The sequence below is a fragment of the Hemitrygon akajei genome, chromosome 17 (assembly GCF_048418815.1).
Source record: "Hemitrygon akajei chromosome 17, sHemAka1.3, whole genome shotgun sequence".
NCBI classification, from domain to species: Eukaryota; Metazoa; Chordata; class Chondrichthyes; order Myliobatiformes; family Dasyatidae; genus Hemitrygon; species Hemitrygon akajei.
The window spans coordinates 37627538-37869153 of NC_133140.1; the positions used below are offsets into that span (position 1 = coordinate 37627538).

General features: G+C 40.3%; 2 protein-coding genes and 1 long non-coding RNA gene across 4 annotated transcripts; 1 reads left to right on the forward strand and 2 right to left on the reverse strand.

Annotated features, from left to right (window-relative positions):
* Nucleotides 1-2435: 2435 nt before the first annotated feature.
* tmem170a (transmembrane protein 170A) lies at nt 2436-26520 on the reverse strand. The gene is made up of 3 exons (XM_073069937.1): nt 26280-26520; nt 7268-7435; nt 2436-5654 (listed from the first exon to the last, which is right to left on the reverse strand). The coding sequence occupies exons 1-3, from the start codon at nt 26389-26391 to the stop codon at nt 5524-5526; spliced, it is 411 nt and encodes a 136-aa protein (XP_072926038.1). The 5' UTR covers nt 26392-26520; the 3' UTR covers nt 2436-5523.
* A 242-nt stretch (nt 26521-26762) lies between these two features.
* On the forward strand, nt 26763-238652 carry cfdp1 (craniofacial development protein 1). Of its 2 annotated transcripts, none has more exons than XM_073069946.1 (7): nt 26763-27161; nt 33450-33567; nt 34497-34677; nt 48777-48898; nt 89010-89138; nt 193413-193571; nt 238107-238652. In XM_073069946.1, the coding sequence occupies exons 1-7, from the start codon at nt 27101-27103 to the stop codon at nt 238195-238197; spliced, it is 861 nt and encodes a 286-aa protein (XP_072926047.1). In that variant the 5' UTR covers nt 26763-27100; the 3' UTR covers nt 238198-238652. The 2 variants fall into 2 exon arrangements, with proteins under 2 accessions (XP_072926047.1, XP_072926046.1); XM_073069945.1 differs by having other exon boundaries at nt 26765-27161; nt 34494-34677.
* LOC140740624 (uncharacterized) lies at nt 60727-62783 on the reverse strand. The gene is made up of 2 exons (XR_012101887.1): nt 62164-62783; nt 60727-61787 (listed from the first exon to the last, which is right to left on the reverse strand). It is a non-coding gene; the product is annotated as an uncharacterized lncRNA (long non-coding RNA).
* Nucleotides 238653-241616: the final 2964 nt, after the last annotated feature.

Sequence of the window (241616 nt, forward strand, 5' to 3'; positions counted from 1 at the left end):
TTAACTCATGGAAACAAAGTTCTTTGAGAGTATAACAGAGTGGGTACTGAGAGAATGATTCCTCCAGTTGTAAACTGGGGTCATAGTCTCTCAAAAGCAGTGCTGGAATTTGAGTATGGCGGTTCTTTGGAGTTCTCATAAAGGGCTGTGGAATCATAGGTAATTGCACTAAAAGCAGAAATCAATGGATGCCTGGATTTAGAGAAATCAAGCAGTTCTAGGGATAGAGTAGAAAATTTTGTTATAAAAGATCCACCATAAATTTGTTGGATAACAGACCAGCAAATGAATGACCTGCTAGTGTTTTGTGTTTTCATGCTTTGCTAGTCTGTTAATTAGATAGATAGATAGGTAGATAGATAGATACTTTATTCATCCCCATGGGGAAATTCAACTTTTTTTCCAATGTCCCATACACTTGTTGTAGCAAAACTAATTACATACAATACTTAACTCAGTAAAAAAATATGATATGCATCTAAATCACTATCTCAAAAAGCATTAATAATAGCTTTTAAAAAGTTCTTAAGTCCTGGCGGTAGAATTGTAAAGCCTAATGGCATTGGGGAGTATTGACCTCTTCATCCTGTCTGAGGAGCATTGTATCGATAGTAACCTGTCGCTGAAACTGCTTCTCTGTCTCTGGATGGTGCTATGTAGAGGATGTTCAGAGTTATCCATAATTGACCGTAGCCTACTCAGCGCCCTTCACTCAGCTACCAATGTTAAACTCTCCAGTACTTTGCCCACGACAGAGCCCGCCTTCCTTACCAGCTTATTAAGACGTGAGGCGTCCCTCTTCTTAATGCTTCCTCCCCAACACGCCACCACAAAGAAGAGGGCGCTCTCCACAACTGACCTATAGAACATCTTCAGCATCTCACTACAGACATTGAATATACTGCTAGGAACAAATTAATGCATCTTCCAAGGACTCTATTGATACGTAGAAGCTTGTTGAAAGCCACTATCTTATAAGGAAACAAGAGTCCAGAAAGCACAATTAATTTAAGGGATAACAAGATAATTTTTCATTTAATTATTACTCTACACTGGGTAATACTTTATTTTCCCAGATATTCAAATTGCCTTAACTAGCCTGCATTCCATCTGCTGCTATAACAGAACCATGAAGTATATGTTTAGTGAATCATTTTACAATTTGAATTTCCTTTCAAGTGGTCAGATTATAAAAAGAATCATGCGTAAAGCTCCACTTACCACACAAATTGTTTACAATGTATGCACACAGAAGACCACTAGAATAACACCCAAGCATATTAAACAAGACAAGATCTACTGTCATCACTAATGGAAACAGAGGGGTGTGTACAGGAGTTTAGCAACACACTAACTTAAGAAGTGAATGCTGGCATGACAATCTTGCATATACACCTTCTTGCCTACCATAATAAATGCTGCAATATGTCTAATTCTTCACAAAAGAAACCTGATGAAGGGTTTTGGCCCGAAACGTCGTTATTACCTTCTCCCATAGATGCTGTCTGGCCTGCTGAGTTCTGCCAGCATTTTGTGTTTTTTAATAATTAGACTTATCTTCTCCTTTGTTTCTAGATGCACATCCCCATTGACGACTCAGATAGGTGGTGTGCAAGGATCAGGGAGTATCAGCTCCACCACTGGATGACTTATAATTTAATCACAATGTATTACAGTAGATCTCTTGTTCAGTGTGCTACCCAGTTTAGGAAACTGATGAACATGCAATAAAGTAATATAGTGTATATTAAATTTTTCCAATTCCATATGGAGGTGAACATCAACTTGCTAAAAACAGAAACAATCATCTAGACCTTTTCAGTATAACCTATAGGAAGGCTACTGGAAATAAAAGGCCATTCTAAGTTACACCCAGTGGCCACGTTATTAGGTACACCTGTTCATTAATGTAATTATCTAATCAGCTAATTATATGGCAGCAACTCGATGCATAAAAGCATGCAGACATGGTCAAAAGGTTCAGAAATGTGATCTAGGTGACTTTGTCCACGGAATGACTTGCTGCCAGACAGTGTGGTTTGATTATTTCAGAAACAGCTGATCTCCTGGGATTTTCATGCACAGCAATCTATAGAGTTAAAAAATGGTGCAAAAAAAAAGACATCCAGTGAGTGGCAGTTCTGTGGTGAAACCGCCTTGTTAATGAGAAAGGTCAGTTGAGAAAAGCCATACTGATTCAAGCTGACTGAAAGGCTACAAAACTCAAAGAAGAACGCATTACAACAGTGGTGTGTAGAACAGCATCTCTGAATGTACATGTTGAACCTTGAAGTAGATGGGCTACAGCAGCACAAGACCATGAAGGTATGCTGAGTGTAAAACAAAAAAGGCAAACAAACTCGAGATAAAATATGTATCTTCATTTTAAAGCATTGTACATCTCTCTAAACTTATGCAATAAATAAACCACAAGATAATTTTATAAATTTATTTTGTATAAATATTTTCCAGCAAATATCACCAAAATTAGCAATGTAAGTAGAAAAATAAAAATTCTGATTTCCCCATGTTGACAATATAAATTTCAAAACAAATTTGATCATTACACAGTATTAAAAACCCATAATAAACACTTAAATTCACATTGTTAGACGTTTAAGTAACAATCAAGCAAGTTAACAACCTATTTGACTGTACCATGATGATCCATTTAGAAAGATGTCACAGGTTAGAGGCTTCCACTGCATACATTGAATATTACAAAAACATATAATTTGAACAATAAACTAATTTGTATAATGAATGCAAGTAACAATGATTAGTAAATCTTCACTAATGTGGTTTAAACATAACCAACCTCAAAATAAAAAGTGCAAACATACTTACACTATATTTACGCTCACTAGATACATAACTGCAGGCAAAGCATAGCAGACTTGTATATTGTATCTATGGTATTGACAGTATCACAACCATTGACTTGACATAAGCAAATTTGCAGGGCAGCATGAAATAATTTAGAAGTACTCCTCTGGTTAAAAAGATAGAACAAGGTAAAAACAGACATTGAATAAAACATGAGGAAAATATCAGATTATAAGTGAAAAGACAAGTCTTTTTTATAGGTCAATATTCGTAGTATTTTCCTGTACATTACCCACAAGGCTAATATTTAATGTTGAGAAAAAGGAATCCTATTTTTATCACTTGGAATCTCCCCGGAATTTTGGAGGGTACAGTGTAGCATTCCATTTAATTTTCAATGAAAATTACCAACTCACATCCTTCCTTCATATTTTGTGATGAACAAATGATTTCCTTGATAATTTTATTCAAACCTCCTCCTGTAACCAGTTTACTAACCTCCCTTCACTCCTAAAACACACATAATAATTTCCTTGGTAATCATTTAGCAAATAAGTGTGTCATGAGACACCAAATAAAACAACTTCCCACCATTAGTACGTAGTTGCTATGAACAAGATCAGGGCATAATCATGACGATAGTGGACAAATCATTTCTTTTTAAAAAAGGGAGCATTGGAAGAGCACAAAAATAACTGTACAGAGAACAAAAACAAATAATAGATAACTAAGGGGAAAAAAAAATCAAACTTGTACAAAGTAAACAGCCACAGCAGAAAAAGCACAGACTCTTCCATCCACCCCCAGCACCCACCTCACCAAAAGCCAGACGTTAGCACTGCTCCCCTCTTCCCTCATCTTCTCCAATGTCCTTCTCTTATACAAATCAAGGTTTTGTCTGGGCTTGCCAACTGATAGCTTTCATTGAAAGATGTTTTATCACATAGAATAATTGAAATGGAATCAGGTTTGATGATGATGTTGACATGATTTCTGATTCTCCCATTTATTAGTCCAAAATATTAATGTCTAGCTACTTTGAAAAGAGCAGTCTGTATAAATTAGTGGGATCTATCATTTCTTTTTTATAAGAGCTAAATAAATTATTTTGCAGCAATATATCACTATATGCAAAATTAGAAACTATATTCAAACCTGTTTAAATGGTTGGCAAATCATGGAAATCTGTTCAACTGGAAACTTCGGCATGTAAGACACTCAGCTTTCATAGTTATCCAGTATATTTAGTCAACACAGGTTTGAAGATTGTTTTTCCTCACAGTTAATCTAAAATGGGTTCATTAACAATTGCTCATATACATGACTAAACAAATGTTCTCATGCACAGGCTCAACATGAAAACATGGAGCATTTCAACAATAATGTACAAATATTAAAATGGCTGTTTTAAATACTAGAAAATATTAAAACAGTTGGCACACCTGAATTGTACATACACATGCAGATACTGCTGCAATCAACACAAGTCAATGCCAAAAAAGTTGTCACTGAAAAGAAATTCCATCTTTTCAGCCCGAAATTCAAAATAAGAAACAAACTTAACACACTGTCATAGTTAATATTACAGATCATTTCCAAAGTCATGCTCTACATTTTACATATATAATCAAGAGCCAGTCCCTGTTAATTAGCCTGAAATATGGATGACCTTCTCAGACATTGGCTTAGCAAATTATTTGCAGCACTAAATCTACATTAAGAAAACTAAATTTGCTTATTTATCATGTCTTCAGAAGTAAAGAACATGTCATTGGCATTTAGGGCAGCTCTGAGCCTTAGTTTTGGCTGTTAAGAAAATTGCCACTAAAATTACACACAAACTTGTTTTACAATCAATATGTTCTTAAATGTTAGTTACTTAGTAATATTTACTACTTTTCTGTATAGTGTAAAAAGACAAATAGATTTTTATAATCAATGTTTAACTGAGTTGAGTGCACAATAAAGAATCATTAAGGTCACAATTTCAAACAATGGAATTTCATTTCTATTAAATAACTGTTCAACTTTTATAGTCAAAGCATTCTGAAATTACCCACAAATTATAAAATAGGCAGACTCTAAAAATGAGAGTCCACACATTGTTTGGACTGTTCACTTTGTTTAAACCGTGAAGCAGTCAACATTTCAATTCTTTGAGTATGTTTTCTAATGTGACCTACCCTTTGGTAATCTTCAGTTATGTGTGTTTTGGTTGCCATTTATAATTATTCCTACTGTTGAAATATTGAGATGCAGTGAGCAGAATGAAAATACAATTTCTGTACATCCTACGAAGAACTTGAGATGGTCTGTATTCTAGTCCTACAATAAACATTGTATACCTTATTTTTTTTTTTACAAAATACTTATACAAGTCTTCACCTCATGTTTAAAGTGTGGAAAACAGGAGTCTATCTGTGTGCCTTTTAATGCAAATGACCTCTTTTGGCTTTCTCTTTTGAAAAAGAAACAGATCTCAGTAATTTAAGACAGGTATACACGTTCTTTGTTTGTCAAGCTTGGCCACCCATTGAGATGTACATGTATGATTTTGTCAATTCATTTTTGTTGAGCAGCAATAATTGGCATCGAGCTTAGTTTGGATTCCACTGGTAGAGTGTAGTTCTCACGCAGCCACACATTTGCAGTTGTTGACTGTAACCCTGCTCGCTTAGATGAGCAGATCACCTTCTGCTATAAAGTTGCTAAAATTCGTAGGAAAGCAATTGCCACAATGAAAAATACCTGTCCCACTCCAAGAACCAGAGCTTCATAAGGCACCATTTGCTTTGTTGCAGCTCTGTAGACACCAGCAATAGCTGCACCTGCAAAACAACATTCATTGGCTTGTCATTTGGGCAGGATCCACAAAACATTTGCATACGTACATCGAGCAAGGAACAAAACAATCAAATGGCATTGGTAATGCAACAAAAAACTAATCAACCTTACACTGACAACCAAGTTAAGAAATCAAATACAAGTACAAATGATCATATATGTAAATGTGTATTAATATACAAATACAGGAGGTTATACACAATACTTTTATTGTCTTTATTAATGTCTTAAACAGTGCCAACTGCTTCATGGGAGTGCAAGCAGATAACAATTGTAGCTAAACAATCCAAAGCCACTTTAGTTCTGATTATAATAGAAACATGTCACCAATGGTTCTGGCAGGTCCATCAAATACCTGAAATTAAATCATGGCTGCAAAGCCTGTACATATTGGTGTCTAAAAAGCTGCTATAAGGCCATTCAGGAGCACACAGCCAGCCTCATTAGGAAATCCCTTATATGCATAGCTTCGCCACACAGCTTGGACCTGGCCTCGCCTCAGGTCATTGCATTTGGGATGCCATTGACAGAAATGGTGTTAGGTAGTATTCTGGAATTATGTGAATATAGCAGATACTCATCCATAACAAGAACCAGGCTCCAGTTGTTATGGTAAATGTAAATTTTCAAATTCAGGAAACTTGCAATTAGCCTTAAGTTTTTTTTTGTAAATTGAAGCTAGACTCCACAGTCTAAGGGACTGCATATGCAACAGCCAAATGTTAAGGCATTGGGGTTGTGTTAATTGTTCAGCTGCTGAACAGTTCTCATAATCTATGAATTGATGTAGTGTGGTATTGCAGAAACACTGGTAGTGGGAGCCATCTGTCAACACAAGTGGCAAAAAAATTCAACTACAGCTCCACAACAGAGGGATACTGTAAGAAAGGCAAATAGGTGCCTAACCCAACAAACAAACTGGTGGAAGAATTCAGTGAGTCTGGCAGCATGGAAGGAAATGGACAGTTGACATTTTGGGTTGAGACCCTTCATTTGGACTGCCAGAGAGAGGGGAGAGAGACAGTATAACAAAGTGACGGGAGTGAGTGGAACAAGAGCTGGCAGGCAATAGCTAGATCCAGGTAAGAAGAAATGATAGGCAGTTGGAGGAGAGAGAAATGGAAAGAGCAGCAGAGGCTAGGTGGTGATAGATGCCATCACCCTTCCTCACCTGGACCCACCTATCACTTTGCAGTTGTTGCCCTGCCCCTACCTTTCACCTTTTTATCTGGACTAGATATCTGAATAGAGTCAGTAGAAAGGGTCTTAAATGCTGTCCAAAAATATTGACTGTTCATTTCCCTCTACAAATGTCCTTCAACATTTTGTTTGTTATTCCAAATTCCAGTGTCTACAGTCCCTTTTGTCCCCAGATGTCTAGCTAGTTCACTATCTTCCTATAACAAAAATTCACCCAGAAGATAGATCTCATTATGTCCTGAAATAAATAGTATAAACAATTTGATTTACCATACTAAAAAATTTAAGACATGGAAACATCCTAATACTTGCAATTCAGATACTTTGAGATAAAGGAGAGAAAAACCTCTCAGTAGAAAGTTACTTAACTCTGGAAATAAAAGCTTTAAACACCTACTGGTCAACACTGCTGCAGTGATTGGTCCAAGGATCCCTGCCAGGATGCCCAATGACATGAAACGTCCATATTTGTGGTGTCGTAACATTACAAATGCCAATAATCCGGCAGGAACATAGATAAAAACCGTAGACAGTAAGGCCCAAAGGAACACTGCATACCACATCTCTGTAATGGCAAAAGCAAAGGGTTAAATCAACATCAAAGCATAACAAAGCAGCAGCTAACCTGCTGGTAAACTGGAACTAGAAAAAAGTTTATATATCACACTGCTTTCCCTGGTAAGATAATGCACACAGTAAGACAGAAATCTCACATCCCCAACAAATGATGCTGTTAAACTATGGTCGTAGACTGACTGATCTGAACACAGTGACGTTCTGTCAGGCAAAAGTAAAACCACCTTTACATCCTGCACTAATCCTCAAGACTGATTTTGATAGTGAGCACACATGGAGCATTAAAAACCACCTCCATTTGTCAATTTTACACAGTGCAGCTTCAACTATTGCTTCAAGAATGTATCCTTTTTTTTGAACAAGCTAAACACCATTATGCACTCAAGGATGCAGATGAAGATGCAAATACAAGGAGAATTATCAGTAATTCATACACTTAACATACATTATTCCACAACAATGCCATCATTACTTCACTTGATATCAGAGATTTAGAAATATATTGTACTAGTATGGAAATACTTCCAAATGTATGTCCAAATGTATTTACGAAAACTGACTGGTGTGGCATTGAACTTGCTGGAACAGGACTTTTTACTGTAGGCCTGTATGCTTCAGTATGAAAACAATATCCACAGCAAATTACTAATAATGAAATGCTGCAGTGTCTGGGCATTCAAGAATCAATTCTCAAACCAATGAAATTTTAAGGATAAAAAAGGAAACAATAACTTGCATTTATGTAGCACTTTTAACGTAGTGTAATATTGCACAATTTTTCCTAAAGTTCTAACTGAAAGATATATTAATATCAAAACTGTTACAAAACTGTTTATTTCACCTCTTTTACATCTGTTTTCCATCTTAAATCTGTTTCTGGAGCTGTTAAGAGCCTGTGACTTACAATTTGGAGATCGATTGCATTATCCAGTGCTTTACTGTCTCCAAGACCACTCCGGGAAGCAAGCTCGAACCCTCGAGCCACTGAGGTGAAGAAATTTCAAAATGGGGTGTGAGTTGGTGATTGATTCCATTTTGCCGATTAAAATGTCGAGGAAGATTGAAGCAGAGGAGAATGTGGAAGGTGAGCAAGGGTTAAGTGCCAACTATCTGCCTTTTGATTTCTGTGCCTAGAAGGTAGGCCCTTGCATTCAAGAGGTGTCTCTCTCTTCTGATGACGTTGGAGGACGTCACCAAAGTTTTGCATTTATGGATTTGGACTACGGATGTTTCCGTCTTTTGGTTTTTATATTCTGCATTTTTCGTTGCTTTTTTGTGGGGAGGGGGTTGATGATGGTGTTGCCATTCTTTTTTAGTGCGGGGGGTGGAAGGTTTGTTGTTTCATTTTGAACGGACTTGCATGGTTTTCTTTGTTTTGTGTCTATTGGGAGAAGACAACTTCCAGAGTTGTATACTGCATACATACTTGGATAATAAATCATGGTGGGGGGGTTGGAAGGAGAGATTTAAATATACCTAATGACTTGAGCTCCACAGTCACCTGTGGCAATGAATGCACAGATTCACCACCATCTAGCTAAAAAGATTCTTCTCATCTCTATTCTAAATGGACACCCTTCCTTCCTTCTAGTTCAAGACTCACTCACTTTTGGAAACATCCTCTTCATGTCCACTTTATCTAGGCCTTTCCATATTTGCTAAGTTTCAATGAGATGACCCCTCCATTCTTCTAAACTCCAGCAAGTACAGACCCATTAAGTACTCAGAATGTGGTCTCTCCTGAAGAGGAAAATCAAAATTTACATTTGGTGTCTGCCATGCGGAACATTTTTGTTTCACAGGGAACTGCCCGACTTCCAGGAAGCTGTCACCATAATTCTCCATTCCACTCCCATTTGACTTATCAATTGCCCTCCAGCACTCTCCCAAAAAAATCCAACAATATAGCTCAAGGAACAGCATCTTTCTTAAAATCTAAGCATGTTGCAGCCTTGGAAATTCAATAGTGATTTTTTTTTATAGTTGCGCTTGGTTATCCAACTACAATATTAACTCTCTTATTTCTTCTCTTGCTACAGATACCATCTGATTTGACTGGAATTCCAATACCTCCAGAAAGCTTCAGTTCTCTTCAGCAACTCAGACCTGGATTTCAAATGTTGTTTCACTACTCTAAATGTACTCAAGTTGGCAGCTTTGAAATCTGCATATCATAGCAACCTGACCTCTACTTTTAGAGCCACTTCTTTAATTCATATTCCTGTTTTCTCTAATTTTCATATCCTTGCCCCCCAACTCCCTCTAAGACTGCTTTATTTTCTCATTTTCCCCTTTCTTTGACCTGAGGATTCATATTCTTCTCTCCACAGATGCCATCAAACATTGAGCACTTAAGCATTTTCCGGTATTGTTTCAAAGATCAAGCTTTACCATTTGTTTCAGTTCTGACAAAATATCTTTTCTTTTTAAAATCTTTTTATTAATTTTAAACAAACATAAATGAAACATGAATACAGAGAGTTTGAGAGTACATAATTAATAGGTTAAGGTATAAATACAAATAGATGATAATCCATATATAATAACCTCCCAAACTCATAGTAATTACGAAAAATGGAGTAAATAAGAAACCCCCCCAAAAAAAGAAAAAACCTCGCTAAGATGGGCCATTGCATTATGTCAAATATACACAGTAGCGCCAATAACTCCGCACCTCCATCCAAATAATTAAGGATGATAAGAGTAAGGTTTAGGAAAAGTCAGTTTAGCTCATATGAAAATGTTGAATAAATGGTCTCTAAGTTTCTTCAAATTTAACTGAAGGGTCAAAGACAACACTTCTAATTTTTTTCTAAACTCAAACAAGAAATAGTTTGAGAACACCACTGAAATATAGTTGGAGGATTAATTTCTTTCCTGTTCAATAGGATAGATCTTCTAGCCATTAATGTAACAAATGCAATCATCCGCCGAGCTGAGGGGGATAAACAACTATTATCCACCATTGGTAAACCGAAAATTGCAGTAATAGGATGCGGTTGCAATGTGATATTCAGAACTGTTGAAATAGTACCGAAAATATCTTTCCAATAATTTTGCAAGCAAGGGCAAGACCAAAACACGTGGGTCAATGAAGCAACTTCAGATTTTATTCTTATGTTAATCCAACCTGTGACAGATGTCATTCTGAAGTTCTGACAAAATATCAGCACTCTGCAATCACCCTGCAGAGGGGGATCCTAACCCTCCACAGACTCTGCCTGACCTGCTGAGTACTTCCAACATTTTGAATTTTGTTACAGATTTCCAGCAACTGCAGTGTTTTATTTCTGCAGCATGGATTTTACAGCTCTAGCATTATTTTTTTCCCTTCCACTCTTTTCTTCTCCCTTTTTTCATTTGTCTCCTATTCACATCATCTGTAGGCAGGTCATGTGGGATTAAAAAGCCTTTGGCACGCTCTTTCAGCTATAATCCTTTGCTGTCTTTCTTGTTCTGTACTCTTTGTTCACTTCATCCACCCTTCAAGTGAATTTGATTTCTTAATTCTGATGAAAGGTCCTTGTTCAGCTCTTGTTCTTCCTTTCACAAATACTGCCTCAAATGATGACTACTTCAGGCGTGCCCTGTCATTATTCCAGAAGCCAGAGTAGATCAGCAAACACTAAAGTGGCTAAGAGGGATTTTGGTGCAAATTAACATAGAAACTACAGAATGTTATTTGAGGTGAAAGGTGGAATACTAGGACAGCAATGACAGGAAGCATTGTTGACAGTTTAAAGTTGCACATAGCTGAAACAAGCCTAAGGAAGGCCAATGTCACAAGATTCAAAGCTGCAAGTCTTAGTGATATTTTCTAAGGATCAATGTTGAAATCCAAAGGTAAGATTTCAGATTTGCAGTGTCTGTAAATTCGGAGTTTTAGGTCAATGACCTTTCATCAGAATTAATCCAGCTTATTTTAAAAATTACCAAAGGGATAAAAACAGGTTAGGAAGTTGAATTTGCCACAAGCCCCAAGGACAATGGACCCATTCATTCAATTACATAACTTTTTCTTTCTCAATCTTTTTATTATTGTTAATATCAACAAAATAAAATTAATACATAGATAATGGGATTACAAACATACACATTTCAACTGAACATGAAAGAATACATAAGCAATGATTACAGTATAAATGAGTATTCCCAAATCATGAACGATACAATATACAAATAAACAAGGCAAACCTAGGTATATCATAGTATATATTTAAAAAAACAGAAAAAAGAAAAAGAAAAATTATGCAAAAGAAAACTAATCTAATAATTTAATAACTAATAAAGAAAAAAATAAAAAAATAAAAAAGAGAAAAAGAAAAAATGGAAAAAAAAGGGCTGTTTATAATATCTCACAAAAATACAAAATCATCAGTGTCGTCAACTCCGATCCTCTCAACATATATAAAATCGAAACTGGAAAAACAAATACCGTAGATTCCGGACTACAGAGCGCACCTGATTAAAAGCCGCTGGCTCTAATTTTAGAAATAAAATCAATTTTTTACTTGTAAAGGCCGCACCGGATTTTAGGCCGCAGGTGTCCCACGTTGTAATATGAGATATTTACACAGAAAGATATTACACGTGAGGATTTTTTAACTTTTAATTAAATCCATATGGTAACAAAAACAAATACATATTGCAAATGCTTTTTTTCGAACCGTGCCCGTAACGCGGCTACTTTTAAATATACGTTGCGTATACTTCTTTACTGAACAACATTCCAATATCTCCTAACGACTGGTAAAAAATATATATACTGCAGCCTACCAGGAAAAGTTATTGATCGCCTTTAACTTAAAAGCAGCATTTTCGCTCCGCCGCTCCCCCCCGCCGTCCCGTTTATCGCAAACGGCATTTAAAAGCAGCGTTTCGCTCGGGTCTAATGCCCCCTCCTTCCCGTTTATCGCAAACCGGTATCCCACAAGACGCGGCGAAACCGGGTGTGACGTCATAGCATCCCGCGATGTAGTACAGAAAACAAATATAGTTAAAACTCTTCTAACTTTAACTAGAAAATGAATTACTAAGCGAAAATATTATAAACTAAATAACTGCCATAAAGGCAGCACAATGCTTTTCTTCGAGTGTTTTCCATGTTGATGAGGGTGAGTACAAATGACTGATTTACAATAATTTAATTGTGAAAGTGCGCTTGATTTATCGTACAATTTCATTGGACCTCTGTGAACTACTCATCAATTTTATTGGTCTACTGTTACGAGGCAAAATGTTTTCGGCGGCATGAAAAAAAATAATGCATTAGCCGCTCCGTATTAAAGGCCGCAAAGTTCAAAGCTGTTCAAAATGTGGGAAAAAAGTAGCGGCTTAAAATCCGGAATCTACGGTAGGTTTGGAACAGGGTCATATTACATCATATGAAAATATTGAATAAATGGTCTCCATATCTTTTCAAATTTAATAGAAGCATCAAATACAACACTTCTAATTTTTTCTAAATTTAGACATAACATAGTTTGAGAAAACCAATGAAATACGGTAGGAGGATTAATTTCTTTCCAATTCAACAAAATAGATCTTCTAGCCATTAATGTAAGAAATGCAATCATTCGACAAGCGGAAGAGGATAAATGGAGTGAGTCCATCATTGGTAAACCAAAAATTGCAGTAATAGGATGTAGTTGTAAATCAATGTTCAATACCGCAGAAATAATATCAAAAATATCTTTCCAATATTTTTTCAAAAGCGGACACGACCAGAACATATGAGTTAAAGATGCTATCTCAGAATGACATCTGTCACAAATAGGATTTATATAGGAATAAAAACGAGCCAATTTATCCTTGGACATATGAGCCCTGTGCACAACTTTAAACTGTATTAATGAATGTTTAGCACATATAGATGATGTATTAACTAATTGAAGAATTTTATCCCAATTCTCAATAGGGATAGTAAGGTTAAGTTCTCTTTCCCAATCATTTTTAGTCTTATAAAAGGGCTCTGAACATATCTTCGTAATTATATTGTAAAGTTTTGATATTAGCCCTTTCTGAAAAGGATTTAGTTCAAACAAATTCTCCAAAATACCTGAAGACACAAAATTTGGAAAAGTAGGAAGTACAGTATTTAAGAAATTCCTAATCTGTAAATATCTAAAAAAATGAAATCTAGGCAAATTATATTTATTAGATAATTGCTCAAAAGACATAAAACAATTATCCAAAAATAAATTGGAAAATCGTAGTAATCCTTTAGTCTTCCAAGCTGAACAAGCTTGGTCTATAATAGAAGGATAAAAAAAGCAATTGGATACAATAGGAATATTTAAAACAAACTGAGTCAACCCAAAAAATTTCCGAAATTGAAACCACATACGTAAAGTATGTTTAACTATCGGGTTGTTAATTCGTTTCGGCAATTTAGAAAGAGAAAGGGAAGAGAAGTCCCTAAAATAGAACCCAATGCAAATCCTTGTACAGATTTAATTTCCAGGTTCACCCAATGAGGGCTAAAAGATATATCCCAATCCTTTAACCAACATATCAAATATCAGATATTAACTGCCCAATAATAAAATCTAAAATTAGGCAATGCCAATCCACCTTCCATCCTTGCCTTCTGTAAATAAATTTTACCTAACCTAGGATTTTTATTCTGCCATATATATGAGGAAATTTTTGAATCAACATTAGCAAAGAAAGATTTCGGAATAAAAATAGGTACCGCTTGAACTATATATAAAAACTTGGGTAAAATAACCATCTTAATAGCATTAATCCGACCTATCAGAGATAAAGATAGTGGTGACCACTTAGTAAACAAACATTTAATCTGATCGATTAAGGGTAAAAAATTAACCTTAAATAAATCTTTATAGTTTTTTGTGATTTTAATCCCTAAATAAATAAGAGTCATTAACTAATTTAAAAGGTAAATTTCCATAAATTGGAACCTGTCTATTTAAAGGAAACAATTCACTCTTATTAAGATTTAATTTATACCCGGAAAAATCACTAAATTGAGCCAACAATGATAAAACTGCAGGAATGGAATTCTCAGGATCAGAAATAAATAATAATAAATCATCTGCATATAATGATAACTTATGTATATCTGTCCCACGATTAATGCCAAAAATGTTCTGTGATTCTCTGATAGCAATTGCCAAGGGTTCTAAAGCAATATCAAATAATAATGGACTAAGAGGACAACCTTGTCTAGTACCCCGAAATAAACGAAAAAAGGGAGATCTTTGATTGTTAGTAAGCACCGAGGCGACTGGAGTATGATATATCAGTTTAATCCAAGAAATGAATGTCGGACTAAAATTAAACTTCTCAAGCACATTAAATAAGTATGGCCATTCAACTCTATCAAATGCTTTCTCCGCATCTAATGAAATGACACATTCTGAAGTGCTATGTGAAGGAGTATAAACAATATTCAATAATCTCCTAACATTGAAAAAAGAATAGCGATTTTTAATAAAACCGGTTTGATCTTCCGAAATAATTTGGGGTAATACCTTCTCCAGCCTGGATGCCAGTAACTTGGAAAAGATCTTGGAATCTACATTCAATAAAGATATTGGTCTATAGGATGCACAGTCAGTAGGGTCTTTATCTTTCTTCAATATTAAAGAAATGGAAGCTCTATAAAAAGATTGTGGCAGATTGCCCAATCTAATTGCTTCTTCAAAAACCCTGCATAACCAAGGAGAAAGAGTAGCAGAAAAACATTTTAAAAATTCTACTGTATACCCATCTGGACCTGGTGCTTTCCCAGAATTCATAGAGGAAATAACCCCTTTAATTTCTGCATCCGTAATAGGAGTTTCTAATATTGAAAGATCATCTGATGATAATTTTGGAAAATTCAATTTCCCAAGAAAATCACACATGGTATTACGATCATGAGGGAATTCGGAATGATACAGGGAGGTATAAAAATCTTGAAATGATTTATTTATCTCATCATGGTTAACTGTCAGATCCCCATTCTGCTGACGGATCTTAATAATTTGACGTTTAACCAAAGCATTCTTCAATTGACTAGCTAACAGTTTACCTAATTTATCACTATGTATATAAAAATCAGATCTGGTTTTCATTAATTGATTTTCAATCGAAGATGTAAGTAATAAACTATGTTCCGTTTGAAGTTCAACCCTTTGTTTGTAAAGCTCCTTACTAGGAGTAATTGAATATTTCTTGTCAATCTCTTTAATTTTAGCAACCAATAAAAGAGTTTCCTTCTTGATGCGTTTTCTCAGACCAACAGAGTAGGAGATAATCTGTCCACATGTATATGCTTTAAAAGTGTCCCAAAGTGTTCTGCAAGAAATATCATCCGTGGAATTAGTTGAAAAGAAGAAATCGATCTGTTCCTTCATAAATTTAATAAAATCTGGATCTTGCAGTAAGGTAGAATCAAATCGCCATTGTCTAGCACTAGAAGCTGTATCCGTAAATTTAATAAAAAGTTTTAATGGAGCATGGTCAGAGATGGCTATAATATCATAATTACAACCAATTACCGATGGATAAAACAAGAGTCAATAAAAAAGTAATCAATTCTCGAGTAGGAATGATAAACATGTGAGAGAAATGAAAACTCTTTGTCCTTAGAATGCCGAAATTTCCAAATATCAAAAATTCCATTATCAGTCAAAAAAGAGTTAATACAAGTGGCCAACTTATTAGGTAAAGTCTGAGTAGATATAGATTTGTCCATCAAAGGATTTAAACAACAATTAAAGTCACCACCCATTATTAACTTATATTCATTTAGATTAGGTAGAGAAGTAAATAAGGACTTAAAAAAAATCGGGACAATCCACATTTGGAGCATAAACATTAACCATAGCAACCTTTTTGTTAAAAAGTAAGCCAGTAATTAACAAAAATCTACCATTCGGATCCGAAAAGATATCTTGTTGGACAAATGCAATAGAGGAGTCAATAAAAATTGAAACTCCTTTTACTTTGGCATTTGAATTTGAATGATACTGTTGACCCCCTCCAAAACCTAAAAAAGTGATAATTATCCTCTTTCCTCACATGAGTTTCTAGTACAAAAATAATATGAGCATTAAGTCTTTGGAATACTTTGAAAATCTTTTTCCGTTTAATGGGATGGTTTAAGCCATTAGTATTCCAAGAGACAAAATTAATGGTCTGAGCCATATTTCTGAAATCAACCCTTTGGTATATAAAGGGTTAACCAAATTATGAACTCATGCACCCGGAAGAGGAACAAAAATAAGGGGCGGACCCAGAAGTGACGACATCGCAGACATTTTAGTAGTTCAAAATCAGCCCAAATGAAAAAACTAATGTAAGAAACATAAGATTTTCTCACCCCCCACCCCAGAGGGAAAAAAAAGACCACCCCAGCCAGGGATAGGCTGGGAAAAAGGAAAGATGAAACTAAATCTACCCCCATATCAGCAGAAGACGACTCCGTATATAAAGGATAAAAAAAAAGATCCACCCAAACTCTAAAAAAATAATCACTATACTAAAACCAAACATCTTAATATAATTGGTAGTAAAAAAACCAAAAAGAATATAATCACTAGTAACTTATAAATCGGGTTAAAACCCAAACAAACCAAAAAAAATTTAAACTGTGATAAGAAATGCATTATAGGAAGAAGACGAGAGAAAAAAAATGGCGAAATCAAAAAAAAAGCCAAAAATATTTTAGAGAAGAAACCGCCATCTTAGTAAAAAAAAATTCACCTTCGAAGGATTAATAATAATGACCAAAAATAAAGTACAGTGGTTGAAGTAAGTTGAATAAAAAGATTAGTATGTCAAAAAAAAAACTTTAACTAGAGTATAAAATATAGAGTAAACCTACACCAATAGCCAGAAACAAAATCTGGTTTTGGAAATAAAAACCATCTTGCACGATCAAAATCACTCATTTATTAGAAATGAGAATCCGTAGCAGTAGGGAAGTTCTCCTTCAGAAAGCTTCTCGCTTCAGATGTAGAAAGAAAAACACGCCGTGGTGCATTCGGAGGCGATATTCTGAGCTTCGCAGGGTATAAGAGCGCAGGTTTTAGATTTTTCTCATAACATTCGGACATCAGAGGTTTAAAAAGAAGCCTTGCCTTCATTACTTCTGGACTAAAGTCTTCTACTAATCGAAAATTATGATCTTGAAATTTGACCATCCCTACACGCTGAGCCACATGAATAAGTTGCTCTTTAACATGCACATAGTGAAATCGGACAATTACAACCGGTGGTTTAGCTGAAGCACTTGGTGATCGACACATAAGTCTGTGAGCACAATCGAGTAACGGAGGACTGTCTGGGAATACAGAAGGGAACGCATCCTTTAAAAGTTGAGCAAAGTACTTCGAGGGGTCCCCTTGTTCAATACCTTCCGGGAGACCAAGTATGCATAGGTTCTGTCTTCTGGACCGATTCTCAAAGTCGACACTCTTGGCTTTAAGTGTTTCCACCTGTTTAATCGTCGAAAGTAAGTTCTGCTCCAATTTTTCAATTATCAAATCTCGCTTCCAAGTATCTTCTTGCAGAGTTGTGATTAGAACTTGCTGCTGGTTAACTACTGAATCCGTCTTATCCATATAATCTTGAAAAGCCTTTATATCTTGTTTAAAAATTTGTTGTTGTTCTTCAAATTTTTGATTTAAAACCTCCATTAACATTTCATAAGTCAATTCAGTGCCCTTAGGATCAGTCGTCTTCTTCTTCCCGTTGCCGTTAGGATCCTTCCCGAGTTCTCGCCCTTTAGATCTAAGAGCCATTTCTGTATTCCTTTCTTCAAAAATTCAGAATAAACTCTTAAAGATAAGTCCAAAAAAGTAACAAGAATCTTTTGGTGTAGGTAAAAATAAGTTAAATAAGGGTGATCATAGGTTAAAAAAAGTAAAGGTTATGGAGCGAATCTGAAACAGTGCTCACTCCACGAGCGTCTCCTGCTGACTCCCAATTACATAACTGAATGCCATTTCTGCTCATACAATCCAGGATGTGGCAGAAGCATCCTGACTGATCTGAACACTCAACAGAAAAAAAGGATGCATTAGAATCAAATTCAATACAGCAAGGTACGGTGTGATTGAAAGGCATTATAAGCACAAGATGTAATTAAATGTACCCATGTACTGCGAAAAATAATAGCATTAAATTTAAATCGCTTCAACAGTGCAAATGCAATTGATCACTTGAAACTCAAGTGGAGCTTGAAAGACCACATTTGCAAAACTAATGGCAGAGCAGCTCAAATGATCAGATGATTTTTAACAGGGTGCCTCATGCCCTCTCCTTTGTCACAAGTCACTGGGAAAATGTACCTACAGAAGATTCTGGTTAATCAGCACCAGTACGTTTTGGCCCAATTAAGCAGCTGCTCCAATTATCCAAAGCTACACAGAAATAGTTAAAAAGATATAAAAACAAGACAAACTACCATTTAACTGAGTAGCAAGTTATGTATTTAAATGAAATACAGAACAAATTAGAACACTAACCTCTATTACTACAATACTATAAAACTGTATTAGTTCATATTTACTGACAGAGGAATTCATTAAGTGTCATAGTCATTACTGTCATAGTACTCAACTGGTGAACTATCCATTCTCAGCCTCTTAAAGAATTGAGGTTTAAAGCTTTTCCCAATAATCAACAATTTCTTTTTATCAGTCCCTGACATATTTGAACAATACAACCATTAAGTGATCCATTGCTTCCTTTGTACCTGATAGTGCTGTCTGTAGCAAAGGGAACTGTCAGGCGTGGCGCAATAAAAAAGGCCTGTTTAATTGGCATTGTGGATACCATCCGCACAAGATTTTTGAAGTGAGTCAGGGATTGTTTTGTATATTTCCATGTTTCTGCACTTATAGCATCACCACTACTTTTCTTGCCGTGTGCTTTCTTCAGTTTAATGTGGTGCCTACATTGGCATTGAGACAACTAACCATCTTAGCGAGCTCATCTGACTTGGTTTTTAATATTGGTCCACTGACACACACAGCTCATCCAGTTATAATAGAAAACCATTGATTGAGGGGCCCTTCAACTTCTGGATCTTAACTTCACACTTTCATTTTTGGGATGCACCACTGTCCCTCGTGTAATGCCCATTCTTCTTGCAGTTTATCTTTCTGATGTGTCAAGCATGCAAATGTAGACTTTGTAAATTTCGAGAACTCCAGTTATCTCTGCCAGCTAATGAGGAGTGGCATTAGGTGGAAGACTTAATTTGGTCCAGTAGGGCACATTTTTAGGCTAGTCAAATCTTTTTGTGGCAAAGGTGTCAAGAAAAATATTAGTCAAAAATAAACAAAACAAAATGATCAAAAATCACTGCTTTTTGAATCAGTGTCCATTGGCCCAAATGGATAAGTCAAGTTCATTGTCATTTCAACCATAAACTGCTAGTACAGTACACAGTAAAAACGAAACAACGTTCCTCCAGAACCTGGTGCTACATGAAACAACACAAAACTACACTAGACTATGTGAGACAGCACAAGGCTACACTAGACTACGTAAAACACCATAAAAACTGCACTAGACTACAGACCTGTACAGGACTACATAAAGTGCACAAAATGCTAGATGGCAGGAGGGAGATGAGTTTGTATGAGGGGTGCGTGGGGTCCTTCACAATACTGTTAATTTTGCGGGTGCAGCGTGTGGTGTAAATGTCTGTAATAGCGGGAAGAGAGACCCCAATGATCTTCTCAGCTGACCTCATTAATATATAACAAATTTGTTAACATAACAAATACGTGTAAGTGTCGTAACTGTTTGCTCGAAGCATAGTGTAGTGCCTATAACAGCACACAAGTACACATGACTGATAGTCGCCTGCCCCAAGTAAGTGGCATAGTATCCTAAATACAAGAGGGGAATCCTGGTTATTTTCTCCATTTGCTTTTGTTCTTTAAAAAGAGTTCCTAAATAAGTGGCTGCCCTGATAAACCAGAATCCACTGTATTAATAATGGTGCACGTTAAATGCACCATCTTTTACTCAGTTCTTCAGCACCAACCTTGCTACTACAAACTACTTAACAGAAATTACGTTAAATCAATTATTCCATCCAAGAATACGACAACTCTCACCCCCATTTTGTAGTGTATGGGGATTTTAGTTTAGATTAATGAGCAAAGCACCCTTCCCAGAAATATCCATTACCCAATAACATTTCTACTAAACCAATTCTCCTTGAACTGATCAAACATTTACCTTTTACCCGAGTACCAAAAGGCACTTTCCACAGTAGCACCCATCCTGCCCAGCTTGTGTAAATCATGTCAGTGGCCAATTAGGGAACCTGGCTCATGAATACCTATTCCTGAGCAGCTTTGCACTCCATCAAGTCTTCTATGTGATGTCAATGCATCAACTCTCATTCAGAACCAATCAACATCTCAGTTGTCAAGTAAGGGGATTAGAGCTAGCCAGCCCTTTGCTTGTGAGGGAAACACATGGTGCTATGGATCAGAGGCAGCAGTGAGGATGAACAGGCACCTGCTGACAACAATCATACAATGAACTCACACGCTGCCAGCTTTAAACAATCAAATGTAGATATTGAGGCAAAAGGGACATATTTGCAAAAAGGAGCACTTCCTCGAAATGGAAGTCTGGACCAGAGCTGATTAAAACTCATATGGCATGCCCCAGAATTTTGACATGGCTTCCTATGCTAATAAGAATGTTAAAAATATCAATATTCTGCAATTGTTTACAGTGTGATCAAAACCATGACTACTTTTAATCTCAGCAGGTACAACAGCAACAGTGGAAAAACAAGCAGTTAATATGTCTGGTATTTGTCAGAAATGGGAAAAAGACTAAATTCATTCATTTTTTCTCTCTCGCTCTCCTAATTCTGATGAAGCGTCTTGGACACGATACATTAATTCTACTTCTTTTCCTATGGATCCTGCCTACCATGCTGAATACTTCCAGCATTTTATGTTTTTTTAAAATATCAGATTTCCAGCATTTGAAGGTTTTTTTTAAATAAAGGCAGTCCACAGGTTACGTACGAGTTCCGTTCCTGAGTCTGTCTTTAAGTCGGATTTGTACGCAAGTCGGAACAAGTACATCCGGTATTATTTTGCGCCAGTTAGTCAAACGTTTGTCTTAGTATATGGCATATATTTTACCTTTCTATGCATATAAAACACTTAAGAAACGTATGTATTCCATAATTAAACCACTGCGTTGCTTGGTAATAATTGTAGCTTTCATCGGGGCAGGGCCTTTCACATGCTCCATTATTCTCACCTTATCCTTTAAAATTGTTCCGATCGTTGACCGACTGTAGCCTAACGCTTTTCCAATGACCGATGGCATTTCACCTCTTTCCAAACGCTTTATTATTTCCACTTTATTTTCAATCGCAATTGCTTTCCGTCAATGGAACAGAAACACTGCAGGCGGCGCGGGTCCCGAGCTCTGTCGGCTGCCGAGTTCCGCCAGGTTCCAAGGACCACCGCATTGAGACAGGCTAAATTGGACAAGTGGGGGCTGTGCTGGGTTTGGGTATTTGATCCTCCACAATATTCCACGTGGGAATTTATACTGAAGGTGGCAGTATTTTTTTTAAAAATGAGGTTGAGTTGAGAGCTCGACATCAACCTGGCACGGGAGCCGTCTGGAATCGAACTCGGAAGCCTTTGTTCTATAGCACGGCGCTGATCTCACTGCGCCACCAGCTGACTGGAGCGGGGGCGGGGGGGCAGGGTCAGGGTGAATCTTACTAAGAAAAATTTAAGCCAAATACAAAGTTAAACACTCAACACAGTGTCAATGGCAACGGCTTAAAATGGCAGATGGCGTCGTGATCTGACTTAAAATGGCGGACGGCGTTCTCCTTCCTTGGTTCGTAAGTACGAGTTGTCTGTAAGTTGGACGTTCGTAACTCGGGGACTCCTGTAGTCAAATTTTGAACTTTGCTTCCGATACTAAACTAAGTGGGATTGAGGGGAGAAGGATATAGATACAGCAGGGGAATATATGGACAAATTGAGTAGTGGAGAAAAACATTGCAGAGACAGTACAACTGTTATCCATTTTGTTGCACGTGGCAGGAAATGAAGTAATGTGCAAAATGGTGTTGTGAATTTTCAGAGGGGCTGAGAGATGCCTATACAAGTTACTGAAATCCAACATGCAGGTGCATCCTGTGATTAGAAAGGCATATGGTTGGTCAGACTTTTGTGAACAGTAGATTTGAATAGAGTCAAGAAGTCTTACTGTATTTGTGAGACCACAGCTGCAGTATGTGTACAATTTTGGTCTTAAATAAGAATGGGTGTGCTGGTTTTGGAAATGGCAGGTTTGCCCTATGTGGAGAGATAAAGTAGACTCGCTGCTATTTTCAACAGTTTGGAAGAATGACAGGATCTCATTGAAACTTGCATAATTGCTGTAAGGCTTGATACGCTGAGCACAGGGAGGAGGTTTTCCACAACTTTCCCTTTGGAATCTTCTACTTTGGAGACTCTGTGGTTGAGTTCAATCAAAATATAAATCGAGGAATTTCTGGACATCAAATGAACCAAGGAATATTGGGAGAATTTAGGAAAAGGGCTTTGAAGTAGAACAACCATGATCCTGACACTGAAGTAGAGGATAAGACATGTTAATGAATGGCAAACAAGCTTAATGCCTGAATGTTTTACTCCTGGGCATATTTCTAACAATAAAAAAATGAATTTGGCTTCACCAGTGAAAAAGTGATGCACGTATCCACAAATAATCAAACAAAATTCCTCCAATAAGGATTGGGATTGCTTAATGCACATTTGAGCAAGATATTAAAGAATAACATAATTTTTAAGGATATAAAACTCAAGAGTGTTGTGCTGCTACATTGATTCCACACTAATATATGGAAACAAATGTTAGACAATATCAAAGCAAAATGAGGAATGACTTGAAGCTGCAGAACTGTGGTTTGAGAAGAATGATGAAAATACCATAAAAGAACAGAGTGACAAATGAGGAAGAGCTGCCAAAAAAATGGAATAAGAAGAAAGCTAATATAATCAATCAGGAAATGACAGCTGGAATTTCTGGGACATGTACAAAGGAAAGAGAGGTTTGAACATCTTGCAGTGATGGGAAAAATTGATGGAAGAAAAATTTGCGGTCCAACATTCATTAGTTACATCAAAGGATGGACAGGCAAAAGTTTTGAACAGCTTATTACAACTTCTCAGAATAAAGACAGATGGAAGTCCATGATTGGCCACTTCATACAACATGGCACATGATGATGATGATGAGTCCTCCAATCAATGGCTGCTTCAAACTGTAGTTTGTATGAAGAGACAGATATTTGGATCATTTCTGGAGTCGATAGGTCTTCTGTGGAACATTTCTTTGTCTCAGCACACTTCAATTTTGGAAAATTTGCTTTGAGTGGACTATGCCTGAAGGGAATTTTCCTTTTGAGGCAAAACTTTTGCAAAATGTGATCTATTCTAACAAACACTGCATTGTTCCCCCCCCACCTGAAAAAGTAAAATAAGGAGACGCTTAACTTAGAAATACAAAAATCATACAACTTTACCTCTCCTACTAACCAAATTTTGAAAATCACATAATACAAAAATATCAAAAAACCTGTGAAATGAGAGCACCAGTTAAATAGCAGAGTAGCTATTTAACTAAGAGCAAATGACCCGAATTGAGCAACAAGATCATTCCTTTTGAGTCAAACACGATTCTTAAGGCAATGTTACTGTTAAATATTTTAATAAATAGAACCTTAGTTGGGATGCAAATTACACTAGCCATACCACAGAAAATCAAATTTATATTCCAGTTCAAGATCACACAAGTTATATGTATGACATCAACAGCCATCACAAATGATTTTTCAGTTGTGGATCAAAATCAATGCTTCATTAAAAATGCTCTTCATACAGCATGAATACCCATTACAATGACATGCTAAAGCAATTAAGCATCAATGTATTCCAAACAGTTAACTTTATTCAAGCCTGTTTCTTTGCTTTTGCGTGTTAACTTCAAAACTCAACACGTTCAAAATTTGTCTTTTGTTCAGTAACATTGAAGAACTTGTACTATCTTCTGACTCAAAACAATAATCAACAAGGTCTCAGTTAGCTGCATTTAAGGACTGAGAAGGAGTACATTCAGGCATTTAGATGGTGCAGTTTACTTGAAATAAAACAAAATGCTTGTTATAGTGGACAAACAAGAGATTCTGCAGATGCTGGAAATCTGGAATAACAGGTAAAATGCTGGAGGAACTCAGCAGGTCAGGCAGTATCTTTGGATGTGGTTATAGTATCTCTATAAGATACTATATCTCTATTCTATGGAGAATAAAACCAATTTAACATTTCAAGAAAATGACCTTTCAAACTATTGTGGTATTTGTTTTTATGACACTCCAAGCCAGCACTCCTGGTTAATTGTAAGAAATTACACTAATATGCTTACAGGGCTCATCAAATTCAATCAATTGCAATCAAAATTCAATTATTCTTTGCATGCCAAAAAAGCCTAAGAGGAATGATGTGCAAACAATTGGAAGCAACTAAACTATTATTTACCAAGTGTCAACATGATGGTGAGTAGATTCTCCAATCCATGAAATTCCCAAAAACTCAATATGATTGACAAGTATTAAAATGCCTTGAGCAGAACCAAAGCAAAAAAAAATGCTACTGTGACAGCAAAACGATTGTAATCCTGGGTTGGATTACAATCTAACATGGCTAACATGGCCCAGCTTAGATTTAGTACAGTGGATGAAAATTTTTTTAAATAGCAACTGCTAGAATTCTGAAATGAACAAAGAAAATGTTGAAATCACACATATCAGAAAGCATCTATGGAAGGAAAGGGGCCTCCGACCTGAGATATTATTTCTTTCCTAACAATGCCTGATGGAATGAGTATTTTCATTGTTTTGTTGTAGTACCACGGAGATTGATGGTCGGTCCATAATTCAAGGTTAAGCAGTCACATTCATTACCTATGGAAAATTCAGATTTACCTCTCCAGCATGCCAGCCCATATATGAACACCAGACAGTGGGCTACATTGTAAATTTTTGCTTAAAATACAAATCTGTAAAATCAAACGTTTTGTTATGTAAAAGTTTGGCCAAACCACTTTAAATAAAGTTAAGGGATTGTACAATTACAGTTGACCTGAAATGAGGAAACAAATTAATGAAAGGATAGTCTGAAATTGATAACATTGTATTTATCTAAATCTTTCAAAGTTCAGATAAATCACAAAGTGGCATTTAGACGGTGATTGCGGGATAGACAGAATTCCAAAGCATTAAGAGGGCACTTTCCTTAGTTTTCTCGGGTCCTTTTTCGAATAACCCTACACAAGTATTCAATATGTTTTAGTTTATTGAAACAAGAGCTTATTTGGTAAAGTAACTAAATTGGCCACAGGTATTTTATACTCGAGGCCAGCGAAATACCTAAAAAAATAAACGGAGATGGAGAACAAAGCGCAAAGGACAGAAATAGAAGTATATAAAGTCTGACCTTGATCCAATATTTTTTTCCTTAGACTTTTTAGACAAACAACTACAAGTTTAGCCCTGTCGGGGATAAACTATTTCTGCAACGATGCTACTGTGAAAACAGTGGAAGCATTAAATGCAACAGGCACTCATAACGACTTGGATTCTCGCTGAACTGACATGTCATCGACAAACTCCGGCCTGCGGCCAACAAACTGCCCTGGCACAGGCTGCGCCAGCAACTGGTCCCTTCCATTCAGGCCGTCCGATCTTTCCCATGAAGAAAGCGGCCAGCTGGACATCGGCCCGTCTCCCCACAGCCCCCTTCACTCACCGGAGAACTGGCAAAGAGCTGTGGTGGCATTTCCAGGGCAGGTCGCGTTCCCGACCCGGGGGATCAGGCCCAGGCTCAGGATCTGATGTACCGAGAAGCCAGCTGAGTGCATGGCTCAGCCATCAAACCGACCCATCCTCGAGTTCACAGACACCGAAAACTCCACACGACCGCCATCACCCAACACACGACCACCCTCTCCGGAGCGACGGCCCGTGACGTTGTTGATTGACGGTCCGTTGCACCACTCAGAAACCGCATCACTCTGGTTACCTCCCCGCGGGCTGTCTCTCGGCCAACGGCAGAAAAAAAGCTGATACGATAGGTAATAACCAATAGGAGGGAGGACAACGCGAACGTACTGCAAGAAACAACAAATCAGCGGCGAGTAGAGGTGGGATTAGAAAGTCCTTTATTTTAATTGACGTAGAGTAGGACCTATCAGAGTGTTGAACAATGCGACGTCACAGAAAGGTAGTTCGGCTGACTGTTAGAGCGATGTTTTTGTTTTGAAGTAAACGCGTGTGCTTGAATTCGGAGTCGGCTGATTCGGTGCAAGTTTTGGTTCTGAGCTCGATATCAGACATCTTATTACGTGAGACTGTTGTCTTTGTGAGGCGTTCCGTAAATTGCATCATGCTTTGTAAATTTTGAAGTAGGCTAAAGGTTGTGTTGAATGTGTCTGGAAGAGTGGGGATTGGTGGGCCGATTGTCCGCTGCCGGCCGCCGTACTGGGACCGGGACCGACCTCCTGACTCGGGCTCGGCGTGAAACGGTCGGGATTACCTGGACTCGATTGTAGGTGGGCAGCCCGAACAGAGATGTCGGACTCTGATTCGGAGAATTACTCGTCGGAGGAGGACGTGGACTACGAGCCTTCAGGTAGACTTCACTTTTCGGTCGGGTTGTGGGGGAAGACGCGTGGAGCGAGAGGGTGGGGGGCCCATCACACCCTCCCCCATACCCAACACACCTGTAGCGGTGTCAGACGGGGACAATCATCGGCGGCTTTAATGGAATATACTTTGTTTCCCTCTTGGAAATGTGTTTTTTTTAATAAGGCTTTGAAATCGCCTCTGAAACAAAATAAAATGTTCTTCCTGGACGTCCCCGTACAACTGTTTGCGAAGTTGCACAGGAGTATTGAAGGAGTAGGGATTGTGATTTAAGGCACCTGTTCAGGACTGAGTACCTAGGATAAGTAATATCATGTGGACGTAGTAACATTTAAAGACCGTTCCTGGATACCGATTCTAGCCTGAGGTTTACTCAGCACCAAGGGTGATGGTTGTTCTCAGAAAGAGGGTGTAAAACGTTATTATAAATAATAGTTCGGTGTTGGAAATAAAAAAAGTCATGCATCTGTGATCAGAAGAAAGAGCGTGAAAAAGTCATGGAAACATATAGCTCAGGAACAAGCCGTTGGACTTCCGAGTCCAGACTGAACATCATCCCAACCCCTTTAATCTTTTTGTTTAATTCTCCCTACATTCTTGTCAACACTTTCCAGATTCTATCACTCTGTATGCTGAGTGGGGTTGGGGGGGGGGTGGGGAGGAGTGTGCAATGTACAGTTTCCAATTATCCAATGAGCCAGCAAGACCTGAGGATGTAGGAGACAGTGCTAACTACACACAGACATACCCGAGTTAAGGTTGAACCCGTTCTCAGGTACTGTGAAGATGAGACTCTACTCGCTGTACAGCATTGCATAAATTCAGAGTTTCAGCAACTCTGCTTTTCCCCTTTGATTGTGTAATTTTTCGTTTTGGATCTGTAGTATGATGAAACGCTAAAGGATGAAGTACAATCTTCAAAGTTTTATCCAAAGACCACTTTTAATCCTTGGTGTATATGAAAGAAAAGCTGGACATATGGTAATAACAAAACGGGGAAAAAAGAAGAAACACTTGCAATAACTAATAAATTTGCTCAAATTGTGTTGGGAGGGACGGTGAGCGAAAGGCTTTGAGGTTGGAAGAGAGAAAGAGGTGGAGTACAGGCAGTGGAAAGGAGGGGTCATGTGCATGCATTAGGGAGAAATGTACCCCAGAAGAGACAGAGTCAGAAGGGATAATTGCAAGATGTTATAATAGTTGAGGGGCACAGAACTCAGAGGATGTTACTATAAATGGATTCAATGAAGTACAAGCAGTTGAGATAATGAGGGTCAGGGTTAGTCACTGCTTTGCTCCAGGGGCTAGTGTTGGATTTACATGGCATCCATGTCAGTGATCTTGATGAGAAAATATGAGCAATGGTTAGTAAGTTTGTGGTTGACACTAAAATAGGTGGTGCTGTAGATAGTGAAGAGCAGTATCAAAGATTGCAGTGGAATTTTGATACACTTGTACACCTGCTCATTAGCTCAAGCATCTAATCAGCCAATCATATGGCAGAAAGCTCAGTGCTTAAAAGCATTCAGACATTCATTTGTTCAGACCAAACATCAGAATGGGTAAGAAATGTGATCTGAGTGACTTTAGAACCTAACATAAGAAATAGGAGCAGGAGTAGGCCATCTTGCTCATTGAGCCATTCTGCCATTCAATAAGATCATGACTGATTTGACCATGGACTCATCTCCACCTACCTGACTTTTTCCCATAACCCTATATTCCTCTACTGTGCAAAAATCTATCCAACTTTGTCTTAAAATATATTTATTGAGATAGCCTCCACTGCTTCTTTGGGCAGGGAACTCCATAAGTTCGCACTCTTTGGGAAAAGCAGTTCCTCCTCACATCCATCCTAAATTTAACTCCCCGGAATCTTGAGGCAATGTCCCCTAGTTCTAGTCTCACCTACCAGTGGAAACAACTTTCCTGCCTCTATCTAATCTATCCCTTACATAATTTTATGTTTCTATAAGATCTCCTGTCATCCTTCTGAATTCCAGCGAAAACAAGGCCCAGGCAGCTTGGTCTCTCCTCATAGTCTAATCCCCTTGTTTGTGGAATCAACCTGGTGAACCTCCTCTGCACCACCTCCAAAGTCAGTATATCCTTCTTCAAGTAAGAAGACTGGAAATGCATGCAGTACTTCAGATGCGTCCTGTATGATTGTAGCATAACCTCCATGTTCTTAAATTCAATCCCTTTAGCAATGAAGGCCAACATTCCATTTGCCTTCTTGATAGCCTGTGCACCTGCAAACCAACCTTTTGCAATTTATGCACAAACACTCCCGTCCTTCTGCACAGCAGCATGCTGCAATCTTTTACCATTTAAATAATAATCTGATCTTCCATTTTTCCTTCCAAGATTGATGACCCCACATTTACCAACATTGTACTGTATCTGCCAGACCCTTGACCCTCCTCTTCACTGTCACTTAACCTATGTATATATATCTCTGCAGTCTCTCTGCACTTTGCTTTTCTACTCTATTTAGTGTCATCAGCAAGCTTAGATGCACTGCACTCGGTCCCCTCTTCCAGATCGTTAATGTATATTGTGAACAATTGCAGACCCAGCTCCGACCCCTGCGGCACACCGCCCACCACTGATTGCCAACCAGAGTAACGCCCATGTATCCCAACTGTCTGCATTCTAGTGGTTAACCAATCCTCTATCCATGCTACTACATCACCCCCAACTCTACACATCCTTTTTTCTTCTTTGAGTTTTTACTGCAGTTGGCATCCACACTGTTGCATTACTGCCATCTTCAGGATTTACTGTCCCTCATTGTCCATTCACTTGACTGCCTAAAGTCGTCTTTCCAGTCCCATCGCCCTTAAAAAACTAAACAACCATTTCCTCCCCGATCACTCTGCCTACATTCCAATAAACCTTTAACACTGTTCTCTACCAGTCCTATTTTGCGTTATCGTTGTAGCATTTGTTGTCTTTCCTGTATGAAATAAGGATATGCTCTACCGTTTCAGTCTCCTGACATAGATTGCAAAAACCTGTCAGATGTTTATGATGGCCAGAGTACCATTAAGGTTGCTGTGCCCAATTCTCAGTCTACTTATAATTACTTGCTCCTTCCGCTTTACTCCCCTACTCCTTCCCATATCTACTCTGTTCTGAATTGAATGTAAATGTCTTCCTTTTATTGCTCTATCCCAATGCTGCTGCCACTGTTGATTTATCCTTCTCCACACTATGCTCTTCCCCTCTGATTTTGATAGTTTATTATTGACCTCTACAGATCCTTTTTTGACTGCCAGCTTATCTGCTGTCAACAATTGCAGTTTCTGGATCTTTTGATCCATCTGTAAAAATCTGTACGTCTTTATATTTACATTCCCTATACCTATGATATTCACTCTATACATCCTTATCTTATTGAATGCCTTCTGGAAATCCAAGTAAATAATGTCCATGTGGTCCCCTCTATACACTATACTTGTGATATCCTCAAAGAATTCCAGTAAGTTTGTCAAACAGGACCTGCCTTTGTTGAATCCATGCTGCATCTGCCTGATGGATCCATTTCTTTCCAGATATGTCACTATTTCTTCTTTAATGATAGCTTCAAGCATTTTCCACTACAGATGTTAAACTAACTGGCCTATTGTTACCTGCCTTTTGCCTACATTCTTTTTTGAACAGTGGTGTGATATTCGCCTTCTTCCAATCTGCTGGGACCTGCCCAGAATCCAGAGAATTTTGGTAAATTATCACCAAAGGCTCAACTATAACCTCTGCCATTTCTTTCTGTACCCTGGGATGCATTCATCAGGACCAGGGGACTTGTCTATCTTTAGGCCCACAAGTTTGCTCAGCACTACCTTTTCAGTAATAGCTATTGTATTGAGGTCCTCACCTCCCTTCACATCCATATCTTCATTCTTCAGTATGTTAGATATGTCATCCACTGTGAAGACCGACGCAAAATATTCATTCGGAGCCTTGGCTATTTCCTCATTACCCAATATCAATTATCTCTTCTCATCCTCCATGAGACCTATGCTCACTTTGGCCACTCTTTTCTGCTTTATATAATTATAAAAACCTTTACTATCTGATTTTATATTTTGTACTAGTTTCTGTTCATTTAATGTCCTGGTTCACATCTTTGCTGTTATGCCAAAGGTCTTTCATTTAGCAGCTCTGTAAGACCAGTTTATTCTGCTTTAAGTCTGTTTGGGTTATTGTTGAAGATAAGGGATGATGTAGAATGTGTGCCATCCAAATTAGCGGTAGGTTTTCTTGGTAAGGGGCAACAAGGTTGGTCTTGGGCATGTGTTCGGCGGGAGATGGAGAGGGAAGACGCTGGGGAGAACCGGTCGTAGTATATGATCCAGTAGGAGACCGTTTGTTCTGAAGGATCGTGAGTGACGTTCGGAAGGTGGTGTGTGCTTTCACGATTACTGAGGGCACAGTGCGTGAGTGGCAGAGAAGTTCAAGATGAGTTCCAACTTGTGCACATTTGACTGTTTAATTAGAATGGGCCCTTTTCTTTTTGTTGTTCTTTACTAATCCTTTAGTTAAGTTAAGGTTCATAAATATAATTCCTTTAACCGTGGCACTAATTTGTAACAGGCTAGCAAATTACACAGCATCCACATAAACTGGGGTTTGGGGTGGGACAAGCCGTCTCAATCTCACGAGTTTGGAGGGACTTGAGAGTGTCTTCCCTAGACTTACTCAGCCAAGGAAACCAGGGTGTTTCATTCATAATCTAGCTTCCCTTTCTTTATTGCTCGGTTAGTGGTTCGTTGTTGCTTTTTAAAGTTTTCCCAATTTTCCAGTTTCCCACTACTTGGCGATTTTGTATGCATGAGCTTTTAGTTTAATGCCTTCCTTTATTTCCTTTTTATGATTGTTTCTGCCAGATGGGTAGTTTAAGTATCTCAGAAACTGCTGATCCCCTGGGATTTTCATTCACAGCAGGCTGTAGAGTTTACAGAGTATGATGTGAAAAACAACACAGCAGTTCTGTGGGCGAAAACACCTTGTTAATGAGTGAGGTCAGAGGAGAATGTCTAGACTGGTTTCAAGGTGACAGGAACTCAAATAACCAAGCATTACAACAATGGTGTGCAGAAGAGCATCTCAGAATGTACAGCATGTTGAACTTTGATGTGGATGGGCCACAGCAGAAGGCCAAACCAAGTACCATTTCTGTACCTACTGAAGTGTTTAAACAACCACCTGCCAGAGGAAAAGGTTGAGGCAGGTAATTTAGATACATCTAAGAAGTACAGGGGCTGATATTTTCCAATTTTTCCTACATGTTGTGTAATCTTTTGGGTTGGAGATTTACTAAGAGGATCCACTGTTTAAATAGGGAAGGAATGATGATAAAAGAATCAACCTTGTCAGCAAGGGAATACTTATTATTCAATAGTTTACTGAGAAAAGTGATAGCATATGTCCACAGGTCCCTGAAGATAACCTTTCTTTTCTATGTCTAGTATGTTGTAACATGAATGTCATATTCAGGCTGGTCAGAGCATAGTGAAAAAACTGAGTAAAATTCTGATCATTGCAAGGTGATGAAAATTTGAATCGTGAGGAGAGATTAGTTGGCCTGCTTTTATTGGGACAGAGGGGGTTGATTTAAGAAAGGTGTATTTAAAAAAAAAATATATAGGGACTTGAATATAGGAAGGAAGTACTGAACTGAGAGATCTTTAGTTACAGGGTGTAGGATAATTTGCAGGAGAGTTAGAGGGTACTTGAGAACAAACATCTTCTTTCCAAAAACTGGTGCTCATCTGGAACTCGTGCCTGAAAGGATGATGTAGCAGGTGTCCCTCGCCACATTTCATTTCCCCTTTGGTTTACAGAGCAAGGAATGGAAAGTTAGTCCAGGTGGCTTTATTTTGGCCTGCAAGAACATTTCATGTTGAATGGCCTCCTGCTGTAAACTTCCATAATACCTTTGATTCTTGTGACTAATGAAATTAGAAATGAGGAGCACAGCAGTGATATGCTTCACTATTTTAAAAACTCTTCTCCGAAAAATGTTCCTCCATCACCGACCCCCCCCCCCGCCCCTACTGCCAACCCTGCAGCAATGAAGAAAATTCTTTGCATCACCCAATTTACTTTTTCCCCAATAAGAACTTGTACCAATGGCATAAGAGGTGTATTGACCAATTGACTTCTGACTCATTTTCAATTTTCATTGGTCCAGTTTGCCTTGATTTGGAACTTACTTTGTTTTACTAGTCAAAAGACTCAGAGAGTAACATTGTTCTGACTTTTACAGATGAAGATTACAGTGAAGATGATGTCAGTGAGCTGGTAAAAGAAAATCTCGAGGATGATGATGAACAACCCCAGAAAAAGAAGTCAGCAAAAAAGCCAGGAAAACGAATCTCCACCAGGTGAGTGAATTAAATATTACTGAGATGTGGCTAAGAGGAGCACTTACTGTAGTGGCAACACTGAACTTGCACTGAGTGCTGAACATTGCCCCTTTGTATTCGGGTTCATTGTATACTTCCCTTTATTGTTGATGGAACAATATATTTGCTTTCTCCAAACTCTTTTTTCCCAAAATCTGCCCCTTCAGCTGTGCACATTTTCTTAATTTTTCCCCATTGCTGCAGAGTCTCTCTGCTTCTTTAATCTTTTCTTGTTAGCTTTCTCAAGTTATTTTCTTTCATTAAATGTGCTAATTGATTTCCACCTTTTCTGAGTAATCATGAGCCTGATTACTCAGATGTCAGACTTTCATATATTCTCATCATCTCCTCTCATCAACACTCAACTCTAAACTTGTCCTTGCTAACTTTTAATTCTCTGGAATATGATGAGTCTTGTGTATAGAAATCACTGTGGCTCTTAACCGATGGCTTCTCTACTTTAATCTCAGTGCAATACACTAGCAGCCCTTTGGCAGGTGCTTCTTTTCACTGTTTCTATAACATCCCCCTTCTTCAGTGTATCCTACTAAACGTTACTGGTCAACGCTTGCCATTGTCGTAAAGGTCAATCACGGGAGGAAAGGGGCCTGATTTGTTGTTGTTTCGGTGCAGGTTGTGTTCTGTGTTGATTTCTTGAACATTGTGGGTATGCTGTGTTGGTGCTGCAATGGCTGTGTTGGTTGTTAACGCAATTGATACGTTTCACTGTATGTTTCGACGTACATGTGATAAATCAATCTGAATATGTTAGACAAGGAAATATAATGCAAATGTTTTTTATTTTTTTTTAGATTTAGCCTACTTTCCGCAGCAGTGCCTAAAGCAGATCTGATGTGCTTAGAAGTCACCCTTCCGATCCTTATTTATAAGCTTTTGTTTGACAGAAGCAGAAACACGCGATCTTCAGAATGTGGTAATGAGGGCAAAGGCGAGTGTGACCAGGATGTTGATCCCGAGGAATGTACCAAGATGGAAAAGAAGAAGGCCGATGATCTCTGGGCCAGCTTCCTGAGTGATGTTGGGCAAAAGGCAAAACCAAAGGAAATTATTCCAGCTTCCACCAAAGAGGTAATGACAAAAACTGAGCTGGATCATGAAACTGGCTGAATAGAAACAGAAATAGTAGATGCTACTGTTGATTCAGATACATTGAAAAGCATTGTTTGTGTTAACCAGCACACCTAAGGATGTGATGGGAGCAGCCCAAAATTGTCACCACACGTTCCTGCACAGACATAGCATGCCCATTGTGTTCCAGCAGCAACAATAAAACCAAACAAGACAGCAACAGCAAGACAAGCTGCCTTCCCATCTGAACCACTCTTCTTCCCCCCCACCCATCCCCATTCACACACCCACTCCGGCCTCCATCCCCAGGGTAAGCAGCCTCCTGTCCCAGAATTCTCCAGCTCACAAGCTTAGGGCCTCCAACTTTGGACTTCACCCCTGGGCGCTGATCGTAGCTTTGACCTTCATGCCTTGAAACTGGATTTTGAGCGGACATCTAACTCTGGCGACCCAGACCCTCGTGACTTCTTCAGGCCTCTACTCTCAGGCTTCAAACTTTAGCATTGCCTTCTGAATTTCAGTGGGTTTGATCTTCAGGTCTTCACTTCCAGACTCTCATGAATCTCTCCCTGTGACCTGGAGGGTTGTTGCTGACCCTTGTGACTCCTGCCTATAACCGGAACTCACTATCCATACGGACTTCCAATCTGCCTCTGGTCTTTGACCTGGGAATTGCTGGTCTCCTCAGCACCTGTGATAAAATTTCCGGGTATGCTGGTGTTCGACCGCAGTGTGCTTCAACCTGGACTCAATCTCCTGCCCAGGCTCTTCATTTACTGCCCCCGACCTCTAACTCCCTTTCATTCCTGTACCTAAACACTAACCTGACCCCTAACTCCCTGCGCTGTTCCAAAAACTATCACCACAAACCTTAAAACAATCCTCAGTCTGAGCCACAGTATCATTGGACATCGCAGCTCGACTGGAAGTCAGTTTAACTCTGCAAAGAGAAAATATTGATTGTTTTTATCTTTGGGCAATAGTGATTTTATTGATTTGATCTGATTTATAGTTGGCCATTTTGATCATCCAAGTGAATGTAAATTTGTATGTTGTATGATAAAACAGCATGAAGTGTTTCATGGGAGCACTTATTGTTTCAATTAAATGTTACTAATGAGGTTAAATTTGGACAGGTGAGCAAAAGCTTGGTTTGAGAAACTAGGACTATTAAAGTGAGAGAAGCATTTATATAGCACCATTTATCATTTCCGAGCGCACAAAGTGTCTTTGAATTGTATCCATTGATGCAGTATGGAACATGTGATAACTAATTTGTGTCAGCAAGTTCCCATTCGAGGTGATGTGTTAATAGTCTGATGATTTTGTATTTTGAGGGATGAGGTACATGAGATAACCTGCTTGGTTTACAGTGTTGTGCACAGGATCTTTTGTACCCCCTAAAAATATGGATGAGACCCTCGGGATTAATTTTCATTGATGCATCCTTAGAAGTGTAGTTTGAACTTGGTGCCAGTAATTGAGCACTGACCTATTTTAGAATGAAGAACTTGTACGTAATTGAAGCCAGAAACATCAATGTGGCACAAATGAAATGAGGAAGAAGCTGAGGAGAGAATGGATAAGGTTATGGAGCAATTCAAATATTATTTCAAAATCAGATCCAAGTGTTTAAGTTTCAGCTGCATAGTTAGCCTGCATGGAGCTGAACTGAGGAACAGCAGTTGAGGGGAAATTTGACAGAGGTGATCAAGGTCACGATAGACTTACAGAAGCTAAGTTGCAGGAAGCTGTTCCTCTTCGTGAATGGTTGAAAGACCAGGGATGCAGAATTAAAGTCACGGAAAAAGACGGGAAGAGAAAAGCTTTTTTATGGAGAGAGTAATTTTGATCTGGACTTCACTCCCTGTGAGGTGATGGAGCGGATCAATCAGGACTTTCTAGTTGATGACAAACGATCATTTGTGCGACTGCAGAAGATTGGGTTTACAGTTTGTGGCTTGCTTTGATATGTGTGACAGCTGTGACATCCTGGTCTCTGGTTGATATCGTGGAGCTCTAAAAGGTGGAAGAGTAGGTCAGTGGCCAGATTAAACGGCATCGTGCTTACGGACTCCTTACAGATAGTGTCGGGAATCTTACAACCGGTGCTGTAAAGTGTAGCACCTACTGCTGCGCTGTTGTGCTGCCCCAGTTAGCATGAATGGAAAAGCTTAGAAAAGCCAAGTATCACTTGCCTTTCTTCTCAGTGCTTGGCAATGACTTCACTGAGTCACTGATGAGAAACTGGTTGTGTACTTTTTTTTTTAATTGAATTGACTTTATTACTTACATTCTTCACATCCGTGAGTAAAAATCTTTGCATTATGTCTCTGTCTAAATATGCAATGTGCAATTTATAGTAACTTGTAATAAATAGTATGTACAACAGAACAGCCAGTTGAACATAGAAATACAATTGTATCAGCATGAAGTCATCAGTCTGATGGCCTGGTGGAAGAAGCTGTCCTGAAGCCTGTTGGTCCTGGCTTTTATGCTGCGGTACCGTTTTCTGGATGTTAACAGCTGGAACAGTTTGTGGTTGGGGTGACTTGGGTCTCCAATGATCCTTCGGGCTCTTTTTATACACCTGTCTTTGTAAATGTCCTGAATATTGGGAAGTTCACATCTACAGATGTGCTGGGCTGTCCGCACCACTCTCTGCAGAGTCCTGCGATTGAGGGAAGTACAGTTCCCATACCAGGCAGTGATGCAGCCAGTCAGGATGCTCTCAATTGTGCCCCTATAGAAAGTCCTTAGGATCTGGGGGTCCATACCAAACTTCTTCAACCGTCGAGGTGAAAGAGGCGCTGTTGTGCCTTTTTTATCACACAGCAGGTATGTACAGTCCACGTGAGATCCTCAGTAATGTTTTGCCGAGGAACTTAAAGCTGTTCACCCTCTCAACTCCAGATCCATTGATGCCAATAGGGGTTAGCCTGTCTCCATTTCTCCTGTAGCCAACAACCAGCTCCTTTGTTTTTACGACTTTGAAGGAGAGGTTGTTTTCTTGACACCACTGTGTCAGGGTGATGACTTCTCTGTTGGCTGTGTTACGAAAACCCCGTAACCAGGTAACTTACCAGCAAAGATAGATGGATCAGCTGAGTCGGATGCTACTATTTTCAACCGTTTTATTCAACAAGGGCACAAACGTATGGTTAATACAAAACATTCAGATCATCAAAACTCAATCTAAAACACCGGTGTAATAATAATCATTCAAAACACAAGCTCGATCGTCGTCTAGGGGTAATGTAGATTTTATATCGTTCACTGGATAGCTAAAAGTCTTTTAGATCACGGCAGTTTCACTTAGTTGTCGGCGGAAGTGTCGCGTTGGTGCACTTTTAGTTAGAAAGACAGAGAACATGAAGCATTTACCCGACAGGTTTTCCAACCTGTAGGAGGTAGTCGGAAGTCTTGTTGGGGGAATGGACTCTCATCTGTGGCTTCCCCTGTAGCTAGGCTGTCTTCCGTGGTGAAGTCGCCAATCCCAGGCAAGGGAAGGACGCACACGGACCCCACCACCGGCTGTAGCTATTAAAACGCTGTCGCAGGATTTCTAGCGTTTCTCCTTCGTGTGTTTCCTTGGTGCATCTGAGGGTCCTCCCCTCAGACCCGCTTTTATACTCCTTCACGAGATCGCAGGTGTCAATCAAGTTGCAGGTAATGCGATCTCTCTCTCAACCAGCCCACTTTGCCCGAGGGCTTGTCAGGTGGTCTCCATGAGACAATAGTCAAAGTCACTTTTATTCTGCTTCTTGGAAGAACGTGGTCTTTCGCACGTCTCTCTCTCTTGGGTCAGTTGACCCCCCCTTAACTAGAGTTCTTGTGATTTTCACAAAGGAGGGGGCCAACGGCATAACACCTCCCCCCATAATGGGTTTTTAACCAGCGGTTAAAAACAGGTTGACACAGGAATTTTTTTTTTTTTTTTTTTTTGAATCTACATACTACACAAGCTTTTCTCTTCACAGAGTACTACTGTTATACATTCAAGTCAGTATCTAAACAGGTAACAAGTACAGTGCCCCTTTTCTTTAATACCTTAACCTCATGTGCCCTACTAACGCCTGGTAGCATCAAACTTCAGCTCAATAACCACCTTATTTATTTGCTTTCTTCAGCAACATAACTAAGGAGGTGTGATCTTAGCTTACATACATCTACAAAGGTTCATGCAAAAGACAAATTTTTATGCTACTTTCAAACTTAACAGTCAAGCTTCCATGGGTGTTGTCTTTATTATTCACATACTTTGTCAAAATCCCTTAAAACCGGCTTCTGCTATTTTAAAAATCGCGTCCCCATTAACCCTCGCCTTTTTTCCGGTTAATTCCCTCGTGGCGATCTTGGGCACCCTGGCGAAATAGGCTTTCGCCCGCTCCTTTCATAGGAGTTATTTTATCAGCGTGTTCCAAACTTAGACCACCCAATTCCTTAATTTTAGGCAATTTGTCGTTTTTCTCTTCAGGACCCGTCATGCTATTAGTTTCCAATTTAAGATCTGCAAGCGATCTCGCTTTGTTCAGACAGCATTTCAAATTCTGCCTTTTCACACCACACTCTGGAATAACAATAGCGTGTGGGGCCCCTTTACCTTCCAACTCAACCTGTAATTGATTCACAGGCTTTGTGGTACCAAGCCATTGTCTCTGTAGCCTGGTTGCTGCTTTTGATATCAGTCCAGCCTTTAAATTTTCTTCATTCAATTTGGGAACTACACATCCCCCTTTCCCTTGAGTTCCGTGTCTAGGTTCAGCACCATGGGTATCCCCATCTTGGACACACTCAAACGGGACATTGGCCTCTTCCAGGTTTTCAACACCCGTACTTTTTTCAAATTCTAACGTCCCCCCCTCCTTCCAGTAACTCTCCAGGCAGCCCCCTGTTGGGGAAGGCGCAACCCTGCGAGCTGAAACAACCTCCTCGGCCATGTCAGCTGACTTCTCCACAGCAAGGATACCCTTCTCCTCTAAGACTGCCCTCATCTCACTCTCGGGACCATCGAGAACATCTTTAGAACTCTCAACTTCTCCAAACAATTCTGCCAAACCAGACAGATCAACCACGTCCAACTCTGGACGTTTTAACAGCTTTATCCGTTTCTCATCTTTATTTCCTACCCCTAGGACCTTTCTCTTCACTAAGGGGGGAGCTATCTCCTCGCCCTTACCCCCTTTTACTTTACTACCTTCCATTTTACCACCCTCTGAACCCTCGTGGTGTAGGGTTGGTAAAAACGTCTGGGCCAATTTCAAACTGCGCGCGGTCCCAGTCGCCGCTCTCGACAGGCTGCGAGTGACCGCGCATGCGCGATAGCTCGGGGACTCCATGGGCGGGGCCTCAACTATCAGGGCGGTTCCCATCTTCCCACCCGCGAGGTCATTACCCAACAGGAGGTCCACGCCCTCCCCCGGTAACTCCGGCAGGACTCCTAGCTCCACAGGTCCCGACACCAACTCGCAATCGAGAAAGACCCTATGCAAAGGCACGACCGCGGTCTGGTTCCCGATTCCTCTCAGGGCAACCTCCCCCGTCCGAGGGCCGAAATTTAACACATTACGGCTAATTAACGATAGTTCCGCCCCCGTGTCTCTCCAAATTCGTACGGGGATGGGGGGGTCCCCTTCCCTCAAAGACACGGTTCCTTCGGAACTAAATGTCTCCCGCCCCTCCGGTACTCCATCTACCTGGGGCCCTCTTGTCAACTTCCTGATTACCACTGCACGCCCGATAGGGATCGCTGCTCTCTCCCTCTCTGGCTCCTTTCTCGGAGCAAAGCATTTTGATGCAATATGTCCCACCTTTCCACAATTAAAACAGTTTAAACCAGGAGATCTCCAGGTTTCCTGTCTGTTATCCTCACTTTTTGTGCTAGCTCCCGGCGGAGTTTCTCCCTTAGCCGGCGGACTTTCCCTACCATTCCGACGGTCTCTCGGGTAACTTTTTGGCGAGGAAAACTTTGTCTTGTGGGTTAGGGCATATTCATCTGCGAGCCTAGCCATCTCTGAGATGGACTGATTCGTCCTCTCATTTAAATACATTCGGATCTCTTCCGGAACGCAACCTTTAAATTCCTCAATCAAAACTAACTCCCTGAGACGCCCATAGTTCTCGGCCACCTTTTCAGCTGTGCACCAACGGTCCAAGAGCACACCCTTTTCATGGGCTAGCTCTGTATACGTTTGATTCCACCCTCTTTTTAAATTTCGGAACCTTTGTCTATACGCCTCAGGTACTAACTCGTAACCTCGGAGAATGGCCTCCTTTACTTGATCATAATTCCCGTCCCTTTCTGTGGGCAGCGCGGCATATACCCGCTGTGCTTTTCCTCGTAACACACTTTGTAACAACGCCACCCATTGCTCTCTGGGCCACTGCTGATTCCCTGCCACCTTTTCAAAGAGCAAGAAATAACTATCAACATCCGTCTCCTCGAACGGGGGGACCAACCTCAACGCCCGACTAATATCAAACCCCTCCTCTCTCTCTCCCCCTTGAGTTCTTCGCTCTTGCTTTCGCCTTTCCAGCTCCAATTCATGGTTCCTTTGTTTCTCTTTCTCTTCTGCTTCTAGCTGCTTTAGTTTGAACACCTGCTCTCTTTCCCTCTCAGCTCTCTCGGCTTCTCTCTCAGCTCTCTCGGCTTCTCTCTCGGCTTCTTTTGCCCTCTCTGCTCTCTCGGCTTCTTTTGCCCTCTCTGCTCTCTCGGCTTCTTTTGCCCTCTCTGCTCTCTCGGCTTCTCTCTCTGCAGCCTTCTGAGCTGCTTCTACTTCTAGCTGCTTTATTTTAAACTCATGTTCCAGCCTTGCTTTCTCCAACTCTGCCTGATTTGTCCCACTCACTAATCTCCTTTCGGGAATATTTTCCAAATCCTCAGCGGTAAACACCTTCTTCCCAACGTAATGCTGTTGTATGACCCTTCGCACTTCCTGCTTTTTCATTGCTGGCTTCACCGCTGTGAGGTCTAATGCCTGCGCCAAACTTACTAAGTCTGATTTTGTAGCTTTCCATAGCGCCTCTACCGTCGGGTTTCTCCTAAATTCCTGCACATCCATCTTTGCTGGTTTCTCGTCTGGCTACCTGCGTAACCAGATTTAAGTTTGGACTTACAGCCCGATTCACTGACCCTCCCGTTTGGTTTCAAATCCCGGGACGAGAACCCCACTTGTTACGAAAACCCCGTAACCAGGTAACTTACCAGCAAAGATAGATGGATCAGCTGAGTCGGATGCTACTATTTTCAACCGTTTTATTCAACAAGGGCACAAACGTATGGTTAATACAAAACATTCAGATCATCAAAACTCAATCTAAAACACCGGTGTAATAATAATCATTCAAAACACAAGCTCGATCGTCGTCTAGGGGTAATGTAGATTTTATATCGTTCACTGGATAGCTAAAAGTCTTTTAGATCACGGCAGTTTCACTTAGTTGTCGGCGGAAGTGTCGCGTTGGTGCACTTTTAGTTAGAAAGACAGAGAACATGAAGCATTTACCCGACAGGTTTTCCAACCTGTAGGAGGTAGTCGGAAGTCTCGTTGGGGGAATGGACTCTCATCTGTGGCTTCCCCTGTAGCTAGGCCGTCTTCCGTGGTGAAGTCGCCAATCCCAGGCAAGGGAAGGACGCACACGGACCCCACCACCGGCTGTAGCTATTAAAACGCTGTCGCAGGATTTCTAGCGTTTCTCCTTCGTGTGTTTCCTTGGTGCATCTGAGGGTCCTCCCCTCAGACCCGCTTTTATACTCCTTCACGAGATCGCAGGTGTCAATCAAGTTGCAGGTAATGCGATCTCTCTCTCAACCAGCCCACTTTGCCCGAGGGCTTGTCAGGTGGTCTCCATGAGACAATAGTCAAAGTCACTTTTATTCTGCTTCTTGGAAGAACGTGATCTTTCGCATGTCTCTCTCTCTTGGGTCAGTTGACCCCCCTTAACTAGAGTTCTTGCGATTTTCACAAAGGAGGGGGCCAACGGCATAACAGCTGTCTCATTATTATTTGAGATTAGGTCAATCAGTGTAGTATTATCAGCATGTTTAATTAGATAATGTGGTAAGATTGGAGTTGTTGATAGCGACATAGTCATAGACGGGGCTTAGGCCAGAGCCCTGAGGGGCACCAGTGTTGAGGGTCAGAGGGGCAGAGGTGAGGGAGCCCACTCTTATTCTAATTCAAGATGGCAGCGTGACGCGGTTTGCAGCGGCCTCTCCGGAGTTGATATCTGTTATTTGTCAAGCGGGGTGCCGTGAACAATCCTAATCTGATGAAAAATGGACGTGGGAGCACGGGAAACATCTGGAAATCGCCAGGAAGGCCTTCTTTGTTGCTGCTGCTGTTGTGAGGTCTGGGTCTCTGCTGAGAAGAACAGGCCCCAGTCCTTGAGGTCGCGTGGCCGTTGACGGGGGCGTCGTAGTGCGTTCGGCAGAGGATGGTGCTCAGAGAAGCTGTGCCGGAGGGGATGGTCGGAGGCTCGATGGACTCAGAGTCCGCTGTGGTCGGGGCGCTTTCACTGTGTGCTGCGTCTGTGAGGCTGGGTCTGGCGGCGCTTTCATTGTGGGCTGCGTCTGTGAGGCTGAGTCCGATGGAGCTTTCATTGTGGGCTGTGTCTGTGAGGCTGAGTCCGGCGGTGCCATGGAAGTCGTTAGCGGGGGTATTCCCTTCTGCCGCTTGCGTGGGATGACGAGTCTATTGGGACCCTGAGGACTTGTGGAAACTGTGGTGGTTTCTTTGGAACTTATATTTTAACATCTTTGGACTATTTTTACTGTGCCCATGGTCTGTTTCTTTTTATCAATTATGGAATTGTTTGCGCTGTTGTAACTATATGTTAACTATAACTATATGTAACTGTGGTTTTGTGTAGGTCTTGTAGCTTTAGTTTTTGGTTTGTTGGGTGGTAGAGTTGGTCTCCTGACTTGGTGTGTATGGATAGTCTTGTTTTGTCTGGTGGGTTTGGAGCTCCATTCTGGGGAACGTGCTAAGATAGTGGCACAATATTAATATGCAGCAGCCTCTCCGGACTCTGGATTTGGGGATTGCCAAACGTTAGGTGGATTTTCTGGTGTAGTCTGTTTTGTCGTGTGCTTTTGTGATATCATTCTGGAGGAACATTGTCTCATTTTTTAACTGCATTGCATTTGTGGTTTCTAAATGACAATAAACTGAAATTCAATTCAATTCAGTTCAATTCTTACCAACTGCCAGTGATCTGACAGGAAGGCCAGGATCCAGCTACACAAGGCAGGGTGAAAGCTGAGGTCTCTGAGCTTCTTGTCAAGCCTGGAGGGAATTGTGGTGTTGAATGGGAGATAGAAGATTGAAAGCAGCAAGCTGGCTGCAGGCTGTGTGCCCAGGTACCCGAGTTTCTTGGGCACACAGACTGGAAAAAGTGATGCAACAGACTTTTAACACCATAAATCAGCGAGTTGTTTGTTATGTCTCCCCTCTCACTGTGAAACGGAGACATCTCTTTTTCCTTTATTAGGGAAAGAGAGAGAGCCTGTGGTATGTTGAATTACTGGGTGAATGAGTAGTCTTCTGGGTCTTTATTGATGCTTTGCTGCATGCTTGAGTACTTGGTGGGGGGCACTGATGCTTTTATGCCGGTGAGATCTCTGCTTGCTGCTGTTTACGCGTGGGGGGGGCTGGGATTCTAACATTTAACTGTCGTTCATTCTTTGGGGCATTCCTCTGTTTTCGTGGATGGTTGCGAAGAAAAAGCATTTCAGGATGTATATTGTATACATCTCTCTGACATTAAATGTACCTTTGAAATCTTAGTATGTTCAACTGTAGTCCAAGAATAGCATTCTCGCATAAGCATCCTCCTTCTGCAGATATGTAAGGATGGTGTGTAGAGCCACGGCTATTGCGTCATTTGTTAATTGCTTGTTTCGATAGGTGAATTGTAGGGAGTCCAGTGTGGTTGACAGACGTAATCTTTGACCAGCCTCTCAAAGCATTTGCACATTATGGAGGCGAGTTCGACAGGATGCCAGTTGTTCAGCCACGTTACCTTGTCTTTTTAGGTACAGGGACAATGGTGGATGCTTTGAAGCAGGAGGGTACTCTACAATGGGAGAGGGAGAGATTAAAAATGTCTGTAAACACACCTTCCAGTTGTTCTGCGCACATCCTGAATACCCGCCTTAGAATGCCGTCCGGTCCCGCAGCCTAGCGACTGTCCAGTCGTTGGAAACACCTGCGTACTTCAGCCTCAGAAATGACCAAGGTGCAGGTCACATCGGCGGTTTTCCTCAGGAGCTCAGTGTTGGCAAAATCGAACTGAGCGTTAAAAAGATTTGGCTCATCTGGGAGAGGCAGCAAAGATGACAGCACCATTGAGCTTAGCTTTGAAGTCTGCGATAGCATGCAGACCTTGCCATAAGCTGCGTGTGTTGTTGATGGAGAGTTGTGTCTGGATCTTGTCCCTGTATTATTGTTTTGCTGCCTTGATGACATAGCGTAGATTGTAACTGCAGTTCTTGAGTTCCTGTTGGTTACCGGCAGTGTAAGCACTGTGTCGCACTATAAGTGCTGCTCGCACGGAAATGTTGATCCAGGGTTTCTGCTTTGGGTAGATCCTGACTGATTTTTGGGGGACAACATCCTTGATGCACTTCTGGAAGAAGCTCATGACCCCTTCTGTGAACGTGGAGACATCCTCATTGTGAAAGAGTCATTAAAGCTGTCCTGTGGTATGGAGACCGAATGTCAGACCAACAGTAGATGGTTTTAACTACGGCTGCCTCTTGTTTCAGCTTCTGCCTGTATATCGGCAGAAGCAAGATGGAAGGGTGATCCAATTTTCCAAACAGTGGGCGGAGGAGCATTGTGGACGGGAGAGTAGCAGTGGTTGAGTATCCTATCTCCATATGTGCTCACCTGGATGTGTTGACAAAACTTTGGAGCGACTTTAGACAGTGACGCTCTATTAAAGTCACCAGCGACAATGAAGGCAGCTTCTGGGTGTGCAGTCTCCAGGGTGCTGATGGTCTCGTAAAGTTCTGTGAGAGACAGGTCAGCATCAGCCTGCAGCGGAATATACAGAACTGTGATAATAACAGCCGTGAACTCTCTAGGCAGCCAGAAAGGCCTACACTGCAGCACAAGGTACTCCAGATCTGAGGAACAGAAGGATTTAAGGGCATGCACATTCTGAGGGTCACACAACATTATTGACCATGAAGCTGTTACGTACCCCGTAACTGGGTCACTTACCAGCAAAGATAGAGAGGTCCGTTGAAGTCTGATGGTACTATTTTTAAAAGTATTTATTGATAAAAATACACAAAAATAATATCAATGCAAACATACAGATAATATACGTCGTCAATACTAAATCTAAAAGCGCGGGTATAATAATAATAAGAAATAGCTCTATCGTTGTCTAGGGGATAATGTATTGTCCGATGGAAATATAAAAGTCACTTTAGTTCATTCAGGCTGCAGCCTTTGGTTGGAGAAAGACAGATGTTTAAACTTGCCAGCTTTTCCGTTTTTATGATGTCGATCCTTCGAGAGTTCCGTTTTTTGTAGTCAATCCTTTTAGCTAAACCGTTCCATGGAAAGGCCTCAATCCCGGGCAACGGGAAAGGACACACGTGGGCCTCCCACCGGCTGTCGCTATTAAACGCTGTCACGGGATTTCTAGCGTTTCTCCTGGTGCATCTAAAGGGGCCGTTCCCCAGACCCTCTTTTATCCTTACTCACGGGGGGGTCTCAGATGTCAATCAGGGTGGAATGATGCCATCCCCCAACCAGCCCACGTTGCCTGAGGGCTTCCACGAAGCACAGTACTCAATACACAATTCTGTCTCCAAGAGACAATGGCCGCTTCCCGTGGCTTTGTATCGCTGAGGGGCCAGGACATTCCAAACCCCTTTGTGGATTCTGCATGTCTTTTTCTCATTTCCTGGGTCTCCTGACCCGAATCAATAGTGATCCTGCGATTCTCAAAAAGGAGGGGGCCACTCTGCACCCCTCGGCCCCTCAGAGTTGGGGCACAGGCGTAACAAAGCATACCCCACTTCCTTTACTCTTCCCAGAGATGTTTTAGACCAGTCCGCCCAGAACAGGGAGAAGCCAGCGGATTCGATGGTGTTATCCAGTATCTCCTACATCAGCTAGGTCTCCACGAAATACAAAACGTTACATATCTTTCCAGGAGAGTGCTCGGGAGTGTTGGCGGTTTAGCACGCTGTCTCAACCTCACCAGGACGCCGGCCCTTCTCCCTTGCCTCCAGCGCCACTTACGAGGTAGCAGTGATGTAATAATGAGCCTCCATTGGATTGCATAAGCAGGGTATCTCAGTGTAGAAAAGGCAGCACCCAGTGGGTAAATGCCATTTTCCTGGTGTTCAGAAGAGTCAGTCCATCGTATCTGATGTAACCATACTTGAACAAGCAATGCGAAGGAAATTGCAGAAATTAGCAGTATACTGTAAATTTGGTATGGAGCTCGAAACACGGCCACCGTAAGCGGTGCCATCTTAGATCTTAACGTGCATTGAGAATTAACAAGTACAGCTTTTGTTCATTCTTATTCCTTTGAAGTTTTTTTTTAGTCATATAATTTCTGACCCCTTTCGCATTTTTTTTTCCTTCTGGAATTTGTATTTTGAGAAATTTGACATCCGCTCTATGCTTTGTTTATATACAGTCAGTGAAACTAATTCTGATTTTAATCAGTATCTACATACCTCTTCTAGGGAATTACTGACAACAATCCAAATTAATTTATTTTTCCCTTTCCCAGCCCAATGCAGAATTATTGAAAGCATTTGCAGTGTTTTCTCTTTGACAATTAAAGTGAGTTGCACTATGTGGATTTATGTAGGCTAGGTGAATACTCTGAGCTTTGGGAAAGTTACTTTTGGGTTCCATCTTGTTGATAATATTGTTGTGCAATTGGAGAATTATTGACTGTGGTCAACTATTTCATTTTTCTGAGCTTCAGTTCTTAAACACTCTTTCTTTTGTCTTTATTCTTTGATCACTTCTACATGTAGACGTGATCATTCATCCCTGCTTTACTTTGTAAGAAGTTTAGAATTCCTTCTACAAGATTGAAATATAATTTATATTTCTTATGTTATATATTTTTTTATTTTCAAACACTGGAGTTTGAATTAGTGGATATCTAAAATGGGTTATTTTTGTTTTAATCCATACTGGCTACCGAATAAAGAACCATTTTTCTAATCATTTACCTTGAGGGAGGTTTTATAAATTGGAAAATTCAGTGACAGTCTGGAGGGAAAAAAGTCACCCTTCCACATAACTGGAAAAACCCTCCACAGCACTGAATTAAGTGCTCTGGTTTACTAATGACTGTGGTTCTGTTCTGGGCAATATATTTATTTGGTGGTGTAGGAGTGAGGATTTAAAGAGGAATTTGGAAATAGGATACAGAATGAGGATAAGATGTGGACCCCTTATATTTATGTTATAAATGTACTGCTATTTGAGTGCTAGTCTCTTAAGTATTTTTGGAAAACTAAGTTGTTACTATACTTGAATGCATTCCCAATTTGGTAAGAATTACTTTAACAAGAAGGCAGAAGAATCTGTTCTAAATATTACTTTATAATAATCTAGTCTTTAGGTTTTAGGAAATATGTCTGTATCGAAAATTATAGTTAAGTCTGTGGTAATTTAAACTAATTTCTGTTCTGACTGTAACAACAAGCAACACTAAAGGTGAGTTCCTTTTGTTCATAAATTGAATGACGGCGTAGAAATGGAAAACCTATATGTGGTAATAAACAGGAGTTGAACTAACCCTCCATCGGATGTTCTTTTAGTGGTTAACAAAAGCATATGATTAAATTTAAGCTGTAAAAAGTGATTTCACCAGGTGAAAACAGATTTACGTGTGTTTACTGACCAGTTTAGGTTGTAACTTGTGAAACGAGAAATCATTTTATTGTTATCTGATGGGGGTCTTTCTCGACAGCTATGATTCTCTGTTTAACTACACCGTTGCATGTGATCGGTTGAAGTCATTTTGATGGTTTTGCTATTGATAAACTATACTATTTGGGTATGGATTAATTATGTATAATAGTTATTGTTGTATCTTCACTTTAGGAAACATCAGTTGAAGAGAAGTCAAACAAGCATCAGGATTTAGTGAAAGATCCAGAGAAACAAAAATCACCTGGAAAGGTCACAATCACAAAGGTGTTTGATTTTGCTGGTGAAGAGGTGAAGTAAGTGGTTTTGGTTAAATAAAATAACTTGTGCCTCTGATCTGGCGGGGATTTATATTTGATCAAAAATCCTAAGAAAATGATGTAGATAGGTTGCACTTGTTCAGCATCCATTAGTAGTTGTTATATATACACTATTTTGTTATTATCCATAGTTTTTCATGTGGCTTTGCTATTGGGAAGCATAGGATCTGAAACTGCAACAGTTAATCACTGAGCAATAAATACTATCTTATTTTTTAATATTTCTTGAAATTGATCAATAGTCCAGGCTAATCTTGTGTTAAGGCCATTTGGGCAATAGGAATTCATCCTTAGAGAATTATCAAATCACCATCCAAAAATTTGGGATACTAAATAAAAATAGCTATCATTGAATTTGTGTGGGAGGTGAGGGTGCAGACAATAAACCTTTCAACTCACATTTCTTGACCATGCACAAATAATACAGCTTTGCATTATGGAAAATCATGTTAGGGACCATTTACTGGGAACACACACCCACTGAAAGTGGTGGTCACTTTCTGTTTTGTGAGGGAGGTTTGCAAATTATCAGGTTTGTAAAATATTTTGCCACATTTGAAGAAAAACCTGTTTTTTTTTAAAAAGGCAGTCTTTTAAAAGGAATAAATTTGACAAAATATGTATGCAAATATTTTGAGGCTGAACTTCCAAGTCATTGTTGATTTCACAGACGTGCTCAGGATAATGAGCCTTATCCCCAAAAGCCAAAAAAACACCTTCTGCCCCTCTGGACAACATTGTCCTCAGGCAATGAAAGACCATGAAGAGGCCCTGGGAAATATGAAACATTTACCATATCTTTGGGACTAACTTACAAGAAAAGCCATTGTGTATGAAAACAACCTTTGGCTATTTGAGAAAATGGAAGTTTTAAAATGAACACCTCACTGCAAAGCTCTGGTCTACTGAACAACAGTAATCTTTGTCCTTGGACTCCCCACAATGGACTAATCTTGGAGAGCTACTGTAAAGTCTACCTTCATAGTCTGTCATATCCATTGGCAAGATGACCAAGCCAAAAAGCCAAGGCAAGATGTCCTCACATGGGCCAATAATTACAGTGTTGAGGCCTTAATTATACTAGGTAATCTCCAATGGGCTGGCTATGTTGTTTGCATGTTTGACATCAGACTTAATGTAACAATGTACTCTGAGCTCTGTTGTGGCAAAACAAAAATGCAGATGGATAATTAAATTATTAAAGAGTATTTCCAAGGTCTTAACATAATGTAACATGCTCACTGACTCATGAGGATCCGTGCTGCACAGCCAATCCAAGGTAAGCCAGCTCGAATCTGTGTTGAGAATCTCATTCTCCTTGTCAGAACACCAAGAGACCCAGCGGAAGCAGCGCACTACTTCCCATAATACTAAACTGTCTGCCCCATCAGGCACCAAGTCCCATACTGACCACATTAGGCAACTTTGATCTCACAAAGCCAGAGTGGAAGTAAGTCACCCTTAACCCAAGGGACTATGTCAGTAGGAAAAGAAAATGATAACCTTAAAAAGTTATATTTTTTGTAGAAAAGATAACATTTTATTATCAATAATGCTATTAAATTAGGTTAATGCAGAGCATTTAGCTTTTCCTAAATTATGTCAGAGGTTCATTTGTTATTAAAGTATGCATGCAGTCATTTTGTCTTAAAGTTTATATCTGCTGAATAGGGTTTGAAAGTATTGCTTGCAGACATTGTGTTTGAGGCAAATAAACTTTTCTAACCCATGGCATGATGACTTGCCTGGATAAGCACAGAAACAACATGTATAAATGTTCTGCTAAGCAATGTACTGATGAGGCTTGAAACTAATCTTGGGGAAAAAAAGCGTGACTACAGTACCTCAGCATGATCTGTTTCTTGGATTCTCCCTTTCTTCGTGTATGTTGCTTTCTGATGTCATCTGTAGGGGTTCTTGGACTTCCAGTAATGCTTATAATCAACTTGGCTGAGTAGCCAACCATATTAGAAAATCCTGCCACTCCATAAGTAAGAGGCTTAGGTATTTTATAAATCATTGAGCATTTTTTAAAGAGAAAGAATCAACTGAAATGTAATCATTTAAGTTGCATAAGAGTCCTTTAAAAGTTATAAGATTAAAAGGTGTTTAATCTGCAATCTTTAGTGATAATTATTGAAACTCGAAACAATTGCAAACTTCCAGAGATTAACGTTGACTCTGAAATATCAAAATCAGTCTTTATTTTACAGTACATCGGTTTCCAGTACAGTGGATTCCAGTTAATTCGGACACATTGGGACCAGTATATTTTGGCCTGTTATGCAGCTGTCCCAATTTACTGAAGTTTCATGGAAATAGTTAAAACGGTATTAATCAAGACAGACTACTGTTTAACCAAGTAACAAATTATGTATTTAAACTAAATACAAAATAGACACTACCAAAACTACTACAGTACTATAAAACTGTATTAGTTCCTAATATTTATTGATGGAGGAATTCAGTGTATGCTAATGTGTTCCTTTGACTGACCGTAAATGAATAAAATCAGTGCCAACACCTCGTGCAGCTAGTGGACTGCCTTCAAACAGTGCTTTCGATAATTGCATCTTCCAAATCTATATTTTCATTGTAACATTCAAGATGATTGTTGATATCTTCAAATTCTTCGTAGTTCCTTACTTGCTGAAGTAGTGAAATCATTTCAGTTTCATTTCTGGCATTTCCAAGTCTGAATACTTGAAACCACAGTGAACGTAACCATTCTGAATTGTCTTACTATTTATTACTCACAACTATCAGTGCCAAAAATCACTGCTTTAGAACACAAATACAGAAGTGAGACTATTTAAAAACTGTTCTTTTTAAGCACAGTGTAGTGTTTTACGGTCACACGATGTGTACACAACTGACACTAGACTGTTTGGCAACAGTCTCCTGCCCCAATTCAGCAGCATGGTGTCCCAAATACCGTAGATTCCGGATTTTAAGCCGCTACTTTTTTCCCACATTTTGAACAGCTTTGAACTTTGCGGCCAATAATCCAGAGCGGCTAATGCAAGGTTTTTTTCATGCCGCCTCGTAAACATTTTGCCTCGTAACAGTAGACCAATAAAATTGATGAGTAGTTCACAGAGGTCCAATGAAATTGTACGATAAATCAAGCGCACTTTCACAATTAAATTATTGTAAATCAGTCATTTGTACTCACCCTCATCAACATGGAAAACACTCGAAGCATTGTGCTACCTACCCTACTTAGTTTAAACTATATTTGTTTTCTGTACTACATCGCGGGATGCTATGACGTCACACCCGGTTTCGCGGCGTCTTGTGGGAAAATGCCGTTTGCGATGAAACGGAAAGGAGGGGGGGAGCGGATTACGCGAGCGGCTTTGGATCTGAGCGAAATCTGCTTTTAAATGCCGTTTGCGATGAAACGGAAAGGAGGGGGGGAGCGGATTACGCGAGCGGCTTTGGATCCGAGCGAAATCTGCTTTTAAATGCCGTTTGCGATGAAACGGAAAGGAGGGGGGGAGCGGATTACGCGAGCGGCTTTGGATCCGAGCGAACTCTGCTTTTAAGTTAAAGGTATCAATAACTTTTCCTGGTAGGCTGCAGTATATATATTTTTTACCAGTCGTTAGGAGATATTGGAATGTTGTTCAGTAAAGAAGTATACGCAACGTATATTTAAAAGTAGCCGCGTACGGGCACGGTTCGAAAAAAAGCATTTGCAATATGTATTTGTTTTTGTTACCATATGGATTTAATTAAAAGTTAAAAAAATCCTCACGTGTAATATCTTTCTGTGTAAATATCTCATATTACAACGTGGGACACCTGCGGCCGAAAATCCGGTGCGGCCTAAAATCCGGTGCGGCCTTTACATTTAAAAAAATGATTTTATTTCTAAAATTAGTGCCAGCGGCTTAAAATCAGGTGCGCTCTGTAGTCCGGAATCTACGGTAAATGAAGGGAATTCGGCTGTGTTCCCAATTTGTTTCTGTTCTTTAAGAGTTGCCCAAATAAATCCCAATTAACTGTAATTCACTGTCCATTGAGACTATTAAAGAGTTTGCTGATCTTTATGTACAGCTTAATATTTGTTTTAAAAACAGTTATGCTTGGTTCAGTGTACCTATCAGAGTCGGTGGTTTGAGCAGCAAAAGTTAAAATTCATGTCAAGACATTGTGATACTATGTTGAGCTATTTTTGAATGCATCCTATTGCTTGGGCAAACAGGGTGCATTCTTTTCTGGGGGTGGCTAGGTAAACATATACCGTAGATTCCGGACTACAGAGCGCACCTGATTAAAAGCCGCTGGCTCTAATTTTAGAAATAAAATCAATTTTTTAATTGTAAAGGCCGCATCGGATTTTAGGCCGCACCGGATTTTAGGCCGCACCGGATTTTCGGCCGCAGGTGTCCCACGTTGTAATATGAGATATTTACACAGAAAGATATTACACGTGAGGATTTTTTTAACTTTTAATTAAATCCATATGGTAACAAAAACAAATACATATTGCAAATGCTTTTTTTCGAACCGTGCCCGTACGCGGCTACTTTTAAATATACGTTGCGTATACTTCTTTACTGAACAACATTCCAATATCTCCTAACGACTGGTAAAAAAATATATATATTGCAGCCTACCAGGAAAAGTTATTGATACCTTTAACTTAAAAGCAGAGTTCGCTCAGATCCAAAGCCGCTCGCGTAATGCGCTCCCTCCCTCCGTCCCGTTTCATCGCAAACCGGCATTTTCCCACAAGACACCGCGAAACCGGGTGTGACGTCATAGCATCCCGCGATGTAGTACAGAAAACAAATATAGTTTAAACTAAGTAGGCAGCACAATGCTTCGAGTGTTTTCCATGTTGATGAGGGTGAGTACAAATGACTGATTTACAATAATTTAATTGTGAAAGTGCGCTTGATTTATCGTACAATTTCATTGGACCTCTGTGAACTACTCATCAATTTTATTGGTCTACTGTTATGAGGCAAAATGTTTACGAGGCGGCATGAAAAAAATCATGCATTAGCCGCTTCGGATTATTGGCCGCAAAGTTCAAAGCTGTTCAAAATGTGGGAAAAAAGTAGCGGCTTAAAATCCGGAATCTACGGTAGTCAACTTTGATAAATAGCTGAAATAAGGACTAGTAAGATACTGTCTTTGTTTTTAGAAATCCCAGTGATTGGGTACAGCTTCACTTGATTCTGGTTCTCTAAATTTGATGGTGCCCAGTGTCACGTTCTCTTTAAACTTGTGTGGTTCACTGGGAAACTTGTAAAACTTCTGTGTAATATCTTTAAAAACTAATTGTTCTTAAGTTGTTGTATTACTATTAAAAATATATATAAATTCTGGAAAGATGACAATCAGAATCAGGTTTAATATCACTGGCATAAGTCATGAAATTTGTTTTGCGTCACAGTACATTGCAATTCATAATTTAAAAAAGCTATAAATTACAGTAATTTATATAAAAAATTAAAGAAGTAGTGACAAAGTGAGGTAGTGTTCATGGATTCACTGTCCATTCAGAAATTTTATGGTGGTGGGGGGGGGAAGAAGCTGTTCCTGGAATGTTCAGTGTGTCCTCCAGCTCCTTGACTGTCTTCTTGGAAGTCCGTCAGGAATAGCAATGATGCCAATGACGTCTCTGATGAGAGCAAAACCTGAACTGGGAAGTGCAGTTGAGCCCGCGGGCCAGGCATGCTACAGCCATTGGAGGGTCGGGTCGACTCTCCTTGCGGTCCTGGCACTTTTGATCGAGGTCCTTCAGCTGCTGCTTTTCGAATGTGCTGCTGCCTTTGTAGACTGCCAGGTGTCAGGCATCGTGGTCTTTGGCCAAGGCCTCCAAACCAGTCACAGGGATATTGTCTGCCTTCAAGGATGCTTTATGCCATCTTTATAGTGGATTGTCGGGCCTCCCTGCTTCCTGATGCCATGTGCCATCTTTGAAAAGTGGTTGTCCTCCATCCAGACCATATGTCCAACCCATCAAAGTTGAGCCTTCATGATCAGTATCTTTGTGCCAGAGCTCTCGGCCCTTCGTAACACTTCTGTGGCGGGGGCTCTGTCTTGTGAAGGCATTGCAGGTGGAACTGATAAAGCTTCTTGATGTGGGATGGGGTCCATGTTTCACAGCCGTACAGCAGAGAAGTCAGGATGTCTGCTCTGTAGACTGCCAGTTTGGTCTTCAGTTGGATGCCGCGTTCTCTGCACACACATGTGCATAGCCTGCCAAAGGATGCCTCAGCTTTTGCTTTTGAGCTGCACTGCAGGAGGAGGTGAAGCAGCTTCCCAGGTAGGTGAAGGTGTCAACATTGTTGAGCTGTGTGCTTTCAATCTCAATTCGTGGTTCTGCAGGTATGGGGTGTGGGTTGAAGTAGAACTTCTTTCTAATACAGGCTGATGGTTAAGCCAAATTTTCTTGCTGCCACAGCGAGGCAGCCAGCAAGTTCTTGCAGGTCCTTTTCATGTGTGCTGCAAGTGCGCAGACATCTGCAAAATCTTGTACTGTTGCTTCCAGTGCTTTGGTCTTGGGCTTTGCAGATCAAGGAAGCATCCATCACTCCTGTAGCAAATCATTATTCGGCATCAGTCCGTGAGGGAACAGAGAACAGCATCACATTAAACAGTGGGCTGATTGATTGTAGCAATGGGAAGACAGCATGTCCTGAATGAATGGGGTCCTTAATAATGGATGAATTGCCTTTTGAGGGTGTCCTGGGGAGGTTAGTGCCCATGATGGAACTGGTTGAGCTTACAACTTTCTTAAGCTTCTTCTGATCCTGTCCCGTGTCCCCATCGCCCAATACTAGACGGTGAAGCAACCAGTTAGAATGCTATCTGTAGAAATCTGCGATTGTGTTTAGTGATGCACCAAGTCTCCTCAGACTCCTAATGAAGTATAGCCACTGTCATCCCTTCTTTGTAATTGCATCAGTATGCTGGACCCGGGATAGATCCTCAGAGATTTGACACCTAGGAGCTTGATGCTGCTCATCCTTACCATTCCTGATCCATCAGTGAGGACTGGTGTGTGTTCCCACAGCCTCCCTTTCCTGAGTTCACAATCAATTACTTGATTTTACTGACGTTGAGTGCAAGGTTGTTACTGCAACACCACTCAACTAGTTGATCTATCTCACTCCTCTACACCTCTTCACCATTTGAAATTCTGCCAACGATAGTTGTATCATCAGCAAATTTATAGATGGCGTTTGAGCTGTGCCTAACCACACAGTTGGAGGTATAGAGACAGAGTAGAGGTGTTGGCTGTATACAAATCCTTGAGGTGTGCCAGTGTTGATTGTCAGCCAGGAGGAGATGTTATTTCTGATGCACACAGACTGGTCTCCCGGTAAGGAAGTCAAGGATCCAGTTGCAGAGGAAAGTACAGAGGCAGCCTGTCATAGGGTATTGCTATTGTCCAGTGATCCAAACCTGAATGGAGAGCCAATGAGACTGCATCGGCTGCAGACCTACCTGTTATGGCGATAGGCAAATTGCAGCGTGTCCTAGTCCTTGCTTAGGCAGAGGTTTAATAGCCAAGATCAACCTCTCAAAGCACCTCATCACAGTAGATATGAGTGCCACTGGGCGATGGTGGTTGAGACAGCTTATCATTTCTAGTGTTGGGTATTCATAATAAAATCAGAGAATCTTGAATGCCTTAAATTTGATTTTTAAATTTTCTCTGTGCTTTTACTATTATTTGGCAATATCATTTAATTGCATGTATTGAAAAAATTTCCATCGCTAATAGGCAGTTAAACCAAAGTAACTAAGTAATAAATTAATGTGATGCACCAGTACATTGTTTCTACATGTTGTGCAGTGAATTAACTCAAATCAGGTGAAGTAAATAGACCCAAAATCTATTTACTTGACATGATTTTTGACCAACATGCATGCAGCATCCCTGCTGTCTTGTTAGGAATGGTGATAGAGATTGGACTAATGAGGGATTGGATGCAGTCAGTTGTGCTTTATTCAAACATGTGGGAGTTGAATTGGAGATATGTGACAGTCTGTCAGGAAATGGGTTTAGCACCATAAGTGACCTGATTGGTCATGATGCTTTGTTTTACCAAGTGTAATAGCTGCTTGACTGAATGCATAGCCGCTGGAGAAAAACCCTCCCTGTCTTTTGATTTTTAACAATACTGTATGAAATTAGGCAGTTTTCTTTGTGTTTTTATTGCCATGTTCAGCATTTTGAAAGCTAGACTAGCCATGGTCATCACTTATGGACAGTGCAAAGTTTTAATCGTATTAGAGAAAAATTCATGATGGTTTTTAGGAGTGTTTCTCTATTTGATAGATTTAAAGAAACTATACCCTGGGCCTCTCAAGCCTACCCGAGGGCAGGCTTGGTAACTATGGGGTGGTGCGATAGTGGCATGGTGTGATGCAAACAGATACAGCACAGGAACAGGCCATTCAGCCCACAATGTTGTGCTGAACCAGCTAAAAAGCAAATCACAAACACGAATCTCTCCTACTTGCACCATGCCCATATCCCTCCATCTTCCTTAAATCCATGTGCCTATCCAAACACCTCTTAAAAGCCTCCAATGTATTTGCCTCTACCACTATACAAGGGGTGATTGATAAGTTCGTGGCCTAAGGTAGAAGGAGTCAATTTTAGAAATCCTAGCACATTTATTTTTCAACATAGTCCCCTCCTACATGTACACACTTAGTCCAGCGGTCGTGGAGCATACGGATCCCTTCTTTGTAGAAGTCGGCGTCTTGGAGCTCTAGAAGTGATCCACAGCATGGGATGATTGATAAGTTCGTGGCCTACAGTAGCAGGAGATGAGTTATTAACTTCAAACTTTCTGCATTTTCACTCAGAGTTCAACTGCACGTGCATGTAACAAGAGCTGTATAACTCATCTCCTTCTACCTTAGGTCACAAACTTATCAATCACCCCTGCTGTGGACCACTTCTACAAAGAAGGGATCCGTATGCTCCACGACCGCTGGACTAAGTGTGTACATGTAGGAGGGGACTATGTTGAAAAATAAATGTGCTAGGTTTTCTAAAATTGACTCCTTCTACCTTAGGCCACAAACATCAATCACACCTTGTACTAGGCGGTGCATTCCAGCAACAACAACTCTGAGTAAAATATTTATCCCTCACATCCTCTTTGAACCTACCCCTCTCACCTTCAATGCATTCCCTCTCATATTAGACATTTCAATCCTGGGAAACAGATCATCCCTGTCCACGAAATCTATGCCTCTCATAATCTTGTAAACCTCTATCAGATCTCCCCTCAGCCTTCAGTGCTTCAGAGAAAACAACGCAAGTTTATCTAGCCTCTCTTGATAGCACATGCCCTCTAATCTAGGTGGCATCTGGTAAACCTATTCTACACCTTCTCTAAAGCATCAACATCCTTCCTATAGTGGGGGCAACCAGAACTATATGCAATACTCCAGATTTACTCTACCAGGGTTTTATAAAGTTGCAGCATAACTGTTTGTCTTTTGAACTCAATGCCTCGACTAATAAAAAGAAGCATTCCATAATTCTTCTTAACCACTTTATCAACCTGTGTAGCCATTTTCAAGGAACTATGAACTTGGATCCCAAGGTCTCTCTGCTCAGCAACCCTGTTGAGGATCTTGCTCTTAACAGTGCACTGTCTTCTTGCATTTGCCCTACCAAGATACAACACCTGACATTTATCTGGGTTAAACTCCATCAGCCATTTCTGTAACTGATGTACATCTTGCTGTATTCTTTGCCAGTCTTCTGCAGTATGCAAAACTCCAATCTCGGTATCATCTGCAAACTTACTAACACACCCATCTACATTTTCATCCAAGTCGTTCATATACATCACAAATAGTGAGGTCCCAGCACAGATCGCTACGGAATACCACTAATTACATGAGCTTGAATAAATCCTTTCAGCCGTTACCCTCTGACTTCCATGTGCAAGCCAGTTCTGAATCCAGTCAGCCATTTCGCCATGGATTTGATACATCTTAGTCATCTGGATTAGTCGCCCATTTGTCAAAACGCCTTACCAAAATCCATGTAGACAACATCCACTGCCCTACCCTCATCAATCTCTCTCAACACCTTGTCAAAAAAGCTCAATCGATTTGGTAGCACAAAACCTGCCACACACACAGCTATTCTGGCTCTCCCTAATTAGGCCATGGGTTTCCAAATGCTCATGTCTCCTATCTCTAAGAATTTTCTCCAACAATTTCCCTACAACTGATGTGAGACTCACTGGTCTATGGTTCCCAGGATTTTCCCTTCTTCCCTTCTTAAATAGAGGTACAATATTAGCCACTCGCCAGTCCTCAGGGTCCTTGCCTGTGTCTAGAGAGGACACAAATATGCTGGTCAAGGGCCTAGCAATCTCATCTCCTGCCTCCTTCAGTAACCTGGGGTAAATCCCATGGGGTCCTGAGCACTTATTGACCTTAATACTTATTAGGAGGCCCAACACTTCCTTCTATTCAATCTCTAAACGCCCTAACATACACTCAGCATTGATCTCCTGGTCCTCTGTGACCTTTTGCTTGATAAATACTGCAGCAAAGTACTCATTAAGAACCTCACTCACATACTCTGCATCCAAGCAAATGTTTTCCCCCCTTTATCTTTGAGTGGTCCCACCCTCTCCCTAGGTATCCTCTTGCTCTTGATGGATGTGTAGTATGCCTTGGGATTCACCTTAATCCTACTTGTCGATGACTTTTCAAGGACCCTCCTGGCTTTCTTAATTCCTTTCTTTTAGTTCTTTACTGGTGTGACCCTCTCATCGGGGCTTGTATGCAAACTTGGCTCGTTAGCTAACTCTGCTAACAGCTATGTGACTCAGCAGTGAAAAGGCCACCTTTTACAGACAGTGTACATTTAGGATGGTTTGAGGTTCAGGAACCCCAGTTCAGGAACCAACATTCAGGAACGTTGTGATGTTCTGATTAAAGGAACCTCGATTTGAGCAAATGCTGTGTAATTGCTGCCCATACACAGTTATTGGTAGCCTAGAAATGACAGATCTTACACCCCATTAAATTATAAAGAAAGTATATTTACAAAATATTCAACTTTAACAAACAGTTACAGACAAAAATAAAAGGGCCCATTAGAGTTAAGCAGAACGTTGGAGCTCATACTGGAGTAGTTGGACTGTATCTCCTTACTCGCGTGCTGGACCCACGATCTGCGTGAAATCACCTGCCACGTTCTGAGCTCCCCTCGAAGACCATCTCGAACGAACTTGCTCTCTCAAGAGTGATTAGACCTTCCTCCTAGGAGTCGTCATCTGCACAAAGCACTTTTTGCAATGAGGACCCTCCTTCCAATGGCATTCTGTGGCATCTTCCTTTGTGTCCTGCTCCGCAGGTCCAGCCAGAAAGACCCCAAACCAGACTACTGTCCTTCAGAAACTCTTCCCCACAGCTCTCTGGAACCTTTTCTTATTAGCCCACAATCCTGATTGGCTGACACACATTCCTAACTTAGACAACATGGCTCCTTATCTTTAGCTGAAGCCAAAACACATTCCAGCATGGCACAGTGCTTTTACAGAAAAATGCTAATATAAACTACCTCACAGCATAGCATGGCTTGCTTCTTTATACTCCACATGTGCTTTGTTTGATCTTTCCATTCACGTCCTTGCTTCTAACAGGAACATACCTTTCCTTTACTCTGAGCAGTTGATCTTTAAACACCATCCACATGTCTGATGTGATTTGCCAGAGTAAAGGTGTTCCCAATGTTGGGCTTGAAATTCTGCCCTGTGTTCGTTTAGGAAGAGAGACAACTAACACCGGAATATTACAAAACGTGGCTTTATTGCAGAATTCGTAACTGGCACAGCGAATCCACGGAGTCGCTGGAGAAGGCGTTCTGTTTTCCCCTTACAATCTGCTCTTATTTATACCCCTTTTCCCCCCAGCACAACCCCCGCTACATATTAGGTAATATCGGGCTCTTGTGTCCATCTTATTGGCCCGCAGCCATATGCTCACGAGTTACCTGTTTCTTTTGTTTACTGAATCGCGTGACACTAATAGTATCGGTGTAGCGGGGTCCCCAGTTTCGCTCCCCCCTCCCTCGCATTCCGGCCTCCTAACATTATGTGTGTTACGTGAGCCACTCCTGACCTGTAATGGCAGTCTCCAATTAACCCCAACACTCCCTCCCTTGGCCTCCCAGAGGCCACATCCCCACATCCCTTACAATCTTTTCCGCGGCTGCCGGGATCAGGCAGAGAGGTGAGCGTCCCCCGGCACTCTTTGGCGTGTCCTCCCTATTTGCTTATCCTGATTTGTCCGACCTAGGGTCACAAAATATGGGTAGGGGTTCCCTAAACATCCGCAATTTTTACAAGTAGCATGCAACATTTCAGAAAACTTAATCAATAACAAATTCACAATCCCCCCCTTGCCATGGTCCATTTCAGTCCGTGTCCTCACATAGCGCGTCCGCTTTCCGTGAGGGCCGTGTCCTCCCCTTCCACCGGGAACAAGGGTGCCTGGTACGCCGGTGGAAGTCCATTCTTTCCAGTCAAGGCTCGATCTATAGTCCGGATGACTAGGGTCCTAATACAGGGTATGCAACAACAACCACACGTGATAAAGATAGCAATTTAAATAGACAGTCCTAGAGCCGACTGTCCCAGAAACGCTCCCCACTTGCCAGAGGTCTTATTTAGCCAGTAGAAAATGATGCCAGTTATTGTCCCCCTCCCTTCTTACCTTTAATGCCCTGTTGGAGACCTCGGCGACAGGGTATGGACCATGCCACCGTTTTCCGTTCCAGGTGAGCTTCCCCGGGCCTCGGAGGAACACTTCCACTCCTACCTTGATGGTGTCCGACCCCTGCGGCTGCTCACTGTTAGATTATTGAACTCGCAGTTATCAATTTTACCATATTTCTAAAAACTCTCATATACTCTGTTACTCAACACACAAATGTCTGAGTTTTCGGTAACTCGAAATTGAAGTGCTCCATGGCTCCCTAGTACACAGAGAGGATCAAATGTGGGACGGTCGCCTTTCAAAACCTGACCTTCGCGTGGGAGATTTCTCCTCTTAACAACCAGTCTAAGGTAGGCGCCGTCATTATCCCTGTGTACTACGGTGTCCGCAACACTTTTCTCCTCACTCCTGAGACTTTTATGCCCATCGTGGGCGGCGGGTACCCTCACTCAGAAGACTTTTCCACGGGCGGAGAATTTTCCTTAAAACAGATAAGAGTTAGTACTTACCAGTCACGATTCTGCACCGGGAATGATCTCTCCCAGGGTAATTTGGGGTTGGTGAGGATCCGTCAGCAGACAAGATCTAACTCAGTAATTTTACTATCTAGTGGAAGTCTTAGATATAACAGGCACTTCCTGACCTTAGTCGAGGTTGCGGCCGCAAGTTGTCTGCTGTCGGACCCGCCAGCCTGTGTTGTCTCTCCCTCCCCACGTCGGGGTCACCAAATGTTGGGCTTGAAATTCTGCCCTGTGTTCGTTTAGGAAGAGAGACAACTAACACCGGAATATTACAAAACGTGGCTTTATTGCAGAATTCGTAACTGGCACAGCGAATCCACGGAGTCGCTGGAGAAGGCGTTCTGTTTTCCCCTTACAATCTGCTCTTATTTATACCCCTTTTCCCCCCAGCACAACCCCCGCTACATATTAGGTAATATCGGGCTCTTGTGTCCATCTTATTGGCCCGCAGCCATATGCTCACGAGTTACCTGTTTCTTTTGTTTACTGAATCGCGTGACACTAATAGTATCGGTGTAGCGGGGTCCCCAGTTTCGCTCCCCCCTCCCTCGCATTCCGGCCTCCTAACATTATGTGTGTTACGTGAGCCACTCCTGACCTGTAATGGCAGTCTCCAATTAACCCCAACACCAATGAACATTCACAAAATGCTGGAGGAACTCAGCAGGCCAGGCAGCATCTATGGAAAAAAAGTACAGTCGACGTTTCGGGCCAAAACTCTTCAGCAGGACTGCAGAAAAAATGCTGAGGAGTATATTTGAAAGGTGGGGGGAGAAGAGAAAGAAACGCCAGGCGATAGATGAAACTTGGAGGAGGAAGGATGAAGCAAAGAGTTAGGAAGTTGATTGGTGAAAGAGACAGCAGGCCGTGGAAGAAAGAAGAAGAAGGGAGGAGCACCAAAGGGAGGCAATGGGCAGGCAATGAGATAACATGAGAGAGAGAGACAAAGGGGCTGGGAAATGGTGAAGTGGGGGGTGGTGGGGGGAGGCATTACTGAAAGTTTGAGAAATCGATGTTCATGCCATCAGATCGGAGGCTACCCAAACGGAATATAAGGTGTTGTTCCTCCAACCTAAGTGTGGTCTTATTCCAACAGTGTAGGAGGCCATGGATGGGCATATCGGAATGGGAAGTGGAATTAAAATGGGTGGCTACTGGGAGATCCCGCTTGTTCTGGCGGATGGAGCGTTAATGTTTGGCAAAACGGTCTCCTAATCTACATCGGGTCTCACTGAGATAAGGTGACATTTAGGTTGGAGGAACAATACCTTATATTCCATTTGGGTAGCCTCCAACCTGATGGCATGAACATCGATTTCTCAAACTTCCAGTAATGTCTCCACCCTCCCTCCACCTTTCACCATTTCCCATCCCTTGTGTGTGTGTGTGTGTGTCTCTCTCTCTCTCTCTCTCTCTCTCTCTCTCCCTCTCCCTCTCCCTCTCCCTCTCCCTCTCCCTCTCCCTCTCCCTCTCCCTCTCCCTCTCCCTCTCCCTCTCCCTCTCCCTCTCCCTCTCCCTCTCCCTCTCCCTCTCCCTCTCCCTCTCCCTCTCCCTCTCCCTCTCCCTCTCCCTCTCCCTCTCCCTCTCCCTCTCCCTCTCCCTCTCCCTCTCCCTCTCCCTCTCCCTCTCCCTCTCCCTCTCCCCCACCCATCGACTTCCTCTGGTGCTCTTCCTCACCTCCCCCACATTCTTCTTTCTTCCATGGCCTTCTGTCTTATTCACCAATCAACTTCCTAGCTCTTTGCGTCATCCCTCCCCTTCCAAGTTTCACCTATCGCCTGGTGTTTCTCTCTCCCCTCCCCCACCTTTCAAATCTACTCCTCAGCTTTCTTTCTCCAGTCCTGCCGAAGGCTTTTGGCCCAAAGTGTCAACTGTACCTTTTTCTATTGATGCTGTCTGGCCTGCTGAGTTCCTCCAGCATTTTGTGTGTGTTACTCAGATTTCCAGCATCTGCAGATTTTCTCTTCTTCCCAATGAACATTTCTTAGTTTCTGCCTAATGCCCTCGTGATTTGTCCTACTCCAATTTAAAACTCTCCCACAAGGACCAGAGCTATCCTTATATCTATACCTATCCTGAAAGTTAAGGAGTTGTGGTCACTGTTCACCCACTGAAAGGTCAGTCACCTGGCCAGGCTCATTACCCAACACCAGGTCCAATACAGTCCCGCTTCTCGTTGAATCATCCACGTTGATTTAAGAAACCTTCCTGGATACACTTAACAAATTCTGCCCCATCTAAACCCCTTGCATTCAGAAGGTCCCAGTTTATATTAGGGAAATTGAAATCCCCCATGACAACAACCCTATTGTTTTTATATATTAATCTGATCAGATATCTGTTTCTCAATGTCTCAGTGGCTATTAGAGGGATTATAGTACAATCCCATCAGTGTGATTGCACCCTTCCTATTCCTGAGTTCTACCCAAATGAATTAATTCATATCCACAAGTAAAATGAAAATGGTTTAGACTAGGCTGATTGGCTGTCTGTAAGTGCATTATATATAACTGTTTGGTTGTGTGTTGAGGAGTATGATATACATAAATTACAATGTCCTTTTATTGCATTCTTGTAAAATATATGGAGTCATAAATTATGACTTGCTACCACAAGAGGGTAGCAGCCATCCAGTTTCACAGATACACAAAGTAAGCACTTTTTAAATGAATGTGTATTATAGCAAATGCTTTTTCAACCAGGAATTTATTTAGAAAATTTAGGAGTTTGAATTTTATAGCAGTGCAGGTGTGATGGATTTTTGAAATTGTTTTGAAGCAATTTCTATTGTCTATATAGCATCATTGAAGGATTCCATAAACCCATTTGATTGCATGATGCACCATGTAAGCAGTGCCCCAGCATTATTCATGCTTGGAGTGGTTGGGTTTTGCTTGTATTTGATCTTAGAATTAATTCAGAAAACTCATTTTATATCAGTGCAGATCTTGAGAGTCTGCCTGGGGTCCTCTATGGTGTGCTTCTGGGAAAGCAAAGTCCACCTGCTGGAGAATGGGATTGCAAGGCAGGTCGATGCCTAATTTTAGGTGTTGAAGTTGACTGCGTAGCTTCCTCCTGTTTTAGATGGCACTTTTTTGAATTGCTTAATGTTTGTTCGTGTCTATTTCGGTCTTTTGTTTAAAAAAAACTCGAGCATTGGATTCAAAAATTAAATGCTCTCTAGTGAAAGGTTTATTGAGCTGCTAACCTCAGAGGTTGTAATGAAAACATCCCAAGTTTACTATTCTTCTCCATGGAATCTGATGAAGATGCATGACAAATTGTTCAAACAAATATTAATTTTGTTATACAAGTTCTGTAAATTCGTGTACTACATCGTCTCCTTTTTATTTGATAGGTGATAAATGATTTCATTTTAAGTAGAGTAGTTGGCAACATTCTTCTTAAATCCTGCATCAATCGTCCTGATGAAGGGTCTTGGCCCAAGTTGTTTACTCTTTTGCTTAGGCTACATCCACACTAGACCGGATAATTTTGAAAACGCTGGTTTCGCATAAAAACGATAGGCGTCCATACTATGCGTTTTTGAAAATATCTCTATCCACACTGAAACGGAGATTTCGGCGAATCTCCTCCTATGCGCAGGACACATCTACCGAAAACAAGCGACACGTTTGGTGTTGAATCTCGCCGTAAAAGTGCGCGTTTGTGTAGTTACAGACTAGAAAAACTTAAAACAACAGACAGCTGTTGGCTCTCGCGCAGGAGAACTTAAAACAAAAAAAAACAAATGGAGCGTACGGTGGCAACCGACAGGGAGTTCACGGACAGATTGACCCGGCTGACGACGAACATTGAAAAACTGACTAACTCTGTTGTATTAATAAAGCCCCTTGTTAAATGTATAAAACATGTCTGAATCAGTATTATCTTGTATTTCCATACAATGTTACATTAGACTGTTACACATCTATTGTCAGAGAAGTACTTGCATAAATAGGTAAACCACCTTCATACGAGCAAGGACAGAAAAGAGGGCAAAGTGCGTACAGTATACTTATTTATTCAGTAAGTTATAGGTCAAAGTATTTGGTGAGTACATTTCTAACTCTTCTGGCTTCAGTCTCTTTGCCGTCTGTTCTGAAATTGTTAGGTTGTGTTCAAGAAAACAATGAAATAGCGCGCTGCCGTCTGACAACGTTTTCAGAAGTCTCCGGTTACCCCGTCCACACTGATCTGCCGGAGCAGCGTTTTCAAAAATACCCACTCTGGAAGGCATTTCTGAAAAGCTCCGGTTTTGAGGGGACGAAAACGCCATTTTAGTGTGGACGGAGGGTAAAAACGAAGAGGATAAAAAAGCTTCGGTTACAGATTTATCCAGCGTAGTGTGGATGTAGCCTTAGATGCGGCCTGACCTGCTGAGTTCTCAAGCATTTTGTGTGTGCTGATTTTCTTGTGATTGTGATCAATTGTTTTAAATGATTTACATTTACATTTTCACAAAGTGACTCAAACAGCAGTATAGCAGTATTGGGAGGTGATTATCTACTAATTAAAATGTTATTCCACACCAGCATCAGTGTTTGCTTACAGCGTAAGTTCAGGTAATCTAAGCAACACTCACAAAATGCTGGAGAAATTCAGCAGGTCATGTAGTATCTATGGAAATGAATAAACAGTTGACGGTTGGATGGATTGGAAAGGAAAAGGGAAGACCGGAAATGAAGGGGGAAGATGCTTTCTGGCTTCTTTCCCTTTCCAGTCCTGTTCAGGGGTCTTGACCCAAAATGTTGACTGTTCATTCATTACCATCAGTGCTGCCTGACCTGCTGAGTTCCTTCAACATTTTTGTATGTGTAGCTCTGATTTTGAGCATCTGCAGAATCTGTTGTGTGGCAATCTTAGATAAGAAAAGAAGTTCACACCAGTTCGTCATGCTTCGAGAAAAACTTCACTGCCTGTAATGGTAGAATTTTAAAATCTTTAAGGGAACTTGCCCAATCTAAAGTCTCTTTTGGTACATTTGAAATAGTGTTCTCTAAGTGAATTGGGAAGTGTTCTTTTAAGATATTGAGAAGAGAGTGCCATGAGACAGGGACTTTGAAAAGGAATTCTATTGGGTAAGACCTGAATCATAGAATATAGGAGTGGCAATTGCATAAATCTGTCAAGGTTTAGGTTGGAAGAACAAGTCTTCAACTGGGGTGGAAAGCAAACCAGAAGGGGGAAAAATGGGATTTTAAAACTTGAGGTATTTTGGAACCTGGAGGTGGCAAGATGAGTAAGAACTGTACAGATTTGTGGGGGATTTGGTGTAGAATAAAATGCAGCTAATCAGATTTTGCACAAGCTGAGGTGTATTTAATGTGAGGGATTCATCAGCAGAATTTCAGACTTGTTCTGTTGCAAGTAACTTATTTCAGTTTAAATCAAAGAAATTATTAAGACTTCAAACTAATAATTGATTTGGCATCATTTGCTGTTTGTGGAAATTTGCTGTTAAAATTTTGCTCTGGTTATGGCTTTACCTTTTTAATGTCCAGACTGCTTCACATTTTCCTAGTCTCCATTTACCGATATTATCCTAAATAAAAGTAGAAAATGTTCGAAGTGTCGAAGTGGTGGTATGACGAGGGTTAAAGACAACGTCCAAGCAAGCATAGCCTGGGGCAGTTGTAGCCAAGTGAAATTGCCGGAGGCACCTCTGTTTACTTCAGAGGATTGACTACAGCAGTGTGTACTCAAGCCAGATGAGTGAGGCCTGTGGAGTAAACCTTTTGAGAAAAGTCTTCCAAAACCATGGCACCTCTTTACTTAATAGGGTGTGCCAGAGACAGACAAGATAGAAACAGAAAGATGTGAAGCACTCTCAGACAATTAAGAGAGAATTGCTTTACTAGCCTCCAAATATCATTGATTGTCAGCTTGAAATTTTGATTGACTTTAATTATTCTGAATGGTGAATTCAAACATACAGGTTTCCCCTGCTATCCGAAGGTAGAGCGTTCCTTTGAAACTGTTTGTAAGCCGAAATGTCGTAAAGCGAAGAAGCAATTACCGTTAATTTATATGGGAATTTTTTTTTTAACTTTCCCAGACCCAAAAAATAACCTACCAAATCAAACCAAATAACACATAAAACCTAAAATAACACGAACATATAGTAAAAGCAGGAATGATATGATCATTGTACATCCTATATAAAGTAGAAATGTTGTAGGTACGGTGTAGTTTCACGTATCAAAATCGGGAAGCCAGCAAGCCAAAATCAATTTGGAGAAAAAAAAATTGGCACACATATGCACGTACTTGCATACACACATAACTGCCTGCAGAAGGCTTCACGGTCATTGTAGTCTTTCTCGGGGTAAACACACTTATAAAGTGGGCGTCTTTTTCTTGTAAAAGCGAAAATCCTCTTTGGTTAGCGAAAACAGGTACTAATGTAGGTCTTTCGTAACAGTGAGCTGTCGTAAAGCGAACTTTTGAAAAACGGGGGCTATCTGTATACAATTTACTGAATAGTCAATGTCCATAACTGATAAGCCAATTCTATATAAAAATAGTAGTTTTCTGTCCTGGCTACAGAACATTGTAGGTGACCAGGCCATGCTGTTGTCTTGTGTTAAAAGAGTGTATATGTTCTGGGCCCTGTTATTTTACTTTATTATCAACGATGACAGAACTACATTCTGGAGTTCAAGAAGTATCTGTGGAAGGAGAAGCAGAGTTAACATTTCAGGTGTCTCCTTTTGTCCATTCATTCCATCTGTTATTATCTCCTTTAATATAAGGGATGCAAGAACACAGTGATGTTCTGGCACTCAATGTCAGTAAGTCAAAAGAGCTAATTGTGGACTTCAGGAAGGGTAATACAAAGGAATACATAACAATCTTAGAGGGATCAGAAGTGGAGAGAGTGAGCAGCTTCAAGTTCCTGGGTGTCAAGATCTCTGAGGATCTAACCTGGTCCCAACACATTGATGTAGTTATAAAGAAAGCAAGACAGCGGCCATACTTTATTAGGAGTTTGAAGTGATTTGGCATGTCAACAAATACACTCAAAAACTACCGGTACTATAGTTGTACCGTGGAGAGCATTCTGACAGGCTGCTTCACTGTCTGGTATGGAGGGCTACTGCACAGGACCAAAAGAAGCTCCAGATGGTTGTAAATCTAATCAGCTCCATCTTGGACACTAGCCTACAAAATAACCAGGACATCTTTAGGGAATGGTGTCTCAGAATGGCAGTGTCCATTATTGAAGACCTCCAGCACCCAGGGCATGCCCTTTTCTCACTGTTACCATCAGGTAGGAGATACAGAAGCCTGAAGACACACACTCAGCGATTCAGGAACAGCTTCTTCCCCTCTGCACATTTTTTAATAATCTATTCAATATATGTAATTGATTTACTTGTTTATTATTATGTTTTATTTTATTGTTATTATTTTTTCTCTCTCTGCTAGGTTATGTATTGCATTGAACTGTTGCTGCTAAGTTAACAAATTTCACGTCATATGCCGATGATATAAACCTGATTCGGATTCTGATGTTGGTGTGGTTTTTGATTCGTGTGAAAAAGCTGTCAAGTTCAACAAGAGGATTGGAGTGGGGGGGCAGTGGATTTGTGTGAGAAAATAAGTTTAAGGGACTTAAGTGGAGGGGTGGAACTGATATGCATGCTTTCAGAGCTGGCATAGAATTGGTGGGCTAAAAGGTGCTCTGCTTTTAATGAAATGTGAGAAATAAACTTGTTCATTTTAGCAGAATATGTTGTTAACTTAGTATTGGGCCAGAGATAGTTGGTGAAGAAGAATGTTGTAGTATTATTAAACATGAGATTCTTCAAATGCTGGAAATCTTGAGCAACACACACAAAATGCTAGAGGAACTCACAAGTTAGGCTGCATCTGTGGAGGTGCATAAAATTATAATATAGTGAATTCTGGTTAATTGGGACATATCAGGACTGGTACATTTTAGTCTAATTAAGAGACTGCCCAATTAGCCGAAACATCATGGAAATAGTTAAAAGATATAAAAAATACAAATTACTGTTTAACTGAACAACAATATTTTAGATGAAATACAGAACAATTTAGAAAGTTACCATACCTCAACAGTACTATAAAACTGTCTGTTCATTCTTAATAGTTATCAATGGAGGAATTCATCTGCCATGTTCTTTTGATTGACTGTAAATCAGTGCAGACACCTAGTACAGATAATGGATTGCTTTTATACAGTTCTTTTGATAATTGCATCCTCCAAGTCTTCATTTTCATTGGAACACTCAAGATGATTGTTGATACTTTTAAATTCCTCACAATTCCTAACTTGAAGTAGTGAAATCATTACAGCTTCACTCCCAGTTGGACTGAAAGTTATAAATCTCAAGAACCAAGAACAAGAATCAGACATTTATTTTTCAACATAGTCCCCTCCTACATTTACACACTTAGTCCAGAGGTCATCATCAGTTAATAACTCATCAGGGGTGATTGATGGCTTGTGGCCCAAGGTAGAAGGAAATGAGCTATTAACTTCAAACTTTCTGCATAATCACTCAAAGAGTTGACCTGCATGAATATGTAACAAGAGCTGTATAACTCATCTCTTTCTACCTTTGGCCACAAACTTATCAACCACCCACGCTGTGGACACCACCTGGAGGTCCAAGATCCATATGCTCCATGACCGCTGGACTGAGTGTGCAAATGTAGGAGGGGACTATGTTGAAAAATAAATGTGCTAGGTTTTCTAAAATTGACTCCTTCTACCTTAGGCCACAAACTTATCTATCACCCCTCATAAGACAATAGACAATAGGTGCAGGAGTAGGCTATTCGGCTCTTCGAGCCAGCACCGCCATTCAATGTGATCATGGCTGATCATCCGCAATCAGTACCCCGTACCTGCCTTCTCCCCATATCCTTTGACTCCACTTCTTTAAGAGCTCTAACTCTTTCTTGAATGCATCCAGAGAATTGACCTCCACTGCCTTCTGAAGCAGAGCATTCCATAGATCCACAACTCTCTGGGTGAAAAAGTTTTTCCTCAACTCCATTCTAAATGGCCTACCCCTTATTCTTAAACTGTAGCCTCTGGTTCTGGACTCCCTCAACATCGGGAATATGTTTCCTGCCTCTAGCGCAAGGGTGGGCAAACTTTTTGACTTGTGGGCCACAAAGGGTTCTAAAATTTGACAGGGGGGCCAGACCAGGAGCAGATGGACGGAGTGTTTTGGTAATACACCTCATAAGAGAAAATAAAATCTCATGGGATATGTAGAAAACATGCTTTAATTTCAATTGAAAATGAACAAATGCATTACAACAAAATATCTGTCTTTGAAGTCCCATGGTATTTAGCTATTTATTGAAATGACGTTTAAAACACTGAAAATTAAATGAATAAAATACAGCTTTTTTTAATAGTAACAGTTATTATTTTAAAGCACTGAAAATTCTGTTATCCTTCAAGATATTATCATCATCACTCTCCTCCTGACTGTCTTTATTTCAAAAACGGTAGGAGATGCAGGTCTACTTGTCCTGCTCCTTCTTATTCAATTGTCCCCTGTGCCAAAACTCAACAACGACCAGCACAAGGACAGAACAGTGACAGCGCGCCAGTATGCGGAGCGCGTTATTTGATCTGGAGCGCATTTTTTATTTTGAGAGCGTACGTGCACCTGCGCACTACTCATGTCCATCACTTAACAGAAATGACATGTAACATGTAAGGCTTATTGAAAAAAATATTTTCAAATGCATTTTTTACATAACACAACGAAGAAACTTATTTTTAATTTCAGTGGGAACAGTGTTGTTGGTCTCCCTTTTTAGCCAGCGCATCAAAGTCTGGATTTAGTTTTGTTGTGGCGATTCTCAGGATGGATCTGAGGTGTTGGTCAGTTAACTTGGATCTGTGGCTGGCTTTGTTGATGTTCATGACGCTGAACGCCTGTTCACACAAATAGGTCGAGCCGAACAACGCCAGCATCTTCTGTGCCGTCCTCCGGAGGTTTGGAAACACCTCTTTACCAAGTGAAGCATAAAAGTCATTCAGTTTAAGAGAGTTGAACTTCTCTTTTAAGACAGGGTCAGACTGAAGGTCGATCAGTTCCAGCTGTAGCTCCTCTGGTGCTGTTTCAGGATCTTGTGACAGGGGACAGGCCACCAACTGAAGTGACTTGTCAATTTTTTCAAAATCAGAAAAGCGACGGCAGAATTCTCTGTGCAGCGCATCCAGTGACTCGCTGTATTTTTTCACATTAGCGCCGGCCTCTTCCACCGTGGCTAGTGTGGGAAAATGAGTGAATAACTTATTCAAAATTTGCCTGGAGAAAAAAGCCAGCTTGGATTTAAAGGCTTTCACGTTTGTGTACATGTCATGCACAAACTGATCCTTCCCCTGTAGCTTCACGTTCAGTTCATTCATGTGTGAAAATATATCCACAGCAAACGCAAAGTCACAAAGCCAGCTCTTGTTGCTCAGCTCAGGAAATTCGCCGGCCTTCCTTAGTAACTCCAAAAATGCACCGATCTCCTCTTTGAGCTCCCATACTCGTTGAAACACTTTGCCCAAACTTAACCAGCGGACACGGGAGTGATAAAGTATGTCCTGGTGATCCGCATCAGTTTCCTCCAGGAACGTGATGAACTGACGGTGCTGAAGTCCCCTTGCACGTATAAAGTTGACAAGTTTTACGACAGGATTCACAACATGATTCAGCTGTAATACCGATTTACATAGAGATTCCTGGTGGATGATGCAGTGAAGGAAAATAACATCCTGGTCAGGATTTTCATCTTTCACTTTATTCTGTATTCTCCTCAGCAGGCCGACATTTTTCCCTGTCAAGTTAGGAGATCCATCTGTGGTGACGTTGATAAGTTTACTCCAAGGGAGCTTCATATTTTCGATGACAGCAGACACCCGGTCATACAAGTCCTCTCCCCGTGTTTTTCCTTTCAGAGACTCCATTGTCAAAAACTCCTCCGTTATTTCAAAAGTATTGTTAATGCCTCGGATAAAAATGAGGAGCTGAGCAGTGTCTTTTACATTGTTGCTTTCATCCAGTGCTAATGAATATAACGTGAACGACTCTGCCTTTTTATTTGTCGCTGGTTATATCTTCATCTATCAGTTCCACACGGCGAGTCACAGTCCTGCGTGATAAACTGATTTTTTCAAATTTGTCTTTGCTCTCCGGACACAATACACCTGCTGTCTCCACCATACATTCTTTTAAAAACTCGCCTTCAGACAGAGGCTTGCTGGCCTTTGCTAATTTGAATGACAGCATAAAACTCGCCTTGGTACTTGACTCATGAATGGCAGTTTGACGGTGAAAAAAATTTTGTTGAGCCTGTAAATTAGCTGCCAACCTCTGAGCATTAGCTTCCCGTTCTTTCGTTGACTGGTTGCTAGCATAGTTGGCATGTTTTGTGGCAAAGTGACGGCTGATATTATATTCTTTAAAAACCGCCACAGTCTCTTGGCATATCAGGCATACAGCAGTTGATCGGTGTTCGGTAAAAAGATATTTAGTTGTCCACTCCTTATTAAACACCCGACATTCTCTATCCACTTTTCTTTTCTTAGCTCCACTCATCGTTACAGAAGGGGTGAGAGGTCAAAGAGTAAAGCGCAAATGTGGAATAATACGCTGCACCTCAACAAAGGTCAATGTATATAGAGTGCGTCATCTATTGGGAAAACGCCAGAATTGCGGGGAAAAAACGTTAACAAGGTTTATTAATATAATTTCATCAAGTTCTGCGGGCCGGATTAAAAAGCTTAACGGGCCGCATATGGCCTCCGGGCCGTAGTTTGCCCATGCCTGCTCTAGCGTGTCCAATCAGATATGTTTCAATCAGATCCCCTCTCATCCTTCTAAATTCCAGTGTATACAAGCCCAATCGCTCCAATCTTTCAACATATGACAGTCCCGCCATCCTGGGAATCAACCTCATGAACCTACGCTGCACTCCCTCAATAGCAAGAATGTCCTTCCTCAGATTTGGAAGATTTATATTAAATAGTTAAGAATGTAGTGCAAAAAAATGTAGTGAGGTAGTATTCGTGGATTCATTGTCCATTCAGAAATCTGATCGCAGAGGAGAAGAAGCTGTTCCTGAATCATTAGGTGTGTGCTTCAGGCTCCTGCACCTCCTCCCTGATGTTAGCAATGAGAAGAGGGTATTTCCTCAGTGATGGGAGCCTTAATGATGGATACCACCTTTTTGAGGCATTGCTGCTTGAATGTGTCTTGGTTGTTGCAAAAGTTAGTACCTATGATGGAAGTGATTGAGCTCATAACTTTTTGTAGCTTTTTTCGATCCTTTGCAGTGCCCTCCAGAGGGTGATGTAGCCAATTAGAACGGTACATCTGTAGAAATTTGTGTGTGTCTTTGGTGACATACCAATTTTCCTCAAACTCTTTATGAAACACAGCCACTGTTGTGCCTTCTTTGTAACTGCATCAATATATTGGGCCCAAAGTAGATCCTCGGAGACGTTGACATCCAGGAACTTGAAATTGCTTACTTTTTCCACTTATGATCCCTGTATGAGGACTGGTGTGCGTTCCCTCATCTTACCATTTCTGAAATCCACAATCAATTCTTTGGTCTTACTGACGTTGAGTGCACGGTTGTAGCTGTGACGCTACTCGACTAGCTGATATATCTCACTCCTGTGCACCTTCTTGTCACTATCTGAAGTTCTGCCATCAATAGTTGTGTCATCGGATGGTGTTTTAGCAGTGCCTAGCCATGGGTGTAGAGAGAGTAGAGCGTGGGCTATGCACACATCCCTGAGGTGCACCATTGTTGATTGTCAGCGAGGTGGAGATGTTATTTCTGATCCGCACAGACTGTAGTCTTTCAGTGAAGAAGTTGAGGATCCAGTTGCAGAGGGAGGTACAAAGGCACAGGTTTTGGAGCTTTTTGATCAAACCTGTAGGAATTACTGTGTTATACGCTGAGCCTCACATTAGTTTTGTCCAGGTAATCCAAGGCCGCGTGAAGAGCCAATTATGTTAAAAAATTTTGTAGTATAGTGTAAAGAAGAGTGTAATCCAATAGGTTGGAAATCTTTGATGTGACAAAGGGGCTAAGTATCCTTAAGAAGATGAAGATTAGCAGTCTTGCCAATTTTCTGCTGTGCTTGTGGTAAAAGAACTGTCACAGTGCTGATGGATTGGGAGTTCCATGTTTTGGACTTATTGATTGAAGGACCAGGAATATATTTACAAGACAGGAGAGTCCCCAGCTTGGAGGGAAACCTGGAGGTTGTTATAGATGGATACTTTATTGATCCCAAAGGAAGTTACAGTGTTAGAGTAACATTACAAGTGCATATTAGAAGAGAAGTAGAAAGAATAAAAAATACATTACCACAAGCAGTCCAACAGGAGTGGTCATCACTTCCCCGACTATAGGTTGTCTCATTATAGAGCCTAATGGCGGAGGAAGAGAGTGACCTCGTATAGTGCTCTTTGGCGCAGCGCAGTTGTCTTAGTCTATTACTAAACGTGCTCCTTTGTTCAGCCAAGGTGGCATGCAGAGGGTGAGAAACATTGTCCAGAGTTGTCAGGATTTTCCATAGGGTCCTTTGTTCTACCACAGCCTCTGGTGTGTTCAGATTGACTCCAGAGCCAGTTCATTTCTAATCAGTTCATTGAGCCTGTTGGCATCACCCGTGTTGATGCCATTGCCCCAGCACACCACTGCATAGAAGATTGTGCTGGTGACAACAAACTGGTAGAACATGTGAAGGAGAGTCTCTTCAGGAGGTAGAGGCCACTCTGGCGCTTTAGTTTGATAATAAAGCTGGTGGTGATGCATTGGTCTTGGTGAAGTTGTTCATGTGGGTGAATGTATTTGGTTAACTCCTGACTAATTGTGAGAGCAGGAAATAGACTGTGTAGCCTGTGACTCACACTGAGCAATGTAATGAGAGGGCTGGTCATCATTTCACTTATAAAGTTTCACAAAGCCACAACTATTCACATTGAAAGATTCTTGACATTTTGCAAATTTTAGCCAGACCAGCAAATTTTATAGTAATGCTATTTCTTGTCTCCTGTTCTCAGGAGATTTAAAATGTGCATGTTTTCTGTTCTAGAAATTGTTAGACTTGGAGCTGTCTGGGGCTCAACATTGTCATTCTGAAGCTCACGTCTTTCTCATTTGTCATTGCAGATAGTTGCCTTAGGCTCAATCATGACTAATTGGAATATCCCATGTTTTGTTTAAACTCTGGAAAGTTTGCTTAGCTGTAAGTGGGTCTGTGGGGAGAGGGGAATGATGGAGTAGATGGTGTCTGCCCTTGCAGTTCATTGTTGCTTCGACTTGAAGTCTGGCACAACGTTCTATGGGGAGGACCTCTGGGTATCAGAAGCCAGTCCCAATGCCAGCTATTGAATCCTGCTACCAGTACCTTCCTTGGATCACCCTGCCATGGGTTCAAATTGAATGTTGGTAAATGTCTTTGGTATCCAAAACAACTCAGACATGATAGAAAAAGTATAAAGGAAGTTGTTTTTCAAGGCAACCTTAATGAGTTCTTGCACATAATTAGAAACAACTGAGTATATTTTAATCACATAAAAAGGGAGCTTTACTTGAGTTTACAGATTTCTCCTTAGTTGCTGGGCTGCTGAAGATGCTAGGTTATATTGGTTCAGGCTTAACTGGCTGTTTTTCATTGTGAAAGGTGGAAGTTTGAAGCAATTTGGGTTTCCCATGAGTCCTGAGCTTTCTGCTGGTTAAGCGTAAATACTGCCAGATCAGAGTGAAACTCTGGACGTTTGGAGAAGACTGGAACTGTTACCTTTCACAAGAAATGCTTCCTGACGTATTTAATGATTAAAGATTAGGATTATTTGTCACACGTACATTGAAACATGCAGTGAAATACATCATTTTGTACCAAGTTAAATCAGCGGTGATTGTGCTGAACAAGTGTCACAATGTTTCAGGAACCAACATAGCATGTCTATAACTTACTACTAACTCTAACCAGTACATGTTTGCAATGTGGGAGGAAATCAGAGCAATCGGAGAAAACTCACTTGGTCACGGGGAGAACCTACTCCTTACGGATAGTGGTTGGAGTCGAACCACGACCTTACAGGGGCGCTGTAAAGTGTAGTGCTAATTGCTCTGCTATCCTGCTGCCCCAGTTGGCATTAGTAGAACAATTCAGCAAAACTAAGTATCACTTGCCTTTCTTCTCAGTGCTTGGCAATGACTTTAGTGAGTCACTGATGAGAATCTGGCTGTGTATTCTTTTTCTTGATGTGCCTTGAGAATTAGCCAGTACAATTTTGTGCATTTTATTCCTTTGAAGTTTTTCAGTCTTACTATTTCTGACCCCCTTCGCATTATTTCTTGGGATTTTATGGGTTTTGAAAAATTTGACATGCACTCTGAAGGGTGATTAGCTGATGGTTTAGTTAAAATTGAATGCATGCTAGCTTGTCTGCCCAGATCTTATGCAGCACAAAAGTTTGTTGAGCCTTTGTCAAGAGAAAATATACTTCAGGAAATACTAAACTTTTAGCAATGATCTAAGCTTATATGTCCTAATAATAAATTGTAGCAGGCATTAATGTAGTTTTCATGATGTAAGCCATTTTGAAGCTGCATTTTAAAATGAACATTGCCTGTCTTGGTTAGATCTCAATTGATGTGTAATTCCATGAAGTGGGTGCTACTGGCTGTTTGGGTAATGTACAGAAAGAAATTTCTGATGTAAGAGAAATGTTGTTTTGAGGTTGGGAGAGTATTTGCATCAACTGTATTTTAGTTGAGATTTAGTACTGCTGCTGGATGCTAATTTTTTTATTTTCCCAGTTATCAATTTCCCTAGCTTCGCAAACTCTTTCTTACTGCAATGAGTGAATAGGCAGGAAATATGCAGCAATTCCAATTGGATCTAAAGGAGAAGAGTGAATAAAACATTTTCATTAGCTCTCAATTAAAACATTAAATGTTTTCTCATTCAAATGCTGATTGATCCATAGAGCTTTCTTCTTGTTGCAGCCTTCTGTAATATGTGTTTTTTTTATTGTGAATATCCAGAAGGGGTTGATGTATATTAACCAATACGTGTAAAAGTCTGATTTTATATACACTTAATATTTGGAGTAGGAGGGGATATCCCTGTCTAGTGGAGGGTCATAAGGAACGGTCAATTTTTTCATTTCTCCTTGAAGTCAACATTGTTTTCCTCTACTCCTTTGGGAACAATGTTCTGCTGCTGTCCTTTATTTGGATCAGTTGCATCCTTTTTTTGTGTGGTAAGCATAATTATTATGGGCATGTTATTTCCTCAATGTCCAAGCATCTTGTGATTTTTTGTCTCTGGAAGTTTTCCTCAAGCACTTACGCCTATCGGGAGTTATGAGTCCTGTACATCCTGCTATTTACAGGAACAAGTGGTCATCTCCTTTGTCTGACTTATTTAAACTAAGGCAAACATCATATTTAGTTCCAACAGTGAGGGCTTTTTTTGTCAGAAAAAAAAAAGGAAATTGTTACACATTTTATTTCTGTGATGGAGAAGCAAAACAAAAATTGTGGATAGTGAACTTGTGAAATAAAAGCAGAAAATGCTGGAAATGGGACAGTGGCTCAGCAAGTGGGACGGCATCAAAGGAAATAGAAACCATTAATACTTCTCCACAGATGCTGCTTGATCTGATAAGTATTTCTAGCATTTTGTATTTATATTTTACATCTCAATCTGTTTAATTCAGTCTTTGTGCTTTATTTTTTGCCATCATCTGAGACAATAGTCCAATTATTGGCTAATCATCAGTTTAAAGTAATTAGCTTACACTGATTGGAGAAGGGAAATATAAGTGTTCAGAGCTATCTGTCGTCTTTTTTTCATCCTATTTCCAAATCTGTTGTACTTACCAAATGTTACACATATTGTTTTATAAAATATTTTGAATCAAACTTGTGCTTGAGATAATACCATCTGCTTACATTGAGGGAACTTATTCAATTTTTTTTGAGCATTTGTTCATTAGGCAAACCCACATACACTAAATCCTACTCTGACTCGTTTCATTCTCCCCACATTTCCACGAACTACTCCTATTTCTACCACTCACCTGCATAATTTACAGTGGCAAAATAACTATCAACCTGCCCATTTCTGGGGTGTGGGAGCAAACTCTAGCTTCCAGAAGAAGTCCACGTGGTCTGAGGGAAAGCATATGAACTCCGTACAAAAATAGTGAAGGTCAAGTTGAATCTGAGTTGTGAGGCAGCAGTTCTGCCAACTGCAATACTCTGCCATGCTTGTGGACTTTCTAAACTTATTGTATGTGTGAGATCCAGCTTCTGTTCTCGTGGTCCTGTTCTTACTACATGAATTTCACCTAGGTTACTGTTGTCATTAATGATTCTTTCTCCCTAGATGCTATAATTTTCTCTCCCCTTTACACTCAAACCCTATTTCGAATCTTCCAGCATCTTTGTCAGATTAGTCCGTCCTTGACTGCTGTGCCCTGTCAATCTACCAACCAACATCCAGCCTTCCTTTCTTCCCAACTCCCTCAAAGCATAATCTCCACCTAAATTAAATCTGCTGCTTTTTTCGGACCAGACACTTATATCCAAGCAAAATACTGAAAATGCCATTATGTGACTTTCATTTCAGTCCGTGACCTTGGTAAACTACCTCACTTCAGCTGTCTTGCCCTGTATGCAGGCTTTGATCAAGTTGGCTTTATCAGTTTCCAATACTTTCCGTCTATTGGCTGAAGGTATCGGCTTCACTGATTCTTTGTGCCTCCAACTGATGCTTTGCTGTGGACAGAAAATCCTGCTGCATTATTTACAGAATTGTTTCCAGTTCCTAGGTATTCTATCCACTCGTGTGTGTGTTTCTTTTCCCTGCCTTTATCTATGGTGTTATGTAGATGGCATGTTTAGCTGTAGCAGTATAGTATCCCTAAGTTCTGGACTGAATCATCTTCATAGATGAGACATTGTTTCTAAAGACATTTGTGATATAGTAAGAAGTCGGACTGAGAACATGACAGTGTTCAGAACCTCTGTACACGAGACAAGAAATGCCAGGCTGACAAGTTTTGAAGTGCATTTGTAGTTCCCTTGTGAATATCAAGATTGAAGGAAATCCCCTGGGGACACAGGTGGAGATGTAAGTGAAATCATTGATCAATCCTAAGGTCTCAGAATACTGGGTTAGGTTACATAACTCATAAATAATGTAATAGATTCATATGACTGTGATATTTCTCATGAAATCTATCAGAGCCAGCTGAAGCAATGAGGAAGAGTTATTAAGTTTGAGATGCAATCTTTTAATGGTGAATTCGATATACTTCCTACAGATGCAACCGTCATGTCTATGTTTTTTAGCTTGGCAAGTTAGCTAAAAGAAAATCAGTGGCTAAATGTGGTAACAAAATATATAGGAACTGTGCTAAGAATTTACTCCAGGATGGGTATAGTCCACTTGTTAGACAGCTGGAGTCTTGTTTATGTGACACCTCAGTCTGGTGTGTACGTGGAAAGGATGGATTTAAACAAATCTTCAAGTAAAACATCTGCTTGTTTAAAAGAATGTATTAAAACAGCATTTGAAATTGAAGCTAAAATTCACTGTATCTTTCTTTATAATTGGAATATGTTGCATTTCTCAGAACTCTGCAAGCTCATTAACTGAATTCCTGCACTTTTCTGTTGGAGTTATGCTGGGATCCTGGTAAGACTATGCTTGAGATATTGCCTGCTTTATTTACTGAGTTGTTTTCAGTTTCTAAGTATTGCTGCTATCCTCTGATGTGAACATTTCTGCTATCATTTACTACTTTGTTCAAAAAAGAATGAAGAAAGAAACCAGGGAACTGTGGGTCAGTTCACTGATCATCTGTCATAGGGAAGCTCTTCAGTGCTGTTATTAAAAGATGTTATAGCAAATTGTTGAGAAAATTTCAAGATAATGAGGTAAAGTCTGATTTTGTGAAAGGGAAGTTGGATTTCTCCAATTTCTAGTTCTTTAAATACGGAATGTGCTGTGGATTGTACTGAATTTCCAGAAGTTTTTTGTTAAGTACAGCACCAAAGATTATTGCAGAAAATAAAAAGATTTTTATGTTGGAAGCAACATATTGGCTTGGATAGAATTCGGCTGGCTAACAAGAAATAGAAAGTAGGCAACAATTTTATATTCTGTTTGGCAAGATTTTAACGAATGGTATGTCCGAAGGGTCAGTGTTGAAGCTTCATCTTTTTATAAATTGCATTAGGATTTGGATGAAGGCATGAAGGATATGGTTGTTATATTTGTTGGTGACACAAAGATTACTAGGAGAGTAAGGTGTAAAGAGGATATAAGGGGTTATGATAGGAAAAGCAATATACACAAAGTGCTGGATGAACTCAGCAAGTCGGGCAGCATCAATGGAGAAGAGTACTGTTGATGTTTCGGGCTAAGATCCTTCAGCAGGACTGGAGAAAAAAAGATGAGTAGATTACTGGAGAAACATCAACTGTACTCTTTTCCATAGATGCTGTCTGGCCTGCTGAGTTCTTCCAGGTTTTGTGGGTGTTGCTTGGATTTCCAGCATCCACAGATTTTCTTTTTTTTTGTGATTAGATAGGAAAATGTATGAAATAATGTTTGCAATTGATGAGAAATAACAAAACTCTGAGATGCACATGTCATGGTGCATGATGTATGTGCATAGTAACCTCGTACAATTAAGAAAGACCATTAATAAAGGGGAATTGAATATTAAGAGAGGTTATGCTTCACTTTTACAGGGTGTTGGAAATACTCTATACACTATTGGTCTTACTTCTATGCTGTATAACCATAACTGTAGTTGTCTGTCTTTCCAATTCCACTTCCAGTGCTGCTTGCTAGTGGACGAGAATTATTGAATGTTTTTGAGGCAAAATTAAATTCTTGGTAACCAAAGGAGTGAAAATTACCGTACTGCCGGTTGATGGAAAGAAGAGTTGAGCTATCAGATCAGCCATAATGTTACAAATGGCAGGCAGGCTTGACACAATTTACTATTTTTCTTTGTATGTGCTCTTTATATTTGCAAATTTTTTTTAAAATTGTGAGATGTATGTATATCTTAATTTATTTGTTCTGCTTAAACAGTTTTATTCTGTTGAAAACTTTTGCCAGAGAGCAGTTATATGAAATTATTTCCCTTGAGTGTATTAAGCATGCATGGAAAGCTGTAATGAGGAGAATTAAAAATATTCATACACATGTTCATAAAACACTGCTCTTACTATATTTTTTTTTAAAAAACATGGCACACTGACTACCAAAATTACTAATCTCAGTAATTAACCATTAAGACGAATGGTGTTCGAACTCTTGCCCATTACATCACCGTCTGTAGACTATTGTTTTTAAGTAGCAGGGATTTCTGTTGAGGCCGATGATGCTAATATTGCACTCTGTTGCAGGTATGACCAATGATGTTTTCAGCTTTGCAATCCGATGACCTTATTTATTACGCCCAGGAGGTTATTCTGGTAACATAAGAGCAAATATTGCTTTGTGTCCTTTACCTCCCTTTCAAAAAAAAATTGTGTATTGCTGCAGGCTACATTCAGCTTCCTGGTAATAAGCCAAGTGTAGAGTGGACAGCTGCCAACGTGATGAAAATATAAAAAGAGTTATCAGCAGTCAGCTGTGGGTAAAATTGAAATTTTTTTTACCAGTTTGGTACATTACAGAAGTATGTTGATACCATAGTATGTATCAAAGCCTCCCCAGCCTCTTCTAAGTGAATATATTTATTATAGTCCAGTAAGCTGGAGGCCATGGTCCTGCACAATACTGTAAATTTAGATTTACTACATGGTTATATTTAATACTTTTGAGGGAATTTCAGCTTATAGTTCCTGAGAGTATAAATAGATTCACTAATATGCTTTACTCAAGTGACAACAAACATGGTGCCTTTGGGCGGCATGGTAGTATGCTTTAGCGACATACTGTCTCTTTACATCTGACTTACCAAGATGCAACACTTCACACTTGCCATTTCTCTGCCCATATATGCTGCTGTCTATTTTGCCAGTTTTCTATGCTATCCACAACAGTACCAATCTTCATATCATCTGAAAACTTACTAAGCCATCTATCTACATTCTCATCCAGGTCATTTATATGTATCATGCACAGCAGAGGTCCCAGTGCAGATTTCTGCGAACACCACTTTCACAGACCTCCAGCTAGATTAAGGCCCTTCGACAGTTACTCTCTGTCTTCTATGGGCGAGCCAGTTCGGAATTCAAACAGCCAATTTACTATTGATCCCATGCAACTTGATCTTCTGGATGAGCCTCCCATGAGGGATCTTGTCAAATGCCTTACTAAATCCACATAGACAACATCCATAGCCTAACCTTCATCAGTCACCCTCATCACCACATTTAAGAGAAATTTGGATAGGTACATGGATGGGGAGGGTTATGGAGGGCTATGGAGGGCTATGGTCTGGTGCAGTTCAATGGGCCTAGGAAAATTCATAGTTTGGTATGGACTAAATGGGCCAAAGGGTCTCTTTCTGTGCTGAGATGTTCTATGACTCTATATTTTGTTTTATCTTCAGCAGTTGTAGATACCTTCGTGATATGAAAAACGTTTCCATTTATTCTGCATTAGAAATTGTTGTTTTTATCTGTTGCTTTGTGCTTTAGTTTACAAAGTTTCATCTGGCATTGCGATTTTAAAAATCAATTGCACAGCAGAGGACTGCTGGTCATGGAAGTATCCCAACTGTGATCCTTTCTTCCAGATGAAAACTTTGAGGGTTATCCTTTGACTGTAACTTATGGTTAACATGGTTGTTAGAGGACTGGCTTATCTGATATCAGAATCATGTTTATTATCTCTGATATGTTGTGAAATGTGTTGCTTTGTGGCAGCAGTACATTTCAAGACATAAAAATTACAATAAGCTACAAAGTAAAATAAATAGTGCAAAAGGCAAATAATGAGTTAGTGTTCATGGATTGTTCAGAAATCTGTTGACAGAGGTGAAGAAGCTGTACTTCAAACATTGAATGTGAGTTTTCAAGCTCCTGTACCACCTTTCCAACGGTAATAACATGAAGAGGACATACCCGGATAGAATGGATCTTTAATAATGGAAGCTGCCTTCATGAGGCACCACGACTTGAAGAGGTTCTCGATGGCAAAGAAGTTTGTATCCATGATGGAACTGTCTGAGTCTACAATCAGCAACCTACTGTGATCCTGTGTATTGTAAGCTCCGTACCGAAATGTGATGCAACCAGTCAGAAAGCTGTCCATACATCTGTAGAAATTTACAAGAGTCTTTGATAAACCAAATCTCCTCAAGCTCCTTTTGAAGTTGAGACTCTGGCATGCCTTCTTTGTGATTGCATCAATATGATAGATCCCCAGAGATGCTGACACCAAGGGACTTGAAACTGCTTACCTTTTCCACTGCTGATCCCTCATGTTCACCAAATTTCCCCTTCCTGAAGTCCACAATCAGTTCCTTTAGTGAGTGCAAGCTGTTGTTGTGACACCACTCAATCAGTTGATCTGTCTCATTCCTTTATGCTTCCTCACCCTCATCCCATCTGAGATTCTGCCGACAACAGTGGTATTTTTAGCATATTTATAGATGGCACTTGAGCCGTGCCTAGCCATGCAGTCATTAGTGTAACGATAATAGAACAGTAGGCTAAGCATGCATCCTTGTGATGTGCCTGTGGTGATTATCATCAAAAGGGATGTTATTACCAATCCACACAGACTGTGGTTTCCTGATGAGGAAGTCGAAAGGATCCACATACAGAAGGAGGTACAGAGACCCAGGTTTTGAAGCTAGTTGATTATTAGGGAGTGGATGATGCTGTTGAACATCAAGCTGTAATTGATAAGTAGTAGCCTGACATGTGTCTCACTGTTGTTTAGGTGTTTTAAACCAGTGAGAGTGCATCCAGTGTACACACCTTGTAGCGATAGGCAGATCGCAACAGGTCCAGGTCTTTGCTCAGGCAGGAGTTTATTCTAGCTATGGTCAACCTCTCAAAGCACTTCATTGCAGTAGATGTGAGTGCTACCAAGTGATAGTTGTTGAGCCGCTCTCCCTGCTCTTCTTGGGCAGTGGTATGATTGATGGCCTTTTGAAGCAGGTGGTGACCTCCAACTGCAGCAGTGAGAGTTAGAAGATGTCCTTAAATAACCCCACACAAATTTTCAGTACCCTGCCAGGGCCAACTTTGGGTCTGATGCCTTTCAAGGGTTCACCTTCTTGAAGGATGCTCTGATATCAGCTTCCAAAACAAAGATCACAGTGTTGCTAGATGCTGTGCGGATTCACACAGATGTAATGTTATTCTCCCCTTTGGACTGTGCTTAATAGATACTGAGTTCATTAGGGAGTGAAGCATCATAGCCATTTATGGTGTTAGGTTTAGTCTTTTATGAAGTAATGGCATCCAAATTCTGACACAGCAGTCATGCATCCAGTTGTGTCTCTAACTTCACATGGAATCTTTGGCTTTCATCTCCATTGATATTGCAACCCAGTAGACCAAATCAAGGTGAGGCTTTGTGTATGTAACAGTGTAGACTAGATCCTTTTGTTAGACCGCATATAATGCTGTCCCTCAATTCTGAAATTAGAAACCTTCTAAAGGTACAATCCCTTGAAGTTTTTCCATATGCAGTATAGTTATTCTTTGTCCCATTTCCTCATTACATGTGGTGAATTCACACCTTTGCTTTCTCAAATGCTAACCTCAGAACTACCTCTTCAGAATGGATATCTTTAGCTTACTGTTAATCAAATAATCTACTGGTTAATCTACTGATGTATTTTGGAGCCAATATATATATGAGCACTTCGAGCACTCAACACGTGTCTTCCACCTCGTGCTGCCGTTGACCATGAAAAGCATCTCCATCTCTCCATGTGGGTTGTGAACTATTTGTATAGTTTATACACCCCAGGATGTCTGCAAAGCCAGCTTGTGTTTGAGGCAACTTAGTGACACTTCTGTCTTTTCATAAATTGTGTCCCAATGTATCACAGAACTGCATGGGTCCAGGTACCTTTTGAAATCTTATTCAAGAGGATAATATAAATAAAATTGTGGGGACAAAGGAACCATTTTATGTATTTCCTTGCAACACACACAAAATGCTGGAGGAGCTCAGCAGGGCAGGCAGCATCACTGGAAAAAAGTACAGTTGACATTTCGGGCTGAGACCCTTTGGCAAGGCTGGAGTAAAGAAGCTGAGGAGTAGATTTAAAAGGTGGAGGGAGGGGAGGGAGAACCACAAGATAATAGGTGAAACCTAAAGGGGGAGGGATAAAGTAAAGAGCTAGGAAGTTGATTGGTGAAAGAGATACAGGGCTGGAAAAGGGGGAGTCTGATAGAAGAGTACAAAGTCCATGGAAGAAAGGAGGGGAGGAGCACCAGAGGGAGGCAACAGGCAGGTGAGGAGATAAGGTGAGAGAGGGAGAAGGGGATGGGGAATGGTGAAGGAGGTGGGGTGGGGCATTACTGGAAGTTCAAGAAGTCGATGTTCATGCCATCAGGTTGGAGGCTACCCAGGCAGAATATAAGATGATGTTCCTCCAACCTGAGAGTGGTCTCATCACAACAGTAATTTCCTTCTTCTCCTGCCTTCTCCCTAATTTATCTTTGTTTATAATCACTGCTACTCTGACAGAACTTAGTACATTCAAACTTGAACTCAATAATCGGTTTGGTATTTTCCCTTATTTTTCTTAAAATGCCAATTCAAATACAAAAATGTAATTATACTGCAACAAAAACTGTTCTCTCCTCCTCCTCCTCCTCCATCGCCATCATATATTGCAATGCACATCGGGAATATTGGCTGTTTGCTCTACTTGCCTCTCAGTATTCTTCAATGAACAGACCTGAGTGTCTGGAAACCAGTACTGTACTGCTAGTGAGAAATACCAGGGTTTATAATGAATACCGATGACTGGAAGTGAGTTTCTTTTCCAAACGTTATGCACCTGACCAAGGATCTCAGTGAAACTGGTTCTTTTTATCACTTTAATTTGTAGATTGTTTGTTTAGTTTTATCCGTCATTGTCTTTGTTTCTATTTAGCTATTTTCCTTTTCCTTGTTCCAAATGCAGTTTGAGGAAGAAAGCTTCATAAACAAAACTATGCTTTAAGAAGTAAAAATATAATAGACTTTTAAACCTCTGTGATTCAATAACAATAATAGATATGTAATCCAGGAAGGATTATAATTGAGTCAGGCAGCTTGACTGGAATACTCAACCTGCAATTTTGTGTCTCAGTCAAGCTGTGTTTTCTCAATTACAACTTTCCTTGTACTCCCGCTAGTCCATTATTGCTTAATTATCATTTTGCTTGCTTTTTAAAAAACATTATGTTAATTTTACTTCAATGTCATTAACCCTTCTGAGAGAAATGGGAACATAAATAATGGATGGAGCCAGTTTAATACTACAAATTATTCAGAGCTATTGTTTTCTTGTTTCATGATCCTTTGCATGGCAGCTTCCAAAATTCAAGTCTAAATATGTGAAGCACTCATGCAGGGGAAAAAGGCAATCAATAAAATTTTTGAAATTTTAAAAGATTATCAGAAGGAAGAATTAACTGTATGGTGATATTTAAAAATCCACTCGTTAGATTCTGAATGCATTCCAAAGGCATATTATAAGTGATGTTGACATTTAAAGGTCAAAATAAAATTTAGATGGTTTACAAAAATGCATTTGAAATTAGGCCTGCCAGTGGTGTTCCGCATAAGTCAATGACTAGTGTTCTCTTCCCCTGTGTTTGTTGCGTATAGATATTAACACGATGGCTTACAAACATCAGGACTGACAAAGGTCCTGATGCAGGGTCTCTTCTGTCTCTTGCTTTCACAGTTGGTCAAGCAATATCTGAGTTCCTCCTGTAGTTTGTTTTTTAATTACAGATAATGGATGGAACAAGTAAATTAGTAGCCAAGAAAAACTGTGTTTCTATTGATGCACGTCAGTGCAGCGACTTTACAGTGGACATGGATGAAAACTGAGAACTGTGCCATACAGTTGTAGATAATGTAAAGGATCTGGGATGCTGAGGAACAATGCTGATATAGTGAATTAAATGCTCACATCTGAGAACTCCAGCAAGAATGCTGATGAGTTGGGCAAGATGTTTTTATGCTGTTATGATGCAGTTTAGTTGCAGGTGTGAGCTACTTTGCTCCTCCATCTAAAATAATCAAAGATGGTAATGATTGCAATCTGCATTCACTTGGTAACCTTTCACTCCTGTCATCTTGAAATATTTTACTATCTCCTCCTTAAAGATATTCAAAGACTCTCTTCCTCAAAGGGTGGTGGAAACAGAATTACAGAGGCTCTGGAGGGGGGGGGGAAGTTTTGCTACATCTTAAATGGGTAACCCTTTATTTTAAAGCTGCAGCCCAAAGTGGTGGCTTCTCCAAATCCTCTTCACAATCTGAAGGTTGTGCATTTCATCCTATTCCTGGTACTCATAGAAAGCAAGTAAAAAAGGATATGTGACCACTAACTTCTTGCTGTTGCTCTGTTCAAATAGGCCACTATGTTTCTCAATACTGCTAATGTTTTAAGTACCTTATGTTAGATATATATTGACTTAGAATGTTCTAAAGTTGTAAAGTTCAATATGAATGTCGCTGTTGTCTTCAGTTTTAACCTAGACTGGAGGTTAGTCTATACTTTGTTATTTTAATGAATAATGTTATATAATGTGCAACCTGTTTTGAGATATTCTTATTTCTTGTTTTTGATTAAGGCTATTTATTTTTTTAGGATAACTAAAGAAGTGGATGCTGCTTCCAAAGAAGCAAAAAACTTTTTGCAAAAGCAGAATAATGTGGAGGAGAAATGTTCTTCTACTACACCAGTGTCCGTGGCAACCGGAGCCCCTACAGGCTCAGGGTAAGTACTGATTTTCATGACTAAGTGCCATCATCATGAATGTGTTCTGAAAATATACTGGTTATTCATAAATATTTTGCATGGGAAATTCAAGGCTTTTCTTTAAAGGAAATCCGCAGTCTAGCACTGTGGGTTAGTTGTTAATGTAGAAATGCAATCTTAAATCCTTTAAGTTTGGTCATGCTGAAAGGCTGATCAAATTTCAAATATGTTTCTCATATCTGAAAGCAATTCTGAGATATGTAGTGTGAAATCTCGGAGGTTAATATTGTACCTAGTTACTTTATAGGAAGTGGATGAACACCTTGGCTGTTGGTAGCACTGGATACGTTGCTTTGACATTCATGGCTGCAGTATGTACCATCCCTAATGTGCCAAGCGCATTTCAGACTTGTGACTTCCTATCATCCAGAAAGACCTAGACAGCAGTTGCTTTGGAAAATCAGAACCGTGACATCCTGGATTACAAAGATATTGATGATACTTTGTTGGTGGGTCAAAATCTTGGAACTTTGTACCATGTGGTGTGAGCCATAGAGTAATATAGCTTCAAGTCACGCACTGCAGTGGTTCATGAGGCTGCAGCTTCATGCGGTTTCACATAAGAAGTTTAATTGTGGATTTGAATCTATCACAAGTTCACTGGAAAATCAGTCTGCCACAAACAGAATTTGTCAGATTATTAAATGGCTGTAGATAGTAGATCTTGTATTGACAATCTCAGATTGGATCACTGCTCAAGTTAGTCCAAATTTACCTCCAAAATATTTAATTTAATCTGTAGCCTGTAATACAAGTAGGGAAATGTTAAAGCTGGTAAGTTTGGATGTTAATGACCAATATTTCTCGGTTTTGTTGTTCTCTCATATTAATAATCTTGCCACTTGGAGCAATACAACAAAGGATGAGTCATGTTGGGAGGGGCAACATTGAATCCTCATTGAGTTAGTGCCATCAAACTAATTTCTTGACACCCTAGAAATATCAATTTGTTTTGAGCAACATCAGCATTAGCAGAATAATAATTAATTTCACCTTAAGCTGTTGGTCATTTTCTTTTCTGAAAATGAAATAGGAGCAGGAATAGGCCAGATGTTCCATTAAGACAGTTCAATTATTCAGTAGGATCATGACTGATCATCCAAATGGACTAAATACTTTTCTATTTTATCCCTATATCCTTTCCTTTATTATTCATAGGAGCGTACTCAAAATGGAGGTAGAGAATTCTGAAGATTCACAACTGTTCAATTGAAGATATTTCTCTTTTGTTTTTTCCTTAAAATTTCTGGTCTGCTTTTAGTGAATGAGAGAGAATTTGAGAAGACTAGGGAAAAGTAATTAATATGACAAGTATGAGGCAGCAAGTGGTTGCGTTTTAGCAAGTGTCTCTCGAAGTTTGCACTAACTTAAAATGTAAAACAAAATAACTGATACCGTAGACCAGAATTCTATTAAATACTGCAGGTTCTGAGTTGAGTGGCTCAATAAGTGCATAACTTAAGGTGGGGTGGGTGATATGTTGTGGGATCTGGTGAGACCAATGTGATTCACAGCATCCACATCTGCAATAAGAGATTGCTGCTTGAGGAACTCGATCGATAAGCTGGAGTTCAAACAGTGGTATACGTCAGGAAGGGACACTTGTATGAGTCTCACCATTCAGATAATGTTACTATAGATTTTGTCAGTGGTGAGGGAAGAAAAGTTTGACTGCGAGTGAGATGGGTAGGGGTTCCATTCATTACCATTGGAGGTGGGGAAACATATATACTGGAAATCTGAAATGAAAACAAACTATTTGAAATACTTAGCAGGTCAGGCAGTGTTTCTGGATAGACAAAAAAAGAATTAACATTTTAGTCTGAGACTCCTCATCAGAACTGGGAAAGAGAGAAAGCAACTTAATTTCTAGAGGTGAGGTTGTGGGTAGGGATGGTAGAACAATTAGAGTACCTCGGATGGGGTGAGTCCAAATGGATTAATGTGGCACTTGGAAGCACATTACTTCTGGTTGTGCGCCTCCTCAGTTCTCCAGACTGCACCCCCTCTGACTTGTCTCTCTGTGCCTCCTGAAATTTTTCAACAGAGCAAACTTGGGAAGCAATAGCTCATCTTTTGTCTGGACGCATTACAATTTTCAGGATTCTATATTGAATTCTTCAACTTTTGTTATGTGTTCTTTCATTTCATCTATGTATTAGCAGAAAAACCATTTCTGACAGTAATCCATCTGTGATTTTGGCTCCGTGTTTCCTTTTCCATTAGGATATCTTGGTCATGTCCCACAGCCTTTCTGTTTCAATTGCATAAGAAAGTCAAGGATGCATCATCCTCGTCTAGCAGCCAAATGTAATGTGGAAACTGGTTTGAGGATTCAGTGGATGAAACACTCTAAGTTACAAAAACTATGACACTGAACATTCAGTAATACTTCAAACTCAACAGGTACTTTGTTAAGTATCTCCAAGTTACACAACTGCAAAACTAAACAATCAACAAACAGATACTTAGCTAATTGTGCACGTGGACCTCTGATATCTGCAGCATACTTTTTCCCAACACCGGTTTCAACCTCACTGTGAAGAAGAGCCCCTGGAGACGTTGGAAAAGAGAGCAAGTTTCTTGCACCTCCTATTCCTACATCCCTGAGGCACCTGGAACCAGAAACTGGTGTTGTGGTGCACAAAGCAACCAATGGGAAAGAGCTGCTCTATCCCTCGAACAAACTAATCAATGACCAGCACGGTGGATGCAGCTTTCAACCAGCAAGTAAACTAACCCTTCACATTACCCCTAATTAGTGCATCCGATCTGACCCTGACTGTGAACAAATATCCTGCATCTGTCCTCTTGCTTGATGATACTTGGAGTATCGCAGTAATAGAAAATCAGAGGGTAAAAGAGAAGGAGATTTTTTAAACAAAAATCATTATCACTGGGGGTGGGGGGGGGGAAGGTCCCTTTTGTTCTTGTGCTCTTTGAATAGTTAGTGAAAACTTTTCATAGCATCAGCCTCTCGAGCACTTAATGATTTCATGAGACCAAAGAATTAAACGGTCGTTTTTACTTCTAGTTTAATGGTAGACAAAATAACTTGTTAGACCGTAGATAATGCACCTGAAATTCTTGTTTCAGTGACACTAAGGAGAAAATTGGGTACTGGCTGAAGTTCAATGAAGAATTACGTTCTCCTCCTTGAATTAGGCTTGTGGGGAAAAAATTGGGATAAATATGAACTTGATTAGTTATTATGTTTGCCTCTTGCGTTTGTTCCTCCCACATCCCTTTCCTCCATCTGAGGACACTGCAGATTTTGTTAATGGAACAGCGTGGGTGGGAAGCTCAGCCCAGTAACAGTGAAAACCTGTATGATGTGTTAACTTAAACTGGGAATACTGTTTTTAAAGTTGTGCTACAAAAATGACACGCTGGTATTTAATAGACCAGTCAAAAAGTAGAAGTTGGGAACTTCATAGTGAAAGTTACACTGTAAGAAAAGAAAAATACTGAAACCAGGATTGCATGTTCCTTTAGGCTTCATGGTAGCCCATGATCTGGCTCATGATTTTATATTTATATTTACCCTACTATTCCATCCATTCTAGAAAGCAAGTTAGGTAGTAGCTTTGCTATTACTAACATCAAAGCTAACTGAATAAACCCACTAGTGCAGTGGGAAACTGTTCTAGCAGCTTAAGATAGTTTACTAAATGTTAAACATGTTAGGACTTTTTAAAAAAAAACTCTTTTAAAAATATTTTTGAACTGTATTTTTAAGTTAATACAAATGCTGAATTGCAGGTGTTAACCTGAAACCTTTCTGCAGACCCGCTCTGGTCTGCAAGTGTGTTGATGTGGAAATTTGTTACTACCCTCTAAAATTGTGACATCCATTACTCATCAGTGGGGCATGCTACATCATTTTTATTGGATGAAGCATTAGTACTTTGATTTGTGTTTCTTTTGAATTAAGCTTTCTAGCCACTAATTGGAACTGTTTTAAAGCAGTCTTTGAATTGCTTGCCAAACCAAGAGTCCAAGTTTCTATCTTTGCAGGTGTTACTTGGTACGGGCATTTTGTAGCAATAGTTATGTCTCTTTGCAGCAAAGTGGTTCTGAGTATCAGATAGCCAAAGTGAGATCATTGCTTGGCTGTAATCGGTAATTATGTTTCTTAGCACGGTCAACACAGGCTCTTTTGTAGTAAAGGCTTTGCAGTTGTAGAAAGTTGATTACTGTGGTCCTCTTGATCAAGGTCAAAACTCCTCCTTTGATCTTTTAAATCTGAGCATTTGATTTGAATATTAATATAAAAATTTGCTAAGATGAAAGGACTTTTTCCTTGTTGCCAGGAGACATTCAAGAGCTTCAGCTAGTGAGGTATGTTTCAAGCACAAATTCTACTGTAATATGGCAAACAAGTTTACAGAGTACAAATCTAGAAAGAGCCAGATAATTTATTTTGGTGAGATGTAGGAATATTGGTTAGATCTTCAGGATGAGGCTGTAGGCTTTCTTTTATTGTCTGCCTGAAGAGACAAGTCGGACCTTGTTTTAACATCTTATGACATCGTGTTTCTGTCAGTACTGTATTGAAGAGCCACTGTAGGTTGCATGCTCCAGCCTTTGGAGAATGACTAGGGTTACAACTTGGAGAGGAGAATCACACTGAACCAAGGCTAAAACCCAAAATTACAAGAAGATCATATTAGAAACAAATATTTAGCATTGACAATCAGTATTAATTGATATTCGTATTTTGAATAAACCAGGAGTCTTGGCCAGGTAGTTTATTTCCAGTTACAAGTAGGTCTATGTGGCAGTTGTTTAAAAGTGATGATGCTTGTCACTGTAGAACAATTAGTCAACAATAATTGACTCTCCTCACTCCTCTATTGTTCATTTAATACAAAACAGAAAGAATTTTAAATAGAGGTTTACTGATAGGCCTTGGAGTACTTTCCCATTTAGTTGAAACTGATTCAGTAGTAAGTCAAACCTCTGCTGATCAGAAAAGTATCTGTTCTTTCTGAGTTGAGACAGAGAGATATGATACCAAGTTTTTAAAGATTTTATTTTAATTTAGAGATGCAACGCTTGTCTTGGAGCCAGTTAGTATTTTGCTTTATTAATAAAGTTTGGCTTCACTGCCTTGGATTTATGCCCTCTTATGAAAAACTTCACAGATTTTTAACTCTGAAATGTCATGAAGATTTTCAGTTTCCTACACTTACAAGAGTCAGGGCAAGAGATCAGCCTTTCTTGGAAAGTTGGGTGGTCATAGACTTTGAATCAAAGTCATTTGAATCAGTTTGTGTTACCTCATAGTTTACTGGTTTGTAACATTTACAAAAATTGATTTTAAAATTAGCTATTTTTAAGAGTCACAGCTTGGGTGAAAATCATTTGAATTGAAAATGTAATCTCACATCAGTTTGTGTTTGATTAATTATCATAAATTCAGATCTAGTAATACAGGTGTGTAAATAAAGTGTTTCATTAGATCTTCAAATCTAAATTATAGAATTTGGATGGACACTGAGAACTCATGGGATAAAGTATGGGGCCAGAAAAGCTTAAAGAGACTTCAAGCCCCTGTTCAGTTCTTAAAATTTCCAACACTCAATCTTTTTTACCTTCCAGCAGCTTGTGCCACACATTCATCACTCACTGTGCTTCTTCCCTCACAAAGTTTGATTCATTATTGCCCCTTTTGATAAAATGTGTAATGCTACTACAGTGTTATTGAGGTTAATTTATTTATCTCCTAAAAATATCCTCCGGCAGCTCTCTTTCAGCAAGTACAATCCCAAGTTCACACAGTCATTAGATTTGCAAAAAATAATGAATGATCTGTGGTTTTTCATTTCATTACTCTACTGTTGGCAGCTGTGCCTTTAGTTGGTGAAGCCCTATTCTTAATAAGTCCCTCTCTCCAACAATAAAACACTTCCTGAAACCTGCCTCCAATAAAGTTTTTGTAGTCCTTGGAGGTTCAGTCTCATATTTTCTTGAAAATCTCACCTGTGAAGTTACTTGAGACTTTTCACTGAATTAAGAATAATCCTTTGCTGGTTAGCACGTTATATCTCCTCTTCGAACTTTCCTTTTGAAAGTCAAGTGAACCTTCTATCACTTCTCAAATCCATGCCCACTTTTCCCACGGCTTGTTTGGTGAATTATTCCAATCAGACTCTAAACACAATTATACGTTGTACTTCTGTGAGTGAGAAAAGAAAACAATCCCTCTATGTCCTTAAGTCTTTCTGCAAACTTATTCACACAATTGATTGCAGGCCCATCCTACTATAATCCAACTGTTTGGCACTGTACTTTCTTGGTTTCATTCTCACTCATTTACTTGTCGGTAAAGTAACCTGCAGTGCTTCCTTTTTATTTGATTTGTACTATTGCTTCCCTGTTCTTGGCCCCTTCTGTTTCACACAAAATGCTGGAGGAGCGCCTCAGATCGGATAGCATCTATGGAGGGAAATAAACAGTCAATTTTATGGGCCGAGACCTTTCGTTAGGACAAAAAAATTGACTGTTTAATTCCCTCCATAGATGGTGCCTGACTTGCTGAGTTCTTCCATCATTTTATGTGTGTTAATCCAGATTTCCAGCATCAGCGGAATCTCTTGTGTCTCCCTTCTATTTCTTGTTCCTTTGGCAACAGCGTCAGCTTCTAAAGATGCTGACAACTTTAGAATCAAAATTAGGTTTGTTATCATTAACATATCTCATTAAATTTCTTACTTTGTGCCAGTAGTACACACCAGGACATAAAAATTATTACAGGTTGACTACCCTTAACCAAAATGTTTTGGGCTAGAAGTGTTTTGGAGTTCAGATTTTTTTGGATTTTGGAATATACAGTGAGATAGCTTGGGATTGTCAGAATTTCTGACACTGAATTTATGTGCTACCGATAAGCAGTCTTTGTCTTATATGTTCATCACACGATGCAATCATTCAGCATCAGCAATGACCTTGGCAAACTCATCAATGCTGCTTTGTGATAAGCAGATGCTTTATCATCACAATTTTTTAAAAAAAATTAATGCCATGCCTTTTCTTAAATTTCTGCAACCAGCCTGTTGAATATTTGCAGTTACCTTCCATTTTCAGTTTGTTGTGATAGATCTTTGCTTGTTTCATGATCATTTTCCCCTTAAATGGCATTTGTTCACTCTGATGTTGGTGAGTCCACTCTTTCAATACATGCTCGAGATCTTCATTTTTCACTTTCTGTAGTTTTTGTGTTTTTCTATTTTTCATTAACTTCTGGCCATTAAACGTGTGAGGTGACTTCTCAGAACCGTGGTATGCATTGCCTGGGAACCTTCCCAGTGCCTTGTGGAATTTTCCATTTGTAACATCATGTCAGCGCTCAAAAAAAATTCAGAATTCGGATGTGTTTGGATTTTGGAATGTCAAATGAAGGGTACTCAAATTACAAAATAAATCAATGGTGCAAAAGACAAATAACGAGGTTCATGGACCGTACAGAAACTGATGTCAGAGAAGAAGAAGCTGTTCTTAAAACATTGAGTATGGGTCTTCAGGTTCCAGGTCCTCCTCCCCAATGTAGCAATGAGAAGAGGGTATGTACCGGATGGTGATGATCCATAATAAAGGTCCCCTTGATGGTGAGGAGGGTTGTGTCCATCATGGAATTGGCTGAGTCTACAATCCTTTGCAGCCTCGATTGATCCTGTACAATGGCGGCTCCATAGCAAATTGTGACACAAGAAGTCAGAATGCTCTCCATCCTACTTTACAGAGCTTTGGTCATATACCAAAACTTGCAGATTTCCTTCAGGCACACTTTTAACCCCAGTGCTGCCTGAAGGAATAGTCAGAAGTTTTATTCCAACTTCCTAACTCTGTAACCTTCTCCAGTCTTGTAACCCTGAAATATTTGATCTTCTCCATTTCTGAATATCTCAGTGTCTTGAATTTAATTGCTGCGGCATTGGCAATATAGTCTTTATTTTAGAATTCCCTCTCCTTAACTCTTTCTCTCTGAAATTATTTCTTTATTTAAGATCCTCCTTTGAGTGATCTTTCCATCCAAACTTTAAAAAATTTCTTCTAAAACATCTCTATAGACGGTTTATGTTCCATAAATTTTGTCAAGGGTATTTTTACTTTGATAAGAATGCAATAAGTGCAACTACTGATAGTTCAGATTGTGAAACTTCAAAGGGATGTGACCAAGAGATCCCTGGAGGCTAATGAGCCTGTTACAAATCATGGAAGATGGATAATGATCAGAGGATGACATTGGCGCAAAGGTAGATGATTTTGTGCTCCTGCCTTATAGACATGGTATGCCAGTAATCTTCTTGTGTATAATGTAGATGAACAAGTTTATTTGCGTCAAATTTATAAATGTGATATTTTGGAAAAAATCTGAAATAGAATTTTCAGTTACAAAACACATTGTATATAGACAAATGAAAACAAACATGTACCAAAAGTTTACCAATCTACCAAGGCTTTCTCCATGACACACTTTGTCATTAACTTTCCGATATAACTATTCACCAACTGTCAAATCCAACCTCCATACCTCTCAGTAAAGCCAAAATGAGGGTTTAAACCTGCCTGCATAGGGTGTAGTGCACCTGTTCTCACTGACCCAGGCAGTATTTAGGATGCCCAAACTGTCCATAATGAAGGTCCCCTTGATTGTTGTGCTGTCTAGAAACTGATGTAACAGTGTGAGTGAAAATAAATTAAACTGTTTGGAATGCCTATGTCCAGAATCCTTATTTTTATGAGTTATATACTAGTAGAGCACTTTAACTGAAAGGATTGTTATGATTAGCCAAGTTAGTGATTGTTTTACTATTGGAGTGTGTAATTGGTGAACTCGGAAGAACTCGGAGGTCAAAGTGTGTGAACTAGCGGGGAAAATAGACCAGGGACAGAACGAGGAGGAGTGACCAACCAGTCAAAGGGGCAAGGTTAGCAGGAGAATTAGCATTGCCAACCTGTTCTGTCACGTCACCACCCCCTCCACTTCTGGATTACACGAGGTGGACAATCAGGAGAGATAGTCTGCCTGATGTTGTACTATCCTACCTTATGACAGATGTTGAAATGGAACGGTTGTAGAGCCAGGTACCATCTCATGCCACATGCATTGTGGTCTTTCATAGAGTGAATCCAGGTGAGTGCGTTGTGGTCAGACTCCAGAATGAATTTCAGGGGTTCTTCAAGGCCCATTTTACAGCAAGAGCAACAGTGGAATACTTAGTCTCCCGTGGCAGCAGCTTACAACTAAGTTACAATACTGGTGGTTGTTCTCTCTCTTTCCCCTGGGCCAGGACTGCTACTGCTCCAATTCCCATTGCTGAGGTGGCAATTAAGTGGTGAATGGTTTGGTGAAGTCTGGGCTAATGAGGACCAGCTGGGAACATAAAGCCTCCTATAGAGACACAAAGGCTTAGTCCACCGGACCAGATTCTCTGCAGACTTCAGTGTCAGTTCTGTTAGTGGGTCTGCCAAAGTGGCAAACTGAGGGATAAAACGGCACTACCACTCGATTAACCAGGAAAGACTGGACCTGTTTCTTTGTGCGGAGCCGGCAGAGGTCGAGTTGTTATAAACTTGGCATGGCCCAACCTTTCCAGCAGCTCATCAATCCGCGGCACGGAGTAGGCATCAAACTTGGAGACGGTATTAACTTTTTGGAAGTCAATGCAAACCCTCAGAGACCGAGCAGCCTTTGGCATACTCACCACTGGGCTGCATCACTCACTTTCAGAGGGCTCAATCACTTCCAGTTCCAGCATGGTGCAGATCTCAGCCTTGAGTGGTTCTACCAACCTCTCTAGACTCGTTAAGGTCACTGCTGGATGGGGATGCTGTCCTTCTAGCAAATGGTGTGCATTGTCATTGTTCAGCCAGGGCAGGACTGGAAGAGAGATGTCTACTGCTGGAAGATGTGGTTCAGTCCCTCCTGTTGTTGAGGGGTTGGTTGGCCCAGTTAGGGCTTTGGAGAAGCACTCCAAGACTACAGATCTTCAGTCTCCCCCTTCTTCCTCCACCTTTTGAACCATCCAGGAAGGCTTTGGGCCCTCTGTTATCTTTCATTCCCTCAGCAGGTTGACATGATATGTCTGAGAAGCCTTTCCTTACCCCAGATGGAGCACTTCACAGGTGATTGGATCTTGATTCCTCAGGACTTCTAAAGGTGCTGCCACTTGGCCAAGGACCTTCTGACCCAGGGTGAACTCACGTTATTGTGCCTTACGGTCATACCAACTCTTCTGGTTCTGCTGGGCCCTCTCCAGATTGTACCGAGCCTCCTCTTTGTAAACCTCCAGATGATCCCTCCTTTATAAGACATAAGAGACCATGTCCTCACCTGTGCTGCCTTGGGCCTTGTCCTCCTATTGGTGGCAGAACAAATTGAGGGGTCTCTGGACATCCCACCCATATAGTGGGGAGAAGCCGGTCGATGTCTGGTGAACTTCCTGATATGCAAGAAGGAGGAAAGACAGTCTCTTCCTGTGTCACACATAAACTTCCTTAGCATGTTCTTGAGGGTTCAATTAAATGGTTTGGCGTGTGGTGTGGATGCTTGAAATACCCAGTTGATGATGTAATTAAGACATGAGACATGAGGTGAAATTGGTGCTTTGGTCAGTTAAAATTTCTTCAAAGAAACCCACATAGAAAAAGAGTTGCACTAGGTCAGCAATGGTTTTAGGGGTGCTGATAGAATGCAAAGGGAAGACCTCAAGGAACCAGGTAGCATAGTCGCAAACGACCAAAATATAACAGAAACCAGAGCTGCTTTTCTCAAGAGGGCCTACAATGCCCATAGCAATACGTTTGAGTGGGCAAAGGCTGTAGTGGGGCTCAGTCAGTGTGTCAGATGTGGCAGGTCTTTTGGCACTCGGCAGGAAGTACAGTATTGCTTGACATCAGTATAAATAGATGGCCAATAAAATCTGTGGCTCACTCTCAGGTAGGTTTTCTGTTGACCCAAATGGCTAGCTCAGGGGATGGTATGAGCAAGATGTAAAACGTGGGACCTGCAACAGGTGGGTACCACTAATCAGTTGTCAGGCGTACCTGCCAGATACAAGATGTCATTTTCCAGCATGTAGCTGTCTTTACGGCTAAAGGACCCCCTGTCATCCTCCTCCTTCACCTGAGTACACAGAGGAGCCAGAGACGGATCTGCTTGCTGTAGGGCAGCTATGTTTGCGGGGACCTGCCACTGATCTATGGTGAGGATTATGGTGTTCAGTGGGTGGTTGGGTGTACCTAATGCTTCCTCCAGGCGGTGTTTCTGACGTGATTTACGTGGACCTTTCTTACCTCCCTCAAATAGGCTATCAACCACTGCTGGCAGTGGAGTCAATGTTACCCAATAAATACTGGTAAATCTCTACCAATTACCATATTTTTTGGTAAATCATCAACCACACCCACTCACAGTAGGTATACCTTCTAACATTCCCACGTACACATTGAATCAAAGTATGTTTGCAATAATCAACAAGATTAGGTGGTACAAATTCTGTTCTGACCAAGCCAACCATACTTCCTGTATGCAAGAGAGTAGGCAGCCTCTGCCCATTCACCAAGACTGGTATTTCAGCAGAACATCTTACTTGTTAACAGCTGCTCCTGCCTCTAGCAATGAGACATCACCCTCCCTTCGGACGTAACAATAGCTGGACAGTTTAAGTTTTTTTAAAGGACAAACAGAAGCTTTATGACTAATCTGTTGACAGTAATAGCAAGGGGAGGTTTCGGTTTTACATTGTCTATCATGTCTCTGATTTGTGGACCAGGGTTACCCCCAAGTGGTCGCCACTCCTGTGGCTGAGCAGGAAATGATAGGGGTGTGCCTCTCTGGGTATTGGTGTACTGCTGGAGGGCTCGTGTTCTTGGACCCAGGTATGAACATCCCCAGCAAGACATGCAGCAGCTACTTAAGGGTGATGAATTCCCCGATTTCTTCCTTGCCGTGGACCACTGGCCAACCCGGAGCATCTGGCTGAAATCTGGTCTTCTATAAACGCAGCCCAGTACTTTTCCACATCTTCACTCCTTTTCAGCTTGCCATGCCACCGTCTGTCACGCCTCGCTATCTGACGTGTGTAAGTGTGCCCGGCAAGGGTCACCAGTTGGGGGAAAAAAAGCAAATGGTAAGTTGCAACAGCACGTTAGTGCAAGGGGTTTTATTTAGTGCCGGATTAAAAAAGAAAGAGCAAAAACTGCCCAAAAGTTGTGAGGGGCAAAGAAGTATTTACAAATAGACAAATGAAAACAAACGTACAAAAATTTACAAATATACCAAGGCTTTCTCCGTGACACTTTGTCATTAACTTTCCAATATAACTATTCACCAACCTCCACACCTCTCAGCAAAGCCAAACTGGGGTTTAAATCTGCCTGTGTAGGGTGTAGTTCTCACTAACCCAGGCAGTATTTTAGGACGCCCCAAACTGTCCCTCGGGTCTTTTGGGGCTGTTCTGCTGTCGACACTCCAGGTGTGAGTGAAAATAAATGAAACTGTTTGGAATGCCTATGTCTGGAATCCTTATTTTTATGAGTTATAAACCAGTAGAGCACATTAACTGAAGGGATTGTTTTGATTAGCCAAGCTGGCAATTGTTTTTCTGTTGGGGTGTGTAAATGGTAAACTCCCAAGAACTGCAGAATGGGAGGGCAAAGTGTGTGAACTAGTGGGGAAAATAGACCAGGGACAGAACGAGGAGGAGTGACTAACCAGGCAAAGAGGCAAGGTTAGTGGAAGAATTGGCATTGCCAACCTGTTCTGTCACAGTACCATAGAGAATAATTTTCCAAAATTTGTATAAAATGAATATGTTTAACTTGAACATTGCAGGGATTAAAGAAACTGAGAAAAGTTAATGTTACCTAGCAGAGAATTTCAGTGTAATTTGTGCATTTATTAAGAAACAGGTATTCTTTGGAAACATATGGAAGACTTTTGCATGTGCCTTTGCAATATCAAATCTCCACATTCCAAATGTTTTGAAATCTATTATTTTTCTAAGACAGTGTTTGTCCCATTTTAATATAAAGCGTACATTACACCTTTCCACAAGAGGGGGACGAAGATATCGCGAAACTGCAGATAAGCTTTTCTGTTTATAGCTAAATCAATTGTTACAGAATCGGTGAACAATAAGAAAAAGACAAACCTTTTCAAATCGTTGTGTTGTCAGCAGTCTGGCTTGAGAGTAATCTGTCAGCTTGTGTGATACTTTCAACTCCGTGCTCCAAATCTTGATAAATCCCGTGCATGATTTGTCTTTTGAACCTTTTTAAAGCTCTGGGTGGAATAGTATATTCTTGTTCTGTTGAAGGGATGACAGTATGTGGTACATGAAATGCTAAATTGAACATGCAGTTTTCTAAGGACAAAAACACGTGATATCATATTCAGCCACTAGCCAATTATAAAACAGTGTGGTCATTTGCGTTTTCTGGGCAGGTTTCACAGAAAATCTTAGTCATATAATTCAAAACAATACAGGTTTAAATTAAAGTGGGAGATAAAATATTGAGTTTGAGCAAAATTGAACAGAAATATTTTCTGATTGTTGCAGTTGACTGTTTACGCACATAATTAAGAGCACTCATATCTAAACCATCAAGTTAGTCAATTATTATTGCAATTCTTGTTTCATGTGAGGGTCTCCGTCGGTCAGAGTTGACCGTGGATATTGCTTTCTAGTTGTCTAGATACGAAACCTGGACAGTACGATATGGAGAGCAAGCTGCTACCCATGTAGCAAGCTCCCCCTCTCCATGCATCTGATGAACTTAAAGGAATGACAGAGACCAATACAATTTGGCACGAGCAGTGTCGCAGGAGTTGCCAGTCAATATTGAACTCAATGTATGTCTGCATTAGGGACTCCAGCTCTGGATTTGTCCCTCGAGGTTTACTCCCGAAGCCTTCCCCATGAGTGGGTATAGCCGCAAGGCAGCAGAGGTTTGAGATCAGAGTTTCCTCCTGGATGAGCTGCCATCTATGACTGACAAGCCCTATCCATATTAAATGTTTCACTAACATAGAATTAGTCAACAATGAGGGTAAGTATTTGAATAGATATTGTACAGAATGGCAAATTGGTAGCATTATACTTTGCAAATGTGTTTTTTGTATCTATTTTGATTAAGTTTCTTTCAAACCTTAAGAGAGGGTTACTTTCTTAACATGGAAGTGCTGGATGTATATTGTTCCATCTGCAAAGGAAGGATGATGCTGCCTTTTAGTGTTCTTGGCATCCATGTTCTGTGCTGACAGTATGAAGGGGAACAAAGCTTATCTTGTGCCCAGTAGCTCTTCCTTTGTTGATTAGAGTCATTTTATTCACTCAAATGTACTAGATTAGATTATCTGATAGATATCAGGAATTTTACTGTGCTCCATTGTATACACATTTTGGCAGTAATCAAAATTTATCAATATTGAAGTCTTAGAATTTGAGTTGGAACTGTGATTTTGAATTAGCAAACTGATCAGTAGCCAGGATTTTTTTTTCCTGTGTTGCCATTGCTCTCTGTGTGAGCACTATATAAGTAACATTATATTTATTTGCAAATGGTCATGTGCTTTCAGATAGTTAATTTCTTTGGACTGTGCGCCTTTAGAATCTGGCTATTTATTTAGATAGAGTGGGATTAGCATCTCCACACTGAACTGAGAGAGTTTCAAATGGAAGTAAAGGTCTGACTATTTTAGACTTCTACTCAATGGGGAATAAATTGTTTTATTCTGAGGTTACAACGATAGCTGATATGGAAGTTCTATCATATTTATACTGTAATGATCACTTTGTGCAGGCTTTGAAGGTTAAAAGGGGATTTTGTGCATGTGGCCTATGCTGCATTCGAATTAACTGGGGAAGGATTTCTATTTCTGTGGAATTGACATTGTCATGAAAGTTTGTACAAAGAAAAGATTGCACCATTTTTTTCCATTAAATATAGTCATTGAGTGATAACAGTACAGCTATTTTAAACCTTTTAGGGCAGCTGACTGAAATTCTGAAGGAAGTTTTTATCGTTATCATTGCTCTCCCACACAGTATAATTTGTGACAGCTTCAAGTTGCCTTTTTATCTTACCAAAACCACTTGACGTGTGACTCTTATTGGACTTCCTGGAGAAGTGCCATTGTTCCAAATTAATTTAATAGAATTTTAAATATATTCAAGCCTCTGGCTGAATTTGCAATTCAGTTTTGGCAGAGTGACAGCAGACAGTTCCAGCTCAGATTTCACCTGGAAACGCTGCTTGCTATCTGTCGATCATGCCAGTTCCTCTGACCTGGACGCTTTACCACCTGAGTACATTTATGACTAATTACTATCTGAATTACAAACATTTAACTTAAACAATGTGAATGTGATTGCTGCCAGGTTCCTCTTAGGTATTTATCACTGTTTTCACTTAGCTTTTTATTAAGTTTTTGTAAATCTTTGTATGTATTGGAAGAGAGGAAAGAACAACAGAAAGAATGTAAATTATGAATCCTTAAAGCTGAATCTGCAGCTACTGGCAGAAGATTGGATCCAAATGTGTGGTGTTTTTTTCAGTGAGGAGATTTTCCTATTGATATTCCAGCCCCATTCAGTATCTTTTTTTTCCAAATTTGCAAAGATAATGTGTTCTGCTTCAGTCGCTTCTTACTCTGGATAATTAGCTGGTCTTGCAGATAAATGTTAATTGTTTTAAAGGATGCTGTACCATTAGTGGCTAGGAATTTTCAGCGCATTAAATCATATTTATATAAAGTATATTCTTATGTATGTAGAAAACATGGGCTGCTTTCCCAGAAATACACAACAAAAAAATAAAATTGAGATGTTAAACTTATTGCAACCTCAGTTGTAATTTTACTTCAGTGTGGAGACATTCATCTCTCATGTTCAGCCTTATCATCTGAAGATGGAACTCATTCACTACTCGTACACATTCTGTTACAGAACTTGAGTGATTCTTGCAGTGTTATTTCCCTGACATCCTTCACATCACAAATAAGAGCTTTGGTTGTCACATCAGTCTGCCTTCAGCTGTCCTTTTCCTGGTGAAAATAAATATCTAATTATTGAAAGTTGCAGGTCTAGCAAAATAGCTTTTTCAAAGGAGTTAGTAGCTTTTGCAATTCATGATATTTAGATTGATAGAGTACATTGATGCAGGCTTAAATGGGTACTACCTCACTTATGTAGGAAAGAAAAAGATGTGGTAGGAAAGAAAAAGATGTATTTCCTTAAGTCAGCTTTCTTGCGCATAGCTGGGTGAAAGCTTTTACTCTTGTGGAATTGTTTTGACTGACACTGTTAGTGATCTGTAAATCTATAAATGATCGATAAAGTATCTTGGAATTATCTCACCACTTACTCTGATTAAATATAGCAAACATCAATGTGTTATTAATTTTGTGGATTACTAAATCTCGATACTGTCTCTGGATTTGATAATTTTTCTGAAGCTGTTGTCTGCAGTTGTTCACTGGATTGAAATTTCCAGCTTTGAATCTCATCTATATTAGAATTTTTTCTTCCAGCACCCCCTTTTGGAAAACAAACCAACCAAGTTCCATAGCTTCAAAAAGGAGAATGCTGGAAATGCTCAGCAGGTTGAAAGGGCATTTCAAAGTCAGTGATAGATCATTGACCTGTAATGTTAGCTCTTTCCCTATCTTCACAAAGGCCAGCTCACTCAGTAATTTACTTTTATTTGTTCAAGATCTGCAGGGTGGTTTTTTGCTTTTCATATAGGTGTCAAAGCAGCTTGCAACTGGAGGAACCCAAATGGACACAAACATGGTATCGGCTGGTACTACCCATTTTTTACTGTGTAACCAATAAGGTTGGCACCTATTACCTGTCCTGATTGCTAGACTGTTTCAAAGGGTGTTTCAAAGTCAACTGCATCATTGTGAAGTTGGAATTGCATACAGATCAGACTAGATAGCTGTCGGAGATAGCTTTCCCTAAGGGACACAAAGATACCAGGAGCTTTCTTATGATAAATCAGTATGATATGATAAACCAGTTTATATTATGATACACACACACACACACACACACACTACTGGAGAAACTCAGTAGGTCAGGCAGCATCTATGGAAAAGAGTACAGTCAACTTTTCAGGCTGAGACCCTTCATCAGGACTGGAAAAAAATGACAAGGGACCTACTTTCTTACTCTGGCTCCTCATCTCTTTTTTACCAATCCTGAGAAGGGTTTCAGCCCGAAATGTTGACTGTACTCTTTTCCATAGATGCTACCTGGCCTGCTGTTTCTCCAGCATTTTGTGTATGTTGCTTGGATTTCTAACATATGCAGATTTTCTCTTGTCTTTATTATGATACAGTGCCTTGTAAAAGTATCCAGTCCCCAACCTTTTGTTCACATAATGAGTGTTACAACCAGGGATTTTGATCAATCTAACTGAGAATTCTTATTTGAGAATCACGTACTCTTTTTTTTGCAGTTGTGCCCAAAAATCTGGGAAAATTGTAATGCATGAAAAACTAAAACTTCAAATACTGAAATGTCAGCAATTCAAAAGTATGCGTCCCCCTTTGCTGGTTACTTACCTGAACCACCTCTGGCAGCTATTACAGTCAGTAGTCTTTTTGGACGAATCTCTATTAGCTTTGGATCATGTGATGGAGCAACATGTTCCCATTCCTCCTTGCAAAATTGCTCAAACTGTGCCAGGTTAGTTGGGGAGCGGTGGTGGACAGCAATCCTTAAGTCTTATTGGAGATTTTTGATCAGGTGAAGGTCAGAATTATGACTGGGCCACTCAGCAACATCAATTTTCATCATTTCAAGCTACTTCATCGTTGCTCTGGCAATGCGCTTTGTGTAATTGTCCTGCTGAAAGACAAACTTCCTCCCTAGTTCAAGCTTTTTGGCAGAGGCTAGCAGATTTTTATCCAGGATCTCTCTGTATGTAGCAGCATTTATTTTCCCATTAATCTGACCAGATTTCCAGTCCCTGCTGCCGAAAATCATCTCCACAACATGACCTACTTCCACCATACTTTACAATAGGGATGGTGTTAACTGGCTGATATTATACGTACTGCTTAAAAACAAACATATCCTTGCCCATAAAGACTTTGCAATGCATCAATTAGAAGATACTGTAATGATGTAGAATAAGGTCTTATGGTCAGATGAGACTAAAGTGGAACTTTTTGGTCTCAACACTAACAGTACATGTGGCATAAATCTAATACTGTACATCAGCTGGGTAACTCCATCCCTGCTGTAAAGTCTCATGCTATGGGACCCAAAGTGCATTGCCAGAACAACCATGGAATGGGTGCAAATGAAGAAAATTGATGTTCTTGAGTGGCCCAGTCATAGTCTTGACCTTAACTCAATTGAACATCTCTGGCAAGACCTCAAAATTGCAGTCCATCATCGCTCCCTAACTAACCTGGCACAGCTTGAGCAATTTTGCAAGGAATGGGTAAATCTTACTCTATCGCTTTGTGCAAAGCTAATAGAGACTTGTCTAAAAAGACTATTGACTGTAATAGCTGCAAGAGGTGGTTCAAGTCAGTACTGAGCAAAGGGGAATGAAAACTTTTGAACTGCTGACATTTCAGTTTTTGAAATTTTAGTTTTTCATGCTTTACAGTTTTCCCTGTTTTTGGGATCTACTGTGAAAAAGGAGCATATGATTCACAAATAAAAATTCTCAGTTAAATTGATCAAAACCCCTGGTTGTAACGGTCATTATGTGAACAAAGGGTTGGGGGCTGAATACTTTTTCAAGGCATGTAAAGCATATAATGATAAATATATCATTTTTATGATAAGCCATGTGTATTTCAATATAATAAACCAGTAATTTAACATCTATGAATACTAGACTTCTAATCCATGTTTATCTAAGTAGCTATGTTGATTGGTAGGATTTGAATTTAATTCTCTGGGTCATTTCAGTTAATCTGAAATTATTAATCTAATTATATTGCTCATACTACCATATAGCAGGTAATTCTCTGCACCAGGACTATCTATTAGAAGGCACCAGTTGGGAAGAAAATAGCTATTTAATGTCAAATTACTGTATGTCCTGTAGAAAACGACCTAAAATCGTTAATTCATTATGTGCCGTGTTGCATGACGTGGGCGATCATGGTCTTTCCATGACCGTGATTCTTTTTCTACAGAAGTGGTTTGCCATTGCCTTCGTACTAAAGTAAATTTGGAATTACAGTTACGAAGTTCTACAAGGATATAATTCCCAAAATATGCAATATATATGAAAATAGATCTGTCCGAAACTAAATAAATGCCGTGTTTCTAAGGGTGATTAAATTTGTAAATTGTAATGATTTAAATGTACTCCATTTTCTCTGATAAACTTGGTAGAATATCAAAAGTACTTTGCTTTATACAGTAAATTATATAGCGGCAGTGATTTTAGGTAGTTCATTGTGATAACCTACAAATGGTGTTTTTGTATCATGTATTTTATCTGTGCATAAAAGAACATCGCCCTAATTGTCATTAATTAATCTCGAGGCCATTTGTCATTCTTTTTGGTTTTCTTCTCAAACTGGAGATTTCACCATGATTACACTTGTAAAATATTCAGAAGTTGAGGATCAGTTTTTAAAAAAATATGTAAACAAATGGATTGTGAGGCACATTGGGATATTGTAATGTTCTTGCACTAATGGAATACAATTTTGCCTCTGATCTGCAGCATGTAATTTCCATTCAGCTTTTGGATGATGTCATTTTCAAAATTGATTTTATAGTCGTATGCACAAATGCATGTCTGCACAGACGCAATTAAAAACTTACTTGCATCAGCATCAGAGAACATAGCATGAGAGAGACAGTGTTCACAAGAAAAAATATATCAGGCACAGTTTTTAAAAACTTTTACAAGAAACAATTAGAATGAAAATAACGGCAGCTGCGAGAAGATGGCATGGCCTGGATGGTGATCTTTGATAATTGATGTTGCCTTCTTGAGGCAGTCCCTCATTTAGATATTTCCAGTGGCATGGAGGATTGTGGCAGTGATGCATTTGCTGAGACCATGGCTTTCCATGGTTTCTTATGTTCTGTGCTTTCAAGTTGCCATACTACATCATGATGCAAAGAGTTAGGATACTTTCAACAGTGTGTGTATTGACGTTTGTGAGGGTGTTTGCTGACATGCCAAACAACTTTCTAAGAAGGTAAACACACTGGTGTGTCTTCCTCATGGATGCATCTATATGCTGGGCCCAGGATAGGACAAGTTTGAGGTGGAAAGAAAAGAACAAAGTCATTAACCATCAGGAGAAATTCAGTTTATTTGCATGAGGTAATATTTTGATTGTGTTACAAATTATTAAATTATTTATGTGTACATTGATGAATGACTTGTCTGGTACTCCAATTATTGATCCGTTATCCAGCCAAATTTCTTTGGACCTTTCCTGAAAGGATCTTTAAGACAACTATTGCTGGAATGATTGTTGCTAGATTTTTCTAGGACTAGAGCCCAGTTTTCTCTAGAACATTATATAACATTGTTTCAAATAAAAATACAGCTTATTATGTTTTTGCTCAAAAGATGGGGACCAGATGTCAAAATATTGGTGAACAACGTTTGAGAGAGGTTAATTTGATTTTTTACATAATTGCCGTGTGTATGCTTTTATTGTTTTGTGTATTTCTAGGCACTTGGTTCAGGAGGTTAAGCAGAAATTGAGTTGTAAGTGCTTTTATTGAAAATTTTATTAGAAAACTACTCTGCAAAGCAGAAAGTATATATTTTGAAAAAAATTAACCCATTCATTCTAATATTTGAGTACATTTTTGAGCTGCATTCTGCTGTAAGAAAGAAATTTGTGGCTTGCAACATTTGTTTAGAGATTTATTTCTATTTCATTATAGAGTTGACTTTTGCATCTCTTGCCCACCAGCTCTCTTGCTTTTACTTTTATTCTGCTCTTTACGTTGGTAACTGACGGTTAAAAATTCATACTGTTGGAGTAACTGGATCCTTCTGTACTCAGATTCAGACCATCTTTTGGCTTCGGGTTGTATCCATCGGTTGATACAGTACTTAGACTCCATTCCATACTGAGGCATACATCATGTGCAGTGCCATGAAATATGCTGCTAATCCTCAGAGACGAAGTGAGAGCATCACAGTATCATACAACAGCTTGCATTTGAACATTTTGGAACACTTCCTAAATTCAGTCTTTGTGTGCACCTTGAAAAAATCATTTTTTTCCATTCAAACTCATAAGGGCAATGTATAGAGTAACAATTATGTTGATCAATAGTTGTCAAATGTAATTATGTTTAAAGAGTGTATGGAATGTGTATATTAAAGATGTGAGCAGATTGTGTGATTGGTTTTCTATCATATTCCTGATAAACAACTTTATTTTCCCTAACCCTCAAACCATTTTATGTAACCATAGGAAAATGGAATATATTACCTTGTGTAAGTCAAGTACTTACTCAGCAAGCACATTTTCAAAACTCTAGTGAGCCAGTAAATTAAACAAGGAGACAGTAGCTGAACTGCTGGTATTTAAAGCCAACCTTAAAAAAAGGCTGACGTGACAAGAACTTTCCCTGAAGTGTGTGGTTTAACGTCCTCAGAGTCCAAGCCCATGTGCCATCTTTTTGTCTTTGTTTGATGTATTGCACGGGTGTCGTTTTTCCTTAGCACGTGCCGCAGTGAATGGTACTTAATTTTTGCACTTCTCCAGGCTTGTGTTATGATTCACAGTTTGAAGGAGGACCAATCTGTGTCCAATAATACGGAAACTGAAGAAATTGAGAAAAGCAGAGGTGTTTTTGCATTTGCACCGAAATGTTAAAAATGTTATTTTTTATTTCCCCCAGTGATCATTGAATGAGAAGTTACTGGATATTTATCATAGTTTCAGTGCATTCTTTGTTCTTTAGAACTGCTGCTCAGTAATAAAGTAAAAAAATATATAACCATCATTCCCTTGCCTTCAGATGACATACTCCCCATCTGGGTAAGTTATTGAAAGGTAGCCAAAGTATTCCAGTGTTGTGGCTCACGTTAAACTGTTCTCATCTTAGTGAAAACAAAATCTACTGCCAAGCCTGAAGGAGGTGAAGAAGAAATGTTCTTTTTTAATCATAAAACAGTACTCAAAATTGCAGAATAAAGGCAGGCAATATTTTACCTTGCAGGTCATTGTAATCATTATGTGCTGTGTCATAACATACAGGTAAAGGTCACAGTTTTTTTTATTACAGTGCTGATTTGATACCTAAATCATAGAGAACAAATATTTATAATGTTGCATTTCACTTTTATGAAACATTTCTGATATGTAGGGATCAATAAATAATTATTTATGGTTGCAGCATTTTGTAAATCCAGAACTGATTTATAATTCATTCAGACTTTGCTTCAGGGTTGCTTATTGTGCCCTTCCCCAGTCCCTGAGAAATGAGAAAACACTCCGCTCTCATATGAACTCAAAATAAATTTGTGCTTCTGACTGTAACATCGAAACAGTGACTGTTGATCTTCCCTCTCCCTAGTTAGTGAGTGAGAGAGAGAGAGCCTGAAGGACGTCGAATTGTTGGGATGAACAGTTCATTTTTGATGGACTGTAGACCATGGTCTCTGTTTGGGGGCTCAGGTGTTGCTGGCATGGTGGGTGGTGGGAATGCTGATGCTTCATGCTAAATAAGTGGGGGAGGGTTGATGCTGCTTCTGCGTGGGAGGGGGCAGCAGATTTTGGGGTTCTTACATTCTTCTGTCATTCATTCTTGGAGGTGTTTCTTTTGTTTCAAGGATGTCTGCAGAGTAAGAATTTCAGGTTGTATGTTGTAAACATGCTCTGATATTAAATGGAACCTTTAGGAAATTGCCATTGGATAAGTGATTAAACTTGTTCAGATCATTTCACAAGTACAGATCGATGTCCTTTATATATTCTGTTATGAGTGGCACAGTGGAGTACCAGTTAATGTTGCTCCCTCACTCACTGCTTCACTGCAAATGCTGTATAGAGTTCTCATGATCACATGGGTTTCCTCTGAACGCTTCAATTTCCTCCCACATCCTAAAAGGTGTGCTTATGGGTTGATTGTTCTCTGTAAAATTACCCCTTTGTGGAATAATCAGTCTTTATGTGGCAAGCAAAAGAGAAATGATGGGTATGTGCGGAAATAATAAACTCTAGGTCTAAAAAGGGGGAATGAGACTGATGGAATTACCAAATGGGCAGGAACCCCGCTGGCTAACTGGCCTCCTGTGTTGCAGTAAGAGAAATCTTTTCGATTTTAGAGAAATCAGAAAGCTTTGCCACCAGACTTTATTTACATCAGTGTCTTTAAATTGACATTAAGACGGATTAGTGCCAACCTAAAACACTTAATAGCCCATTATATTTATTTTTGCTGTTAAACTATAGCAGGATTTCAAACTACTTTTACACATAGATAAGGTGTCACAAACAGCAATATGTTTTTGCTTCAGTTATGCTACTTTGGAAGGTAAGTACTAGCCTGGAACAGTTCAAAATTCATGCTGTGCAAGTGCCAGGCAGTGACTTTCCGCAACGATATTATCACTGATGAGCTCCCCTCATTTATCAGTGTTCTGGCATAATTATTGACCAGAGCTTAAGTGGAGTAACTGCATAAAAGTCTTCTGCTGTGTACAAGCGTATCTCTGATGGACAGGCCACAAGTCAGGAGAGAGAGGGAATGCCCCTCCTCTTGCTTGAATGATTGCAACTCCAGTGCCTCACGACCATACAGGCAGATCAGTCCATTTGATTGGTAACCTATCCTGAATGATGGTTTTAGTGTCTGCCATCTACAAAATAAACTCCAGCCATTCTCCAGGGCGCCTGCAATCCCTCCCAGGCTCATTCTAACAAAAGATAATAGAACGTTACAGTACAGGATCAGGCCATTCAGTGAACAATGTCTGTGCAACAATGATATCAATTTAAACTAATCCCATCTACCTAAACATGGTCTGTATCCCTCCATCCTATGCCTGTTCACATACCTAGCGAAATGCTGCTTCAGAATTGTTGCCGTATTAGCTTATGCCACACCTCCCCTGACAGAGCTTTCCAGATTAATTCACATCAAATCCATGTTGACTGAATTGGATACAAATTGGCTTTGTCAAAGAAGGTGGACGGTATGTTTCTAACTGTAGGTTTGTGTGCAGTGGTCTTTCCCAAGGGTTGGAGCTGGGATCTTTGTAGTTTGTAATATATATGGATGAAAATACAGATGCTCTGATAAGTTTGCAGATGATGCAAATTTATGGAGTTGTTAATAGGATGCAGCATATAGGTGGGTTGGAAATTTGGGCAGTGAAATGATAGACGGAGTTTAATTCAGTATGAAGTGTTAAGGATGGGAGGTCAAATGAAAGAAAAAAGTCTACATCAAATGTTAAGACTCTTGGGAGCAATGACATATAGAATGATTGTATCCATGTCCTTATCTCTTGGAAAATTGCAGCACAAGTGGACAGGGTGGTAATGAAGTCATTACAGCATGCTTGTCTTCATTGGTCACGGATTGAGTATCGAAGTTTGCAAGTCAATTTGCAATTGTCTAAAAGTTTGGTTAGGCCATATTTGGTCATCACACGCTAGGAAGAATGTGGAGCGGGTGCAGAAGAGGTTCACCAGGATGTCGCTTGGATTGCAGTACAATATATTAGCTATAAGGAGAGTTCATACAAACTTGGATAGTTTTCTCTGGAGTGTCAGAGGCTGAGGAGTGGGGTGGGGGGGGGGGGGAGGGTGACACACCCGATGGAAGTATATAAAATTGTAAGCATTATAGATTGGGTAGATGGTCAAGAGTCTTTTTCCCAGAGAAGAAATGGCAAATACTAGAGGGCAGAGGTTTAAGTAGAGGGGGAGGGGACTTTCAAAGGAGATTTGTGATGTAATTTTTTTTAAAAAAAAACAAAATGGAAGGTGGCTGGAATGATCTGCTGGAGAAGTGGTAAATTTTAAGAGGCATTTAGACAGCCATGTGCTATCAGATGGGGTTAATTAAAGTGGCTTATTGGTTAGCGCTGACATTGTGGGCTAAGGCCTGTTCCTGTCTCTATTCCCCTCAAGTCACACACCATCTGACTTGGAAATGTATCCCTATGCGATCATTGTTCCTGGTCAGAGTCCTGGAGCCTTCTGCCTAATAGCACTATGCTAAGCATCATCTTCTCTACACAATTATGTACGTTTATTATAAGCTGACCTTGCCACAGATGCTGCAAAAAAACTTTGGATTTTTTTTTGCCTCCAGCTAAGAAGGCAGATAGGGCCTCCCCTGTGAATAACTGTGCAGCACCACTTCAATGCCGTTACCACTATTGTGTTTGATATAGACTGGAATTTGGTTTATTATTATATGCACCCAAGTACAGTGAAAAGCTTGTCTTGCCTACTGTTCATGTAAATCATTTCAATAAACAGTGCATTGAAGTAGTCCAAGGTAAAATAATTTTTGGCAGTTAGTGCAATTAGAAATCGCATTGTGCTGTCATGGAGAGGATTCAGTTTTATTTTTACTTTGAGAGGCTTTTTTCTCCCCAGTGTAGCCCCTTAATTTTATTTGAGCTGGTCTGAATGCAAAAATATAATGGATTTAAATCAATCAATTTCAATTTAGCAATGTTCGCTTGCCTAAGCTTTGTGTTGTCAATTGAAATCTCAGCAGGAAGGTGCTTCAAATCAAACTGAAGTTTGGAAGTTAATGCAAGAAAAATGACTGGAAGAGGAATTCAAATCATGATTTTCATAGAACACTTAAAAACAGTCTTTGTGAAAAGCACGTCAGCAGCTGTTGGTGCTTTGGTTTGAACAATTAATTTTGATAACAGGCAATTCCCGAGGCTGTAGCTGGTGCTAATTTTTACTTTAAGTAAGCGTGATACTGAAGTCCACGGATAGAAGCTGTATGAATGAAAGGAAGATCTTAATTAACGGCTCTGTTTTAACCGGGTGTTTTGAGAAGCAAAAAAGGATACTGCCAAAGTGAACCTTTCACAAGTTAATAACATAAAATTATGTTAATTCCATTTATTGCTATTAAATTTTATTTCATTATTTGTCCCTTTGTCATTCCCTTTTGGTTTGTATCACAATACATAAATTGTATTCATAGTGAAGGAAAGTAGGTCTTTAAAGCCGCCATAATCTTTAATCTATATAATAAATTGCCAGTAAAAGTACATTTTTAATTTTTAAAAACACATTTTGCTTATTGGGAGGCTGGAAACCGGCTGCAGATATCAAATTTTAAATTTACAATGTGCATAAATCTTACACCATACAAAAGAAAATGCTGGCAATGCTCAACAGCTCAGATAGCATACCTGGAAAGCAAATCTAATGTTAGTGCTTGAAGGTTACAACCATGTTTCAGAATTGGAATTAGTTTGAGTTCTGACAAGTTTTTAGATGCAGGTAAAGAAGGAAGCAGCCAAACAGGAGGTCTGAGATAGGGTGGAAATGAAAAGAAATTCAGTAGAAGTCCTAGGCAAAAGAGAATATGGGGCAAACAAACCGAAGATAGGAATGGAAAATCCAAATAGTAACACAAAAATTATCAGAAAATAATGAATAATGCATTTAATTACAAAACAAAATCCAGTTATTACAGGTTCTGGAAATCTGCTTGAAATATTCAGGCATTATTTATAGAGAGAGAAAAATCAGTATATGGACTTTGGATCCACTATTTGGATTCTTTTTCTCATCACAGATTTGACTAACCCAAGTATCTCCAGCACTGTGTGTTTGGTGGAATCCCATATAGCTACAGGGAGAATATACGAGCTGCATACAGAATCAAAATCAAGTTGCAGGAATGGTGGGGCAGAGGCACTACCTGGTGCACTGCAACAATGTCCTTCCTATTGGCAAAAGTTTCAGATTAAATGGGTGTTTTGAGAGAGTAATTTCTAAACTTCTTTATGTCCTGCATTTGTACTTTCATCTTTCTTAATGCTAAAGAGGGCAGCAGTATGACCAGCGTATGATACTAAAGCACAATTCATTAAAAAAAAATCAGTGCTCTTGCAACTAGGGCCACAAAATTAGTGTCTTTATCCAAATGCACAGAATATTTGTAGGCAGAAAGGTGATTAATATATAAATAGAGGCATAAATAGAAGTAAATTGATATGATCTGATAGCAGTTATAGGGGTGTGCAAATCAAAACTGGGAACTGAGTATTCCTGGATTGCTAGCATTTTAGATGGAAAGGAAAAAGGAAGTGAAGTTCAGTAAAGGATAAGGTCAGTCGTAATGAGAAATGACCCTGGCTCAGAACATCAAGTTCTAGATCAGCTATGGTTAAGAAATACCAAAAAAAAGGTGGTTACCAGTGGAAGTTGTTGGATCCGATAGTTTAATTCTCCGACTAGTGGAAATATTGACTAATATTGACCAAAACTAGTGGAAATATTGGAGGTGTGTGAGAAAGATACTACAATAGTAATAAGTGACTTCAAACAGATTGGACAAATTAACTTGTCAAACTTACATTAAGGATGAGTTCACAATATATTTAGAAGAATTTCTTAAAAAAACTTTGTGGAACAAACATTCTTGAAATAATACATTCAGAACTTAGCCAGGAAATGGTCTATTTTAGATCCGCTGAGACAAGATTAATCATCTTAACATACAGGCTCTTCCAGGAGAAAATGACCATGACACCACAGAATTTTAAATTCAATTGGAGAGTAGGAAAAGGAATGTAGTGCCTTTAAATTAAGTTAAAATGTAAAAAGGCAAAGTTGGCTAAAGTTGTCTGGGAAAATAGACTAAAAGTTAAGACAGTAGATAAACAATGGAAGCATTTATGGGACCCTCATTGTTCTCAAAGATGTGAACAATCGAGAAATAAGGACTATGAGAAGAACAACTCACCTCTGGTTAACTAAGCTGAAGATGTCATATTGAAAGAAAACACATATAACATTGCAAAGAGGCCAGAAGTTTGGGTAAAACCAGTGGATTGGAAATTTGCAAATGTAATCCCCATTCCAGAAAATGGGTTAGTGAGGGTGATCAGGAAATGAAAGAACAGCAAGTCTAATTGTATAGGCAGGGGAAAAAAACTGGAATTCTTTCAGAAGTTGAAGAAATAATAATAATATTTAGGAAATAATAAAACCAAGTACAGTCAGCATAGTTGTATGAAAGAGAATTTGGCAAACTCAGTATTCCGGATGAAGGTACAATGGCCTACTACTCCTGTGTAATAATGATTAAAATTGTGTATCAGATTTAACTTTCATACAAATCATCCCCCTTTATAATTAAATCAAATGAACATCAATAAAGCATTACCTACCAATATAATATTTTAATCTTTTAAGTGAAAGGTTCAGATACATGAGATATTGCTCCAGAACCACCTACTCCTCTGATTTGTGCCACACTCTCATTACTAACGTAGTTTGCTACCTCCAGTTTTAGAGTTGACTTGCTGAAAACGATCATACTTCATCTAAAGTGCTTGAGGATCATTTGCTCTGGGAAAAATAATTGACCTCAGACTGGCAGAAATGCAAGTTCTCACCTCACTTCATCCACATTCAGAACACTTTGACTGAATAATGACAGTATCTCTTGATTTATGCAAATTGAAGAATGCCATTCAGTTATCAAGGGATTTTGGAAACAAAATGAGAACTCTAGCTGAGAGGTAATCTTTAAAGTAAATACTACGAGAGTAGCAAATGCAATCTTCTGTCAAAAGAAACGTTGCCTAAAACATGTAAGATAAAACCCAATCTAAAGAGAAAACTCTTTCGACTAAAACATGGCAAAATCTATTGATGAATTACAATTGTTTATATTTTCAGAAAGTGAGAATTCTGTTGAGTGTTATGTTCCATGTGTGAATGTATGTTTTTGATGCTACACCAATTATTTATCTTCATGGGATTTTATTTAGGGATGCATTAATCATCCAGGTATACTGCATGATGATTGCAGTATATCCCATTATAGCCCAAGCTATTTTTATTTTTGTAACTGATTTATTTTATGCTTATGCAATTTAATTTGTAAAAATTCATGATGTGAGGCATTCTTCAAGCACTCAAGAAATAGCAGCAGCTGCTAAGCATTTTGCGTTTGCTCCTAAATCTCTTCTGTTTTGGAACAATTCCATTTGTGTTATTACTTCATACATTACTCCAAGTATCCAGTCAGTAATTATGATCCAGTCAAAATGGAAGGTTGAGCAGGGACAGCCAAGGTTCCCAGACTGATTCAAGCATATTTAAAGGATGAATGTTAAACAAAGGCATCCTTTGGAAATCAAATACTAATAATGGAATGCACTTCCATTGAACAGAATTTAAGAACAGCTGGTGGCTTTTTAGTTCACATTGTGTTTGTGCCAAATTCACAAGATAAAACTGTTATTGACTTGCATTCAGGCACCTGTGTTATTTCTGGAGAAAATCCAGTGTTGGAATGTTAATGCATTGCAGTATTTTTGGCCTGTGTTTCAAGATGCACAATTCCTGTTAGTTATTAAGTTTATGACTTTTAAGTAAGTAAAATATTTATGGAAATGTTTTGTAGACTGTATAATGTCTGGAAAGTTAAGACTTCTGTTAAAAGCGTATCATTGAATTTTGGAATTTTCACAACTTCCTAAATAACAAAAGTTCCAATAATAGTCTTAATTTTTATTTTGTTGTTAATACTTAAATATGAATACCTACAATCAGAATAATTTGCTATGTTTACTTAAATGTTACACATTTCAAGCATGTGAAATCAGTCTAAACCCATGCATTATAACCAAAATAATAATGGAATATTTCATATTCACATAGAGCCATGAGAGGAGATTTATTTTGATTCTCTCCTCTTGACAAAGGGCAAGCGAAGAATGAGTTATTAATCCCAGCTGCACCATTATGGGGAATTATTAAGTAAATTGTGCAAAGAAATCTGGAAGAGAAACTGTCACCAGATCACCATTTTTGTGTGCTTGCCAAGATAATGAGTAGACATGTTTTCTTATCTAATTATCAAGTAGACATATTGAATGCAAATCTGGTGAACTTGAATATGGTGTTGAATTGCCCACTATCTACAAATAGTGCTTCTTCATTCATTGGTAGAAGGACAATGACATTTTATTAAAATCTTATAACCCGTTTATGAAAATTCAAATGGCCATTCTGAGCTGTTCATTGAGTAGAAGCATTTAACAATTTCTTAAATAGTATTAACAACCAGAAGTTGTAGCAGGAACACTTCCAGATTTGTACTTGAGGAAATCTGAGTTTTCCAGAGATATTAAGCAACATAATATAAAATTGCTTCTTACTGGTTTAAGTGGTTATTACACTTAAATGCATATGTTACATGAACAATTCAGATTGAACTTTCAAACATTTATCAACAGCTCTAATACCATCTACTAAATTTGCCAATGATGCTATTGTTGCTGGTTAGAGCACAGGTGGTGATGAGATAGAACATCTGGTTGAGTGGTACCACAATAACAGCCTCTTGCTTAGTGTCAATAAAACTAAAGAGCTAATTTACCTCAGAAATTGAATTGAATTGACTTTATTACTTGCATCCTTCATATACATGAGGTGTAAAAATTACGGCTCCGTCTAAATGTGCAATTTATAGTCATTTATAATAAATAGTATGTACAAAAAGAAAAGGACAGTCAATATAACATAGAAATACAATTGTATCAGCATGAATTAATCAGTCTGATGGCTTGGTGGAAGAAGCTGTGCTGGAGCCTGTTAGTCCTGGTTTTTATGCTGCGGTACCATTTCCCAGATGGTAGCAGCTTGAACAGTTTGTAGTTGGGATGTCTCTGGTCTGCAATGATCTTTCGGGCCCTTTTTACACAGCTGTCTTTGTAAATGTCCTGAATAGTGGGAAGTTTACATCTACAGATGTGCTGGGCTGTCCACACCACTCTCTGCAGAGTCCTGCAATTGAGGGAAGTACAGTTCCCGTACCAGGCAGTGATGCAGCCAGTCAGGATGTTCTCAATTGTGCCCATGTAGAAGGTTTTTAGGATTTGGGGGCCCATACCAAACTTCAACTGTCTGAGGTGAAAGAGGTGCTGTTGTGCCTTTTTCACCATCGAGCCGGTATGTACAGACCATGTGAGATCCTCAGTGATGTGTATGCCAAGGGACTTAAAGCTGTTCACCCTCTCAACTCAAGGTCTATTGATGATCCATTGAAAGGAGAAGTCGGGAGACTGTGCACCAGTCCTTATTGGTGGGAGAGAGCAAGTAACCTCCTAGCCATTAACATCTCAGATGACCTGTCCTGGCTCCAACACATAGATGCAATTACGAAGAAGGCATACCAGTGTCACTACTTTCTTAGAAGCTTAACTACATTTGAAATGTTACCAAGTGTTCTTAGAAACTTCTATAAAGGCACTATTGAAAGTGTTGCTGGAGAAACTCAGCAGGTCAGGCAGCATCTATGGAGAAGACCATGACCCTTCATCAGGACTGGTAAGGAAGTGGGGAGAAGCCTGAATAAGGAGGTGGTGAAAGGGGAAAGAGTGCAAGCTATAAGGTGATAGGTGATGTCAAGTGGGGGGGGGGGGAGGTATGTGGATGGGAGAGGAAGGATAGATTGAGAAGCGTGGAGTTGTAGGTGGAAAAGGTAAAGGGCTAAGGAAGGAGAAATCTGAGGAGAAGAGGCATCAGAGGCAGGTGGAAGGCAGGTGAGGAAAAGAGGGGAACAAGAGTGGGGTGGGGTGAGAGAAGAGAGAAACTACCAGAAGTTGGAGGAAGTATCCTAAATAGTTGCGTCAGAGCATGATATGGCAATTCCAAAGCAAAGGAATGCAAAAGGCTACAGAGCAGTGGGCACAGCTCTTCCCACCGTTGACAGCTTCAACAGGAGGTGCTGCCTCAAGAGGACAACATCTGACATAAAGGATTTCCACCACTCAGTACCAACAAGAAGAGGGCATGGCCTATCAGGCAGGAGGTATGGAAACCTCAAGTCCCACAGCAACAGGTTCAGATGCAGCTACCTTTGTACAGCATCACATTCATTGAACTGACGTGCACAATCCAAAACCTGCTTTAGCAAAGGAACACTACAGGCGATCTCTTAGTCTACTGTGCATTTGTCTTTCTTCTCCTGTACAAATGGTTTGTAGAGTTTTTATTTTCTATTCACTATCTTGCATCATTTATGTTTTTGTGTTTTATCTGAACCAATACGCCTGTGATTTTGCTACATGTACTTCACCGTACTTGCACACATGACAGTAATCTTGACTTGTATAATAATGACACTAGCCTTGGTCAATGCTGATTGTTATAAAGTAAGTATATCCCATCCTGGTATAGAACAACATACTGCAACACAGGTTTACAACAAAGGGTTAGATATTTTAAACATCTTATTCTAATATTTAAAAAAAGTACTGGCAAACCAGCCTGCAAGACCTGGCTCCTGTAAAACATAATTACATCTGACAATTTAAAAGTTCCTTTAATTGCAGAGGCAGGTGCTAATGCATTGGATCACCTGAAATAAGTGATTCTACTGGAGTAATCACACCTTGTGTTTTTGTGAAGTTCACTGATGGGATATATTTGGCCGTTATTTATCAATATGAATTCCTATTTGTAACCTCTGATTGATAAGGCTTATATATTGAGCCCTAATGTGATCATAATGAACAAGAATTGTATGTTAACTATATCAGTTTACTTTCAAACCATCTGTGACAAAATTGCATGGCATGTTAAGATACACAGAATGGCTGGGGTATATGAACAGTATAAACAAAAAGAATCATTCAGTTAAATAATTACTGATAACCCACCCAATCCCAATATACACCATTCCCTAATCCCTATGAATCAGTCCCAATTCTGAATATACTGTGGATTCCAGTTAATTGAGACATTGGTTAATCAGGGCAGCCACTTACTTGGGACAACTCTTAAAGAACAGAAACTAATCAAGAAAACTGCCAGGATTCCCTTTATTAATTTGGGACACTAATTGGGGCAGGAGACTATGTTGAACAGTTTTTAAACTTGTGTCAGTTGTGTGCACGTGTTAAACACTACCCCATGCTTAGAGTGAACAATTTTTAAACAGCATTAATTGCATGCGCTTGTATTCACAAAGCAGTGATAATTGGTGAGTACCGGTAGTTAAAAGTAGGACAATTTGGAATTGACTTGCTCACTGTGGTTTCATTCATTCAGGCTTGGAGATGTGTTGTGATGGAAATGAAACAGATTCTTTGGGTCTCAAAGGCAAGGGCTCTGGACACAGTTTTAATAATGAGATTATTTACAGGGGGAGAAAAGCTTGGGAACAACACAAGTGGCTACAATATTCGCACAAACGCGCTTAGAATAGACAAGAGTGGGACAAGTCGGGTCGGCAGTACAATACACGGGAAAATGGTGTGGGGACAGAGTACAGGTACACATACAAGCAAGGGAAAAGTAACTACGATACCTGCCACCCCTTGACTATGGGCAGGCACGGCTCTCTGCTACAGGGACAACAATAAACGCTCCCACAACCCTATTCAATGCACATCTTACCACATGTCTCCAGCGCTGTTCTGCAGTCTTCAGCCTGGAGTGAAGCAGGGTGGTCCCTCAAGGATGGCAAAAAGAGAGCGAGCCAAGCACATGTAGCACCCTTTATAGGTCAGGGGGCTGGAGGGTCCAGCCCAGGTGATTCACCAGGGGGCCAGTGGCTAGGTGCTAGATGGGTTAATCCAATTAAGGTGGCCAGTGGTTAAGTGTGCATTGATTAGTTGGGAGGGGCGAAATATTGACTGGCAGGTGGTGTGACTCCGACCAGGTGAGGGCAGTGCTGTCACGGGACAGGCACGGCTCTCTGGATACAAGATGCCAGAAATGGCCATGAATGAAAATGAAATGATTTCACTACTTCAACAGTTAAGAACTATGAAGAATTTGAAGGTATCAACAATCATCTTGAATGTTACAATGAAAATGAAGATTTGGAGAATGCAATTATTGACAGCTTTGTAGTCCATTATATTCATTAGGTGTTTGCACACTATCAAAGAACGTGTACACTGGATTCATTCTTTCATCGATAACTACAGTTTGAGTACTCCTCATCTGAAATTCCAAAATCCAAAAACCTCTGAAATCTGAATTTTCTTTGAGTACTGACATGTCACAAATGGAAAATTCCACAAGCCAGTAGGGAAGGTTCCTAGGCCATGTGCAGGTCTCTGTACACCACAGACAGTTCTGCGAAGGGACATTACATATCTAATAAACAAGTAGTTAATGAAAAACTGAAAAAAAAACACTTGATAAAGTGAAAATTCTGTTCGTGTATTGATAGTGGATTTGTCAGCATCAGAGTGAACATATTATGCCTCTTAACGGTATGCTGATCATGAAACAAGCAAAGATCTATCACAGTAAATTGAAAATTGAAGTAATTGTGAATATTCAGCAGGTTTGTTGCAGAAATTTAAGAAAAGACACAGCATTGCATTTGTAAAGTGTCTGTTGATCACAAAAAATCTAACACCAAAACAAAGTCTACAATGATAATGGTTTTTATACCCTACATAAAGCTTACAAAAAGTAAAATTCAAATAAAGTCCTTTTAATCAAAGCACGGCATTGCAGGTGGAAACTGAAAGCTTGCCGTTGTTACTCAACAGCTGATTCAGGTATTCTCTGCCGATGCTGTTGTGCTGCTTTTGTTACCCTGCACACATTACATTAGTGGAATGTAATAATTTTTACTGTTAAGTACATATGTATGATGAACAAGTGTAATTTAAATCTTTCTTTCTTAAATGCTCACCAGCAGCACAAACATTCAGAGTTGGAAACGATGGTGATCTCAAGTTACTGTATCTCTTTATATATTCCAAAATCCGAAAAATTCCAAAATACGTCCAACATTTTGGATAAGGAGTGCTCAACCTGTATTAGGATCTAATAGAGTTTTATTGTACTGTAGTAGTATTGATAATGTCCTATTAGAGCACTCTATTTTAGAAAACTCGTGAAAGCAATGGAACATCTGAAGAATGCATTCTGGGATGCAAGTATAGTAAGATTTTACAACTACAGTTTTGAGAATTTGAAAGTGCCTTGGAAGGCATGTTTGTTGATTAGGAGGCTATGATCACAATTATAGAGTCAAGATCTCATCCAGTTTTGGATCATATGAATCCTTGCCAATTCTGGCCTTTGATTTCTTATTGAGAATGATTTGAGAAACATGATCTTGAAGTTCAACACTTACATGTAGATAAATAATTTCTCTATTTAAAAAGAAAACAATATTTCATTTGTGATGGGCTGAAGTTCACAAAGGTGATGCGCACTGTGCTCTGCAAGTTTGGATTTTCCATTATGAGTTACTTCATAAAGTGGGCTGAACACATGGTCTTGCACAGCGCTGGTTCTCAGTGTGATGGTGCTGGAGATGTTTCTGCGAACACAAACTGACTGTGGCCTTTTTGTTAAGCAGCTAATCTTTATCTTTCTTTATCATTAAGCAGCCAGTAAGTCGAGTGTGGACTATTTTGCAAGACGCTGATTTTATTGAAAATAAGCAAAAGGCCAACAATTATTCTGAGGAGTAACACCAGTGTAGAAAAGCAGGAGAGGCAAAAGCTAGAAATCAGCAATCTTTTGAGAGACACTTTGCCAAAGTATTTTTGAAAATCCATAGGTAATCTTTTATCTACAGTGAAAGCAATACCCTGAAAAGTCAAATAAAGTTTAGAGTTCTTATACCAAACCTTTGTCTCCAGTGCCCCAATCCATCTTCAGCAGTGTATTACTTTTATCTGAAGCAAACTAAATTTTGTTACCTTTGAATTTAATGTAAAATGCTATCAAATGATCCGTCCATGACATTCAATTTAAGACCTTTTGGGTAATGAGGCTGAACTATTCAGTAATTTCAGGGATCATCAAGGGTTGAATGATCACACAGTGGAATTTGTATTACATTCACGTGGCACAATTAAGCCTGGAACTGGTATCTTAAATTTGATTTGTTTATTTCATAGGTTCAGGAGGAATTTCTGTGAAATTATACTGGCAAATTCGACTCAAAGGCTTGATATAAATAAAAATTAAAAGCATTTAAATAACACTCCATTCTCCAGGAAGTTATTTTATTGAGAAATAAATACTGTACAGGAAAAAATATTTTCTTGCATACAATCAAGATGCCACTTTCTTTCCCAAAATCTACATCCTTTGATTCCCCCAAATATCTATTGATCCCAGTCTTAAATAAACTGTCTGAGCTTCCACAACCCACTTGGATAGAAAACTCCTAGATTCACCGCCTTTTTGGTGATGACATTTCTTATCTCTGAGCTGCTTGGCCATTGCATTATATCAATACTATGACACTTGGTTCAAGGACACTCCAGCCAGGGTAACAGTATCCCCACAACTATCTTCTAAAGACTAATAAGAATTTCAATTAAGTTCCCTCTCATACTTCTGAATTGAAAGGTATTGCTTAATCTCACTGCCTAGGACACATCTGTTATTCTGGGGTCAACCTTTCTGAATCTTCTACATCCTGCCTAGTGGCAACCAGATAGAGTCATACAGCACTGAAACAAACCCTTCGGCCCAACTCATTCATGCCAACCGTGTTGGCAACCTGTGCTAGTCCCATTTGATTGTATTTGGCCCAGATACATTGTCTATAAAAAGTATTCAACCCCCCCTCCCCCCCAGAAGTTTTCATGCTTTGTTTTACAACATTAAATTACAGTAGACTTAACTTGGCTTTTTTGACACTGATCAACAGAAAAGACTCTTTCATGTCAAAATGAAAACAAATTTCTACAACTTGGTCTAAATTTATTACAATTATTAAACACAGAATAATTGATTGCCTAACTACTCACCCCCTTCAAGTTGGTATGTAGCAGATACACCTTTGGCAGCAATTACAGCCTTGAGTGTGTGTGGATAGGTCTCTATCAGCTTTGCACATCTGGACATTGCAATTTGTCCCCATTCTTCTTTACAAAACTGCTCAAGCTCTGTCAGATTGCATGGGGATTGTAAGTGAACAGCTCTTTTCAAGTCCAGCCACAAATTCCCAATTGGATTGAGGTCTGGACTCTGACTTGGCCAATCCAGGACATTAACTTTGTTGCTCTCGAGTCATTCCTGTGTAGCTTTGGATTTATGCTTGGGGTCATTGTCTTGTTGGAAAACAAATCTTCTGTCAAGTCACAGTTCTCTTGCAGACTGCATCAGGTTTTCCTCCAGGGTTTCCCTGTATTTTGCTGCATTCATTTTACCCTCTACGTTCACAAGCCTTCCAGGTCCTGCAGCAGTGAAGCATTCCGACAGCATGATGCAGCCACCACCATGCATCACAGTAGAATGGTGTATTTTTGATAATGTGTGGTGTTTGGCTTATGCCAAACATCGCATGCACTCTGATAGACAAAAAAGCTCAGTTTTGGTTTCATCAGACCAAAATGCAGCTGACTTTTTTGTCTATCAGAGTGCATGCAATGTTTGGCATAAGCCAAACACCACACATTATCAAAAACACACCATCCTACTGTGATACATGGTGGTGGCTGCATCATTTAGAGTCTCCCATATGCCTTCTGGCAAACTCAAGGCGAGATTTCACTCAAGTTTTTCTTTCAACCTTGGCTTTCTCTTTGCCACTTTCCAATAAAGCTGCGACTGGTGAAGCACCCGGGCAACAGTTGTTGTATGTGTAGTCTCCACCATCTCAGCTACTGAAGCTTATAATTCCTCCAGAATTGTTATAGTCTCTTGGTGACCTCCCTCGCTAGACCCTTCTTGCACAGTCACTCGTTTTTTGTAAATGGCCTGCTCTAGGTAAATTTACAGCTGTGCCATATTCTTTCCATTTCTTGACAATTGACTTAACTGTACTCCAAGGGATATTCAGTGACTTGGAAATTTTCTTGTGTCTATCTCCTGACTTGTGCTTTTCACATGATTGTTTGGAGTGTTCTTTTCTCTATATGGTGTAGTTTTTGCCAGGATACTAACTCACCAGCAATTGTACCTTCCAGATACAGCTGTATTTTTTATTAGAACCAATTGAAACACAACTGCTTACAGGTGATCTCCATGTAATTAATTATGTGACTTCTAAAACCGATTGGCTGCACCAGTGATGATTTGGTGTGTCATTTAAAGGGGGTGAATACTTACATATTCAATTATTTTGTGTTTTATATTTGTAATTAATTTAGATCACTTTGTAGAGATCTGATTTCACTTTGACACGAAAAAGTCCTTTTCTGTTGATCAGTGTCAAAAATAGCCAACTTAAATCCACTGTGACTCAACGTTGAAAAACAATAAAACATGTAAACTTCTGGGGGGGGGGGGGGGGGGTGAATACTTTTTATAGGCACTGTACTTCCAAATCTTTCCAGCCATCTACCTATCAATATGCCTTTTAAACGTTGTAACTTGGACAACATCTCCCATCCACTCCATAATGTACTGGTTAGGCACAGGAGTACATTCAGCCAGAGACTCATTCCACCGAGATGCAACACTGAGCGTCATAGAAAGTCATTCCTGTCTGTGGCCATCAGACTTTACAACTCCTCCCTCGGAGTGTCAGACACCCTGAGCCAATAGGCTGGTCCTGGACTAATTTCCACTTGGCATAATTTACTTATTATTTAATTATTTATGGTTTTACATTGCTATATTTCTACACTATTCGTGGTTGGTACGACTGTAACAAAATCCAGTTTCCCTCGGGATCAGTAAAGTATGTCTGTCTGTCTGTAACTGTACCTACCCTACCACTTACTCTGACAGGGTTGTTCCAAATATCCACCACCTTGTGTAAAAGGTCCTTCGGGTCCCCTTTAAATCTTTTCCCTGTCATCTTCAGACTTCCCTACCCTGGAAAAAAGCCTGCGACCATCCACCTTATCTGTACTTTAATTTACCTCTGTAAGGTAATCTCCTATTCTCCAGGAGAAATGGCCCCAACCTACGCAGTCTCACCTTACCACTTGAGCCCACCAGTCTTGGAAACATCCTTGTCATTATTTACACACATTATTTCCAATGTCTTTTTAGCAAGACTAGAGGTAATTGAAGCAAGACACTTTAATCTTGTACTTAAATCCTTCTGCATTAAAGGCTAACATACAGCTTGCCTTCCTAATTGCTTATATTATCTGTATGTCAGTTTTCAGTGATTAGCATTCAGGAATAAACATGGTTCTCTATACACCAATATATATTTCTTGCAAGCAGCAGTCACTTTAATCCTTTGTGGAAACTAAGGTTTTAGAATTATCCATTCCTTACTATTATTTATTGACCTTGCCAGTGTTAGAAGTATTAAACAGTGGTTCCTCTAAAATTTTATTATACCTTGAAACCACACTGTGATAAAAGACCTTCAATGCATTTTAAAGTCATTTTAAAAAGAATATAGTATCTGAAATTATGTGACCTGCTGTAATAATGTTAAGTAGCTATTGTGTTCATTCTGTCAAAATTTAGTGTCAAAAGACCTATTGGGCTGCCCTCGACTTCTGAAAGACTATGCCAATTAAAAAGGTCACTGCTGTTGGAAATTTTAGGATATTATGGATATTTATTTATATAATGTTACTATTGCAACATTGAAATCAGATTAAAACCAAAGACCATTATTGATGCTCTGGTTTTCTTTATGAGAACTATTGCAGCAGTGGAACATGGGGCTGGATTTACTTGTGCTTGGCACCTTGTGGATCGTCCTCGTATTCAGACAATTTTCTGCATGCTTTAATTTAACATTTTTTTTGCTGCAGCTGAAATTTAGGGCGAGCTGATAACGACAGAGTGGGGACATTGGAGAATCTGGAGCTGGTATAAACCTCAAGGTCAGCACTTTCTCCCCATAAATTAAAGAGTGAGAAAAGCAATACAGATGTGTGAAAAGTGAACGAGAGTAGCTAAATTAGTCAAATCAGGTAAAGCAAAATAATGAAGAAAGAACACAAAGGAAAGACTTTTTAAAGCTATTTTTTAAAAGCTCAATGTACATCATACTGGAATGAAAATGAATGTTTCTAATTGTTCCTTTTCTAATCCAGAGAGTTTGATTGCCATTACATTAGCAATTAGCACATCATCAAAAGGATGCTTGCACACTTGATTACCTGCCCTAATTTTGTAGTGTATTTGATAGGCAATTAATATGCAATTCCATTGAGTTCTTAAGAATAATGGAGGACAGAAGACTGAGTAGAGAGAATGATTTTTTTTAAATCATTTTGAAAATAATAGCCATGGTTGTAAAAGCTTAGAAGTTTAAAATATTTTGAGACAATCTGCCGCTGGCATATATTATCATAGAATAAATCTTTTGGCTGATCTGACAGTCAATTTGAGTAGTAAAGAAGCTGTTTGCTGTGAGTCACTTACTATAGATTCATCTTCACTGGTAAACTGCTTTGGAAAATAAGTGTAAAAGAGGTTATCACTATATTCCAAGGGGTGTTGCTTTTGCCTTTTAACGACAGATGTGGGGAAGCACATGTTTTTAATGCTGTTGCTGGAATTATTCCACTAGACAGGCAGCTTTTGTGCTCTGTATGATGAGGAGCAAATGGATTAACAGTTCAATTGTCTTCCAATTGGACAATTTTTAAAGCTGCCAGTCGCAAGCACTGACACTCCAATGACATTTAGGAAGGTTGACTGTGTTAAGTTAAGCAATCAGCCGTCCTTTGCATTATCCATCAAAGTTCAAAATAAATTTATTATCAAAGTGCACATGACACCTTATACTACCTTGAGATTTTTTGCTGCCATTTCCATTTAGAGGAAAATAAAGAAATACAATAAAATTTATGAAGATCTATAATAACGAAGACTGACAAACAACCAGTGAGCAATGGAAGACAAATCATGCAAATAATTATTTTTTTTAAAAACACTGAGGGCGCCCTGCTAGGGTAGCAGCTAGCACATTGCTATGAAAGCTCAGGATGTTTTGGAGTTCAGAGTTTAACTCTGGTGCAGTCTGTAAGGAGTCTTTTCCTCCTCCCCATGAAATGCATGGGTTTCCCTGGGTGCTTCAGTTTCCTCTTACAGACTGATGTACAGGGTAGGTTGACTGGTCACTGTAAATTATCCCGTATTTAGGTTAGGGTTCGTCGGTGGCCTTTCCAGCAGACTTCAATCATAACGATCTATTAGGCACTTGACAAAGGCCAAAAGAAAAGAAACGAGGTGTAATCAGAGAGGCCATCGTATGAGTGACCCAGTCCAGGATTACTGCTGTGTTCTTTGTGTGAGATGGGGGAGCTCTGGGAGACCTACCGTATCCCTGGTAACTACATGTGCATGAGGTGCATCCAGTTGCAGCTTACAAACCATGTTAGGGAACTGGGGCTGCAGCTGGAAGTCCAGCTCATACAGGAGAGTGAGCAATAGGGAGGTAGTCACTCCAGGAGGCAGTTAGCTGTGTGACTGTCGGGGAGGGAAAAGAATAGGCAGCCAATGTAGAGTACTCCTGTGGCCGTTCCCCTTAATAAGAAGTATACCACTTTGAATACCGTTGGGGGGACAGGGGAACCATCTGCTTGAGGGAAGCCACATTGACCAGGTCTCTGGCACTAAGTGTGGCTCTGTGGATCAGAAGGGAAGGGGAGAGAAGAGGAGTGCAGTAGTGACAGGGGATTCCATAATTAAAGGAACGGACAGGAGATTCTGTAGACATGAAACAGATAATATTATCAGTTATATTACAAATAATATAATATTATCTTTCAGGTGCCAGGGTCAGGAATGTCTCGGATTGGGTCCACAGTATTTTAAAGGGGGAGGATGAACAGCTGGAAGTTGTGGTACATATTGATACCAATGACATAGGTGGGAAAAGGGTGATATAAGAAGTTAGGTGGAAAGCAGGATCTCAAGTGTAGTAATCTCTGGATTGCTGCCTGTGCCACGTGCCAGAATACGATAGGGTAGGAATACGATGATTTGGCAGATGAGTGCATGGCTGAGGAATTAGTGCAGGGTTCAGGGTTTCAGGGTTTCAGGATTATGGATCCTTGGGATCTCCTCTGTGGAAGGTATGACCTATAGGAAAAGGACATGTTACACCTGAATCCAAGGGGGACTTGTGGGCAGCTTTACTAAAGCTGTTGAGGGTTTAAACTAATTTGGCAGGGTCATGGGAAGCAGAGTGATAGGGCTGATGGTGGTGCAGTTGGTATACAAGTAGATGCAGTGTGTAGTGAGACTGTGAGGAAGGACAGGCAGATGATAGGGCAAAATTGCCAGCAGTGGGGTGAATTGAAGTATAACATGAGGGCAAAATCGAAAAAGATAGTGAATACTGGAATATGTGTTATATTTGAATACACACAGTATACAGAATAAGGTAGATGATCTTGTAGCGCAGTTAGAGATTGGCAGGTATGACATTGTGGGCATCACTGAGTTGTTGTTGAAAGAAGATTATGGTTGAGAGCTTAACATTCAAAGGTACTAAAGAACAGGCAGGTAGGCAAGGGGTAGGTTGGCTCTGTTGGTAAAAAAAAAGAATTCACGTCCTTAGAAAGAGGTGATATAAGATTGGAAGATGTGGAATCCTCGTGAGTAGAGTTAAGAAACTGCAAAAGACCCCAATGGGAGTTATATATAGTAGTCAAAATATAACAGTAGTCTAGATGTAGAGTACAAATTAAAAAAGGAGAGAGAAAAGGCTTGTAAAAAGGGCAATGTTATGATAGTCATGGGGGATTTCAATATGCACATAGATTGGGAAAATCAGGTTGGTACTGGATCCCAAGAGAGGGAATTTGAGAATACCTATGAGATAGATGGTTGTTGGTCGAGCAGCTTGTGGTTAAGCCTACTAGGCTAAAGGCATTTTTGTATTGGGTTTTGTGCACTGGCCCAGACTTGATTAGGAAACTTAAGGTAAAGGAACACTTGGGAGGCAATGATCACAATAGTATAAAATTCACCCTGCAGTTTGAGAGGGAGAAGCTAAGATCAGATGTATTAGTAGTATAATGAAGTAAAGGGAATTAGAGAGACATAAAGGAGGAACTGGCCAAAATTGATCGGAAGCGTACACTAGCAGGGATGATGGCAGAACAGCAATAGATGGAGTTTCTGGGAGCAACTCAAAGAGCGCTGGATATATCTGAAAAAAATTGGTATCCCCTTTTATATTTTTGTCTAGCTTACCTTCACGTTTTATCTTATCTCCCTTTATTGCTTCTTTAGTTCCCTTCTGTTGGTTTTTAAAGCTTCTACATCCTCTAACTTCCCATTAATTTTAGCCATATTTATGTGCCCTCTCTTTTCCTTTTATGTTGTCTTTGACTTTCCTTGTCAGCCAGGGTTGCCTTATCCTCCTTTTAGAATACTTCACATATCCCAATGGTTTGCTGGTAGGTTAATTGGTCAATATAAATGAATTGGCATAGGAATCAGAGTAGTGGATGTGAATGTGAGAGAGAATAAATTACAGGACAATAAGAAATAGGACAAGGAATGAAACTGATGGGGTTGCTCTGCTGAGAGTCAGTATGTACCCAATGGCCTGAATGGCCTCCCTTGTTGTCCTCAACCTGTAAGTTCAGTTCAGAATTGTGAATAGAATGGTGCTACGACCCTGCTGCATTTTTTCAGCTATATGATCCAGTAGCTCACCTATATATGAACAGAATTAGGCCAAATAGCCCATCGAGTCTACTGCACCAGTCATAGTTGATTTATTATTTCTCTCAACCCTGCCTTCTCCCTGCAACCTCTGACACACTGACTAAACAAGAATCTATCAACCCCAATTTTAAGAATACCCAATGACTTGGCCTCCTTAGTTATATGTGGCTGTGAATTCCACAGATTCACCATCTTATGGCTAAAGGAATTCCTCCTCATCTCTGTTCCAAGTGGACGTACCTTCTGATCCTAGACTCATCCACGATAGGAAATATCCTCTCCATGTCCACTCGATCAAGGCCTTTCAATATTTGATAAGTTTCAATGAGGTCTCCCTCATTCTTCTAAACTCCAGTGAGTACATGCCCAGATCCATCAAACACTCCTCGTACATTCTCCCTAACCTCCTCTGTACCCTCTCCAATGCCAGCACATCCTTCCTTAGATAAGGGGCTCAAACCTGCTCACAGTACTCCAAATGTGGTCTGACCAGTGCCTTATAAAGCTTTAGCATTACATCCTTGCTTTTCCCACTTTAGTCTTGGGTGGTATAAAGAGAGCATATTCTGGAAATACTCAGCAGATTACTATTGCAGGTCAAACATCCTTTATAAGGAAAGGTTTTCAGCCTGGATCATTAATGATGTTTCTCTTTACACAGATATTGCATAACCTTATAAATGTTTTCAACATTTTCCATTTTTGCATCAGACTTCCATCATCCATAGTTTACTTTTTGATTGCGATATTCTTTTAGTTCTTTAGACTCCACTTTCAGAAATGAAAGACCATTGTGCTTTTAATAGTTCTGCAAGATTGCGGTAACAAAATTGGCAGAAAAATCCTTGCTTTCCTCCTGAATAGAAGCTCTAAGAGTGCTGATGAGAATGGAACAGATAAGCTTATGAGGTGAGTATGAGGAGTTGATTTGTGCCCATGTGATCTGAGTTCTGTAGAAGCAGGCTAGCTTGATCAAATGGTGCATTATGGTGTTCATATTCCATTTAAGTTGCCTTCCAGCCCCACTTCAACTTACCACATCAATGTACTGCATCTATGCTCTCTGACTAGTGTCGTCTTTCACCAGAATAGTGACCAATCTTTCTTCAGGTTTCCAGATTATTGGGGCAAAAATATGCAGAAGTATCTCTTTGAATTTTACAAGCTTTCCCTCTGATAAATAGCCAAGCAGGACCAGAGTAATAGGTAGTGGCTAGCTCCTGCAAAGGTCTCCTGCCACCTTGTACTAGTACAAAGTTGCAATGTGGGATTTAGCTATGCAAAGACAAAGATTATTGTAGTCACCTGGATTTGAATGCAGGCATGCTAATACTACCAGATCAACCAACCTCAGACTAAGTTCCACACACAGGGGCTTCGAGTGAGAAGAATCAGGTTCTATTTTGGCATCAAATTGTTCATCGGGCAGCAGTGTGGCACAGTTGGTAGAGCTGCTGCTTCACAGCTCCAGTTGCAAGCTCGATACTGACTTCTGCTGCTGTCTGTATGGAGTATACACACTCTCCCTGTGACTGCATGGGTTTCCTTCCGAAGTTCCAGTTTCCTCTTGCATGTCTAAGTCGAGGTTTGATCAGTTAATTGGTCACTAAGTTGTCCCTAGTATTGGTGTGATGGGAAAATGTAACAAGGATGTCACAGCCAAAGTTGGAAGATTTGATATATTTAATGGGCCAAGTGGACTCCAGTATATTATAAGGATATGTGAAAAAAATGTTTATTGGGCGTGGCAACATACAGTAGAAGTTGCTGTGAGTTTCTTATGCCAAGCAGCTTCCCAGGCTAGTTCTCAAAATCCTATATCTAATTATTATCATGTGCCCAAACAGAGTTGCACACCAGCAGACGTGGACTAATTGAAAGCCTTTGCTAGCTGCATTATAAACATAACTAAAGGCCAGTAGCTGACAAATCTGTTTCATTTGGCAACACTCATTTACTTTCCATGGTTTGAATTGCACTCTGGAGGCCAGGTGAAATTTCTACATTTCTTTAAAAGCGTAGCTACTGTTTCTGTAATGCAGGAAATGGTTGCAAGTCTCCAGAAGAACTGGGGAAGCACTTTGTAAATCTGTCATCTCAGCAACTTGAGGTTGTACTCTATGCCAAATAGAGCTCAAGAGATATTGAGATGGCCTCCACCAGTAGATTTTGAACTACTTCCACCTAGAGTTAGATTGGGAGACCAGACAGCAGTTATGAAATGAATGATCTTGTTCAATGCATGTAAAAGTTCCCATTCCAAAGAGGAGGGGAATAATTCCAAGAGTCCAGCTCAGTGCTTACCCCTCAACCACCTCTGGTTGTTATTATGTTGCTAAGGCAATAACTTACTGTGCTCAAACTGACTGCCATACTTATTACTTTACCACAGTGACTTCACTTCAAAAGTACTTCATTGCCTTTTAAATGCTGACTGCAGTGTTCAGAGTGAAATGTGAACATATATGAAGATTATGTTTCAAATTGACAAAGGAGGCCTTCCACTTCAGGTTACCTATGCTCTATTGTAGGGCATCTCATGGAGTCTGTGGGACCACAGAATTTCTCTTATGTCCCAGTGCTTAAACTGAAGGCAGAGATGGGAAATGAGTTCTGCCTTTTGTAGGGATGAACATATAATCAGTGGCCTCTTTACTAGGCACACCTGTACGCTTGCTTGTTAATGCAAACATCCAATCAGCCAAGCATGTGCTAGCAACTCAATACATAAAGCATGTAGACACGGTCAAGAGGTTCAGTTGTTGTTCGAATCAAACATCAGAATGTGGAAGGAATGTGATCTAAGTGATTTTGACTGTAAAATGATTGTTGGTGCTAGATGGGGTGGTTTGAGTATCTCAGAAACTGCCAAAATCTCTTAAGATTTTTATGCACGATAGTCTCTGGAGTTTACAGGAATGATGTGAAAAACAAAACAAAAAATTTCAGCGAGTGATGCTTCTGTGGATGAAAACGCTTTGTTAATGAGAGGGGTCAGAGGGGAATGGCCAGACTGTCCTGTCTTCTTGGTAATTGCATCAATATGTTGGGCCAGGCTAGATCTTCAGAGATGCTGACACCCGTGAACTTGAAACAGATTACCCTTTCCATTGCTGATCCCTTAATGAGGACTGGTTTGTATTCCCTTGACATCCCTTCCTGAAGTCCACAATCAATTCCTTGGTCTACAGGCATTGAGAGCAAGGTTGCTGTGACACCACTCAACCAGCTGATCTCGCTTCTTGTCAGTGTCTGAAATTCTAGTAACAATAGTTGTGTCGTCAACTATAGTTGCAAGGAAAAGTTTGTAAGCTCTTTTCAATTACCTGGTTTTCTGCATTAATTACTCATTAAATATAGTCTGATTTTCATCTAAGTCGCAATAATAGACTAACACAATCTGCCTAAATTAATAACACATTAACAATTGTAATTCTTGTCAATGCTAAGTGCACTATTTTACAGTCTAGTTCACAGTCTAGGTTCAAAAAAAATATGTGAACCCATACTGCCTTCTACAAAAGCTACTTGAAGTCATGCTTCCCGATCAGTGAGATGAGATTGGAGATGTGGGTTGTAGAGATGTATAAAACAAGACACACTAAGTCAGGTTACTGACAGAGCCTGTTCTTCTCAATAAAGATCTGTTACTTGTCACCATGTCTCGATCAAAACAACTTACAGAGGACCTTAGAAAAAGAATTGTAGAGATACACGAAGCTGGAAAAAGCTACAAGAGCATTTCTAGGGCCTTGAGTCCATAGTAAAAGAAATTGTCTACAAACAGAGGAAATTTAGTATTGTTTCTAATCTCCCTAGAAGTGGGTGTCCTGCAAAGATCACACCAAGAGCACAATGTGCAATGCTGAAGGAGGTGAAAAAGATCCCAAGGGTAACAGCAGAAGATCTGCAGCAATCTCTGGAGCTTTCTCAAGTCTCTGTTCATGTGTCCACTATAAGAAAAACACTGAACAAGAATGGTGTTCATGGAAGGACATCATGGAGTCCTTTGCTGCTGTCCAAAAACAAACATTGCTGCATGTCTCAAATTTGCAAAGACCACCTGGATGTTCCACAATATTCTGTGGACAGATAAGACAAAATTGAACTTTTTGGCAGAAATGCACACCGCTATGTTTGGAGGGAAAAGGGCACTGCACACCAACACCAAAACCTCATCCCAACTGTGAAGCATGGTGGAAGGAGCATCATGGTTTGGGGCTGCTTTGGTGCCTCAGGGCCTGGACAGCTTGCAATCATTGAGGGAACAGTGAATTCAAAGTTGTATCAAGATATATTACAGGAGAATGTCAGGGTAGTGGTCTGTCACCTGAAGGTTAATAGAAGTTGGATGAGGCAACAAGACAATGATCTGAAAGAGTAAATGAACTACAGAATGACTTTAAAAGAAGAAAATTTGTGTTTTAGAATGGCCAAGTCAGAGTCCAGACCTTAACCCAATTAAAATGCTGTGGCATGACCTGAAGAGGCCTGTTCATGCAAGATATCCCAGAAATATTGATGAACTGAAACAGTTTTGTATGGAGGAATCATCTATGACGAAGGGTCTTGGCCCGAAACGTCGACAGTGCTTCTCCTTATAGATGCTGCGTGGCCTGTTGTGTTCCACCAGCATTTTGTGTTTGTTGTTCTAAAATTCCTCCCTGCCATTGTGCAAATCTGATCAGCAGCTGCAGGAAACGTTTGCTGGAGGCTTTTGCTGCAAAAGGAGGTTTGACCAGTTATTAAATACAATGGTTCACATACTTTTTCCAGCCTGGATTGTGAATGATTAAACAATGTATTCACTAAAGACATGGAAAGTACAATTCCTTGTGTGTTAGTTTAGAGAGATTGTAATTGTCTATTATTGTAACTTAGATGATGATCAGACCATATTTTATGAATAATTAATGCAGTAAACCAGGTAATTGCAAAGGATTCGCAAACTTTTTCTTGCAACTGCTGATATATAGATGAGCACACACAGTATGAGCCCCTGCTGGATGTTAGGCCACCTTGGAAACTTGCTTTCTAGGGCTCAGTGTAAGGAAAAGTCCTCCAAAATGAAGTCGACCGGTGGAATTCTGGCGATTAGCTAATCAGCAAAGAATATCCTTCACCAATGGAACTCCCTTTCTATAATCACTTATACTCTTTTTGACAGTTGCTGATGTTTGCTATGCATCATGTAACCTATGATTCTGGCAGCAACTTCGGTCAGAACTCTTACCTGCAGCAGTGTAGGTAGAATTAGTAGCAACTGAAGCAGCAGTTTAATTATATTCAAATTCCTATCCAGTGAAGCATTAAGTAAATATCCAAACAGTCCCAAGAGAGAACATCTGTTGTGCAATTAAATTTAAATAAAGGATGTGTAGTGGAATATGTGCCCAAAAGTTTTCTTGCTTTTTGAAGGTGATTAAATACTCATCATTCCTGAACGAGTTTTCACTTGTCCTGAAGTCTATGGTCATGTTTTCAGTAATTGTGTTGACATTCAGGCTTTATCTTGGAAAAACTGGCAGTGTGTGTACAACACATAGAGAAGCTGCTTCTATGGAAGTATTTATTTAAGTCTGTCTGATAACAATCTCACTCATCTCCAAATTCTTGTTAAAGCACTTACACTGGTGCTGCTGTTTCCACACTCACATTCATGCTCTCACTCTCATAACTAACCACTCCCTGAAACTGAGTACTAACAAATTGTCTGGGTGATTCTGAATTGCTACTGTATAGTACTAGTGACTCCAGTCCTCATTTCCTCAGAGTGCATGGTGGTCAATCATAGATTGAGAGAGAGAGAAAGATGTAGAGTGAATAACCTACCATTGCAAAAAAAATTCTATACTGTATAAAGGAAAATGTAACTTAAGGTTTTGTATTTTCAATTTTGGAAATGTCTGTGGTTTTATGAATCCAGCAGTATTGTGTGCATGCAAAATATTTTGAATGTGACATGGAAGTACGATTTTTTTTGGCAAACTGCTTAATGTCGAGACAGTAATAACTTGACATTAAGACTTCAAGATGGCACCAGTAAGCAAAGTGACCAGTGGAGAAGTCCTGCAAACAGTATATGAAACTACTTCTTTTATTTCTTCTGTCAAATATGATTCTACTACTAAGCTGTGTGCAGTTGGAACCTGTGGTTTATATTTTGATGGTGTGTTTTTTGCTGTCTCAGAGGGAGATTTATTTATTTATTTTATTCGTTCATTTATGGGATGTAGGTGTCGCCAGCTAAGCCAGCATTTATTGTCCATCCCTAGTTGCCCTTGAGAAGGTGGTGATGAGCTGCCTTCTTGAACTGCTGCGGTCCCTGGGGTATACATAGACCCACAGTGCTGTTCAGGGGGGAATTACATGATTTTGACCCAGTGACAATGAAGGAATGACGATATGTTTCCAAGTCAGGATGGTGAGTGACTTGGAGGGGGATTTCCAGGTGGTGGTGTTTCCAGGTATCTGCTGTTCTCGTCCTTCCAGATGGTAGTGGTCGTGGGTTTGGAAGATGCTGTCTTAGGAACTTTGGTCTGTTGTTGCAGTGCATCTTGTAACTATTGTGCAACTGTTCATCAATGAGGGAGGGATTGGATGCTTGTGGAATGAGTACCAATCAAGTGGACTGCCTTGTACTGGATGGTGTCAAGCTTCTTGAGTGTTGATGGAGCTGCACTCATCCAGGCAAGATGCGAGTATTCCATTACACTCCTGAGCTGAGCCTTGTAGATGATGGACAAGCTTTGGGGAGTCAGGAGGTGAGCTACATGCTGTAGGATTCCTAGCTTTTGACCTGCTCTGGTAGCCACAGTGTTTATATAGCTAGACCCATTCAGTTTCCTGTCAATGGAAACCCCCCCAGGATGTTGATAGTAGGGGATTCAGTGATGGTGATGCCACTGAATGTCAAGGGGCAATGGTTAGAGCCTCTCGTTGAAGATGGTCATTACCTGGCACTTGCGTGGCTTGAATGTTACTTGCCACTTGTCAGTCCAACCCTGGATATTATCCTGGTCCTGCTGCATTTGGGTGTGAACTACTTCACTGTCTGAAGAGTCGCGAATAGTGCAGAACGTGGTGCAGTCATCTGCAAACAACCCCACTTCTGACTTTGTTACAGAAGAAAGGTCATTGATGAAGCAGCTGAAGATGGTTGGTCCTAGGACATTTCCCTGAGGAGCTCCTGAGGATGAGATGATTGACCTCCAACCATCACAGCCATCTTCCTTTGTGAAGACCAGAGGGTCTTCCCCCTAATTCCCATTGACTTCATTTTAGCTAGGGCACCTTGATGCTGTACTCGGTCAAATGCTGCCTTGATGTCGAGGACTATCACTCTCACCTCACCTCACTTCTGGTATTTAGCTTTTTGACCAAGGAGGTGATGAGGTCAGGAGCTGAGTGGCTTTGACGGAACCCAAAATGGGCATCTGTAAACAGGTTATGTGGAATAGATGCATAATAGTACTGTTGATGACCTCTTCCATTACTTTGCCGATGATTGAGAGTAGGCTGATAGGAGAGTAATTAGCTGGATTGGACTTGGCCTGTTTCTTGTGTACAGGATATACCTGGGCAATTTAACACATTGCTGGGTAGATGCTGGTGCTGTGGCTAGTGGAGAGGCAAGTTCTGGAGCACAAGTCTTCAGGACTGTTGCTGGGATTTTGTCTGGGCCCATAACCTTCACAGTATCCAGTGTTTTCAGCCATTTCTTGTTATCACATGGAGTGAATTGGATTGGCTGCATGCTGACATCTGGGATGCTGGGACTTCTGGAGGAGGCCGAGCTGGATCATCTACTTGGCACTTCTGACTGAAGACTGCTGCAAATGCCTCAGACTTATATTTTGCACAGGTGTGCTGGACTCCTCTCTTTGAGAATATTTGTGGAACCTCCTCAGTGAGTGAGCAGCATCTCTACTTTCTCGAAGGCTGAGGAAAGTCCATCAACCACCCCCCACCCTCATCACATTCTACAGGGGTTGTATTGAGAGCATCCTGAGCAACTGCATCACTGCCTGGTTCGGAAATTGCACCATCTTGGATCTCAAGACCCTGCAGTGGATAGTGAGGTCAGCTGAGATCATCGGGGTCTCTCTTCCCGCCATCACGGACATCTACACTACGTGCTGCATCCGCAAAGGAAACAGCATTATGAAGGACCCCATGCACCCCTCATACAATCTCCCTCCTGCCATCTGGGAAAAGGCTCCGAAGCATTTGGGCTTTCACAACCAGACTGTGCAACAGTTTCTTCCCCCAAGCTATCAGACTCCTCAATACCCGAAGCCTGGACTGACACTTTGCCCTATTGTCCTGTTTATTATTTATTGTAATGCTTGCACTGTTTTTGTGCACTTTATGCAGTCCAGTGTAGGTCTGTAGTCTAGGGTAGCTTTCTCTGTGTTGTTTTTTTTTGTGTAGTTCAGTCTAGTTTTTGTACTGTGTCATGTAACACCATGGTCCTGAAAAATGTCTAATTTTTACTCTGTTCTGTACCAGCAGTTATGGTCGAAATGACAATAAAAGTGACTTGACTTGTTTGATTGTCCACCGCCATTCACGGCTGGATGTGGCAAGACGACAAAGCTTAGATCTGGTCCATTGATTGTGGGACCACTTAACTATGTCTATTACTTGCTGCTTATGGTGTCTGACATGCCAGTAGTCTTGTATTGTGGCTTCACCAGGGTGACACCTCATATTGAGGTATGCCTGGTGTTGTTCTCCGCATGCCCTCCTGCACTCTTCATTCAACCAGGGTTGATCCCCTGGCCTGATAGTAATGTTAAAGTGGGGGATATGCCAGTCCATGTGGTTACAGATTGCAGTTGACTACAATTCTGCTGCTACTGATGGCCCACAGCGCCTCATAGATACCCAGTCTTGTGCTGCTAGATCTGTTCAAAGTTGATCCCATTTAGCATGGTGGAAGGTTTCTTCAATGTGGAGATGGGATTTAGTCTCCACAAATACCATGTGGTGGTCACTTCTACCAATGCTGTCATGGACAGATGTTTCCATGGCAGGCGGTCAGTGAGAATGAGGTCAAGTGTGTTGGTTCCCTCACCACCTGCTGTAGTCCCTGTCTAGTAGCTATGTCCAGTAGGACCTGACCAGCTCGGTCTGTGGTGGTACTACTGAGCCACTCTTGGTGATGGACATTGAAGACCCCACCCAGAGTACATTCTGTGCCCCTGCCACCCTTAGTGCCTCCTCCGAGTGCTGCTCAACATGGAGAAGTACTGATTCTTCAGCTAAGGATGGTACATGGTAATCGGCAGGAGGTTTCATTGTCCATGTTTAACTTGGTGTCATAAGACTTCATGGGGTCTAGAGTCGATGTTGAGAGTTGCCAGTGTAACTCTCTCTCTGCTGTATACCACCGTGTCACCACCTCTGCTCAGTCTGTCCTGCCAGTGAGACAGTATATAGCCAGGAAAGGTGATGGTGGAGTCCAGAATATTAACTGTAAAGTATGATTCTGTCAGTAGAACCATGCACGCTGCTGCTTGACTAGTCTTTGAGACAGCTCTCCCAACTTTGGCACAAGTCAGCAGATGTTAGTAAGGTCGACAGGGCTGGTTTTGCCATTGTCGTTTCCAGTGCCTTGGTCGATGCCGGATTTTCCGTCTGGGTTCATTCCTTATTATTTTCTGCTTAGTGGTTGGATACAACTGAATGGCTTGCTAGGCCATTGGTGAGGTTTGGAGTGTTGTGTGAGACCTGGAAGCCTGGAGATATGGTGCAAGTCTATGATTGATTCCATTGCTTCTCTCCGATTGAGGAGTCAAGCAAGGTTGAGGTCAATGAAGATGAGAGCAGAGGACGGCGTGTGTTCAGCGCTGTCTGCCTACGTTTCACTGTCTTACTCTCCCTCTTGCTTGCTGCTATCAGAGTAAATTGCAGGAGGCGTGGGATCCACATTGTAAGGATTGATCGGTGAGGCTGTGGACTCGTTTGGGGTGACTTTGAGGTTCATGTTGTATGTGTTCCTGGATTCTGGTTGCTCTTATTTTCGCAGTTGTTGAGTGGTTTAATTAGGTGAATGATGCGGCCTGGGCTTCAGGCCTGCAGTGGGCTAACGGTGCTGAACTAAACTAAACTGAATATTGCTGAACTCCCGGTTTGATGTTTGATATTCTATGTGTTGTTCGCTGCTTTTGGCCGTTTGCACAATTTGTCCTTTTATCGTGTGTTGGGTGTTTGATGTTTTCTTGAACAGATTCCATGGTGTTTGTTGTGCGGCTGCCTGAGGGAGGATGAATCTTAGAGTTGTATTCTGCACACATACTTTGATAATAAATGTACTTTGAACCTTTGAATACGAGGTTCTCTAAACAAGCAAGGGGTATGATTTGAAAAATCTTTTAAAGAATTATAAAAGCAAAATATTGTGTGTGTTGGATATGCTCAAGTCAGGCAGTATCAGTGAAGATACTTTTTCAGTGCAAGGTCAGTAAAGCTTTTTGACAAACAGCAGTTTATAAATTGAGATTTAGAATACATCATTAAACCATTATAAAGTCACAGAAGAATATGAAGTTTCCAGAGAGCATCCATAGAAAATTGTTGGATTTTTAGCTGTAAGATTAGACTGCAGAAGCTGTAGTTGTTATCCTTTAATGAAAAAACATTAAAAGCTAATTTGTCCGAGAAACAAAATCATGACAGATTTAAATAAGTGAGTAGTGTGAAGTTGTTCCCATAAGTGCCTGGTGTGAGGAATTAAAGTACCAGTGAAAATAATAGTAATGTTTTGTGCAAAGTGATTATGATGGGAAACTTATTGCATGTGAAGGTGGCAAAAACAGAGTAAAGCAGAGCTTTCAAAAGAAACTTTGCTCGTACAGGAAGAAATAATTTTACGAGGTAAAAGAATAAAGGAAATAAGACAAGAAGACATGGAAGAAGAATTAGGCCTCTCAGCCCATTGAATCTGCTCCGCTATTCCGTTGGGCGTGATCTGTGATCCCTGTCAACCCCAATCTCCTGCTTTCTTTCCAAAACCTTTAATGCTCTGTCTAATCAAAAACCTATCAACCTCCAGTTTAAATATACTCAGTAACATGATCTCCACAGCTGTCCGTGGCAATGAATTCCACAGTTTCACTACCCTCTGGCTAAAGAAATTCCTTCTTATCTGTTCTAAATGGATGTCCCTCTATTCTGAGGCTGTATCCTCTGATCCTAGACTCACCTACTGTAGGAAGCATTCTTTCCATATCCACTCTCTCTAGGCCTTACAAAATTCGATAGATTTCAATGAACCCGATTCTTCTAAGCTTCAGTGAGTGCAGGCCATCAAATGCTCCTCATAGATGACCCTTTTCATTCATGGAATCGTTCTTGAGAACCTTCTCTAGACTTTCTCCAATGTCCACACATCTTTTATTAGATAAGGGGCCCAAAACTGCTCTCAATACTCCAGGTATGGTTTGGCCAGTGCCTTATAAAGCTTCAGCATTATATCCTTGTTCTTATATTCTAGTCCTCTCAAAATAAATGCTAACGTTGTAGCGGTGTGCTACACGCAGCGCTAAAATAATGACACGGAGTCGGTAAACTGCAATCAAAGAATGTTTTATTCGAACTCCACAGCCTTGCTTTAAAGCCTCCCTCATCCTCCCCTCCCCGGGCGCGGATGGTCCAAGAGACACGTACTCACAAACCCCCGCAGGCTTTTTCCCTTTGTTGCGGACCTGGCCTTTGTGCCTGCACGCTGGCTAATTGTGAGCCGGTTCGAGTGTGCTAGTAAGTGGGTCGCCACGACGTTGCCTTTACCTTGGTTATCACTGATTTGACCTGCAAGTTAACCTTTAGGGAATTCTGCACAAGGACTCCCAAGTCCCTTTGCCCCTCTGATTTTTGAATTTTCTCCCTATTTAGAAAATAGTCCATGCCTTTACTCCTTCTACCAAAGTGCCCGACCGTACACTTGACTAAACTATATTCCATCTGGCACTTCTTTGTCCTTTCTGCCAGTCATTTCAAGTCCTTCTGCAGACTCCCTACTTCTTCAACACTGCCTGCCCCTCCACCCATCTTTGTTTCATCTGCAAACTTGGTCACAAAGCCATCAATTACATTGACATATAACGTGAAAAGAAGGGGACCCAAAACTGACCCCAGGAACACCAGTAGGCACTGGCAGCCAACCGGAAAATACCCCATTTATTCCCTCTTTGTCTCCTGCCAGTCAGCTGGTCTTCTATCCATGCTAGTATCTTGCCTGTAATACCATGGGCTCTTATCTTGTTAAGCAGACTCATGTACAGCAGCTTGTCAAAAGCCTTCTGAAAATTCAAGTGAATCCTGACTAAAGAGTGGATCTTTCAGCTTCTCAAGCACCTTCTCCTTAGTAACAGCAACTACACTCACTTCTGCCCCCTGACACTTGAAGTTCTAGCATACTGCTAGTGTCTTCCTCAGTGAAGACTGACACAAGATACTTATTAAGTTCATTCACCATTTTTTTGTTGCCCATTACAACCTCTCCAGCATCATTTCCCAGTGGTCCAATATTCATTCTCACCTCTTTTTTACACTTGATATATCTGAATAAATTTTTGGTATCCTCTTTGATATTATTGGCTAGCTTACCTTCATATTTCATCTTTTTTCTCCCTATGTTATTTTTAGTTGGTTTTCAGAAGCTTCGCAATCCTCTAACTTCCCATTAATGTTTGTTACATTATATGCCCTCTTTTTTTGCTTCTCTTGTCAGCCATAGTTGTGTCATCCTCCCTTTAGAATACTTCTTCATCTTTGGGATGTATCTATCTGCGCTCTCCGAATTACCACACGAGAAACACCAGCCATTACTGTTCTGTCATCATCCATGCTATTGTCCTCTTCCAATCAACTTTGGCCAATCCTCTGTCATGTCTCTGTAATTCCCTTTACTACACTGGAACACTGATATATCTGACTTTATCTTTTCCCTTTCAAACTGCAGGGTGAATCCTATCTTATTATGATCACTGACTCTCAAGGGTTCCTTTACCTTAAGCCCCCTTATCAAATCTAGTTAATTGCACAGCATCTAATCCAGAATTGCCTGTTCCCTAGTGGGCTCAACCACAAGCTGCTCTAAAAAGCCATCTTGTAGGCATTCTACCTACACATTCTTTCTCGTAGAATCCAGCACCAACCTGATTTTCCCCATCTACTTGCATATTGAAATCCCCCATGACTATAGTAACATTACCCTTATTACAGGTCTTTCCTATTTCTCATTGAAATTTATATCCCACATCCTGGCTACTGTTCGAGGGCCTGTATACAACTCCCATCAGGGTCTCCTTACCTTTGCAGTTTCTTAACTCTACCCACAATGTTTCTGCATCTTCTTAATCCTATGTCACCTTTTTCTAAGGATTTTATTTTATTTTTTGCTAACAGAGCCACGCCACTCCCTCTGCCTACTTGTCTGTCCATTTGGTACAAGGAATAGGGCTTTTATCATTCTTCTACAAAGAGCTGGCTCAGACTTGATGAGCTGACCTGGCCATTTCCATTCTGTGATAATTCATTAAGTCTTTGGATAATTCTTTGTCCGGCCTCTACCGTAGGTCATTTTATTAAATCTAATTATTCCCAATTATACTCCCAGATCGTTAATAAGTCTTTGACTTGATAAATGTTCCTGTGCCTCTAATGAGGTTATTTTTAGCCTGTTTGCTAAAAGGTAAGAATTGGTATTTCATTGACCATTCTTTCCTCTGGCTCTGCCTGTAAACTTTTTTTTACAAAAATCTCAACCTATGTACCAACTCATTGTATATTCCAGTGCACTCTATCCCATGTTAAATGCCATCCCTCTGTTTAATGTCAATCTAATTATGGGGCAAGTAAAGCTTGGACAAAAATCTTCTGAAAATATTTCTTGTTGAGTAATAAAGTACCAATTAAATGTAAAGTAATTCTGCTTCATCTTGCTGAAGAGACAAAACTAATATTCACTTAAGTTAAAATCAAGGGGAGTTTGGATTTTCTGATATTCAATTTTTGACTCCTTTGTATCAATACTTGAGGGAATTCCATAGATCATAACCAGTGAAGTGTCATGTTGCTTAGTACTGATTTCCCAAAGGGCATCTAACCTCGATGAACATAGAGTTTTAGCTTTATTAAAAAATATATTAACACAAGTATAATAATAAAGTGGATAAGGTTTTGCACATCAGCTATTTCCAATCGTAAATAGTGAGCGAAGAACTTGCCTGCAGTGAAACTGACGCTGATTGTGCACATTGTAATTATGCTCTAGAGAACTTAGGCTTGATTATTTGTTGAATATGGGGAAAATTTTGCATAGGTTATAAATGCCACTTTTATTTATACATCTCACTGATTATTTATTGACAATTTAAACTATACCTTGTTTCAACTATCATTCAAAAGTTATTTGCATATGTTTTTTTAAATAATTTTTTTACAATTATATGAGACAATTGAAATAAATCTTTGTTGCAAAAGGTGTAGCCGTGCACTTGAATAGTAGTGTGTTGAATAATCTATATTCCTGCCAAAAGATTGATTGCAAGCCTACACCACGACTTTGAGTAAATACTGTTGTATTGTTTGTTAAGGTGTGAAACTGAGGTAAATTTTTCATGTTCATTGGAACTGTTAATGAAAAATAGTTCTTTGTGGCTCATTTGAGGTATGGAGTACCTTTTTATCCCACTTGATACAAGAGATTGCAGATTCAGTCCCAGTACAGTGACCTCACACAAAGAAAACTAATCTGTGGAATTGTTTCACCCCCGCTGATGACATCTTTATGATGAGATGTTAAACCATGGTGTTCCCTCTTCTTTCAAGTGCGTATAAGAGTCTTCAGACTTTTTATCTCTCAAACACTCGTATTGTGGCACAGCTAGTAGAGCCGCTGCCTCACAGAGCTGGGGATCTGGGTTTATGCTGACCTCAGGTACTATCTGGGTAGAATTTACATTCTCCTGGCCTTTTGGGTTTCCTCCAGGAGCTCCAGTTTCTTCATATATTCCAAAGGCAGATTGGTAGGTTAATTGGCCACTGTAAATGACCAAGTTTATAGGTGAGGGGCATCACCTTAGGGTAGTTGATGAGAACATGGGGAAATTTAAAAATGGGAATAATATTGGATTAGTGTAAATGGGTGGTTGATGGTCGGCATGCATTTGGAGAGACGATGTACCTGTTAATGTGTTGCATCTCTCTTATGACTTGACCAAGACTCCAGTGGTTATTACATTTGTGGAAACTTACTGTACACGGGTTTCCTATACGACTGCAGGCTTACATGTGAGGTATTACTTTAGGTGATGAAAAAATTACTTTAGGGGATGAAAATAAGTATTACAGAAAACAGCCCTTTTTATTTTTGTATAATGAGAGCAAATTCCCATAAAATTCATCGTAAGTATAGAAGCATTGTTGTGAATGGTGAATGAAGTCACTGGAGATACACTTTGGTGGATATAGAAGTCTTTATTCAGCAAAATAAACAGACAACATACTGGAGACACTCTTAGAAGAGGCCCCTTGGCCCAATGACACATTACATTTTTATCTGTTAAAGAACAAAAGTAAAAACGGGATGATTTCATAGTTATAATGCTTCCTTGGACTTGCATATAATTTTCAAATGACGAGGTCTTCACACCTATACAACCAAAGTGAGTGCTGATCACTGCTGTTGGAGCTGCCTTCATGCATATGCAGACACCTTAGGTGAATGGGATGTTTATTGTATATGGAGACCTCTGAGTTCAATGGAGTGTTTCCTGGTCTGCAATTAAACCCAAAACGCAGCTCCAAGAAGACCATTTTCTGAACGGCATTTTAAATTCATTCTACAATCCATATTCAGATCTGAAGACCAGTTGCTGTTGAAATTAATATTTGCTATATTCCATACCTCCAGAATAAATACTAAAAGTGTTGTGCAATTTGCTTATTTCTTAGTCTTTGCTATGAAACAGAACTTTGGTTCAGCGTCTCATTGTAAAAGCACCACCTTTTCCATAGTATCCATTTGAGTGTCAGTGTAGATTTTTGTGCTGAAGTCACTGGAGTTTGACTTAAATCCCCACTCTTTTGAATCGGCCACCAGCTGAGCCCCGATTGATGTATGGAGGTAAATGTAGCAGTTGGCACAGAAACAGTTGATTTTAGCAAGCCAGAGTGGATTTACAGGTATTTTCATTCTATACAACAGCAATTGTTAGGGTATGTACATGTGCAATAAATCTAGTCATCTGAGCAACACCTAGGATTCAGTTAAATTTCACTGTTCATGGCATATTAACTCACAAACATGTCTGTACTGATTTGACTTTGCATTCTGCTTCGTGTATGACCTGCTGTGCTGAAGACAAATGTACATCATAAAGCTGAAGAGGATGTTGGTATGGCCAATTTCACTGCCTTCAGAATGGGACAAAGGCTGTGAGAGCTACTGCTTAAGCTTTGTGTTTTCTGCAAGGAAGTCACAGAGAGTATGCCCATAGTTAGACGGCAACAATGTCTTCTAGACACAACAATCTGAAATTGTCATCATTTGACAACATTGGCTCCCTTGAAAGTTAATTGCTATTATATTAATTGGATCTAAAGTGTATTGAAGTGTTTTGATGTAGCAAAAGGCATTGTGCAACACAGTATGAGGGCCCAATTTCCTACGTTATCAACCAGTCGGGATTTCTGAATCGAGTTTGAAGACCGATGAAGTTCCAAGGAGGCAGGGACCAAGTGAATCTCCTAAAGAGTGATAAGGAAATAAACCAGATGTGACAAAGTACAGATATATGAAGCCACTGAAAATATATAAAGAACTCTTCCACCTGCCTTTGACTACAGAAAGCCACGGCCTGTGAACATGTCATCTCAGAGAACAGCTTTCACTGTGCTGAATTGTGCTGTGCCCTTGAAGGTATCAACATGCTACTTCCTTTGTTACCATGGTTGTGACAAATCTCTAGATCTACGTGGCTAAGTTTATTGTTTGTGTGGAAAGTGTTTTAAGGAAATGGAACTTAAATACAGCTCATTTGAGTTAATTGGACATTAGGTTATTTGGGTTGTCCCACTTACTTGGGACAACACTTAAAGAACAAAAACTAATCGGGAAAATAGCCAGGGTTCCCCTCAGTTATTTGAGACACTGTGCGACTTAATTGGGGCATGAGACTTGTCGAACATTATCGAGTGCATTTTGTGTGACTGTTGGACACTACATCATACTTAGAACAATCAAATTTTAAATAGTGTCATTTGCCTGTTTGTGTTCAAAAACCGGTGATTTTTGTCACTGATATTTACCGACTAATAAATAGTAAGACAATTCAGAACTGCTTTGCTCACTGCAGTTTCAAGCATTTAAGCTTGGAGATGCCAGAAGTAGCCAAGAATGAAAATGAAATGATTTCACTGTTTCAAATTGGGAATTATGAAGAATTTGAAGGTATTTGAGGTGATGGAGTACTTGGTGAGACAGGACAAGATAGTACAAAGTCAGCATGGTTTCCTTCAGGGAAAATCCTGCCTGACGAACCTGTTGGAATTCTTTGAGGAGATTACAAGTAGGATAGATAAAGGGGACGCAGTGAATGTTGTATATTTGGACTTTCGGAAGGCCTTTGACAAGGTGCCACACATGAGGCTGCTTACCAAGTTATGAGCCCATGGTATTACAGGAAAGTTACTAACATGGTTAGAGCATTGGCTGATTGGTAGGAGGCAATGAGTGGGAATAAAAGGATTCTTTTCTTGTTGGCTGCCAGTGACTAGTGGTGTTCCGCAAGGATCGGTGTTGGGACCTCTTCTTTTTATGCTGTATATAAATGATTTAGATGATGGAGTAGATGGCTTTGTTGCCAAGTTTACAGATGATATGAAGATTGGCGGAGGGGCAGGTAGTGTTGAAGAAACAGGTAGGATGCAAAAGGACTTAGATTAGGAGAATAGGCAAGAAAGTGGCAAATGAAATAAAATATTGGAAGATGCATGGCCATGCACTTTGGTAGTAGAAATAAATGTGCAGACTATTTTCTAAACGTGGAGAAAATCCAGTAATCTGAGATACAAAAGGACTTGGGAGTCCTTGTGCAGAACACCCTGAAGGTTAACTTGCAGGTTGAGTCAGTGGTGAGGAAGGCAAATGCCATGTTAGCATTCATTTCAAGAGATCTAGAATATAAGAGCAAGGATGTGATGCTGAGGCTTTATAAGGCACTGGTGAGGCCTCACCTTGAGTATTGTCAACAGTTCTGGGCCCCTCATCTTGGAAAAGATGTGCTTTCATTGGAGAGGGTTCAGAGGAGGTTCACAAGAATGATTTTAGGAATGAAAGGGTTATCATATGAGGAATGTTTGATGGCTCTGGGTCTGTACTGGCTGGAACTCAGAAGGATGAGGGGGAATCTCACTTAAACCTTTTGAATGTTGAAAGGACTTGTGACGAGATCTGAAGGACTATTCTAAAGTGGACTGTTTCTTTAACAAGAGAGAGAGGGAGCGAACAGCTTGTGTGCTATTTCAGGGAGAGAGAGCAACAGAAAGCCTGTGAGTTGCCTTGGAAACTGAAAGGCGGACTTTTATGATGGACAGCTCATGTTCAACACTGAGATATATACAAGGTCAGTTGACTTTTTTAATCAGCCACACACACCAGAGACACACCACAGGAGACACACGACTCCAGAGGCAAGGGGGACACTGCTGAGCTTTGGGTACCCACGACAAGGGTGGGGTTTTTGCTCACAGTGTGGACAAAGGGGTGACCGGTGGGGAGCTATCAGTGTGTTAACCCTGGTCTGGGGTTAATAACTCCACCACAGAAGATGGCATCCCCTTTTCTGTGGTCACAAGTTGGTGACTTTTAAATAAGTTTCGGGAACAGGAGGATGACGTGGAGGATCGGCATCGGCATTGGAAAATAAACCAATGTTCTATCTCTCTCTCTCCAGCTCTACTCAAACCAAATTCCAGAACTGAACTGATTACTTGCCATCCCACCGTAAGACTGTATCACCTAATCACCTGAGCTGGGGAAGCTTGGGAACCTTATCTAATCACCTATATGTATGCATATACTCTGCTAACCTGTTTACTTTATCTCTTTTTATATTACTTTATTCATGTAGTTACTAATAAAATAGAGTTTATAACGGAAGACTCAGACTCCATGTGTGTCCATTTCTGCTGGTTCTTTTTAGCCCGTTACAGGGTACGTAACAGACAAGACAGAGTAGATGTGGAAAGGATATTTCCCATGGTGGGACAGTCTAGGACAAGAGGGCACAGCCTCAGGATAGAGGGGTGCCCTTTCAAAACAGAAATGCGGAGAAATTTCTGTAGCCAAACAGTGGTGAATTTGTGGAATTTGTGCCATGTGTAGCTGTGGAGCCCAGGTCATTGGGTGTATTTAAAGCAGAGATTGATAAGTTCCTGATTGGACACGGCATCAAAGTTTACAGGGAGAAGGCCAGGAACAGGGGTTGAGGAGGAGATCAGTCTTGATTGAATGGCAGAGCAGACTCGATGGGCCTAATTTTGCTCCTATGTCTTATGGTCTTATGGTATCGACAATCATCTTGAATGTTACTATGAAAATGAAGATTTGGAGGATGCAGTAATTGAAAGCATTGTTTGAAAACATCTATTATTTGCACTAGGTGTTTGAGCTGATTTTGTTCATTTACAGTCAATCAAAAGAACAGGTCAGCATTAATTAATTTCTCCATTGATAACTGTTGAGAACTAATACACAGTACTGTAGTTTGGTAGTGTTCTAATTTGTTCTGTATTTCATTTAAATATATCAATTTGTTACTCAGTTAAGCAGTAGTTTATCTTTATTATACTTTATTGACTATTTCCATGCAACTGCAGCTAATTGAGGCAGCAGCTTAATTAGGCCAAAGTGTACTGGTCCTAGTGTGTCCGAATTAACCAGACTCCACTGTAGTGTCATGGCGCTGGCATAGTTAACAAAGCAAGAAGGCAAACATTATGCTAACTGAGACATAAAGCAAAAAATACTGGAAACACTCAGCAAGTTAGGCAGTCCCTCTAGAGAGAGAAATAACATTAACTGCTCAGGTAAATAACCGAGCAATGACCATTCTGATAAAGTGTCACTGGCCCTGAAACAATAATTCTGTTTCTCTCTTGCAGATTATTTCCTGAAATTTCTGTCTTTATTTTAATTTCAGTCAACTGTAATTTGTTCCATTTCCACATGAAGTAAGAAATTCTCTCAGGTTGCCAGACATTGGCCTGTCTGGTGGGCAACCGTAAGAGAAAATCTGATTTTGTAATGAGGAATTTGTCAGTGAAATAATTGTTAAAATTGACTTCCTGCGGTTAAATGCTATTTACATAATTTTTACTCATAATGGTAAATAAACCAACAAAGCTACACGAGCAAAAAGAGTTTTGTTATTATGTGGCAAAACATGAAATCCCCCCGTGCCATCCAAGAAATTGGGCATATGTCCTTTTGTCCTTTTCCAACTATCTGCGTGTAATTTGATTTGTAACATTAGAAATTTCACCTTGATTTGGTTAGTCTAGCATAACTTAAATAGCAGACAACTTGCCTCAAAACGATGATTATTCATATGGGATCATTATTCATTGCTTTGTTTGTCCTATTTTTGCTTTGTCTGCTGCCCTTCCTGCTCCATTAAATTGGAGTTACGAATGACCTGTGTTGTTTTCCTACTGACAGGCAGAGCATTACGTTTCTCTGCCCATGTCACAGTGTTCAGAGTGCTGTACAGCACTGACAACAAATCACTAATGTTCTTATATTTATTCATCTAATCTCTTGTAGAATGTTATCATATTTATGGAGTTGTGATAAATTGCTCTATGTTTTAATGTTCCTAGTTTGAGTTTTCTCAGTTACTTTTACTAAATTAACTAAATGAATCGTTTGGGTCACATATCTGCTTACCATTGTCTCGTTCTATTTCTGGTCATTATTCATTTATCATAGATCATTTATGATTCTCTGATTGTTGCTGCGGTTGAGTTCGTGTATATTTTTTCTTGCTTTTTCTGCTGCATGTAACACAGTATTTGGTTGCTGTGATGCATTAAACTTTAGATTTTTTATTAGTGCAAGGTTCATTAATTTGCAGGTTAATTAAAATATTTCATATTGTAAGCAGATGTCTTTCTTGTGTTAAAACATTGAAGACATTTTGTGGTTATTTTTATTAAATCTGCAAACAAATTGACTATGCAATTTGTATAAACTAATTGAAAAAAAAACTAGAAAGGCCTGGATTTTGGGGATAAGCAAGCTTGGTTTGGGTTCTACTTCTGCATGTGGGAATTTTAAAGTCCTAAACTTGGTTGTGGCTACAATTTCCTGATTGCGTTCCGATGTTAAACTCCAGCAGTAAAGTTGCAGCAATTCCCAACATCTTACTATTGGGAATCTGTCCAAAACCCCTGTGCTGGATCTAGTACTATCAACACCTCAACCATCAGGCTCTTGAACAAAAGTGGATAACTACAGTCACCCTACTTCTGTTGTTCCCACTACCGATGGTCTCACTTTGACTCTTTATCTTGATAGTTCATGCTTGTTATTTATTGGTATTTATTTATATTTGCATTTGCACCATTTGTTGTCCATTGATCCTGTTTACAGTTACTGTTCTATAGATTTGCTAAGTATGCCTGCAGAAAAAGAATCTCAGGGCTGTATGTGGTGATATGTATGTACTCTGATAATAAATTTTACTTTGAAATTTGAACTTTGAACATAATGCTGCCAGCATATCCATTTTCTTGAAAAGAATCAGTGCTTTTTTAATTTCATTGAGTTTAGGAAAATGATTATTTGCTTTAAGTGATTCCATCTGGTTTTAACAATTTTAGTTATTAAGCTTTTTTTAAAATGTATTTTGTAATTGTTATATTTTCAACAGTGTTTCTTTCTCTGAAATATTCATGGTTTTGATGGCTAATGCATTTCTCAGTTTACTTGGCCCATTTGAGGTGAGGGCGTTCTCTTCACACCCGACTCCCAGGTGGCAGCATTGATATGTTGAACATCCTGTTTGCAATTGAGGCCTTGGTATTGAATATTGGACTCGCACAACCAGGAAACTGAAAGCAAGCGATCCATAAAAGTTAAATTCAGACTTTATGTGTCAGTCAGCAACATGTAGGTAGTTTACTGCTGGCAGAATATCTTGTGCTGTTTTCTTTTTACTGATGAGCTAGATTGAGGAGTGTTACCTTACAACATGCCGATTTAAGTAGGTTTGTCATCAGCAGAGGCTGAGATTGGTAGATTACAAATTGAATCCAGGAAAGGAAGCACAGAAACTCACATACATTTACACTTTCTGTGTAAATGGGCTAAACTGCATTAATGGCGAGGTATCCTGCCAACAACAATTTTGAGTTTACATTAGATTATTTTTGTTTATAGCACCTGCATCGATTCTCTTGACAGGTAAATGTTGATTAAAATATGAGGTTTAGGTTGAAAAGATAAGGTGTTTCTAAGCCTCAGATGATTAATATCAAGAGTAAAATGAAAATGTATTTACACTTGGCACTTTGTCAGGTTGCTTCAATAATGTTTACAGTGATCTTGCAGCACATGCAAAGTTCTGGAGTATTTGGTGGTTCAATTAAGTAAGCTTAGAGATCCCTTCATGCCATTCTATATAATATTCAGTGACATGAGGTTCAGGTGTGGACTCAGCTGGAGAGTGGTGCTTCAAAATGGCATCAAATCAGTACCCACCTGCTGTGCGTGATTTGGCAGACATTAACATGCCAAACTAACAGCATATGCGCCTACACTGTACAATGTCAATCTGCAACCTTAAGGAGCTTCAAAGCATAAAAAAACTGATGCTTCAAAGCACGTTCTCGGCCACTACACCTTTAACCCTCTGTTTTTCAGTTGGTAATCCCATCCCTTTGAGTCACGTTTTGGTTCAAGTTCTACTTGAAAGGCTCAAGCACAGAACATGAAGCTGATCTTCCAAGTGTGGTAATTGGAGTGCTGGACATTGAAAAATTTGGGTTGAGAAGCTTAAACCAAGATTATTTTCTTCAGTGGCTATAAAATATTCCAATAAAACATGGTGATCAAAAGGATGTCAATCTGGTCCCATTAAGGCAGCTGAAGAGATTTTGAAGGCATTAGTTAGAAGTGGTCATTCAAAAATCACTAGATCCTAGTATGATTCTGGAGGACTGGAAAATTGCATATGACACTCAACACGTTAAGAAGTTGGGGAGGCAAAAGATGGGAAATTATAGGCCAGTTAACCTGACTTCCGTGGTTGGGAAGATGTTGGAGTCCATTATTAAGGATTAGCTTTCGAGATACTTGGAGGCACATGATAAAATAGGCCAAGGTCAGCATGGTTTCCTTAAGCAGGAGAATCTTGTCTGACAAATCTGTTGGAATTCTTTGAGGAAATAACAGATTGGATAGACACACAGAGTCAATGGATGTTTACTTAGATTTTCAAAAGGCCTTTGACAAGGTGCCGCACATGAGGCTGCTAAATAAGATAAAGCCCATGGTATTATAGGCAAGATACTAACATAGACAGAAGATTAGCTGATTGGCAGGAGGCCAAGAGTGGGAATAAAGGGGGCCTTTTCTGATTGTCTGCTAGTGACCAGTGTTGTTCTGCAGGGGTCAATGTTGGGACATCTGCTTTTCACATTATATGCTTGTAACCCTCTTGCTGTAGGCTTGTAATGAGTTTGCTATTACTTTGAATACTAACAACAAGGTAACTCTACAATGCATGGGAATAGCTATGAAAAAGCCATTACCAGTAAATAAACGGGTCTAGGATGGATATGATTTGGGTAAACACAAAAAATATATAAATTTTTAAAGTGTCTTCTAAGAGAAAGTAAGGCAATTACCTGTATGAATACTGACAGACACTCGCGTAAATTTAATGTTCGCCAGGAAGATGTAATTCAGCTCACAGCAATATAAACTTAGATTGAAATTGCATTGACAAAATATTTAAGCTATAACAAACAATAAAGAAAAGGGCCCATCACACACATACACACACATACAGTATATGTGTGTGTGTCTGTCTGTCTGTGTCTATAGCGTGCATGCAATTGTTGGTGCTCATTGTTGCATAATCAATGCAGTTTGCTTCACTTCGTTTACTCACAATACCAGAATGGTTCTGTACTAAAGTACAAAAAAAGTAGAAATATAAATGTCCATGCAACAGCCAAGAAAAAGGTGTGGATCTGTCTCCTCTTGCCCTTTCTTCAAGGTGGTGTGCTAGCTGGCTAACTGAGAGTTATCTGCACACTCGCTGTGAGACCATAGCCTACATGAGGATTTTCTGGCATCTGTATCTGTATCTGCCCTTCCAAATTTGGTTCTGTGAGTGTTTCACCATGTTTTTCAACCATGTTTGTTGTTCGTCTTCGTTCTTTCTCCGGGATATCTTATTGGCCCAGATGTTAACAAGATAAATCCTATTGGCTAATTCAACAAGCCTAACTTAGTAAGCAACTGAATATTTATTTTAAACAGCAAAAATGAAATACTTGCTTGTAAGTGTATATTGCTAAGTGTATAATGTAATTAAAGGAACACTTTTTTAATGTAGATTTGCATTTTGAAGAAACGTAGAAAGATAGAAATCAACAGCACATTACAGGCCCTTCGGCCCACAATGTTGTGCCAAACATGTAACCTACTCTAAAAACTACCTAGAATTTCCCTACTGCATACCCCTCTATTTTTCTGATCTCCATGTACCTATCTAAGAGTCTTTTAAAAGACCCTATTGTATCCACTTGTAGCACCTTTGCTGGCAGTGCATTCTACGCACCCATCACTCTGTGTGAAAAACTTATCTCTGACCTCCCCTTTATACCTACTTCTGAGCACCTCTCATGTTAGCCATTTTAGCCTCTTATCATCTTGTACACCTGTATCAGGTTACCTGTCATCCTCCGTCACTCCAAGGAGAAAAGGCCAAATTCACTCAATCTGTTCTCATAAGGCATGCTCTCCAATCCAGGCAACATCTTTGTAAGTCTCCTCTGCACTCTCTCTGTAGTATCCACATCCTTCCTGTAGTGAGGTGACCAGAACTGAACACAGTACTCCAAGTGGGGTCTGACTAAGGTCCAACTAAAATCTGCAGAAAATAAAATGCCCAGTAGCATAACTGTATTAATAAAATAAAGCATGGTGTTAAACCAGGGTATTACATGCCAATGATTTGAATGATGGAATTGATGACTTTCTGGCCAAGTTTGTGGATGGTACAAAGCTAAGTAGAGGGGTAGGTGGTGTTGAGGAAGCAGGGAGTCTGTAGAGGATTTAAACAGTTTAGGAAAATGGTCAAAGAAATAGCAGATGGAATATAGCTTAGTGCACTTCAGTGGAAGGAATAAAGGCATGGAATATTTTCTAAATGAGGAGAAAATTCGAGAATCAGTGGTGCAAAAGGATTTTGGTAATTCTCATGCAGAATTCCTTAAAGGTTAACTTGAAGGTTGAGTTGGTGATGAGGAAGGCAAATGCATTATTAGCATTCATTTCAAGAGGACTTGAATATAAAAGCAAAGATGTAATGCAGAGGCTTTATAAGGGACTGGTCAGATCACAATGGGAGTATTGTGAGGTGTTTTGGGCTCCTTATCTAAGAAAGATGTGCTGATGTTGGAGATGGTCTAGAGGAGGTTCACGAGAATGATTCTAGTAGGAATGAAAGGGTTAGCATATGAGGAACATTTGATGGCCCTAATCCTATACTCGCTGGGATTTAGAAGAATGAAGGGGGATCACATTGAAATCTATCAAATATTGAAAAACCTAGATTGAGCAGACATGGAGATGATGTTTCCTATGGTGTGGAAGTCTAGGACCAAAGGGCACAGCCTCAATGCAGGACCTCCCTTTAGAATCAAAATCAGGTTTAATATCACATGAAATCATATATATGTCATGAAATCTGTTGTTTTGCAGCAGCAGTCCATTGCAATACAGACTTTTTAAAAACTATAAATTCCAATCAGAAATATATATTAAAAATTAAGTAGTGCAAAAAGAGAGCAATAAAAAGGTGCAGTAGGTTCATCGTCCATTTAAAAATCTCATGGTGGAGGGAAAGAATCTGTCCTTAAATGTTGAGTGAGTGTATTCAGGCTCCTGTAACTTCTCCTTGGTGACAGCAAAGAGAAGAGGGCATAACCTGGGTGAGGGGGCTCCTTAATGATGGATTCCGCCTTTTAGAGGCATTGCCTTTTGAAGGTATCCTTGGTGCTGGGGAGGCTGGTGCCCATGAGCGAGCTGGCTGAGTTTACAACTTTCTGCAGCATTTTTGGATCCTGAATAGTGGCCCCTCAATACAATACAGTGATTCAACCAGTTAGAATGCTCTCCATGGTACACTTGTAGAAATTTGCATGTCTTTGGTGTCATACCAAGTCTCCGCAAAGACCTAATGAAATATAGCCACAGTCTTGCCTTCTTTGTAATTGCATCAATTTATTGGACTCAGGATAGTTCTTCAGAGATGTTGACACCCAGGAGATTTAAACTGCTTACCCTTTCCACTACTAATCCCTCAATAAGGACTGCTGTATGTTCCCTTGACTTCCTCTTCCTGAAGTACACAATCAATTCCTTGGCCTAACTGACATTTGAGTCCAAGGATTCTGTTCTGACATGCTCCTGTATGCCTCCTCTTCACTATCTGGACAGATATGAGGAAGAATTTCTTCGGCCAGAGGGTGCTGAATCTGCTGAATTCATTGCCACAGGCAGCTGTGGAGGTCATTGGGTATGTTTAAAGCGGAGGTTGATAGTTTCTTGATTAGCAAGGACATCAAAGGTTACAGAGTAACGGAGAATGGAGATAAGAGGGATAATGAATCAGCCATGATGGAAGGGTGGAGCAGACTCAGTGGGCCAGCTGGCATAATGTTGCTCCTATCATTTTACAGTCATTGAATATTCAACCTTGCATTTGATGTTGGTTTTTCTAAAAAGAGCAAATTATCTGATTAGTAACATCTTGCTGCTTATGAGAGCTTTGTGTGTGAAAGTCAGTTTCTCTGTCATAGGTTGGAAAGCACTTGGCATTTTCACAACAGGCCGTGAAACAGATTCATGAATATAATTCTTTTCTATTTCATATCCAGAGGCTGGATTGTTAACACGAGAAGATTACATCATTGATGCAAAGATGAGTTTTCCAACATTTTCCTTTCTGTGTCTTTCCATAGACCATCAATTCAAGCTTAGGAATTATTAAAATTATTTAAAATACTTTGAAAGTTGGAGCTGTTTCAAGAGTTAAAAATGCAACACTTATAGCACATCTCAAATTAGCTGACATATTTCCTATTGATGTAAAGTGCAATCAATATCAAATATGTTCCTTTAGAAAAATACATCAAATAAGACAACATAGAATACTTTTGAAATACGATAATGTGTGAAAATGTTTGGTCAGGCTGAGTGGTTGATACTCTCAGGATCAATTTAAGCAGGGTGTGGTGGGAGTTTGGGTACTACTGTCATTTCCACAGGGTGGAGTGCCATTAAAAATTGCCAAGTCTCCTCTTCAAAGGGTCAGGAAATTATTACAGGCTCTGAGAACAGTTTCTTAACTCTGTGAAACAACTCCCTTTCCCACTGAACCTTTCTATCTCTAAAAACAGATAAAATTGCCCTGTAATACATTGATATGCTTTGTGAATCTGTGCTGATTGACATGGTCCAGAAATGAATAAAGGAATGACTTACATTTATGCAGCACCTCTTCCTGTCCCTTGCAGGTTTTTAAAGTATTTAGTATTCCAATGAGGTACTTTTGATGTATGATCATTTTTGTAATGTTGGTAACAATGGGCAATTTGTGCAGAAAGGCCTCTGACAAACGGCAATAGTGAGGTTGATCAGAATATTTTTTGGACAGGATACTGGAATAACTGTCTGCCCTTTGAAATACTGCCGTGGGACTGTTTATCTGCAGCTGAAGTACAGACAGAGCTTTGACTGAATGCCTCATCCAAAAGATTGAAGTATGGAGTACAAGTTTAAGTTTTTCTATGAGACTTAAATCTAGACTTGGTTGAGAATGTTGTGAATGGAGCCCATGTTGTTATTTGAGTGTGGAAGAATCATTTGAAACCTCCAAGCAGTTGAGTTTTTGTATTATTGCACAGAAGCAATATGTTTGGTCCAAGTGGTCAATACCTGCATTTATTCATTTTGTATGCCTTCTCAAATTGCCTGAACTCACCTATCAATGTTTTTTTTCTGTTCTTTTCATCCTCAAACACTTATATAGCTTCTCCTTAAAAACATCTATGCTATTCAGCTAATTTATTATGTGTGCAAGCAAGTTCCAGATATTCACCACACTCTGGGCAAAAGTATCACTGCCTAATTCCCTGTGGAGTTATTAGTGTCTGTTTTATATGTATGGGCTCTAGTTTTGATTATCCACACAAGTAGAATGTTCTCTCCATGGCTTTTGTCCAACTCTTTCATAATTATAAACACACTCCTTAACCTTCTCTATAGAGAAGGCGCCACATCCCATATAGTTGCTCTTCAGACCAGGAAAAATCCAGTTGAGTTAATTATCACCAACTAGTCTGCTCTCAATCATCAGCACTGTGATGGAGGTTGCTGTCTAGTGGCACTAACTCACAACCTGCTCATCAATGCATTCCACTGAGACCATACTGCTCCAAACCTCAGTCCAAAGAGCTGAACTCAAGCAATAGGGTGAGAGTGAACTCCATTGACATTTGGTCAAATGGCATCAAGGTGACCTGTTAAAATTGAAGGTAATGGATTAAGGGGCAAGACTCTCTAATAACTGAGGCACAACATGAATAATGGAAAGTGGTTGTAGTTATTGAAAGTTGGTCATTCCGGCTCCAGGAGGACAATGATGTAAAAGTTACTCGAGGCAGTACCTAGGCCTAACCATCTTAAGTTACTTATTATTGACCTTCCACCAGAAGGTCAGAAGTGGAAATGTTTATTGATGACAGCATATTGCATAATTTCATTTAGAATTCCTCAGAACATGAAGCATTTTGTGCCTGCATGGAAGAGGACCAAGTCAAATAAAAGCCGCACTACATTAGGACCAGGTATTGTGCATCTCCAACAGAGACTCGGATTACTCAGTCTTGGTAATGCTAATGCTATTGCATGTTGAAGTACCTACCATGACCATTCTGGGGGGCACCGCAAACCAGAAACTTAAATAGACCATCCACTTGGGTTTTTTTAACGAAGGTCAGAGGCAAATTTGCTGGCATCAAAAGCCCTTTCCACTCTTTGCAAGATCATGATAAAATAATCTCCATATTCCTGGGTTAATGCAGCTCCAACAACACTAATGCTTAAGTTCATTCAGAACAACATAGTCTGCTAGATGGACTCTAAGCATTGATTCCTCCCACCTTGGTGCATTGTGCCTACACAACCTGCCACCTGCTGATGTACAGCAGGCACTTTGGGTGAGCACAGTCACTAACTGTTCAACTTGCCATGTTCCTTCTTTAATACATCCACAGATATTCGTCCCTTTAGAAGGTCCCGGCAGTTTGGCTTTACGTGGTGCCACCAGGTGCTAAATGGAATCTAAACTGGACTTTCATTTCAATGCTATGTCTGCTATGTTGAGTGCAACAACCTTGCGTTCAACATCAGTAAAACCAGAGAGCTGATTGTGGACATCAGAAAGGGTAAGACGTGGGAAAGCAAATCATTCTTCATAGAGGGAGAAGTGGAGAGAGTGCACAAATTCAAGTTCTTGGGTGTCGGTATCTCTCAGGATCTTACCTGTAGCAATAATAAGGCAAGACAGCAACTATATTCATTCGGACTTTGGGGTTTGTTTTGTCACCTAAAACACTCAAAACACCTACAGATGTGCCATGGAGAGCATTCTGACTGGCTGCATGGAGGAGGGGGTGGGGGGAGGTGGTCTACTGCACAGGATCGTAGTAAGCTGCAGAGAGTTGTAAAATTAGTCAGCTCTGTCATGGGTATTAGCCTCTGTAGTATCCAAGGCACCTTCAATGAGCGGTGTCTCAGAAAGGCAGCTTCCATCATCAAGGACCTCCACCACCCATGACATGCCCTCTTCTCATTGTAGGAGGTGCTGAAGGCTGAAGGCACACACTCAACAATTCAGGAACAGCTTCTTCCCCTCTCCCATCAAATTTCTAAATTAACATTGAAACTACCTCACCACTTTTTTAAAATCTCTGTTTTTGTGCTTAAGTTAACTATTTAATATACATACATATACTTACTGTAATCAATTTTATTTCTATATTTATCATAAGAAAACATAAGAAATAGGAGCTGGAGTAGGCCATCCGGCCCATTGAGCCTGCCCCACTGTTCAATAAAATCATGGCTGATCTGTCCGTAAACTCAGCTCCATCTACCTGCCTTTTCCACATAACCCTTAATTCCCCCACTGTGTAAAAATCTATCTAACTGTATCTATTTATTGAAGAAGCTTCAGCTGCTTCCCTGGGCAGAGAATTCCACAGATTCACCACACTCTGGGAAAAACAGTTTCTCCTCATCTATCTTCTCCCCTGAATCTTGAGACAATGTCCCCTAGCTCTAGTCTCACCTACCAATGGAGACAACTTTCCTACTTCTATCTTATCTATCCCTTTCAAAATTTTGTATGTTTCTATAAGATTCCCTCTCATTCTTCTGAATTCCAGAGAGTATAGTCCCAGGCAACTCAATCTCTCCTCATAGGTTAACCCTTTTATCTCTGGAATCAACTTGGTGAACCTCCTCTGCACTGCCCCCAAAGCCAGTATATCCTTCCTCAAGTATGGAGACCAGAACTACACACAGTACTCCAGTTGAGATCTCACCAGTACCCTGTATAGTTGCAGCATGACCTCCCTGCTCTTGAATTCAATCCCTCTAGCAATGAAGGCCAACATTCCATTTGCCTTCTTAATAACCTGTTGCACCTGCAAGCCAACTTTTTGCAATTTTTGCACAAGCACTCCCAAGTCCCTCTGCACAATACCATGCTGCAGTCTTTCACTATTTAAATAATAATCTGCTCTTCTAGTTTCCTTCCAAAGTGGATGATCTTGCATTTACCAACGTTGTATTCTATCTGCCAGACCTTGGCCCACTCATTTAACCTATCTGTATTCCTCAGCAGACTCTCCACATCCTCTGTACAATTTGCTTTTCCACTCAGTTTAGTGTCATCAGCAAATTTTGCTACACTATACTCAGTCCCCTCTTCCAAATCATCAATGTAAATGGTAAACAGCTGCGGGCCCAGCACCGACCCCTGTGGCACCCCACTCACCACAGACTGCCAACCGGAGAAACACCTATTTATACCAACTCTCTGCCTTCTATTGGTTAACCAATCCACTATCCATGCCAATACACTTCCTCCGACTCCATGCACCTGTATCTTATTTATAAGTCTCTTGTGCGGCACCTTATCAAACGCCTTCTGGAAATCCAAGTATACAACATCCACCTGTTCCCCTCTATCCACTGCACTCATTATGTCTTCAAAGAACTAAGTTTGTCAAACAGGACCTGTATTGTACTGCTGCAGCAAAGTTAACAGATTTCAGAACATATACTGGTAATGGTAAACCTGATTCTGATTTTTAGTTGTGGAATATGCTACCAAAAATCACACCTAGTCTCTTACTTTGAACAGAACTCAGATCAGGAACTCAGAAGCAGGAAAGTTGTTTCTACTGGTAGGTAAGGCGAGAACTAGGGGACATAGCCTCAAGATTCGGGGGAGTAAATTTAGGATGGAGATGAGGAGGAACTGTTTTTCCCCAAAGAGTGGTGAATCTGTGGAATTCTTTGCCCAATGTAGCAGTGGAGGCTGCCTAGTAAATAGAGTTAAGACAGGGTTGGATAGATTTTTGCATAGTAGGGGAATTAGGGGTTATGGGAAAAGGCAGGTAGGTGGAGATGAGTTCATGGTCAGATCAGCCATGACCTTATTGAATGGCAGAGCAGGCTCGATGGGCCAGATGGCCGACTCCTGCTCCTATTTCTTATGTTCTTATCAATGAGGATGATAGAAAATTTAAATTAGATCAGTGGGAAAATAAAATAGTTCGTTTCTCTTTCATCTCTGCTTTTGAGTAGATAAGCCAACATTCAGACAGAGCAGATCTGTGTATTTGAGACTTGATGTAGTTTTGGTAGCATAATGAAATGTGTCCTCCCACAGTTCACTCTGTGTGAAAGCTTTGTTCTCCAATTATACCTGATCTCTCTGCTCTTGCACTGAAAGTACTTAAAATGCTGCTCATTATTTAATATGCATTTTCTGCAAAATGTTACTTTTTTCATTTTGTAGTCATTCCCTTTCTGACCCTTGCTCTTTATTGTTGCACGTCTGTTTCCAGATTTCACCAAAGTTGCTACAAGCCTCAGTGAATTATCACAAAGACAGGTTTCCCCCTCCTTTCCCTACATTTTACATCCCAAACCTTCATTTCTTGCTGGTCCTGAGAACTTGAGATCAGTTACCTGCAGACCCTCAAGATTACTGCCACAGTAGGAAAATTCACTAAGAGCTTAATGATTTAACTGCATGCAGTGTGTTTTCACTAGCATGTGTCTCTGATAACTTCTCAAATCCACTGTGGCAGTCTTAGAATCAGAATCAGGTGTAATATCACCAGTGCAGATCATGTACTGCAGCAGCAGTACATAACAATCTATAATAAAACTGTAAATTACAGGAAATATATTTACACACACACACGCGCGTGCGTGTGCACACGGATGCTGGACATCCAACACACAAAATGCTGGCGGAACTCAGCAAGTCAAGCAGCATCTATGGAAATTAATATGTTGTCAACGTTTCTAAATATATTTTTATGTTAAATTAGACAATAGTGCAAAAAGAGGGGGGGGGGAATAGTGAGGTAGTGTTTATGGGTTCAATGTCCATTCAGAAATCTGATAATAGAGGGGAAGAAGTTATTCCTGAATTGTTGAGTGTGTGCCTTCAGGCTCTTGTACCTTTTCCCTGACGGGAGCAGTGAGAAGAGGGCATGTCCTTTGTGATTGGTGTCCTTATTGATGGATGCCACTTTGAGGCATCGTTCCTTGAAGATGTCCTGGATGCTGGGGAGACTAGTGCCCATAGTGGAGCTGACTGAGCTCACAAATAACAGCTTATTTCGATCTTGTGCAGTGCAGCCTCCGCCGTACCGGATTTGTTCTCCACCTGTCAAAATTTGTGAGCGTCTTTGGTGACATACTAAATCTCCTCAAACTCCCAATGAAATATTGCCGCTGTCGTGCCTTCTTTGTAACTGCATTGATATGTTGGGCCTAGGATAGATCCTCAGAGATGTTGACACCCAAGAGCCTAGTAGAAGCACACTGATTTTGGAGTTAGGAAGTTATGAATTCAAGCAGCCCGTACAAGTTCGTAATCTTGGCCATCAATTTTGCACAAATGCTACACAGTTTAAGATGTCTTCTTTGAATTAAATGTTAATTGTAAGACTAATTTTCTCGGTTTGATGAATGTAAAAGATTTAATTGCACAATTATGGTATATCTTTTACCTTCAATATTTGAAATAAGCTGTACAGTTGGAACTGGAGAAATCACTGATTAAGTCAGCTAATACTCAACCTCAGACCCCATTAATACAAACTTCACTGAAGAAAAGGTCAAGCTTGTCATGCTGTGTTTATTTTGCTAGTTAATTACTTTGTAACCTTGTTTTATTAATGGTTGTCTCTGCTTTGGTTAATTAGCCATAAAATTTAGTATATGCTTCACATTGTATTAGTAATGTAGAGATTTAATGGGGCCTTTCCAGTGTGGTAAATAAAAAAAAATGAAGGGAAGATTTTGATTGTTGACAGATTAACCAGTTTTCATGGGAGTCAAAGGTAAAACATTTCTGTTTTCTCTTCAGTGACAGGGCTTTCCCACAAAATGGGGAGCCCAACATATGACCACAAATTTGAAATGCTGATAAAATCAGAAGCATTCAATTTCATTAAAATCATTAGATTTAGGAGCAGCAAACACAAGTGTTGGCCCATGGCCAAGTGGTTAAGGTTTTGGGCTAGCGATCTGAAGGTCGTTAGTTTGAGCCTCAGCCAAGGCTCAAGTGTCCTTGAGCAAGGCACTTAACCACACACTGCTCCTGAACGTTTATAGCCCAGTGGCAGCGGTTGGTGCCGTATGGACAAGACAAGATGCTGGAGGAACTCAGCAGGCAGACCATTGCCTGTCACTGTTTTTACTTTCCATCTCCATCCCCACCCTACCTCCTTCCAAACCTTCACCTGAAAGTGGGGGCTGAGGAGGAAGGATGAGATACAGTCAGAGTTTTTAGTGTTGAAATCTTCCTCTGACTTTGGTGGAAGTGAACATGCAGAGATAAGTGCATCAGGGTGGTTGACGTTCATGTTACAGGTGTACTCCTAATAGACAAAGATCTGTTAATGACCTAGGATCCTCCCATCACCTTGAGGGAGCTATTATATCTCAACAGGCTCAGTTGGCTGGAATTTTAGGTAGAATCCTGTGAATGTTAAACATTAATTTAAATCTATTTAAATCTTTTCCCAGGCAAGTTCACGTCTAATTCATTTGATTTTGAATTTAATTTAGGCTTGCTTACTTTGATAACCATCGTGTTTTTAGCTTTGGCCTGCACAGTAAATCAATGTTATAAAATCAAGCAAGGCTGATTTGGTAATGTGGGAAATCATAAGAATATAAGATAAATCCTGGAGATTTTTTATTAACTGTTCAGCTTGTTCATGGAAATGGTTATTTGCAGTTTTATTTCCCAATCATTTTAAAAAAATCACTGAATATCTATGAGCTCTGATGGGCTGGAAGGAAATGAAGCAACAGAGCTCAATTTCATTTCAGTTCTGGTTTCATCTTTCACATAGGATGTAAAACTGCCAATACATCTTATTGAGGCCTATTGACAATTACCTTGTGGCCAGTGGCTATGTCATAGAGCTTATCATTGCCAACAAAGCCTAGTAATCTCTGAGTTCACTGCCTCTTTTCTGACATTAGATACCTGTAGCTGTCACTTCCAAAGAATTCGTCAGATCTTGCAGACGTGATGTCATCAAGTTCACTGAGCAGTCTATCAATAACTAATTCATTTTTACATTGTAGCCAGGAAGAAGAAATGCTGATTTAATAGATTTGAATCATTTTGGAGTGAAAAATAAAGATTAGAGCATAAAATCAAAAGCTGCAATGTCATAAAGTTTAAAATATTTTGAAACCTTGTTCTAAAATTGGAGCTTTAGACTTTGACCATTTGCTACAAAATAGCCTACAGAGCACTGAATCAATGATAGTAACTTAAGAATTCTTGTATTGAACTTGGCAGGCACAGGAATCCCAGAATAGTTGTTAGATTCATTTTTGTTTTGCTCATTACAACTACAAATCCAAGACAATGCGGACAGTTCAGCAAGTTATAAAGCGTGGAAACAGGTCCATCAGCCGAATTGGTCCATGCTGTCCAAAATGCTCCATCCAAGCCAGTCCTGTGTACTAGTGTTTGACCTATAATTTTCTAAATATTTCCAAACTATGTACCTTTCCCACAGACAAGTGGAATAATTATTGTACCTTTCTCAATTGCTTCTGTTAGTGCATTCCACATGCGTAATACCCTTTGTGTAAAAATAAAGTTGTCTCTCAAGTTCCTATTAAATCTTCCTTCTCTCATATTAAACCTAGTTCTTGATTCCCCAACCCTAGGAAAAAGACTGAGTGTATTTCCTCCTGTCTATGCCCCTCATGATTTTATACACCTCAGTAAGATTTCCTCTCTTGTCTCCCACACTCCACAGAATAATATACTTGCCTGCCCAACCTCTCCCTTTAACCTAGTCCTTCCCTGTCCTAACAGCAACTTTGTAAATCTTTTCTGCACTCTTTCTATTTTGATAGCATCTTTCCTTTTGCAGGGTGACTAAAACTGGATACAATACTTGGCATGCAGCCTCACCAGCATCCAGTACAACTGTCCCATGACCCCCGAAGTTTTATACTCATTGCCCTGATTTACGAAGGCCAGTGTGGCAACAAATTCCTTCACTACCCTTGTCTACCTGCAACTCAACTTTCAGTGAACCATGTACTTGTACTCCAAGGGTCCTCTATTCTTCAACACACCTCAATCCATGACATTGCTTTTACAGTGTAATTGACATAAATAGTATACTTACTGAGTCACTTTCTGGAAAGTAGAAGGAATCTTTGCTGTACTTGGCTCTTAACCAGCTAAAGCACAATACAAGTAATCAGTTCTGTTGGTTAGCAATAGTTTGAACTAAATATAATAATCTTTGATGGATATCCTTGTTGCATGTGTTTCGGCAACCAGGGTTAGAGAAGCAAAGCATTGGAGGTGTTTGCTGGTATTTCAAATGTTCAACCTATCATCCTTCAATACAGAAAAATGCTATTGAAGCTTCTGCGATATACTAGTTTGTTCTGGCTCAGCCATCTAGTTTAAGTGGTGATTTGCTTTTGCTGTTTAGTCCTATGTTTGCATGTGAACATTGTTTTCTTTTGAAAATACACTTTTCCTGTTAAATCTGGTGGTCTTGTCAAAATGTGAATAGAAGTGGTGTAATAATCCACAACAATTTATTCTACAACTCCTTTAAACACTGGGATTTTTTAAATAGCCCTCTGCATTTTAAATCATAGCATTTATAGCATTTCATATTTGAAGTTCTATGAAGTACAGTGCTTTGGGGAGAATATTGTTTTTAAGTATTTAATTAAAAATATGCACAAAATATCTCATTGCTTTATTGCAGAATGCTATCATTTTAATTTAGAATTGCCACTGCAGTGTTTAAGGAGTTAATTTAGTAAATGTTTAAAGCAGTCAGAAAATGAAAGATATTACTTCAATTTCTTTGATCCTGTGTCCAAGATAGTTACTTCTAATCTCCTTTGGACTTTGATATCCTGATCAATGAGCGTTGACCTGATATGTACAAAACAATGCATTGCCTGTTATTCTGTCACAAATTACTTACTTTTTCCCTACACCCGGTTTAAAAATCAGAGTTTTTTGTTTTTGTTTCTCACATGGTTTAGATGCTTGTTGTAACAAATGGAAACAATTTTTTCATTTAATTGCTAATACAAAATTATTCAAACAGATATAAAAAGTTCATTTGAGTAGCACTTTTCCTGTGTTCTAAACACGGTTAATCTTTCCCAGTTGTAGCATTATAAAGGTAGACTTAAATTGCTAAATTAGCAAATGGAATTCTGTCTGGGGTAGTATGAGGTAATGCATTTGAAGGGCAAAAACAGTCTATGGAAAATACAATAAATAGTATTATAATGAAAATTGTAAAGGAGCAGAAAAACATATGGGTTCTAGTGTTCCTTAATGTAGCAGAACTAGTAGACAAGTTAGTTAGGAATACATAAAGAATATTTGACTTTATAGGCTGTGGCATAGAATACAAGAGCAGGCAGGTTCAAGTTCAAGTTTATTGTTGTCATGGGCATACTTCCATGGGGTATAAATGCCATGCACGTTAATAAATGCAATGCATGTTATAAACATGTTATATTAAGTTAACATAAACTTAAATTAACATAAATTATGCACAGCTTACACATGCACAAAAAAAAACAAAATAACAAAATAAACATAATGACACCAGATTGAGAGACAGAAAAAGAAATACAGTCCAAGGTAGAATTAGGATTTTCTAGGTTAGTTTAAGAACCTGATGTCTGTTGGAGAAAGCTGTTGTGAAACCTTGAGGTGTACTTCCTACCTGATGATGGATGTTACCTTCCTGAGATATTGGCTCTTTTAGATCTGCTCAGTGTGGGGAATGGACTTTCTGAGTCCACTGCAGTCTGAAACCCTTTGTGTTTCTGTGTATTGGATTTTCCATTCCTAGCCATGATGAAAACAGTCATTAAACAACCTGCAATAGAAGCCACAGATAGAATTCTTGTTATTTTAGGAAGGATCCAATAGTAATAGAGAGGATGTGTAAGAATGTTGCCAGGAGTGGAGAGTTTTAGCTATGAAAAGACTGGCAAAATTGAGGTGAGTTTGAAGAGGAGATGGGTGACATGAATATTTATCTTTGAAACAACTAATATGAATAAGGCTTTAAATGGTCTGTAAACTGAGAGGCTTAGAAGCAGCAGGGAGAAATATGCTATTTCCCTTAGTAATCTCTTGATTTCACCAACTAAATGAGGAACGTTTTATGCTAACAATAAGCCATTAACTTGGCACACTTGCCCCTAAAATAGGAATGTTATGGAATTGATTCCAGCACTAACTTGAGCCCAGTGTTCCAGAGACATATTACTGCATTTTTGAAGGTTATATTTTTGGATGAGACATTTAAATCTAGGGCTGGCTTGCCCAGATGAATGTGAATTTTCTTCAGGTACTGTTTTGGCAGACACTCTGTGACCAAATGTTCAAAAGAGGCAAGAAAACTGCAGGAAAGTTTTCACATTTTGATGCCAGCATCAACCAAATCATTAATCAAGACATTGGCTGTGTGTTTCACTGCTGATTCAAATCTTCAACCCACTTCTATGAATGTGCTGCCTTCATCCTAGAATTCAGACATCCCAAATGAACACCTGATGCAAGATCAATTCCTGCCACTGCCTGTAAGGAGTTTGTATGTTCTCCCCATGACCGTGTAGGTTTCCTCCGGGTGCTCCAGTTTCCTCCCACAGTCCAGACACGTACAGATTGGTAGGTTAATTGGTCACTGTAAATTGTCCCGTGATTAGGCTTGGATTAAGTTGGGGGATTGCTGGGAGGCATGGCTCGAAGGGATGGAAGGGCCTAATTTGCGCTGTATCTGAATAAAATAAAACTGTAACACGTACAACATGCTGGAGGAACTCAGCAGGTCGGGCAGCATCTGTGGAAATGAGCAGTCAATGTTTCGGGCCGAGACCCTTCGTCAGGACATGTTGCTTTGACCCCAGCATCTGCAGTGTACTTTGTGTTTAAAATAAAACTGAACCTCCTGATCATCTTTGAAGATGTTCTACCATTAATTGCATCAAAATCTGTGATCATCTTTACGAGCAGTGAGATAGAAACAAGCCATAATGCAATTGTGGCCATGTAGCTCAAACCTTGGACCGCATAATAAACCACTGCAGCCGGTGCTCCTCCAGTACAAATTCCTTCCTGAAACTCCATTAAGGCCAACATAATGTGTGATTGACATCTAGTTCCAGAACTTTTTAGGGAATTCAAGATGTCGAGTCATTGAGATGTATAGCTCAGAAACTGACCCCGTGGGCCATCAGCTCAATGCAGATCTTTTTGTCCATGTGCACTCATGCTAATTGCCTACTTTGTGTCTGTCTCTTCTGTGCTTTGCTTATTGAAGTTTCTACGTAAATGTCTCTTAAACATAATGATTTGTATCTGGCTCCAGAACCCCATACATCAGCCAGTCTGTGTAAAAGCAAAATCTTTCCCTTCAGATTTCCTTTAAAACTCCATCCTCTTACCTTAAACCTATGCTTTATGTTACCCCTACCACAGGGAAAAGATTCTATCTATTAATGCTTTACAAAACTTTTTCTACTGTCAGACTTAACTGCAGGGAATGCTAAGCCTGCCTATCCAATCTTCCCATAACTGAAGTCCTCCAAGCCTGGCAACAACTTGGTGAATTGCCTCTGCATTCCCTTCAGCAAAACTGCATCCTCCTTATAGTGTGATGATCAGAACTGCGAGTACTTGATGTACAACCTAACCAGTGCTTTGTAAAGTAATAACCACTCTGATAGATAATTTAGTCGCATTCATTGGCTCTTACTCAGAAACTTGTATAATGCAAATTATGTACATCAGAATACACATTGTAAATGATAAAAACTTTAGAAAAGTTCAGATGCACCAAACAAATAGGATCAACATCTAACACAGCTTACAGTGCACTTCATGGAAATTCAAGGCTGGTTGGTGGGCCTTACAGTCAGTTAGTTTAGGAGTTAGCTTTGTTTAGATGAACGCAATGGTTTTTATAGAGGGAAAAATAAAATGGTAGTTGAAGAATCTCTCTGGTCTATAACCCATCGCAGTGCTTTGATTATTTACTTCCTTTCATTGTAGTAAATGATTCTTATTTATGAAATTGTATTTTTTGTTTATTGTGATCTTCATTCTCAATTCACACCATAAGACATCGGAGCAGAATTAGGCCATTCGGCCCATCAAGGTTGCTCCACAATTCCATCATGGCTGATTTATCTATCTTGCCTATGATCTCTCACAAGCCCATTTCCTACTATCCCCCCGTAACCTTTGATGCCCTACAAATCAAGAACCTATCAACCTCTGCTTTAAATGTACTGGTTTGTATGTTGATCCATGTCCTTGTTACAAACCTGTAATAGACTAGTTTCTTGCTAAATAAGCTCCAAAAGCACTACTACTTAATTTCAAAGTAAAATGGTTTAGGTTGGCTATTGTTTCCCCGGAGAAATGCATTGATATTTTGTTTGCTGGTAAAATAGAACAGTTGCTGATTTTTTGGTTACTAAATTACAAAATATTCAAATTAACTGGGTGAATGAGTGATGAGAAGCTTTCAGGAACTTTCTGAGGTTGGAGGGATTAAGTGAAAGCATTGAAATTTGCTGTTTTGCTTATTTATGAAATGTACTTTAATTTAGAAATATTGGTAATGTTAGCTCAGGGGGCTCATGTATATTCAAAGGGGCAAGAATTAATGAATTTCTCTCAGGGAAGGTTTGTACAAGAATTCAAAGGGAAGGATGGCTCCTAAACCATCTCTATCTCATTATCTGTCATTCCAAATGTATTCCATCTCATCTCTATCTCATTATCTATCATTTAAAAGATCACACCCTAGGTCATTGAATTATACCGTGACAATCAGTCAGTATTATGCCTGACACTAATCCTCAGAAAAAAATGAGTATGGATAAAAATGAGTGTGAAATCAATTTTGCCATCTGTTTGACAGTTATGGAATTTATAGTTTGGAGTTAAGAGGAGTATGACTTCTTAATTAATATTTTGCATGCTTCTGCTGAAAGAAGTGTTCTGCTTGTTTTTAATCAATTTGCCTTGAGGTGTCAAATTTGAACATACCTTTTCTTCATTACAGTGCATCTTAGTAAATAAAACATGCTGTATGTTTAGTGGGATAGAACAACCTCCAGAATTCAAGGTTCATTTGAAGTCACCTGACTGCCTTTTGTATGATCTGTCAAAGATAATGAAAATTTGAAACATCAGCATCATCTGGACAGTGCTTTGATGTGTCAGTCAACAAAGTGGTTCAGACAGATTATTAGATGATACACTTATTGTGTATGCTTATTGGCTAGACTAGAGTAACTCTGTTTTGATAAAAAACAGTTTTTCATCAGATCTGCTTGTCTCTTAAAAGGAATCCATTAAAGTTCATACTGACTCACCAGATGTAATCAGTCTTGATATATGTCCAAACAGAAGTCAATGCTGAATGTAAAACAAACTATACAGTATATCCCCTGACTACGCTGTCACTGTTGTGATGTTGCTAGACATCTTATCGTTTTCCAGAAAGCTTGAAGGATGCAGGCAGTTCAGAGTTTGTTTATTATCAGTTAGTGAGCATATCAGTAACTTGTTTGAATGCAGAAACTATATCTTGCTCACTTCACCTGGAATGATATCTCTGTTTTTATCATAAAAGCTTTTGTAGCTCTTCATAATCACAGAAGAATTTGGAAAATATTGTATTGAACTATTTTACCATTACAGATAGTCCCCGAGTTACGAACGTCCGACTTACGGACAACTCATACTTACGAACCGAGGAAGGAGAACGCCATCTGCCATTTTAAGTCAGATCGCGACACCGTCCGCCATTTTAAGTCCTTGCTGTTGACACTGTGTTGAGTGTGTAAATTCATATTTGGCTTAAATTTTTCTTAGCAAGATTCACCCTGACCCCGCCCGCCCCCCCCCCCCCCCCCCCCCACTGATCCGGTCGGCTGGTGGCGCAGTGAGATCAGCACTGGGCTGGAGAACGGAGTTTCCCCGAGTTCAATCCGGTGACACATCACTCCCGTGCCGTGTTGATGTTGATCCAGTGACTCCCGTACCATCCGTGCCGGGTAGATGCCGAGCTCACAACTCGACATCATAAAAAAAAACACTGCCACCTCCAGTTTAAATTCCCACACGGAATATTGTGGAGGATTAAAAACCCAAACCCAGCACAGCCCCCACTTGTCCCATTTAACCTGTCACAGTGCGCTGGACTTTCAGACCCGGGAAATTCAGTACGGTGGTCCTTAGGACCCATCCGACCTCAGGAGCCGGCGCAGCTCAGGACCCACCACCTGCAGTGTTTCTGTTCCGTTGATGGGAAGCGATCGCGATTGAAAATAAACTGGAAATAATATAGCGATTGGAAAGAGGTGAAACGCCATTGGTCATTAGGAAAGCGTTAGGCTACAGTCGGTCAACGATCAGAACAATTTTAAAGGATAAATTGAGAATAATGGAGCATGTGAAAGGCCCTGCCCCAATGAAAGCTACAATTATTACCAAGCAACACAGTGGTTTAATTATTGGAATGCATATGTTTCTGAAGTGTTTTATATGCATAGAAAGGTAAAATATATACTAAGACAAACGTTTGACTAACTGGTGCTAAATAATACTGGATGTACTTCTTCCGACTTATGCACAAATCCGACTTAAAGATGGACTCAGGAATGGAACTCGTTCGTAGCCCAGGGACTGCCTGTACAGTTATTAACAAGGGATCATTTTATTGTGCTCTTAATATACTACAATATTTTGCATTGCTCTCAGGAGATTAATCACAAGAGCTGGCACAAAATTTTGTATAGATGTGGAGTATAGATAAGGTTAATGCAAGCAGACTTTTTCCATTGAGTTTGGGTGAGACTAGAACTAGAGGTCATAGGTTGAGGGTCAAATATTCAAGGGAAACCTGGTGGGGAGCTTCTTCATTCAGAAGGTGTGTGCGTGTGTGAGAGCTTGTTTCAACAGTTAGGAGAAATTTTGATAAATACATGAATGGGGGGTGTGTGGAGGGCTATGATCTAGGCAGACTAATAGTTTGACACTGATTAGATGGGCCAAATGGCCTGTGTATGTGCTGTAGCACTCTGTGACTCTACAGTACAGTAATGGGAGTGGCTGGTTTTCTGGTCATATTGCTGGTACTGAGGTAGAATAATATGAATAACTGAACCATTGATTTCCTAAATGTTCTGCTGTCAACCCCTTTGAAGTTTTCTATTGTAGTTTCTGACTACCTCCGACCTTGATTATTGGCTAGTTGTCAAGTGCAAAACCAGCATGATTAAGTGTGGAGAAGCAGATACATGTAATGTAAAAGTTGGTGAGAAGGTTAAGGGTTTGGAGGATTATGAAGGGGAAGTGAGACAGTGTCAGCATTTGATGACCTTAGGGTGAAGGCTTGCAGAATGGTCTACTTCTTTTAGCCCATGTGTGTCTTAACGGTTCATTCTTTGTGGGTCCAGTCCTGATCAGTCAGTCTTACTTGCTATTTCCGAGGGCCAGCAAAGCTTGGCCAGAGTCAGTCAAGAATAGAAAACATATTAAGCTGGAAGCGCACAGCCTCTTTGAGAGCTTTCAATAACCAATTAGTTCCCTTGACTTCTAATCTCTTGTAGGTGGATATTCAGCAGTAACGTGGAAACTGATCCCATGAATTTATCATAAAATGTTGTCAAGTAGCACATTGGCACAGTAGTCAATACTACTGTCTCACAGTTTCAGGAGCGTAGATAATAGTGTAGCATGCTCTGCATCCTTCAGCCTGTGATGTTGTGCCAACCAATATAAACTTACTCCCCAATCTAGCTAATCCTTCACTCCTATACAGCCCATTACTGTCCATTTTTCTTACATTTGTGTGCCTACCAAAAAGTCTTGTAAATCTCCCTATTGTATCAGCCTTTACTTTGGTATTATTAAGTGGTAAAAGAATCAAAGGGAGAGGGAATGAGTTGTAGATATACAAGGAAATGAGCAGTGTGAATGAGATTGATGGGATTGCTCTGCTGGGAGAAGGATCAAATGCCCTCCTCCATTCTCACAGTAAATTGATAAAAACAGACTTGTCCTTATCCCACTTACCTTCACTAATGCTGGAATCAAGAGGGTTTATTTGCATTGGGCTCAGATTTAATTCCACATTTAGCACTTTGGGAGGGCTAAGTTATGATCAGTGGTAGCGGTTATCCCAATCTTTAACTATACGAACAAACATAGTTCATGATCATGATCAAGTAGGTGCGGTCCTGAGAACTGATGTTGCGGTAGACTTGGGCATCTTCAGTGTCGTAACCAATCCCATGTCTTCATTGGGCATTATCAAGATGTAGATATGGAAGAGAAGGCACCAGCATTTGTATGACTCTAGTGGTCATTTTGTGGGATCAAAGTTGGCATGAGATTCTCTGGATTCATTTGTAAAGGTGAGCAGCAGAATAATTCATTAAACTCAAAGTCATGGAGCTAATTTGACTGTAATTAGCCAGTTCAGTTTACTGCAGGGCAGGAACTCTGATTGCACAGGTTTTGATGTGTAGGTATGGAAATGATGAGCATATAGTTGGAAGATGGTAAAATGTCCAGCACTTTGGAACATTAAACAAAATTGAAAGTGAAGTGGAACAAAGGGGAACAGAATAATGACGATAGATTTGAAGACTGAAGGGCAATACCTCCAAAGGTAACTCGTTCACAATGTCAAATATGATGATGGGTCAGTAGGAGAGTTAGGATATCAGTCAGGTAGAAGTACCAACCAGAAAGTGGGAACCAGATTGCTGTACCAAATGATCAGTAAAGAGGCATTGGAGTACAGAAAATGTAAGGTTCAGGCTGTAGCAGTGCAGAAGATTGTCTTGGTATGTGAGGGTAAGGAGGAGAGGAAATAAAGCATGAATTATTACAGTTTTAGTGGCAACTCCACAAGCTCTTTATGTTGGAGAAGAGGATAGAAAAGTCAGAGTAGGAAAATTTTAACAATGGAAAGCAGAAGAGAGCTAAGTGATATCCCAAGATAACCCTGGAACAATGAAGAGTTTGGCAGAGGAGCAAGATCCAGTATTGTTCAATTTGTCCAGCCAGATCTGGATATAAATGGCTAAACCATTTATACAACAAATGTATTCCTATCTGTAATTTTTAGACTTAAATAGGTGCAGCAAATCATAAAAATGAGAGACACTACAGATGTTGGGTATCCAGAGTAACACACACAAAATACTGGAGGAACTCCGCAGATCAGGCAGCATCTATGAAAATGAATAAGATGTTGATGTTTCGGGCCGATATCCTTCATCAGGATTGGAAAGGAGGGGGAAGGTGCCAGAATAAAAAGGTGTGGGGAGGGGAGGAGGACATGCTAGGTAAAGCCAGGTGGGTGGGAAAGATAAAGGGCTTAGAGAAGAAGGAATCTGATAGAAGAGTGTGAACCATGGGAGAAAGGGGAGAAGGAGGGGCACCAGGGGAAGGTGGTAGTCAGGTGAGGAGACGAGGTAAGAGGCCAGAGTGGGGAATAGAAGAAGAGGAAAGAGGGAGGGGAAAAGAAAAAGAGGGGAACAAAGTACCGGAAGGAGAAATTGATGTTCATGCCATCAGGTTGGAGGCTACCTAGACGGAATATCAGGTATTGCTCCTCCACCCTGAGAATGGCCTTATCGTGCAGACATGTCAGAATGGAAATGAGGATCAGGATTAAAATGGTTGGCTAGGGGGGAAATTCCATTTTTGGCTGATGGAGTGGAGATGTTCAACAAAACCCCTTTAATTCTTATCTACCCCCTTCCCCTTTCCTTCCCAGTGCTGATGAAGGGTCCCAGCTCGAAACATCGACTGTTTGTTTATTCTCATAGGTGCTGCCAGGCCTACTGCATTTTGTGTGTGTTGCTCTGAAGTAGGTACATTGTGCTAAGTGAGTAAGTGTAATTGTTTTTACCAGCGACAAGAGTGAGCGAGCAGACTGACATAAAGATAGGAAGCATTGTTGAGTGTAAATGAAGCAGCAAATTAGAAAGAGTCATGGACCAAATCTTGCTGGCTTTGATTTGTGGTTTCAACAAGGATTGCTGGTGTTGAAACAGATGAGAGTCTTCCTGAGATCTCTCAGCATTACGCTGGGAAAAATAAGCCCCCATTACTTCCAATGGGAATTTTAGGCTTGTAGGTAAGAAATTAAGGGGAAGAGTGAGTATTTTAAAAAATATTCTGCTTCAGTTTATTATCTATTGCTTTGGCTTAATTAACTGTATTTTTACTTTTAATTATTTACTTCAACTGATATCAACATTAGAGATGTGTAAAAATCTGCCAAAACCTGTTGAAGGCTGATGCGGGACTAGAATTCTTCACTAAACTGCCCGAGATCTAGTTGCTCTCCTAACCTGGTGGTCTATCTGTGGAATGTGAAAGGCCAACTAGATCAGCCCTCCACATTTGGTTCGTATATGTATGAGATGTGGGGACTGTGGGCTTGGTGCAGTGCCATCCAGCATATTAACAGATGGCCTTCATATGCCTTCCACTACTTTTTGTAGGTTTTTCCATTCAAAGGCATTGGTGTTTCCACACCAGACTATGGTGGAACCTGTCAGTAGACTGTCCACTACTCATCTATAGAAGTTTGTCAAAGTTTTAGACGAGGTGCTGAATCTTCATGAACTCCTAAGGATGTAGATGCACTGCCATGCTTTCTTTGAATGGTACATACCTGCTGGTCCCAGGATAGATCCTCTGAAACGAAAGAATCAAGGAATTTAAAGTTGCTGACTCTCTCCATCTCTGATCCTCCAATGAGGACTGGCTCATACACTTCTGGTTTCCTCCTCTTGTAGTCAATAATGAGCTCCTTTGTATTGCTACCTTGATTAAGAGGTAATTATTGTGGCACCACTCAGCCATTTTCAGTCTCCCTCCTATATACTGTTCATCATCTGCTTTAATTCGGCCAACAACATTGGTATCATCAGCAAAATTAAATATGGCATTGAAGCTGTGCTGAGACTCGTGGTCCTAAGTATAAAGGGAGTAGAGCAGGGGACCCTTGTGGTGCACTTGTGTTGATGGTGATTTTGGAGGAGATGATGTGGCCAATCCAAACTGACTGGGGTCTGCAAGTGAGGAAATTGAGGATACCATTGCACAAGGAGATATTGAGGCCCAGGTCTCAGAACTTACTGATTTGTTTTAAGGGGATAATGGTGTTGAATGCTGAGCCGTAGCCAATGAAAAGCATTTTGATGATTGCATCTTCACTGTCCAGGTGCTCCATTGTTGAGTGAAGAGCCAATGAAATGGCAGCTGCTGTGAACCTGTTCTAACAGTAAATTGGAATCGATCCAAGTTGCTCCTCAGGCAGGAGTTGATATGTTTCATCACCAACCTTTCAAAGCACTTCATCACAGTGGATGTTAATGCTATTGGGCAATAGTCATTTCTACGCCATAATCAAAAGTGACAAATCCATTTCAGTATAGGAAAATGTGACTTTAGAGCAATTCTTTCTACTCAGTGGGTAGGCTGGGACAAACAGATAGGGTTTGAAATGAGAGCCAGGCCTTTCAATGTGAAGTTAAAATTGATGGTATAGATTTGTAACCATGCACTACCAACAGCACTTGAAGCTACATCATTTGTTAATTTGAAATTGAAGAGATGGTTATTTCAGATGGGTACATAAATAGGCCACCACTTGATTGGAGAATCCCCTCACTGGAATAATTGGCGTACTGTGCTCACACATTCCTCTCTAAGGCGTAGGTGTAATTTTGCTTTGTACTTTTTAAGATACAGTGCATCTACATGACTGCCCAGGTGGGCAGATGGCTAAGCAAAACCCAGTTTTAAGGCTCACTTGAGAAGAACAAGCACTGAACAAAGCTCTACTTTGCCACTGGCATTGCCAACCATCAGAATATCAGCGGTTTCTGATTGATTTTATCCTTCATGTACCTCCGTGTCTGTGCTTTGCAATGATTTTCAATGGGTGCAGTGTCACCAGAGATTCGGCCAAATTTAAAGCTCCCCAAATGTAATTACAAAGGATAAAAGAACTGATCCCAAATATATCACAATATCAAACCTAAAACTGGTAGTTCATAAGGTCTTTGTGAGTAACAAAGCAATTTTCTCCTTGAAGCCTCCTAAAGCTGGTTTTGTGTTTGAAACACCTGCACTGCTGTGAGTTATATGTGAATTTTAATGTGGAGATATTAATGTGCCTACAGAAATTCAGCTTTTAGTTATGTCATTCATTAGATGTCTATAGATTGGTGATTTGTTGTAAAGCTGTTTCCTGTTATAAAACTTTAAACTGAGCTTCTGTACCTGATTGTAGTGTACAATTTTAACACTATTACTTTCCAAATGCAGGTGAGCTGTTGAGATCAATTATTCAGCAGCGGGTTGTTAAAAGTAATTTACGAACCTCATTTTATAAACCACTAATAACTGAATTAGGTTTATTTATTTCTATGATTGATCCTATATATTACCATAGATGGAAATGGGAGTTCTGAAGAAGGACCACCGACCGATCTGAAATGTCCAGATGTTATGTGACTGGCTGAGTACTTACAGCATTCCTCTTTCTATTTCAAATTCCAGCCTTTGCAGTTGTATTTGTTTTCCATTAAATGTGACATTTTGACCATTTATTGTGCAAAACTGTTTTATGTGGTAACATAAACATACATATTCATGTAGTTGTATATTACCATATCTACTGTAAAACATACTCTTAGTCTGACCAGACCTTCTTGTTCTAAAATTGGTTTCATTAAAATGATTTATTTTGTTTCTACATTGTAAACTTTTCAAGTTAATTTAAACTAAGGTTAGAAAAAAATATTATGCAGAATGGAGCCTAGTCTTAATGTCATTTTTATCATTCATCTAGCAATCAAAATTGGAGGTATTTTTACGTAGCGTATCCTGGAATACAGTACTCTTTCAGAGCTTTACAACAGTCTAGAGGCGAGGCTTGAACCCACAATCTTCTATAAGTTACAAGTTTTATAAGTCAAGTTGATATTTGAGTTAAACTTAATTATTATTGACAGGTAGTTTGGTTTCCACCCACATCCTAAAGATATGTGGTCACTGTAAATTGCAGCTCGTGCAGGTGAGGGGTGAATCTGGGGGGAGTTGATGCCAATGTGGGAAGAATAAAAAATGTGATTAATGTAGGATTGGTGTAAATAGATGTTTGCTAGTTGGTACATGTATGATTGGCTGAAGGGCTTTTTCCCATGCTGTGTTTCTTTATAACTGGGCATTCCTCTGTGTTTGGGTGTGTTTAAACCATCAGCATTGACTGGATTATCATGGTCTCCTTCCTTCTCCACATTTTCTCGGTATGAGTACTGTAGGAATTAGTTGGTATGTTTAGGAAAAATGTTGCCTCTCTCCACACTGTGATTCTAAGAGAAGAAGTTTGCAAAAGAGTACAGGTATCTAGTAATAACACAACCCATATGATTACAAATAAGGCATTCAACATGTTTGCTTATTTCAGAGTGTCTTTTTAAAAAACTGACATAAAAGCCGAATGTAGATGCCATTTATACAGTAAGGAAATATCCTTATGAACACCTTAGAACATTTAAATTTATTAATATATTTATGTTCATTTCATTGAAACTGTACTCATTTGTCAAATATATGGTTTTACATAACCTTACATTTCTGACTTGTGTTTTTTGTTCATTTACAATAGTGGTCACCAACCTTTTTAAGCCCAAGATCCACTACCTCGGCCTTAGTGAAAGGCGAGATCGACTTCAAATTGATTAGTTACACGCATGCGCACTGGGGCAGAAAAGACCAGAAGTAAAACCCCGCAACCCAGAAGTAGAAATAATGCATAAGCACCAGAGGTACCCACCCTTTTTTGCACCGCGGACCGGTTTAATATTAACAATATTCTTGCGGACCGGCCGACGGTGGGGGGGAGTGGGGGTGGTGGGAGGTGTGTTAAACACGACCTTCGCGGCTCTCGACACTTAGCTGCTGTCCCGCCCTGCTCATGTTTTTTCCACAGAAAAAACTCAACGGGTTCGTCTTTAAGTGCAGGGTGCTTGGACTCAGGGTACCAAAGCAGTTTTGAGGGCTTCATTGCCGCACCCAGCCCGAACTCCATCCTCTGCCCGCCCGCCGCCAGACACCCTGGCCAGGTGCAGCTGGCCACGGCTGGGGTGAGTGGACAAGGTCAGGGCCGGAAGTCCCCGTGCCAGGGCCGCGGCGGTTGCAGTCCAGACAGAGCGACCAACCAAGCGAGGAGAGCGAGAGGCCCGCGCCTGCCCTCCTTGTAGGATCTATCAACCGACAGAAGTTTGTTTCAGCAGATCGCAGCGAGGTAGCTGCTCTGATACTTACGAAACCTTGAGCCCGAATTAGGTCGTCTGCAAATATTTTAACACCGGATTCCCCACGAACATTTCGGTGTGCTAAAACAGGTTCAGAGGTGGAGCCCATCTGTCTGCACTCTAGCCCTGTAGTATCGGGTATTCCCGCTGACCGCACTCCGGGCCAGTAGCATCGGGTCTTCCCGCCGGCCGTGCTCCGGGCCAGTAGCATCGGGTATTCCCGCTGGCCGCGCTCCGGGCCAGTAGCATTGGGTCTTCCTGCCGACCGCGCTCCGGGCCAGTAGCATCGGGTCTTCCTGCCGACCGCGCTCCGGGCCAGTAGCATCGGGTATTCCCGCCGACCGCACTCCGGGCCAGTAGCATCGGGTCTTCCCGCCGACCGCGCTCCGAGCCAGTTGCATCGGGTATTCCCGCCGACCGCACTCCGGGCCAGTAGCATCGGGTCTTCCCACCGACCGCGCTCCGAGCCAGTAGCATCGGGTATTCCCGCCGACCACGCTCCAGGCCAGTAGCATTGGGTCTTCCCACCGACCGCGCTCCGGGCCAGTAGCATCGGGTATTCCCGCCGACCGCACTCCGGGCCAGTAGCATCGGGTCTTCCCGCTGACCGCGCTCCGGGCCAGTAGCATCGGGTCTTCCCGCTGACCGCGCTCCGAGCCAGTTGCATCGGGTATTCCCGCCGACCGCGCTCCGAGCCAGTAGCATCGGGTCTTCCCACCAACTGCGCTCCGGGCCAGTAGCATTGGGTCTTCCCGCTGACCGCGCTCCGGGCCAGTAGCATCGGGTATTCCCGCCGGCCGCGCTCCGGGCCAGTAGCATCGGGTCTTCCCATCGACCGCGCTCCGGGCCAGTAGCATTGGGTCTTCCCACCAACCGCGCTCCGGGCCAGTAGCATTGGGTCTTCCCGCTGACCGCGCTCCGGGCCAGTAGCATTGGGTCTTCCCGCCGGCCGCGCTCCGGGCCAGTAGCATTGGGTCTTCCCGCCGGCCGCGCTCCGGGCCAGTAGCATCAGGTCTTCCTGACGGCCACACATTTAGGCGACTGATGACCTCGCGTGGGTTCAAGTTCAACAGTGGCTGTGACAGGGAATGAGGAAAGGTGCAACTGACTCATATTGTTTCCTCGCGGACCTGGTTGGGGACCACTGAAGTACACTGTGTAGTACAGGGGAGCTATGCGCATGCGCACTGGGCAGAAAGAACGGAACGAAAACCCCGCAACCCGGAAACAATCTCTCAACAGTATTTGTGTATTTATTTTTCATTTTTTTTCGGGATCTACTGGGAAAGTCTCAAAGATTGACCAGTCGATCGAGAGCGATGGGTTGGCGACCACTAATTTACAAGATATGGACAAAGCCAGCAGTTTTCCTTCTCCCTAGTTGCCATTCAAATGTGGTAGTGAGCTTCCTTCTAAGTATGTTTGCCATATTTTCTAATGAAATATAAGGAAGCTTTCTGGCTGATTGAGTCTATGCCAGCTCTTGGAACATAAGAATCATTTCCAGTTGCCAACTCCTCTCTGAACAGAGGAAGTTTCTGGTTGTTTATGTTTTGACATGCAGAAAATAATCCTCTATAAAATAACAAAAGAAAAATTGTAGAATTTATTTAAGGCTGTATTGTTCACTAAGCTCAAGCTATCTGAATTTTGGGCAATTTAGTTAGAGATGATGATCCAGGTTTTGTTGAACTGTGGCATATTAGTAATCTTATTGCGATTACAAAATGTCTTTTCTTTATTAAAACATAGTCTAGTTAAACAAGAGTAGCTTTAAGCTGACTATAGTAGAGCCAAAACCTCAGGCAGTACATTAATGGCATTGGATCAGTGGTTGGCTAAAGCCCTTTCTAATGCATAATGTCTCTGAATTGTGGTTCACTGTTCCTCATAATAGACATTCGGTAGAGAATTGCACTCATCTGTAGCATAGCATAAATAATTCTGGAGATATTCATAGTTTTAAGATACATATTATAACCACATGATTTGAGTCAGTAATCTTGGCACCTCTTGCCCTAGTTTTGTTTGGAAGGGGATTGAACAATGAACCGTGAGAGCAAACTGATTCAACTGAGTGGGAGAATGAAATAACTGGATGGCTACAAGTGAACTGACTCCCTTTTCTGATGACTGCTTGTGTGTGTTGCAAAGGAATTTAAAATTGTAAGATAAACATTTTGAAACTCTCGGAAAATATGTAGCTATTGTACAGTGGTCATCCCTTCCCCAGGAGGAAACCTCTTAATTTCATGTATTTTTAATATTTTTTCCCACCCTGTGAAACAGAAAAAGTGTCACTTGAACAGATTCAGATGTTTTATCACATGTATGTTAAAATATACCATGAAATGCATTGTTTGCATTAACAACCAACACGCCTAAGGATTTGCTGAGGGCAGCCTGCAGGAGTCTCCACGCATTCTGGTGTCAACATAGCACGTCCACAATGTTCAACAAAACGGCACAAGCAGCAAGAATAACAAAACGAAACAGGACAACAGCAACCAAGTCCCTTTCCCACCCACTCCCACACAGAGGCAGGCCTCCAACCCCAGGACAGGCCACCTCAGATACTCAGACTCACAGACATTGGGCCTCCAGCTTTGGCCAACATTTGGTTATTGACTCCTGGATTCACAAATCACTAGTTTGACCTTTGGGTCACAACTCCTGGCGGTCACAGGAATTTCTGGTCTCCTCACCGCCTGCTCTCCTGACCTCTGTGATTGCCAACCTTCAACCGCAGAGCGCTCCAGTCTGGACTGCAAACACTGGCTCCTGCCCAGACTCTTCATTTACTGCCCCTGATCTCTAATTCCCCCTCATGCTGTCCCTAAACTGTCCCCAGCTCTACGCTGTCTACAAAAACCATCCCTACAAACCTAAAAAAATCAGCTTAAGTCTGAATCATGATATTGATGGACATTGCAGTTTGGCACCATCTTGATCAGATATTCCAAATAACTTGTTTACAAATTCTACTTGCAAAGCTATATGCAGACAACTAATTAATACTGATTGAAGGGTGAAGAACCTTGGCCCGAAACAGTGGCTGTGCTCTTTTCCATATATGCTGTCTAGGTGGTCTTTCATTGATTCTATTATGGTTATTATTCTATAGATTTATTGAGTATGTCCACGAGAAAATGAATCTCAAGGTTGTATATGGTGACATGATGATAAAACTTACTTTGAACTTTGATTCTTAACAGCCTGCCTGTACCTTGAACAGCACACTGATGGTGTTATGAAATACTTCAAAAGCACAGAACAGTTTATGATCCTTGCACTTCCTTTTAGTTGCAATTCTAATTGCATCTATCAGTTCTCATCTCTTTACTCCTGAGCATGACTTTAATGTACCAACACAAAATGCTGGAGCAACTCAGCAGGCCTGGCAGCATCTATGAAAAAGAGTAAACAATCAACATTTCATCGGGACTCAGCCGAAAGTGTCAACTGTTTACTCTTTTCCATTGCTGCTGCCTGGCCCGATGAGTTCCTCCAGCATTTTGTGTGTGTTGCTTAGATTTCCAGCATCTGCAGGCTTTCTATTGTTTGTAATAATATTTCTAAAGGGGGATACTAATTACTTACATATCAACTTAATAGAATCACCAGGGCCTCCTGAATCCTCAAATTCACTCATTTTGAAAGGCATTTGTTAGGGCCTTGGGAGATCACCACCTATAAGCAGGCAATGCCAATTGGAACTGAGAGAAATGGGGAAAATAAAAGTTACAGATACACAAATAACTCAATTTCATAAGAGGGCAAAGGCAGATGTGGGTTCATAGCCATGCTTCACCCGTTTGTTGATTATTGATGGAACTATACAATATTGGTAGAGACGGAAGGGCTAGGTAATTAATTTATTACTTTTTTGTGATTGTTCTATTTTAAAAAAGGCAAAAGCTATGTATAATTGAAATCTCAAATGAAAACATGCTAGAAACACTCATCAAGTCAGGCATTTTCTGTGGAAAGAGAAATGGAGATGTTGCCAAAGATGCTTTATCGGAACCTTTCCAATGAAGGATCTTTGATCTGAAATGTTAATGCTGTGTCTCTATCATTTTCTGCTTTTATGTTTATTAATCAACGCTCATTGTTGTGCACTTGAAACACAAACTCTGGAAAGGTGGTCTATAGGGGAGCAGCCGATGGGGCCTAGGAGTAAGTAATGCGATTAACGGTCCGCTGGAGGACTGAGCGGGTCAAGCAGCATGTCTGGGTGAACGGAACTGTCAACATTTCAAGTCAAGTCTCTGCATCAGTCCCAACAATTCCTTTCCTCCTACACCTGCTGCTCGAGCCACTGAGTTCCTCCAGCAAATTGTTGCTTCAGATTCCAGCATCTGCAGTCTCTTTGCCTCCACAGTATTGTAGTTAAACTCGGGCAACCTGAAGATACAAAGGGAGCAGGGAAATAAATTATTTGCTAGCCCTTTCCCTAAATTAAAGGTGCAGTCTGAAAATACAGTAGTGTTGTTCATGAAACTAGATTATCTGAGAAGTTGTATGAATGTCTTAAAATGCAATTAAAATCATAATCCACTTATATGAATTAAGCAGCACACAGTTTTGATACAGGTTACTGCTTTATTGGAGTTGTAACACTTTCGCCATAGTTTAAGTCGTTGGAAGCTTGGGATTTCTATGATTGAAGAATATGTTTTTCTTCAAAGCTTTTTTCCACAATTCTAGGTAATGTCGATTTTTTTTAAAATCGTATCTGTTAAGTAGAAAAAGCAAACACTGTGGGCAAAACAATAACAAATTTCATCTTTCTTTATTTCTTTATTCCTGATGGTCTGAGTGAAAGCATTTATTTAGAACTATTCAAGACCAATTTGAAATATTTTAGTGCAATTAATTGTGTCCAACACAACTGCGTGAAGCTTTAGAAAAAATTGTATAGTTGAGGTAACAGAAAAAAATTGGCTGGTGCATGTACTAGAGGGTAAATATTTGTCCATTTTCTCTGCCAGCTGCTGTTAAATAGTTGTACATCATGATGCACAATAAATGGGTGTATATTGGTGTGCAGCTTTGAGTATTGAGTGTAGTTTTTGGGTTGGAGTAGAAGATAATGCACTGAAATTGTTGCTGCTACTTGTGCGTTTAGAAAGTTCTGGCCTTTGGATTGTGGAAGCTAATTGGTGTATACAGTGATGACAGCTTTGTGTAATTCTCACTCATCAATCATTGGCTTCAAATTCCATGCTGTATACAAGGCCCTGGACACTGCTAAAACAGGTCTTCTTAGAGAGTTGGGACCTGTTAGGTTGTTAGCAACTGATTGTAACCTACCATAGTCTGTAATCTCACAGCCCAGAGTAATTCTCAATCTGCCAATACTATCAGGCTGGGGTTGGGGGGGTGCATGGTTAAGTGAGAAGTTGAAAAAGTTACAAGGCTACAGGCATGGTATACAACAAACGCAGCACACATTCAACAATGGACATCTCCAAAACCTAATAAGTCTATTCGTGTGTAGTGTGGACATTTAAACAACTAACATGATGCGAGTACAAGAACAGTCAAAATAATCATCTATCTCAGCTTTGTCTTGCAGTCCTCAGCATTGCCATCAGTTCTCAGCTAATTCACTTCACCAGATATGAAATGTTTGAAAGCACACAAGATAGCAAAGGCTATGGGAACTGACAACATTCTGGCTGTTGTGCTGAAGACTTGTACTCCAGAACTAGTTGTGCCTTTAACCAAGCTGGTCCATTATACAGGTTGAGCACCCCTGATCTGAAAATCCAAAAACCTCCAAAATCCAAAATTATTTTTGAGTGCTGACTTGACACCACAAATGGAACCACAAGGTGCTGGGAAGGTTTCCAGGGGATGCACAGGTCTCTGAGCACCACAGACAGTTCTGAGAAGTGACCGCACAAACACTGAATGGGACGCTGTTGGCACCAGTTTGTTTTCAGCAGTCACTATAGCCAGACCTTCATGCATCGCTCACAGTAATTATCGTGGGTTTTGCGCCTTTTCTGTGCTCTGTGCTGTGAAGAGATTATTGAAAATGCCAAAAATGACTGCAGTTAGTGAAAAGAAAAGGAGGAAGCATTTATGTTCACTATAACACAGAAAGTCAAGTGGTAGAAGGAGCATGGTGTTGGAACGACCACCATGTATGACTTGAAGAAACTGAAGGACAAAATGTTAAAGTTCTATCCTGAAAGTAATGAAAAACAGATAATGAGAAATAGAAAAATATTGCATAAAGCAGAAAATTAAGATCTCAATCATGTATTAAAAGACTGGATTTGTCAGCATCTGAGTGAACACATGCCACTTAATGTTATGCTGTAAATGAAACAGGGAAAGATCTATCACAACAAACTGAAAGTTGAAGGTATCGTGAACATTCAGCAGGCTGGTTGCAGTGAGTTAAGAAAAGGTACTGCATTAAAATTTGAAAGATTTGTGGTGATAAAGCAGCTGCTGGTCATGAAGTAGCAGAGAAATTCATTGATCAGTTTGCCAAGATCGTTGTTGATGAAAATCTAACACCAGAATAAGCCTACAATGTTGACGTTGTTGTTCTGCTGTTGTTTCCCCAGAAAGACATGGAAGAAAGTTCCTATGGGAATTAAGGGTGCCAAGGACAGAACAACTGTGTTGGGATGTGCTAATGTAGCGGGCACACTTAAATGTAAACTTGCGGTTTTCGGCAAACGTGTGTGTCCTTGCTGTTTTAAAGGAATGAATACCTTACCAGTCCATTATTATGCTAACAAAAGGGCATAGATCACCAGGGACATCTTTTCTGATTGGTTTTGCAAACAGTGATGGCAATGCCAAACAGCCACGACTGTCCACCTGGGCAGCTGAGGTAGTGATAGCTTACCTTTCTGATGGTTCAATGTACCCGTTATTGTTTCATGCACAAAATTATTAAAAATATTGTATAACCTACCTTCAGGGAATATGTATAAGCCATATGTGTAATGTAAATGGGTTTTGTGTTTAGACTTGGGTCAGCTCTAAGCTACCTCATTATATAGGTGCAAATATTGTGAAATCCCAACAATTTTGAAATACTTCTAGGCTTCAAACATTTCCGATAAAGTGTGCTCAACCTGTATTTACATTAGTGGCATTTGATTGGCTATGTGTAAAATTACACTGTCTGCAAAAAGTAGGACATATCTATTTTCAGTTCAGTCTACGTCAATAACTGAAACTGCTGTTGGTTATCATATCATTTGACATTTACTCACCAATAATCTTTCAGATGGTATGATCAGCTTTTACCAGAACCATTTATCTCTGCAACTTGTTACACCCTTTGTCCAAATATTGATTCAAGGAAGGATTGCCAGAGGAAACACTGAAATCCAGACTGAGTCATGCCTCGAACTCAGGAAGATATAATTGCTGAAGATCAATTACCTTAACCCCAGGGTATTGCTGCAAGATTTCAATGATTGTTGCCTTAGTCTAATACAGAGAAAATGATGAAGGAACTCTGCATGCCAGGCAGCATCTATGGAGGAATATAAGCAGTTGACCTTTTGGGCCGAGTGTCAACTGCTTATTCCCCTCCATAGATGCTGCCTGTCCTGCTGAGATCCACCAGCATTTTGTGTGTGTTGCTCAGAATTTCCAGCATCTTTAGATTAACTTGTGTTTATCATTGCCCTAGTCTAGTCACCCTTAGCCTTATCAATTATCTTCTTACAATTATAATGTCATGAATAGGTATGCTTGTTGAAACAGCACAAATTTTCAAGTCTGTTCACAATTCCTCAATAATTGGAGTTATCTACACACACATGTAGTAAGACCTGGACTGTATTTAGGCTTGACCATTATAAATGGCAGGGAATTTTTGTGCTATGCAAGGCACACGTCAGGAGCGTGCTCTCTGTCAGGATGAATGCATTTCAACAGCAGGTTCCCAGAGCATGGCAAATTCCAGGTCAAGATAGCCTGTTTGATGGCAGATGCATGCTAGCACCTTCATCTTTCAGTGTCAGGCTATGCCCATCTCAAATAAGAGTGTCTCACCACCAATATTTTCACTGTACTCAAAACACTTGGTCATGTGTTCAATAATTCCTGTAAATAATAATAGACAATCTAGCCTATAAAAGAAAAATAGCGAATGCTTAAATTCCGTCATTCAATAGAATCATGGCTGATCAGGTGGTGGACTCTATTCCACCTACTGCCTTTTCCCCATTACCCTTTATTCCCTGCTTTGCAAAACTCTGTCTAACTTTTTTAAAAATACATTTAATGAGGTAGCCTCTACTGTTACTCTGGGCCATGAATACCACAGATTCACCGTTCTCTGGTAAAAGCAAGTTTTCCTCATTTCCATACTAAATTTATTGCCCAACATCTTAAGGTTATGACTCCTAGTTTTAGTCTCCCTTACCAGTGGAAACAACTTTCTTGCTTTTATGTTATCTATCACTTTCATAATCTTATGTTTCTATAAGATCCCCTCTCATTCTTCTGAATTTCAGCAAGTATAGTCTCAGGCAACTCAATCCTTCCTTATTGGCTAACTCCCTCATCTGCCAAAGGGGGTGACCTCACATTTACCAACATTGTACTCCATCTCTCAACCCTTGCCCACTCACTTAACCTATTTATATCTCTCTGCAGACTCTCCACTTTCTCTGCACAATTTACTTTTCCACTCAATTTACTGGCATCAGCAAACTTAGATATGTTACTCTCTGTCCCCACTTCTGAATCGTTAATGTATGCCATGAACGATTGTGGGCCAAGCACTGACTCCTGTGGCAGTCCACTCACCACTCACTGCCAATCAGAGAAACACCCATTTGTCCCAACTCTCTGTCTTCTGTTGGTTAACCATTCCTCTGTCCATGCTAATACATTACCCTCAACTCCACCTACCCCTATCTTATGGATAAGTCTTTATAAAGCACCTTATTGAGCGCCTTCTATGAATTCATGCATACAACATCTACCTGTTCCCCTCTATCTGCTGAACTCATTATATCCTCAAAGAACTCCAGTATGTTGTCAAACAAGACCTGTCCTTTACAAATTTATGCTGTGTCTGCCTGATGGTACCCTATGTTTCGCTGTTTCTTCCTTACTGATAGCTTCAAGCATTTTCCCTAACTACAGACTTTAAGTTACCTGCATTTGTCCACATCCTTTTTTAAACAGTGGCATGTCATCCGCTGTCTTCCAATTCACCAGAACCTTCCCAAAGAATTTTGGTAAACTATCACAAACATATCTACTATACGTGTTCCTATCTAATAACTACTGTTGTCTGTCTAGCTGTTAGGTTTTGAAAGTGCAATCATGGAAGACTGTAAAAGATTCCAGAGCATTTTTTGAAATCACCTGCTGTCCTAGATTATATAGCAGTTTATTGCATTGTTGTTTGTGTTGTCAGAAATAGTGTTTCAGCTATTTAATACATTGGAATGTGCAGAGCTTATGGAAGGATAATGTAAGTTCAGTTGTTTCTTTTGTTGTATATATTGTCAATATCTTTCATATCAGTCATACACATTTTGGCATGAACAGAAATGCCAGAAATGTCATCAGCTCAAAACATAAAATGTATTTCCTCACAAACGCTGCCTGATCAACAAATGTTTCCAGCATTTTCAAATACTATTTCAGATTTTGACCAGCTTCAACATTTTGTTTTTGCATATATTGATTTTGTTGCAGTATATAAAAAAAACTTTGTTACTTGGATCAATGGTTAGCTACCAAATATAGTTTGAAGAAGTTGATTTAATTGAATTTGCACGAAATGCAAATCGTAGTAGACAGATTGAAGTTGGAAGAGTAAATATTTGAGTAGCATACATAATTTATATTTTCATTGGCGACTGAATAGTTACTTCAGTGACAGTTGTCATATTGCTTTTAAAGCCTTTGTATAATTGAGATTTGCATTGTTCCTGTTCAGAATATTTTAAATTTTTTTTTGCAGAACTAAAAGACCAAGTGGGTTAAATAATATTCTGGGAAAGATTGGAGGAAAGAAGCAAAAGTTGAGCACTTTGGAGAAATCGAAGATTGACTGGGAAGCATTCAAGGAAACGGAGGGGATTGGAGATGAGCTTGCAATCCACAACCGAGGGAAGGAAGGGTGAGTGCCCAAACTCTGTCTTTATGGAAACTGACCAAAATTTTAGAACATCACAAAGATACCTGATCTGTTTTTGTGATCCCTTTGTACTGGGGAGCACTTGGCTGCCAATCGATTGAATCATCTATTTCTATTTCCCACAAGCACTGAAGCGTGTTACTGGTTGTAGGGCACATTTTTATCACAGTAGGAGAAACTGATTGTTACTGTGAATTCTGTTCAGTTGTATACCAGTTAGTTTCCACTGTTGTATTTTCAAGTATTGGCAAGTCTGCTATGGCATCACAATCTGCTGTAACCAGGACTAATCAGTTATACAGCTTGGGGACAAGTCCTTTAGTTCAACTGGTCCAAGCTGATCAAGTTTCCCACTTTTTGCCCACATTTCATTCATATCCTTCTACTATCCTATCAATTTACCTATTCAAGTGTCTTCTTGCAGCAGCTCATGCTATACAATATACTGACCTTCCTCTGGGTGAAAAAGTTGTCCTTGGGTTCCTGTTAAATTTCTTCCTTCTCCCTTAAACCTATATTCTCTAGTTCTTGATTTCCCAACTCTTGGAAATTCACTCTATCCATTTCCATCATGATTTATACACCCATATTAGATCTCCCCTCATTTATCTGCATTTCAATGAATAGTCCTAACCTGCACAGCCTCTCTCCTTAGTTCAGGTCCTTGAGTCCTGTAAACATCCTCGTGTATTTCTGCACTCTTTCCAATTTAATATTACCTTTCCTATAGCAGTATGACGAAAACTGAATACAGTATTCTAAATGTAGCCTCACCACTCACTAACGTTAATTGATTTGAAGCTTACATGTGCCATAAAGCATTTCAGCCAAAATGTTGGAATTATTCACATTTCATGTATTCTATCTAGGAAAATAAATTGTTAAGTACTGACATCCAGTTCGTCTGTGCAATGTGGAGTAAATTTACAGAGGAAATCTTTCATAATTTCTTAGAATAATTGCAGCACATTCAAACTGAAGAGTTGATTCAGTTATTTCACTCCAGTGACCATCACAGCTATTTCCAGACCCAGTGTCCTAATAGCGATTGAGAACCGTCTGAGAAATACGTTGCTAGAGTATGAGAGTCTCAACCAGGACAAAGAACCTGAACTCAGTGAATACTGTGTCCATTCAATGAATTGCAATATGGTGGTTTCTTCCAGGTGGCTATTTGTATCTTCACATCAGAAATTGAGATGAGATGGAAGCAAATATTTTTATATACCTGGAGCTGTATTGCAGTGTTGAATCAGTTGCTATATAACCATGTGTGTATAATAGTGGCTTACAGTGGCCATGGTGAGGGCGTAGTCTTTCATCTTCACAAATACACTCAGTGGCCACTTTGTTGGGTATGCATGTATGCCTGCTCGATAATGCACATATCTAATCAGCCAATCATGTGGCAGCAGTTCAGTGCACAACGGAATGCAGACGTGGTCAGGAGGTTCTTTTGTTGTTCAGACCAAGCATCAGAATGAAGAAGAAACATGATCTAAATGACTGACTGTGGAATGATTGTTGGTGCCAGACGGGGTTCTTGGAGTATCTCAGAAACTGCTGATTTCCTGGGGTTGTCATGTACAACAAACTAGAGTTTACAGAGAATAGTGCAAAAAACAAGAAAACATCCAGTGCTCAGCAGTTCTTTGGGCAAAAACGCAATGTTAATGCGAGAATTGATAGGAGAATGGTGAGACTCATTCAAGCTGACCGGAAGGTGACAGTAACTCACATAGCCAGATATCACAACAGTGCTGTGCAGAAGAGTATCTCTGAATGCACAGCACATTGAACCTTGAAGTGGATGGGCTACAGCAGTGGTTGGGCCACAAAGTAGATGCTATTTTATCCAATTACATATATGTCACCATATACAACCCTGAGATTTGTTTTCTTGCGGGCATACTCAGTAAATCCAACAACCAAATTAGAGTCAATGAAAGACCACAGGATGGACAAATAACCACTGTGCAAAAGACAACAAACTGTGCAAATGCAAAATAAAAAAGAAATAATAATAATGAATAATCAAACAATACATATCGAGAACATGAGGTGAAGAGTCCTTGCAAGTGGGAACAGTTCAGTGATGAGGCAAGTGAAGTTGAGTAAAGTTATCCCACTAGTTCAAGAGCCTGCTGGTTGAGGGGTAATAACTGTTCCTGAATCTGGTGGTAATAGTCCTGAGGCTTCCGTACTTTCTTCCTGGTGGCAACAGTTGGCGACTCAATCAACAGAATAGAGGGTGACCTGGGTGCTGTGGTTCCCTGATAGTCCATGCTGTTTCCTGCAATAGTGCTTTGTGTAGATGTGTTCACTGGTGGGGAGGGCTTTACTTGTGATGGACTGATCTGTACCCACTACCTTTTGACGGATTTTTCATTCAAGGGCATACTCTCTGTGTCCACTTTATTAGGTACAGGAGGTAGCTTATAAAGTGGACACTGGGTGTATTTTGGCTGCCTTTGGGTGATATGCGGAGCAATATACATCACCGTATGCTATTTTTTTCCTTACTCCCACTCCTCTTTATATGCTTAGTCCGAGAATATCCTAGAGTAGGGGATAGGTGAACAACAACAGGAACCAGATGGATTGAGAGGAGGGGGAGGAAGATGGGTTAAGTGGAGGTGGGTGGAGTGTGGGAAAGAGAACAAAAATAGGAGGACCCAAGAAGAACTGGAATGGGGGTGGAGGGAGTTGGGGTGGGGAAAGTTGAGAATAGGGGTTACTTAAAATTAGAAACCTTGATATTCATGCCATTGTATTGTGAACTACCCAGACGGAATCCAAGATGTTATTCTTCCAACATGAGAGTGACCCTGACGAAGGGTCTTGGCCCGAAATGTCGACAGTGCTTCTCCTTATAGATGCTGCCTGGCCTGCTGTGTTCCACCAGCATTTTGTGTATGTTGTTATTCTTCCTGTTTGCATTGAGCTTCATCCTGGTAGCAGCGAAAGCAAAGAATGGACAAGTTATTGTGAGAATGGGCAAGTGAGTTGAAATTGTCTGCCACTGGGAATGAGCGTGGGTGCTCTGAAACAGGACAGGACTGAGCTCAACCAACTGCTGAAATGTTAAGAAGGGTTAACAGCATGCTCATTGTCAGACAGAATGGCATTTCTGCCTTTAGGCTATTACAATGCAGTGACAATGGATTTTTGATGGAAAGTCTCAAACTAGGAATTGTAAAAAACAAATTTGAGAGATAACAATTACTTTGGAGATGTGGTTACAGTTTGTAAGTTTGGCAGCGTCGATAATCAAATTGGAACTAGTATTCTATTCACAGTATAAACCCAACAGGGTAGGCATTGTGAAATTAGGAATTTCAATTAGAAGTTACTAGGAGAGTATCTGTCTTTTTATGATTACCAAGGGGAGAGATGTTCCAATGGTACGTGACAATGAAAGTGGTGAATGATTTGAGAAAGTGGCTGTAGATGGTCTTGCTAAGGAATATGAACAATCATGAGGGATTGTAAGGTATGCTGACGTGCTACACTTGTGAATACGACCTTTGAATAAGACTGAACTCAAAAGATTCCTCCATGTTGAATAATATCATTATGTCAGTGCTCCTCACTCTGACACAGTCAGATATTTCATTTAAGCCAGTGGTTGCTTGCAATTAGTAACTATCAAATTTAGGGTAAATTAGATTAACTTGAGCCTTCGGTGAGGGCTGATTTAAACAATACATCTGTTCTTCATTAAGTGATGTGAAGATTGGGTGAAGGGAGACAATGGATTTAAGTCATGATAATGAATGGCAGTGCAGAATTGAGGCGAATTATAACCATTCCTGCTTCTTGTGTTATTTTCTTAACTCTTTTTATATTAAAATGTAACACTAATTCTTAAAGCCTTTCTATGTTTAAACTCAAATCTTTATTGTGCATGTGTTAAGAATCAGAAGAGCGCATCAGCAAAATATAAAGAAAGCTTTGCTGTTGGTAGCGAAGAAACCTTTGTCTTTCTTGTGTCTCTTTGTCATGTATCCTGAGATTTTGTTCTTGTTTGAAAAAGAACTAGGTTGCTTTGCTGCCTTTTTGTTGGCTAAAATTATCTTAGCTTGTTTATTTTCATAGTGCATGAAAGCTGTGTCCTCAGGCTTTAGCTTTTAGAAATGCACTTCATTTTGGATTTAAAGGTATAGACTTTATTACAAGTAGCAAGGCTGTGCTCTTTGTTTGGGAGTATTAATGAAATTGTGCCTCCTGGCTAATTGTCGTAAGAGCAGAACCAGTTTTAGTTTCGACATCACACTGGGGATTACAGTCAAATTTCCATGATCAGTCACATACACAGAGATAAACCAGTCCATCATTACTTTCTGTATACATGCTGTTATAGATATGGATAATAGCTCAATTGCTGTGTAGGAAATTGTTTGTATATAAATAAACATCAATGTACTGAATTGCCTCTGAAATGTCATTTCTGATCTCAGTCTTCTGTGCAATTTGGTAGCACAGTTATTAAAAAAATCTTGTGAGGGACAGCTGAGAATGGGTCAGAAGTCTTTCTGCTTATGAACGGTATGTACATTATTTTTGTAATATTCCATTATGGTTTGAGGGCTTAATTGGCAAGGCCAGAATTTAAAACTCATCCCTGAATGCCCTACGGTAGGAGGGTGTAAATCACTGCAGTAGTGTTGGTGAAGATGCTCCTGAAGTACTGTTTGATAGGGAGCTCCAGGATTAAGAAGGGAATGTGCAAATGATTGTCTTCCGAGGAGCAAGAGCTTGTATTTATTTTTGTTTTGAAGGAAGGAAGCAAAGTGCACTTTCCATAGGTATAAATGCAAAGGTCAATGGTGTCCTGTTTGTAATTCAAGTTCAAGTTTAGTTGTCATTCAACCATACATGAATACCCATGGATGTAACTAAGCAAAACAGTGTTCCTCTGGGGCCAAGGTTCAAAACTTAATACCAACAGTCATATACCGCACAAGGCACATATAACACATACAAGATAGTAGCAAGCATACAGTCATACATAAAAAAGTAGCCCAGGTCCCCGAGTATCAGGTCCTGTAGATGATGGTACATAGGATATTGTCAGCGAGAACAAGCCCACAGCAGTCTGATCATCACACCTACGAGAAAGTGCAGTCGTAGACAAACATAATCCAGCTTGTCTTCTACCGAGCGAACACTGGAGAGCAGCCCCCAATCCCACAGCATGGACACTGCACCACACCGTCTGTTGCAGCCACTCTTCCCCGTGGTAAGAGGCCCTCATCTGCGCTACAACTGCGACTGCGCAGTTCCCTTGTCGTCAAGTCTCACCAATGAACCAGTGAACCAAGCTTGTAGTATTCCACAATGTTCAACAGGGTCTTGTGATCACAAGAAAAACATCCGGGACAATCACTCACACCTTTTGTTGGATCACACACCACCTCTGTTGCCTTCTTCCCTGGCTGGCTGTAGCAGGCTACAACATGGCGTGCAACAAGTCCAGCTCCACTGCTATTGAGCAGGTTGCTGGTGGGGCAGGTGTTCTTGATAACCAGCAGTGTCTTGTGATCGTAAAAAGGGCGTAAAGGATGAACAATTACACCTTCGGTTGGACCTAGAAAGGGTGCTGTGTCCAAACGCACCACCATCTTATTAGAAGTCCTCTGTAGACTTACTGATTGGCGATCACTTAGTTCGCTGGACAGATTACTATCCAATCGCTGAACTGGAAGGGATAAAAGTTCTGTGTATCTAAAGTCTATTCTTTCTCTGACAGCATGGTTTAAGGTCAAAAATTACTGAGGCTTCTTTATTAACCTATAGCATCTGATAATTTTGAAATGGATCACCATAGGTATGTCATTACAGCCAGTGAATGTAATGTCATTGTCAATCCAACATCACCTCTTACTCCAGCACTATTCTCAGTGCTGGCTGTACTGTATCTGTTGCTGGACATCTGATGTTCTTAATGAATCCTCTACACAAATTAGCCCAACTTTAATTATTCATCATATCGTCTCTTTGGCTAGCCAGCATTTGTATTCCATTCTCGTTGCTGTTCAACTCTGTTTCCCCCTTCACCCCTCTTCCTCAAAATCACCACAGGTTACTTTATTCTCTGTTTGATCTCTGAAGGCTAAATTGCAATCTGTGACTTTGAGAGTCAATAGCCAAGCAGGATGAAAAAGTTTAATTTACAAATAACAAGCAAAATAGCTTTATATAACTTATTTATCTTACTAAGATGATATTTGTATTTTTCCACTGGTATCTCATAACACCCTCTGTAAATATTCAGTAATAAACACTGGGAAGAACCTGAGCCAGAATATATAGAAGAGAACAACTTCATGCAAAAAAAGTTTATTTTTAAAATTACTTTAATAATTTTGCAAAATTTTCTTTAAACCCTCAAATAATTTGTTTTTCTTCCTGTTGAATGTTTGCATTTTTATCAACAAATCCAAGTAAAACTACCCTCCTGTTTTTCTTCAGAAAATTAAATCCTTTAAGACATTGATTGTTTATGTTGGATAACCCTGCTGTTTACTTGCCTACGAGAGAAGTATTTCCTGTATTCTTTCTGCGACCAGATCTTTCATTATTTTTACCTCTACTGAGCTACATCCGAAGAGCCCAGGCTTCACTTTGAAGTTCGCTTCATGTTCTGTTTTGTATTGTAGGACCACTGGTTGAGAACTGATAATGATTGGATGTTCTGTATTTAGACATATTCAGCTAAATTCAAGTTTATTAAGAATTCTGTTGAATTATAGAGCAAGTTTGTGCAGAGACTACCCTGGGTCTGTAAGCCCTGCACTGCTACGTTCACAAGCTCTGCAGAAGTGTATGGTAATCTTTCATTCTGTAATAAGGATTCTAAAGATAGATGGAAATATTAGCTTTTGACTGAATGTGGAAAAATGTAACTGTCTAAATTTATCATTAGTTAATTTATCTCCTCCCTCCCCATCATCCTCAGCACAGGTGCTGCCCAGGGCTATGTGCTGAGCCCATTGTTGTACACTCTGCTCACGTGTCTGCGTGGCCAAACGCCCGAGTAACACTACTCACTGGAATTCAGAAGAATGAAGGGTGACCTAATTGAGCCTCTTGAATGTGGAAAGGCCTCGATAGAGTAGATGTAGAGAGGTTATTTCATATGGTGGAGGAGTCTAAGACCAGAGGATACAGCCTCAGAATAGAGGGAGGTCCTTTTAGAACAGAGATGAGGAGGAATTTCTTTAGCCAGAGAAGGGTGAGTCTATGGAATTTGTGAAGGCCAAGTCATTGGGTATATTTAAGGCAGAAATTGATAGATTCTTGGTTAGTCAGGGCATGAAGGGATATGTGGAGAAGGCAGGAGATTGGTGCTGAGAAGGAAAATAGATCAGCTAGAATGAAATGGTGGAGCAGACTCGATGGGCCAAATGGCCTAATTCTGCTCCTCTATGGTGTTATGGTTTTATGGCCTAATTACCTGGTCAAGTTAGCCAATAACATGACAATGCTGGGGCTCATCACCAACAACATTGAGATGGCCTGCAGAGAGGAGATTGAAGAACTTGAGGCATAGTGCCAGGCACATAACCTCTTCCTCAATGTCCCAAGATAACAGAGATGATTATCAACTTCTGGAAATCTTGCACCACTCACATCCCTCTTTACCATCGGCAACACAGCCATGGAAAGTGCGAGCAGTTTCAAACTCTTGGGAGAGCACATCTTGCACAGCCTCTCAAGGTCCCAGAGCACATTCTACACAATCAGGAAAGCTTTGGATTTCCAGCATCTGCAGATTTTCTCATGTTTGTGAAGCTCATCAATGCCTCAGCTTTGGACTATGCACATCTATACTCATGTCATTCTACAGATCCACAGTAGAGAGCATCCTAACAAGCTGTATCACTGCATGGTATCAAAACTGCACTGCGGCAAAAAAGAGGGACCTATGACAGGTAGTTAAAACTGCCCAATGCATCACCAGCACCAGCCTACCACCCTACCACCCATCATAGACAGTCAGTGTTAGGAAAGGCCAGGTGATGCGAATTTCAAAGCTTTATAAATACACTGACTCCTCAAACCTTGTCCCAACAATCAGCAGCCATGGGCTCCTTTAAGCAGCTGCCTAGCACTCTGAAAATTAAAATAAATGATGCCCACAAAGCAGGAGAAGGCTATAAGAAGATAGCAAAGCGTTTTCAGGTAGCTGTTTCCTCAGTTTGTAAAGTATTTAAGAAATGGCAGTTAACAGGAATGGTGGAGGTCAAGTTGAGGTCTGGAAGACCAAGAAAGCTTTCCGAGAGAACTGCTCGTAGGATTGCTAGAAAGGCAAATCAAAACCCCCGTTTGACTGCAGGAGACCTTCAGGAAGATTTAGCAGACTCTGGAGTGGTGGTGCACTGTTCTATTGTGCAGCAACACCTCCACAAATATGACCTTCATGGAAGAGTCATCAGAAAAAACCTTCCCTGCATCCTCACCACAAAATTCAGTGTCAGAAGTTTGCAAAGGAACATCTAAACAAGCCTGATGCATTTTGGAAACAAATCCTGTGGACTGATGAAGTTAAAATAGAACTTTTTGACCGCAATGAGCAAAGGTATATTTGGAGAAAAAAGGGTGCAGAATTTCATGAAAAGGACACCACTCCAACTGTTAAACATGGGGGTGGATCGATCATGCTTTGGGCTTGTGTTGCAGCCACTGGCACGGGGAACATTTCACTGGTAGAGGAAAGAATGAATTCAATTAAATACCAGCAAATTCTAGAAGCAAACATCGCACCATTTGTAAAAAAAAGCTGAAGATGAAAAGAGGATGGCTTCTACAACAGGATAATGATCCTGAACACACCTCAAAATCCACAGTGGACTACCTCAAGAGGCGCAAGCTGAAAGTTTTGCCATGGCCCTCATAGTCCCCCGACCTAAACATCATTGAAAATCGTGAATAGACCTCAAAAGAGCAGTGCATGCAAGATGGCCCAAGAATCTCACAGAACTAGAAGCCTTTTGCAAGGAAGAATGGGCGAAAATCCCCCAAACAAGAATTGAAAGACTCTTAGCTGGCTACAGAAAGCGTTTACAAGCTGTGATACTTGCCAAAGAGGGTGTTACTCAGTACTGACCATGCAGGGTGCCCAAACATTTGCTTTGGGCCCTTTTCCCTTTTTGTTATTTTGAAACTGTAAAAGATGGAAATAAAAAAGTAATCTTGTTTAAAATATTAAAGAAATGTGTCATCTTTAACTTTGTGCCTTTTGGAAATCAGTTCATCTTTTATTCGCTTCGCTATTCACAGTAACAGAAATTTTGATCAGGGGTGCCCAGACTTTTGCATGCCACTGTAGATGCAGCAGGGTGCCAGAAAAGGATCAGTAACATCATGAAGGATCCCATGCATCCTACTCATGGACTGTTTGTCCCACTACCATCAGGGAGGAGGCTATATAGAATCCGCACCAGGACCACCAGACTCATGAACAGTTACTTTGCCCAAGCAGTAAGGCTGATAAACAACTCCACCCACTAACCCACCCTTCCACATCCCGAACCACCACTACTTTATCATTTACTGTCAGTCACCTTATGTCCAACACTCCTGTGCCTAGCGTACTTTATGGGCATACAATCAGGCTATGTATACACAAAGAACACTGCAGATGCTGGGTTCAAAGCAACATGTACAACACGCTGGAGAAACTCAGCAGGTCGAACAGCATCCGTGGAAACGAGCAGTCAACATTTCGGGCCGAGAACCTTTGTCAGGACTGAAAAGGGAGGGGGCAGGGGCCCAACAAAGAAGGTGGGAGGAGGGTGGGAAGGAGAAGGCTATGTATATACTGTATGCGATAAATTTATACTTACTGTGTTTTTTTGTTATTGTGTTCTTGTGTATTGAATCGGATTCAGAGTAACAATTATTTCATTCTCCTTTACATTTGTGTACTGGAAATGACATAAAAACGACTTCCATCTTGAGCTGCCTTCCAGGACCCCTTTCAAATCTTTGATTTTCAAATTAAATCTTCTATCGCAATCCCTACCGATTGCTCAGCTAAAAGCTTTTATGCTGAACTGGAGTTTAAGTGGTTCTTTTAGCAATAGCACTCTTAACTTTTTGTGAAACACTACTAAGTTAGTTCCCTTGGAATAAGTTGTTTTGATTTTAAACAAGGTGACAAGGAAGACAAAAAGAGGAGGAGAATGGTAGAAAGTGTGAATGACTCAGCAACTGGACCAGGCCAGACTTGGAGCTACGATACCCCAACAATTCATTTGTCTTCTAGTAGCCATTGTGTAAAATGTAAAGAAAATTGAGCAGTAGAATTTGAGAAAGTTAGTCTGTTTGTTGTATCCCTCCTGTTTACTTGAATACTATCGCCTCTCATAAACTTAAATCAAATGACATAGGAAACAACAGGGCTTTGCTTCCAGATGAGCTCAATGCCTTCTGTGCTCGCTTTGACCATCAAAACATGGAAAAACCATCACAAATTCCCACATCCCCCAATAATCATATGATCTCAGTCTCTGAAGCCGACATGTGAACAGTCTTAAGGAGAGTGAATGCACAAAAAATATCCGGCCCAGATGGGGTACCTGGCCAAGTACTAAAGATCTGTGCTGATCAACTGGCTGGTGTGTTCACTGAGATCTTTAACCTCTCACTTCAGCAGTCTGAGGTACCCACCTGCTTCAAGCAGGCTTCAATTATGCCTATGTCCAAGAAGAGCATGGTAACCTGCCTCAATGACTATTGCCCAGTAGCACTTATATCCACAGTGATGAAGTGTTTTGAGAGGTTGGTGATGAAACGTATCAACTCCTGCTTGAGAAGTGATTAATATCCTCTCTAATTTACCTACCAGAGCAACAGGTCAACAGCAGATGCCATCTCATTGGCTCTTCATTCAAACCTGGAAAATCTGCACAGCAAAGATGCATATATCAGGATACTCTTTGTTGACTCCAGCTCAGCATTCAATACCGTCACCCCCTCAAAACTAATAATAAGCTCCAAGGCCTTGGCCTCGATACCTCCGTGTACAAATGGATCCTGGATTTCCTCATTTGTAGCCCCGGTCAGTTAGGATTGGCCACAACATATCTTCCATGATCAGCACAAGTGCACCACTATGCTATGCACTTAGCCTCCTGCATTACTCGCTTTACGCTTATGACTGCGTGGGTAAGCACAGCTCCAATGCCACGCTGATGACACCAAATCAAGGGTGGTGATGAATCAGCATACAGGAGGGAGATTGAAAATTTGTCTGAGTGGTGTCATAACCTCTTACTCAATGTCAGCAAGACCAAGGAACCAATTATAGACTTCAGGAGAATGAAACCAGAGGTCCATGAGCCAGTCCTCATCGGAGGACAGGAGGTGGAGAGGGAAGACCTGCCCTGGGCTTAGCACGTAATTGTAACGACGAAGAAAGCACAGCAGCACCTCTTAATTCCTTAGATGTTTGCGGAGATTTGGCACAGCATCGAAAACATTGACATGCTTCTCTAGATGTGTAGTGGAGAATGCATCACAACCTGGTGTGCAAACACCAATGCCCTTGAATGGAAACTCCTATAAAAAGTAGTGGATACGGACCAGTTCTTCTTGGATAAAGCCCTCCCACCCATTGAGCACATCTATAGGAAACGCTGTTACGGTATAGCAGTATCCATCATCAAGGACCCCCACCACCCAGGACATGCTCTCTTCTCTCTGCTACCATCAGGAAGAAGGTACAAGCCTTGGGACTCACACCACCAGGTTCAGGGAACATTAATTCCCCCTCCACCATCATGTTCTTGAACCAAAGGGCATAACTTCACTCAACTTCCTTTGCCCCATCATTGAAATGTTACCACAACCGATGGGCTTACTTTCAAGGACTTTTCACCTCATGTTTCCGATACTTATTGCTGATTTATTTATTATTATTAATTCTCATTTTTGTATTTGCACAGTTTGTTATCTTCTGCACTCTGAATGCCCTAGTTGAGCAGTCTTTCATTGATTCTATTATGGTTATTATGCCCACAAGAAAATGAATCTCAAGGTTGTATATGGTGACATATATGTACTTTGATGATAAAACTTACTTTGAACTTTGATTAATAACAGCTTGCTTGTACCTTGTACTTCAGAAGCACAGAACAGTTTATGATCCTTGTATTTTCTTTTAGTTTCAATTCTAATCGCATCTAACAGTTCTCATCTCTTCTCCTGAACATGACTTTAATGTACCAGCACAAAACACTGGAGCAGCTCTATGGAAAAGAGTAAACAGTCAACATTTCACCAGGACTCGGCCTGAAACGTCAACTGTTTACTCCTTTAAACAGATGCTGCCTGGCGTTGTGAGTTCTACCAGCATTTTGCGTGTGTTGTTTGGATTTCCAGCATCTGCAGATTTTCTCGTGTTTATTAATATACCAACTCTACTTCTGTCCTATAAGCAATCATTTATTGAAAATTCTTCTGGTTTAGTTCTGAAAGCAGGTGGCAAACCAGCATGGGAAATTCAACCAAGGTTTAAAAAATTGAGTAGTGTCAACTGTGAGAGAAGTTGGTCACGAGCAGTTTACTAGCTCAAGCCTCCTCTACCCAAGAAACTCACGTTGTATTATACTGTATACTGACAATAGCATTGAGATAATAAAATCAAGCCATTCCTCTCTTTCAAAGACCTCGAGAAAGTCATCCATGCCCTTATATTCTCCTGCTTGGACAATTCCAACTCCCTGTATGTGGGATTAGTCAATCGTCCCTGTCCCGCCTGCAATTGGTCCAGAACGCCGCAACCAGGCTCCTGACAGGTGCCCGGAAGAGGTACCATATTACTTCTTTCCTGGCCTCTCTCCACTGGCTACCAGTATGGTTTAGAATTGATTTTAAGGTTCTCCTAAATGGGCTGACCCCACCCCCTCCTATATCGCAGACCTTCTAACCCCTTATTCTACTTCCAGGTCCCTCGGGTCGGCTGGTTGTCCCGCGATCTAAACTTAAGTTCAGGGGTGACCACACCTTTGCTGTTGCAGCCCCGAGACTGTGGAACAGCATTCCCCTCCCTGTCAGATCTGCCCCCTCCATTGCCTCTTTTAAGTCCAGGCTCAAAACTTACCTTTATTCACTAGCGTTTGAATCTTCCTGATGTGGCTGATTTTTGGCTTGTGCCTAGGCTCATGTGTTGTTTATTTTGTGCATATAAGCTGTCTGTGTTTCTTGTATTTGTGATTTTAGCTACCTGTTATGGTTTGTACAGCACCTTGGTCAACATGGGTTGTTTTTAAATGTGCTTTATAAATAAATTTGACTTTGATAATTTATATGGTCACAGAGTAATATAATCCTTTCGCCCAACCAGTCCTTGGCAACCACGTTGTCTACCCAGTCAGTCCTGATTTCCTGCATTCAGCCCATATCCATCAAGCCCCGTCCATGTACTTTTTAAATGGTATTATTCTACTCGCCTCTATCACTTCCTCAGGCAGCTCATTCCACATAATCACCGCCTTCTGTGTGAATAGGTTATCTCTCAGGTCTCTTTTTAATCTTTCTCCTCTCACCATAGTCATATGCCCCCTAGATTTGTACTCCCTAACCTGCAGAAATGTCTGTTACCATCCACCTTATCAATGTTTCTCATCATCTGAAACATTTCTGTAAGGTCCCCTCGCATTCTTCTACATTCAAGGGATGAAGACCCAGTCTGGCCAATATCTCCCTATAACTCAGGCCCTGTTGTTTTGGCAACAATCTTTTCTTCACTTTTTTCCAGTTTTAACTACGCCTTTCCTTTAACGGTGTGACCAAAAATGTACACAATACTCCAAGTACAGCCTTAACATTGGCATATACAACTGCTTATACTTATACTCAGTGTCTAACTGATGACCAGCTTACCAAATTCCCTTTTAATCTGTTTATCTGTGATGCTGCTTTCAGACAGACAGACATACTTTATTGATCCCGAGGGAAATTGGGTTTCGTCACAATCGCACCAACCAAGTATAGTGTAGAAATATAGCAATATAAAACCATTAATAATTAAATAATAAGTAAATAATGCAAGTGGAAATTAGTCCAGGACCAGCCTATTGGCTCAGGGTGTCTGACACTCCAAGGGAGGAGTTGTAAAGTTTGATGGCTACAGGCAGGAATGACTTCCTATGATGCTCAGTGTTGCATCTCGGTGGAATGAGTCTCTGGCTGAATGTACTCCTGTGCCTAACCAGTACATTATGGAGTGGATGGGAGACATTGTCCAAGATGGCATGCAACTTGGACAACATCCTCTTTTCAGACACCACCATCAGAGAGTCCAGTTCCACCCCCACAACATCACTGGCCTTACGAATGAGTTTGTTGATTCTGTTGGTGTCTGCTACCCTTAGCCTGCTGCCCCAGCACACAACAGCAAACATGATAGCATTGGCCGCCACAGACTCGTAGAACATCCTCAGCATCGTCCGTCAGATGTTAAAGGACCTCAGTCTCCTCAGGAAATAGAGATGGCTCTGACCCTTCTTGTAGACAGCTTGTGTTCTTTGACCAGTCCGGTTTATTGTCAATTCGTATCCCCAGGTATTTGTAATCCTCCACCATGTCCACACTGACCCCTTGGATGGAAACTGGGGTCACCGGTGCCTTAGCCCTGCTCAGGTCCACCACCTGCTCCTTAGTCTTTTTCACTGAACTAGGCACTTGTACTCCTAGATCCTCTGTTCTATTACATTTTCTGGTGTCCTATCATTCATTTTACAAGTCCTACACTGGTTTGACTTTCTAAAATATAGTATCTTACACCTGTTTATTGAAATCCATTTGCCACTTCTTGGCCTACTTCCTTAACTGATCTAGATCCCTGTATAATCTATGATAACTATCTTCACTAATAACGCCACCTCCTAATTTCATGTCATTTGCAAACTTACTAATCAAGCCTTGTGCATTTACATCCAAGTATAACAAATAACAAGGGTCCCATAAGACCATAAAATATAGGAGCAGAAGTAGGCCATTTGGCCCATCGAGTCTGCTCCACCATTCAATCATGGGCTTATCCAATTCTTCCAGTCATCCCCACTCCTCTGCCTTCTCCCCATATCCCTTGATGCCCTGGCTAATCAAGGACCTATCTCTCTCTGCCTTAAATGTACCCAATGACATGGTCTCCACAGCCACTCGTGACAACAAATTCCACAGATTTACCACCCTCTGACGAAAGTAATTTCTCCACATGTCTGTTCTAAATGGACGTCCTTCAATCCTGAAGTTGTGCCCTCTTGTCCTAGACTCCCCTATCATGATAACTTTGCCATATCTAATCTGTTCAGGCCTTTTAACATTCAGAATGTTTCCATGAGATCCCCCCTCATTCTCCTGAACTCCAGGGAATACAGCCCAAGAGCTGCCAGACGTTCTCATACGGTTTCCCTTTCATTCCCAGAATCATTCTTGTGAATCTTCCCTGAACCCTCTCCAATATCCTTTCTAAAGTATATCCCTTCTAAAACAAGGAGCCTAAAACTGCACACAATACTCCAAGTGTGGTCTCACGAGCCTTGTAGACTCTCAACATCACATCCCTGCTCTTATGTTCTGTACCTCTAGGAATGAATGCCAGCATCGCATTCGCCTTCCTCACCACCAATTCAACCTGGAGGTTAACCTTTAGGGTTCCTGCACAAGGACTCCCAAAGCCCTTTGCATTTCTGCATTTTGAATTCTCTCCCCATCTAAATAAAATAATAGTCTGCCCCAATATTTCTTCCACCAAAGTGCATGACCATACACTTTCCAGCATTGTATTCATTTGCCACTTTGCCCATTTCCCTAAACTATCTGTTTCTCTGCAGGCTCTCTGTTTCCTCAACACTACCCGCTCCTCCACCTATCTTTGTATCATTCGCAAATTTAGCCACAAATCCATTAATCCCATAGACCAAATCATTGATATACATTGTAGAAAGCAGTGGTGTCAACACCAACCCTTGTGGAACACCACTGGCAACCACTAGAATAGGATCCCCTTATCCCCACTCTCTGTTTTCTGCCAATCAGCCAATGCTCCACCCATACTAGTAACTCCCCTGTAATTCCATGGGCTCTTAACTCGCTAAGCAGTCTCAAGTGCAGCACCTTGACAAAGGCCCTCTGAAAATCCAAGTACACCACATCTTCTGCATCTCCTTTATCCCTCCTGCTCGTAATTTCCTCAAAGAATTGCAGTAGGTTAGTCAGGCAGGATTTTCCTTTCAGGAAACCATGCTGGCTTTGGCCTACCTTGTCATGTGCCTCCAGGTAGTCTGTAATCTCATCTCTAATAATCAATTCCAACAACTTCTCAACCACTGAACAGGTCTATAGTTCCCTTTCTACTGCCTCCCACCCTTCTTAAATAGTGGAACAATATTTGCAATTTTCCAGTCATCCAGTACAATGCCAGAATCCATCAATCCTTGAAAGATCACAGTTAATTCCTCTGCAATCTCTTCAGTTACTTCCTTCAGAACCCGAGAGTGCATTCCATCAGGTCCAGGAGATTTATCCACCTTTAGACCATTAAGCTTCCTGAGCACCTTCTCAGTCATAATTTCACTGTACATGCTTCCCTGACTTTCTTGATTGTCTGGTATACAAATGTCTTCCAGCATGAAGACTGATGCAAAATACACATTCAGTTCCTCTGACATCTCTATGTCTCTCTTTACAATATCTCCAGTGTCATTTTGTATTGGTAATATATCTACCGTCAACTCTCTTATACCCTTTATATACTTAAGAGAGTTTTTAGTATCTTCCTTGATATTAGTTGCCAGCTTCCTTTCATAATTCATCTTTTCCTTCCTAATGACCTCCTTAGTTTCCTTCTGCAAGTTTTTAAAAGCTTCCCAATCCTCTGTCTTCCCACAAGCTGTGGCTTCCTTGAATGCCCTCTCTTTTGCTTTTACTTTAGCTCTGACTTAACTTGTCAGCCATGGTAGTGTCCGTCTTCCATTTGAAATTTTTTTTCTTATTTGGAATATATCTGTCTTGCACTTCCCTCATTTTTTGCAGAAACTCCAGCTATTGCTGCTTTGCTGTCCTTCCTGCTAGTGTCTCCTTCCAATCAACTTTGACCAGTTCCCCTCTCAAGCCATAGTAATTTTCTTTATTCCATTGAAACACCGACACATTGGAATTTAGTTTCTCCTTCTCAAATTTCAAAGTGAACTCGATCATATTGTGATCACTGTTCCCTAAGGGTTCCTTAACCTTAAGCTCTCCTACCACCTCCGGATCATTGCACAACACCCAATCCAGCACAGCCGATCCCCTAGTGGGCTCAACAACAAGCTGTTCGAAAAAGCCATCCCTTAGACATTCTACAAATTCTCTCTCTTGAGGTCCAGTACTGGACTGGACTTTCCCAATCTGCTTTCATGTTAAAATCCCCAAAGATTATCATGACATTGCCCTTCTGACACGCCTTTTCTGTATCCTGCTATAATTTGTAATCCACATCCTGGCTGCTGTTTGAAGACCTGTATACAACTGCCACTAGAGTCCTTTTACCCTTGCCATTTCTTAACTCAACCCATAGAGACTCTACACCTTCCAATCCTTTGTCATCCCTTTCTAATGATTTAATACTATTTCTTATACACAGGGCCATACCACCCCCTCTGCCCTCTAACCTATCTTTCTGATACACTGTATATCCTTGGACATTCTGCTCCCAGTGGCAGCTATCCTTTATCCAAGTTTCAGAGATGGCCACAACATTGTTCTTGACAATCTGTAGCTGAATTTCAAGATTGTCCATTTTATTTCTTATGCTACATACATTCAAATTTAACACTTTCAGTCCAGTATTTGTTGCTTTCTGTTTTAACTGTGCCATGCCTCTATTGCCTTGTAACTCATTCCACTGGCTATGATAATACCTCATCTCCTGTCTGCCCTTTCTATCATCTCTGTTGCATGCTGTCTTTGATTTATTTCTGTTGTCCCCTTCCTCAGCCCTATCACTCCGGTTCCCATCCCCCTGCAACATTAGTTTAAACCCTTCCTAACAGCTCTATTAAACCTGCCTGCTGGGACATTGGATGGGTTCAGGTGTAACCCATCCTTTTTGTACAGGTCGTACCTCCCCCAGAAGAGGCCCCAGTGATCTACAAACCCAAAGCCCTGCCCCCCACACCAGTCTTGGCCACGCATTAACATGCCTGATCGTGCTATTCTTGTGCTTGTTAGTACATGGCACAAGCAGCAATCCTGAGATCACTACCCTGGAGGTCCTGCTTTTCAGCTTCCTACCCAACTCCTTGAATTCCTCTTCAGGACCTCCTCCCTTTTTGTGCCTATATCATTTGTACCAACATGTACCAAGACTTCTAGCTGTTCACCCTCTCCCTTCAGAATACTCTGCACCCGATCTGAAACACCCCATACCCTGGCACCTGGGAGGCAACACACTATGCAGGTATCTCTATCAGGCTGACAGAACCTCCTGTCTGTTGTCCTCAGTATGGAATTGCTTATGACTACTACATTCCTCATCTTCTCTGCCTTCTCTGCACCACGGAATCAGGCTCCGTGCCAGACACCCGATCGTCACAGTCATGCTCTGTCAGGTCAGCCCCCTCAACCGCTTCCAAAACGAGAGAGCGATTACTGAGGATGGCCACAGGGGTGCTGTCTACTGTCTGAGCTCTTCCCTGACAGTCACCCACTTATCTAACTCCTGCAGCCTCAGGGTGACTAACTCCCCTGTAGCTCCTCTCTATCTCCTGCTCACTGTACCTCATATGCTGAAGGTCATGAAGCCGTAGCTCCCGATCCCTAATATGGTCTCTCAGGAGCTGCATCTCGGTGCACCTGGTGCAGATGTGGCCATCTAAGAGACTGGAAGATTCCAACATCTGACACCCAGAGCAAATTATTAAACCTACAGACATGCTCTCTATTTGTCAGATAATGCAAGGAAAAAACGAAGGCCACGTACCCACTTAACTCGCCAAAGCCCTACCACTCTGACTCAGACCGCTCCGCTCGGCAGTGTCTCCCTTTTATGCCTGAACCTTCCCTGCTCTCCAACTCACGATTGGTACTCTGGTTATAGCCGTGAAGCTGTCCCCTTTTAATCTTCATTCCCAGACCTGTGCACCACCTCCTCTCTCATAGCTTGCCAACTCACGATTAGTGGTCTGGTTATAACCAAGTTCCAGCGAAGCTTTCCCCTTTTAAACTTTGCTCCTAGACCTCTGCACTGCCTCCTCTCTCATAGCTCACCAACTCATGATTGGTGCGCCGGTCCCAACACCGACTAGTGCGGCACACCACTAATCACCAGCCTCCATTCTGAGAAAATAGCTTCACCCTCCACCCTGTGGTGATTGAAAAAAATCTAACTATTCGATGGGTCCCATGGAATCCATCTTTCCAGAGCAGAATGGCAGGCAGGACCTTATCAAAGGCCTAACTACATTTCAAATGGACAACAATCATTGCCTTTCCCTCATTTACCTTCTTGATTCCCTCTTGAGTTACATGATTTTCTTCTTAATAATGATCAAGGAGAAATATTCATTAAAATCCCACCCATCTCCCATAACTCAAGACATAGGTGGGCCTGCTTATCGCTAAGGAGATCTGCTCTCTGCCTAGCCACTCTCTTCCTCCTACTAAAGATAACCTTACTTGCCAGATGATATCGCATACCTTTGCTTTATCCTCTTGATTCCCCTCTTAACTGTATTCTTACTCTTTGGTTCAATAACACTCTATGATCCAAATTCCACTTACAAGACATGAGAACTGGGAAAAGCTAAATTTATATTAGAGTATTGAAGCCAATTGTAAGATTAAAGACTAAATAATCCGGTATGTATAGCTCTTGGGTCCAACTCAGAATCCCTGACCAAGAAACCTCCAAATAACATGTTCATTGTAGTGCACTGTACCTGTGATTTAACTTTATGTTTCTGTGCAAGGAATACACGCATCTTCTAACAACAATATTATTTGGTTTCTCATAGTTTAAAATGGATCATATTTCCTTCCAACCAAATAAATCTTCATGAATTTCAACTATATAATCCATCTGTCAGGGCTTTCTCCACTCAGTTCAGCACAATATATAACTATTGACAAAGAATGCATCTTCCCAACGAACAGCTTAATTCTCCACCAAGATTTGCACCATCAGTGGAAATGAGCATGTAGAACTAATGCTTCAAAACTGATCATACTTGCAGCACTCTGCCAAAATTTATTTCAATCCTGTTTTTGTCTTTTAATCATTTCTCCAATCTGTTAACCAAACCCCACGATCTTTTACAAGTGCATAAAAAGGAAGAATTAACTTGTCTCACTTTGAGACTGAGAGACTAGAATTAATGATGGAGGAAAAGAAAAAGGGTGAGATATTATTGACATATTTTGTATCAGTCTTCACATGGTATGAAATGAATCCATATTTAGAAAGAAAAATTACTGGAAAAAATAATTGATTTATTGATGTACTACATGTTTTAAGAAAGGTAGCGATATATATACACACACACAAACCTCATTTCCAGAAAAGTTGAGATATTTTCCAAAATGCAATAAGAACAAAAATCTGTGATATGTTAATTCACATGAACTTTTATTTAACTGACAAAAGTACAAAGAAAAGATTTTCAATAGTTTTACTAACCAACTTAATTGTATTTTGTAAATATACACAAATTTAGAATTTGATGGCTGCAACACACTCAACAAAAGTTGGGACAGAGTTAAAACAAGATTGAAAAATGCACAGAATATTCAAGTAACACTGGTTTGGAAGACTCCACATTAAGCAGGCTAATTGGTAGCAGGTGAGGTATCATGACTGGGTATAAAAGTAGCGTCCATCAAAGGCTCAGCCTTTGCAAGCAAGGATGGGTCGTGGCTCACCCTTTTGTGCCAAAATTCGTGAGAGAATTGTTAGTCAGTTCAAAAGGAACATTTCCCAACGCAAGATTGCAGAGAATTTAGGTCTTTCAACATCTACAGTACATAATATTGTGAAAAGATTCATAGAATTCAGAGACATCTCAGTGCGTAAAGGGCAAGGTCGGAAACCACTGTTGAATGCGCGTGATCTTTGAGCCCTCAGGCGGCACTGCCTAAGAAACTGTCATGCTACTGTGACAATTATAGCCACCTGGGCTCAGGAGTACTTCGGAAAACCATTGTCACTTAACACAGTCTGTCGCTGCATCCAGAAATGCAACTTGAAACTGTATTACGCAAGGAGGAAGCCATACATCAATTCTATGCAGAAACGCCGGCGAGTTCTCTGGGCCCGAGCTCATCTCAGATGGACAGAAAGACTGTGGAACCATGTGCTGTGGTCAGATGAGTCCACATTTCAGCTAGTTTTCGGAAAAAACGGGTGTCGAGTTCTCCATGCCAAAGATGAAAACGACCATCCTGATTGTTATCAGCGAAAGGTGCAAAAGCCAGCATCTGTGATGGGGGTGCATCAGTGCCCACGGCATGGGTGAGTTGCATGTATGTGAAGGTACCATTGACTCTGAGGCGTATATTAGGATTTTAGAGAGACATATGTTGCCATCAAGGCGACGTCTCTTCCCGGGACGTCCATGCTTATTTCAGCAGGACAATGCCAGACCACATTCTGCACGGGCTACAACAGTGTGGCTTTGTAGACACAGAGTGCGTGTGCTTGACTGGCCTGCTGCCAGTCCAGATCTATCTCCTATTGAAAATGTATGGCGCATCATGAAGAGGAGAATCAGACAACGGAGACCACGGACTGTTGAGCAGCTGAAGTCTTATATCAAGCAAGAATGGACAAAATTTCCAATTGCAAATCTACTACAATTAGTATCCTCAGTTCCAAAACGATTAAAAAGTGTTATTAAAAGGAAAGGTGATGTAACATTGGTAAACATGCCTCTGTCCCAACTTTTGTTGAGTGTGTTGCAGCCATCAAATTCTAAATATGTGTATATTTACAAAATACAATTAAGTTGGTCAGTAAAACTATTGAAAATCTTTTCTTTGTACTTTTATCAGTTAAATAAAGGTTCACGTGAATTAACATATCACAGATTTTTGTTTTTATTGCATTTTGGAAAATATCCCAACTTTTCTGGAAATGGGGTTTGTATATACACACACAAGATAAATTAGTAATGTTCCTGTAAAATGCCATAAACTTTTATCCCTTTAAGATACAGATGAAAATGTGTAATTACAAGCCGGGTTTCATCTGCTGAAAGAATAATGACTTCTATTAAGAGACTAGTAACAGAACTCTATAAAGTTCATAGGCTGAGCCAGTGAAAGAGAAATTGTGTTTGATAAATATTACAAATTTTTGAAAGTGTAAAGCAGAATATGAAGGGAGTACCAGTAGATAAAAGATAACTGAATATTTAGTCAAGTGCTGCACAAAACATTGTTATTCCTAATAATAGTCTAATGTTGGGGATAATAAATGGTTGATTGTTCAAGAAAAGAAGCAAAGTAGGATATAGACTACCTGATCTGCTGTTCTGATGAGGACATAGCTACTGGCTTGATCCATTATAGGTGGTGAGCAGACCAGTGCAGGGGATAAACCCTATTTCACCTCATCTTTGCCACTTTGTGACAGATTCATTTGTGGAATTTAAATACAGTTAATAATCTGAAACTTAAATAAATTAGTAATGAAATGATTGAAGTGACCATAGCACAATCTTTATGAAGACGGAAGTCTCACTTCACACTAAGAATTCTTTTCATGGTGTTATATGACAGTACGTTTGTGCTAAGTGTGAAAGACTGAATAGATCTGGAACTCAAGTTGGGTATCCAAATTGATCTGTGATTCTGTGATCTACCAGCAGAAGCAGACATAACTTCCTGGCCTAGCATATCTCTCACTCTACCAGTACAAGTCAGCGAATCAGCACAATTTAGTGAGGAGATCAGAGGTTGCTGCTCCTGGCATGACAAGTATCACCCAAGTATGCATTGTCATTCTGAATACAGAGCTATGTGCTTACTAAACAGCTGTCATTGTTAGGGTTAAGCAATCACACAATTATCAGTTCAGTGTAGTCCTGCCTCATCTGTCGTAGTGAAAGTTAAAACAATTAGCATGAGGGGGTTTACTTCAAGAATGTGTTCTTCCTTGATGAAGGGGCTCAGCATGTGAATACCAAAGATACTTATAAAGCATTTACAGTCATATTCAGCCAGTACTTACAAGTCTCTGACTCAACCATTATGAAACCAATAATTGACCAAATTGATTCACTCTGTCGTATCAGAAGATTGAGAACATTGAATGTAGCTAAAGTTTTGAGACAATATAACATCCTAATTATAGCACTGAAGACCTGTATTTCTCTGTCCTATCTATCTAGCAATTAGACTACATCCATTTGTCAGCAAAGGTACCATCTACCTTGTTTTCAAGCAGCACTTGCACTCTAATATCCTGCTCACCAGAATCTGTTTTGGGTTTCACAAAAGCAATTGGGCTTTCAATCCCATCGCTGATATGATGCAAACATGAACCAACCAGCTAAATTCCAGAGATAAGATGAGAGTGACTGCTCTTGGCATAAGGGCCAACATTGGAATGAATATGATTTCAAAGAGCCTTAAAAAAGCCCAAGTAATTAAAAAAAAATGCTTCAGTGTTTGCAGTCATGTCTTGCACAAAAGAAGGTGAATTTAGTTGTAGAGATCAATCATCTTAAACTGCTTCATCAATATCCTTCAAGGTCAGAAATGGAGATGTTCACTGATGATTGCACAAAACTCAGACCAAATATCAGTATTCATATTTCACCACAGTTTCTCTGAGTTGGAGTGCGACCTATCAGCAAGAGGCAGTGTGTAAAAAGAGCTACCTTTCGGTCAAGTCTGCATTCAAGATTTAAAAGCAGTGCTTCGTGCCAGTTTTCTCTGAGTTGGACGATCCATATCAGGGCTGCGTAAATAGACTCAATGGGCCAAATGGCCTAATTCTGCTTCTGTGTCTTATGGTCTTATTTCCTCTGTGTTCACACTGTAACCTCAAAGCTGTTAAATATCTTGCCTTAGTTATATGGTCTTACATTCAGACATAGCAAATAATAAGGTAGGATCCATATTGCATGGGCAGCTTTCCCTGGAAAACTAGAGTCATGGTTTTAGATGGGAAGGAAAAGATAACAAAGTCAGTTATAAAGCAAGTTATATTCTGTAAAAAAAAATACAAGTTGTGAAGGTATTCTGGATAGGAAGTTGCAGTTACCATTAGAATTTCAGCATGTAAACCACTTGTACTTGCTGGAGTTAAGGAGAATGAGCTGAATATTGAAAAGCCTAGATCAGATGGAGGTTGATTTGAGGACAGAGATGAGGACGAATTTCTTTAGGCAGAGGGAAGGGCGTCAAAGGTTGTGATGGAGAAGGCAGGAGAGTGGGGTAAATGAATATCTGAGGAGACTCAGTGGGCCAAGTGGTCTAATTCTGCTCCTATGTCTTGTGGTCAAACTTGTAATTAATTTGAATAACAATGACATATGCTCTGATCATTCTTACTTTTGTAAGTCTGACCTCTAGCGATTTTCTCAGCATGCCAGTGGAAGAGTACGGAATGCAAGCATCATTCAAGGAATGTAAAATGTTACTGTAAAATCTACTGGTAATTATTTTAATTTAATTAGTAACAGCTGAATACAGAAAATGTTCATTCATACTGGCAAGCAAAATAAAATGTAGAATTATCCAAGATTAGAGTTATATACTTCTCAGCACAGAACTAGAGCAGTATTTCCAGAGGGTTGGACAAGAAACAGCTATCGGACAATGCTGTTGTTAAGATGAAGAATGTGTAGCATAGGATGATTTAAGAGAGATGTGGAACAATGGAAGAAATTTTCCTTTGTTCCAAAGTTTTGAATTCAATATTTTCCACTGAAAGTACTCATCATTACACACAGTTCGTTAAATGTATTGAACTGAAACTGCAGCAGAAATACCAAGTAAAGTTGTGTTGGAATTTCCTGAAGTAGAGGACTGGACTAGCGAAGAATGACGAAACATTTAACCAAAACATGATGCCAGACCAGCCTCATTAATGATGTACGTTCACTGTATCTGGTCCACAACTATTTCTTTTCATGTCTTGCATTGTGGCTCTGAACTATTAACTGTCTTTATACAAAGTAAAATAGTGTGCAGGTCTCTGTCAGTTCTATAGTTATGAATTATGCAGGTAGTAGTGAGGGGCTATGGTAAGTGAATGAACCCATAGAACAGCACTGGAAATGAATGTTATGTCAAGCCATAGCTTCTTTTGGTGAAATCACTAGGGAAAGGTGTTACATAGAAAAGTTAGAGTCAATGCTTTGTAGACTGTATTGATAATGCTTAATGTACACCTTTAAAGCTTACTGTACATTAACTAGAAATCCATTTTATTTCAGTAAGTGTCCTTTATTTAACCCCAGTAATGAAGGCTGTTTGCATATTTCCCCCCCCCACGATGAATGGACATGCAAACCTGTGAACCTGTTTACTGATGTCTACATTACATGCTGTACATCGTTAACTGGGTTTCTCTCTACCTTAAAAGTGGTAATTTTACTAAGTGCCACTTCCTTTTGCTGGCTTCAGAATTTTACCCCTTCTGGCCAATCCCCATCCTTCCTTACGAGCCTTAGATAAAACACAACAGCCTTTCACTTGTGTTAGAAACACCGACAGGGAGCTCAAATGTATTAATGAATGGAGCTGACCCTGAATGTAAGTCATTCCTGAGAGTCTAGATTGTGGAATTGACCCTCACAAAAAGACATTACTACATAGAGTACTAATTGAAGGGAAGTTGAGAAGATAACAAATTATTTTGCAAAAAAGTATTGCTAATGGAAAAATCCCCAAAATTATGGTAAGTAACATGCAAGAAAAATTATTAGACAATTAAAAATGACAAAAGGAGCAAAGTGAACAATATATAAGGGAAAGCCACAGTAAATTGCCCTAATTTTAAATCTCAGTTAAAATTATTTTATTACTCATATAATTTGGTTTGCAGTTTTCAGCAGACCATAAAATTAGTTTGACATTTTAATCAGCTGCAGTTCATTTACGTCGTATTCAGCAAGTTAATTGGTGTTAAGCCCCACGTTGCCCTTTAAGTATTGAATGACCTTTACCACTTTCACATCTTTTCCACAGAATATTGTATTTTCAAAATGTTAATAGGATTTCAAAATAAGAGCTAGAATATAGCTTCTTCTTGAAATAAGCAATACAAAAAAAATCATGATTTTAAAAGAATTATTCAAAGGAGGAAATACTCCTTTTTAAGAGCTTGAGGTGAAATAGCCCAGGGCAAAATAAAAGATTTTAAGATGCAGCTGCTGCTCCTCATAAAATTGCAAAGCATGTTGTGCTTCATTGCTGAAAGGATCATGAAATTTAAATGTGTCTGAATCTTCCATGAGTCAATTTGATACTTAAAATACTGTTGCTGAGAATCCATGTTGTATGGCATAGTAAAAGGAATTATAGAAGCTCGGTGCAATAAGAACTGTGGTTTTGAATTAGCTTCATTATAAGCTATGTGTATTGCAAGACAGTCCTAATTTAAAAATCAACCATCTGATTGTCGCCTGACAGAAAGGTGAACTTGTTGTCTACTGTGACACAAAACCCTTTAATTTATACCCTAACCTTTATCCATAGTGTGTGTGATTAGAAGTGTTTTCCCTCTTCTGAAGTGAATGCCTTATTCCAATGTTTTGACTCTGGTTGACAAGCACTTCTTTCAGCATCATGAAGCCTCATCAGAGCCTTGTGAAAAAAAAAATTATGGAAAAGCTTCGATGAAAAAGGAAAGAGTGTGTCATTAGGTGATAAAGGTACTGCTGATCAAGAAGGATTATCACTGATGTAGTCTTCGTATGTTAAAAACGAACAGTAATTTCTGATTGCATCTCTGAGACTGTGTGTGTGATTTCCATATCAACAACCAATTTGTCACATGCATTGAAAATCAGAATGGTGAGTATTTTGAAAGTGAAGCTGTCTTGATTAATTCATCCCTGCTTTATTTCTTTGTCTTCTTGGCCTTTAAAGCTGCATCATTAGTTTGGAAGTATACATGATGCAAGATAGATTGTCGCTCCAGAGATGGAACTTCAAAGGGGGAAATTGCTACCACAATCATTATCAGCAGTTGCATTTCAAAGGGATAAAGCTGCCCTGCTTCAATTTAGACCCCATTCACAAAGAAAATAGTTTTTCTACACCTAGCTTAAGCTTGTTCAAAAAATTTAAAGCCTTTTATAGTTTATAATCACAAACTAAGTTAAGGGTTTCTTAAATTTTCAGAGGTGTGCTATAGATTATCTCTGGAGTTTAACAAGGCTGGAAGACATTCCAGCAATTGGATAGAATGAGACCATGGAAAATTTTGAAGATTTGATGGAGACATCCAGAAACAAGACATTTCTCACTTACTTTGGTTAATATAGAAGCTAGGAAGGATGGATGAAATGGAATTAGTGGGATTTTTAAAAAAATTGTATGTCCTCAAGTGTACAGAAAGTAGAGTGAATGAGGCCAGCCAGACGGATGTGAGTTAGAATTGTTGAGTTTGGAGGCAACAAGTGTATTAATGGACATTTTGAAAACAAGTTAACTAAGGCAAGACTGCAGTTGGGTGATGTAACAGAGAAAGAAATGCATGATCTTTAACACAGTATAGATATGAGACCTCAATTCAATGTCAGAAACCTAGTTCACTTTCAGGAGGGAGAGAGAGAGTGGTGACTGCTGATTTAATTTGTGATACATATTCTCTAGCCATTGCTTTGCTGGAGAAGCAGCTTCATCCCCTCTGCCATCGGACTTATGAATGATCCAAAAACCCACGAACGCTACCTCACTATTCCTCTTTTACACTATTTACTTTTTATTGAAGCCTATAGTAATTTGTTATGCCCACACTTTACTGCTGCCACAAGACAACGCATTCTATGGCTAATGTCAGTGACAATAAACCTGATTCTGATTCTGGTCAGTTTGCCTGGTCTGGATGTTGGAACAGTGTGCAATTGAGATCAAGGCCCATTTGTGCTTTGTGTTTCATCTAGATCTCAATAATGAATCGTCAAGCCTTACCCATTCTAGTCTGCTTCTCTTAGACCTGAGGTAGGGATTACCTGGTTGTGAAAGGTATTGATTTTAGTTGGGCCTAAGGCAACAAATTTAGAGGCAAAGACACGGCTGAACAATTCAGCAGCAGCAGAAATATTCTGGTGTTTGGAGGGCCAAAGGTTAGACTGTGGAGGGTTTTAAAGTGAAGTTGCAAATAATTATAGCTCACCATTCTGGAATCATGTATTGTCACCATTCTCCATTCTAGGGGTCCTGATGGAACGTAATATATTAGTCTTCCAAATAATTGACAAGAAGACTAGCCATTCTCAGAACAATGCAGGATATTGCTGTTCTAAGCATCCTAGCCACAAGACAAGAAAAATCCCAAATGGGGTAATTCAGATTTAATGACTAAAACATCGTAAAAAGTGGTATTTTGGGTTTTATCAAATGCTAGTAATGGGATTTTTTTTAGTTTTATATTTATTTATTACTAATCACATGTACATTGAAACACAGTGAAATGTATCATTTGTGTTAACAGCCAACACAATCTGAGGATGTGCTGGGAGTAGCCCACAAGTACCGTTACATATTTCAATGTCAGTATATCGTGTCTGCAGTGTTCAGCAGAGCAACATGCAGCCAACATACAACAAGCAACCTCCATTAGGTTTCTAAGCCTCTATAAAGTTATTAGTCCCCTTTGCTAGGGAAAATAGTCCCAATTTGTCCGGTCTTTCCTTATAACTCAAGCCCTCCAGGCCCAGCAACATACATCTCCCCTCTTGCTCTTTCTGTCCAGTTAAATATCTTGGCCCAAAATGTTGACTGACCATTACCCACCACTTTTGCTGTTGGACATGCTGAGATCCACCAGCATCTTGTGTGTTGCTTTGAAAATCCTGATCTGTGCCCCCCTCCAGCTTAATGACATCCTTCCTATAGCAGAGTGACAAGAATTGCGCACAATACTCCAAGTGCGGTCTTAGCAATTCTCGTACAGCTAGCAGTGGTCACCAGAATCATCCTGCTGGTTGGGGGTTGAGTTATTTGGTTTCGCTGCAGAATATCTATTTATGATTCCAGTAACTGTGAAGTAATCTCTGGAATTCCAACATCTATACTTTCTTGTAAATCACACTAACCCCTGCCATCTCCTCCCTGTTGACCCTTTGATATTTTTAAATTATAAAACAGTTTTCCCACGTCTCTTTTAATCAGACATACCAACCTGTATCAATTAGGGCCATATAAATTTTTTTCTAAGGTTTTAGCTATTCCACTCACCAACAGTCTTGCTTGATTACAGTAACATAGTTTGATATTAATCAACTAAAGTCTTGAAATATCAGTTCCAGTTAATTAAAGAATGTGCTCATAACTTTGATCAGACTAACATGACAGATGTTCCATATATTTCTATATAATGTGTATAAATGGTAGCTCTTAAACCAAACTAATGTGTGTGTTCCTGCTATAAATGTCCCTTATTTCTGTCCCCATTTACTGCTGTTCTTCTGCTGTTTGATAACAAAATAAATTTGGGAAAGGTTGATTTGAATATTTATAAAATCATGAGTTTCAGCATTTGGTTTCAAATAAGTAATTTTAACAGTGCAGACAATTTCCTTAAGAGGGTCTGTGTTGATTTATACTGCTTGAATACAATAGGGACCGTATGTTCAAACCAGTTTCCAATTGCCTGGGGCCATTTTTGTTGTTTAATCTCCAAGTATAAGTGCAATCCTTTTAAGATCCAAGTTAATGCCACATTAAGCATCACTGCGTCCTAGCTTACCCCACCTACCTTTCTGTTGCATCCAGGAATTTTGAGCATTTTTGATAAAGAGCTATTTCTGAGCAATTGTGTAATTTAAACAGGGAATCTGAGTGAACCTATTAAGTAGGAGAAATAGCTTATAGAGCTGTTGCTGTGTGTGAGATTTACAGGACAATGTTTCCTGCTTGGCATTACTGCCTGCCACACCTCCAACAGTGCCCTTAGGTCAGCTGCAGAGTCATCAACCAGGGACCACCGTTCATTACGTTTCACTCCCTTAGCCCTGGTACATCTCCTGGTAGTGGAGCAATGGCTGGAATGTCTCCCGCCACCCCCTACAGCTTTCACCGGGGTTAGTTTGTCCCCCAATTTTTGACCTTTCTCTTCAGCCACAGCCAAAAGCTACCCTTTTCTGCCTCTTCAGCCAACTCTCTGGTGGCCCTCCTGAGGTCCTCACTCCAAACTCTGCCATATCACAGAGTAACCTTGTTATTGATGCACTGATGAAGCCAGGGGTCGGCAGTGGCCTCTGTGGGCCAGATCGCATATTAATGAGCAGACGGTGGGTCAGATAAATGCCATAAAAACTTGAAATATGGGAATTATCCATTTAAATACATCTAGTTATGTTTTCAAGTCAAGTCAAGTCACTTTTATTGTCATTTCGACCATAACTGCTGGTACAGTGCATAGTAAAAATGAGACAACATTTTTCAGGACCATGGTGTTACATGACACAGTACAAAAACTAGACTGAACTACACAAAAAAAAACAACACAGAGAAAGCTACGCTAGACTACAGACCTACACAGGACTGCATAAAGTGCACAAAAACAGTGCAGGCATTACAATAAATAATAAACAAGACAATAGGGCAAGGTGTCATTCTAGACTTCGGGTATTGAGGAGTCTGATAGCTTGGGGGAAGAAACTGTTACATAGTCTGGTCGTGATTCAGATTGCCTCAGATTAATGAATAATGCATGCTAGAAAATCATTTGTGCTTAACCATGGATGCCAAAGAACTCAGCTTAATTGCAATTTATTTCAGTCAAGGCATCTTTTGAATCTATTAAAAGGACACAAAGAATCTTTAAACATAAAATGTATAAACATAATGCATTGAATGGTGGTAAATTAAATAAATTAAAGAAAATTTTAATGCAAACGGTCGATAAGTCAATGTGAAACGTGATGCTGCTGTTGCTTGAAAGCTGCTCAGTATTGGGTGTCAGACTTGTTGATGCCAAGAGCAAGACATTATCCAAATGGGCACCAGTCAATCTTGTTCTCAAATGGCTCTTGGTGTGCTTCATTTCTGAAAATAATTGCTCACACAGATAAGTGCTGCCAAAACAATGATGCCATCTTTTTTGCATGGTCCACTAAGTTAGGATACTTCCCACTTGGATACTTTTCTGCAATATGTTTTGAGACTTCGTAGCTGGCACGGCTATTTCCTTCATTTTCACTGCTTTTCTATGCAAAAAATGACATTTGTTTTCCAAAACTAGCCTTCATTCGCTCAACTTCATCTTCCCTTGCTTGTCCAGTAAACTTGTTAGAATTTCCACTATGGCGGGTCTCGTAATGTCGCCTGATATTTGCCATCTTCTTCACAGCAGCATTTTCCAGGCAAATGAGACAAACTGGTTTCCCAGCTTGCTCGATGAAAAAGTAATCTAGTGTCCAATTGTCTTGGAAAATTTTGGCACTCTGTCTACCTTCCCACATTTTGCATTCATTGCCATTGGAATTTTTTTCTTCGATATTATTTCGAAACACAAGTTATTCAACAAGTATCGTAGCATATGTAAATATATGGATATTTAGTGTGGATTTCTTGTTAAAACACAGTGACGCTGTTTGAACAGCTCCAAATTTGAACGATCCCATCTGAAAACCTGCGCGTGCACTGAGAGTATCTAATACATATTAATAAGGTAGTCTCCCTTCCCGTCATTCATATTTACCAGTTTGGAACAAAACAGAACCTGGGGCCAGTGCAACAAGATGCTGTGCATGTCCATCAGTGTGGTCGTGTGAAACACTCAGAATAAAGAAAAATTGCTCGCAGGCCGGACGAGCATAGTATCCCAATATTTGCTCGTGGGCCGGTCAAAATACCTTCCGCGGGCTGTAGGTTGCCTACCCCCGGATGAAGCCCTGCCATCCTACCTCCACAGGGTGTGGATTGCGCAGAGCCTGTCGGTGGCGGCAACTGAGCTCGATGAACGAGTGCTTCTCGCAGGTCAGAGGCAGTGATTTAAAACATGAGTTTTGCGGGTGTTTGTCCATTGTACAGGGCCGATCAGCAGCGGCAACTACGCACGATTATCTAAGTAAAAGTACTGAAGGGATAAGTGGGGTGGCCAGCTGTCGGGAATAGGCCAGTGGCAAGAGTAGAAGCGACAGGCTTTGCTCATTCAGGCTTCGGCAAGATAAATGGGTAAGTGGACTTTGTTTGTTTGGTTTTTTCCTTGCTTTTTTTTTGAGGGAGAGATAGCATGTCAGTAGGGTTAGTATTTTGCTCTGGGTGTCGGTCGTGGGAGTCCTGGGAATCTTCCAGTCTCCCAGAAGGCCACACCTGCACCAGGTACACCGAGATGCAGCTCCTGACAGACCGTGTTAGGGATCTGGAGCTGCAGCTTGATGGCCTACAGCTTATTAGGGAAAGTGAACAGGAGATAGAGAGGAGCTACAGACATTTAGTCACCCCAAGGCTGCAGAAGTCAGATAAGTTGGTGAAGGTCAGCGAAGTGAGGGAAAGAGCCTGGATTGTAGAGAGAACCCCTGTGGCCATCCCACTCTAATCGTTATCTCATTTTGGATACTGTTGAGGGGGGTGACCTGACAGAGGACGGCCATGGTGATTGGGTCTCTGGCACTGAGCCTGGTTCCGTGTTGCAGAAGGGAGAGAAGAAGATGAGGAATGCAGTAGTCATATGGGATTCCATAATGAGGGGAACAGACAGGAGGTTCTGTCAGCCTGATAGAGATACCCGCATAGTGTGTTGCCTCCCAGGTGCCAGGATACGGGATGTCTTGGATCGGGTGCAGAGTATTCTGAAGGGAGAGGGTGACCAGCCAGAAGTCTTGGTACACGTTGGTACCAATGACATAGGTAGAAAAAGGGAGGAGGTCCTGAAGAGAGAATTCAGGGAGTTAGGTAGGAAACTTAAAAGCAGGACCTCCAGGGTAGTAATCTCAGGATTGCTGCCTGTGCCACGTAGCATGATCAGGCTGAATGTGTGACTGAGAGACTGGTGTAGGGGGCAGGGCTTCAGATTCCTGGATCACTGGGGCCTCTTCTGGGGGAGGTACGACCTGTACAAAAAGGATGGGTTACACCTGAACCCAAAGGGGTCCAATGTCCTAGCAGGCAGGTTTAATAGAGCTGTTAGGGAGGGTTTAAGCTAATTTGCCAGGGGGATGGGAACTGGAGTGATAGGTCTGAGGAAGGGGGAAATGGAAATAAATCAAAGATAGCATGCAACAGAGATGATAGAAAGGGCAGACAGGAGATGAGGCTTAATCAAAGCCAGGGGGAGGAGTTACAGGGCAATAGAAACGTAGTGCAGTTAAAACAGAAAGCAACAAATACCGGACTGAGAGTGTTGTATTCGAACACACGTAGCATAAGAAATAAAATGGACGACCTTGAGATTCAGCTACAGATTGGCAAGTATGACGTTGTGGCCATCTCTGAAACTTGGCTGAAGGATGACTGCCATTGGGAGCTGAACGTCCAAGGATATATGGTGTGTCAGAAAGATAGGTTAGATGGCAGAGGGGGGTGGTGTGGCTCTGTGTATAAGAAATAATATTAAATCATTGGAAAGAGATGACATAGGATCAGAAGGTGTAGAGTCTCTGTGGGTTGAGTTAAGAAATGGCAAGGGCAAAAGGACCCTAATGGCAGTTATATACAGGCCCCCAAACAGCAGCCGGGATGTGGATTACAAATTATAGCAGGATACAGAAAAGGCATATCAGAAACATGAAGTCATGATAATCTTTGGGGATTTTAACATGAAAGTAGATTGGGAAAACCAGGCCAGTACTGGACCTCAAGAGAGAGAATTTGTAGAGTGTCTAAGGGATGGCTTTTTCGAACAGCTTGTTGTTGAGCCCACTAGGGGATCGGCTGTGCTGGATTGGGTGTTGTGCAATCATCGGGAGGTGATAAGAGAGCTTAAGGTTAAGGAACCCTTAGGGAACAGTGATCACAATATGATCGAGTTCACTTTGAAATTTGAGAGGGGAAAAAATAAAATTTAATGTGTCGGTAGAATAAAGGAAATGACTATGGCATGAGAGGGGAACTGGCCGAAGTTGATTGGTAGGGGACACTAGCGGAAAGGACAGCAGAGCAGCAATGGCTGGAGTTTCTGCAAAAAATGAGGGAAGTGCAAGACAGATATATTCCAAGTAAGAAGAAATTTTCAAATGGAAGAAGGACACTACTGTGCCTGACAAGTGAAGTCAGAGCCAAAGTAAAAGCAAAAGAGAAAGCATACTAGGAAGCCAAAGTTAGTGGGAAGATAGAGGATTGGGAAGCTTTTAAAAACTTGCAGAAGGAAACTAATAAGGTCATTCAGAAGGAAAAGATGAATTATTAGAGGAAGCTGGTGACTAATATCAAAGAAGATACTAAAAGCTTTTTTTTAAGTATATAAGGGGTAAAAGAAGGTCGAGGGTAGATATAGGACCAATACAAAATGATGCTGGAGATATTGTAATGAGAGATGCAGAGATGGCAGAGGAACTGAACGCGTCTTTTGCATCAGTCTTCACAGTGGAAGGCGTCTGCAGTATACCAGACATTCAAGAGTGTCAGGGAAGTGAGGTTTGTGCAGTGAAAATTACGGCTGAGAAGGTGCTCAGGAAGCTTAATGATCTGAGGGTGGATAAATCTCCTGGACCTGATGGAATGCACCCTCGAGTTCTGAAGGAAGTAACTGGAGAGATTGCAGAGGCATTAATGATGATCTTTCAAGAATCGATAGATTCTGGCATTGTACTAGATGATAGGAAAATTGCAAATGTTACTCCGCTATTTATGAAGGGTGGGAGGCAGCAGAAAGGAAACTATTGACCTGTCAGCCTGACACCAGTGGTTGGGAAGTTGTTGGAATCGATTGTTAGGGATGAGATTACGGAGTACCTGAAGGCACATGACAAGATAGGCCAAAGCCAGCATGGTTTCCTGAAAGGAAGATCCTGCCTGACAAACCTACTGCAATTCTTTGAGGAAATTACAAGCAGGGTAGACAAAGGAGATGCAGTAGGCGTGGTTTACTTGTATTTTCAGAAGGCCTTTGACAAGGTGCCACACATGAGGAATTACAAGGAAGTTACTGGCGTGGGTGGAGCATTGACTGGTCGGCAGAAAACAGAGAGTGGGAGTAAAGGGATCCTATTCTGGCTGGCTGCCGGTTACCAGTGGAGTTCCACAGAGGTTGGTATTGGGACCGTTACTTTTTACGATGTATGTCAATGATTTTGACTATGGTATTATGTATTGGATTTGTGGCTAAATTTGCCGACGGTAAAAAGATAGGTGGAGGAGCGGGTAGTGTTGAGGAAACAGAGAGCCTGCAGAGAGACTTAGATAGTTTAGGGGAATGGGCAAAGAAGTGGCAAATGAAATACAATGCTGGAAAGTGTATGGTCATGCACTTTGGTGGAAGAAATAAATGGGCAAACTATCACTTAGATGGAGAGAGAATTCAAAGTGCAGAGATGCAAAGAGGCTTGTGAGACCTTGTGCAAGATACCCTAAAGGTTAACCTGTAGGTTGAGTCAGTTGTGAAGAAGGCAAATGCAATGCATTTCTGGACATATAGAATATAAGATGTTGAGGCTCTGTTAGGCACTCTTGAGACCACACTTGGAGTAATGTGTGCAGTTTTGGGCTCCTTGTTTCAGAAAGGATATACTGACTTTGGAGAGGGTTCAGAGAAGATTCACAAGAATGATTCCAGGAATGAGAGGGTTACTGTATGAGGAATGTCTGTCAGCTCTTGGGTTGTATTCCCTGGAGTTCAGGAGAATGAGGGGGGAATCTCATAAAAACATTCCAAATGTTAAAAGGCCACAACAGATTAGAAATGGTAAAGTTATTTCCCATAGTGGGGGAGTCTAGGACAAAAGGGCATGACTTCAGGATTGAAGCATGTCCTTTTAGAACTGAGATGCGGAGAAATTACTTCAGTCAGAGGCTGGTAAGTCTGTGGAATATGTTGTCACAAGCAGCTGTGGAGGCCAAGTCATTGGGTGTATTTAAGGCAGAAATAGATAGGTTCTGGATTAGCCAGGGCATCAAAGGGTATGGGGTGAAAGCAGGGGAGTGGGGATGGCTGGATGAAGTGGATCAGCCCACAATTGAATGGCGGAGCAGACTGGCCTATTTCTGCTCCTAAATCTTACGGTCTTATGGGTAGATGATGGTCCTCCAGCCAGCTGCCAGGTCTCGGTAATTCAGCCTCTTCCACTCGTGGGCAGCTTTCACTCCTTCCTCCCACGGGATGTTTAACTCAATGAGGAGGACTGTCTTGGCAGCTGAGGTCCACAGTACTATGTCTGGGCAGAGAGATGTGGTGGTGATTTGCATGGGCAACTGTAGCTGTATGCTGCGAACTGCCCTCATACTCTGCTCTCTGCCTGGGGAGAGGAGTCCTGAAGGAGCTCTTGGACAGATGCATTCAGCACTCTTACCAGCTTTAACAAAAGGGATAAGTTGTCATCCTGCTGTGGAAAGGGGGTTTCTCGCATCCTACTGCAAGTCTCTAAGATTTCTGCCAGTTTCTTTAGTGTCCTTGGGACAGTGCAGTCTTGCATCCTGCCAGGATATGTTAAGGGTTAGCATTGGTGGTATCAAACAAGGGGCAGTCACGCTCACTGCCAAACCAGATTTCGGGGCAGGACAAGATATCATAGGTTGCACTGATGAGGAAGCTGTGTCTGGCTTGTGGGACCTTGCGAAGGTCAGACCAGCTGAATGACCTACTGACGGTGGCCTCCCATGTTGTTGTTCTTCCCTGATGGCCGTGTGCCACTGTCGTCACCCTGTAGTGCTCCTGCTCTGTACTTGTCACCTCCTCCACCACCATGGCTTTCCTCTCTTTCTTAGAGGCCTTGGACCAAAAACATGCTGCCTTCACCCAGCCAAGTCCTGCATGTAATCGGAACCCAGCCCTCTAATGCAGTCGAGAATGTAAAAGAACTCCATCACAAAGCTGAGGCACAGATAGATAGGCATTCACAAGATCCAGCCACACGACGTGTGGGTCTCCTTTCTGTGTAGAGTTTACACATTCTTCCTGTGACCAGTGGACATCCCCCAATTGCTCCAGTTTCTTCCCATATCACAAAAAGTAAGCAGATTGGAAGGTGAATTGCCATAGGATTAGTAGTGGAAGCAGATAAAATGGATTAGGGTAAGGCATATTTATAAATGGGTGCAGCATAACCTTCGTGGTCTGAATACCCTGCTTCTATGCTGTAGGACACTTCAGAGGGAAGCCACAATGATATTGCTCTAACCCTAGTATTAATATAACAGCAAAGATCGAGGGAAGAAATATCTTCCTAACCACTCTTCTGATTTGGGAATAGTTTTATACTGCGTGAAACAAAATAAAGATTTTGCGACAGCTGTGGGTCTGAGACTGTGCAATATATCAGACTGGAGAATTGATTGTTATAATTAATGTTTTACAGCAGCTGTGTTATAATTCTGGGATTGTGAAGCACAGTTTAGTCAAAAATATCTATCACATTGTTAACTTTTGAAATTACTCAAATAAAAACAAATCTCTGCATCAGTTGAAAGAAGTCAGAGTTCCATTAATCTCTTTAATACCGTGAAAGTGTATCTAGGTACAGTAACAAGCATAGATGAGACCATTTCAAGTAGATCCAGGATTGGCCTGCTCCAGAGAAAGCCAGTGAATTATATATATATATATATTGCAGAAATGGGTCTTAAGGTCCATCAGTTTCATGCCAGTCTTTTTGCCCAGCTACACTAATTCCATTTATTTGCATTAGTTCCATGTCCTTCTATGCCTTGCCTATTTAAGTGCCTATCGAAATGTCTCTTAAACAGAGTGATTGTATCTGTTTGAACCACTACCATTGGCAGCAAATTTCAGCTGTCAACAATTCTCTAGAGTTTTATAAAATACCTTTCCCTCAAGTCCCCTGTAAAACTCCTTCCTCTCCCACCAACACCCTCTTGTTTTTGATAACTGTACCACGGGAAAAGGATTCATGCTTGTAAATGTCTATCGGGTCACCCTCTTGTCGCCGTTGCTCCAGTGATGACTGTGGGTGACTGTCAGGGAAAGGAGGAGAAATGTACAGCCAGTGCAAAGTAAACCTGTGTCCATTCCCCTCAATAATAAGTATACACCTTTAGATACTGTTGAGGGGGTCGACCTACCGGGGGGCAGCCACAGTGAGTCTGGTGCTGTGGCTCAGAAGAGCAGAGAAGTGAAGAGGAGTGTGGTGTTGATAGGAGAATCCTTAGAGGAACAGAAACGAGGTTCCGTGGGCATGATAGAGACAACTGAATGGTATATTGCCTCCCTGGTGTCAGAATCAGGGACGTCTCATTTTGGGTCCATGGCATTCTCAAGGGTGATGGTGGGCACCAATGACGTAGGTAGATAAGGTGACGAGGTGACGAGGTTATGAAAGGAAATTTTAGGAAGCAAGGTAGAAAGTTGAGAAGCAGGACCTCCAGAGCAGTAATCCCTGGATTGCTACCTGTGCCATGTGCCAGTGAGCATAAGAATAGAATGATTTGGCAGATGAATGCTTGGGATAATAGCTGGGAGCTTAATGCCCATGGATACACATTGTATCGAAAGGACGGGCAGGAAGACAGAGGGGGTAATGTGGCTGTGTTGGTTAAAAAATTAAATCATCTCATTAGAAAGAGGTGACATAGGGCTGCAAGGTGTTGAATCATTGTCGATAGAGCTAGGGAACTGCAAGGGTAAAAAGACCCTGATGGGAGTTATATATAGATCCTCAAACAGTTGTAAGGATATGGCATATAAATCACTATGGGAGATAGAAAATGCATGCCAAAGAGGCAATGCTACGATAGTCATAGGGAATTTCAATTTGCAAGTGGATTGGGAAAATCAGGTTGGTACTGGATTCCAAGAGGGGAATTTCTAGAATGCCTATAAAATGGCTTTGTAGAGCAGCTTGTGGTTGAGCTCAGCAGGGGATTAGCTATTCTGGACTGGATGTTTGCAATGAACAGGAATTGATTAGAGAACTTAAGGTAAAATAACCCTTTGCGGCAAGTGATCATAATATCAAATTCACCCTGAATTTTGAGAAATAGAAGCTAAAGTTAAATGTATCAGTATTACAGTGGAGTAAAGGGAATTACAGAGACATGAGAGAGAAGATGGCCAGAAATGATTGGAGAAGAACACTGGCAGGGATGGTGGTAGAATGTTGGCATTTTGAATGGCTGGAATTTCTGGAAGCAATACGGAAGCCACAGGATATATACATCCCAAAGAGGGAGAAATAATCTGAAGGCAAGATGACACAACCATGGCTAACAAGAGAAATCAAAGCCATCATAAATGCCGAAGAGAGGGCACATAGTAGAGCAAAAATTAGAGGGAAGTTAGAGGATGGAGAAACTTTCAAATATCAAGAGAAGGCAACTAAATAGTCTTTATGAAAGTAAAGATGCAATACGAAAGTAAGCTAGCCAGTGATATTACAGAGGAACCAAAAGGTTCTTCAGATACATGAAGTGAAAAAGAGAGGCGAGAGTGCATAGAAAGAGGTGGCTGAAGAGATTGTGGTGGCATTAATAATGATCTTTCAAGAATCACTAGATTCTGGAACGGTTCCAGAAGTGAGAGAGGCAGAAGAATAGAAATTATAGGCCAGTTAGCCTGACCTCAGTTGTTGGGAAGATGTTGGAGTTGGTTGTTAAGGATGTGGGTTCGTAGTCAGAATGCTTTCCTCAAGGGAAAATTTTGCTTGGCAATTCAGTTGGAATCCTTTGAAGAAATAACAAGCAGGATAGACAAAAGAGAATTGGTTGATGTTGTGTATTTGGATTTTCAGAAGGTCTTTGACAAGGTGCCATACATGAGGGTGCTTAACGAAGTTACAAGCCTGTGGTATTACAGGGAAGACTCTTGTATGGATAAAGCCATCGTTGATTGGCAAAAAGCAAAGAGTGGGATTAAAGGGAGCTTTTTCTGGTTGGCTGCCAGTGACTAGTGGTGTTCCACAGGGGTCTGTGTTGGGACTGATTCTTTTTACATTATATGTTAATGATTTGGAAGATGGAATTGATGGTTTTGTTGCAAAGTTAGCAGATGATATGAAGGTAGGTGAAGGGGCAGGTAGCTATGAGGAAGTAAAGAGGCTACAAACAGACTCAGACAGATTAGGAGAATGCACAAAGAAGTGGCAGATGGAATACAGTATTGGGAAGTGTATGGTCATGCACTTTGGTAGAAGAAATGAAAAGGTGGACTATTTTCTAAATGGAGAGAAAATACAAAAAACTGAGGTGCAAAGGGATTTGGAGTGCTGGTGCAGGATTCCCTGAAGGTTGATTTGTAGGTTGAGTCTGTGGTGAGGAAGGCAAATGCGGTGTTAGCATTCATTCCAAGAGAACTAGAATATAAAAGCAAGGATGTAATGTTGAGATTTTATAAAGCACTGGTGAGACCTCACTTGGGGTATTGTGAGCAGTTTGGGCCCCCTTAGAAAGAATGTGTTGAAATGGGAGCGGGTTCAAAGGAGGTTCACGAAAATGATTCCAGGCTAGAACGGCTTTTCATATGAAGACAAGCTGATCCTATGTCTTACGGTGTTATAACAAAGACAGTCCATCCAAGCTCTCCTTGTAACTGAAGTCCTCCAGTCTAGGTAATATCACAGTGAATATCCTCTGCACCCTCTCAAGCTTAACCACACCCCCCTATTGTATGGCAGTCGAAATTGCACGCAATGCTTTAAGAATGCTATTTAAGCCTCTACGAAAGCAACTTCTTTTGTGCATCAGTTTTTTCTTTGGGCATTTGGTTTTAATCTGTGTGGTGTGATGTTGAATAATGTTCTATGAGGCCTGTATGCAGGCTCCTGAACAAAAAGACAGTGGTTGCATTTTGGTTATGAAATCTGTTTCAGTGAAAAACTAAATAAGGATATAGAAAAGATAAATTAAGCACATTTTCTGAAGAGTCTATTGTAGTGAGCATATTCCTCATTTCCATATATTTGAGATTTCTTTCTGTATTTTAAAAAAAGCCTTCAATACAAAATAATTCCAGTTTGGAATCAGATTTTTCTTAACCAAAGGTAGAATCTCGTTTCAATGAATTAAAACATCTTCCTAATTTTATGTCAGTTCTTATTAAGTACACAGTGCAACCACTGTTTGACCTGCTGGACCTCTTTTTTTGTGTTCATTCTGCTGTTATCATCTGATGTTCCTATAATTAACTCACCAGGAGGTCATAGTGTTTGGTTGAGTTCATGCTTTGCCAGTATACCGTTTTGAGCATTCTTCTCTCGTAGCTAAAATCTCAAGTCTGCAGGGATCAGTTCCTGCAGGGCTAAAGGTGAACTGATTATTTTCTGCACAAAAATATTAATAACACAATACATGTATTGAATACTGGGAATAATGGTATTTTTGTGTGTGTTTTTTTTAAAAGAAGTGGCTGTAAAATGTGTTAATTACTGTGCATGTGCAATGATTGGCAAATAGCCACAATCTCCCACAATGCTGCTTCACAATATATTCTTTCCTGCTCGTTGAATCACAGTCTACCTCATGAATATTTTGCTTTAAAAGCCACACCTTACTAGAATGTTGCCTGATAGGCATCCCCTATGTGACAGGCTGAGTTTGATCGTTCTATAAAGTGAAGCTAAATGGTTCTCAGTGGGTAAATGCAGAGTGTGGCGTGCCATTTGGGTTCTGCACATCAGGAATATTTCAGGGTCATTCCCTGGTCCAGATAATTTAGCTAAACTCTGCAGGACAGCCGGTGAGGCTGGTACGGAGAACATTAATCTGTCTGTGGATTGGCAGGAAAAAGTTAACCAGCATTCCCATTGCATATTACTGCTCCAGCCGCTGCCACGAAGCCAGTTGGAATTACAGTCCCCAGTTAAAGGCCACCTGTCTCATAGCATGAATTAATGCCTTGGCAGATAAAGGTTAAAAGAAGTAATTTGGAAATGTAGATTAACCGAGGCCAAGTTTCCATTTCAGAGGGTGGAATAATTCTGTGTGACGGACATTGCAGCAACAGATACGCAAAATACCCCACAATTATTCTACACACTGGTGCTCTGCAAGGTTGTGTCCTCATCCCTCTACTCTACTCCCTGTACACTCTTGACTGCGTGCACAGAATTTGCTCTAACTCTGTATAAATTTACAGATGATGCCACCGCAATGGGCAGTTTTCTCAAATAACAATGAATTGGAATGCTGGAATGTAAGAATACAGGAAGGAGATTGAGAGCTTAGGAACATGGTGTCATGACAACAACCTTTCCCAAATGTCAACAAAACAAAAGAGCTGGTTTTTGACTTCAGGAATGGGGACAATTCCCTTGCTCATCTTCAGCAACTGTGCTGAGATTGAAAGGGTTGAGAGGTTCATTTTCCAAAGTGCAAACATCATCAGTAGCCTGTCCTGGTCCAACCACATGTGCCAAGAAAGCTCACCAACATTTCTACTTCCTCAGAAGGTGAAAGAAATCTGGCACGTCCATGATACGCTGTAGAAACAATCCTATCAGATTCATACCATAATGGATTGGTATGGCAACTACTCTGTGACTGCGAGAAACTGCTCAGCACGTCATGGAACCCAGCCTCCCTTCCAAAGACTCTGTTACACTTTTTGCTGCCTCAGTAAAGCAGCCAGCATTTTCAAAGATCCCACCCACCTTAGATGTTCTCTCTTCTTCCCTCTGCCATTGGGCAGAAGATACAAAAGCCTTAAAACATGTAATAAGACTATTAAATAGTTCCCTAGTATGATACATTGAACTCTTTACGTCATATTCTATCTTGTTATCTTGCATCTTATTGTTTATCTGCATTGCAGTTTCTCTGCGAGTGGAACACTTATTTTGTATTGTTATTGTTTTACTCTGTTCTATCTCAATGTACTGTAATGATTTGATCTATATGAACAGTATGTAAGACAAGTCTTTTCACTCTATAATGGGACGTGACAATAATAAACCAATTTCACTTCCGAGTTAAAAGCTGAAGTGATTTTAACATCCTGATTTCTGAATCCAGGTCAACTCCAACCAAAGCAAGAAGCCACTAGCTGAGGAAAAAAACGTTTTAGAACTTTACATTCAATGTTGTAGCTGTCAGTCTTGGCACTTGGTTTATCTGAGAAGCTATCCACACTGTGAAAGAAAGGAAGATCCTACACTAAGTGCTGTCAATTAAGGAATGGTATAAACCTAATTACTTTGTTTGAGTAGGGTTTGCATCTTTAGGGAGTGGATTGGTGCTGGTACAGGTCACCTAGAAATTTACTGTATAAATATGTAAGTGATCATATGGGAATGGATAAGACCCCAATTCAGGTGTAACTGCCCTCTGCTTAGTGTCTCCCAGATGTGACCTGCAACAAGCGGACTTGTGGATCGGCTGCAGTGATGCCTGGCTTTGTGAACTTCAGTTCTGAATGCTGTTTGCTTGCTTTTATTGTCTGCACCATTTTGTTTCCTCTCTCTACACACTGGGTGTTTGACGGTCTTCTTTTGTTTTTAATGGTTCTATTGGGTTTCTTAGTTTCATTGCTGCCTGAAGAGACAAATCTCAAGGTTTTATAAATCTCAATGTACTTTGAACTTTGACTGCATAAAGGAGAGGGGGGTTTCATATTATATTGCCTGCTCATTCTTGTCTATTGTATGACCTATTGTAAGATGTATCAAGCTGTAACCAATTTTTTTAAATTAAAATGATTAATTACTTTGAGAAATTGTCAACTGCTTTAGCAATTGCCCTATTGAAGTCATACGGTTTACAAATATATTTATTTGTGTGATTTAATAAGAATGTTATGCATATTGGAAATTGAAATACAATGGCATCATATGAGAAATCCAGTGTATGCCATGAGTGTAGACAGAATGGGAGGTATTACATGCTCTCAGACTTGCTGTGCGTTTTCAGCATCTTCTGTTGCTTCTACACTTTTTTATTTGCTATCCAAATCTTGTATTTGAATCTCATTAAACCTGACTTTGCTGTTTTTTTCTTTAATTTAAATTTATTAATTACCAGCAGGGAGAAGGTACAGGAGCCTGAAGACACATACACAACATTTTAGGAACAGTTTCTTTCCTCTCTGCCATCAGATTTCTGAACAATAAGCCAACCCATGAACAACATCTCTCCATTTTTGCAGTACTTATTTAACTTTTAATACACATTTCTTATTGTAATTTACAGTTTTTTATGTATGCTGTGTGCTGCTGCTGAAAAACAGCAAGGTTCATGGCATATGTCAGTGATATTAAACCTGATTCTGATTCTAATCTGCCACTATTTCTCCTGCAGGTACATTGAACGGAAAGCTTTCTTGGATAGAGTTGATCACCGGCAGTTTGAGCTGGAACGTGACATCCGGCTCAGCAACATGAAGCCATAACTTTAATCTTGCAGCCAAAAGTCATTTGCTTAAAGTAAATCTGTATCCAAAATACTCATCGTCGATTCTGAGTACAGCAGCAGCCAATGATATGTGGCTGCCCCTCAAGAACTGTAAGCAATGTCTGGCTCTACTTTCCTGTGAATTCCATTGTAGATTTTTATTGTCAACTTTCTATTGAAGATAAGTGTTTTTTTAAATAATGATTGATAGTTGGCTAATAGTATCAAAATGTCTTATTTAATCTAGTTCAATGAGGTGACAAAAATCATTGCATGTTTTAGAACTTCCTGCTTGGCTGGACTTGCATTGATGTTATTTGGTGACACCACTCTTGTTCAACAGGACAAAATAATTATTTGTACATCAGTTGTTTCTATTTGTTTTTGATATCTGCGGTCTTAATCATGAATGTTGCTGATGTGTCTACAGAATTAAAATGAAAATTAATATCACCACATGAGTCATTATCTTCCCTGGAAGTTTAGCTCTATTGAAAATTGCTAATGGTCAATCTTAATTTCACACCATACTCAACAGCTGTGTCCTTTAAAATACCAATTGAACTCCTAGATGAGAAATTGAAAATAAGAGTGTAAAACTAAAGACTATTTCTTGGTTTGGTTTGTGTTTTTTTTTTAAGATTACTAATTGATCTGGTGGTAAACAGTTCCATGCTTCACACCTTTAATCACTTTGTGGTTTTTTTAAATAATATCAAGAGATACTTGTTCATTGAGCTGACAACACTGGTGTCGGGCTTTTCCTAGTGGGTATTGAAAATGTGCTGGAACAGATCAGCCTGAATTATGGGCAATATTAAGTGTTGAGCAGTTTTCATTGGCTGAAATAGCTACAGTTGCAAAGGACACCAAGCCCCATCAGAAGTTTAAACTCATGACAATTGCTTGACTAAATTTCCAACATGATTAATAGATGTATTTAAAGGGCATCTTGACCAGTAAAAGAGGGAGAAAATAGATGAAGAAATTGTCAACAGGAGTGAGTTTGAATTAGCTGGGAAATGATGTGAGCATAGTCCACAAAGATTGGTCTCTTTGTGCTGGAAAATTTACCAAAGATTCTTTTGGATATGTTGTTCCTTTCCACACCTTGTGCTGCATCAGGCAGCAGCCTGGCTGTTTCTTTAGCAATTGTCTGTTTTTTACAAGGTGGGGTTGCTAGCTCAACACTGAGCCCAGCACAGATGGAGAGCATATTAGGAGCCAGCTGGATTTGAACCTGGAACCCCTTGCTTCGAAGTCCAGTGCGGATGCCACTGCACCACCAGCCAGCAATTCTTTTGACTAGTGTGAGAGTTAACCCAGTTAGTTATCGTGGTCATAGGACATAAGATGCCAGAATGTGACTATCCCTGAGATTCCCTCCGTGGGAACTGCTCTGCCTGAAACAAAGGATTATTCAGAGGAAAGAGGCATTCCAGAGAGCAGTTTAGGATTTAGAAACAGAAATAGAGCTAATGTTTCAAGTTCAAGTCCCTTTGCCAGAGCAGAGCAGAAATTCAAAACTGGCATTCTAGGAAGAGAAGTGGCAGTGAATTTAATAGGAAAGTAAAATCAGAAATATACAGATGCTGGAAACACTGAAGGTAAGGAAGCATCTGTGGAAAGAGAAGCAAGTGTGGTTTCAGGTTAAAGGCACTTCAGCAGTGTTGTTGCTATCATAATATCTTGACTTTAGTGCTGTGACTTAAGTGACAGGTTTGTTTTGAGTCAGCTGGTTGTGGTTTCAAGCTATAAAACATACCTGATCACCTAGCCCAGCTTGACAATGCAACATCAGAGACATTCATCATTTGAGACATTTCCCCTTGGATGAAGTTTCAGATTAATACACTTTCTGTCTACTCTGACCCGAACAGATTTCTTTAACTAGGCTGAAAACAGTGATTCAGAGAGAAGACCAACTATCTCATCAGCCACAGTACACCTGGATTGCCGGTATGACACAAAATGCAAGAAAGAGATTAAAAGTATATATAGGTGAAGCAATGCTTTATATCCCATGTTTAATCAAAGCTCCCCCCGCCTTCTCCCTGTGTATTGAGCTTCTCACTCATGTCCTACATGCTTTCCCAAGTCACTATCAACCAAAAACTTAAGGGGAACAAACAAATATAAACTGGTAGCAAGAACAGGTCATAGATTGGATTTCTATGACAAATTTTATTTTTATATCTATGAAGGACATCAAAATTGTCAAAAGTCTCCAGTTGATTCACTGACTGAAGTTCCAACAACAGCAAAACTTGACATGGTCAGGTCAAAGAAGCCCATTAGACTTGAACCCCACTCATTGCCATACACAGTGTCTTGTTTGTAATACCAGCACTGTTGTGCAGAGCCTCTACAAGATTTGCTGAATAACTTGGTATCAAGTCGATGGTATCTCCCAGCCCAGTGTCCTCTGTCACCTGAGAAGGCAGCATAAGCTGGCATGTGGGAGAGCCATTACATCCCAAATTTCCTCCAATCAACAGTGTCAATTTTCCAAGAAGCTCTGTGGAAGTGCAGACAATGCATTGACTAGCGCTGGCATCTGCCTTCTTGAGGTATATTGGAGATAAGGAACAAATATAGACTGGCAGCAAGAACAGGTCAGAGATGCCCTTGTCCCAGATATGCTGAATTAAAAGGGAACAGGTCACTAATGACATCACTTTTGCATATTTCTTGTGGGTTGATTTAAGGCTGAATTTGGTTTGTGGTCTTGGTCCTACCGTAGGGAAATTTTAGAAGCGTAGCACTAAGAGCAATAATTTAAAACAAGCTGCATCGAGGATGTTGCCCCCAGAAATTGGTCAGGGTCTATCCAAACCAGAAACCCTGGATCAACAGTTCCGTGCTAGCAGCACTTACCGAGCTTGCATTGCCAGTAATCAGCAGGAGCTCAGGAACTGCAGCTACGATCTGCGCTAAGTCATCAAGGCAGTGAAACAACAATACAGGGACAAGATCCGGACTCAACTTTCCACCAACAACACACTCAGATTATGGCAAGGTCTGCACACCATCACAGACTTCAAAGTTAAACGCAGTGGAGTTTCCAACATCACTGCCTCTCTCCCAGACAAGCTAAGTCTTTTTTATGCTCGATTCGATGTCGCCAATACTGAGCCCCTGAGAAGACCTGCAGATGATGTGATTTGGCAGCTTGGTCAGCTCTGAGGCCAACGTACGCAGGTGTTCCCAACAAATGGACAGACGGGGGCTGTGGGACCGGGCGGCATCCCAGGGCGGGTACTCAGGGTGTGCGCAGCGCAACTGGAAGGTGTGTTTACAGACATTTTTAATCTCTCCCTCTCCTGGCGTATTGCCCTCCTGCTTCAAAACATCCACCATTGTTCCAGTACCTAAAAAGAGCAAGGTAACATGTCTGAACGACTGGCATCCTGTCAC

What these genes read in the sequence shown, in the direction of transcription:
- tmem170a (XM_073069937.1), bottom strand. Translation starts at nt 26,391, where the DNA reads ATGCACTCAGCTGGCTTCTCGGTACATCAGATCCTGAGCCTGGGCCTG. An exon ending in AGCTCTTTGCCAGTTCTCCG is followed by an intron (nt 7,436 to 26,279) that starts GTGAGTGAAGGG and finishes TTGCCATTACAG; the next exon opens with AGATGTGGTATGCAGTGTTC. An exon ending in CACTGCAGCAGTGTTGACCA is followed by an intron (nt 5,655 to 7,267) that starts GTAGGTGTTTAA and finishes GTTGTTTTGCAG; the next exon opens with GTGCAGCTATTGCTGGTGTC.
- cfdp1 (XM_073069945.1), top strand. Translation starts at nt 27,101, where the DNA reads ATGTCGGACTCTGATTCGGAGAATTACTCGTCGGAGGAGGACGTGGAC. An exon ending in CGTGGACTACGAGCCTTCAG is followed by an intron (nt 27,162 to 33,449) that starts GTAGACTTCACT and finishes TGACTTTTACAG; the next exon opens with ATGAAGATTACAGTGAAGAT. An exon ending in CACAACCGAGGGAAGGAAGG is followed by an intron (nt 193,572 to 238,106) that starts GTGAGTGCCCAA and finishes TTTCTCCTGCAG; the next exon opens with GTACATTGAACGGAAAGCTT.